The sequence below is a fragment of the Felis catus genome, chromosome A2, assembly GCF_018350175.1.
Source record: "Felis catus isolate Fca126 chromosome A2, F.catus_Fca126_mat1.0, whole genome shotgun sequence".
In the NCBI taxonomy this organism is placed as follows: Eukaryota; Metazoa; Chordata; class Mammalia; order Carnivora; family Felidae; genus Felis; species Felis catus.
In genome coordinates, this window is record NC_058369.1 from 53,353,458 (window position 1) to 53,632,928 (window position 279,471).

The 279,471-nt window shown below is 40.4% G+C and overlaps 4 protein-coding genes and 1 long non-coding RNA gene across 13 annotated transcripts; 3 read left to right on the forward strand and 2 right to left on the reverse strand.

The window, feature by feature from the left end:
• Nucleotides 1-8,111: 8,111 nt before the first annotated feature.
• LOC123383953 (serine/arginine repetitive matrix protein 1-like) lies at nucleotides 8,112-16,512 on the reverse strand. The gene is made up of 4 exons (XM_045052598.1): nucleotides 16,376-16,512; nucleotides 13,875-14,007; nucleotides 9,500-9,659; nucleotides 8,112-9,307 (listed from the first exon to the last, which is right to left on the reverse strand). Exons 1-4 carry the CDS (start codon nucleotides 16,510-16,512, stop codon nucleotides 8,241-8,243), a joined length of 1,497 nt encoding a protein of 498 aa, XP_044908533.1. The 3' UTR covers nucleotides 8,112-8,240.
• On the forward strand, nucleotides 8,714-144,185 carry PPARG (peroxisome proliferator activated receptor gamma). Of its 5 annotated transcripts, none has more exons than XM_006928991.4 (8): nucleotides 8,714-8,790; nucleotides 32,901-32,973; nucleotides 93,423-93,650; nucleotides 95,226-95,395; nucleotides 104,460-104,598; nucleotides 116,879-117,078; nucleotides 126,249-126,699; nucleotides 143,732-144,185. In XM_006928991.4, exons 3-8 carry the CDS (start codon nucleotides 93,431-93,433, stop codon nucleotides 143,977-143,979), a joined length of 1,428 nt encoding a protein of 475 aa, XP_006929053.1. In that variant the 5' UTR covers nucleotides 8,714-8,790; nucleotides 32,901-32,973; nucleotides 93,423-93,430; the 3' UTR covers nucleotides 143,980-144,185. The 5 variants fall into 5 exon arrangements, with proteins under 5 accessions (XP_006929053.1, XP_011278518.1, XP_019680650.1 ...); XM_011280216.3 differs by having other exon boundaries at nucleotides 8,773-8,790; nucleotides 32,901-32,977; XM_019825091.3 differs by lacking the exon at nucleotides 8,714-8,790 and adding an exon at nucleotides 9,301-9,803 and having other exon boundaries at nucleotides 32,901-32,977.
• Nucleotides 144,186-167,576: 23,391 nt separating this feature from the next.
• On the forward strand, nucleotides 167,577-180,320 carry LOC111557272. Its single transcript, XR_002737196.2, has 3 exons — nucleotides 167,577-168,734; nucleotides 169,775-169,933; nucleotides 176,452-180,320. It is a non-coding gene; the product is annotated as an uncharacterized LOC111557272 (long non-coding RNA).
• Nucleotides 180,321-189,197: 8,877 nt separating this feature from the next.
• On the forward strand, nucleotides 189,198-237,851 carry TSEN2 (tRNA splicing endonuclease subunit 2). 4 transcript variants are annotated; one of them, XM_003982498.6, is made up of 13 exons: nucleotides 189,236-189,329; nucleotides 190,223-190,350; nucleotides 194,811-195,012; nucleotides 196,158-196,239; nucleotides 203,427-203,463; nucleotides 210,866-211,397; nucleotides 212,569-212,646; nucleotides 221,930-221,980; nucleotides 224,856-224,994; nucleotides 232,930-232,966; nucleotides 233,695-233,806; nucleotides 234,829-234,918; nucleotides 235,855-237,851. In XM_003982498.6, the coding sequence occupies exons 3-13, from the start codon at nucleotides 194,824-194,826 to the stop codon at nucleotides 235,912-235,914; spliced, it is 1,407 nt and encodes a 468-aa protein (XP_003982547.1). In that variant the 5' UTR covers nucleotides 189,236-189,329; nucleotides 190,223-190,350; nucleotides 194,811-194,823; the 3' UTR covers nucleotides 235,915-237,851. The 4 variants fall into 4 exon arrangements, with proteins under 4 accessions (XP_011278519.1, XP_003982547.1, XP_019680651.1 ...); XM_019825092.2 differs by having other exon boundaries at nucleotides 189,305-189,329; nucleotides 190,239-190,350; XM_011280217.3 differs by lacking the exon at nucleotides 190,223-190,350 and having other exon boundaries at nucleotides 189,198-189,329.
• Nucleotides 237,852-245,343: 7,492 nt separating this feature from the next.
• MKRN2OS (MKRN2 opposite strand) lies at nucleotides 245,344-252,161 on the reverse strand. 2 transcript variants are annotated; one of them, XM_003982499.4, is made up of 4 exons: nucleotides 251,875-252,161; nucleotides 248,415-248,464; nucleotides 247,021-247,183; nucleotides 245,344-245,749 (listed from the first exon to the last, which is right to left on the reverse strand). In XM_003982499.4, exons 1-4 carry the CDS (start codon nucleotides 252,090-252,092, stop codon nucleotides 245,509-245,511), a joined length of 672 nt encoding a protein of 223 aa, XP_003982548.1. In that variant the 5' UTR covers nucleotides 252,093-252,161; the 3' UTR covers nucleotides 245,344-245,508. The 2 variants fall into 2 exon arrangements, with proteins under 2 accessions (XP_003982548.1, XP_044907907.1); XM_045051972.1 differs by lacking the exon at nucleotides 248,415-248,464 and having other exon boundaries at nucleotides 251,875-251,932.
• Between the last annotated feature and the right edge of the window lie 27,310 nt (nucleotides 252,162-279,471).

A 279,471-nucleotide genomic window follows, 5' to 3' on the forward strand; every position in this document is an offset into this window, starting at 1 on the left:
TTTAGGTGTCAGGAGCTTAAGAAATAGGCATGTAGGTGCTGGAAAACCTCTTATGTAAAAGGGGATAAGGGAAATAATATTACTGAAAAATCACAGTGGGAAGAGAATATCTTAAATAATAAGGAAGCACAGAGTGGAGTTCCAGGGCTCAAACTTCCAGGTCAGTCCTAAAGCTCTGTTCAAAACAAAAGTTGTGTATCAATAGTAGCTGTTCAGTGTATCAAAAGCAAAGTTGCCACATGAGTTCAAAAGTTCAAAACAAAATTATGTTCACAAAACCAGAAAGGCAGGTGGCTGCCTGAGACAAACTCACATCAGTAGCCGGAGCCTGGGGATTTACATATTAACCAATTTTGTGGGCATAAATTACGAAAATACAACTTCTAAAGGTGATTGAATCTATGACACTACTACTGGTACAATAACAAAGATTTTTGTTGGGCACCTACCACTTGTCGAGTTAGGCATAATATGAGCTAGGGCTACAACAGTGAATAAATCCTGCCTCAGGGGAAAATCTGTATCTTACTCTTAGTTTTGCTGTGAATCTAAAGCTGCTCTAAAATAATAAAGTCTTAAAAAAAAATCCCTGTCTTTATGGAGTTTACATTCTAGTACAGGGAGACAAACAATAAACACAAGTTTAAAAACATAATTTCGGTTGATATGAAGAAAAATAAAACCGTTAAGAGAATAAAGAATCGCAATGATGAAAAGATCCTTGAGGAGGTGACATTTGCATTATTTGCTTACTACTGGGCATGGTTTTGCAAATTAAACAGCCAGCAGCCAATCATTCAACAGACATCTCTAGCCCACTCACTTAATTTCAGGCATTCAGTCCAGTAGGTCCTTGGCATAAAAAAATAAAAAATCAATAAACCATGGCTTCTGTGTCAAGGCAGTTAAATCTTAGTAGGAGAAGATAGACACTTCACCAACCAAAATATAATAAGTATTGGACCAGAAGACTGAACTATGTGCATAGGACCAAGCAGACGCACAGAGGAGCATAATTACTCCCAGTAAGGTCTTCCACAAGGGAAGATTAAGGTCTTTGCAGTACCTAACCTTTAGCACACAATTCTCATTTGTACACTCACACAAGGGGTAGAGGAACGCAAAGAGGGCTAGCAGTGGCTCAACATGACCAGCCCAGGACTCTGCCAACCCAGGCCCCACCCAGCTACCCCAAAGCTTAGGGAACCAACATCTGCTGAAATCTGTTCTTGGCATAGGTACACAAGGGTTGCTTTGCTTTTGTTTTTTCTTTTGATTGTTGTTGCTGTTGTTGTTGTTGTTGTTGTTGTTGTTAGCAACTGAAACTACCATAACTGCCTTTCCCCAGGTCCAAGTTACTTGCCCATTTCTCAGCCTGAACATATTTATGTCCTTGGGAACTCTGGAACTTGTAGCATGCAGACAATGGTCCTCTCAGCAATAAACTCATTTTATAACTCACCGGTAATAGAGCTGAAATAATTTCCATAAAGAAACTTTTCTGATAAGTCCTAAATCTGCCAGAGTATAATAATTTGAGCCAGGTTTTTTTTTTAAGTTTATTTATTTAAAAAAAAATTTTAAGTTTATTTATTTGAGAGAGAGAGAGAGGGAGAGAGAGAGAGAGAGAGAGAGAGAGAGAGAGAGTGTGTGTGTGTGTGTGTGTGTGTGTGTGTGAGCGGGGTAGGGGCACAGAGAGAGAGAGAGAGAAAGAATCCCAAGCAGGCTCCATGCTGCCAGTGCGGAGCCTGATGTGGAGCTCAAACTCACAAAACCATGAGATCATGACCTGAGCCAAAACCAAGAGTCGACACTTAACCAACTGAGCCACCCAGGCACTCATATTTATTTATTTATTTATTTTGAGAGAGAGAGAGAGAGAGAGAGAGAGAGAGAGAAAATGCACACAGGAACAAGCAGGGGTGGGGCAGAAAGAGAGAGGGAGAGAGAGAGAACCCCAAGCAGGCTCCACACCTAACTCAGAGCCTGACTCCGGATCCTTCTCAAGATCATGACCTGAGCTGAAATCAAGTAACCAACTGACGTACCCAGGTGCCCCTGAACCAACTTTTAAGTAGAAGACTTAAGAACATTTTAAAACAGTTTGAAAGTTTTATGATGAAATGTGTTTGGGGGATTTGCTTCAGGATTGTATAAACGAGAGGGAGGTGAGTGAGAGTACAGATGAAACAAGACTCGCCACAAACTGACACTAGATTATGAGTACAAGGGGGTTCATTTCCTATTCTGTCCACTTCTGTATATGTCTCATGCTTTCCATCATAACAAGTGTTTGCTTTTTTAACTTTACATGACAAAGCCTACGACCTCTAAAATCACACAGGTGTCATGAGAAACCAATCTCATACAGAAATATGAGGTTCATCACTATTTCAAAATCTATTCAGGGGCACCTGGGTGGCTCAGTCAGTTAAGTGTCCGACTTCCGCTCAGGTCACGATCTCAATGGTTCGTGAGTTCAAGCCCCGCATTGGGCTCTGTACTGACAGCTTAGAGCCTAGAGCCTGCTTCAGATTCTGTGTCTCCCTCTCTCTCTCTCTGCTCCTCCCCCACTCACACTCTGTCTCTCAAGAATAAATAAACATTTTTTTAAAAGTCTATTCATTATACTAGTGACTTGTTACATGTAAGAAAGGAAGATACAGTGTTGATGCAGATTGAGGACTACGATATATATATGTATATATATGAAAAAATACTTCAAAAAGTATTTCACAAAAATGTATTAAAAATACAATTTAGCATCCAAACGGTGCTTTAGTATATTAATGAGTGACTTTCAGAAAGAACATTCTCGGGGGCACCTGGGTGGCTCAGTTATGTATCCAGCTTCAGATTAGGGCATAATCTCACAGTTTGTGAGTTCGAGCCCAACATTGGGCTCTCTGCTGTCAGCACAGAGCCTGCTTCTGATTCTCTCTGACCCTCTCCCACTCACACTCTCCCTCTCTCTCAAAAGTAAACAAACAAAAAAATAAAAAGTAATAACAAAATTAATCAATCAATTAAAAAAAAGAAAACATTCTCGGTGCTTTCACCCAGTTGCTAAACGACACTTACTGAGTCCCTACTAGGAGCCTGAATCAGCATTTTCTCAAGTCATCTCATTGGTGAGATCATGGGAATGTATATTTTCATTTTATAGATGAGGAAACTAACTTCAGGGAGTGTGAGTCCCCGCTCAAGGTCACAACGAGCAGAGATAAAGGTCGGGACTCTTTCCATTCTACCACACTTACTTAATACTCTTGAAAGGAAAAGACTAATGAGAAAGTAGGACGACTCTCCCATTCTGAAAGCTCTGCCATTCCAGGGTGACCAGGAGTTCTCTTCTTCCTAACATCTACTCATTCTGCTTCCTACCTCTTGATATTTAGAGGCCCGTCTGATATGCAAAGTAGGTCAATTTTTAGGGGAAAAGTAGAGAAAATCCAGTGAAGCAGGGCAAAAACTCTTTTTTTTTAAATTTTTAATGTTTATTTATTTTTGAGACAGAGAGGGACAGAGCATGAGCAGGGGAGGGGCAGAGAGAGAGGGAGACACAGAATCTGAAGCAGGCTCCAGGCTCCGAGCTGTCAGCACAGACTCGATGTGGTTCTCCAACTCACAAACTGTGAGATCATGACCTGAGTCGAAGTTGGATGCCTAACCGACTGAGCCACCCAGACAACCCCAAAAGCTCTCTTTTTTATTCCCTGAAAATCAAAATGTCTTTGAACCTTTAAAATGTTTTCAAACCATTAAAAACTTTAAAATTTAAGTAGTCTAACTTAAAACTATAGAGATTACCGAATGGAATTTCCTTGGAATTAAATGTCATCATTAACTTCATAGATGTTTACAAATTATAAAAGAAAATATTTTCAAAAACAAACGAGTCAAAGAAAAACAGAGTTATTTCATTCAGTAGGAAAGAAAACATTACTCTTGAAATGGCTTTAAAATTATTTCTTTCAATTCTTCCAAATTATCTTTTTTTAAAAATGTTTTTAATGTTTGTTTATTTTTGAGAGAGAGACAGACAGAGAGACAGAGAGACAGAGTGTAAGTGTGGGAGGGGCGAGAGAGAGGGAGACACAGAATCCAGAGCAGGCTCCAGGCTCTGAGTTGTCAGCACAGAGCCTGATGTGGGGCTCAAACTCATGGACCGTGAACATGCCCTGAGCTGAAGTCAGACGCTTAACCGACTGAGCCACCCAGGCACCCCCTTCCAAATTATCTTTTTAAAAAAAATCTCTAAGTTGGGGTACTAAGAAAAAATAAAATACTGATTTAGTTTTATTTTCTTATGTTTTTTGATTTAAATCAAAACATAGCTGTACATATTGTAACCTAATTATTGGTTTATAATCAAGATTAACACTTGTATTAAAATGTTCCAGATTTTTTTCTTATTTATAGGCAACCACTCAGAAAAAGAAAGCTGACTTAACACAGAGAAGTATAATGAAAAAGATCAATCAGTTGGAGGTCAGAAGAAATGGGTTACGAGCCTGGCTTTGGTAGTTAAGATCTTGTAACAAATGGGCAAGTCATTTAGTGAAGGGCAAGATAACAGTTGACAGAATTAGGGAGAGGAAGAGAAAAGGAACTTAATCAAATTCAAAGTAAAATTGGGAGGTTGCACGTAAAATTTTATAAGCCCTAAAAATCATGCGTGGGAACGTAATAGAGTCATTCAAAATTGGATGTATTTGTGGAAGTGGTGTGTGTGTGTGTGTGTGTGTGTGTGTGTGTGTGAGTGTTCAACCTGTCTGGCATGTTGAACTGGTTATAATTTTTTAAATTTTAAATTAAGATCTTCTATATCTCCTGGGAATGTATGGTGTTTAGATGCTGACAAATGGTGTCTCAGATAAAGAGAAGGAGCAAATGTCAGAGCTGTGATTGTACACAGCTGCCATAAAGAAGTGACTCAATTGGATGACTGGAAACACAGCACACTAATTTTCCTAAACCCAAACAGAAAAGTGGTTAAATACCACTATTAATGCCAACACTCTGTTTTGCCAAACCCTTGAAAAATAAAAATTTTGTCATTATTTGATATTTCTCCCTCAAGAAGTAATATAACCGTATTTAAAAATACCTGAATTCTCTTACTAGAACTAGTTTTAATTGGCATAAAATGGGAATCAATTCAGTTGTGGCCAACTCCCACTACTAAATCTATACTTTCTTCCCAATATAATAAACATAGTATGCAATTATGAACCTGGGAACAAAGTTCCCTTAGTCAGAAGAAAAGCAAATATGATTGCAAATCTTGAATGAGGTAAACAGCTAAGCACTAATTGCAAAAAAAATAAAAATAAAAAAATAAGTGCCACAGGACCAAACATCAATGGTTGGAAGGTGTCTTTGTGGTTGGGGAAAACTGAACCAAGGAATAATCTGTTATGTCTGGAAACGACGTATGGATAGGACTGCGTATGCGTGCTGTTGTAGGGTGGAGACCATGTGCTATTTATCATTTTATCCCCAGAACTTACCAGAGGGCCTGGCACAAAATAAGCACTCAATAAATGTTTGTGGAATGAAAGAATTCTGCAATTGTAGCTTACACAGTGTTTTTCTAACTTTAAAAAATATGGTCAACAGTAAGAAACACATTTTACACCAATTCCTTTTACACACAAACATACATATACATAACACAAAAGTTATGAAGTGACACTCTTTTTAATTTAGGGAGTACATTCTGATAGTTTCTGTTCTGTTTTTATTGGACTTTAACAAATATATATTGGTTATGACCCACTGAATTGATTTAATAACCCACCAGTGGATCAAGACCAGTAGTTTAAAAAACAGATTTATACTATTTATATTTACATTGCTTAGCTTCTTACATTTTTAGGCTTCACTAACTATAGGTCACTTTCAAAAATCACACAACTTTTTTTTATCTACACAAATGTTTAGAAAGTATTCAGATCAGCTCTAAAATGTTGCACCAGTTCTGAGTTTACTGTATTGGGATTCTCTTTGGTCAGTGTTGTTAATTATGGGAATTTCACCAACCAAAAGCAGATTGGCCCTACCTTACACCATACCCAATTTTTAAAAAATTTTACTTTAGAAAGAGAGAGTGAAAGCAGGGGAGAGGGGCGGGGGGGGGGGGGAGAGAGAGAGAGAGAGAGAGAGAGAGAGAGAGAGAGAGAGAGAGAGAGAGAATCTTAAACAGGCTCAATGCTCAGCACAGAGCCAGACACGAGGCTCGATTCCACATCCCTGGGATCGTGACCTGAGCTGAAATCAAGAATCAGATGCTCAACCGGCTGAGCCACCCAGGCACCCCACACCATATGCAAAATTTAACTCAAAATAAATCACAGACCTAAATGTAAGAGCTAAACCTATAAAGCTCTTAGAAGAAAATTTAAGAGTAAATTTTTATAGCTCTGGATTAAGCATTGATGTGACACCAAAAGAAAAGATAGATAAATTGGATTTCATCAAAATTAAAAACTCTTCTGCTTCAAATGATGCCAGGAAGAAAGTAAAAAGACAATTTACTGGATAGAAGGAAATATTTGTTAATTATCTGATAAAGAACAGTCAATAAATCTTATAAATTAACAATAAGTAACCCAATTTAAAAATGAGCAAAGGATTTTAATAGACTTTTCTTCAAGGAGGATACACATATGACCAATAAGCACATGATAAGATGCTTATGTGACGAGTCATTAAGGAAATGCAAGTCAAAACCACAGTGAGATACCACTTCACACACATCAGGTTGGCTAAAATAGAAAAGAAAATAACAAATGTTGACAAGGATGTGGAGAAATTGGAACCTCCATACATGGTTGACAGGAATGTAAAATGGAAACAGGCTGGCAGTACCTTAAAAAGTTAAACATAGAGATACCATATGATCCAGCAATTCTGCTCCTAGATACATACCCAAGAGAAATGAAAAAAATATGTCCATACAAAACCTTGATGTGAATGTTCATAGCAGCATTATTCCTAATGGTCAAAAAGTGGAAACAACCCAAATATTCATTAACCAAGGATGAATAAACAAAATGTGATACATCCAGACAATGGAATATTATTTGACCATAAAAATAATGAAATATTGATACGTTACAACACTAGTGAGCCTCAAAACATTATGCTAAGTTGAAAGAAGCCTGTCACAACAGATCTTATTGTTTGATTTCATTTATACAATATATCCAAAATAGGTAAATCTGTAGAGACAGAATTGGATTGGTGGTTGTCTATGGTTACCGGGACTGAGTGCTAATGGGGAGGAGGTTTCTTTTGGGGATGATGAAAATGTTTTAAAATTAGGTTATGGTGATGGTGGTATAACTGTCAATAAAGTGAAAAATACTGAATTTATATATTTGAAATGCATGATATTCATGTAAATTCTATCTCAATAAAGCTGTTAAAAAAAATGATTGGAACTCTGGAAAGATCAAGAAATAGGATGCATGCAGCACTTCTATGCCTGAGTTCAGAATGCTGAGCCGCGACTTACCTAGATTTCAGGCAAAGAAATGGGGTTTTCAAGGGTCAATAAATGTTCTTTGACATCCTATAGAGCTGTGGCACTTCTTGTTGGAGGGCACAAATAGAAGGGCATGGATCCATTGACTTAAGCTCTGAACCTTCTCGGAAGTGATACCCTCACGAAATTTTACTGCAAACTACAAAAAGGAACTTTCCGCACTGAAGGGAGAAGACCTAGGCATCTCCACCAAGTTAAGACGTTAAAGGACCAGAGAGCATTCTGGACAAGGACTTTCTTCATCTTTGCCTCAAGGGGGACCAGGCCTAGAACAAGACGCTCAGTAAATGACATGGGAAGAAGGGACAGAAGGAAAGGCCTCAAGTCCACAAGACCAGAAGCTTTCTTACTGGGCATCTGTTAACCCCTCTGGAGGGGTGGTCGTGGAGACAGCTGCAGAAGAAGCCGCCGACAGTCTACCCAGTACACTTACAAGGTAGAGCGCCCTAAACTGCTTCTCAAACTTAAGTCCCACGCCCCACGTCCTGCCCCACCCCCACCATGTGTCCCAGGCCCTCAGTGGAGGAAACACCACTGAAGACTTCAAGAAATTATGTTAATGAGTTTAAGAAATGCTTTTAATGATTAAAACCCAAACTCTGTCACTTTAAAGGACTAATGGACACCGGCGTGAAGTACAAATGCAAAAGGGGGGCACTGAAAGCGTGCAGGACCACTGGGCCGTCAGCTAAACGGCCCAACGGTGATCCTCAAAATGACTTAACTTCTTTTTTAAGAATGTCATTAAAAATAACAACTTGTAAGAAAGAAGCCTCGCAGACCACAGTGCGAAGGGTGAGACACACCGGCCTGGGGATGAAGGCGGGCTCCGGAACCCGCACTTCGTGCTCTTCCCAGACGTGGCCCTACGGGTCCCTCTCTGAGCTGCGTTCGAACGCCCGCTCTGTAAAATGGGACCATTTCTGAGCCGCCTCCCAGCGGTGGTTGTGAGGAACGAACGAGGCCGAGCCGAGTGGGCGCGCGCCAAGGCAGCCTGCGCGGCCAGGGGCCCTACTGTGCGCCGGGCGGCTGGCGCCCCGCGCCGCGTGCTCTCCGCCCCCGCGCCCGCCCCCGCGCCGCGCCGCGCCCTCCCCCGGCCCGGCCCGGCTCGGCCTCGGGCAGGCGGGGCCGACCGCACTCTGAGCCCGAGCCGGAGCCCGAGCCCGCGCCCGCGCCTAAGCCGCCGCCCGGGGCGCTCGGGTCGGCCGCCGGGACGCCGGAGCGGGGTGCCGCCGCAGGTCAGTGTCCGGGTGCGGGGCGGCGCTGGGGGCGGCGGGGCCGCGGGTCGAGGGGGAGTCCGGAGGGCGGGGAAGCGCCGAAGGGTCGGGGCCCGAGGAGGGCCGGGGCTGCGGGGCCGTGGGGCTGAGGGGACCGGGCTGCGGCGTCGAGTCTGAAGGGACGGGAGCGGGTAGGTCCCGGGCGAGGGTCTTGCGCGCGCGCTGAGAAGTCCGGGCGCAGAAAGAGCCCTCCAGGCGGGGGAGGGCACGGGCTGCACGCGAGACGCCTCACACGGAGCGGCGGCCGCGCACCGGGAGACGCCAGCCGTGCGTCCCGCGCTCCCCGGACAGGCCCCCTCGAGGAAGCGCCTGGGTCGCGGTCCGAGAGAACTGGGGACCTCCGAGCCCCTGGCGGAGGTGCGCGGGCGTCCAGGAGGCGCTCGAGGCGAACTTTGGGACCGAAACGCGGGCTCCGATGCGTGTCCGTCCCTCGGCCGTGGAGTCTCCTGCTCAGTCCCCAGAGCCCAGGCGGCGGTCACTGTGTGGGGGCGCGGTGACAGTTGAGCGAGGGGCACCCTTGGGGTCACCCCCTCCCGGCGCCCTTGAGCGCTGTGCAGGCCGTGAGCCGAGTGGAGGGGCTGGGAGGTTGGCCAGACTCCCTAGGGTCGCAGGGGGATGGAGAATGCGTGCGTCCCCCGCCCCACCCCCGTGTTGGGAAAGGTGGAATTACCCGGTTGGGGGCTCCTACACTTGCCGAGCCTCAGCGCCCGCTCTGTGTACTCTGAGGTTGGGAGAGGCAGGTAACTTAAAAAGCGCTGGTCCCTCAGTGCAGGGGTTGCAAAGTGGGTGTGTAGCTGTGGTACTGTATGCCTTGGTATTTGGGGAGGAGCCTAAGGTAAGGAGGCAGAAACTGGGAGTAACCTATTTGCTGCTTTTATATAAGATCAGTTGTTAGGTAAAGAAGGGGCCTTTACCTCTGCTGGGGATCAGAAGGCTGCATTTCTAAATTCTTCTTGTTAGCTTCCGTTGCTTAGGTGAGTCGCCTCACTCGAATTGCATTTTGCGAAATGTGTTGATGTACCCAGAATTTGCAAGGTGATGTTGGTGACGATTATACTATATAGTGATTATTTGGCTGTGCTGTTGTTTTAACATAAGAATCTAATTCACTTGAGTCTAAGGATAATTCACTATTTTCTTGGGAAGACTGTTTCTATTTTAGAGGAATAAAGTCAAATAATAGTAATCTGCCATGAAGAAGCTGAAGTTTTTCTTCTTTTCCTTTTAAGATTGGGGGATGAAGTGTAAAATTAATTTTGTTTAAATCATCATCTGAAAACAAAACCAAGCAAGATGCTGAACTGAGTTGTTAGGAACCCAATTCCTGGAGAAGTCTCCTTATTTTGAAGTACATTATTTTAATGTCAACTGTTTTTATCATTCATGAAACAAATCCTAAGCAGAGTTGTTGAGAGAAGAGTGAGTAACTTATTCTTTAAAAGGATCCAGGTATCATCTTCCACAAATCTCAGATGTTCTGTGGCCGTCTTCTGTCTATAGCTAAATGATCAATCACTCACTGAGAGCAGAACCAAACGGATGGTGTTAGATGATTTAGGAAACCCTTCTGGTATAGAGACTGACATAGACATTCCCTGGGGCTTCTCTTTTAAAGAAATACTTCACACCCTTATGACTGTTTTGTGGAAGACACTTACCCATGTTACCAGTTAGCGTTAGGAGTGACGTTTCAAGAGAACCTGTTCAAGTTTTAACATAATTTTTGTGTTGTCTGTTGTCAGGTGCACAGATGCATTCTGTGGCTAATACGGTGCCATAGTGATATATGAAAATTTAAAACCAACGTTATGTTAGCCAAAAAATGAAGCTTGTTACAAAACCATCTATTTTGCCTTACTCTGTACTCCACGTGGTTTTTCTCCGTTATTTAAGTTATATATGTTAACTTGCTGATAATTATAACTGAAAGCATCTTAGAATCACCTCGTGACCAGCTTAATCTTCTACAACTCATTGAAGGGGAGAAATGTGTTGTTTTCATTTTTAAATCAAAATTCTTTTTCATATTTAAAAGTTTGTTTCTAGTCTTTACAATAACTACTATAAAAGCATGGCATTGATGAAGGCTGAAGGTTTGGAGAATTCTTGGCTAAGATTTTTGGACATTGTTTTTCATTCCTTTAAATTATAAGAATATAATTTTAAAAAGTAAAACATATATGTCTGCCAGCATCGTATTCTTTATTGAACTTAAAATACTTTGAAATATTTTTGTGATTGGTGTTTTTAATAATTGAATACACTTTTCTTTCAAGGGACAAATTTCCTTAATATTCATTTCTTCGTATATTTCAGAATTACATTTTAAAAACTATATCAATTTTTAAAATTCGCTATTAATTTCAAAATCCCTATGACATTTAAATTTTATATAGGAGACAAAGCCTGACTTTAGGCGTATGAATTAGAAATGCATTACTGATCACGGCTAATTGCTTTTAGTTAGTAAGTTACAGAATTGTAAACAAATACTTATTTTTCTCTCTTCTGTAATTCTCTGAAAATAAGATGTTTGCCATGAACCTTAATTATTAAGATAATTATGCATGTGAAAGCTATGTGAAAGGCAATGCTGTGAAAACATACACAAGTATTAATACACTTCATTTAGTTTTCAAATTGTAAAACGGTTGCTAATGACAAGACTTTCATAAAGTAGGGGAAAAAATGTTAAAGTAATACTTCACAAATTCTCTTATAAATCCTGGCCCATACTTTTACTTCTTTGATAGGATCGATTGATCAATCGATCGATCTATCTGCTAATGGATAACACAGAAAATGTCATCATTCGGATTTGTGGGTGTCCCACTAAATTCATTGTCGCTTGAACTTGGAAATATATGTCCAAAGGTATAGTAAATGTACTAGAAGAAGTTTTTGGTCTCCTCTGTTTCCACTAAATAAATACCAGTTGTAGAGGATTTTTTTAAAAATCACTAATCAAAAAAACTTGATTTAAGTCACCAATCTGTAAATGTAAACATACGCTCCCCGCTCTTGAAAACAGTTAAACTGAATTTTTAAGTTGCTTTTCTTATTTTTCCTAGCAAATCTTGATATTAGGGTAGGTAGTTGAGGCCTAAAAGCAACAAAAAGTGCTTACAGAATCCTTTGAAACTGATCTAATTTGACTCCACCAAAGTACAGTAAGATTTGTGAATAACCATCTTGCAAGCATAGACAGCCCCCACATATTATACATGTCATAACATTCTAGATAAAATTTTTTAAGTTGAAGGTTATTTGAAATTTTCATGGAGTTTCTCATTTACTACTATTTGTATTTTACCACAATACGGAGGTAGATTTTGAGAAGTTATATGGCATATGTTTTAGAACTAAGTTAATAAAAATGTCACGTTTTATTTTTATTTACCTTAATTATTTAAGTTGGCTCTTGGAAGGAAATAGATTCAAATACAATAGACCATATTTTGGAGATGGCTTTCTAGATGTTAAGACAAAAGATATCACCAATAAGAGTATGTGCTTATTTATTTTTTTGAATGTTTATATACCAAGAAATATTTTTCTTCAACAATCAATGCATATTAACATTTTAATACTGAATATTTAACCCAGAACATGAATGTTTACATTTTTCACAGTTTCAGTTATTACAACGGGGCAAGTCACTTGTTCTTTCTCCTATCTGATTACTAAGCAGGCCTGACCCTGCTTTGCTTCTGAGATCAGATGAGCTCCAGCACAAGCAGGGTGGTAATGGCCATTGATCACTTATCCTTTCTAACTCTGCATTTCCTCATCTATGAAATGGGAAAAGTATTGCAGTTATTGTTCTACGCTTTTGTTTTTTGTTTTTTGGAGGTTTTTTTTTTTTTTTTTTTTTGGTATGATTTTAAGACTTAATCGTAAAACCTGTGTATCTTAAATGATATGACCTTGTCCTGAAGTTAACTGAGCAGATATTTTAAAGAGAAACTTCATGGTTATCCACATCATATAGCTAACTCTTCTACAAATGCTAATAATTCACCTTAGTATTAATTTTGAGATCATTGTTAAGAATGAGCTAAAGATAATACTTACCATGTGATGATCAATTTATAAAATGTTTCTGGAAATATTTCATCACTCTTCAATTTTAAATTTTATTTCCTATTCTTGATGATTTTCAATAAAAAATCAGACAAATAATTTTTTTGTTTTATTACATTATATTTGTGAGTCCTGTGTAGACACAACGTGGATCCTCTTGTGTCAACATTGTGTGTCTAATGCCACCTAGGTGCAGATTGTGCTTTTATTTGATAAGTTCTATTCTTTACATATTTTTATGGTATACTCTGTGAGTGTTTAATGTATGTTATCCAGGAGCAGGTTTATTGTATAATGAGGCCTGTGAACCTTCAAATCAAAAGACAGGTTTTTATCTCCAACTAAAAGACTAAAAGTGACTTGTACTTGTTGTAAGAATTGGGTCTTTTTCTGACAAGCTATAACCAAAAATTGGCTTTTAGAAGCTTAAAAATGAGTATGCCTCCTAATAGCCCACCACTTTACTAGTAGGGAGTAATTGGAAAACCATGCATCATCCAAATAATAAATTAAAATATTTTTTAGTGTTTATTTTTGAGAGAGAGTGAGCACACAAGCGGTGGAGGGGCAGAGAGAGAGGAAGCCTCAAGCCTCTGAGCTGTCAGCACAGAGCCCGATGCAGGGCTTGAACTCACAAACCCTGAAATCATGACCTAAGCCAAAATTGGATGCCCAACCAACTGAGCCACCCAGGCACCCCCAAATAATAAATTTTAAATTCTGCTTATGAATTGTTAAATACATCTTGTTGTGAAGTGTCTCCTCTGCAAGAAAGTAAGAAACTTGATTCCAGGTCTGAAGCCCATTCTGTTCTGGGAATATGGAGCTACAGAGCCCATGTAGGAATATAATTAAAGGGTTAGGGAGACAGAGGGCAAAGAAAGCTTAGGCCTGTGCCTGTAGGTGAGTGTTCCTTTTCCTGTGGCTTCCCCTTCGGGTTGGGGAGGAGGAGCAATATTCACTTCCACTCTCTTCCGTTTGGGCTTTCTCAGAGTCATTGCTGTACCTTCAGCTATTTCAGTGACTAGGCCGTTCTCAACTTGAAGATCTTTTTTGCGACACGGTGCGATGAGTCTCCTTTCCCTACTGTGATTTCTCAGATATAAAGGGAAAATATGAAATGATCAATTCATGCAACACAAATCAATTAAAATTGAAATTTAAAACTTCATGGTCAGGTTTTAAACTGGATCACATAATGGTTTAGTTCAATTTGATTATCTGTTTAGGAGACATTCTACTTCATTGATTTTAGATAATAAATTCATTGCTAGTTTGACTGATTCACTATTTCTTAAAAAACGCTTTCGTTTGTGAACTCATCTAGGAGAGTTAACAATGTGGATAAGACTTACTGAAACAGATTTTCTGACCTTCTGGCAAGAGTTCATATTAGCATAAACCTGGGGTGTGAATTCCTTCACAGTTTACCACAGATAAGGAGAAGGGAGATAGGAGGGAGGTAGAAAAATAGGGAAATACCCTGAGTAGGAGTGTAAGAGATCTGTGTATGGTCAACTCCCACAATCGGCAGATTGGAGTTACCGTGCACAGACCTCAAATACAAGGTTGGTTTCTAAGAATTTACCGTGCTCCTCAGTGACATCACAGAATTTTAAAATGTCTCTGGGGGCCCCGGGTGGCTCAGTCAGTTAAGCATCAGACTTCAGCTCAGGTCATGATCTCACTGTTCTCTAGTTAGAGCTCTCATTGGGCTCTGTGCTGACAGCTCAGAGCCTGGAGCCTGCTTTGGATTCTGTGTCTCCCTCTCTCTCTGCCCCTTCCCTGTTACCACTCTGTCTCTTTCTCTCAAAAATAAATAAGCCTTAAAAATTAAATCTGTATATGTATATATATGTGTATATATATACATATATATATATATCTTTAAATTCTGAAATTGCCACCTAGCAGTGCTGTTCTCTCTGGCTCTGTAAGTTGCTTCAGGAGGGAATCTGGGAAAGGGACTGGAAAGAGAATATTCTTATCCTGTATGTTTAAGAAATAAATTTTCCTTTATAAGGAAGGCAGTGGGGAAACAGACCTGTCAAACTCTCTGAGTACAATGATGAAGTGCTAGGAAGAACCCCTTAACTTTGACCCCACCCCACTAGCTGGCATTTCACCTCTCAAACTGTATTTGTCATTTGAAAGTTTGAAGTCCACTTTCAAAATGCCAATATTCCTAGCAGGGTTGGTTCTTTAAATCACTGTCAGCAAAAATTTGAGAGCTTAGTTCCTAGTTTCCTTGCTACCTGAAAACAAGGCCTTTAGGGAATAGATAACATGCGTGGGAGTTTGAAAGAGGTGATCTGGAGGAGGAAAAATAAAATTAAGGTGATTCATGTTCCAGTTTCTCCATAAACCAGCCTCTTTGAAATGAATAGGAAAGTAACCATTGGAAATAGCAGTGATCGGAAAGGATATATTTTCTCATACATGCCTTTATTTTTCTCTGAAAAATCAATACAAGTCTTCCTTAAACCATTTTTTCCCCTCAAAGAAAACAAGTTGTTATTCTCCAACATCAACTTTCCTAGGAAATGTAATCAAAATTAAGGTTATGAGTTATGGTAATCAAATATCTGAATATTATATCTCATTATGTCTTTTTATTTTCACTACGATGTTAGACAAATTATCTAGTGTCTCCATGAGTTAGTTCTTCCAGACTTTTAAAGTAGCTTCTTAATAGATTGAAATGAGGGGAACCTTTCAATCACACTAGAAAATAATGTACTGAAGTATAAATAATACTTAATGCTTTTGCAGATCCACAGATCATACAACTTAATACATGCTTTATTTTTTATTTTTATTTTTTGCCAACAGTAGTTATGGCAAGCCAACACATCTCTGTTAGAGATAGAAGCTTAGTAGCCATGTCAAAAGCAAGTTCATTAATTCTGTGAATCAGCTGACAGTAGTATTTAACAGTTAGGTTTGGGCCACCCTCATGCAAATTGTTTACTTGCCATTCACTTTTTCCAGTGTTGTGGAAGTCTGAATCTAAAGCAGAGAATCCCAAAGTCCTACCTTGCTAAATGTCATTCTTTTCTGTCAGTTGATAATTACCTGTGTAAACAAGTTTTTGATTGCATGTGGAAAAGTGTTTAGATAAATTCTGTCACTTGTTTTATGTAGTGGATACAGTTTGTGAAAGAGAACAAATGTATGAATGGTATATATATAAATGAAGAAGATACTTTAACAAATTATTTGCACATGTCGGTAAAATCCAGAAGAGTGAAGAAAATACTCAGACATTTGCCAATGTAGGATTACTACATGTTTTCCTAAAGCATTTGGAACTAATTAAAAACATCCTGGCTTTATTTAAAAGCAGTATAATATATTTTTAAGCTTTGTTTTCAGTGAGGTCCAAATTTGTTGGCATATAGGACTAGAGCAGTGCAATGTCTACAAAAATATAGATTATCAGTTACTTGAAGCAGGTACTGACTGGGTTTTATTCATCTTCCTAGCTCCAGCATATAGCACCATACTTAGTAGGCACTCAATAAATGTTTTAAAAAGAATGAAGAAATCGTCCAAGGCGGTGGTTCTCAAGTGTGGTCCTTGGACCAGCAGCATCGGCATCATCTGGGAACTTGGTAGAAATGCAAATTCTAGGGCCACACCCAAACCTACTGAGTCAGAGAAACTCTGGGGATATGTTTTAACAGGCTCTCCAAAAGAATTCTGATAGATACTGTTTTGGAACCCCCCTTCTCCTGCATCCCATGAGATGGCTTGGACCTACACTGATGAGTGCACTTAGTTTAGATTATTTTTAGTGGGCCTTACCCTTGCTATAGTTAAGTTCATTGCTGCATTCTCCCCATTGATAGACTCTCTTGGCATCATCCTGTAAAATTAACTCCATTGTATTACTTAAAGAAGCTCAGTGTTGTCAGTAAGCTTGTGTCAAGAGAGACTAGCCGGCTCACTTCATAGTCTGAGTGTTACTGGTTCCTCTTACCTTAGAATGGTCGTCAGGAATCCTGAGTCTCCAAATACTCCAAGTTCAAATACTACAACTTCAGGACTTGGTTTTATAAGCTCACTGGGGATGATTCACCCCCAGAGGTTTCACATTAAACAGACTTACAAGATAATGGATTTATACGCCTCAATTCTAGTTTAATAATAGAACATCTGTGTACCCTTCCTAGTGATTATTGATGATAATTTTTTTTAATTCTAAAATTTTTGTTCTGGAATTGAAGAAACTTGTACTTTTATATATTTCTGATGTCACTATGATTGAGTTCTGGCTGCTTAGAAAGAGACCAGGCAGTGTATCAAACACTGGGATGCTGTACTCATACTTGTGGAACATTTCCCGAAGATATGCAGGATATAGGAAAAAAAATATACACAGAGACTTTCATAAAAGCATTGTTATAGGGACCAACATTTAGAAGTAACTTATTCAATAGCAGGGAAACAGTTAAGTAAATTATGGTGTAATCACTAGGTAGAATGTTACACACTCATCAATGACAATTTAGAAAATGATAACAAATCTGAAAAATATTGAAAGTAGCATAAAATGTATTTGCACTATTGACTACAACCTTATATAAATGTATGTGTATGAAAATGTCTGCAAGGGAAGGAATATACAAAAATTATGAGAGTTATGTTAAATAGTGAGGGTTTTAAAATTGTTTATATTTTTCCCTCTTTTCCAAAGTTTAGCCAGTAATATAAAATTACATCTGTAACTAAAAGCATACATTTATAGCTTTTCTGTTTTTTAGTATATCTGTAACTCTTATCAGTAAAAACCAAGGGAAAGAGCAAATCAAACATTGAGAATCCTCTACCTATTTTATTCCTTGAAAGCTAGTGAAGATAATGGTAAGACACTACATGAATTCTTTTTGGTTATATCCAATTTTATTTCATACTTACTTTAATTCCACATTTTGGTCTCCTCTGTAGTCTTTGCTTGACTAGCCTCTATTTGGAAGGAGAAGAATATCCCATCTCTGTTACAGCTTCTTAATTTTCTCAGCCATACATAAGATTTGATTTGGTTTATATTTATGTTCCCTATTTGATCTTTAGCATACACTGACAAACAGAGCTTTTATTTTTTATTTATTTTTCAAATTTCTAATGTTTATTTATTTTTGAGAGAGAAGGGGTGGAGAGGGGCAGAGAGAGAGGGAGACACAGAATCTGAAGCAGGCTCCAGGCTCTGGGCTGTCTGCACAGAGCCTGACATGGGGCCTAAACCCATGACCCATGAGATCATGACCTGAGCTGAAGTTGTATGCTCAACCAACTGAGCAACCCAGGTATCCCTAAAAGGTATATTTTTAGTATATTATATATGTAATGTGTATTTAATATAATATATAAATAAACATAGAGCAATACATAATATACATACAAGTATATGTGCATACAACAGGCCAGAGCAATAGCCTTTGAATTAATTCATTTTTCCTTTTTTCTGTTGCATTGTTCTAGAAATCCCAAAGGGAAAATTAAGTGGTTTTACCTTTGAACCAGATTACAGGTTACATTTTTCTTGTCACTTTCTTTGGAACCTCTTTTGAGTTTATATCAGCTTGATGTCTTTTTTTTTTTTAATTTTTTAACGTTTATTTATTTTTGAGACAGAGAGAGACACAGCATGAATGGGGGAGGGTCAGAGAGAGAGGGAGACACAGAATCTGAAACAGGCTCCAGGCTCTAAGCTGTCAGTACAGAGCCCGACGCAGGGCTAGAGCTCACAGACCACGAGATCATGACCTGAGCGGAAGTCGGACACTTAACCAACTGACCCACCCAGGCGCCCCAGCTTGATGTCTTTAGAATAACCTTTATCTAAATGAAAACAGTTGTAAAAGCTTTTATAAATTTTGTATCTGGAATATTGAATATTTCTCTCTTCTTTCTATCTTCCCCGTTTCTGATAATTTAGTCCTTAATACAAGGTAAACTTCAGCTAACAAAATTCAGTTTATAGCACTTAGAATTTGTGGTTAACACAAACTTCATGTGATGATACCTCGAAGGACAGATTGACTGAGAAGAAGCTCCTTTTTAACGAAGATTTATTTATTCAACAAATATCTATTGAGCTCCTTCTTTGTGCCACGAGCTGTTTTAGAGAAGAAGGATAAAGCAATGAACAAGACTAACAATTTCCATCTCTCCTAGGGTTTATGATTATTGTCAACTAGATTTAACAAGAACAGTAGTGGGAGAGGTGGTATCTAAAGAAGCCACAGGTTGGCCTATGTCCTGTGAGTAGGCAGCATTGCTAGACCAACATGGAGTCAGACAGCTGTCTTTGAGTTGCGTATGAAGTAGGGGAAAACCTGTGTCCTTGAATATTTTTCCTGGGTCCCTTATTACTATATTATTTTAGTTCATATGTATGTATTATATACTATGAATAATGTATTATTGCATTACTTTCTGTCTTCTCAGTAAATTTATTTAATTTATTAAATTTATTTAATTTATTAAATTTATTTAATTTATTAAATTTATTAACAAAGAAGGTACAATGCACCCTTTGTTAATAGGGTACTACTGTTAATTGAAAATCCAAATGACAAGGTGATTATTCACTTTGCAAAAGATTTATTTTAAATGTTCTCACAGTGAATATATATATATATATATACACTTTTAAATTTTTATTTATTTATTTATTTTGAGGGCGAGGAAAAAGTGCTTGTGTGCAAGTGGGGGAGGGGCAGAGAGAGACACAGAATCCCAAGCCGACCTCAAACTGTCAGCGCAGAGCCCAACACGGGGCTCGAACTCAGAAACCAAACCTGAGATGATGACCTGATAAGTTGAGCCGAAATCAAGAGTCAGACACTTAACTAACTGAGCCACCCAGGCACCTCTCACAGTGAAAATATTTAAGGGGTGAATTATACAAGTGAATTTGTAACCTAATTACTTATGAAAAATTATTTATACTTAATAGAAATGTAAAACAAAGTTCACTGGGACTATCCCATTAAAATATTTTTTAAAATCCCCTCCCCCCCAGGAAATAAAGTTAGCTACTTTTCTTTAATTTTTTTTTAAATGTTTATTCAGTTTTGAGAGACAGAGAGCGTGAGCAGGGATGGGCAGAGAGAGAGGGAGACACAGCATCTGAAGCAGGCTCCAGGTTCTGAGCTGTCAGCACAGAGCCCAAACTCGTCGTGAACAGCAAGATGGTGACCTGACACCAAGTTGGATGTTTAACCGACTGAGCCACCCAGGCACCCCTAGCTACTTTTCTTTAAAAGCCAATAAAGCGGACACCTGGGTGGCTCAGTCGGTTAAACGTCTGACTTCAGCTTAGGTCATGATCTTGTGGTCTGTGAGTTCAAGCCCCGTGTCGGGCTCTGTGCTGACAGCTCAGAGCCTGGAGCCTGTTTCAGATTCTGTGTCTCCCTCTCTCTCTGACCCTCCCCCGTTCATGCTCTGTCTCTCTCTGTCTCAAAAATAGAAATAAACGTTAAAAAAAAACCAATAAAGAACTTTTATATATCTAGACTATAATATTTGAGCAAACGGAAACTCAGATACTATTTGAAATGACTATCCTTTGGTCAGATGATTTATTATAGCTATTTCCAATTGCTATACTCACATATAAATTGTCTGTCATTTTGGTTCTGATGTTACATTGACAGAAAATATCTTACTAACCACTTAAACGTAAGTTGTGAACAACATGACACTTTTGGGGAAAAACGATAAGGAAAATACATTTTGAAGGAGCTTATGTGAAGTTAAATAGAATTAATCCATTCATATATAGGCTGCCATGGCAAAATAGAGTGCAATATAGTTCAGATATAATCAAAACTCTCAAATTTTACAGATTTCACTGCAGTTTATTCAATTCCACAAACTCCACAAGCATTTAATGAGTGACCGACCACTTGCTTTTCAACACTAGATATCCTTACATAGGAAATAAAATCTGCCCATCTGAAAACATGGCCTTAGAGACAGTGAACTAGTACTTCTTAGTCTGGAGAGCATATCATGCTGGGTAGGTGAACCAGCATCTAGCACCAGGGAGGCATATAACCACAGTACAGTAAAAGCTGAGAAAATCTAAGACATTTTTAGGTTGTGCACATGATTCATGCTGTGTATTTCTCTATGTCTGCTGGAACAATCTTTAATCCTAGCAAAGTACGATACATACACACGATTAATTTGTCTCTATTAAGCACATTACATTTTAAAACATCAGGTTGATATCCTTTGTCATGCAAGGTATGTAAAATATTTACACTGGCCACCAGCTTTTGAATTCAGGAAATGCAAGCTAATTTTCATCTTAGCTGAAGGAAAACAATTAGAAGCCAGATCTACTCAGAAATGTAATTTAATGCATCCCATATTTTGTATTACACATTTATATTTGCTGATTCTTTGCTGTCATGTCTTACAATTTTTTTTACATGTATTTTTTTAAATGTTTGTTTATTTTTAAGAGAGAGAGAGAGAGAGAGCACAAGTGAGGGAGAGGCAGAGAGAGACAGGAAGACACAGAATCTGAAGCAGGCTCTAGGCTCTGAGCTGTCAGCACAAAGCCTGACACGGGCTCAAGCTCATGAACCATGAGATCATGACCTGAGCCGGAGTTGGACACTTAACCGACTGAGCCACCCAGGTACCCCTCTTACAATTTTTATGTACGAATTCTGTGTGCCAAGAAAAATTGTTAATTCATAGAGGATAGAAATGAATGTTGTAGTTCTTATTCCTCTTACATATATATGTACTGCATACCTTCCCTAATTCACAGCCTATAGCATAGGGAACTGGGTATATTATCAGTACTTTATAAAAATTCTAAACTTGATTTGATTTCCCTAATTCACAGCCTATAGCACAGGGGACTGGCAATGATAAGTGCTTTATAAATACTTCTAAACTTGATTTGATTTCCCTAATTCACAGCCTGTAGCTTGGGGACTGAGTGCATTAGAAGTACTTTATGAATTCTTCTAAACTTGATTTGATTTCCCTAATTCACAGCCTGTAGCACAGGGAGGCTGGGTACATTCTAAGTACTTTAAAAATATTTTTAAACTCGATCTGATTTTGAGGACAGGTTTTTTCATATCACTTGTATCGGATTCTCAGTGCTAGTCTTCTCTACATATTTAAGGAATTCCCTAAATTACTCTTTATTGTATTTAACATTTTTTGATGATAAATAATGATTTGAAATTAATGCCAGAAGAGAGATACATTTTACTTGTTGTAAATCGGGCAAAATGGGATATGAAAAGGGGGAAAAATGTTAATTATAGACTTCAGCATTCTGTGTTGGATCTTTTAGTTGTTCTGGTCAGAAAAACAGGTTTTAAATGGCCTAAGGGCCAGAGCACTGTTTTACATTCTTGTTTGGAGGCTTCTAATAGCAACTGTAACAAATTCTATTTAATACTACAGCTGGAGAAAAACTCATAATAATGTACAGTAAAATGTCATTAAGACTTCTTACTCATGCATAAAATAGAACAGGTTCCTTTTCAAACATTTTGTTAAGTATTAGATAAAAGAGTATCAAGTTTGGGCCTATTGATTTGTTTATAGTATATAAAATAATTTAATCACTGTGCTATTTCATATATGAATCACAAGTGTTACCATCATTATTTAACAGTTAATCTCCTTTCACAAGGCAGATATGGGTTTATGAGCGACTTGAAATCAAAATACCAAAGAAATTGATATACATATAAAAGCAAAGCAAATAGAGGAACCTTTTTTTTTTATATGGCCTTGTGACATCTCTGTACACCCCCTCTTCTCAGCAGGCTTTCCCTCTGTGGATATAGAATGAAGGTAGGAGTCCCTTAGCAAAAGATCAATGCAGGGAATTTGCACTCTCCACCCTTGGGCAGCCTGCCATTATCCTTCTGTAGCCACACCTGTTCACCTCCTACTAGGGCAAAGAAGGGCCCTGATAGAAATACCAAGAGAGAGAAGCAAAATGGCTGGGAGGGTAGAGCCTGATAAAAAGAAAGAACTGAAATGAGTTTTAAGCTTTCTCTTGCTGATGATCCAGATTTGTTTCCTTAGTTTTGTTATTCATTTGTGTATGGCTGGAAACTGTGGATGGCACACATGTTCAGGTAGGTTGTAGGCACAAAGGGAGACACCAAAACTGCTAGAAGGAGGAGTTTATAGTCCACATGAATCAAAATGGGGTGAAATTGAAACATGTAACGAATACTTCAGAGCAGTATATGATTAAGAGCTAAAATAAGTAAGACAGAAAGCAAATGCTACAAAAGTTCAGGAAATGGCACATCGGTGGGGAGTGGAGGGTGTACCCAGAAAAAACCATGTAGATGGGTTAAACAAACTTGAAAAATTCAAAGATTGACAGGGTGACCTTTTGGGGAGAAACAAAAAAATATATACAGAAAAAGAAACACGGGAATTAAGTATGATTCCTTTAATGTGAAATATCCATAAGAGGCAAATCCATAGAGAAAGAAAGCAGATTAGTGGTTGCCAGGGCCTGGGGGAAGGGGGAGTGACTGCTTAATGGGTACAGGATTTCCTTTTGAGGTGATTAAAATGTTTTGGAACTAGATAGAGGTGCTGGTTGCACAGCTTGAAGAATGTGCATAATACCACTGAGTTGCGCGCTTTAAAATAGTTAATTTTGTGTTCTGTGAATTTTTCCCCATAAAACAAAGAAAAAAAAAGTTCAGGGTTTGAGGCAGCCTAAAAGGAGGGGAAAGGAATATCCAGCCTAAGAAAACAAAGCCTAGAATAATGCGTAAGCATGGATTGGGGGGAACTCTGCAGAGATCAACGCATTTGAAGTGGATGTAGTACGTGTATGTGAGTAGGAGAAATATGGTTGGAGATACAGATTTTAGGTCAGATGAGAAAGGGTCTGGAATGCAGGCAAAGGAGTGTGGGTTTTATCTTATAAGGAGTGGTGAGATTCCAGGTCTTGAGAAAAGGAGTGGGATGATTTAATCAGGAGATTAATTTGGCAGTAGGGTGCAGGGAAAACAGGAGGCTATCGCAACATCTGGACATAAAATGAGCAGGGCCTGTAGGAACAAAGAGGTAGGGAAAATGAGACTGATCTGCTTATAAACCCTTAGTTTCTGACTTGGTACAAGGTAAGTGCAAATGGAAGCATAAGCATTTAAATTGTCATGACATTCAACCACATAATTTCGCATTTTGTAAAAGTATCCACAAGGATTGGAAAGAAAAGTTCCTTCACCTCAGAGTTGGAGCCCTGAAGGACAACTGGACTGGACTTCGTGACTGAGTCCTGTAGGCAGTCATCAGCCATGTACTCATTTTTATGGCATGTTTACTATGTGTCACACATTGTGCTAGCCACTGAGAGTATAGCAGTAGGCAAGACTTATGGAGCTTCCTGTATCCTAGATAGCCCTTTGTCAAAGGATTTTTAGAAATGAAAGGGAGGCATGCTTCAGCTCAATGTAAGGATTCTAATTACTGCAATTGTCCAATGATGGGAGAAGCGTTGTGAGGAAGTGAATACTATGTCAGTAGAGACATTCATGCAAAATGTCAAGACGTATTGTTTGATAGTACAAATAAACCGGATGACTTATAGGGTGAATCCCTAGCAATTCCCTAGCCTATAATATTAATTTCATAGAACATATTTCTTTCGCTGTTGACTGTATTGGAACACCAGTGTATACTAAGTGTCTAGACATTTTCATCAGAATTTGTAATTATGTTTACCTAAATTTGAATGCACATTCAATTTTAAGCATGTCTGTACAGTTAGTTCCACAGTTCTTTTTAAAGAAAGTACTGTTCTAATGACTTCTCACCCATCATTTAATTCCACCTTTAATATTTGTGGTAAGTTCCTCATCCAAGTGATGTTTATATCTGCAGAAGCAAGTTATCTAAATCACAGTCATGCTGCTGATCTTAAAATCATTCGTTCTCCCTCCTGTGATATATTGCTTGGGTTGAACAAGATCAGCCATGACTACCCATTTTTGGAATGTCTTTGGGATTCCATTTTGATGGGGGTGAAATTTCAAATTACTTTTATTATTCAACTTTTTATTTATTTTTAAATTATTTTTGCTTTTATTTTTTTTTAATTTTTTTTTTTTGAGAGAGTGTGAGTGGGGGAGGGACAGAGAGAGAGGGAGACACAGGATCTGAAGCAGGCCATGCCGTCAACACAGAGCCCATCGCAGGGCTCGAACCCGAGTTGTGAGATCTTGACCTGACCGAAGTTGAGCAACCGACTGAGCCACCCAGGCACCTCTTACTTAGCTTTTTAAAAATGTTTATTTATTTATTTTGAGAGAGAGAGCAAGTGGGGGAGGGGCAGAGAGAGAAGGAGAGAGAGAATCCCAAGCAGGCTCCACGCTGTCCACAAAGAGCCCAAGGTGGAGCTTGATCCTATGAACTGCGAGATTGTGACCTGAGCGGAAATCAAGAGTCAGACACTTAACTGACTGAACCACTCAGGTATCCCTGCTATTTAACATTTTGACATAGTTATTATAAGCTTCAAAACTGTACTGTCAACATTTAGCAGCTGGAATTAATACAGATTAATTGCACTTTGGAGGATCTGTAGGACTTACACTTCTATGGGAGTGTTATCCTCACTATATTTTGGGGAAAATTCTAGAATGGTTTTAAGTAAGGAATGTTATTTTTTTAGTGCTTATGGTATCAAATGAAGAGAAAGGTTAACTGAAGAAGAAAAATCATTTTTGTTCTAGTAGAATATTTTCTTAAAATAGCCCATTTTCATTAAAATATGTGTAAAATTTTGAATTGTGCCTAGAATAGTGCCTGGTATATAGTAGGTACTCAATAAATACTTAGTGAGTATTGTTCATTGGATGTGGGGTGATGGTGGACAAAGCATCTCAAATGGAAAAATAGTATGAGCATAGGCACCAAAGTAGGGAAAATGTGAATTTAGAGAAAAGCCAGGGTAGTCTTCTGAAGGTAGCATTTGTCTGTAGTTATCAGTGTAAAAATACCAGTGTGGTTATATAATTTAGTGGGTTATAATTTCTGTATAATATATGAAATACCAATGATGACAGTTTCTGATGTTTATATCCAGTGAATAGCTGAGCTTAAACATAAAAGGTTATTACCTGTGACTAATCTGGGTTTTTGAGGTCCTCTGGCTGTCCCCTCAGTTCTTGCTCTAGCTTTCCTTCTAATTTCCTCTCTTTCCCACCCTCCTTATTTCCCCCTCATTTTTGCCATTTCCTATATTCTCTTTTTTCCTTTTTTTTTTCTTTCCCCTTTCTCTGTTTCTCGCCTCTAATGGCTTTCTTCCTTTTTTCTCTGTTTCCCAATTCCTAACTTGTCTGTCTTTGGTTAGGTCTCTAACTAGAATATGGAAATAAAATGTGTTTTTATCTACTTGTCAAATGATGAAGTATGGATTTTTTTTTATCCTGAATTTAGCATGAACAAAATGTTTATGTTGCTCTTTCTGAGATTTACACATGGATTTTGATTGGTTTTATAAAAATTTTTTGAATCACTGATCTTCATATTGAGAGAAGGGGGTCAATAGACCTTGATTTGTAAATCCTGGTAAAGCATAGTAGCTTGTTGAATTAACTCCTAATTGTCTCTAACAACCTTAGTTTTATCTCTTTTTCCAAATGCCAGTTACATCAGATATATCATATGATCCTTCATGATCTAGGTTTTTTTTTTTTTTATTACATCTCCATATATGCAATTACACAAGAGCTGGAACATTTGTCTGTTTTGTTCATTCTTTATCCTCAGAGCCCAGAACACTGCTAACAAATATCAGATGCTCAACAAATAATTGTCATTTTTTATTTCCAATCTACAGTCTCATTCTACTTCCTAATCCTAAGTAGCTATCATGACTTTTTGGAGTTATATTGTCACTAGGACAACTTAGTTTATAATTGATTTATAAATGTAACCGTATGAGTTCACGTTTAGAGAATGCTTTCTTTCCATTCAGTCTACCCTTTAGTCTACTCCACAGCTTAAATCCTTAGCCAAAATGTCACTAAACTATCCTTCTAAAGGACTGTTCTCAAGCACCAAAAGAGTAATCTAGCTGTTGATAGTAATAATTAATGTTTATTGAGTACTTATTCTGTGTCAGGCTCTGTTTTAAGCGTTGCGTACATTATCTCATTTTATTCTTCCAGCAACCATCGAAAGTACACACTGTTATGTCTATTTTTTCAGATGAAGAAATAAGCACAGAAAGGTAAAAATAGCCTGCCAGGTGATAAAACTAGGATATGAACCCAAATAGTTTGAACCCAGCCACCCTGTCTTGTATTCTTTAACAGCCTAATTTTGCAGTATTTAATTTGCTAGAGAATGAGATGTCTACACTCCCACTCTCACCACCATTACCACTACCACCATTCCACACTTAACAATTAGATCTACACAAATATAAACTGTATTCAGGTATAACTGTGGATTAGACCTAAACTTTTAGTTGTTCTGGTTGACTGCATCAGTTTGCGTGTCTTGTAAGTGCTAAGAAACTTTAAGTACTTATTCTTGTAAGTTGTGACAAGGTAAATCACCAGATCTTTAACTTACGTTCAGTAATTCCACTATCACTTAAAACCAACCACTGTTAAGAGATTGTTCATGTCCATTTTCCTCTACCTGTTGAGTCTCTTACGCAAAAGTCTTTTTTTGTCATCTCAGGATCAAAAGGCAAATTTAATAGGAAGTTTTATATGACTGTTGTGAAAGTCTAAGGAAGGATATAATTGGCCCTTCTTGAGTCTGGACTGTAATGGAATCAGCCAGCATTTAGGGAGAATGTAGTGAAAGATTTGGTTTGATGGGATAAAAATTAGTCATTTGGGTAAGTTCATATACTTTCACTTTCCTCCCAGTCCACCAAAGGGAATTTTCTTTTGATAGTACAACACCCTGTTCCTTTACCCTTAGAAAAGTTGATCTTGCAAGGAAGGTCATTTCCTAGTTTTTGTGAGGAATTGCTGGAGAATGAGTAGAAATGAACCGGGTATGAAAAGCTGGAGGGCATCTTAAAGTGCTGGGAAAGGGGAGGAAGAGGGAGAGATTATGGATTTACTGGGCTGGGAATGGAGAAAATGTTGAGGAGGAGGGGTTTAGGTGAAGGAGACATTTTGGAGAGTGCAGTGTGTGAAAAAAATTGAAGGGAAGTAGGGAAAAGGGATATGAGAAGCGTGAATTGTGATTATGAACTGAATCTTCTGTAACAAATTTTGAAATACCTGAGTAAAGAATGGAATTCCTTTTAATCTTACAGGGAACGAGGAGTGGCCCAATTATGAGTTGAGTTGTGTTTCTTTCATTCTTTAGAGGGAGAAGATGGATTGTTAGTTTGGGTGGTGTTGAGTTTGAGGTTCCTGAAGGATCTCAGGTAGCAGTGTCCAAAAAAAAGTTGGAAATACAAATTTAGAACTCTTGAGAGAACAGTTGTGGTTACAGATAAAGATGGAGGAGCTATAAGCAAGCAGATGTGTTTATGGAAAAGGGTGAGCCAAGAAGGAACTTTCAGGACACATAAAATAGAAACACTCAGAAAGAAGAGGTACCAAGAAAAGCCACCCTAGTAGTAGTCATATGACCAGATGAGAACTAGGAGAAACTGGTCTTCAGGCAGCTAAAGAAGGAGACAGTTTCAGTGATAAAGGATGAACCAAATATCAAATACTATAGAACACCAGCGTGCTAGAGCCAGCTCAGACTGGCTTGTGAAAGTCAGCTGTTAAAATTTTAAGATTTTTGTGAGCCAATTATTATCCACAACCATTATTTAAAATACAGTGGTGTATACTTGCTCTTAAACAAGTTATGTTAAAAAAAAAAAACACAACAAAGGTATGGGGCACCTGGGTGGCTCAGTTGGTTGAGCACTTGACTCTGATTTTGGCTCAGGTCATGATCCCAGGGTCATGGAATTGAGCCCCCCATCAGGCTCTGTACTGAGTGTAGAGCCTGCTTGGGACTCTCTTTCTCTCCCTCTGCCCCTCTTCCCAGCTTGTGCTCTCTATATATAATTAAAAAATTTTTTTAATAAAAACAAAAACAAAAAACAAACATAATAAACACCACAGGCATCACTTCCTAATCATTATACATTGTTGATCCTTCCTAATCACGTATACATTATACATTACACATTCATTATATCCGTATGGTAGAAATGCTGTATAGCATGTGTCACTTCGCCTGTTCTTTCCATCTCCATGCTCAGTGATGTCATGTTGGTAGCATGAACTCAGTCACGGTGGAAGTATTTATACCACCGAAATTGGCAAATACTGCAAATCAGAACATTTTTCCCTGAAGGAGAACCACTTGTTTCAAACACCAGAGCAACTTTGGATAAATAGAATTGAAAATTGAGACTAATGAATTTAGCAAGAAGGAAACAACTTGTAAATTTTGCTTAAGTGTCAGTAGCAAAGTGGGTTGAGAAGTGAAATAATAGAAAGTGAAGAAACCTGTTCAAATAAGTTTGAGGAGTTAAGGCAGATTATTACTGTTTTTTTTTCAATTCTTATGCACTTTTGGAGATTAATAAATTAATCTCCAAAAAAAAGGAGTAACACGTGCAAATTTTTTTATGGTAGAACTTTTCTGTTGGAAAGTCTTAAAGAACTGGCTACCTACAGAACACATTTTGGGAAATGTCATTATATTTCACAAATAAGATGATACTGGTTATAAGTCTGAGTGAGATAAATATCCCCATTATTAAAGGTTCTTAGTTTTCTAAAGGAACAATGTCAAGAATGGATGTTGAATTTTATTGAGTATTTTTTGCATTGTTTGAGATAATCATCTCATTTCTTTTAAAATATGACCTAGTGCTGTGACATGTTATTTAATTGATATTCTGATGGTAAATCTTTACCTGAGGTAAATCCAACCTGATTATGGTGGTTTGTTCCTTTAGTATATGATTGGATTTGCTCATTAGCATTTTATTTATAATTTTAAATCAGTATTAATAAGTGGGACTGGTATTTTTCTCTTTGTTTTTCACTACTTTTTTTTCTTTAAAAAATTATTTAATGTTTATTTATTTTTGATAGAACACAAGTGGGGGAGGAGAAGAGGGAGAGGGAGACACAGAATCTGAAGCACGCTCCAGGCTCTGAGCTATCAGCACAGAGCCTGACACAGGGCTCGAACCCACAGACAGACCATGAGATCGTGACTTGAGCTGAAGTTGGATGCTCAACTGACTGAGCCACCCAGGCACCCTTTTAATATCAATATTACGCTCTTTTTGAAAAAGTAATTTGACCACAAGTTTGTATATGTTTTTATTCATTCAACTTTGTCACAAGAAAATGATCTCTTCCTTGAAAGTTAGAAAAAAATAATTCAGAAAATTATCTAGTCCCAGAGCTTTTTGGGAAGTAATTCTTTGATAAGTTTTTGATGGTTTTCATTGTTAATTATTTTTCTGTTTTCTGAAAGTTGTTTCAAAAGTCAGCTTTTGCCGTTTATACCATTTCAGACAAATTAGTCTGATTAAATTGCCCTTTGGCCCGAGTTATTATCTATTTACATCTGCATGAGGATTTTTAGTAGAACCTAAAAAGTTGGATGAGTAGATATGAACAGCCCCGATTGAATGTGGGTTCTCTTGAAATGTAAGGGGTTTGTCTGCTGTTTTCACAGTCTTAGTTCTCTGGTTTATAGGGATGAGTAGAAGGATTTACAATCTAATGAGTATAAACCAATCTGTAATTAACTGACCAGGTGGAGAATGTGGAAGATCCTTGGTATGCATTACCCCCCAAATGGATCTTGTTTCTTCCCTACTGTAGTTTCTGTTTGGAAACTACACCTTCAGTGTATGGTACAATGTAATTCTGAATGTGTTCAGAAAGGAGATTACTGATCTCAGTTATAGGAGGGGTTTCGGCGGGGAGGTTATGGAAACCTGTCTGCCTCTGAAAGCTGCAGGAGCTGGCCCAATTTTCTCTTTGATCCAACTCTTAGGGCCACAAGCTAGGAACACATGGCAGTTTACTTTGTTCTTGTCTACTTCTTTATGAATTCATATATATGTCAAAGGGAAATTGAGACCAGTGTCAAGCATTGCTAGTATGATTTACCTTAATCTGGAATCAACATTCTTTAATTTTTCAGATGGAGATTTTTTCAAATTTTTCTTTATTAATATTCTTTCCTTTTTTCCCCCATATAGTTAGTTGAATTGTAAAAAAAAAAAATTAATGTTTATTTTTGAGACAGAGAGAAACAGAATATGAGTGGGGGGGGGGGGAGCAGAGAGAGAGAGAGAGAGAGGGAGACACAGAATCTGAAGCAGGTTCCAGCCTCTGAGTTGTCAGCACAGAGCCCTACACGGGACTCAAACCCACCAACTGTGAGATCGTGACCTGAGCTGAAGTCAAACCCTTAACCGTCTGAGCCACCCAGGCACCTCAGTTGAATTTTTAGTTGAATTAAGTGTAAAAAAATGTCAAAGTGGTAACCCATTATAGGTAAAGTTATTTCTCATGTGTTATACATGTTATATGTAATGAATAGTTTTGGTGTGGGTACTCCTTCGGTTTTGACTAACAAATCAGAGAGCATTTATGTAAATTGCTCTCATATAGGTTAGTAATCAGTCAGAAAACAAAACATACAGAAATGAAACACTAACAAATCAGATTTTTCCATAGAAGAATATTTCCCATTCTGAAAACAAACAGTTGTTATTAATGTCGAGTCTACATTAAGAAATTTTCAGTTCCCAACAAGAAGTATTAAATAATGCTAGAGAAACAAACAAAATACATTGGCTATAGTTTATATTTCAAGTTAGAAATAACAAAATGGGATAACACTTTATACTCATGATCCACTACTTTTATGTTATGTATCAAGTAATAGAATAGTTTTTGCAAGTTCCAAGCTTACAAAGGTGTAGAATTAAAAAAAATTTAGAATTCTGTATCGATTAGACTGTGCAGGTCATTAGGTCTGGATGTTGGGGCATTTAAGGCCATGATGATAAGGCTTTGGAACTAGATGCTATTTTGTCTTTATGGAATGTACAGCTATTCTAGAATCCCTGGGCCCTTCATAAGAACCAGGGATATGAATCCTGAGACCTTTGGCACATTTACTTGAGTACTCTACTCTCTGGGTTTTCCTTTTAAAAATCTCCATGTGGAATGTGCTGCATCTTCTGTCCCTAAATGATTGTGACACACGCCTATAATTTTACTGTAACCATGTAACAGCCATGTGCTATCTAAAATGAAGTTCTATATTTCAATAAATAGCATCTTTGCTGTCTCTAACCTTTATCAAACACCTGTCTTTTGAGGTTATTAATCCTTTTAAGATCTAGTTTTTCTAAAGTCTGTCCAATAATGTAAGTGTCATTATTAATTTGACATAAAAGATGAATGAGTAGGGGCGCCTGAGTGGCTCAGTTGGTTAGGCATCCGACTTTGGCTCTGGTCACGATCTCGCAGTTTGTGAGTTCAAGCTCCGCGTCGGGCTCTGTGCTGACAGCTCAGAGCCTGGAGCCTGCTTCAGATTCTGTGTCTCTCTCTCTCTCTCTGCCCCTCCCCTGCTCATGTGTGCTCTCTCTTTCTCTCTCTCTCTCTCAAAAATAAATAAACTTTAAAAAAATTTTTTAAAAAGATGAATGAGATAAAGGACCTTAACTCCTGATCAGTGACAGAGTAGGAAAGTAGGTGAAATGAATCTAATACATGTCTCTTTAAGAATATTCTCCAGCCCTGTGTGATTTACAGTGAGTCTGTTGGTAGCCTGTTGGTTACTTCTAGAGAATATAAAAATAAGGGAAAACAAACATTCAGAATGAAATACAACAGAGAAAATAAATTTATTTGTGCTTGTACATTTTGGCAGCATAGGTTGTCTGAAAACTTTGAGTATATGTATATCAAAAGTTTTGTGTTTTTTTTGTTTTAATTATTCAGATTTGAAAGACATCAACTTTAAGCCACAGCGTACAAGAAGGTCATTTTCTCAAACAAGAGGCACCCTTCCACGGTAGGTAAATGCAGAATTTATTATTTTATTCATTAAATTCATATTAAAATTTGTTTTACTTATTAAATTGGTATTTTTAAAGTATTTTTTTAAAAGAACATGCAAATTCTTCATAGTATTTTATTGTAAAATTTCTTAGAGGGATTTTATTTTGGCTATCAGAATACCTTCTACTATATAATTTACCAGTCAGTTGAAGGAGAACCCAGTAATGTATTTGTCACAGACAAAACAAAGATAGAAGAGTGACCTAGAAGTTGAAAAATAACTTAGATCCTTAGAAATAAGTCTCAGTACAAGTATATTATTTTAGGTTCCTATGATATTTATAATTAAATTGAGATTAAAAAAAAGTAATATCTTGCCTGGTTCCCTGTAGGCCATGCAACCATGATCCCTACTCACAAAGGAGAAAGTAATTTCAATATCCAATACTCATGTATTTTATTTGGGGGGTTAAAATATGATACTACAGATATTTATTTTATTGCTCAAAATTTTCCAGCTCCAGATGGCCAAAGCTGAAATAATTTGAGCAACTAAATAGCTATAGTATTGAATTATAGCTCCCCAAATAAAATACACATATGTGATTCCATACTGATACAGGTAAATTATTGAACAAATAAATGTGCAGTTAAATATGTACAGTTTTTTCTATATCACTTATACCTCAACAAAGTTGTTTAAAAGAAGAAAGACTGAAGAACTACCCAGATCTGGAGAAGAAGACATGGCAACTAAATGCTATGTGGGGTCCTGGAATGGATCCTGGAACTGAGAAGGGACATTAGTGGGAAAACTGATGAAGTCCAAATAAAGTAGTTTATAGTATTGTGACAACATTAATTTATTAGTTTTTAAAAAATATTTATTTATTTTGGAGAGAGAGAGAGGGAGGGTGGAGAGAGAGAGAGAGAGGGAGACACAGAATCAGAATCGGGTTCCAGGCTCTGAGCTGTCAGCGCAGAACCCAACATGGGGCTCGAACCCACTAGCCATGAGATCGTGACCTAAGCCAAAGTCAGGCGCTTAACAACTCAGCCACCCAGGTGCCCCAGTTTATTAGTTTAAGATCACTGTACTGTGGTTGTAATATGTTAGCAGTAGGGGAAGGTAGGTGAAATGTACATGGGAGCTCTCTATCTTTGCCACTTTTCTGTAAGCCTCAGATTATTTCAAAATAAAAAGTTCTTTAAAAGTCACACTGGAGGGGCACCTGGATGGCTCAGTTGGTTAAGTATACAGCTCTTGGTTTCGGCTCAGGTCATGCTCTCAGAGTTTCATGAGTTCGAACCCTGCATCAGGCTCTGCACTGGCAGCATGGAGCCTGCTCAGGATTCTCTCTCTCCCTCTCTCTCTGCCCCTCCCCTACTCGTGCTGTCTCCGTCTCTCACAAAATATATAAATAAACTTTGAAAAAAAGTCACACTGGAGTCCCTAAATAATCATTCTTAGTAGATTTTCATTGATTTATAGGGTGAGTTTCTGTTTGTTTGCAGATCTTAGAACAGAGAGAAGCAGGGGCCTTCTTTTCATCAAGGATACCTCCTTGAGCTGTGTTTCTTAATCCTGTCCATACACACTGCAGTCCCCATCTCCACAAGCTTGATTTCCACTTAATACTTCAGCCAGTTACTTTCAGTCCCCTGGAAGACCTGTGAGTGGGAAAATTCCACAAGGCTCTGCCTTCTCGGGAACCATCTCTTAGCAAAGTTTTTAGTTGGTGACAATCAGTGTCTGATTTGAATTTTCAAACCCAAACTGTGAAAGCATTTAGATCTCATTAATAACCTCTTGGTCCACCAATCTTCATTACCCAAGGCAACATCTGAACAAGAACTTAAAATTAGGAGTCTTATATTGGAATGGTGAAGATGAGGGAAGATCACGTTTTTAAGTTAAATGTCTGGGAATTCGGTGAATACAACTAGTACTAAGGGAACTTTGATTCTTAAAGGAAATCAATAGTACGATTAACTTTGGTTAGAAAACCAGTGTAACTTTAGAAAAACCTAAAGCCATTTAAAATTGAAAGACCAACCTCTTGAAAGACAAAAGGTAAGGGGCAGGTACGTACTTTGGCATCTGAATATGAGTGTTTGGTCCACATCCAAGCATTTGGGCATAAAAAATTAAATGCTAAATATTAGGAATTCTTCCCTGAAGTCTATTACTTTTGCCAGAAAATCTCTTTGTGTGTTCAACCAATTTAGAAAACTACACTATTTTACACACTTCAGGTGGAACAAGAGAAAAACAGACGTTTGTCCCTAGAGCAAATTCATAGAGACAGCAGGTAGAGGGGTGGGTGCCAGAGACTGGGAGGAGGGAGGGATGGGAGTTAGTGTTTAATGGGGACAGAGTTTCAGTTTGGGGAGATGAAAAAGTTCCAGAGATGGATGGTGGTGATGGAGTACAGTGTGAATGTACTCAGTGCTACCGAATTGTACATTTAAAAATGGTTGAAATGGTAAATTTTTATGTTGTGTATATTTTACCACAATTTTTCTGAAAAACCAAAAGGAAATAACAGGTTTTCAGCAGTTAACATTTTACTTTTTTGCCAGGGTGCCCAGCTGTAAGGAGAATATCTGCTTGAGGGCATTTATTCTTAGGAGTTTTTAATTTTATTATTAATCTAGAAATGATTCCTTGGGCATCATTTACCAACTGGCAGTTTAAATGGCCCCTGTATCATAAATTGTGTGTGTAAAAGGAATCCTGGTACACAGGAAACAGAGCTGGGTGGTAGGGAGAGTTGCTTGTGAGGTTAATTTATAACTAAGACAAATGAATCTATAAAAAGAAGAAAAGCCTCATAAGAAATATGTTAACTGATGGTAAGGGAGAAAAAAGGGTTTAGATAAAAGATATCTGAGCTTGTTTGGTCCCAATGATTTTATGGCTGAGGAATTCAATTATAGGTGTACTGGGTGGAGTAAATCACAATTCTGTAAATTACTAATAGGACACAACGATCTTTATCGTCTTCTGTATGTGCTCACATGCAAAGTTCAGTCCTGCCCTCTGTAAATAAACTCTCTGCCTAGCTATACTGCTGTGTATGAATTCAGAACTTCAGGATTGGAACAGAGATAATGTTTACTTTTAAAACCTAAGAGGCAGGTAGGTGGTACATTTAGAAATAAGATTAGGAACTAGAACAAATTGCTTCTGCTTTTGAATTTTGATTATTGGGTTTGTTTCATTTTACACTAAATTCTTCTAAGACATTTTTATGACTGAAAAAATATTTTTAAATAAAAGATGACATTCTTATTTGTGCATAGTTTCTTCCAGATCTTATTAATGTGTTCACATTTTTTACTTACTAGTAATTATAGTATATGTGGCATTTTTGCTTCTTTTACTGTTAGATCATATAAATCTTTGTTTGTTTCTACCTGGCTTCCAGATTTGTCATAGTGGCAACACAGTAATACATGTGCCACATGACTTACTAAGCAAGTTTTGAGGTAGTTTCAAGTTTTTTTATTATTATACAATTACTATTCTGTATCATTACATATAGTGAATGTCTTCATGCACGTATTTCACTTTTTAAAAAATAGCTGTTTGGGTACATTGCTGGAAGAGGAGTTTCTATGTTAAGGGGTTTGAGCAACTGTATTCGTCTCTCATCATTAGTATTTAAGGCATTTCAAATTGCTCTGGAGACATATTACCAGCAATATGAACAGAAATGTATTTCCTCCAAAGTATACATTTAAATGATTTCTATTCATAGAAATATATTATCATTTAGCAGTGGCTTTGTATGTGTGATAGTAGAATGAGGGTGGAGAGTGAGGGGCTTCACCAAGTTTAGGTATCAGAATAATATGGGGGTTTTGGTGCTTTTTGTTTTGTTTTGTTTTTGGTTAGGGAAAAACCGACTTAATTCCAGGGAGTTGCAGATGATTTCCTGAGGTTATGCCAAATTTAAATAAAATGTAAAGACTGTGTTGCAGGTCCCTTAATGTCCTTCAAGTCCACATGTTGCTGGTTAGAAAAGAATGACTGCTTTTGAAAATGGGGGTTTTACAAAGTAGGACTTCTGGAGAGATGGATACAGATCAGTTGTTTAAAAAAGATTTATCTAAATCAAATATTCTAAATTTGTGCCTTGAATATTCGAGGGGAATAGTTACTTCAGAATAAAGACACAGAGAAAATTTTAAGGTACAAAATTACATGGTTAAAATGTATTCCAACGAACAGGAAAAAGATTAGGGGTGATTGTCTTTGCTTTTCATTCTAAACTTTAATTTGAGGGTTTAAGTGATAGAGTTAATGACCTGAAACAGAGATTGTAGTTTTTAATTACAATGCAGTATATTGTTTTTTTAATATCAAATAAGCAATGTAATAACAGTACAGATCATTTAAAGAAGAAAATTATCTGTAATCTCAAATTGTTATTCAAACTATTCTACAAGTTGCCTTCTAGTTCTTAATAAACACACATATTTTGATATGTGTATGTAGTATTTGATAAATACATTGCTATCCCTGACCCCCAAAGTCTACACAATTAAGGACTTGTGGTAAATGATTTCTGTATTCTCTTTCCATTCGAAAACAATGTTTTGAAACCTAACTTTATCTAAGCTACATAGTATTTTCTGAAAAAAATGTGTGTCAACCACCGTGGCTACTATCTTTACTTAAAAATGTTAGTCGCAGCTGTAAAATGTTGAGGGTTAATTCCTAAAAATTAAGCCTGAAAGAAAGAGTTCGTGATATAGAGACTCTGAATTAAGAGTTTGTTAGACTGCAGAACACATGGTAGATTTGATTATTTGAGATTCTTGAATAATAAATGAAGCAGTGTTCTTAAGTAATTTTGAAAAAATTTGCTGTACAAATATATCTGATAAGAGAGGATATAAAAAATTACTTTTGACAGTTCCTTAATTTTCACTTATATCCTATGCTTTCATTCTTAGAAGAGAAAAATATTTTAGTCTTTTTGTAATTTCTTAATTTTAATTTTTTCATCAACTAGCACTATATAAAATGGATTTGGGCACCTAATTAGGAAAACTGTACATGTCTTCATCATCTCCCCTTCCACAGTTTTGTTTGCCTTTTAAAAAAATACCGATAAGGAGCTGGAGAGTCCTAGCTATAGCATGCTTGATTCTTTGGCTACTTTGAATAACTCCCATGTTACAAATTATTGTGTCTCAATTCTACCACAGTGTCATACAGTAAGAGGTCAATCATTGGAAGCCACTATTATTCTGTGGAACATGAAGTAACTGTGATCTCTCTCATTTTATTCAGTTTTTTCTTTGTACTGATAAACTCCTTGTCCTTCAGTCCAGATCCTGTGATCTGAAATCATTTAAATTACTAAAAGTTTGATATTTTTAACCTTTTATACTCTCAGTAGACAGGACGTAGGAAATTTAGTGACGTAAACATCTTTAATAATCTTTAAAAGTCATAAGACTTGGTAGCTGGGACAAAAAACAATTAAGTATAAATTTCAGGGAAATACCAAAATGGCATGACTTTTGTTTTCTTTTGTTAGCAAGCCACATGGCTTTCCTCTCAAACTCAAGGAATATGTAGTGCAGGCTCTACTTTTATGATTTTGGTTTCATCTGCATCACAGAAATATATGTTTTCCTAAGTTTACTCACTATAATTTGTGATTGCTATTTTTCTTATCTGCGAAGGAAGTACAACAGCTCCCACTGGGGAAATACCATGTTAAGTCAATCCTAAAATAAGAAATCTAAGGGAAAGGTCACATCCTAATAACTTGTGCAAATCTAAATTCCCATGGAGCTTTAAAATTATTTTGTAGGAGTAGAGTATTAACAATGTGCTGTTGAACTTCTTCCAGATGAGAGCACTTTTTTGTGTCCAGAAGTAACCACTGACGTATAAATATAATTGACAAGAACTAATTCTTTTAGCAACCTATTTTGAATATGAAGAGAAATCTAGCATGACTATTAAACCATGAAACATTTTTTGCTGGTTTCATTGGAATTATAAGGTGTACCATTCAGAAAGTATTATAATAATTACATACAAACAATGAAGACGATTTTTCCTACTACATGTAGATGTTTATTTTTATTTGTATTATTTTTTGAAGATTTTTATTTTTAAGTATTTGACCCAATGTGGGGCTTGAACTTATGACCCAGAGATCAACAGCCATATACTCTTCCTACTGAGCTAGCCAGTCTCTTTACTATAGACATATTTAATCATCAACTTTTTACCAACACTGACCTCCAGCTATGCTTTAGAAGAACGCTAACTATGTCATTCGAGAGAACATTGCTGTTTTGGGAGTTGAGGACACCTGGGTTGTAATATTTCCTCTTCTGTTAATTAGCACTTTCTTAAAACTTGAGATCGCAATTCCTTTATCTGTTAAGTGGGAGATGTTTATTGTGAGGATCGAATAAGATCAAATATATAAAGGGCTTAGGAAATTCTTACAGTAATGTATAGCTTTAAGGTATTATTAGAATTTTTGCCTTAAATTTTTATCTTCTCCAAATGAAATCAAAGTGGACAGAGGACAAGTGGTTTATTCCATCCTACTCAAGGTAAAAGTCACCAGAACACCCTGATCAGTGCTCCATTCACTGGCCAAATCCAAGTCATTTTTTAAAAGGGTGGGATTTAAGTGGAAGCCATTCCATTATACTGTAATACTGTACAAGTGTTACATTTTGCCATCAGGATGATTGTTTCCTAGTACATAGTAATTTTTTTTTGAGGATTCATTGTTGGAAATGTGTCTTGAAAATGTTTTTATTTGTTGCTTTACAGAAATGCATATCCTTATTGCTTAATCTGTACTCTTTTTTTTTTTTTTTTTTTTTGAGAGAGAGCATGAGAGTATAAACAGGGAAGGGGCATAGGGAGAGAGAGAATCTTAACAGGCTCCACACTGGATGCAGGGCTCCATCTCATGACTGTGAGATCATGACTTTAGCTTAAATCAAGAGTAAGATGCTTGGCCCATTGAGCCACCCAGGCACCCCTATTCTGTACTTTCTTATTACCAATTAAAGTGGAACAGAATGCAGTTTTTGCCTTTTGACCTGCTATTTCTTTCCTTAATTCTGATTATGTGTTTTCAGCAATTTAAGGATTTATAGGAACATACCTGGTTGCCCTACCTGCTGGGGTCCATTCAGTAGCAAGAGCCATTTGTTGAAATTATTGACATATTTCTGCATTTAGTTATTTTAATTTTAGACCCCATAATAATATATTGGCACATAATAAGAAATTACAAAATAATTTGCTTAAATGCTTATCTGTATGATAGGATTTCAAAGAATCTCTGTAACTATTCAGTATGTCTTTAAAATATCTTTGTTCAAGAAAGGCGTTAAGCCCCTTTATTGTATTACTTAGTTTTTTTTTTATTTTGTTTTAAGCACCCATATGAAAAGAGTGACATGTAACAGATATGTACTCTATCACATTTTACCAGAAAAAGTGCTTACTAGAAGCAGTCACACTTCTAAAAATGCAGTGCCTCTGTGTCTGACAAAGTAGACTAACTTCCTTTACGTTCACATCCTTTTAAAGAGTAACTGACCTGGGATGGGGTGGTAGCTGGAATGTGTTGGAGTGACTTGACTTTCACCTTCCGTGAAACATGGTTATAAAAAATGCTGCCAAGTTGTGTTCTCAGTATATAGACTATTTTTATCCATCAGACTTTGAAATAAAAGTAATAGCAACAAGTAAGAGTCTAAGAATACATTTTTTGTACACTTTACTCCCCAGTGCCAAACTTTCTATATATGAATCTACTGATTGCTGCTACTCTACATTTGTTTTTCCAACCTTTTTAATTTCTCTGATGTTGATTTAGTTCAAATTTTCCTTACCTGAAAATTGCAAGTTATCTGACTCAACAGTTTACTGTTTCCATTTCATCCTCCAAGTTGACAGTTATCTTTCTAAAACGCTGTGTGTTTACATTTTACCCTCCTTTCAGGGAGCATTAGAAACTTTGTGGTCAGCCTCAGCCTACCCCTTCAGGCTGTCCCCTCCAATTTGCTACCACAGGTATTATGGTGCAGCCTCACCAGACTGCTCAGTGTTCCTCTCACAGCATTTGGTTCATAACTAGAATATACCAATCATTATATCAGACTATTATTGATTTTGTAGTCAATATTAGGGAGCTTCTCAAGAGCAGAGACTATTCTCTGGGTATCCTTAGCACTTAACACAATTCCTAGCAAATATTGTGCCAGTATTAAAATAATGTAATTGAAGTTAATGATTTAGATATACTTTTATTTCTACTAACTAAACATAGTATTATACGCAGCCTTGCCTAAATATCATTTTAAAATTTACCAGCTAGAGATGCAAAGCATGTACAGAATTTACTTATTTTAAGAAAAGAATTTCCAGGGGTGCCTGGGTGGCTCAGTCGGTTAAGCGTCCGACTTCGGCTCAGGTCATGATATCACGGTCTGTGAATTCGAGCCCCGCATCAGGCTCTGTGCTAACAGCTCAGAGCCTGGAGCCTGCTTCAGATTCTGTGTCTCCCTCTCTCTCTGACCCTCCCCCATTCATGCTCTGTTTCTCTGTCTCAAAAATAAATAAACATTAAAAAAAATTAAAAAAAAAAAAGAATTTCCATGATACTATATGTATTTATAATTTTATAGATTTAACCTTTACATAAGCTTTTTCTTTTTGCAAATAATGAAAGTGAATCCATAAAACCACATAAGTACCTAATCAACTACTTTTTACCTGTATAATTCAGGAATGAAGAACGTTTATTTCACAGACTAGTTATGGTCTTTCAATTTTCTATTGCATTTGAAGCAGGACTTCTAAGCCAGGTAAAGGCCTAAGATGGTTACTTGTGCTGACATCTTTTTTTTTTTTTTTTTTTTTTTTGGTAACCAGTTTATGTGTATTATTCACTAAACAAGTATTTATTGAACCAGTTTAGTATATCCAGCACTCTTCTAGACAAAACAGAGATGAGATAGTCCTTGCTCACAGTCTTATGTCAAAGATAGGACCTACACATATCACATGAGATAATTAAATAACAGAGCTGGGCAGTGTGTGACTGAGGAAAAACATGTAGTAAAAATTTGTGGCAGAAAACACACATGCAGAGCTGGAGTGGTGAGTAGTTTCATTAGACGCTTGCCACTTGGAAGAAAGGATATGGATACATAAGAAGGAAGAAGCTGGAAATTGTAAACATAGGCATCATGGGGTAGGAAGTTCAAGATAATTGGTGGGCATGTTGCACTTGAGAGTCAGTGGGAAGTTCACATACAGAGGAAAAGAGCTGGGTTTGGCAGGGAACAAACGCTGGACTGAGGAACCTGGACTTTGTCTAGGAAGCATTGGGAACTTGAAGATGTGGGGATGGGGAAGAGGAAAGACAAAAGCTCTCTGTGGAAGGGACAGAGAGAGATATCTTGATAACTTAGAAGATTTGGTGACTAAGAAATGAAGAGGATGAAAGAAAAAAGGGTCAAAGGTGAACTTTTGGCTGATATAGAGAGGTGAGATATTCAAAGAAATAGAGAGGAGGGACACTTTTGGGGGGAGGAAGATGAGCTTGCTTTTAGACTTGTTGAATTTGAAGTGAAAGGTGGAATATCTAAGAAGAAATATCCCTCCTAGAGAGATGTGAATACAGGATGAGCCTCATTTCAAAGGGCGGAATTAGCCTGCTGATCGGCGTGTCATTGGCACAGAGTGAAGCTGAGGTCTTCAAAAAAAAAACAAAAAAAAAAAACAAAAACACACACACAGGTGAAGTTTGGAAGAGGAAGATGAGAGAGAGGAAGGAGAGGTATCATCGATGCCAAATGAAGAGGGTTTTAGGAAAAGGGAAAGAAAATAGTATCTCTAGTTACCTGGCATTGTGGTAATAACTACATATATAATCTTATTTCGTTCTCACAAAACCCTGTAAAACGGGAATTATGATTATCCCTATTTTACAGGTGAATAAAGTAAAGTTTAGCGTGGTTCAGTAACTTGCCTGAGAGTACACTGCCAGTGGGAGGTGGAATCTGAATTGAAACAGAGATCTTTCGGCCTCCCAAGCTCATGTATTTTTTTTTTACTGAAATAAAATATAAAAATGACAGCATAAGATCAATGATGAATGAAGAAAGAAATAATGCTGTTAACATTTATAAGGAGACTGTCATTTAAGATTAGAATGTATGTCCAACGATAAGAGTGTTTCAGCAAGTAATAGGTGGTATAGGGAATGATTTTAGACCACTGAGAATTTTGGCAACAAATAGGACAATTCTACTGGAGCAGCTAAGTCAAGTAAACTCAGGAGAGAGCACATCAGTGGAGAAGAGGAAATAGTGTAGGGGTGAGGTCTCAGGAAGGCCATTGAAAAGAAACAGACCCTGTGGGGAGAAAAGACTGCTTCCACTAAGTTCATAAGAAAGGATAATGAGGTTAATGTGACCCACTCTCCCAGTGGAGATAAGAGGTAGGGTGAAGAAGAAAGGTGTCAGGTAAGCATAAATTAAAAGGACTAGTTATAAAGATATTCCTGAAGTTATATCTTACTTGGAAGAAAAACTCATTAAAATAAAGACATGGCAGCCAAGTGACCTTAATCAAATCTCTTTCCCTCTTCTAGACTCAGTTTCCCCATATGTTAGACAAATTAGGTTAGACAAATTGATCTTTAAAGACCCTTCTAATACTTAATTTTCTAAGTGAGTAGAATGGGTCAACTTTGGTCTGTTCACAGATATGGCAGTCATATAGCTTTATATATCAAAAGAATTTGCAAGCAGGGATAACTAAAATTAGAGCTCAAAGGAGACTTGAATTTTAAGTTCACAAATCAAAATTTTTAGGTATATTCCTTTCCCCTTTATTAAAAATTATTAAAATGTCTGACTGTATTGCTAACCTGTAAACTCTCGAAGTCAAGGACTATATCCTGTTCTCTGGCGTGTCCTTAGCATAGAGCATAATGCCAGCTACACAGTAACAACTCAATAAATACTTATTAAATTAATGAAAAGTCAATTACAAAATAAAATGTCACCAGTAGAGGCTTCATATAGTACTCTCTCCATGTTTTTTCTCTGCTTTGATGGTTCTTGTCAGTCTCCCCCATGACAGTTCAGAAACATGTTAATTATGTTAAGACAGTCATGTACCTGCCTTGTTTTTGTATCATTTTAATTGTTTTTCATTTGGCTACTAGGCTGATTTCTTATAAAACAAAAAAAAACCAACAAAAACAAAAAAAACCAACAACAAAGAAAAAACAAAAAAACCCAAAAACTAAGGGAATTGACTAGTTAATGGAAATCTCAGGATTTTTCAAAATTATCTTTTGTAGTAACTTAATTAATTAGTATCCTAGTTTCCCGTCTTTTATTAATTTAAAATTTATAATTTATACTGTGAAGAGTGATTTTTTAAAAAAACAAATCTATTTCTGAACAAATGTAGTGATGTTTATGTAAGGAAAAATAATGCCACAAGAAGTCATCCCAAATTTAGTAATGCTTCCCATCTTAAACACATGATTTCAGTTGTCCCCAGGCCAGCTAAATGTTATAAAATGTCACCATGATACATTTACTTCCTTATGGGTTCTTATTACCTCCTCAACCCCCAGTAGATGGAGTTATAAAAACCCTGAAGTATGACAATATAGTTTATTACATGCTAGTTAGAAGTATTCTGCCAAAAGAAGCTGAGAACTACAGGAAATGGATTTAAATTTACAGCAGTTCAGTGACACAGAATATACTTTTTTCAAACCACTCAAACAGCAAGCCAGTTTGTAGCTTTAATGCTTGGTATGGTGGAGACATTACAGCCATGCCAGAATCAACAGAGACATCTCTGGTTAGTGTTCTTAAATGAGAAAATATTTTTGCAAATACACGTTTTTATATACTTTATACTACTTTCTAGAATATTGTGAATTTTACTTAGTGCTATTTTGAGAGTCACTGATTCTTCTCATCTTTCTGATGAAGAATTAAGCCAGAGTTGACATTTCATTGTTAGCCAACTTCACCTTCAGTGATCCAATGATCTGAAGATGTCTTTTTATCCGTTTCTTTACCAACCTTCAAGCTTGCAGATTGGCATTGGTCGTCCTTTACCCTGAGTTAGAGATTTACAGTATTTGTTTACATGGGTTACATAAAAATGCAGACTTCAGTAAATAGCTTTTTGATTCTTGGATAGAAACTGAAATACTGGGCAGGACAACTAAGTATCAAAACACCGAATGCTCAGTGGAAGCTCTATAGTTAGTAATCCTGGGTTTTGAGTGGACATAGCGTAGTGTGTAGAATCAGCCATCCTGTGAAAATATGTACTTGAAGGAATGGATAAATGAATTTTTTATTTCTTCCTTAAAAGTATATTCAATTTTAAGTATTTATTTTTTTTCAAAATCCACAGTATTATTTTAAAATGAGTCACCAGTTTACTATGACATACATATAAGCTATGTCGAAAAGATATTATAGAATATATTCCATATTTAGAATATGAGAGGTAGAATAAGAAGTATTGAGTGGTAAAAGAGAAGGAAACTGGATGTTTTATCCTAATTTGCTTCTTCCTCTTTAGAGTGCTGTGGATTTTATTTTAGCTGTTACTTTCCTGACCACGGGCAGTGTCACCACTTCTGTTACAGTCTTCTGTACTTTGAGAGTTAGAGCCACCTATAAATCAGCAGTGTGAGTGGAATCTTGGCAGATGAGGTCTCAGTCAGGAAACAAGCATTTTGTTTATATTTAGATAATTTGAGAGCCTGGCCTCTGGGCATTCTGTAAGAAGTCCAGAAAAGAGAAGCCTGAAGAACAGAATATTTATTATGAATAGATGTTACCTTTCTCTCAGGGGTTTAATTCCAAGCAGCTTGAGTAAAACGAGGGACATTGTCTCTTTTCACTTACTTGGCAGTAATTTTAAAAGAGAGTGAAGAGTCCAAATCAGAAGAGAATGAAGACCGTAGCAGAGAACATAAGATGACAGCTGGCACAAATGCCTTTTTGGCACTGTTGAGAAAGGCCTCAGACTCAAAATCTGAAAGGTAGTAAGAGAGATCATTGTTCCACAGTACAGTTGATACATTTGGGAAGGTCCTTTGAAACATATATCCATGTCACAAAAGAGGTGGTAAAATCCCAGGGTTTTTCAGCCAAGAATGGCACTTCTATTAGAATCACTCATCAAGTTGAAAGACACAGCAAACAAACTGAACAAATAAAAATAATTCTTTAGCATCTGAATGGCACTGGAGTTCTGTGTTTTCCCTTGTAAAGCGTATGTACTGTAAGTTAGATATTGAAAGAACTAATGTTAAGTTCTGCTCTTAGAACCTACTGTGCAGAATGACTGTGCTCTAACTTTTCTCTCCTTGATTTTGATAGTCATTTAAATCACGTATTATCACCTCTACTAGTAAAAGATTCAAAGGATAATAAGAAATCAGAATACTTAGATTTGTAGCTCATCTGTTCTTCATTTATCCTTGAAACCTCTAATATTCATCATTAAGGATGATTAGTAATTAACTTGAGCCATAGAATTAGATTTTGTACTGCTAGATGTGGATAAACCAGTTATGGGGACTTCCATAATTCCAAAATATGATTAGGTGATTAGTCATACACTTATTACTGCAAATTCTTGAGATCCTTGATTTAGAACAAGTTTTTCTATTAAAACAATGTATTGTGTATTTTTTACCTCTGTTAGGTCATTAAGCTTTTAGTTGTCCAACCAGTAAATAAGCAAGTTCTTCTGTCACTGTTTTTTATTGTGGTAAGTTATATTATTTAACATAAAATTTGACGTTTTAATCATTTTATTTTTATTTCTTTTTAAAACCATTTTTTTATTTGAGAACAGTTGACACACAGTGTTATGTTAGTTTCAGGTGTACAACATAATGATTCAGCATTTCTGTTTGTTATACTGTGTTCACAAGTGTAGCTACCATCTGTCACCATACAACACTATTATGATATCATTGACTGTATACCCTGTGCTGTACCTATTATTTCCATGACTTAGTCAGTCCATAACTGGAAGCTTGTGTCTCCCACTCCTCTTCACCCATTTTGCCCCAACCCCTACCCCCCTTCCCTTGTTGGCAACCATCAATTCTCTGAATTTATTGGTCTCATTCTGTTTTTGCTTGTTTTGTTTTTTAGATTCCACATATGAGTGAAATCATAAAAATTCTTAGTCTGACTTATTTCACTTAACATAGTACATAATACTAGGTCCATCCATGTTGTGGCAAATGGCAAGATCTCATCCTTTTTTTTTATGGCTGCACAATATTTCATGGTGTGTGTGTGTGTTTATCATTTTTATCTGTTCATTTATCGATGGGCACTTAGGTTGCTTCCACATCTTGCCTATTGTCAGTAGTGCTGCAATAAACATAGGAATGTTTTCAAATTTGTGGTTTCATTTTCTTTGGGTAAATACTCAGTAGTGGGATTATTGGGTCATATGGTATTTTTTTTTTCTTAATTTTTTGAGTAACCTCCATGCTGTTTTCCACAGTGGTTATCCCAGTTTACATTCCTACCTACAGTGCATGAGGGTCCCTTTTTCTCCCCATCCTCTACAGCAGTTGTTATTTCTTATGTGTTGTGTATTAGCCATTTTGACAGGTGTAAGGTGATCTCATTGTGGTTTTGATTTGTATTTCCCTGGTGATGAGTGATGTTGAGCATCTTTTCAGGTGTCTTTTGGCCCCATTTTAAGTATACAATCTAGTGGCATTAATTGCATTCACAACATTGTACAAACACCAGCCCTGTCTATATCTAAAACTTTTCATTATCCCAAACAGAAACTCTACCCATTTAAACAGTAACTCCCCATTACCCACTCCTAGCCCATAGTTATTTCTGTTCTACTTTCTGTCTCTATGAATTTGCCTATTCCAGCTATTTCATATAAATGAGTTCATATAATATTTGTCCTTTGGTGTATGGTTTATATCACATTTTTAGCACAGTGTTTTCAAAGTTCATCCATGTTGTAGCACATATCAGAACTCCCATTCCTTTGTTTGGCTGAATAATATTCCATTGTATTTACCTACCACATTTTGTTTATCCATTCATCTGTTGCTGGACAGTTGGGTTGATTCCACCTTTTGACTTGTATGAATAAGGCTGCAGTGAACCTGTAAGTGTTCAAGTATCTGTTTGCATCCCTGTCTTCGTTTCTTTTGGGTCTATACCTAGGAGTAGAATTGCTGGCTCATATGATAATTCTGTGTTTAACTTTTTGAGGAACCTCCAAACTGTTTACCATAGCTTCTGCACTATTTTACATTCTTACCAGCAGTGTACAAGGATTTTCACATCCTCCTCAACTCTTATTGTTTTCCCTAGTTTTGATTATAGCCATCCTAGTAGGTGTGAACTGTTATCTCATTGCAGTTTTGATTTGCATTTCCCTAATGACTAATGATCTTGAGTATCTGTTCATGTACTTATTGGACATCTGTATGTCCTTGGTCAAATGTCTGTTCATGTCCTTTGCCTTTTTTTTTTAATTGGGCTGTTTTCCTTTTGCCTTTTTATTGTTCTGTCACTTTTTAATTCATGTTCTCACATACCTCTCTATATAATAAAAAAGATAACTTAATTTGAGCTCAGAGAAATACTTCCTATCAGCCTTTCATTGCCACACACCTTGACTTTCATCCTGTTACCAAAATCAGTACCTAAGACTCTCTCTTCAAGTGGAATTTTTTTTTTTCTGAATGCATTGATACTGTGGAATTCCTTGTATTCTTTCCCAAATTTCAGTTTAATGAGCCCATGTGGAGGGATGGAGAGGGGTAGCAAACAAACAAACAAACATTTGTTTTCTTAGAGTGATGGAATGTTAGACCTGGAGGAGACCATCTCTTTCTCAAACTGAAATCCAAAGATTCTTTGAGGATCCGCAAGTATATTGTTGGGATCTGAGAGTTTTAGAATTTAAAAATACTGCATTTTTACACTAATAATAATCTAAAAGGTCATTATTAAAAAGCCCAAATTTCACAATTCAGGACATTTTAATGGTTTCTTATATCACTTCTCTCAACTGGGGATTCTAGGACCTCTGGGGAATCTGAGGACACAACCTTGGCAGGTCTCTAAGACTTTTTTCTTCCTTTAAAAGGAACCCATACATTAGTGAAGCTTAAGAAACTCTGATCAAATCCAACGCCTTTCCTTTTACAAATAAGGCCTAGAAAAGTTAAGTGACTCGCCAGAATAACATGACAAATTAATAAAACCAACCAGCACTAATACCCAAGTCTTCTAAGGCTTTATTCAGTGTTCTTTGTGCCAGAATGGGGATACTGCAGGGATCCCATCATCACTGAGTTTAAAATATAGTGGGAAAGCAGAAAATGAACAAGGAATAACTAAAATGATGTGTGTGAGGGAGGAGAAGGGTAATAGGAGTAGTATAGAATGATAGGGTGGTTTAACCTCATCTGAGGGTTTGGGCAAGAGATTTTTATGCTGACGGTCAAAGACAGAACAGAGTTAGCTTAAGGGAGCCCTGAAAAGAATAACGTTCCAGAGGAAATAACATGTGTGGAGACTCTGGGGTGAGAAAAGCATAGTTTACTTACTGGTTTAAATGAAGAAAAGGAGTGAAAAGAGGGTTCAGAGGTAAACAGGGACCAGATTATTCCAGTGGATTTAAGACAATTAGAAGTCAATATGGAGTTTCAGTAAGGAAGTGATGTAATCTGAGTTGCCTCTTTAAAAGGGTACTCTGGCTGCAGGTGCAGAATTGATTGGAGAGGAGATAAGGCCAGACAGATGTAGGGAGACCCTGTAGGAAGAAGCTACAGTAAAGATAGTGTAAGAGATGAAAGTAGCTTGGTTTAGGGTTGATAGAGAAGATCAAGAGAAGTGGCTAAATGTATTTAACAGGTAGAATCAAAAGGACGTAGTGATTGATTGCCTGTAGGTGATTGATTGCCTGATAGCAGTCAGTTATGATTCCCTTTTGGGGGGGCATGATCAGCTGTGGGATTGGTGGAGCTGTTTACTAAAGATAGGGCACACTGAGAGAGACAAGTTGTGAGGAATAGGTGATGATTGCAGTTTTTGACCGGTTGCTATTGAGTTGGCAATGAGATATTTCAACGGACATCTCAAATAGATGTTTGTATGCAGAGCTAAAGCACGGAAGAGGTAACCAGGGCAGGGATACAGATTTGGTTTCAATATATTCATGATATTTGAAACTTTCTATAATTGGATTGTCTAGGGAGAGCATATGGAATTAGAATTGTGAAAGAGCCTAAGACAGCCTTGAGGAAGGAAAAGCCTGAGTGATAGGGTAATTGGTATATCAGGGGCCAGGAAGAAGACAAGGCAGTGGAAGAAAAGCAAGGATTCACGGGTCTGCTCTTTGATGGAAAAGTTAAATGGTTGGTTCCATACAATGTGTATGTACCTTGCACACAGAGATAGATAGTTTTATACTACTGATTGTCAAATTAATTTTTCCAGTCCTTTTCCCAGAATCTAATCGTGTGAAATGTTATAAACTGTGATGTACAATGTAAAATTAAATTTCTGGTTAACTCAGCCAGCGAGAAAACCCTTTTCACTTCTGGTTGTATAAAATCTTTCTTAAACACAATAAGCCATTTTTTTTGTCTTGGTAAATATTGTGGGGTGAAATAAAATTTAAATTGAATTTAGATAACTGAATTGGTGATTCGAGAACTTTTAATGTCTTGGTTTCACTTTGAATAGCAGATGACATTTTTTTCTGAAGATATAGAAAATATTAAAGATTATCTCAGGAAATGCTCTGGAAGCTGCTTTTAAAAACACTTTTAACTGCTTCCCTCCCCCCCCCCCCTTAGCATTTGTCCGTTTTTTTTCTAAAAATACAGTAACAACTTTCAGTACACTAAGAGTATTTGATTGTTAATGAAAGTTATATTGCATTTGTTTTGTTTAATAGCTGGGTTTTTATATAATTCTAACTCACTAGAACCAGGTATATCAGTATATTCCTCAGCACTGTTATTTTTTTAAAAAATTTTTTAATGTTTATTTTTGAGAGAGAGACAGACAGAGACAGAGACAGAGCGTGAGCAGGGAAGGGGCAGAGAGAAGGAGACACAGAATCCGAAGCAGGCTCCAGGCTCTGAGTTGTCCACACAGAGCCCGACATGGGGCTCAAACCCACAAAACCCAAGATCATGACCTCAGCCAAAGTCGGACACATAAGCAACTGAGCCACCCAGGCGCCTCACTCAGTACTGTTAATGTGTACTCTTTGATCACTGACTCCAAATATAATTGAGCTATTTCAAAATTATTCTACTGGCATTACAGATACAGCTATGTGTGCGGTGAAGAGCCATCTGAAAGGTTACGCCTAAATTAGGTTTGAGCAGATTAAGTCATGAGTCACCTGCACAGGGCATATTTCCAGTGGTAGCAATACCAAAGTGAATCTTTTAATGAAATAAAATACCCTTTAAAATGGGGTCTTTTGAGAGGGAAACTAACATTTATACTTTGTGCCAAACACTTCTAAGTGCTTTACATACATAATTTCTCTACAAATAAGGAAATTGAAACTTGAAGTGGTTCAATAGCTTCCCAAAGTTGCAGCCCTGACATAGGGTGGTGCTGGGATTCTAGGTTAAGTTTATCTAATTTTAAAACCAGTATTCTTTCCATTTACACCTCTGTTCCTCACTGGAAGCCCGGAGACCTATATTCCAGGTCCTGCTGCATCCTCTAACTCTATGACCTTGGATAAGCACAATAGTTCGTTTGCATTCACTATCCCCCAGGCATAGTTTTGCCCCTTCCCCCTGTCTAGAATGCTCCACACTTTCCATCCCTGTGTTTATTCATCCAGTTGGTAATCAGTCCATCAGTTGGCCAGATGATGGTCTTTGATCATGCAGTAAGTTATTGAGGTTCTGTGACATCAATATGAAAGTGACATAGATGCGTGGCCTTTGTCTCTGAGGAGGTCACACTCTTGTAGTATCTTTATCTTGCTTACTATATAAGCCCTCGCTGAAATCCCATTTCTCCCATGGAGCCTTTTCTATGAGCCATCCCATTTTGACATGCTCTTCGGAAGTCCCTGTGAAACTTTTCATTTATTTAGCAATTAATCAGCTGCTACCTTGTGACATCTCTTCTATCATTGGCTTATTCAAATCATGAATCATTGCTTAACTTTTCACCTCTTTGCAGCTCGTTTGACCAAGGTATAAATTCCTTAAGGGCAGGCTTACCCTTCTCTGTATTTCCCACAGTGTCTTGTAAATAGCAAAAAAAATTTTGACTGGATTCATTCAGCAAATGTTCGTTAATTTGCATTAAATTTTTAAGTTCAGAGTTTACTCTTGTGGTCAGACGTTCTAGGCTGTCACTTAGCTTCCCTGAGTCTCAGATTTCAGTAAAATGGAAATAATTCCTACCTCTTGAGATTAAATAAATAATATATGTAAAAAGACTTTGTACACTTTAGAAGACTATCAAGTGTTACTGATTATTTTATACTTTGTGGTGAAAGCAGCCCTGTCCTGAATTCTTGCAGTAGATACTATGTGTCCCAACATTTACTTCACGTGTTCACTTGATCTATTTTTATCTCTGTTATCCAACTGTGTGGCTCTCTTTGCTGTTTTAACTTACTTGCTCTTCAGTTTATTCTAACTTTTTCTCCTTTATTTTGTGTATTCCCAAGTCTTAATCGCATTTACGGATGTGGACATGAATAGTATGAACTGTTATGAGCTAGCCTAATGTGATGGATCACAGGGTCCATCAAATTAATGGGCCCATCATACTACAAAGCTGAGAATAATAGAATTTATTGTTAATTTTCGCTAAAGGTAGCTAAATTCATTCACTTGTAATTTCAGATTGATATAAAGGGTTTGTTTTTAGGAATTTGATATGAAGATGCTTTTTAGTCTATATGAGAGTTCTGTATACTCTTCAAAGAATATATTAGGACTGGTACCATCAAAGCCTATATTGCCTTAGGTCGTCTGGATGGAACCATGGCAGACTTAGTAATAACCCCAAAATACAATAGTTTCAATAGCTAAGGCTTATGATTAAGATTTCCCAAGTGTTACAAATTTACTGAATTGCATTATTCTGGTCTTTGCTACTTTTGATGCTTTGGTTAATTTGATGCTTTGGTTAACCATCAAACAAAGTTTATTTTACTGCCTTCATTGAAGTATGCTTTTTGATCATTTAAAAATATTAATAATAGAGTCATTGTCTTTTCTAGCTTTTCTAGAGTGTGATTCTTGTGTCTCTCACCTCTTGGAAGCCTAGAAATAAATATATTGACTATTATTGTTATTTATGTTGAAAGATATTAAAATGAGATTTGTAATCCAAATGGGCATTACTTACTTCACATCTGGTTGCTTGAAAAGTGGCCAGATGCAACAATTCTTAATGCAAGACAGCCTAGGGCAAAACCTTTGCAATTCACACCCTCCTTTGCAAAACAACTGCCCTGTGTGAACCTTTCACATTAAGAAAAAAAGAAGAAAAGCAAACAAAGAAAATTTGCTTCACTGCATTTAATTATAAATTTCCAATAAAAGTGTTCATATGATCCCTACATTCACGAGCTAACAACCATTAGAAGTGGAAGACAATGTGCAAAAAAACAATGGCAGCCTTGACCTAGTTTCAGGGCCAGGCCCAAAGACATCATGAAACTTCTCCTCTCTTACATATCCTCACTTAGCTGATTTTTTTTTCTAACGTAACTCCATGCCCAGTGTGAGGCTTGAATCCATGACCTCCCCCCCCCCCCAAGAATCACATGCTAAGCTGGCCAGGTGCCCCCACTCTGCTGAATTTTAAAGTGATTGATTATATTCCCGGTTGCCTGTGACAGCCTCAGTTTTATCTGTTGTTTGAATGTTGTTTTTAATATTGCCCTAATTCACTCTTGAAACTGTCCCAGGTTGGGGAATAAAGTATAGAGTCTTCTTGTTTCATCCCTCAGAGACACTGATTAGGAGGTGAGGGCTGGGAATGAGGAGAACTTACTAAAGGGGAAATAATATTAGGGTTAGGAGGGTACTGGGATCAAAAGGCTAGTGATCAGAATTCTCAGTAACTAAGTGATTTGTGAATGCATTCTGAGCATCACAAGATCCATCAGATTAATACTGGCTGCTCATGGGAGAGGCGGAGGACAAGAACCAGGTCAGGAGTTTGTGGTATCTTTTATGCAATACTAACGTTAAGCTTCCTGTCTGAGGTTTTCCATATTGTGAGTCTCTCACCTCTTGATACTCTTTGAGGACTGGTGATGCTGACATCTAGTAGAAGCACTTCACAGAATTAAAAAAAAAAAACAAAGATGGAAGATAATAGTTCTTTAGAAAAATGGAAACACATTATTCTTGATAACCTTGCTCTTTGAAAAGCTTAGCTGAATATCTCTTCCATTTACCTTAATAATCTACTGAGAAACTTAATTTCATTAACCATAAAATATTCTCTTTTAAAGAGTCCTCCAGACTTGAAGGCTGTTATGTTTGTTTATTTATTTTTTTTTTTGAGAGAGAGAGAGAGAGAGAGACAGTGAAAGGGACAGAAAGAGAAGGAGGCAGAAGATCCCAAGTGGGCTCTGTGCTGACAGCAGAGTCCAATGCGGGGCTTGAACTCACGAACCATGAGATCAGGACCTGAGCCAGAGTTGGACGCTTAACTGACTGAGCCACCCAGTTGCCCCAATGGCTGTTATTTTTTCATACTCAGTTGTTGTACAGTGTCTTTATTTTATTTAAAATAATTTTTTATTTTAAAATAATTTTAGAGAAAGAGAATGCAAGCAGGTGATGGGGTCGAGGGAGTAAGAAAGAATTTAAGTAGGATCCACGCTCAGCGTGGAGAGTGGGGCTCAGTCCCACGACTTTGAGATCATGACCTGAGCAGAAATCAAGAGTTGGATGCTCAACTGACTGAGCTACTCAGGTGCCCCTGTAACTTTTTAAATTCCAAGAGTGGTAGCCACCATTGAAAAATATGCAGAAAAATATAAAGCAAAGATTAATCGTTCATAATCCCATCACCCAGAAATAACTAAAATAGTATAGTTCCTTTCAACCTTCTTATACATATACATATATACACACATATGTATGTGTGTATATATGTATATGTACATATATATGTATATGTGTGTGTGTGTGTGTGTGTGTATTTTAATATGTATTCAGTGGAGTTCTTAAACTCCATAACCATAAGGAAAATGCTTTTAGTGTTCTGGCAACAATAGGAAAATAATAATATCTTACATTTGCATAGAGCTTTAAAACATGTAAAGTATTTTTCAGATAGTAAAATATTTAATCCTCTTAATACCCCTGTAAGGCAGAGTAGATGTTAATTTCCATTTTACGTATGGGGAAATTGAAGCCCAGGAGTGCTCATTGACTTGCCCAAAGACATTGATAAGTAGTAGAACCTTGATTAGAACCCTGTGCTCCTTCACAGCCCAAGACTCTTTCTGTGTACAACTCAAGGAATTATTATACTAGAATTTTCAAGTGCCAAAAACTGAATCTGGTCCAAAGAACTAATTGTGAGAAACTGGTTCTTTAGCTGAGAAAAGAATGTAAGGAAGAGGAGTGTTGTGTTTGAATAATGGTCTTTATGTTTGTATAGGGGCAGTATTCAAAGAAGAGTAACCATCTTTCTTAACATCTCTTCTGAAAGTAAAACAAGGGGGCTGAGTTTCCTGTGGACATTTAAGTTTGGGGTAGGATACTTTCCTGCAGGCCTTTGAAAAGACCTTTCAAAGGTATTACCTGTTTGGAATTAACAGTCAGTCAAGTCTTGAACACCTAATGCTGTACTAAAAAGAATAAATGAAGTAAAAGGCATATCCTCTTGTGTTTTCACAGCATACCTGGAGGAATAAAACAAACATATGAAACAACTTAGGTGTAAATTATGTAGTATTGACCCTATGTCAATGAATTATCAGGAGTTAGAAATAATAAATTGACACTCAAAGAGCATTTACTTTGTGCTAATCAAGGAAATATTAAATGTTACAGCATAAATAAGATCGAGAAGCCAAAAACAAGTTATGGCAGAGAGCAGAAATAAGAATATACACATTATTTCACACATTAATGTCTCCACCCCACATTTATTGAACATCTACCATACCGTAGGTACATAAGAGTGACTAGATATATCCTTTTGAATAGAACTTAAGTTACATGTTAGGAAATAGTGAATAATAAGGTGGGTGAGTAGGTGGGTGTGTGGGCAGATTATAGCAATATTATTAACCTATGCAGAGGTTATGTGTATTCTAATTAGGGACAGAAGTTTATAATAGATGAGACCTAAACACTTATAATTCATTGAATGGAAGAGCTAAAGGAAAATGTTAGAAGTCATCTAATCTACCCTCCTTTCCTTATTTCCACTTTAAAAATGGGGAATTAAGACCAGAGCCATTGTGGTTTTGTAAACAGAGTTAGTGACAGAACCAAAGGTTGAATCCTGCCTGGTCTTCCACTTTCCAATTATGCATACCATTCTGCCTCTTGACTCTTGAATTTAGCTGAAACATCTTTTTCTTCTTCCCTGTGCCAGCTATGTGAATACCAGGACTTAGGTCCTCAATTAAAGATTTGGATTGTCATCATTATTCAATCATTGGTAGAAAAATATGACTTAGAAAATGAATCTCTTTCATGTCTCATCTCCATGGATATCTTATTTATAAAATGACTAAAGGCTCAATGAGATTAACAATATACAACTTGGAAATAAATGTTTTATAGCCATCACAGTGAAGAATCTGTATTTTAGACCTAGCTCTATACACTGAGTAGCTGTATAATTTTGTACAAGTCATACCACTTCTTTTTTCTTTATCTATAAAATGAGAGGGTTAGAAACACTTTTAAAGTCTGGTTCAGTTATTTATAGAGCTATATCTTATTTGAGTTAAAGCACAGACTTATTTAAGGAAAAAAATTCTTATGATTGTCAGCATTCACATAATTTTTATTATAATGTAACTTAAATATGTACAAAACTAGCTATGAACTTAAAAAAAATTTTTAATGTTTATTTTTGAGAAAGAGAGAGAGAGAGAGAAGGAACATGAGTCAGGGAGGGGCAGAGAGAGAGGGAGACAGGATCTGAAGCAGGCTCCACGCTCTGAGCTGTCAGCACAGAGCCCAGTGCAGGGCTCCAACTCATGAACCGCAAGATCATGACCTGAGCTGAAGTCGGACACTTAACCAACTGAGCTACCCAGGTGCTCTTAGCTATAAACTTTTAATGCGTATAGCTCTTACATACAACCAAAACAAATCAAATAACAAGTTACAAAATTCTTAACATTCAAATTAATAATTCAAAATGGAAATGAGGTTCTACACCCTGTGCTATTCAATGCCATAGATATGATTAAATTCTCCCTCAACTTTTCTTATTGAACTGTTCTGTGGAACAGTCCTCTTGACAATATTACTGGATCTCATTAGGTTTTCACTTAACTCAAATGAATCATTTACGTATTAAAAGTCTACCTGTGTCCTTCTGTCATGAATCCTAAAGTAGTAGTACTGGGTGCCATATTTGAGTTTATGAAATCATAAATACAAACTGTGGCACTGAACCTGCCAGTAAGTATTCAGTTACAAAACCATCCAGATAATCCAGATATCCAGATAATCTAAAATATAAATCACTTCAGTTTTTATCATTAAAATGAAAGGAAAATTGAAAATAGAGAATTAAGAACTTTTTATCAAAAATTAGAAACAATTTGGGGCGCCTGGGTGGCACAGTCGGTTAAGCGTCCGACTTCAGCCAGGTCACGATCTCGCGGTCTGTGAGTTCGAGCCCCGCGTCAGGCTCTGGGCTGATGGCTCAGAGCCTGGAGCCTGTTTCCGATTCTGTGTCTCCCTCTCTCTCTGCCCCTCCCCCATTCATGCTCTGTCTCTCTCTGTCCCAAAAAATAAATAAACATTGAAAAAAAAATTAGAAACAATTTAAGTGTCCACCAACTAAATGGCTAGTCAAAATATGGTATGCTCATATACAGCCTCACCTAGATTATTCATCGATAAAAAGGAATTTACTAGTGATACAAGCTACAACATGGATGAACCTTAAAACAGTGATGCTAAGTGAAGAAAGCCAGAGGGGCACCTGTCTGGCTCAGTTGGTAGAGCATGTGACTCTTGATCTCAGGATAGTGAGTTCAAGTCCCATGTTGGGAGTAGAGCCTACTTAATTTAAAAAAAAAAAAAAAAAGGCAGACACAAGACCATATATTGCATGATTGCATTTATATGAAATGTCCAGTAAAAGAAAATCTATGAAGGGAGAAAAGTAGATTCGTGGTTGCCTGGGATTGGATTTGGGAACTGGGATTGATTATAAATCAGCATGAGCGATCTTACTGGGTAATAAAAATGTTGTAAAACTGATTTATGATGATGGTTAAAAAACTTGGTAAATTGACTAAATTTCATTGAATTGTACACTTGAAATGAATTTTGTGGCATATAAAATATCCCCAATAAAGTTTTTTTTTTTTTTTGGTACTTCCAGGAAATACATATCCATAGATATCCCTCCTCCCTGGTAAGGAGACCCAGTTGAAACAACACTGTTTTAGTGGAATCAGAGAGAGCATCCAGTAATTAGGAGATCATGGAGTCTAGTCTAGCTTTGATTTGGCATTAACTCTATTTTATCTGAGGCAAGGCATCAGGCAGGTCATTTTTGCCTTTGTTTCCCCATTTATAAATGAAGAGGGGGTTAGATTATATGCTCTCTAAGGACTTCCTGTAGATAGGACAACGTCATCTCTACATTTGTTATCCTCTCTCAATCTCCTACTTACCATCCCCACCCCCCCAAAAAATGCTCTTTTTCAAAGCCCCCTTAATCAGCTTGGCGTATTGCTCATCTCATTAAATCTTGGTCACTGAAACTTCCTGACCTTAATGCATAGGTCTTTCAAGTACACAGTTCCCAGAATGTGTATCTGAAAGTTCCATACTAGACTGAATGCCGCATCATTCATTAATCTCCCAGAGGCTATGTTCTCATTTTCTGTAACTCTTATAGATGCTCTTCCATAGATAACAATACACTTCCCCTTCAGGCAGTACATGAAAGAAACAATGAACGATACAATGGAATCATCCTATAAAATTACACAGAATGAGAATCTGGCCCATTGTTTTCTCCTGCTGCCTAAGGAAGAAGTTGTCCTCTTTGGATCCCCATTAAGATTTTGGCTTGTCCACCTCCTTGGATTCCCAAGTAACAATTAAGCAATCTGGCTTTCTTCCCACTTCTCATTTCAATGTGTAGGATCCTTGTCAACTTGCCCAGAATGACTTTAGGCATTTTGAGCTGTTCATCTGACTGTGTGCAATAGATAAATAAAAACATAATTAGAAGGAGGATTGACTTAAGACTCAGTTTTATTTTTATTTCTATTGGGGAGGGAAATGTGCTTATTTTCAAATTGGAAAAGTTATTTCTTGTCTGTCTTCATGTTTTAGTCTTCTGCTTTCCTTTGTGTTCAGTTAGATGTTCTGAATGTTTACAGTGAAAAGTTTAGGGACACCTGGGTGGCTCAGTGGGTTGAGCATCCCCAGCTCTTGATTTCGGCTAAATTCATGATCCTAGGGTCGTGGGATTGAGCCCGTCATCAGGCTCCATGCTTAGCATGGAGCCTGCTTAAGATTCTGTCTCTCTCTCTCTGCCTCCCTCTTCCTCTGCCCCTCCCAACCCCCCCCCCACACATATGCATGCTCTCCCTTTCCCTCAAAAAAAAAAAAAAAAGAAAAAGAAAAGTTTGTGAAAATGGGGTTTGTGTTTGTAAATATAGAAACATAGCATCTTACTTCCTAGAGCTTAGTATGTCTGCAGAAAAGCAGCCTTGGAGTATAAACAACAAACCAGGTAGTTGGAATGTGTTTAATTAGTCCATAAACTTGTCAGGAATCTTAGACTCTTCTTCCTAAAGCTATGCTGACCCACAACATAAGTTTGGAAGAACCAGTTAAGTTTATATTCTGCGTATCCCCTATAATTGAGGAATAAACATTTGATAAAAACTGAAAATCCTGTTAGTGGAAATGGTTAAGTAAAACTGAAGTATTAGTTATTTTATTGGGGGTTGATAAATGGTTTTGTATATGTCATAAAAAGAAAAAACACCAGAGCATGGGTGTCCTCATTGTAACTGTTAGGACCAAGGATAACAGAGAAAATTGAAGTTGAAATAAAATTCTTTAAAAATAATTGAAAAAAGAGAAACTTAGGTATATAGGTATTTTAGGATATGAACATTCAATGAACAGAAGAAACAGATATTCCTAACCAAGAAAGTTTGGTGTTGAAGATATCTACCTTTTCAATAATAGAGGACAGATTAGATATTTATCCTTCCTTTGTAGTAGGAACTATGTTTCAGGGTATCCACGTAGCTGTACTTCCCAAAGGAAAGCTCTACCTCGTTGCAAAATGCCAGCTAACAAATGTAGGAGTGATAGAATTAGAAAAACTTAATTTCATAAATTCAAAGTATTGATTCAGGAGAAGATTATTAAATGTCCTAAGTGAATGATGGCTGAAACTGAAAAACCTTATATGCCAAAGTCACAGAACACAGGTCACTTTCTAGTTGCTAGGAGAAAAAGTAACCCTACAATGGAGAGATCTACCATTCTAAATTAGCATCATCAATGGTCAGTTGTACACTGTGTCTCTGATGTGATCAAATAGGAAGTCTAGAACATCACATACGTTACATTCAAATAAAAAATGTTTAATTTTGAATTCATAAATCTTTAACACCCAGTGTATAAGTAACACAGTGTTAGATAAGTAAGCTAAATGATACCACAAGAAAGCAACCAGACAAATCCAGGAGGTGAAACATTCTACATGATAACTGGCCTGATCTCTTCAGTTAGTCAGTGACCTTAAAATTAAGGGAAGTTTTTAAAAAAGACTTAAGGGACATGTAACCAGATGCATTTCATCATCCTGGATTAGGTTCAGGTTTGGAACAAACCAGCTATAAACATTTTGGGTCAGATGGGGAAGTTTGAATACAGAGTGCATATTATTTGAAATGAAAATTTACAAACTGGAAAGATGAAGATTGTTGACTTAAAACAGGTTACCACTAAGTACCATATCTCATTTTTATTAAAAAAAATACAAATACTGTATATATGTGCTTAGGTACACGTATATACTTAGGATCAAACGTATGCTCTGAGAAAGAACCAATGAGATAAACACAGAATTCAACAATGATGATCACTGAGTAGTAGAATTAAAATGATTTAGTTTTTAAATTTTCAACAGTGAAGATACTGGTTCTGTAATAAGAAAAGGTTATTGAACAACAACAACATAAAGACAAGCAAACATGTACTTTATTTTTTAAAGAAGGTAAATATGTTTCTTTTGAGGAAAAAAGGTTCAAAGACTAGAAAACACTTTCTTATCTTTCAAAAACATCTGGTAATAGTTTGTGGATTAAAGCTTTGCCTATTTGTCTTTGGTCAGTGTGGGATAAAGAATTAAAAAGATGTGAGCTTGAATTCAAACTGTCAACTACAAACATGTTTACTTCCAGCAAAGTTACCGTCTCTCTCTAAACCTCTCTTTTCTCATCTAAAAGAATAATTGTGAGAATTAAAGAGAATTTAAATAAATCCATGCCTGGAACAGAATAGGCTCTCAAAGTTAAAATATTATGAATTCTTATAAAAAATTTAAATCTTGCACATGACAGCTATCTGATTAATAAAGTAGCAAACACTAACATCACTATTGCTTTTAAATATGTTCCATCAGCATCAGTATGTTTCATGAAGAAATGGTATGTGGAATATGGAATCTTCAAAATCAAGTGTGAATTTTACAAGTTCACTTAGAAGTAGACCATTTTATACAGGGTTGATAAAAAATAAAGTATAACTTTATGACTCAGACCCATTACCAGGTTCCGTATTGAAACCCTATTCAGTAATTGCCATTATTTTCTCGTTTTGCTTTGAATAACCTCCCAGTAGCCCCAAATGAAGTAAAAATACCACGGAGCTTTAATGTACTTAAAGTAATTATAGAATACTATTACCTCAAAGTAGAAGTTTTTCGTATAGTAATTTTATTTTCATAAGAACAAGGAACTTCAGTAGAAAGGCCACTCACTGTTTCTACCATGAGAACTCCAGAATACTAGGATGAGCCTTGAAGAATCTACAAATGAGGCAAGAGGACATTTGTCAGAAAAATGCATTCTGGAATTGATTGCTCAAATATTACCGAATTTTATTTACCAAGTTGTTATTGAGTACTTACTTTGTAGAAAGCAAAGTCTCTAAACTCTGTGATGAACTATGGCATTCTCATTAGTGATTCATTCACATTACATGAATCATATCATAGTGCAAATGCTTTCATGCTGATAGACTTCTAACATAATAGTTGGCATTAAGGATATAATGGATCGGAACAATTTATTTGAACATTTTATTGCGTCATTTTCATGACAGAGCACAGTTTGGAGCTTTGGACTGGGAATGAAGAAACCTGATTTTTAGTTCAAACTCTGCTCCTAATTATCTGGGTAATACCTTGAGCAAATCATTTCATTTTTCTGGAACTCATTTTCCTTATATGAAAAATTAAAAGAGTTTGAATGTATTAATCTCCCTGGCATTAAGTTTTGTGAGTCTGTGATCTCAATAATCCATATATTTCCTTTGGTACAGTTGCAAAACTTGTAAATTGTTTATTTTACATAAACTAAACTTGCATATAGCACTGTGGCTCTGAGCTTGCTTTAGAGTGTTTGTGGAATTCTAGTGTGGTTCAGTAATAAGATAGATCTGTTACCCAAGGAATCTCGGTATAACTGATCTTGAAAAATTAATTGTTAAAATCTGAATAATGAAGAAGATGTGTTTAAGAAGCTTAACATTTCGTTGGGGTGCCTGGGTGGCTTAGTCAGTTGAGCGTCTGACTTCGGCTCAGGTCATGATCTCACAGTTTGTGAGCTTGAGCCCTGCGTTGGGTTCTGTGCTGACAGCTCAGAGCCTGGAGCCTGCTTCGGATTCTGTGTTTCCCTCTCTCTCTACCCCTCCCCTGCTCATGCTCTTTCTCTCTCTGTGTCAAAAATAAGTAAACATTAAAAATAAAAAAGAAGTTTAGGATTTCGTACGACATTAATATGGGTCAGATGATAATGTAGCCCATGGTATTTGTTATGCTGGAAAGTACATGACTGGAGAAGTTCAGATATTACAGGCAAAAACAAGTTAACATAGTTCAGGTGGGATGCCTTTGGTTCAAAGGTACAGTAATTTGGAAAGTGTTTAGTTGATCCCTAGAAAGTAGTAAGACAGGTTAGGCTCTTTTTCAGGTATTACTGGCAAGTTAACTTTTGAAGGGGAAAAAGAAAAGGAGATTTTCAGTTGGTTTTTCTTTTACAGACTTTTAACTTCCTATTGGGCATATTTTTCCAGATAAAAGTGCCTTTTATACTGTCACCTAATTAGCAGTCAAGTACAAAAAGAAAATAGTTTAACTTAGGATCTGAACATGAATAAGAATACAATAAAAAGAATTTCCATTGCATTTAAACTAATTACAGGCATGCTATTAAGTATTCAAAATTAGAACCCAAGAGGACTTCAAGGATTATTTTACTTTGCAGAAAGGCCTTCTTCTCATTCTAGAGATGAAAAATCTGAACCCAAAGAGTTAACAAGTCTGTATCTGAACCCATATAAGAACCTAAAACTGAGGCTTTCTGCCTCGTGTCAGTGTGCTTTTCCATATACTACACTACTTCAGGGTCAAGAAGACCTTTTTAAACACAGATATTCATCTACTGGAGCAATTGGCTACACGTTAACACCATTTCATTGAGTAATCAAAATGGTGTAGTAATTTAAAATACTAATCCTGTAGATAAATATACAATCCTGTTACTTTTTGAAAATCTGAGCGGTTATAATTTTTTATTAAGGAAGAATGGACTTTGCCTTTAATAAAATAGCACAGATGTTTCTTTTGTCTCTTTCCATGGGAATAGCGGGTTTACTGTGATGGTTGCAGTGGAATTTACATCTTAGGATACAGGATTATTTGGTCTTCTGTTAGGCATGTGTCCCATTGGAGCATCAGTTCTTCCATGTTGTGTCCCCTGTGATGACTGTGAAGAAACCCTGAATTGATGCAACCACGGCTAGAAGATAAAGTTCAGAGCCAACTTTAATTGCTGTAGAAAAAAGGCAGCAGTTCTGGGTAGAGGGAGCGGTGAGCTTAGGTCGTCATTCTGCTTGTTAGCAATTATCTGGTGTCCTTTGGAGTACCAGCACAAAATGCCCTATTGGAACAAGAAGAAAACTGTTGTTGTCAGTTCGTTAGGTCTCTAAACTCTTCTTGAATGATCCATGTGAGACAGATGTGCCAGCAGCTGTTCTGTCATGATTCTCATTGTCCTCAAAAACAATGCACATATGCTTTTTGCCAACTGGGGATGCTGTGGTAAGCTCTAGAGATACAAGGCAGTGTTAAATACTGTTCTCCCAAGGAGCTCCAGCATAAGTATTCACAGCACTTAAAGCATTAAGTGAAGCAACAAATGGGGTTCCTAGCAAAAGAAAAAAAATACTATGTACACTGTCTTATACCAATACTAACATAGCTTATTTTACATAAAAGAAGAAAGTAATTAAAGCAGTTTTAAAATTTTAATTTTAATCTAGAGAATAAAATCCAAATTTAGCCTATGGCCAAAAAAAAAAAAAAAAACCAATAACAAGCAAGGTTTTAATTAGCTTTCAAGAGGAACACAACACAAAAAAATTTAATATTCTATTTTATGGGGATATTTGATATAAATTATTCTAAACACTGAATAGTATTTTAAAAGCTGTATACAGATATAGTACTTAATACTATGATTTTATTAACTGTGGATTTTAGACATTCTCTTTGTTACTGAATCATGCACAGCTGTTATGAGTCCAGTTGCCCTCTCCTAAATGTACTAAAATCTGAGAGTTTTTTTGACTGAGTAATATTCAGATTCTTTTGGCTAAAGGTAGGAATCATAAATAATCATGAAGACCAAATATTGAAGAATAGCATTCTCAAATGCCAAACTACGTTTTTTTCAAGTGTCATAAACTAGGATAGAATTAAATAAGCTTTGCAGTTTCCTTGTTATATGGCCATTCCTAATTATCTTCACTCTCTCTCTCTTGTTGTTCATGTCTGCTGTGCCCACAATCACATCCATACCCCTGTGTTTCCAAAGTCCAAGAGGAGATGACCTTCTCAGCCTCGCCATCACACAAAGTCCTACATCCCTCAATAGAAGAAGCTCAGTTAGCTTTTGTGTGAGTCCTCACTCTGCAGAATTACCAAGGCCTAGCCTTCAAAGGAGATTCTCCATGGAATGGAAAGCCATAGACTTCTGAAGTGTAGAAGTACACTTCAGATGCAAAGCACTGATACCAAATTGGTATGCAGAATACCTAGACATGGCCTATAGCTCCAAGATCTTACATGACAGTCCCATTTATTGGCATGCTTTTTAGGTACCTTATTATAATATCCTTTATATTTTGATATTGTAAAGAGTAGGATACTTGGGAATCATAAAGTCTTGAAGACAGAAATATTTACATGCAGGGGCATGTGAGTGGCTCAGCTGGTTAAGTGTCCAAGTCTTGATTTTGGCTCAGGTCATGATCTCACAGTTTGTGGGTTTGAGCCCTGCATCATGCTCCACACTGACAGCAAGGAGGCTGCTTGGGATTCTCTCTCTACCCCTCCCCTACTCTCCCTCTCAAAACAAAGAAAGAAACTTAAAAAAATAAATAAATATTCCATGCATGTCAAAGCTCCCATAAGTTTTCTGGTGATCATATACTGTCCAGTCATAGGTAAGACTGTAAACAAATATATTATTTCTGGTATCAATGCTAATTGACCTTCAAAGTTAAGTGAGCTAAAAGGTTACTCTTTTAGGCATTTTGGGATAATTTCGATAAATACAGTTAAGTATGAAGGATATGAGGATAAGAACTTTGGATTATTAATGAATTTATCTCCTATACCTAGAATATCTGGCACTCAGGAGGTGTTTGAATATTTGAGGAATGCATGGATAAATCACTGTAAAATAATATATAATAAGTCTTTTTATCTCAGAGCAAAGCAGCTGCCTAGTTACATACAATTGAGATTGGCTCAGTTTATTTTTGTCCATTTTAATATCCATGTGAGCAAGTTATTTCTCAAGTGACCCAGTGCTACAGTGTGATACAAAATATTAAAATGTTACTAACATTAAAAATATGATTTAAAAATTCACATCATACAAGTATTGTGTTAGTAACTTGGGATGTTTTCTTTATTGCTTGATATGCTGTCAAGAGTTTAAACAACATTTGATAGAAATTGTGATTTTTGCTTACTGGCTTTTTTTTTTTTGAAATATGCAAGATAAGAGCACATCCATCTTATTCATCAAGCCAACACCTAACTCAAGGCCTGCCAATATATTCTGATTTTTTGCCAATAAATATTTGTTGAACAAATAAATGAGTGAAATACAGTGAATAGGACAGGTTGTTGCTCCCAAATAATACAGTCCAAGGGGAGAAGGGAGGACAGGATGTGGTGTGTGCTATAAGAGTAGATGCCATTAGAGTCAGGTGTTATCGAATAATTAGCTGTTAAAAATAATTTTATGTTTGAATAGCTAAAGCACAGTATAAGAACTTGTTAGAGGGTTGGAAAGTGTAGCTACAGCAGTAGCTAGACAAGATGAATGTTGTCTGAGGGGGAAAAAAAGAATAGAAGTAATAGGTGAAGAATCCAGAAATTAGACTCTTTGATGATAGTTGGAAAGAATGGATCTGTGTATTGTCCAAATAATAAAAGAGACTACTATAGAACTGGAGTACCAGGTTAATGCTATTGGCCTCGGAAACAAAACTGAGATTCCAGATAGAATTGTGTGGCATGAATAAGCTACATCATTGTTGAAGAAATACGGGAATAAGATAGAAAAAGGCAGTGAGAAACTGCCCACACCCACCCCATATCCATGGATATGGGTACTGAAAAATGAATAACACAGTTATTCACTGATACTCCTTGAAAGAGTTAGCATATTTTCCCTTTAAGTCACCCTATACTCCCTCCCTGCAGTGACTGATTTGTTAAAAGAGATGATTTAGATGCTTGTAAGAGTAGAAGTTGGTGAAGGCCAGTAGAAGGCTGGCCTTGGGAATTAGATACCTAAAAACCTAGATTCCAGTTCCAGCTCCGTCACTACCTAGCTGTTTAACCTGGAGAATTTACTTATTTGGGGGCCTTGTCTTTCTCGTCTTACTAACAGAGTGTTAGACTTTTATAGAGAGTTTCATTCTAAAATGGTATTCTGCCAGTTTTATCATTCTTATAATCTGGCATCTTTTTTTAAATATTTATGTATTTTTGAGAGAGAGAGAGAGAGAGAGAGAGAGAGAGAGAGAGAGAGAGAGAGAGAGAAAGAATAAGCAAGACAGGAGCAGAGAGAGAGAGGAGGAGGCACAGAATCCAAAGCAGGCTCCAGGCTCTGAGCTGTCAGGATGGAGCTCTCTGCGGGGCTTGAACTCATGAACCGTGAGATCATGATCTGAACTGACTGAGCCACGCAGGCACCCCTAATCTGGCATAATCTTAAGAACATTTTAATAAACTTGATCATTTTTTAAAAGTCAGAGGCACTTTGGAACCTGAGAGCAAGAATGGGGTGAGGATAGGGAATGGAGTGAGAAACTGCCACTTAATAGGAAGAAAGCCTAAAACTTGCCTTCAGACTCAAACACATCTTGGGACATTGAGGAAGGGTGTCCGTAAGCAGAATGGGACTTAAATTTTTGTTCTGTTTAATTATCAAGAAGGAAATTATCCTTGACTTGTGTAATTTATTTTGATATATCATAAATTCAACCAAAAACTTTGGATTAATTGTACCTTTAAAGATTATGTCATTGTATATATAATACGGGGTAATTCCCCAACCTTGAGAAAGAAGAAGAAACTCCTTTATTGATAATTCAAATTGAATATAGACAAAACTAGTTCTTCATACCTATAATTACCTTAGTCATTTGGACTGCCAAGAAGAAGCTTGCTTTAACTTGAACTACCTTAGTAAAAGGTTTTTGGTTTTTAAAGGTTTTTAACCACTATAACTGCCCAACTCTCCACTTTATTCTGTGCTGTCGAGACCCAGCCCGAATTCCCCCTCCCCCAAGTTATTGTTCTGTGATTAACAGGGAAACTTGCTAGTCCCCTTGCAATGTAAATTAACCAGATATATATTTATTCCACCTGGAGAATATTGGGATAAGTCTAAGAGAATTATTGCTATCTGATATATTGCCGTATGTGGGGGCATCTGTATTAAATCCACAAGCCACTGCAATTCTATCAGGCCACTTAAGTGACAAGTGGAGACCTGCTTCCATACTGAAGTCTGGCACAGCTAGTGTTTCTCTGAGCCAAAAAGGGCAAAGGACTTGAGCAAGAAGCCAGCGTTTTCCTGATTACAAAACTGACCACAGTTCCTCGCCAACCTGTCAGTGTGATTCTATTTTTTTCTGGTAACGCATTCTTCTTCCCAGAGAGGACTCCACTTTTTTTTTTTTTTTTTCATTATGACATGGCATTTATCACTTAAACATCAGCTTGTGCTCAGACATCAACTGGTGCAGCATGACTGCCTTTGCTAGTGATGGATAAATTTAATAATCAAATTTTTAAAAAGCAAACCCTGATATATAAAATCTCAACTGTTATGTCTCAACTATTTAATTTTATAGAATTTGGATAGTAGTATCATTTTGGGTTTTATAAAGTGGTGGAATACCTTTAAAATAACATTTTAATAGCATGCTGATGCCAAATTTTAAAATATAAGTACATGTTTGGGGCACCTGGGTGGCTCAGTCAGTTAAGCATCCGACTTTGGCTCAGGTCATGATCTCGCGGTTTGTGAGTTCGGGCCTCACATTGGGCTCTGTGCTGACAGGTGGGAGCCTGGAGCCTGCTTCGGATTCTGTGTCTCCCTCTCTCTCTGTCCCTCCTCCTCTCACACTCTGTCTCTCTCTCTCAAAAATAAATAAACCTCAAAAAAATGTTTAATAAAAGAATAAAATGTAAGTACATGTTTGAATTAAATAGTTTTTCAGGGCACCTGGGAGACTGAGTCGTTTGAGCATCCGACTCTTGATTTCTGCTCAGGTCATTATCCCAGGGTTGTGAGATCAAGCCCCTTGTCAGGCTCCACACTGAGTGTGGAGCCTGCTTGGGATTCTCTCTCTCTCCATCTGCCCCTCTCCCCTGCTCATGTACTCTCTCTCTCTTTCTCTCCCTCTCTCTCTAAAATAAAAGTAGTAATAATAATAATGAATTAAGTAGTTTTCTTCAGATAATATGGTTAGAGATTCAACCAGGAATGGGCAACTAGAAAAAAGTTTGTCCAGGTAACTTAATCTGGTCTTTCATAAGCTAGAGATGCAAAGTTTTCCATTTAAGAAGCAATTGAAAACTGAACAGTCTCTTTGCTGTGATAGCTCTAAATACTGTACAGCTCACGCCCCTCACAAGACACCGAACATGTGGGTCACTGGCGAGACAGTGTGGCAATGTTTTCCTTGTAATGTACCAAGTCTTGCCAAAGCAGTGAACAACATTATGACACAACATTTGTCACAGCTGGCTCTCTAGCAGGAGAGTGCCAGCCAATTCAGGCCTGGTCCTTTGTGGGTTTATTCCCACCTCTCCCAAATATTTGGAAACCGATGTCTTAACTCATTGGTTGTGTTCACAAGTTCTACTACTGCAAGTCTTTTTCTTTTTTAACGGATTGGTCTTTTGCAAGAAATAGACAAAATATCAGTGTGAATTACAGCAAATCCCTGTTCCATGCTGTTATGGGTGAAACTCTGGGAGATTCTCTTATTGACCCAGAAAGCGATTCCTTTGCTGATACACTGTCTGCAAGCACTTCACAAGGTAAAGTCAGTTCCAGATATGGCTGTTGGGATACTTTGGGCATATATGGGATGGTAAAATTTCTCTTGTAGTTTTTTTTCCAAGCTGTATTCTAATACGAGATATGGATAGTTCAGTGTTTTAATGCTTCGTTTGCCGTGTTAGTGTTCACTTTTAAGCATCAGAACTTTAAAAAAGAAACCTAAACTAATCATATTGTATCTCTGTGAATGGCTCCCATTTCCTGAATTGTAAGCATTAAAGGTATATTTATATTTTTAAAAATCCTATTCATTTTTATCTCCTCAGTTTATGTGTGTCTCCCAAATATACTTAACGTCTTATTAGAATACCTGAGGGGTCCGTTTTTCCCCTTATATAGTCTTGTATGTTACATATCTCTCCTAGCTGTTTTTATCCCTCCTACAGCATTTTTATTCCTCTTAAAGTGCTCTCAGCATGTTTTTGTTCTACTTTGAAATTTTAGAAATCTGTATATTTTATCTCTCCCAAAGAATTGTAAGCTTCTGGAGTGTAGGACCAACCTATATTCCTCTTTATATTTCTTAGGATACCTAACATGGTACCCAATGCTTTGTAGAATAGATTGTGGGACCTATGTCTATTCCAATTCCAAGTGTTTCATTTTACCCATAAAGAAAACAAAGTCCCTAAATGCCTATTGCATGCTAAATAATTGATTGATTACTACTTTCACTCAGATATAGAAGATTTAAGCCGATACCTCGTTTTTCAAAATTCCTTTCTTGGCCATTGCAAAATGTCACGTCTTCACTTCTACAGCTCCTTCTACTGGAGTTCCTTAGCACAGCTTCTTATGTTTTGTACTGTTTCATATTTATTTCTGTATTTCTATTTGTTTTTTTTCTCATAGATGGCACATAAAAATAGATTGTGTTAGTGTGATTCATGTTTTATAATATAAATTACAATTACATTTAAGTCGCATTACAATTAAGTCGCTTAATTGTTGAAATGAATGGCTTCACATCTTAACATTTTAATTTTTCTGGAAGCCTGAAGTTTGAATATATTAATCATAGTTTTTTTTTTTAATCAAGTTGTTTAAAAATTAAGAAAAAATATTTCCGGAAATACTGTTTCATTATTTTATGGTGATTTGATTCAACACATATATATCTGTCCTCTGAGCCTCTTAAATAGGAGATTGGTTTCATTATATTATATAAAAATCGGTTTATTGTGTTTTTCTGAAAGCGGCAAAAATTGTTGCTTTCTGCAGTTATTGGTTTAACCTGTATCAGGGCAGAATGTCCAGCTATACTGTGAAATAGTTCTTGAGTAAAAATTTGATAATTTTGTCTCTTTGAAAAGAGTATGTACACCAAGAATGCAGTGCAACAAGTAGTTTTGGTTAACTGAGGACATGTACTATTCATGGTAAGGGATAGTTATGTGATTTAAGTTTTCATTCTGTACTAATCTCTTTATGTTTACACCTTGACTTTGCCCTGGGTTTAATTTTTTTTGAGTCTCAGATCCCCTCCAAAAGAATAACTCAGTTATTCTTAACACTTAACATGGTACAGAATAGAATTATTAGCAATTAAGAAATTATATATTGTGCCAATAATTTAATTTTTGTTTATACGGTCTTGGATTACTTCTTATTAATGGGTTGTTTGTTAAAATATGAATTCCTAAAGACCAAAGACGTGTGGTTGTTAACTTCTATTACATTTTGTAGATGACCACTATTTATACCACCCATGCCAAAACAAACAAACAAACAAACAAACAAACAAACTTGAAATTGGACATATCATCATCATTAGCTGCGGAGGCCATCAGAGATGAAACACTGTAGAGTTTAGGTATTTGGCTTGAATACAGTAACTAATTTAGGTGCTCCTTCTTCCTCACCATAGGCAAAGTGGGACTGGGGGTTGTTGCAAGTAGCTGTGTGCTGCTACTTTGAAGAAAAAATGGCTTGTTGAGTGTGAATGATCCAGATGTACAAGCTATATTGGTCCTATTCATGAAATTCAAAAATGTATGCAGCCACTATGCCCAAAAAGGACTCATGCATTTTTTTCCTGGGCTCCATTATCTCTGTGATCCCCCTTTATCTTATTCCCCTGTTTTCATCATGAGCTTAAGTAACCCCAAGTAACCCCATGCTGGCCCTAAAACCATTTCCACTAGTAAAAATTGGCAAGATCGAAGGGAAGCTTCCACAAACTCAAGCTGAATGTGCCTCCTGCTTTTAGTGCCAGACTTAGTCCTGTGTGAATTCTATAATTTTAAAGTGTTGCACCAGAGCATTGAAAGATGATGACACACTTGTCCTTTGGAGCTGATTGAGCAATGGAAATATGCCTTGGAGACATGATAAATGCTGCAATAGATGATCCTTTGAAACGAGCGCCTCTCCTGAGATAGGAGTGAGTGATTGATTGCCCGCCATTTTTATTGAGGGATACTTAAACTGTGTCTGTGTGACTCCAGGCAACTGTGTATTTAGAAGCATTTAGATAGTTGACCAAAGTTTTTCACCTTCCTAGAGGTTTAAAGGGACCCCTGTAGTGTCAGGGAATGTAACTACCAGGCTTGTCTTGGCCACATACGTTCCATGTGGATTTGAGTAAGTCACTTATCCTCTCTTCCCTGTTTCTACACATAACAGTAAATACAGGGTTATTGCAAGGATTAAATGACACAATATTTGCGAAAGCACATCTGATGTCCTACATAGAGTTTATTGTTTTGGTGTTGGAGTATTAATCACTTGTGGATAGAATAGAAGGTTTCTAGTATCCTACATTTGAAACATTTTAAGGAATATGGGGGGAAACTGCAGAATTCTTTGTGCACCAAAATAAGTGGCAGTTTTTGAGTGAGATAAGACTTAGGCATGATTTCCCATGAGTGTCTTGATAAAGAAATGATCAAACTTAGAGAAAGCATCTTTCTGTCTGACTTTTTTTTTTTTTTTAATGGGGGAACTACCTCCCACTTTCATTAACATTTGTTTAGGAAAAGATTGAATTTCCAAAAGTTGAAATCATTCTTTGGCCCTAAATGAAAGCAGTGATTACACATTTTCTTTCAGAGACATTGAAAAACTGTCTTCGATTATAATGTTCTTTATAATGAAGATTTAGGTAATTGACACAGTTCTGAATTTCATAATCTCACATGTAATAATATTTCAGGGTCTTTTTCTAAAATTTCGCTCTTGTCCCTATTAATTTTTTTCTTTAGTATGGCTCTATTTTATCATGTATTTCTTTGAATTAACTGTTCAAATCTCTTTTCTGATTACCAGGACTTAGAAGATTTAGTAGATTTCTAAACTCAGAGAATCTCCTCACTGTGTTTCAAAAACTGTCATTTCTCATGTACTTCCCCCTAAATTATGAATTGTAGGACACACCCAAAACAAGGGTAATTTGTATTAGATGTATTTTTAAAATTTTTTATTTCTTTTCCCCTGGCATCCCTAAGGAATACAACTTGTCTTTAAAGCTGTCTGACAGCAGTTATCCATCTAAACTGTTTGTCGCAGTGTAAAACATAGGTCATCGAATGGAAAACAATTCATAAAAAGCTCCGATAGAGGTTGTCATAGATTATCATCTTTGTCAACATTCTCACTTATAACTTGAATAAAGTAACCCTGAGGAAATACTAAAATCATCATAGCCTGTTGTGAAGTGCATACTCTTTGTATCAGAGGAAATCCAAGCAAGCAAAGTAAATTTCTTCATTGTATCAGATCAGTGGAACTGACACGGGTTCTGTTATTTTTAACTTCTTTTGTACACCCTTAAATTAGGCCTAAGAAAGTTGTCCAGTAAATGTCCCATGTCCTTCTACTAGTGTTGAATATTTGCAAAAGTATATGTGATAGTGAATGAATCAGACTCATTCTGAATGGAACTAAGTTTCCATAAACATCTACTGGATTACCCCTTCTCATAGATGCAGTTTTGCACCTGTAACTAGTTTAGAGACACAGGAATTACATATGCATCTGATAGCAACTGCTATCCAACTCCAGTAACCTCAGAATTAAGATCATGTGGCTATTTGAGTACACAGTTTTTTAGACCCATGTAATTTTTATCAGGGTAAGAGATTTGCCAACACAAGATTGAGATTCCCACAACGGAGAATGGTTTACATTATAAAGTAAATTTAAAACAGTTAACTGCCAATTACCTACATGTATCATTATCCCTTATTCCCTCATGCCAGAATTCCTGTACAGCCTTTTAGCTGACTTTCTAAATGAGAAACTTCAGCTATCCAATCTAATCTGCCAGATAAGTGGTCCTCAGAGCCTATCAGACTTCTAATATGTATTGAGCGCCTACTACATACAAGTAGTGCACCATCGTGAACAATGTGATTTCTAAACACCTCTGCCTGGCTCTCAAAGCCTTTTATACTCTGTTTCCACTTTGTATATTTTATTTCCCTCCACACCCCAGAGATTGGTTTGCCTTGCTGTACTTGGGCTAATCACATTGTCCTAAGAATAAGCCGGACTCACTCTTGCCTCCAAGCCTACCACATCCTGGAATGCCTTTCCTAATACTTCCATCTTTTCAAATCCTCCCTATCTTTCAAGGTCAGGTTCAAGTAACCTTTATGCCATGAAGCCTTTTCTTAATTCGTTATTGTTTTGTTGTTGTTGTCGTTTAATTTTTTTTTTAAGTTTATTTATTTTTGAGAGAGAGAGAGAGACAGAGTGCAAGCAGGGGAGGGGCAGAGAGAGAGGGAGACACAGAATCCAAAGCAGGCTCCAGGCTCCAGGCTCCGAGCTGTCAGCACAGAGTCCTATGCGGGGCTTGAACCCACAAACCATGAGATCATGACCTGAGCCGAAGTCGGATGCTTTCCCGACTGAGCCACCCAGACACCTTTTAATACATTACTGTTAATTGTTCTCTCTCTCCTCGAAACTGAAAATATGTTCAGAATATATCTTCTCTCCCTCCTCCACTGCTAACACCCTAACCCAAGCCATTGTCTCTTGCCTGGATTGCTATCCCACTCTTTGACAGGTTGTCCTGCCTCTGCCCTCACCTCCCAACTGCTTAGCCTCAACCCATCATGCAGAGGGATCACCTTAAAATATAAGTCAGATCTGTCAGTCAGCTCACAACCCAGCAGCAGTTCCTCACATCATTTAGGATGAAATCCGAGTCTGCCTCCACCCCAACCCCACCCTGGTCAACATATCTGTCCTTTCCTCACTCAGCTCCAGCCACACTGGCCTCCTCACTGTTCCTCCCACATTCCAGACATGCCCCTGCTTTAGTGCTTTTGCTCTAGTTCTTGCTCCTTCCTTGAACCCTCATTCTCTGACATCTTCTCTTGTCAGCTCCTTCTAATCTTGGCTCAGATATCACTTCTGGTAAGGACTGCCTCTACCCGCACTGTTGAATTCTCTGTCCTCCCCACCATCCTTCCCCTTCCCCTTGCTCGGTATTCTTATTTCTAAAGCACTCATCATCTTCTAACATACCATATAATTTACTCATTTATTGTATTTATTGTTTATTGCCCAGGTTCTCACACTAACATATTAACATATTAACTAACATATTAACTAACATGTGAAGGCAGGAGTCTTTGTCTTGTTGGCTCACTCACTGATATATCCCAAATGGCTAAGACATGTTCGGTAGACGGCCGGGCTCATTAATACTTGTTAAAATAAAAAAACAAAACCCTCTATGTTGATCGGTATCACACTATTTAGCCTTTAATTGAAGACTGCCTGATACTATTTTCTGCTTTATACATTCCCCTAGTCCAAATTATATAGTCATTGAAGATAAGACTCATGTTTTATTATCTTCTTTATTCCGCAAGTATCTAACATATAATAGGGATCTAATAAACTCATTGTTGACTTATTAGTACCAAGTTGATCTGCTGCTGTAGCTTACCAGCTCCTGCACTCAGACACTGGAATATGTTCAGGAAGTAAAAACAAAAGTTTAGTGTACATGCCAACATATTATTCTAAAATCCATGCTAATATAAACAAACCAACAACATTATATATGTTAACAACCAGGTACAAATACATTTTGAATTCCCTATTATGCAGTGATTTGCATCATGTGGCTCTGTTGGTTTGAATTATCATTAGTTGAATATCATGTGAATATTTGAATATCATAGGTTTGTGAATTATCCAAATGCCTGACTTCTTTTGCAGTCCTGCCTACCTTTTGATACATCCAGTATTCATTTGACTTTCAGGAGACCTATTTGCTAGCAGTGCTAAAAAAAGCAAAATATTTGATTAACCAATATCCAGTATGTAAAGCAGTTAGCACAGTACCTGATATGTAATAGGTGTCCAAAAAATTTAGTTTTGTCTTCTCACCCCTAAAATGGAAGTTACAACTTGGGGATAATACAGATTTTCATTATCCATGTTATCAAAAATTTTGTTACCATGATTAATTAAGTCAGACTTACTGTTTACTCGCTTACAATCTTTTCCTTGGCAGTTTTCCCCCCCAGAATATTTAGGTATTATCTGATAGATACATATTATTAATCACAGTTCCAGAAGAAAGAAGCCCTGGTTCAATTTCTTGTTTGGCAAAGAGCCAATGGCAAAATTGTTTCAACAAAGAGCAACAGTTGAAATACGCTTCTGTCTTTCTCAGGTTCCAGACATGTAAACACCATGGCTCACCTTACTTCTTCTCAATTAAGTCACTTCTTTTGGAAAAAGTAAAACATTCATTATTCTTATTTTTGACTTTACATTAGCAGTTGAATATTTTTTTGGCAATTGAAGATTTTTAACATGAGATTGTTGGATATTACTTTACTGTTGTCTCATGCTTTACCTAAAACCCTGATTTTAGTTTTTAAAATTTTAAACCTGTTATATAGACTGTCTGGGAAAGTTAGCTTAATTGACTAAAATATGATCCTAATAAGAACCAAACTTGTCAGTTTGATGTGAGTATGGCCAGATTTACATAGAAATCTCTGCCATTTACAAAGAAGTCTCTTTGCCATTGATATAACCACATTTCTAGCCATTTATAAGATACAAACAATTGGCCTAGGAGAAATTGATCCAGTTTGCAAGCATATGTCCTAATGAAAATTTAATCATGTTTGATATCATATACATTTAGTTACTTTGCTTAAGGAAACCCAGGTAATCTAAGGGACATACTGTATGATAGAAGCAAGTGTCTTTTCCTTGGCATATATTTATCAATAATAATGCAAATCTTAATCCTCTCCCTGGGTCATCATAATTCAAAACACATCTCTACCATGAAGTTATCCCAGATTAGTTCAGAACATGTTAGTCTCTTTCTACTCTACATTTCTAAGGCACTTATTGTCTCTATCACTGGTTTGGTCTCTATACTGCCTTCTCTTTTAAACATCTTTCACCTTGGTAAGCTTCTCAAGGTCAAGAACTACATTATAATGTATTTCTTCTAAGTCCTGAAAAATACCTTGCATATAGTATTAGGTAATTGGTTATCTTGATTTGAGATAGTTTGCGTTTTATATTACTGACTGAGCACGTACTGAGATTAAGATATTGAGAAAGGAAAATACCAAAGAAAGTAAAACAAGGAGAGGCTTTGGGAAGAGAAATACTAAAATGTAATGATAACTCTTCTAAGAAAAAAAGTTTATGGAATAAATTGTTGATACAAAGAAGAGTTAGATAATTACCATAAAACTGGTAGCTTGGATTTAAGCCACTGACTTTATTTAATTTAAATAGAATGTCTCAAAAGACAACTAATCCAAAAGTGTTAACTTCCCAAATATAGGACACCTGATGTAGGCATTAATATTTGTGAAAAGATTCCCTGCATTTAAAAAAAATACAGGGTTCTTGTAAAGTAGAATAGGCCTTGCATATAAGCCAGGCATATCTAAAGCAAAAACAGGGGCACTGGGGTGGCCTAGTCAGTTAAGTGTCCAACTCTTGGTTTCGGGTCATGGTTCATGAGAAAAGAGCCCCACATGAAGCTCTGCACTGACAGCATGGAGCTTGCTTGGGATTCTCTCTTTCTCCCTTTCTTCTGCCTCTCCATCACTCATTCTTTCTCTCTTTCTCAAAATAAATAAACTTCTAAAAAAATAAAGCAAAAACATAACTTTTAATACTCTTTAGGATAAAATGTGCACCCTTTGAATTTTTACCTCACCTGTCTCTGCTGATTTGAGAACCTTAGCTGAATATGTATTTAGCCTGTATTATACAATGAAGCCAGTTAGAAAAATAGGTAGTTTATTAAGACCGATTTTAATACCATTTTATAACTTCTGAATTTAGAAAAATTCTTAAATACACTAGAAATTCTATAACAATACTTTTAACACAAATGAAAGAGTTTTTCTGCATGTTTTTTTCTATCAACTCCTACTCCCAAGACCATCTCTCCTATTTAAGCTTCTTACCGAAGTATAACATACATAGAGAAAAGTATGTAAATCATTTTCACAAATGAACAAATGTGTAATTCACACTCAGATAAAGAAATAGAACAATACCAGCCCTCTGGAAACCTTCTGACTATTCTAATTTCTAACCCATGGATCAGTTTGCTGTTTGGGGATTTTATATGAATAAGTCATACATTGTTTACTCTTCTGTGTCTGGATTCCTTTGCTCAGTATTTGTTTGATAGTCAAATTACTGAATATAATTCCACTTCATTCTTATTACTGTATTTCATTGTGTGAATATATCAAAGTATATTTATATGTCCTGTTGAGGGGCATTCAGGTAGTTTTCCTTATTTCAAATAGTACAACTACGAATATTCTCATGTAGGTCTTTCAGTGAACAAGGGTACACATTTCTGTTAGATGTATATGTAGGCCATACGATGTGTTCAGCTTTAAGAGACACTACCAGACAGTTTTGAACATGGCTGTACCATTTATACTTCCCCCAGCAGTGTCTGAGTGTTCCACTTGGTCCACATCTTTACTGGTACTTGACATTTTCTATCTTTTTCATTTTAGCCATTCTGGCACCTTTATGGTAGCATCACATTGTAATGTTTATTTCCCTTTTTCTGATAACTAACAAGTTAAGCACTTAAAAATATATATTTATTATCTGTTTAGCTCTACTTTTTTGTGAACTGCTTGTTCAGGTCTTTTGCCCATTTTTACATTGGGTACTTTACGTATGAGTTCTTTTTTTTTTTTTTTTTTTTAATGTTTATTTATTCTTGAGACAGAGACAGCACATGAACAGGGGAGGAGCAGAGAGAGAGAGGGAGACACAGAATCCGAAACAGGCTCCAGGCTCTGAGCTGTCAGCACAGAGCCTGACGCAGGGCTTGAACCCACAAGCCGTGAGATCATGACCTGAGGTGAAGTCGGACGCTTAACCGACTGAGCCACCCAGGTATCCTGGAGTTCTAAAGCATACTTTTGTCAAATATACCTATTGCAGATATCTTCTTCCATGTGTTGCTTTTTCATTTGCTTAATAAGAAGTTTTAATCTTAAATATAATCGATTATCTAATTTTTCTTTTATAATCAGTGCTTTTTATATCCTGTCAAAGAAATTTTTGCCTACTCCAAGGTTGATGAAGTGTTACTTGAGTTTTTGTTTTAAAAACTTTTGTTTTATATTTCACATTTAGATCTGCAATCCACATGGAATTGATTTTTGCATATGTTGTAAGGTAGGGGGTGATTCACTTTTTTCCATATGGATATACAGTTGACTTCATTTATTGACAACATGTTCCTTTTCCCCACTACACTGCAGTAACATTTTGGTCATAACCTAAGTGACCATATACATGTGGGATTGATTGTGGACTTGCTCTCCTGTTGCATTGGTCTATTTTTCTTTTTGTGCCAATTAATGTATTATCTTAATTTACTGTAGTTTTATAATTGGGTTTAATATTTGGTAGTAAAATACTCCAGCACTGTTCTTTTCTTCAAGATTACCTTGGCTATTCTTGGCTCTTTGAATTTCCATATAAATTTTAGACTAAACATGTCAGTTTCTACACCAAAATGCTAATATTTTGATTAGAATTCTTCTGAATCTAGGGGTGCCTTGGTGGCTCTGTTGGTTAAGCGTCCAACTTCGGCTCAGGTCATGATCTCACGGTTCATGGGTTAGAGCCCTGCATCAGGCTCTAAGCTGATAACTCAGAGCCTGGAGCCTGCTTCAGATTCTGTGTCTCCCTGTCTCACTCTGTCCCTCCCCTGTTTGTGCCCTCGCTCTCTGTCTCTCTGTCTCTCTGTCTCTCTGTCTCGCTCAATCTCAAAAATAATAAACATTATAAAAATTTTTTCTGACTCTAGATAAATATGGAGAGAATTGACAGCTTTATAATATTGAATATTCCAGTCTCTGAACACAGTATATCCTTTCATTTATTTAGATACTTTTTTTTAAATAATAGTCTTGAGTTTTGATTATAGCAGTCTTACACATATTTTGCTAGATTTTTCCCCCTAGGTATTTGATGTTTTTGATGTTATTGTAAAAATCATTTTAAAATGTCATTTTCCATTTGTTGCTGGCTTATAAAAATACAGTTCATTTTTGAATATTGATTGACTTTATATCCAGCAACTTTTCTAAATTCTCCTATTAACTGTAATGGTTTAACTTTTTTATACACACAATCATGTCATCTGTGAGTAATGTTAGTTTTTTTTTTCTTGTCTAATCCTTGCTGTTGTTTTTTTCCCGTTTCATTGGATAGGATTTCCAGTACACTGTTGAATAGAAGCAGTGATAGCTAGTGTGCTTATCTCATTCCTGATCTCAAAGGAAAACTTTACATATTTCACCATCAAGTATGATGGCTACTTTAGGTTTTTGTTTGTTTGTTGTTTACAGATGTTCTTTATCAGATTAATGAAGTTACCTTTTCTTCCTAGTTAAGAGATTTTAAAAATCATGAATGAGTTTTGAATTGTGTAAAATGCTTTCGTATAGAACATGTTTAATAATGCTATAATAGCTCAGGAGGAGTATTTAAACATGAAAATATTTACTATTTTTACTGTTACATTTTACTATATACTATTATATACTACTATATACTACTATGGCTATTTTAATATCACATTGTAATATTTTTTGAGATAATATATAGTATAGCTAGTGAAAATCTGCAAATCAGCCCATAACCACTGGAAATCTGGCTACATCTGTTTTGACACTTTTGTTCTCATGTTTGTTTAGCTTATGACTATTGTCTTCTCATTAAGGGTGCTTGGCACAGTAAATTAAAAACAAGAGTACACAGAAGCATAGTGTATCACATCATTTTGCCAGACTAAACAACTCTAAGTAAGACAATGCCTTCCCACTCTGATAATTTCAGGCTATTAGAGATGCTTCAGTAGTAAAGCATTATTTAAAACCGCTACAACTCTTATCTTTTCCTGGTTGCAGGAGGACCCTTTACAAGATTGGAGAGGTGAACAAAGCAAAGAGAAATAGTACTCTGGCAGATCTTTGGTGGTCCCTCCTTTCTGAGTAGTTAACAAACTCCTGAACCATTCCCTTAATTTTTTCTTTTCCACTCAGTGTCCTCTCTCCTATTTTCATTCCCTTCTCACTACAAAGCCAAAACCAAAATGTGTCAAAGGAGCAAGCAGGAAAGAACATTCCGATTTTTTTTTTCTGACCTCCATATTGTTCCTTCACTTGCTGCTCATACGTGCTTAGTAAAGTAGGAATTTCAGCTAAACCATAGTAATAACTAACTGTTCAACAGACTTAGCTTTACTGTTGATTAGATTACTAGTAAGTCTCCCTTTAGAAACACGTGAAGGTAGTTTTAGTAAAAGACCCAAGCTTGAGTTAGTTTGACCATGATGAAAACGAGGACATGAATCTCCAGCTCAGGAAGCAGAAGAAAAGATGGTCACGGATGAAGGCATGATCCTGTTATCTTTGCTGTCTCTTGATACCTCAGGATTGGATTAAGCAAGCTATATAAATAAGATGTGGCCCAGGCAAGAGAAAATGAACTCTTGAAAAACTTAAGTGAATGTGTCCTTGTCTAAAAGCTGGTGAAAAGTGCTTTGTTGATCTGAATGTAAAAATTTGCTATGAGACCTTCTGGCTCATTATAAAGAAAAGTGCATATATGGTTACATACTGGAATGCTTCAACCTCTGCCAAGGTTCCCAGTGGGAGTATCAACGGGGAACCAGACCACAGAAGCATTGCATTTGGGTTTTAGTCTAAGTAGAGAACAGAATGAAAATATATTTTCTTGGGGCACCTGGGTGGTTCATTGAGTTGAGTGTCCAACTCTTGATTTTGGCTCAGGTCCTGATTCTAGAGTTGTGGGATTGAGCCCCACATCAAGCTCTGCTCTATGCATGGAGCCTGCTTAAGATTCTCTCTCTCTCTCTCTCTCTCTCTCTCTCTCCCTCTCTCCCTCTCTCCCTCCCTCCCTCCCTCCCTCCCTCCCTCCCTCCCTCTGTCTTTCCTCCGCTCACACATGCACGCACACACACACACACTCTCTCTCTCTCTAAAATACATTTTTTTTTGAAAATAAATTTTCTTACTTTGAAGGAACAAATGATACAGCAGGTAATCCATTTCTAATCCTTTTAATTCATGGTGTACAAAATAAGAGGTTCTCTGTTCAGAGAAACCAAAACAGGATTCAGACCCTAGTACCTATTACCTGTTGACATCAGGCAAAGCAATTAACCCCTTTCTGTCTAATGTTTTCAATCTGTTGGGTGGTGATAATAGTATTATATAACGCATAGGACTATTTATAGATTTAAATTATATATATATGTATACATTTATAAATTTTACACATAAACATTTAATAAATTATAAATTACATATATAATGCTTTTAAGGTACAGTGCCTGTCATGTAAGTACTTCAGAAGTATTAGCTATTATTAAATTTTATTTTTTCCTGCTTTACTGATCAAAATCAGTGATACCAGTGAAGGAAAAGAAATGAATTGATAGAATTTGTTTTTTAAATGCTTGAGCCAGAAGGACAGTCAACTATTGATCAAGTACAAAAAATATTTTATGATTTTCCTTTATTTTACTTGATACTACATTAAAATTTTCTCTACTTTTCCAGGTTTTATTGTATGATAATTCCTTTTAGGAAGACTGAGAAATAGGCAAGGAGTATATTTATTCCCTCTGTTCAGTGATACTACAATTAAAAGATATTTAACTTAATTTTTACTTATATGAAAGTAATACTTGTACCCAGTTTTCAAAGTCAGGATAAAGCTTCTCATGAAGAACAGTGACCCTCAGTCTCACACCCAGTTCCTATTCCTCAGAAGTAAATTTTACTTCTTTTAAACATTTCTCCTGGAACTTACCTCTATGTCTTTAAAATAACATGCTTATGCTGCTAATTTTAAAAATTGTATTCATTACCCACTGACTTCCTACAATGGAAGATAAGAGGTTAGCCCTTTATCACCACACCCCTTTTCCCAAAACACAAACTTCTTCCCCCCAATCATGACCCCCCCCCCCCATCTTCATGATGCAGCTATTTGTAATTGTAAGTGAAATCAGTTGTCCGTGTCTGCATCATCTTAGCTTTGGAAATACTGCTTCCAGTTGAACCAGGCACGGTATACTACAATTGTTTCAGATCCTGAAGAGCTGTTTATTTTTCTGAAGTTAACTTTTTTTTTAACTAGAAACTTTTTGCTCATTTTTGCTGTTCCTTTTCCACATGTTAGGTACTCTCAAACTCTCTGACAGTAATAAGAACTCTAAATGGTCATATATATCAGGGATTCTGATTTCCTGGGTGATGTCACATGGCTTTCTTCACTTTCCTGTTCTCTTCCCTCCAGGCTGCTTGAGAACTATTGTCCTGTGGTCTTCCCTTTCACTCGTCTCTGGTATTTAGGGCCTTTGTTTCCTGGATCCCATATTTTCTTTTTGTTGTGGTGTGGAACTAGAAAGAGTACATGGGGGGGGGGGGTGACTTGTTTTGAGGACTGATATTTCTGAAAATGTATAAAATTCCAAGTTGGAAATAATTTTTTCTTTGAATTTTGAAGACTTTGCTCTGTTGATTTTCTGGCTTCCAGTATTGTGCTCAGCAGTTCACTATCATTCTGGTTCCTGATCCTTTATATGGGAATTTTTTTTCTGTCTGGTAGCTTTTAGGATGGTGTCTATAAAAAAGAGCATTAGTCTTTTTATTTTCTTTTTAAGTTTATTTTGAATGAGAGAGAGAAGGGCTGAGAGAGAGAGAGAGAGAGAGAGAGAGAGAGAGAGAGAGAGAGAGAATCCCAAGCAGGCTCCACGTTATCAGCACAGAGACTGACACAGGGCTTAAACCCACAAACTGTGAGATCATGACCTGAGCTAAAATCAAGAGTCAGTCACTTAACCAACTGAGCCACCCAGGCGCGCGGAGCATTAGTCTTTTTAGTGATTCCTTTCTGCGTGGCTTAACTAAGAAGTCCTTTCTCTCTTGGGTATTGTTGTTCCTTGTTTTTTGTTTTTGTTTGTTTTTAAAATTTTTTTAATGTTTTTTTTTTTTGAAAGAGACAGACAGACTGTGAGGAGGGGAGAGGCAGAGAGAGAGCGAGACACAGAATCCAAAGCAGGGTCCAGGCTCTGAGCTGTCAACACAGAGCCCAAGGAAGGGCTTGAACTCACGAACCACAAGATCATGACTTAAGCCAAAGTTGTTAGATGCTTAACCAACTGAGCCACCCAGGTACCCCTGGATTTTATTGTTTTAGCCAAAGTAAATCCTTGCCCTTGGTTACTCTAAAGTTAAAGAAAACTTGAGGGACAGCTTGATAACAGTTTTCAAGTACAAGTACAAATATGCAGAGAATGGTAACTATGTGTGTTTAGAAACGGGGGGGGGGGGGGGGGGGGGGAGTTACAAACTCCAACATAGGTTACACCATCACTTCCCAAACTATTCCATCAAATGTGAGGCTCCTCAGATGTTGCATACTGTGCCTTTCTTCTCCTTTGTACGTTCTTATGAATTATTAGCATATGAGCCTTAAGAAGTTCTGCATAAACCTGTTTAACCTTGCATGACCTAGCATTTCCGAAATTTATTTGCTTACCGAATTTTTCTTTTTAATTATTTTAAAAGGAACATCATTAACATATGTATAACACAGTTGGAGAAATGCCAGGTAAGACCTAGACTTTCCTGGCTACAAAAGAGCAATTAAGCATTGGAATGAGTAACTGAGAAGCTGTGGACTCCTTTTCCAGAGGTCTTTAAAACAGGACATCTGTTGAAGGCGTAGTCCTGTTTGAACAATAGGACTCTGCTAGTGTTTCTTCCTCTTCCTGTCCCCTAGTGGTAGCTTTGGAGGCCATGAGCCCACCTTTTACATGATTCTAGTACTGTGGTTCCTGATATGTATAAGAATGACTGCTACTACTAATAATTATGTTTATTGAGAACTTACTGTCTGGCCCTATGTTAGGTGCTTTACACATAGTTGCTAATTTAATCTTTGTAACAACTCCAAGAGGTAGGCAATATTCTTTTATAGATGGGTTAATTAGGGATAAAGAGACACAAAACTGACCCAGCAATAGGTCAAGATTGAAGCCCAGGGCATCTCACATAACTGGCTCATTTACCTCCATTGTTAATGTTCAGAACGACAGCCTGCAAAAAATAAATAAGTAACTTATGTGTGCTTGTATTTTTTATGTAAAAACTTGGACTGATCTGTGCTCACTCTATTAAATTATTCCCTAAACCTTTTGATGAATTCAGAGTTTATTAATTTTTGTTAGGAACAAATTCCGTTACAGATGATTTTACTCTAATTTGCCATCCAGTTGCATGAGACTTCTTGCCTTCATAAATTTGATGTTGTTCCTATATATAAAGACCCCCAAAAATCTGGATCTGTGAAAATTGGGACAATCCTTAAAAAGCCCCATTTTCGGGACGCCTGGGTGGTGCAGTCGGTTAAGCGTCCGACTTCAGCCAGGTCACGATCTCGCGGTCCGTGAGTTCGAGCCCCGCATCAGGCTCTGGGCTGATGGCTCAGAGCCTGGAGCCTGTTTCCGATTCTGTGTCTCCCTCTCTCTCTGCCCCTCCCCTGTTCATGCTCTGTCTCTCTCCCAAAAATAAATAAACGTTGAAAAAAAAATTTAAAAAAAAAAGCCCCATTTTCAACATATTCACATATAGTTAACACCTTTGTAATGTGGTGTAGAGAACACTAGGGTAGGAGGCAGAAAACCTGGATTCTCACATGGTCAGCTATGTGCTATGTGCTGTGGGCAAATCACTTTCTCTCATTGTCCTGATCTGTCAAATGAGGGACTTTGAGTATCTCAGAGGCCTTTTCCACTCTAATATTTCAAGATGATTTTTGTCTCTGGGTATCAGCTATCATAATGGGAGAAGACTTAAATTAGAAACTTCCCAGGTCAGTTTACACCGCAGAATGATTTGCATGAACCAATGGGAGGGGCTGGATAAATAAGCCGGAGCCATCCTGCTGAGTACTATATTAGAAGAGATTGAAAAAAATTAGTGACTTAAATGTCTCTTTAAGGTCACCTCCAACAAGGCTACTGAATTTTAGAGAATCTATGGAAGTCTTTCTCTTTTTTAGTATATGTGCTGCCCAAGCAAGCACAACACCTTTCTCTAAAGTTAAGTTTTATTTGATAATAAATAGGGGATAGTATATCCCCAACCCTCTGTACTGGCACATCCTAGGTGTTCACTGAAGGCTTGTGGAAATTAATTGTTGTTGAGGATAGAACAGTAGGATCAGAAAGAGAATTTGTTTTTCTAACCAGTTTAGAAAGTTAAGGAAAAAAAGTTTAGAAGGTGAAGTGTGCAGGCTGTGGCATTTTCAACCATCTGGGTTCATTATCCACCTTTACTACTTAGTAACTGTGTGTTCTCCAGCAAGTTAGATACTTCCATGTCTCACTTTCCCCTTTTCTAGAGAGAATTATGAGTGTACCTGCCTCGTGGGGTTGTTGTGAGGATTAAATAAACATGGTCCAAGTGTTGTATTTGGCACAATACTTAGGAAAGATTTAGCATTCTGTTAGTATTAGCTAATGTAATTAGCTAATGTATTAAGGAGATGCAGTGTTTCTCCAGAAATTCCAATAGAAGTTTTTCTTAGGGGACAGCGTAAAACCCCAAAGGTAAACCACATAGTTCTGGTGCTTGATTTAATACATTATCACCTTTTCTGGCCACTTCCATATTCCCAAATAATGATACATTTCCATGTAGAGAGGTTACTTTATTTTGGCATGATACTGGTTGTATTTTTGTTTGAAATACATTATACTTTGGAGTATTGTGCACAGTCTGCTCATTGACTATAATAGAGCATAAAGCCAAGTTTGAAGGTTTAAATAAATGGCACAAATTCATGTCCTTGCTTACAATGTCTGCCTAAAGACTTTTGCTTGAAACACACTTAAGATTGTGAAATTGATGGATAAACGCTGATGCAACCCACTCCTGTCACCCAGCTGGAAAGTTAAGACACTTATCCCTGAGAAGGGCTGTTGCTCATGAAAATATTTTGTTCATTTGTTCTTTCATGGGTAATTGCACAGAGTAACAAAAAACACCTACTCGACTTACAGCTTGGCAGAAACAGTAGCTTATGTTTTCTAGAGACAAAATTAGAAGCAGGCTCCCTGGACCCATCCCTAAGTCAAAATAAAATAAAATGTCTAGGAAACCACTATGCCTCCCAGTTACTATAGTCCATAGAGTAATACTGTTTAGGTCAGTATGTCCCAAAATAAAAGGACAGAGAGAAGTGAAAGGAGAAAAGGAAAATATGTATTTGAGTTAATATGTTTTTGTAGAGATGAAGAGGCAAGGTGTTTTTCTTTCTTATGTTGTCTTTCATATGGGGTGGGGGGAGAATTTGTAGGACCCTAATCTTGTTTCTGCAATTATCAAGAGAAAAACTGAATGCAGTATACTTTGTTGAGGGGAGAGGTTACAGCTTAAATTGTATTTTACTTATAATATTGAAGATTAACATCTTTTCTAGGGGAACCCAAGTGTTAGCAAAATTACAGCATTGAGAGAGTATCTTCATTCTTTCCCTCTTCTTTTATTTTTTAAACATTTTTATGCATTTTTAATTGTAATTTTTATTTATTTTTTAAGTAATCCCTACACCCAACATGGGGCTCAAACTCACAACCCCAAAATCAAGAGTCACATGTTCTACTGTCTGAGCCACCCAGGCACCCCTACTTTTTTTCTATTTTCACAGAAAAGTGAATCCTCATTCTACTCTTCTCTATAAGATATCATTCAGTTGGCAGACATTTAGTGAGCAACAACTGTGCATAAGGTGTAAAGAGAAAACAGAAAAATAAGACACCGTCCATTTAGAAGTTGAAATCTGAGGGGCTCCTGGATGGCTCAGACAGTTAAGCATCCGACTCTTGGTTTCAGCTCAGGTCATGATCTCAAGGTTCGTGAGTTCGATCCCTACATCCAGCTCCTCACTGATAGTGTGGAGCCCACTTGGGATTCTCTCTCTCTGCCTCTCTCTGCCCCTCCCCGACTCCCATGTGCATGCACGCTCTTTCTCTCTCTCAAAATAAATAAATAAACTTTAAAAAAAAAACTTGAAATCTGATAGCAGAGATATTTATCCAAATAATTATATCAGAATTAAAAAGGAGGTACAAGAGCTGTAGGGACGCAAAGAATTTTTAAGTTGGAGACTTCATGGGAGGCTTCCTGAAAAATGTAGCATTTGGATACTATGGGAATTCCCATGTGGGAAAGACAGAGGGATTGTGACTTGTAGTGATGGGGGATAGGAAGAAAATACAGCAGCCTTGGCATGAACAAAGATGAGCAGACTAGGAAATGTGCAGCATGTTTAACCTGCACAAATAATGTGATATGCCTAAGTAGAGAGTATGCCAAGAATGGAAATGGGGTTTGGGATCACTAGTGGAAAATAAGTAAGTTAGGACTCTGTCGGGGTGGGGGGAGGAGCCTTGAATGCCATGTTAGACATTTAACTTATTAAATACAATGTATGAAGGTCAGAACTTCTCCTGCATTTCAACTAATATGCCCTTACTAGGAGAGGACAGAAAAAGTGTAGCATTCTGGGGTGGGGCAGGGGGAGTGGGAAAAGGGAGGGATGATGAGGTGGAGCATAAGGAATGTTTAGGGCAGTGAAGCTATTCAGTGTGCTTCTGTGATGATGGATACATGGCATTATGCATTTGTCAAAATAGCAGAATGTACAACACAAAGAATGAACTGGAATGCAAACTATGGACTTTAGTTGATAATAATGTGTCAGTTTTGGCTCATCAATTTTGTGACAAGCATACCACACTACTGCCATGTGTTAATAACAAGGGAAATGCAAGTTAATAATAGGGGAAATTGTGTGTGTTTCAGGGGTCAGGGAAAGTGAGGAGGGGAATAAAAGTATATGGGAACTCTGTATTTTCTGCTCAACTTTTAAGTAAACCTAAAACTGATTTTAAATTTTTTTTTTTTAACGTTTATTTATTTTTGAGACAGAGAGAGACACAGCATGAACGGGGGAGGGGCAGAGAGAGAGGGAGACACAGAATCGGAAGCAGGCTCCAGGCTCCGAGCCATCAGCCCAGAGCCCGACGCGGGGCTCGAACTCACGGACCGCGAGATCGTGACCTGGCTGAAGTCGGACACTTAACCGACTGCGCCACCCAGGCGCCCCTAAAAACTGATTTTAAAAATAAAGGCTATTTTGGGGGCACTTGGGTGGCTCAGTCAGTTGAGCATCCAACTCTTGATTTTAGCTCAGGTCATGATCCCAGGGTCATGGGATCAAGCCTCGTATCTAGCTCCATGCTGAGCAAAGAGCCTGCTTAAAATTCTCTCACTCTCCCTCTGCTCCTCCCCCACCCACACCCCCACCCCCATTCGCATGCCCACACTCTCTTCTCTAAAAAATAAAAAATAAATAAAAATAAAGGCTATTTTTATTTTTTAATGTTTATTTATTTATTTATTTTGAGAGAGAGCAAGCAAGCAGGGGAGGGGCAGAGAGAGAGAGAGAGAGGGAGAAAGAGAATCCTAAGCAGGCTCTACGCTGACAGATTCAGGGCTTGATCTCATGTGAGGTCATGACCTGAGCCAAAATCAAGAGTGGGAGGCTTAATCACTTAACCAACTGTGCCGTCCAGGTGCCCCAAAGCTATTTTTTTAAAAACGGCATTCTTTTGGCCATGAAATGTACTACAGGTACCAATTTTTAAGTTAGATATTACATCTTTAAAATCACATGAATTTTTCATTCTATTTGTTTATACATAAATGTCTATTTTAACATTAAAATTTTCCCCCAAATTTTTCAATAAATTAAGTGACCCCTTGGAGTATGATTCCTGTGTTAAGAAGCATGGCTTTGGTTGACAGGGCGTTATTGAAGTCATAGCAACCAATTATTCTTGCAACATAGATTTTTTTTTGCATCCTTATTTTTATTTCCCAGTATTCATATAGATGCTTATACACTGCCTCTAACTCAGTCAACCTTTATTTTGTTTGCAGATGAACTTTGCAGCAGACATGAGAAATAGTTGATAAACCCACTTTCATGGATATTAAAATTGAGACAAAAGAGGTATATTTTGATAGGAAAGTAAGTTATACCCAGAAAAGGAGATAGAGAAATGTAAAATAAGCTTGCTGAGAAGGGCAAAGTAAGTGGAGTGACCTGGGTTAGTTAGGTTTAAATGAATTGTGAAACAGAGGGCACAGTTTGATGGGTGCCCTTGTCATTTAGAGCATAAATGTTTTTCTGGATGTCATTGAGACCCAGCATGACCTTTAAGCTATCACCAATACACATTCCTCTTCTTGTGTAGTGTTTATACTGTGACTCAGATAACAGGGTTGTTTGGGTACTTATTTATGTAGATATTCAGACATGTGAACCCACACGGTGCCTAATGAGTCCTCTTGGAACCACTGAAGCACATTCATAGGACAGTCTCCTTATTTGTGTTTTCAAGGCACTTTGTTTTCCTCATGAAGACCGCAGCTGGAATCTTTAACCTCATGCAAGAGTCAGCCTTTGAGAGTAAATTCCTTAGCTCCCTGCTTGCTGGGAAAAAAACCAAGAGGCCCCCTGACAGATACCCCTAGGAGAGTAGCCCTTCCTCCATAAACTGTTTTCATCAATGAGAGAATGAAGAGATTATATACAGAATAGGATCCTGGGTCCATCTTGAGTTTGAATCCTCTGTTTACCATCTATTGGACACTGGGAAAGTCACTTTACTTCTCTGATCCTGGTTAGTCTATAAAGTGGGGATAAGATCTTGGGTTACATGGAATCAGAGATAGAATGTGTCTGGTATATGTGAAGTACTTCAATAAATATTAGTTCACTTCTCCCCCTTCCCTGCCTTGTTCTGCTAAAATTTCACAGCCGCCTCATCACACAGCCACCTCATCAATTCATTTGGTATTTAATATGAGCACCTAGTATGAGCCAGACCCATTGCTAGGTGATAGAGATATGACTACAAATAAGACACATAAGCCTGTGATTTCAGGAGCTCTCGGGTTTGTGAACAGTTAGTTCATTTCTTTGTCTCCAATGTCAGCGGTCCCAAGTTCACACAGCTTTTCACTAGTGTTTTTGACCAAAAAGTTACCAGTTAAAATACTCAGTGACTGCCTTTTTTGGCACCACTTTGAAGAGCAAACTGGTTTCAGGACAACCAAGGGCCCATTAGGTACCATTTGGGTTCACATGTCTGAATATCTACATAAATAAATACCCAGAGAGGTTCCTACCACATAAAGGTTTAAAGTCCACACACTCTGGTGCCTCACAAGTCCACATTAAATACTAAGAACTAAAATCCCTCAGGGATTTCACTCACTGTGGCCGCAAATCATATTTTGAAAAATGTAGGTGGCATGTATCATCCTCAGCAGGCAATTGATGAAACAAGTTATTTTGCTGTCTTAGAATCCATACCTTTGTCTTTTATATGTTTTCTTGTTTCTGTTTTTGTTTTGCTGTGGTTTTGGTTTGAGGGTGGTTTAAAATTAATGCTGGGCTAGATTCTCATTTTGACATTCACTCATTTATAATCAGATATGTTTCCACATAGCTCTAACCTTTCCATTCTCAATATGAAGAACACTTTCTCCTCTTTAAGGAAAACTGTATGCACAGAAAAGATAAATATTTGAGGAAGTTCTCATAGAGGGATCTTCCCTTCTTAAAAAGATTCATTTTTGAATTAACTTTAAGAATAAAATTATTCTTGGGGCGCCTGCATGGCTCAGTTGGTTGAGCGTCCGACTTTGGCTCAGGTCATGATCTCGCAGTTCGTGAGTTCGAGCCCCACTTCGGACTCTGTGCTGACAGCTCAGAGCCTGGAGCCTGCTTCAGAGTCCGTGTCTCCCTCTCTCTCTGCCCCTTCCTGCTTATACTCTGTCTCTCTGTCTCTCTCTCAAAAATAAATAATCATTAAAAAAAATTAAAAGAATAAAATTATTCTTGAGGCACCTAAGTGGCCCAGTTGGTTGAGTGTCCAGTTCTTGATTTTAGCTCAAGTCATGATCCCAGGGTCATGGGATTGAGCCATGTCTCAGGCTTCACACTGAGCACAGAGTCTGCTTGAGATTCTCTCTCCCTCAGCCCCTCTCCTCTGCCTGTGCACTCTCCTTTCTTCTCTAAAATTAAAAAAGAAAAGTTTAAGAATGAAATTATTCTTACAATGCAGTTAAGGAATAAATTTTTACCTAAATTTAATGTGCCAAATTTTCTGTCACACAAGACCATTATAAACACAAATAGGGGAGCAAAATTTTTATCCTGAAGAGAAAAATATTTAGGATCTCTAACTTCGAGAAAGTAAAACTGTCCCAGAACTTTATGCCTTTTAAAAAATCATTAACAAAAAAATTAATAAATAATAAAAATCATTAGCATACTTGATTTGATGATCTTCTTCAGGAGATAACGAGAGCAGGACTGTTTGTGGGACATTCACATGGGCACGCTGAGCACATTGATACTATTCTAGGGTTCTCTACTGTGAGTGATATCCTGGTAAGGGATGGCTTCTTTCCTTTAGTAAAACAGCCTGGACAGCACTCAGAAGGTGGTTATGTGTTCTTCTCTCATTACGGTAACCTGGATGAGATCACTGAACCAAAGAACCTTTAAGTTCCCTTCCTGTGTATCTTTTTAGAAGATTGCTCTGCTCTTCAGGACTAACTCCATAGCTGTTCTTCTTTCCATTTCAGAAATTACCATGGTTGACACAGAGATGCCATTTTGGCCCACCAACTTTGGAATCAGCTCCGTGGATCTCTCCGTAATGGATGACCACTCTCATTCTTTTGACATCAAGCCCTTCACCACTGTGGATTTCTCCAGCATTTCCACTCCACACTATGAAGACCTTCCATTCGCAAGAGCAGACCCAATGGTTGCTGATTATAAGTATGACCTGAAGCTCCAAGAGTACCAAAGTATGATGTTTATTTTCACTTTTCAGATGGCTAAGACTAAAATCGTTCTAACCTCTCAACACTGGAATAAATGCTCCAGAGACTAAAACTCTATAGAAAATATATACCATTCATTTATTCATCCATTTATCTCTGAAATGTTAGGTATTTACAGTATACCAAAAAGAAAGGTAGTGTGTAAATCCCCAGATTATTCTTTTTTCCCCTCCTTCCTTCCCTTTTCCTTTCCTTATTTCTTGTTTCTTTCCTTCGTAGGAGCATTTTCCAGCATGATTACATTGCCAGGTTTATCTCAGGCTAAGAGTCCATCACCCAAACTTTGAATTCTTTTGGCTGCTTAAGTTAATAAGTAACAGTTTGCTACTTTATATAACTTATGATCACTAAATTGCAAAGTTGTCCATTTTTCCTAATTCTGCAGTTTGAGTAACTTACACTGAAACCTGTTTCTCTGCACAAATTTAAATTTCGCCATTGTAGTCTCTTGATAAATCTTCCTGCCATTAACTAAATTCATGTCAAAACATCAGACTCAAGACAAACCAAAACTGCACTTTTCAAGATAAAATGAATTTCTGTGATGCTATTTCCTTGATTTTATCTTCATGTGCTGATATGCTCGTTTTCCAAAGCCACCTCCGTGTAATTGGCAACCATTACTTGACAATAAGAACTTCCTGTATTTCTAGTTTTTTTCAAAAAGATAAATAATATACTTCGTTATATTTGCATGGTTTTCAGTTAGAGCCTAATATGGAAATTTAATAGGCCTGATCCTACCCAGCAGAAAGGTAGTGCTTACTTGCCATGGGTTCTCTCACTCTCTATCAAAAATTATTTTACAAACCACCTTTTCTAACACAATATTGTTGGAAAACCTGGTCTCTTATTTTTCATGTACCTTCAAGCTGGGCGTTCCAGTACCTTTTCCACAGCATTGGTTGCTTCTGTGTTTGACAAGAGTGGTTTAAAAATACTTCCTAAATGCAATATTTAAATAAAAATATAGGAGCAGCTGGGCAGCTCAGGGGGTTAAGCGTCTGACTTGGGCTCAGGTCATGAACCTACAGTTCATGGGTTCAAGCCCCACATGGAGCTCTGTGCTGACAGCGCAGAGCCTGGAGCCTGCTTCAGAGTCTGTGTCTCCCCCTCCCTCTGACCCTCCCCTGCTTACACTCTGTCTCCTTCTCTCTCATGAATAAACATTAAATTTTTTAAAATAAATAAAATGTATAATTTAATATTGTGATGAATGCCAAATACAGCACATTATGTAACAAAATAACCTTAATGGTCTCAGATACTATGTGGTGTCTGTCAGAGCTTTAGTACTACCAGGTGTTGAAGGGTCATAGAACCACAGACCTAATACCCTTCCCCATTTTATTTTTACAGGTGAAACTCAGAGGTGTTGTGACTTGCCTGTGGTTACAAAGCCTACTTTTTCCTGTGTTTTCATGTTCCATAATGTTTCTACGCTTAAATAATAAACATGGCAATAAGGGAGACTCGCCATAGTGCCTTTTTAGCAGTTTGTCATGTGATAATTATCTGCTCACATTTTTCTGTACACAGGTGCAATCAAAGTGGAGCCTGCATCCCCACCTTATTATTCTGAAAAGACTCAGCTGTACAGTAAGCCTCATGAAGAGCCTTCCAACTCCCTCATGGCAATTGAATGCCGTGTCTGTGGAGATAAAGCTTCTGGGTTTCACTATGGAGTTCATGCGTGTGAAGGATGCAAGGTAAAAAAAAAAATTTCTGACAGTTTACTTCTTATTTCATTTCTTGTTGTGAACACACAGCAAGGAAATGAGATAAAATTGTCAAACTTTTGTTTTGGTAAAACCCATTCTTCAAATGATATATTTGAAAACCTAAGAAAATCAGTGAAAGCAGAGCTGCTTTGCCTCACTTCCTTCTCTCCAAACTGGTCCTTGAGCCACTGATCTAGTTCAACCCTTGCATCTTGCAGATTAAAAAAAATAATAAATGAGTTGGTCAGTATGTCATGGCAAGATAGCAATGAGGTGACCCAGAACCCAGATTTTCTGAATCCTCTAGTTTTGTTTTTTTCCCCACTATTCCAAGTGATATTTTGTATATGTAAGGCTTGATAGATTAGATAGATAGATAGATAGATAGATAGATAGATAGATAGATAGATAGATACGTTTATTTGATACCTAGAACAGTCCCATGAGGTTGAGCTTATTTATGGCCACCTTACAGATGTAGAAACCCACCCATGGTCATCCATTAGGAAGTGGCAGAACTAGGGCTAACTAGAATATATATCTTACGATTCCTTAACCAGTGCTCTGTGTTTTCTTATTTCACATTGGTCTGAGACATGTATGATGGACAGGCAAAAAGATAGAACTGTTTTGGAAGAGACATACTGTTTTTCCTCAAGTCCCTTCTTTGTGAAAAGTGTATTTTGGAAAGCTCAAATATTTATTAATATTCTGCCCAATTATTAAGAAATTCTTAACTCATATTTTAGTAAGTAATCTTTTAAAATAATTTTAATATACTCAGTGAATAAAATAGTAAAAAATACTATTTGTTATATACCCTAAGGTTCAGAATAAATTGTTCTTAAATACTTACCTTATAAAATAAACACTGCTTATGTAAGATCCTATTCAAACCTCAGTTGGGGTTTTTATTCAGAATAAAAGTGTACAACAGCGGTTAGGTAGGTGTTAGAACATCTGGGTTCCTAACTGGTGTTAGAACATCTGGATTCCATGGGGCGCCTGGGTGGCGCAGTCGGTTAAGCGTCCGACTTCAGCCAGGTCACGATCTCGCGGTCCGTGAGTTCGAGCCCCGCATCAGGCTCTGTGCTGACAGCTCAGAGCCTGGAGCCTGTTTCCGATTCTGTGTCTCCCTCTCTCTCTGCCCCTCCCCCGTTCATGCTCTGTCTCTCTCTGTCCCAAAAATAAATAAACGTTGGAAAAAAAAATTAAAAAAAAAAAAGACATCTGGATTCCTAAGCCAAAACAGAACTTAATGTTTATTGAATATCTACTATGCACCAGATATTGTATAAGATGCTTTTTTTAACCACATTCTGCCTAAGTTTTTGCATCTATAAAATGATGGGGTTGAATTAGATGATCTCTAAAATCTCTTTAATTCAGTTTATTTTTCTAAAGGCAACCTAATAAAGTGAAAAGAGACAAGGTTGTAGTCACCCAGCCAGCTGCCCAGAGTTACTAGCCAGTCATATAAACCCTCAGTCACCTCATGTGTAAAATGACTTGGTTGAATTACTTATCCAAGGTCTTATTCATCTCTAAGGTCTAAAATTCCAAAATGACTTTTTGAAATACTATTGGCAGAGAGATACTTTCATTTAAAACACTAAGAGTATTCATTGTGTGATTGAAACCAAACTAAAATATCTGTGATGAATGAAATCATTAGGTATGGTCAGTTATTTAAGATTGCAGTGACTAGTGAAAACATGTCATTTTATTGTGTTAGATTTATATAATTTTGGAGCAAATTGTTGCCAAATTCTGAGAAACACCTGAAGAAACCATTCTGTTTGGTCATCTTGGTAATTAACATTGGTAAATAAAAACAGTGTGATTGGTTAAGTTTCCTCCATATATTACTGCTTTTTATAGGCTTAGAAAACGAGAACGTTTAAGCAAATAGTTCCATCATGTCAGTATTTGTGGGCAGTGGCCATTACTGATAACAGCTAAAAATTGAAAGACAGTAGTTGGTTACAGTAATAAAAACTAAGTCCTGAGGGCACAAAACTTACAAAGTAAAAGCAAGCAAAGAAGAAAAATAGCAAGAAGGAGAAGGACAAAGTTCAAATGCCATCAAATTAGGAACAGAAAGGGTCCTAAGGCAGAGATGGAGAATGAACACTTAATAAAAGCCAAAGAGGACCCTGGATTACAGACTTCTGAGACTAAAATGCAAAGAAGGTTATGCTAACCTTGGAAGGCAAAATAGATATCTACTCATTTTACTTTATTTTATTTTTTTAATTTTTTTAACGTTTATTTATTTTTGAGACAGAGAGAGAGAGAGCATGAACAGGGGAGGGTCAGAGAAAGAGGGAGACACAGAATCTGAAACAGGCTCCAGGCTCTGAGCTGTCAGCACAGAGCCCGATGCGGGGCTTGAACTCATGGACCGCGAGATCATGACCTGAGCTGAAGTCGGATGCTTAACTGACTGAGCCACCCAGGCGCCCCAATATCTACTCATTTTAAAGATAAGAGTAAAAAGAAATGTTAGTGGAATAATATAATTTGGCTTCTCCACATATAAGTCAGTAGTTCTCAAAGTGTGTTCTGGAAGCCTATGGATTCCCTAAGACCTTTTCAAGGCACCTGTGAGGTTGAAACTACTTTTATAACAATTCTCAGTTGTCATTTACCGTTTTCACTCTCACTCTCTCAGGAGTATAAGTGGAGTGTTCCAGAAACTACATGACATGGAATAGTAATGTAGCTTTGGTGGCTAATGGAATGTTTGCCTGTTATGTTCTTGTACATAACAATTTTTCAGTTTTAATTGCTAGTCTGACAAGTATCAGTAGATATAACCACATAAACAAAAGCTCATGGGGTCCTCAATAATTTTTAAGAGAGTAAAGGGGTCCTAAGACCAGAAAGTTTGAGAACCACTGTTATAAGGCATCGAGGCTGAAGAAATACTCATTCTTTGCTGCTGTGGAATTAAACAAAATTGCTGCCGCAGTCTGAATGCAGCTAATTTAGATCAGTGACTATCAGTAATCAAAGATATCTTCTTAGCTTATCAACAATACTCAACAAAAAGCCAGGAAAGTGAACAAACAAATGTGTTTGACTCACCTGTATTTTGTAAAGGGTACTTTGGAAGTTTAACATTTGCCATTTCAGCAGAATGTAGCATGTGCCCATGATTAGAATACAGTTAACCATAAACCTGCAGACTAGTTTATGAATTGAAGAGAATAGTCTGGGGTGCCTGGGTGGCTCAGTCGGTTAGGCCTCCGACTTCAGCTCAGGTCATGATATTGCAGTTTGTGGGTTTGGGCCCCACATCAGGCTCTGTGCTGACAGCTCGGAGCTTGGAGCCTGCTTCGAATTGTGTGTCTCCCTCTCTCTCTGCTCCTCCCCTGCTCATGCTCTGTCTGTCTCTGTCTCAAAAATAAAAAAACATTAAAAAAAAGAATAGTTCTAGTATTGCTTATGATAGATGTTAGTGGGTCATCTGAAACAGTTTTACATTGTCAATGGAACAGGTTTATATTAGTGATCCCTGCCAAAATTCAAACAGGAATAAACAGAATTGGGCTTGGATTAAAGTGGAATAGTGACAGATTCTTGGTTGTTAATATTGCAGACTTAGATAAAAAAGAACCTTTGGCTATTGAATAATATATACACCAAAGCAACTCCTAAGCTGTGTGCTGAATTTGTGTATATTTTTAGTTTATGGTTTTATGTACATGTACAGTACATAAATAATATTCAGGATTATTTTCCTTTAACATTGAAAGACCCCAAATCATCACAAAAATAATATGATACACATTGAAAGATATCGTATGAGTCAAAACAAAACTTTGCATTGTAAGTAACATAATTCTCTCATCAAAAACACCTTCCTTTCCAGCCATGCCAGATAACTGAATACTCTGGAACCTGCCCATTTAAGCTAGCTAAGCAGTATGTTCAACCACGAGGATCAGTTTTTAAAAGTGAAAATTTTAAAAAGCACTCAAGGAATAGCATAAAACATATATGATCACAATGGCAAAAATCCAAACAAAATTTCCCACCAACATTTTTTCATGAGAATAGTTCTGTACATTAGCCTTCTGTTAAAATGTGAAAAAAATGGGGCGCCTGGATGGCTCAGTTGGATAAGCATCTGACTTCGGCTCAGGTCATGATTTCATAGTTTGTGGGTTCAAGCTGCGTCTTGGGCTCTGTGTTGACAGCCCAGAGCCTGGATCTTGCTTCAGATTCTGTGTCTCCTCTTTCTGCCCCTCTCCCACTTGAACTCTGTCTCTCTCTCTCTCTCTCTCAAAAATAAACATTAAAAAAAATTTTAATGTGAAAAAAATACCTTTTTTAATATTCAGAGGTCCTTAGAACCTTAATTTGAGAATTAAGGAGGCTTCAAGTTCTAACAGATCTATATATAGGTCTATATATGTACCTATTCTTTGAGATATTGCTGATCTCACAAGAGGTAGGGAAAACTTCTCCTAACCAACAAGGGCAAAACAAACAAAAAAAACCCCTAGGTCTTGAGCTGTGACCTGCAGGCACACTTACTGGGGCAGGGTTTCTCTTGTGATAGGTGCCCATAGGAGGTGCAGCATTGCACCAAAGACAGATGCCTATAGCAGTATCCAGAGCCATCAGTGAGAGGGAGCTGAGTCTGGGGCTTTTGAATTGAGCCAGCTTTCTCAAGGGAATCTGAAATAGTCATAAGTCACTGGAGCCCCTGGCTTCTAACAGAAGCGTCTGCAAATTCTTTTTGGAGGAAAGACTTCTCAATTTAGACCCTGTAGGATTCCCACAGTTTGAGGTCAATATACAAGTTCAAAATATCAGTAAGCATATTAAGAAGTCGATCACCTTGAGTAACATTTATCAAAAATAAACAAAAACAGATTTAGACCCCTCCACCCCTATACAAGGAAAGCAGATAATGATAATTGGGATGCCTGATAGAGAAAAAAGCTGTGTATGAATTGTTTCAAGAAAAAGGGCAGAATCACCCCAATGAACAAGCAAGAGTAGGCTTGTCAGGAACAACTAGGCAGATTTGAAAATAAATCAGTATGTTTAGTGAAGTGAAACTTCTAAAGTGAAAAATATAATTATCGAAATAAAAATTCAGCGGAGGGGTTAATTAGCATATTGTACATAATAGAAGAAAGGATTAGTGAACTGGAAGATAAATGTGAAGAAATTACTGAGAATGAGAACCACAGTGCCTTAAAGAATATGTGCTATCCAGAACCTGCTAAAAATTGAAGACTCTTAGTTTTTGAAAGATTCATAGAATCTTTGAATATTAAAAATATGCCTTCTTGGGGCGCCTGGGTGGCGCAGTCGGTTAAGTGTCTGACTTCAGCCAGGTCACGATCTCGCGGTCCGTGGGTTCGAGCCCCGCGTCAGGCTCTGGGCTGATGGTTCGGAGCCTGTTTCCGATTCTGTGTCTCCCTCTCTCTCTGCCCCTCCCCTGTTCATGCTCTGTCTCTCTCTGTCCCAAAAATAAATAAAAAACATTGAAAAAAAAATATGCCTTCTTTACTAATCAATAGAAGAGTAATGTACAGAACTCTTATCACTGATGAACTTTGGTAAGAAATGTTTCCCTTTTTTTTCATTGTAATTATATATTTTTTGTTGTTTTATTTGATTGCTCTGATGTTTACTTTTATAATCAATATTAGTATGACAAAAAGATGGAAACTAGAAAGGAGAAGTTGAGAAATATGGAAGGCTAGAATAAGAAGGTCTAACACTTAGCTAATTAATGTCAGAACTGATAAACAAGTGAAATCATGATGCAGAAAACATGTCCAAGGAAATAAATGAAAAGAAACGCATGCTGAGACACACTGCAATAAAACTGCAGAGTACTAAAAACTAAGAGAATATATAAAAGCAACCAATGAGAAAAGAAAAAAAACACTTTAGAGTCAGTTAACAGTAGACCCCTCCACAGTAGCAATCATGGAACTCCAAGTGAAGATAACTGAGTATTCTATAATCTTTTAACAATGAGAGTGAAATGAAAACGTTTACAGGTTAAAAACAAACAAACAAAAAAACATGATACCGAGGGGGTTTAAGCCTCTGACTCTTGATTTTGGCTCAGATCTTGATCTCATGGTCTGTGAGTTCAAACCCCATGTCGGGCTCCATGCTGACACCATGGAGCCTGCTTGGGATTCCCTCTGTCCCTCTTTTTCTGCCCCTTCCCTGCTCATGTGCACTCATGTGCATGCTCTCTCTCTCAAAATAAATAAATAGTAAAAACAACAACAAGAGACTGAAATAGTAAATTTCAAAGATGGTACAGCATAGAAAGCAGAATATATTTGCAACATCTCTAACAGACAACAGATTAGTGTCTTAGAATATATAAAAAATTTCTAAAATTCAGTATTAAGGAAGAGACAATCCAATTAAAAACTAGGAAATAAAGAATCAGGAAAATACAAATTAAGATCACACTTAGATTCTGTTATACATTGTGAAATATTAAGGGGTCTGACAGGAGCGCCTGGGTGGCTCTGTCATGTCAGTTGGGTGTCCGACTTCAGCTCAGGTCATGATCTCATGCCTTGTGGGTTCCAATCCCACCGTGGGCTCTGTGCTGATGGCTCAGAGCCTGGAGCCTGCTTTGGTTTCTCTCTGTCTTTGTCCCTCAACAGCTCATGCTCTGTCCTTCAAAAATAAATAAACATTAAAAATTTATTTTAAAAGTCTGACAATACCAATTGGTAGAGGGAATGGAAGTTGATATTTTCACTCTGAAAAACAATTCGGTATGATCTTGTAAAATTTATCATTCACCTCTGTACAATCCAAAAACTTCACCCCTAGGTAACTCTTGTACATGTGCATCATAAAACATTTACAAGAATATTTATAGAAGCACTGTTTATTTTTTTTTATTTTTTTTTTGAAATATGGATTCATACCTATAACCTCTATAGAAGCACTGTTTATAATAGCAAAATATTGGCAACAATTTAAACATCCATCAATGTGAGAAGATAGGAGCCTTCTTAAAGAAAAAATGATAAAATATTTTTAAAAACACATGAAAAGATGCTAATAAATTGTGAAATAGTCATAGAATGGAATATTATGAAATTGTGAAAATGAATAAATCATAGCTTTTCACAAGAAAGTAGATACATTTTAGAAATCTAATACTAAATTTTAAAAAATGAAACTCCCAAAATACTGTATGAAGTATACCATTTAATAAAGCCCCCAAACAAGCATAACTAAGCAGTGTATTTTTCAATTTTACATACGGTGTGGTAAAACTGTATTTTCTTAAAAGTCAAGAAAATAATAAATACAAAATTAAGAATAATGATTACTTTGCCCAGGGGAAACAGAGTGCAGGAGTTGGATAGGGGAAAAATACATAACTATTCCAGTCGTGATTTTAAATCTTGGGCTATGGGCTCATGTCTAATAATTATCTTATTATGTTTTATAATTACATATATTTTCTACATGTTAGTAATTAATATTACATTTAATAAGATAACAGAAAAGGAAAAGAGTATACCAATGGCCTTGTGATATCTCAATCATGGTTTAGGATCAAAAAATATCAGAGATGGCCCAGAAAGGAAGTTAAGTGATGCACATATTCGATCAACAGATTTTATTAGAAGACTGTTGTTGTATTTAGGTCATATCCAGTGACTCCCCATGAAGCTCACAATTTTAATTAGGCAGTGGGGGATGGGTGGAAAATAAACACTTAAAATATAATAAGTAAATTATATGGTATGTTAGAAAGTCCTAACTGTTACTAGAAAATAATAAAACAAAACAGAAACTAGAGCCCTGTGAAGAAAACCAGAGGTTCCAAAAGAGAGGTGGGGGCAGAGACTGGCCATGGTATTAAATAGGGCATATAAGCCTCATTGAGAAGTTGACATGTTAGCAAGCTTGAAGGCAGTGAGACGAGTAAGCAAGTGTATATTTAGAGGAAGGTCTTCCCATGTGAGAGAAAAAAGTCAGGAGTGATTTCAAGGAGTTTGGCATCAGAGACTGGGAGGGTGTTTGTACCAACCGAAATGGTGAAAGCCTCCAGAAGTGAGTTTGCAGGGTAAGACCCGAGTTTCAGGGTTGGACATGCTGGGTTTCAGGTAGCTATTAGATTTCCACGTGACATGCCTGGTAAGCAGTAGAAACTTGTCTGGAGTTCAAGATGCAAATTCAGAGAAAGTGAAAATGTGTGTCAGCAGCAGAATCCATACTAGTTCAGGGGTTTTTGCACGAAATGGGGCCAGATAAATTTGAAAGAGTTAAGAATTGAGTTTCATGGAGATGAGAACAATAGAAACTAATAAGAACACTCTGACAACAACAACAAAAAATGGAGTTATTAGCAAATATTTCCAATTAGAATTTCTTTTAGGTCTTTCAAAAAAATATAAATACAGCAGAATTCAGTTAGCCTCGAATTGACCTATTTGCTGTTTTGAGATGGCAGTCCGTTGTCTAAGGATTTGTTTATTACTTCTCTTGTTCTTTCCTATAATCTTTTTTTGTGTGTAGGCTACAACAGTTATGGAGCACTCTTTCAATCGCATAAGTAAATGAAACCAATTCTGTAGGAAATTATGCAACATAGAGAATTCTAAAAAATTGTCCACATGTGGATTTTTATTGGCCCTGATCATGTTTTAGAATGAAATGATTATAACTTTGCCAAATGGCTTAGCACAATAATAAAGGCTGGGGCATGCTGTTGGAAGGATTTGCAGAGAAACTGAACTGATTACATGGTGTTTTATTTGCATTACATTAAATCCAGAGCACTTCTTAGAGTGTGCTGAAACTCAAATGTAGAGCCAAGATACATTGAATGACATCAGTTGGATATGGTCACTGTCTCAGAGCTAAAGAAGGACACTGGAGATCTTGTGGCAGTTACATGACTTGTCTGAAGTCACCAGTGACAGAACCTTCCTTTGCTGATACCTAGGCCAGTGCCTTTAGCCAAATGTTGCTGCTTCCATGTATCATAAAGACTTAAAATTTGCTTTCTTTTTTCCATATCCCTTTGCAGGGGTTCTTCCGGAGGACAATCAGATTGAAGCTCATTTACGATAGGTGTGACCTTAACTGTCGTATCCACAAAAAAAGTAGAAATAAATGTCAGTACTGTCGGTTTCAGAAATGCCTTGCTGTGGGGATGTCTCATAATGGTAAGTGAACACTTAGCACACATATTTAACTGTTCTCATTATGGCTGCCAGATAAGTAGCCTGTAGGGCCATTGCTGAAAATGTGGACAGTTTTCCACAAAATCCCAGATTTCAGAATATTATATGCTGATAAAGCATTTCTCATTTCAGGTGAGGTTTAGGCTCTTAGTGTGCAATCTTTCTTTCAGTGGTTTGGCATCTGCCATGATGGGAGAGAAGACTTGAAAATATGAGAAGTGATAAGAAATAACTGTAGTATTTCCAAATGAATGTAATGATTGTGATTCATTTTTTATGTTGCTTTAATAGCATTAAAAATGGCATTATTCTTGTGTATATCAGTAGTTTCTTTCTGCTTTGAGAAAACTGCAGGTTTCTGGCTGTGGAACTTTAAGTGGAATATCAGAATCTAGAGTATATCCTTTTTTTCCTCTTTGCTGTGCAAAGATGAGTATAGATATAGCAGTACCCTTGACTTCAAAGAGCATACAGGCTTGTGGATAAAGCAAAGATTTTAAGCTCCCACAAAACTTCAGTGTCCATAGAATCATAAGAAAATAAAAATTTCTATTTTATAAACCTGTGTCTAAAATCAAGCTTATGATTTTGAGTGTTGACTTAAGAGAAAGAATGTAGAAGACCTTTGTTTTCATGAGTTGTAGAACTAACTCAGTAAAATCACAGAAGATAGGCCTATTTGAAGAAGTAGTTCTTGATTTCCATTTAGCTCTGATTGGTGTTAACAAAATCACAAAACAAATTTGATAGTAACTTTATAGTATTACATTTGTCAAGTATTTGTTCTTTCAAAATTCATTATGGGCTCAAGAAATCTAAAATGCCAAAGTGTTCAAATAAAATCTGAAGTTTTGTTTCACTGGATATTCTATTTTTTTTCTTTCTTTTGCCTTCACCGGTCTCAAAACTGATCTGGTAAGAAGATAACATTTGAAGTCAATCTTCATATGTTAAGGCTCCAAAGCATCTGTGAAAATTAGTTTTATTCCATCACGCAGATGTTTGGTTTTCACAGCAGAAATCTTAAAAGTATTTGAGAATCACTAATTGGTTGATATCCTACTCTTAAAAATAGTTTACGAAATTATATTTTTATAATTAATATGGGCCATTTCCTCTGAAGGCAAGAATGTATTATGAAGAAATCTGTCAGCTATCCTGGACAGAGTGGAAATTTGGTCCAAATTTCCTCACAGTTGATTACATCTGCTGTGTAGTAGTATACAACTGCAGTCGTTGATTGCAAAAATAATTTACTGGTTTAATTCCATCAATTTTCTTTCATTTCAAGTCAAACGTTATATTTTAGATGATGCAGTCAAGTTGCAATACATTTATTTTATCTTTATGGTGAAATCTTTGACTTTGAAATCATTATTACTAAGACTGCCTAGAAAAGCATGCCAGTTCTGCTTTTCATGCTATTTATTTTTTGTCCTTTAAATTTGTCACTTCACATATTGATGTAACATGTATTTCCTATTGCTTGCACACATTCACATAAAATATGCCTCCTTTTGCTTATTGTTAATAGGCAAACAACATTTAAAGCCCAACCTATATAGTATTGATGGTACAATTTTCTCTTCCCAGAAAATTCAAAGAAAACCATCATAAACCTAATAATAAAGTCATCATTTGACTTTATATGGTGATTAGAATATTCTGTTTAGAGAGAAGAGCAATCTTTTCTTTTAATGTTTATTTTTGAGAGAGACAGAGCACGAGTGTAGGAGGGGCAGAGAGAGAGAGAGAGAGAGAGAGAGAGGGGGGCGGGGGGAGAATCCAAAGCAGGGTCCAGGCTCTGAACTGTCAGCACAGAACCTGACATGGGGCTCGAAATCATGAATTGTGAGATCATGACCTGAGCTGAAGTCAGATGCTCAACCAACTGAGTCACCCCAAGAGAAGAGCAATCTTGATAGGGAGTATTCAGTTAATTCTTCTTGCAAAGACAAAAAAAAAAAAAAAAAAAAAAAAAAAAAGAATGTTCCAGCATTAGACTTACGCAGTTCAACGTTTACAAGATTGCAGCAGTGACTGAGAAAATCCCTTCTAAGAAGTGTTCATAGGAATGTGTTTGCTGTATGGAAAACATTTGATCAAAGCACAAGAAGGGAAAGCCAACAACGGGGTTTTGAATAGTTTTGCCTGTTATCCTGAGAAAGGAAACATTTCCAAATACAAAGTTTTCTAGGAGGTTGTAGTAACTATCTAAAATTATTTTGTTATTATATTAATGTTCTCTGTGAGTGGACCTCACTATAATAACCCACCCAATTTATCAAGAGGCTTATAGTGTTGTACCAAATCGGCACCTTGCTGCTTTCAGTACATACAAGAAGAGATGAACATCCCCCGAAGTAAATGTACTCCATTCTCTATTACTTGTGTTTCTGCTCTTTGGTGTCTGTTTAATCCATTCGGTGCAATTAGGTTGCCCACTAGCCACCACTCCCAGCTTTAAAGGAGGCTTCTATAAGTAACCTTCAAGGAACCCTCAGGGCCCTGGGCAACATTGTTAGAAAATCACTGAAACAAGGGTTGCTAATCCTTTCAACTTTGAAAGTTCTATGATTCTGCATAAGTCAGACAACCTACCTCACCGAAGTTTTCACTTTTCATTAAGCTAGCCCATATATTATAGACAGTGTCACCACCTTCTCAAATATGTAGGTATCTGACATGAATTTAAAAGTTTCCACCTGTATGTTTTGTTGCCATAAAAATATAATTCATATGCTTGAATCAGGTCATCTAGATGTTCTGGTCAATTGCTCAGCAATTTAAGGCATTACATCTGATGATCACATAACAATGTAGCCCCAGAGTACAAATCTAGAGCAGTCCAGGCTAAAGAACATAGATGGTATATTTGGTTAAGGGTGTATGGTTCCATCTTCAGATGAAACTTCCATTTTGATTGTGACATGTAGCCTAAACATCGTAGAAGGACAGGAGGATTTCAGAATTCTTACACTTGGGAACCTAGTTGTTTCTCAGATAATCTGTTTTCAGCACTGGGTAGGAAAAATATCCAAGCGTTGGACTGAAGTGCTTTGGGAGCAAAGTTTTTATTTTTCTGCAGTGATCAGGATAAACACGTGTTGCAATTGTTTTGGTCATTTAACATACCATCATTTCTAGACCATGGGCCAGTTCCACTGATGGCTCCCCAGTCTTTGTGAGTCATGCTTGGCACAATCAGTTCAATACCCTGTCCAGACACCTTTAGAGGAAAGCTCCAAATGAAAGTAAAGCAGAAATAAAGACCCAGCTTCCTAGGCTACCCAGAGGTGCATGTGACTTACCAAGTGATCATAGCATAACCTGCTTCTTGTTTTACATTTTGAATTAGTGAAGCTGGTGTCTACAGATTCTTGATAAAAATGCTCACATAGATTAATATTTCTTCAGTCAAATGGACACTTAAACTTTTATAGTTTTTTTAGTATAATTTTTGTTTTAAAATTCTGTTGGCAAGATCCCTGACATGAATCATATTTTTAAAATGTGACTCCTTTTTTTTTTTTTTTTTTTTTAATTTATTTATTTTGAGAGAGAGCATGTGAGCGGAGGAGGGACAGAGAGAGACACAGAATCCGAAGCAGGCTCCGGGCTCCGAGCTGTTAGCACAGATTCCGACGCGGGGCTCAAACCCACAAACCATGAGATCATGACGTGAGCTGAAGTCAGACACCCAACCGACTGAGCCATCCAGGCGCCCCTTGACTTCTTTATTTTTGATAAGATAATTTATTCATTAAGAATTTTGACTACTGGAGTTCCTGGGTGGCTTAGTCGGTTAAGTGTCTGACTCTGGATTTCGACTCAAGTCATGATCTCACATTTGTGAGATCACACCCCGTGTCCGGCTCCTTGTTGAGCATGGAGCCTACTTAGGATATCTGCCTTCCTCTCTGTCTTTCCCTCTCTCTCTCCCCACCCCTTTTTCCCCTCTCCCCTGCTTGTCCTCTCTAAAATAAAATTAAGATAAGATAAAAATAAATTTTGAATAGTGAATATTTCGTATTTGGAGCTGCTTTTCATGTATGAACTAAATAATAAAATTATAAGTATAGCCTGTTACTTTTTAAAAAATAATGTGAAGTAGAGAAGAATTGACTTACTTATGAGTCATTCAGTTAGGCTTTTTTCCCCTATGCCACTGAGATTTGAATGAAAATTATGCTTTTCATAAATGTAAAAATTAGTGAGGCTTTAGCTTTACTGATTAGGACATCCTATTATATAATGTATGGGGTTTTTTTTTTTCTGTTATTTAAAAAAAATGCTGACAACTTTAAAAATAATTTCTCAGCAGCTTCATAAAAATCCAGAAAAAGGGTTTCACAGATATTTGTGGCACTCAGCATTTTACAAGTCAGTTCTCTCCTTCCTTGTAAAAAAGAAAAGCCTGAATGGCAAATAAGTTTAAATTTCAATATTTGGGGTTTTTTTTTACGTCTTCTTTGTAACATAAAGGAAAAATTATCCAAATGTTAATTTTCAGAAAATATAACAATGGAAGAGGTCCTGATGCACATGGTAGCTTGTGCTGAGACCCACATGGCATTCGTGGCTACCTACAAGCTAGCCTCCACCTCCTTTTCCCTCTGTTTATTATGTCCTTTGGCTCCCTGTCACAATCCTACCAGGCATTCAAGGCCCCATTCAAATGCCTTCTCTTCTGTAAGACTTTCTAATTCCCCCTCTTCCCTCTGTGTTTTAAACCTTTCTTGTGACACCCACACTCTGCTTTGTAAAGCAAGGGAGTGATCAGATCTATACTGCCCAAATCTAAACTACTGACAGCTGTAAAAAGGATAAGTTAGAGAAACAGGGAAATTCATAAGAAGACAAATGCAATATTCTGAACCAAGACAGTGGGAAGGGTTAGTGAGAAGAAATTAAATTGTGAAAAATATTGGAGCAGTGACCAGTGGATGCAAGTGTCTGAGGGAAAGAGGGATCATCAAAAATTGTTCGGGGTATCTAGTCGGGTGATAGAATGAATTAACTAAGAAAGGGAAACAGGAAAAGGAAACTGGAGGGGAAGAACAAAAATTCATTTTTAAAGTTGCATTTGAGGGTCTTACAGGATATCCAGCATCCATATATAAAGGAATATAGAAACAAGAGAAAACTAAGAGTCCAGATCTCAGGAAAAGAGAGGGCAGGAGTTATGAGCACATTTTGTGAGCTAGAAGAATGAATTAGGAACAACAGAATATAAGGGAAGGAAGAGGGGCCATCATAAAGGTCTGGAACACAGGCAGAAAGATAGGAGAACCAGAAAAGCAGAAACCACAATGAGAACATTTTAAAGTCACAGGGTGAAGAAGGTCAACAGTAGCAAAAGCTGGGAGAGTGAATGCTGGAGTGCTCAAGCAGAAACAAGAACTCCGAAGAGGCCCCTAGATCTGGCTGTGAGAAAAAGCAATGGGGACTTTTAAGAGCAAAGTTTTGGAAATTTAAATGAGGCATAAGCAAGATTGCAGTAGGTTGGGAGGTAAGTAGTGACAAATGCAGGCAAGGAAGAAAGACTACTCTTTCGGTAGTTTCAGTGGTGGAGGAAAGATGGACTGAAGAGATTATAACCAGGGTTAGAATCTTCAACATCCGCTTAGGTGGAAAGGAAGGAGCAAGTGAAGAGAGGTACATGAGAGAGAATAATCTGTGTATATATAGGCTCTCCCCTACTAGACATGTCCTGTCCTCCTGTTCCCCCAGTCTAGTCTGTCTAGCACAGTGTCTTGCATCAAACAGGTGTTCACCGAGTGAATTCAATGATCTCAGGTAAGACTTCAGGGAATCAGTGAGTCAGGTAAGGCCAGGGGTGTTTTGCCCATCTCTGCTTTGCGAAGAAACCTAGACAAATGTTTACATGTCCTCTGCAGATAGTTTGAAAATGTTACCCCTGAATAAAAATCACTTCATATTAGTGCTAATATGAAGTTTTACTTAGAGGAGCAAGAAAATGATAAGTTATTAGATTGCTCTGGCAGTGCTTTCTGTGCAACCTCAGAATGCACAAGTTTTTTCTCAAGAAAGAGAGGTAGAGGGGCGCCTGGGTGGCTCAGTCGGTTGAGCATCCAACTTCGGCTCAGGTCATGATCTCACGGTTTGTGAGTTCAAGCCCTGCGTGGGGGTCTGTGCTGACATCTTGGAGCCTGGAGCCTGCTTCAGATTCTGTGTCTCCCTCTCTCTCTGACCCTCCCCCACTCATACTCTGTCTCTGTTTCAGAAATAAATAAGCATTAAAAAAAAAGAGAAGGGTAGAAAAACATAACTTATTGGCAACAGACCTATTAAAAGCAATAGTATTATATGTCTTATTTACATAAGGCTTTTACAAAATAAATGTTAAAATTGACCATGAGACATAGCCTCACCAATTCTCAAAAGCCTAGTATGATTGCCAATTCACCCCTTAGATCTTGACAGACAAAAATACTTTTAGTACAACTCAATTCATTCTTCTGTTTCCTGATTTATTATTTTGAAAATCGCTTTAATGTTTAAAATTAAGTAACATTTGTCTTGCATGCTCCTACAATTAGATAGGTGTTTTAAAAGCGTGTTATTAACTGTCATTAAGAAATATTGTTTCTTAGCACTATACCGAGATCCAAAGAGCAGGGCATCTAAATACTGCATGTGTTCAGTAAATCAGCACTAAATACACAGTACGGAATCTGTTATATGGTAGCAGTGAACTGCATTCAGTTCAGTAAAAGTGTATTATATAAAGGCAAGCTAATACACTTTCACCAGAAACTGAGTCTCTACAAACCTCTTCTTCCTGAAGGCTGCATACTGATGCTGATACTGACAGATTTTTTTAAAACCAAGCAATATGAATTCTCTGTAGGTGATTAATTATATGACACTGAATGCCAGTATTTTGGAAGTTGCTGTTTGTCAGGTGCTAGATCTTTAGAACAGACATAATATGTCTTTTTTTTTTCTTCAGGGCTTCAGGGACTAGATAAAAATTGCTTAAAAGAAAGAAAGAGTGTAGTATGTTCTGCAACATTATATGTCGTCAGGATTTATAGAATTTTATAGCTAAACTTAGAGCTAAAAGAAGGAAATTTTAGAGGTCTTCTTTTCCAAGTCCCTCATTTTATAGATAAACCAGTTGAAAACCAAAGAAGTTAAGCCACTTGGATAGTTTTTCACTGAGCTGAAACTAGTAAGTTGACTTCCTGACTACTTGAAGTGTAGTGTTAATTTCATTGTCTTTCAGAGAGGCCAAGAGTACTCCCTCAGTGACTCGTAGGAACACATGGAGCATTTTCCTCTGTCTTTGAAGCAATAGTGGAAGATGTGGAAAAATATACTTTTATATGGGCACACTCAGCCTTTATATTTCTGGTCCCCAACCCAGAACTTTTGTTTTCTATTTCTTAAGCTCTAACTTCAGTCTTATCGGAAACAGCAATCCAAAGGGAGAATTCCCCCTTCTTCTTGGTTTTCAGATGCTCTACCCAATGGGTAGAAACTGAGGTTTAAGAATTAGTACACCATTCCTTAAACAAGTTAAAGACAGAGAGATAGAGATATACATAGATAGAATAGGTTTTCAGGATTTGTTCTGTATCTATGGGAAAGGATCTAGGTCTGTGTCCCTGACTACAAAATGATATCTGTAGTCTGGTCTATAGTCCACAGTAAACATGGTTAACTTAGACCACTTCATCCACAAGTAACAAGAGCTGGGTTTATTAAGCATTACTATGTGCCACGTGCTATGCTGAACACTTTCTGTGCCTTATCTCACCACCTCACGTGCGGTAGATAGATATTATTACATAGGACTCAAAAGCAACAAAATAATAATTGAGTTTCTCCCTTAAAAAATGCATACAAATAGGGGCGCCTGGGTGGCTCAGTCAGTTAAGCCTCCAACTTCAGCTCAGGTCATGATCTCGCGGTCCCTGAGTTCGAGCCCCGCGTCGGGCTCCGTGCTGACCGCTCAGAGCCTGGAGCCTGTTTCGGATTCTTTGTCTCCCTCTCTCTCTGACCCTCCCCCATTCATGCTCTGTCTCTCTCTGTCTCAAAAATAAATAAACATTTAAAAAATAAATAAATAAAATGCATACAAATAAAAAATGGTATTTCCTCTACAACTTCAGATTTCCATGTTTTATGCAAATTTAGTTTCACCAAATAGAATGTGTTTTTTATCTGTTTTGTTGAACCTCTGGTATATAAAAATGCTAAAATCACCTATCTGATTAGTTGCATTAATAGTTAATTGAATCTAATGTGCAGCATGAGCACATTTAATGAGCATTTAATGATACAGAAAACTTGTTCATAAGAGCTAGCCTTTTGGGAGAACTTTGACTTCTAAAAATTCACATATTATTTAGATCGTAGCAGAAGGCTTTTTGCCTTAATATGTCCTAATTCTAAATTAATTTTCAGAAGCTTTTTTTGGCTGTTTTTATTATGTTACAGAAAACCAAGATTAGCAAATAAAATAGGTGGCTATGTTTGGCTGGGCTCTTCCTAACAGAAATTTTATTTTATTATTATTATTTTTTTTAATTTTTTAATGTTTATTTTTGAGAGAGAGAGAGCACGAGCAGGGGAGGGGCAGAGAGAGAAAGGGAGACACAGAATCCAAAGCAGGCTCCAGGCTCCGAGCTGTCAGCACAGAGCCCGACGCAGGGCTCGAACTCATGAAGCACGAGATCATGACCTGAGCCGCACTCGGATGCTCAACCGACTGAGCCACCCAGGAGCCCCTATTTTATAATTTTTTTTAATTGAAATATAGTAGGCACACCATGTTACATTAGTTTCAAGTATACAGCATAGTGATTCAACGTCTCTATGTGTTATGCTGTGCTCCCCACAGTGTAGCTACCATCTGTCACCATACAATGCTATTACAGTACCGTTGACTATATTCCCCGTGCTGTACCTTTCATCTCTGTGACTTATTCATCCCATAACTGGAAGTCTTTACCTCCCACTCCCTTTTGGCTGTTTGTTTATTTTAAATTAACTTTTGGATTACCTTTTAGGAAAAAAAGTACTTTCCTAGATGTGTAAACTTCAGTGTATATTTATACTTGATTACCTGTAAAAAATTAACCAGAGCCTAGAACAATGTTGCGCACACAGTAGATAGTCAGTAATTATTCATTGTGTAAAGAGATGGCACTGTGCACTCTGTTACATAAAGGGCCACAGATTGTTGGGGATTCCAGCCACTCTGTTTTGTTAGAGAATTTGGGTTGTCTCCACGCTTTACACCAAACCTCTTCTCCCTTCAATATGCCATAATTCTTAGCCCATCCCCCCTCCCACAACCCCTCCCGTAACCCTGTTTGTTCTCCGTATTTATGAGTCTCTTCTGTTTTGTCCCTCTCCCTGTTTTTATATTATTTTTGTTTCTCTTCCCTTATGTTCATCTGTTTTGTCTCTTAAAGTCCTCATATGAGAGAAGTCATATGATTTTTGTCTTCCTCTGAGTAATTTCACTTAGCATAATACCCTCCAGTTCCATCCACGTAGTTGCAAATGGCAATATTTCATTCTTTTGATTGTTGAGTAATACTCCATTGTGTATATATATGTACCACATCTTCTTTATCCATTCATCCATCGATGGACATTTGAGCTCTTTCCATACTTTGGCTATTGTCGACAGTGCTGCTATAAACATGGGGGTGCATGTGCCCCTTCGAAACAGCACACCTGTATCCCTTGGATAAATGCCTAGTAGTGCAATTGCTGGGTCGTAGAGTAGTTCTATTTTTAGTTTTTTGAGGAACCTCCATACTGTTTTCCAGAGTGGCTGCACCAGCTTGCATTCCCAACAAACTTCCTGTTTTTAAACTTGATACTTTAAAGTTTAATTCATCAAGCATTTTTTTGTATACCTACCATGTGTATTGCACCCAGGAGCAAAGATGAGAAAACTCATTACCCATAGATTCTAGTAGAATAACCAACATAAACCAATATAGAAGTACAGTATTAGTTTGCTACCTGAGCTAATATATGAATGCAACAGCAGCCCATTATTTGAGAAGCTTTTCCTAAACTGTCCGAAACCTCAGGTTTTTTATACACTCCTCATTGGGAGGAGGGATGGCGTATCAACACCATTTTCCATGGAAGATACATAATTTTAGAAGTTATCGAGTGATTCTAATATGCCCTGCCTCCCCTTGGTTCAATACTTTTCAACTGAGAACGAACTGCTGATAAAAACAGTAATAAATATAGTACAGGGAAGCAAATGATGGGACTGGCTTCACAGAAAAGGATTTTGAAAGGAATCTGCTATCTGGTTCTCAGGGGTTTGTGGGGTTTTTTCCTGTTTTATTTCAGTATATATTACACAAAGACTTAGCATGTGCTGGACATTATACTGAGTGCAGAGGATATGATACTGAGCAAGATTCCTGCCTTCATGGAGATTACATAAGGGAGACAAGAAAACATTGTAGATAATTACTGTGATCAGTGCTGAGAAAGAGAATACAATAAGTAATGAGATCATATCTTGTGGGACCTAAACAATCTGGGGCAGAAGGGTGGGGGACTGTGATAAGAATGTGAGCAACCATTCATGGCCCATCCCTGTGGAACTATAAAAAGAATGGGGAAGAGTGAGTAGATAGACAAGATTTTTGACCAAAAAGTGGTGATTGTTTTAAGATTTCTGTTTGAAGAGGTCATGGGCAGAGGATAGATTTACCAAATGGATATAGGCTAATTTAATTTAAAAGCATCCTAACTGAGAGTTAAGATTCTCTTCCCCTCTAAGTCAGAGACCACAAAGGAGCCAACTCCACCCCCCACCCCCAAACACAATACCTGTATTAGTTAGTGATAGAGCTTATATAGGGTCAACTGAAGTGAATATGAATTTGAGACTCAGGGGTACACAGCAGTCTCTCCTCTAGCCAGTTGTAAATGAAATTCACTAAGTATTCAGATGGAAATGTGTTTATGGTAGAATGCTACCTTTAGCATAATAACATATAGCAGGGAAGCATCCATTTATTCATTCTTGCATTCAGCAACCACCCACAGAGCACAACTAAGTGCTAGAGATATAAATGAATATGACAGTCTGGGCCCTCAAGGGGAAATGGTCACAAAAACACACAACTGTGCCACCACATGGGAAGTGTAAGAGTAGAGCTACACACAGGGTAATATTGGCTGTGATATCCAGATGTCCTTATTATGGGAAAATGTAGAGAGTCCAAAGTGGGGCCCAAAGGTAGCATTATTCAAAATATTTTGCAGATCGTATTGGTGGGGGAGGGGAGAACCATCTGAGTTGAAAGAGGTACAAACATGATTTTTCCCCCAACCTAGGCCTTACTAACCTCTGTTAAATGTTCCTCTTTGCCTTTCTTTCTTTAGTTTTCTTCTTCTTTACACTTCCTCACCCCACAGGAAGCCAAATGTTAAGTAAGGAAACGGTCTTTTTGACAAACATCATTAAGTGGTAATCCTAGAGAGTCAGGGGAATGATTATGGCTTCTCTCTACTAAATGTAAAAGGTCTAATAACATGAAAGAAAGCACCATCCGTATTTCTTTATAACATGGGCAAAATAAATCATACAGACTCTGTGAGAACAGAGCCTCTGTCTGTACAACTTTGAATTCTGCACAGTTCCTTCCTTCAATTTGTGAAAGAATTTGTGATCCTTTTAGGGCCTGACTGTATATTAAGGGCTGGGGATACAAAAATGATTAAGACACTGTCCGTGGCCTTCAGGATAGTGTTCTAGAGTGAGATAAATAGACCTATAAAATCAAAAAGCACAGTTTCGAAATCGTTGTCATTGAAGTATGTACCAAAGGCTATTGGAGTACAGGCAAATAAATAATAAATTCTGCTTGAAGAAGTCAAGAAAAGCCTCACAAAGAAGGTGACATTTGAATTGGATCTTGAGGGATCAGTAGGAGCTGGTCCTTAGTTATTTCATGTGTAAGTAAATATACTTTAATTTCTTTGCTACACTTTCAGATTCTTTCACCTTCCTAGCAAGATCATGGATTAATTTTATTTTAATTAAAGAACTGAACAATTTAATTCTTACCGACAGCCTATGCTATTGCCATGAAATAAAAAACGTGAACAAAGTTAGAGATAGAAAAACAAGACCTTGAGATTGGCAGAGAGAAGGAGGGGCTTTCTATGGTCTGGGCACTAGGACCAGGGGAGAGCAGCAGTAATTCAGTGATGTATCCTTGTCATTTCTCTCCCTCTATAGCCATCAGGTTTGGGCGGATGCCACAGGCGGAGAAAGAGAAGCTGTTGGCAGAGATCTCCAGTGATATCGACCAGCTGAATCCAGAGTCGGCAGATCTCCGGGCCCTGGCAAAACATTTGTATGACTCATACATAAAGTCCTTCCCGCTGACCAAAGCAAAGGCGAGGGCGATCTTGACAGGAAAGACAACAGACAAATCAGTTAGTTCTCTTCTGCTGTCTACGTTGGGGTGGCTGGGTTCGTTGTTGTTGTTGTTGTTGTTTTGTCCTTGAGAAAATAATTCACCCTGTTACACACACATATACAGTCAATGTTCAGCTGTTGGCTGTTACATGTTGCTGGCTGTGTCTGAAACACAGGAAAAGAAATGTTTTCAGATAGGATAAGTAAAACTTATTTTGAAAAGGGAAAAAGTCCTTCAAATTCTCCTAACAAATTCTTTGAGAATAGTAAAAAGCCTGAATAACTGAATAACTGGCCACAACTATATCCATCCCAGCAGCCCTGCTTTCTCTGGGAATGGCCTGCCCTAGGCTTGGAAAAGGTATTCAGTCCCATTATTTTACAATTCAGGAGAACTGCTAGAGTCACTTCTTACAAAGTTCCATGTGGGGGCATAAAAATACATCTAAGTATTTTTCCCTGTAGCTCTGTTGATTGTTCCTGGGCAGCTAGAGGCTGTATCCTCTTATTACGTATGTGAGTTTTATCTTCTGTGAGGCTCTGAGCTGCCTGGGCTACTCCTCCCGTAGATTCCAAACATCTGCAGGCTCTTTGATTACCACTGTTTGGAAAACCCAGAATAGGCTATAATTGTTACTAAGTCAGATGTTCCAAAGCAGAACTCTTCCTTGATAGGAAGCTGAGAAAGCAACATGGAACTGTATTAAAACAAAACACAGCTACACCGGAATTTCAGTTCTGCCATCAGCTTGCAACGTGGACCTGGGTCACATCTCCGTACCTGTTTTCACAGGCAGGGGTCTGCCTTTGATTGTAATATCTGCAGCAGGTTCCTAGGGTTGTAAGAAGCGCAGAACATATTCAGAAGACACCATCCCAGCCCTTGAAAGCCCTTTTGTGCCATCATTTATTTTCAAATGAATACCTCCAGGAGAGGCATGCAGTTACTTTATAGATATGTGTAACTTAGTCCCCCACTCAGTTATATTTCGGGGAAAATATTCATTAGCCTTTAATGTATTTTGATGACTATCTCACGATGTGTTTTTTTTTCCTTTTAGCTGTAAACCATTAGAGTAGTTATCAGCTAATAGAAAAAGAAAACTCCAGCGGGATATTGCTGTGTAAAGAGCCAAATGGTCTTTGGACACTGAAGGACAATGAGTTTCCTGACTGCAGGAGAGTCACTGATACCTTAGCAGTATGGTCCAGTTCTCCACAATTAAAAACAATTCTTACACATTCATTATGCTCAAGACACATAACCATCCTAGAGCTCCTATTATTATTCCCTCTTTAAAGATGAGGAGACTGGAGTGCAGAGAGGTTGGACATTTTGTCCTGAGATCACGCAGTTAGCACACAGCAGAACCAGGCCTATGATGCAGGCCTCGTTGCTTCTACCTCAGTGCATTCTGAGCATGATACCCCCTCTTGGAAGCTACTTCCCCATTGGCTAGAAATGAGCCAAATTGACAAATGCACTTGGAAAGCTTCACCTTGGGAAAATATGCTGGCTTATGATTTGTTTTTATCACTTTTTAGAATGACAATAATCTTTTACGTTGTCCTGCTATCCCAATATATTCATGGCCAGGAAATTTTTCTCTTTTACTCTTTTGTTCCTCCCAAATAATAGCAGCTAGGACAACTGTCTCACATACAGGCTGGACTACAGACTATAGGTCATAGTAAAGCTGAGTCTGTGTATTCATTAATGAAAAAAATCGGGGCACAGCAAAACAAAAGCAAGTGAAGACCTCTTTGTAGCTGATGTGACTATGGAAAATCAGTTTTGTTCGTTTGAAGGGAGAGAAATTAAAGGAGAACTGGTGACATGGCTAGAAATAGTTAACCGTGTAAGGCACATTTTTAGCAGTTTGCTGAGAGCCAGTGTGGGATAGGGACCTGGAGGCTGGGAGGCCGGGAGCTGGGAAGGGAGCTGGACAGGGAAAGAACCCTAAAGCAAACTGTTTACTCCACACTTTTGCCTTGGGCCATTTTTTTTCCAGGAACTGCTTTCTCACCTTCTCTTTATCTCCCACTCCAGACCTGCTATCCATGCTGGAAATCCCATCAATTTAATAATAGTACCTGGAAGATAGGAGGAAGGCATTTAAAAAAAAAAAAAAAAATCCCCCAAGTAGGCAAGAATTTAAATGTACACTACCAGTGATTGGTATACTCTTCCCTGTCACTGAAAGGCAGAGAGCCCAGTCCACTGTAAATCACTTTAAAACCTCACGCCAATTGGCGATTTGGCTCTAAATCTTTGAGTTAAAAATAAGATAATTGTAGACTCTTTATGGGATAACCGAGTATTAAGGATTTTAAGAGAAAGGGCCGCAAAATGCTTGATTATGGGCTTCTCAAGTTCAGAGGCCAAATGTTTGTCATTTTTTCCCCTATAGTAACTAACACTGTGCTTTGCCCATAACAGTTACTCAGAATGTATTTGCTTAATTGAATTAAAAACTCTTGCCTGTGCCCCTTTGAAATTCTGGACTTTGAACAGAGAGCCTCTCACTCGCCCAATATTTGCTAACAAACCTGGACATCATTAATGGTCTAGATAGAGGCAGAATTGCCTCTTGTTAGGGTCTGGAAAAGGAAAGAGAAACTGGGCCAAATTAAAATAATCCAGTCCCTGATTACACAAAACTGAAATAGAATTGTTTGGCTCTCTCTTTTCTCCTTATCTTGCAAAATCAAATTAAGCATTAGTGGAAAGAAATAGTTCAGAGAGGAATATGGGAGAGAAAAGAAAATCCAAAATGTGATTTCCAATGAGACTAGATATTTGTTCTTTATCTTACGTGGTCATGTTATTTATTTGATAGCATCTCTCTCAGGGGTGTTATGTTATCTCTTGGCCAGGACTTATGAAAGTTGAGATTTGCATTGATAGAAAGAGTCATGCAGAAGTATGGACTCCTGAGAGGGTAGGGGATGTGGAAAAGTGGCCATGGCTGGTGCAGTAGAACAGCTTGGGTCTCATTATACACCCTGCTTGAGACTGATGTCATTAGCGTTGGTTAGGCCAAGCCTGGGGGAGGCTGTTCAGCATAAAGGACGGCCTGTTACCCAAAACCTTTGGAAAAGGAAATGACTTTATTGAAGAGGCCATTCTTTAAATTTGTCTTACTGCTCAAGTTAACCATTGCCTATTCCATCTCATTTTGGGATACTGGCTAATCTCTCCTCTCAGGACCTGTACCAGCATATGCCTCTAGGCCAACCAGGGCTTTTCCCTTCTCAATTAAACTTCTGTCTCCTGTATCTTATTTCCTGGTGCTACTTGGACCTTTCAAAACAGATAAATGAGCAGATAAATTAAATGCTCTGCTTCCCTCCCATGTTTCTTAACTTTAACATCCTATCTTTGGGATATGATACTCCTCTAATTTTCATTGTCTTGCCTAAAAGAATAATGCTTGGGAATTTAGGCTCAGGGCCAGATGGGATATGGAATCACTGGATATGGATAACTGGAGAAGAAATTTCAATAGCAGTAAGCCTTTTAGCCACCCTCAAATGGGAATGGCATTGACTCTTCTCACAATCTCTTTCCCTTTCTGTGGCTTGTGCCAGCCCAGCAGCGTCTTTTAAGAGATCCCACTGAACTCTGAAAAACATGAATATAGAACCAGGGTGCCTGTTCCATGACGACAATTTGAGAACTGAATGGACTTTGGAAGTTCCCAGTGTTTGAATATTACCCTGATGTGCCGAACACACTGGGTGTATCATTGTCACATGATCCCATGTTTGTTGATGAAAATAAACAGAGAATGGTTTTCAAAAACCATTTTCAGTGCCATGGTTTGTCATAAAACAATAAATAGAAAAACCCTTGGTGCGCCTGCCAACTTTTCATCCCATATCTGAGAGATGATGAGGCCCTGGCTGCACTCTATCTGCAAACAAGGAATTAAACTTATTTGTTCTATATTGGACTTTGGGTCGCAAAGCATCACATTGCTTATGATGGGTACGTGTAGAGTCACTGTTTTTATAATTATGAGAGCAAACTGTGCCATCATAAAAATGGTTTTTCTAAATAGTGTGTGAAATATGAAACTACCAAATAAAAACAATATGGAAACGTCACCTTTTGTGAAAACAATTCTGTACCCATTCAAATTTTCCTATTCTAAAATTTACAATGGCCGTCAAATTTAGTAACTCAAGCTGTTGGGAAGATATCTCTTCTTTTAAATCCTACACTTACAGCTAAACAAAGTGTGGTCTCTTTCTCCTTCATCTATGGAAAAGCCTGAGGGAGATGGAATTTGCTCCCTTGAGAAGAAAGATACCAGACAAACCGTCAGAGAAATGAGACTTAGGAGCCCCGGTATAAATAAAGAACAGGATAGTAGTGCTGATTTGTTTTGATGGCTGATGAAGAAATTGGGCTCCTGGGATCATTAGTCCATATATTAATGTTAGTAAAATAAATTCCTTTACTGCCAGGACTGTCATGAATAGCTAAAGATAGATCTGAACCAATAGTGTTCTTTCAGACAATAAATAAGTAGCATATAGTTAAGAGCATGTGGATTTTTTTTTTTTAATGACTAGATTCATTTGACCAACACCCTTGTTTGCCAGCTGAGTAACACTTTGGCTGGCAATAGATGGCTTTTTAAGAGCTATGGTTATGTGCTAGTTCATTAGAGTGTGAATAATTCTTCCCATTAAGTTTTTATTTGTCTTCAATCTCTAAACCACGCAGGAAAACAGAATTACATTTGCGAGATTTTTCAAACTTAACTTCAGTCACATCCAGCACTAAACTAGCACTTCTAGGACATATAGTTCAAAAGTCCCTGCCTCCAAGACCCCACCATAGAAGAGCTTCTAAAAACCCCAAATTCCTCCAGAATAGTCATTTTATTTAAAAAAGAAAAAGTGGGGAAGTCATGTAGAAAGCAGCAGAAAGGGAAAAGAACTAATCATGAGTCAGGAGATCCAGTTCCATTTCAAAGTTTGTTGTAAATAGTTATTTGACTTTGGAAAGTCTCTTGGCTTCATTCAACTTACTCATACCTCGTCAAAGAATGATGATGTAGGTGATTTTTGAAGACCCCTTTGGTTCTATAAATCCCATGGTTCTCAACAAGAGGAAACTAGAAACAGGCAAAACCAAAAAGACATTGAAGAAACCCAACCAATGAGTTTTGATTCACATTCACCCACTATAGCTAATCCAGAAGAACCAGGTATCTCTAAATGGGTGAAAGCTAGTCAGAAGTATAAAAAAGGAAGAAGGAAACAAAATGAAGAAAATAGGCCCCAACAATGCAATTTTTCTTCCTTGAGCCTTTGCTCTAAGCTATCATGAAAACTAAGGATATCAGAAGAGATTCATGAGATGAGGCACACATTTTTTCAGGCCAGTTTTAACTCTGACGTGTTCACCAAGTGATGGTTTGTGAGAGGGTAGAGTTGTCTCTTACACTAATTATAGTCTCCAAAATTGGAGCAATCACCAGAACAATCTTTGCTTTGGTTGACTCTCATTTATCTCCTTTAGCTTGCTATTTTAGTACTCAAAAAGAGCTGTAAACTTAGAGCATTCATTCATGCATAATCCCTTTCATAACTTGTATATTAAAATGCTGATGTTATGGACTGCTAAGGAACACTATTGTGCCACTTCTCCAGTCAAAAAAGTAAACTTTTATTACTCTACTTTGTTTTCATTATTAAGCCAGCTTCCTCCATGATCTTTGTGTTACACATTAGAGGCATGCAAGAGGTCTGTAGCTAAATATAATTATATTTATCTATATAACACAGTACCTTTAATCCCATCCTGACTTTGATATGGAGAGCCATTTTTGAAAATCAGAATATATAAAATCAATTACATTTGATGTATCTCTCTAAAGAAAGCTGATTTCCTCTTACAGAAACTGTTTTTGCTTCCCCTAGAAAAACACTGTGTTGACGTGCAGTTTTCTTCATGTCAGTCTCACCTTTTTCTGGTCTGCCCAATATTTGAGAATTACAAGCATCACTACGGCCAGAGGCAGATTCACTTTATATAAATTAATGAAGCTTAACCTTCAGGGCTTCTCTTTTGTACAGAGCCCCTTCCAATGTTCTGAGAAGGGCGCGAACAATTTTGCTCTTATAATTTGTATTATTGAACCTAACGGTTGTTATTAAATGGACCCAATGATTGAGTGCATTTCAGGCCCCACAAAACCTGGATCTGTCCCTGATAATGTCCTAGATGTAATTAAACATTCTTTCCTGTTAAGGAGAGGTGCTTATCTGGCCATTTGATACAATGTCTGAAGATAAATACATCCTTAGCTCCAAACTAGAGACGTAAAATCATTAAGACCAAATTTGAGGATGATATGGTTCCTCTTATAACAGCAGATCATCAGATGATACCATACAAGCTAATAGAACTTAGATGGCTTCCCTTTGATGTGTAGAAAACACAGAAATATGGAAGTGAAGTCCTTTTTATGTAGAACATTTTACCAGAAGTGCAATATTAAATTAATAACCCAAGATAAGTTACACAAGCCAAATTCCACCTGGTTTTAAGGTCAGCTCTCTGTAAATCAGGTGAGTCACTATCTTTTCACTGTTTCGAGGTAAGGAGGTCCAGGGTGAAATGTGCAACTGTTTGCAGGCTAAGAACCGGTGAATTGGTAGCAAAGAAAGGCAGGTCTCCAGGCAGACCATGTCTGGTGATCCCTCTTGCAGTTTGACAGATTTACATGGAGGCCGAAAGTGCCTGTGCAGACTTAAAAAATGCGATGAAAACAGCATAATCTTGGAAAAACAAAAAAATCCACTGGTATTCATTTGCATGTCAATATCCAGAATTCTCTACCAGTTCATCACTTTTCAAATGCTGAAGGGATTTTAAAAAAAACAACAGAATGGTTTGGCATGATGGTGGGGGCTGCTGATTCCTTTCTCTGTCCTTGAGTGTTTACTGCCAGGAAATCCTGACCAACATCGATTGCCAAGGGGTTAAAGTCACATTGTTGTTAAATTGGGAGAGAAAATTAGCAGGATTTTGTGCCCTATGTTCAACTATCACAGAGTTTCAAAAACAGGAACCTGGGGCTTTATATGAGGGGACAGGGGAAGTCAAGGGGAAGAGTCACAGGGTGATTTATCAGGGCATAGTTCCAGATAAATTGCTTACATGGAGGTGGAAGAATTTCATGCATACATTCTGTGCCAAGAAGCCAAATGGTTGAGCAGAAGCTCATCCAGAAGTTGCAGTGGGCAGTTCTGGGTACAGTCTTTCCAATGTGAAGAGAGGATGATTTACATTCATGTTATTTTGTACTTCTATATATACAGGTAGACTTTTCAAGTATCCATACCATCAGATTCCCATGGCAGTAACGAAAACCAGTATTTCATTAACATAAGTTTATAATATGCTACAAAACTCCTAGAGGACAGAAACCACTAGGTTCTATAAAAACAAGTCTTTCTCATGATTAGAATCTGACATTCTGGGGGAACTCAGCACATTTTAACTGATGTGACTGATTATCTGCTCTTTTTTTTCCCCCTCTCTCATTAATATCAATCCTGAAATAGAAAAAAAGAAAAAAAAATACCAGCAGAGTGTCCAAAAACATAGTAAGCATTATTTGCTCCTAATTTAGTTGAAGAATTAGAGCCAACAAGCAAACCTATTCTTGAGTCCACACATCTGCCCTACTTTGGGGTTGGCTAAACAATACAATTGAAGTGAAGTTTTTGGTTAGAAAAGTAAGAATTTCTGGAATAACTCCAGTGAATGGTGTTGAAATAATATGCAAGTTTGGAAATCTACTCAACATCTAAGAATCCTTAGTGTTATTTCCTTCAATGTAGAATAGACTTAATGGTGAAAATCAAAGACTTGTGTAGAGATTAACAATCTCCAAACCAGTGGGTCTTAAAGGTGGCTCCTTCTGCCACTCATTCTGTTGCTTCCTCTTGCCCATCAGGAGGGAATTCTGAGCATCTCTGCTTAAGAGAAATGTCATGTTCAGTGTGCATGCATATACATGCACACTCACACAAATCCACATATACACCGCACACACAGCTTCTGAGAAATGCAACTAGAATATCTTCAAGAGAAGAAATGGAAATACCCAGCTTAATCCAACCCCCTCAGTTGGGAAATTTGAGCCTAGGAAAGATAAAGTACTTTCCTAAAGTCACATAGTTAACCACAGAATCCAAGCTATAAGCCAAATACCCTCAACTCTTTTTCCAGTGTTTTCGAGTATACGCTTATTTGAATGGGATTGAGGCTTAACTTCTATAGTTCAGTATTTCCAATGTATGTAAAATGCTGCCCCTTCTCAATCAGATTAGCCGGAGGATTTCACAATGACCATAACCCTTTGGTCAGTTCTATACAAAGAAATGAAAGAGAAAGATCACTTAATGACTAACAACTTGCTTTTGAAGGCAGCCTATTGCAAACTTGAATAGACTGATCCATGTGTTTTATTGATTATTTGACCTTTAAGGACAGATATTTTGAAAAATAAGTTCAAAACCCTTTTTTAATTTTGCCACTTTATGCAGCACTTACCCACAGGCTTTAAACATCTGGCTGTTTCTAAAACAGATTGCTTCCAGAGCATTAAGAAAAGAAATAGACATTTTCTTGGCTTGGTATTTCTCATCTGCTTTCAGACTGATTTCTTTTTAGTTATAAGTATATTTTACATGCACACTGCATTTCATTTGAGATCTGAGTAGATTTAATCTAAAACTGCAAGATTACTTTATGTTCAAGTGGATGTATTCAACCCTGAGTTGCCGAAATGATTTGTTTTTTATTGAAAGAAGGTTAAAAACACATTCTATTGAAAGCCAAAATAAACAACGCATTTTGTATGATTTTAAAAGTCAGCAACAAAGACTCTCCAAACAACAAAATTGGAACTCTTAGCCAGTCATAGGTAAACTGTTGCAGTATAAGCTGAAAGAAAAAAAGACCAAGCTTGGTAAAATATGTTTGGATCCAGAAGACAATTAGGAGGAATAATCAAGAGTTAAGAGTATTTTCTCATAAAGTATTTTTGACCTTAAAGATTCTAATTAACAAAGCAAATGTGTATAAAGAAACTGGTAAGGTTGTTCACCCTAAATTAGAAATCTCCAACTCAACTACCTTTTCTCCCTTTTTTTGCAGCCATTTGTTATCTATGACATGAATTCCTTAATGATGGGAGAAGATAAAATCAAGTTCAAACACATCACCCCCTTGCAAGAGCAGAGCAAAGAAGTGGCCATTCGCATCTTTCAGGGGTGTCAGTTCCGCTCAGTGGAAGCTGTGCAGGAGATCACAGAGTATGCCAAAAGTATCCCTGGTTTTGTAAACCTTGACTTGAATGACCAAGTAACTCTCCTAAAATATGGTGTCCATGAGATCATTTACACGATGCTGGCCTCCTTGATGAATAAAGATGGGGTTCTCATATCAGAGGGCCAAGGATTCATGACAAGGGAGTTTCTAAAGAGCCTGAGAAAACCCTTTGGTGACTTTATGGAGCCCAAGTTTGAGTTTGCTGTGAAGTTCAATGCACTGGAATTAGATGACAGCGACTTGGCAATATTTATAGCCGTCATTATTCTCAGTGGAGGTAAGATTCATCTTCTTATCTTCTGTGAAAGGGGGTGGGATTGTGGTGGGATGGCTGAAAGAATTTTGACTTCCCTTAGCATTCGTCCTTTCCTCTGTACTTACTGCATTTTGCTACAGAAAATGCCAATGATCTAATGCCATGAGAGCATCACTACACAGGTAAAATAGCAGGAAAGAATATCACAACTTTGCAGTTTAAAGGCTGTCAGCAACCCAGGCTTTTTTTTTTTTTTTCCTTCATAATATTTTTTCAAGTCCAATCCAAACATGGAAAACAAATGCCCTGCCCTTCCCTTCTCTCCAGAAGTCCAATATATTCTTCATTTCATTTAAGTAATGACATGTACAACTTTGCTTCAGTCAGTGCTCACTTGGCATAGAGAAAGCACAACTAACTGGTTTGGGGCAGATTTTGTTTCTGCCCTACCATCAGGAAGATATTACTTTGAATTGCATTCCTAATATCAGGAATCAAGGAATATTTATCTACTGACTTCTGCCCACTCTCTCAGGAAATCTACCTGATTTCCAGAAATCTTCTCTGATGGCTTCCCTGAAAGTTTCTTTGTGAGATGGTTAGTTGTGATTAAGAATACAACCTGAACCAAAGAGCACACAGAGAAATAAATTGAGTTATTTAGCAGTTCATTGTAATTTTGTCCTTGTAAGTACATGATCTAACTAACCAACTCCAAAAGCCAGATTTTCTACTAAATGCTACTTTCATTGGCTTCTCCACACATTTCCAGCTTAAGTAGAAGAAAGTTTTACTGTCGTTTCTCTTTATAAAATTTGTTTACAAACAGTTGCTTAAAAGCAATGAGTTTTCGTTACTGAAATGGACTTCAGGTGAGCTTTTTGTATGTACTCTACAAAATATCATCTGGCAAAAGCTGACGTGGTGGGAGGGAGAGGGGTTTGGTTGTCCTATAGATGAAAGCTGCGTATAACTGTCCAAGGTATTGTTAAGAACACGGTGCCTTCTGTCATCCTTTGTTGTCCAATTACTTGGGAGCAGAGTGCTTCTAAAATTAGGTGCATCATGTGTTAATAATAATAATAACAATAATAATAATAATAATAATAATAATAGCAAACACTTATTAAGTACCTACTGTGTCCAAGGCAGTATTCTAAGTGCTTAATACACATTCACTTAATTCTCTCAACCCAGTGAGGTAAGTACCATTTTGCAAATGAGGAAACCGGAGCACTGAAAGGTTCAATCACTTGCCCAGAGTTACCCAGCTAACACAAGATGGAGCCAGAAATATGAACTCTGGCAGTCTGGCTCCAGAGTCTACAGTAATACTGCCCTTTACATGACTTGGGTGCAAATAGATAACACATACAGCCTGGAGCCTGCAGTACAGTGTCAAGTTGTAACACATTTAAAAGTGACATTTGGGGGATTATATTTAATGTAACAAAAACTACCATCCAGCATGTTTTAATATCTTCACTGAATCTATTTAAACAGATCAATCCTTGATCCTCCCAGGATCCATGACTAATTCAGCAAAGAAGAATGAGATTCTAATTTATTTGAGGTTCACTAGGAGAAAAAGCTTAAATTTTGAAAACCCAGTTGAGAAAAACAAGTTGATATTGCTTAGCTAATATTTTGAGGCACATTTTACTTTTAGTGAAAAATACATTTATTAATATTTGATATATTTCTGAGATTTTTCCTAAGCATACCATATATACCACGTTTTATTCCTTTTATTCACTTAATCATTTCCCCAATCATGTTGTTACATACTCTTTGTTAATATATTTTATTAATTTTTGAAAATAAAAGTAATACATGGTCATTTCATAATTGAAAGAGTACAGAAAGGTCTGAGTGAAAAGTAAAAGCCTTTGTCCTCAGAATAAAATAAGATTAACAAAGCCCCATTTCTCCTCCTGGAAAGTATCTATGCATGTGGTACCATATATATGTATATGTGTATGTGTATATGTATATGTATGTATACACACACACACACACACACACACACACACACTATCATTCTAGTGACTGGGCAATATTCCATTTTATAAAGGACCATTACATGCTAAATTATCTCTTTATTTATGGTTACTTATTTATTACAAAACCTATAAAGAAGAATATAGAAAACTATTGAATATGTGTTCTAAATTTGTGTTTTAGTGACCATTCTTATATGTAAATTTCTGTCCAAATTCCAAATTCCTTTCTTTTTTTTTTTTTTAAGTTTATTTCCTCAGAGAGAGAGAGAGCATGCATGCTCCTTTATGAGCAGGGGAGGGACAGAGAGAGAGAGAGAGAGAGAGAGAGAGAGAGAGAGAATGCCAAGCAGGCTCCATGCCCAGCTCAGAGCCCAGTGCAGGGTTCCATCTCACAAACCATGAGATCATGACGTGAGCCAAAATCAAGAGTTAGATGTTTAACTGACTGAGCCACCTAGGCATCCCCCCAAATTATTTTCTCATTCTAAATTACCAGAAGTGGAATTGCAGGGTAGATGGCCATGAATATATATCTTTTAAGGTTTTATTTACATTATTAAAGACAGAGAGAAGCAGAGCATGAATGGAGATGGGGCAGAGAGAGAGGGAGACACAGAATCTGAAGCAGACTCCAGGCTCTGAGCTGTCAGCCCAGAGCCCGATGTGGTGCTCAAACCCACAAACCATGAGATCATGACCTGAGCCAAAGTTGGACGCTTAACCAACTGAGCCACCCAGGCACCCTGGCCATAAATATTTTTAAGTCTTTTTGTCACATCACTGCCAGATTGTTCTCCACAACATTTATACCAGTTTGTATTCCCACCATAGACATACACTAACAGAGGCATTTGAAATAAGCCATTCAACATGATTAATTTCTAGCTGGGGAAGGATAGACAAGAAACAGTCATGATAATTCTGAACTTTTGAACCTGAGCAGTATTGTTTTACAGGCATGTGAAAGAATAGGGTGTTTTCATCTAGAAAAAGATGCTATTACTGCCCATAACTCACGGATTATTTAAAAGCTAGATTATTTAAAAAAAAAAAAAGTGATTTGTTAGGCTTTAGATTTTTCATTAATTGGTTAAAAAAATATAACTGAATACCTTGATTCAGTTTAATAGATACTGCAGGCTTTGGCTTTTAATTATGAAAATTTTAAATGGTACAATTTAAATATAGATGCTGTAAAAATGAATTACTTTTGGTCTTCTACAGACTACTTTAACAGTAGCCAATATCCAGATCTTATTGGATCCTGAAAACAATGAAAGAAATCTGAAGGTAGCTGCCAGCCATAGATTAAAATCTTATACCTGTGGTTATAATGAGAAGAAAACCCTGTGAATAATTTTAGACTTCCTTTTAAAAATAGAATTAACCATTGACTGGTTTCCATATCACAAAAGGCAAATCCTTCCCTGACCAAAGTTTGCTTTTGTAGATGAAGTCTACCTACAGGCAGTAGATAAGAATGAATAAACTGGACCCCATGTTTGCTCAACACACAGGAATTTGATTCTCTTCTTTACTCAGAGAAGCCGATTGGGTATAGTTCAGAGAAAGAACTGCTCAAAGCCTTTCCAGTCCAGAGACTGGACTCCAGTAAGATCAGAATCCCAGTTATCTGTAGTATAGTGAGATCAGTATCTCAGATTGTGGTTTATTAGAGTACAACATGTAATTTCTCAGTTATTTTTTTTTCCCATCCTGGGTTTTCCAGAAAAGAAGAACATTCATATAGGCAAGACGCTTTGATCCAGTAAACAAATTTCTGATCCTACATAATCTTAACAAGAGTGATCATTTTCTCCTCTGTAGTTTACATTGAAGTCTATGGATTGCTTCAGAATGAAGAGCTTCTTTGGCAGGGGTCCCATTGACCTCATTCTGAGCTAGCCTTAAAATCACAGAAGAGTTTCATTCTGGTGAAGGCATCATGACCCTAGACTGAAGGGAGTATGGGGAGATGGGCATCATGTAAGAGTGAAGTGGTTGGGAATTAGGGAGATTAAGGGCAAAGGGTCCCCAGAAGAACAAAGAGGATTTTTTTTGGGGGGGTGAAAGTATCTGATTTGACCCAACTAAGTATTTGCTGAGGAAACTGGAGTTGCTATAGTAAGATCACTGTCATTCAACTTCAACCATAGAAACTGCTGATACTGTTAGATTTGGTAGTTAGATTGGCCTGGTGCTTAGCATCTTTGGCTGTCTACTCAGCTGTCAAACCAAGCTAGCTGAGAAAGATGACCTAGTTCTTCTCAAGTTTTTCTCCTCTCTCTCTTTCTCCTCTGAGCTCAAGGCAAGAAAAAAATGGGACTAAAAAGAACAACACTGTAGAATCAGACAAAGGACAGCACTTCATACATTTTCAACAGCATTTCGTATACGTTCTCTTATTAGATCCTGAGAATTTTTGTGTATTTTTATTCTCATTTCATAGAAGGAAAAGCGAGGCTCGTAGACTTAAGTAATTTGTCTGAGATTGAACAACTAGTGAGCCGTGGAACTAGGGCTGAAACCCAGGTGTCCTGTCACCTCAGAGTGCTCTCTCTGCCACACACCCTGTCCCCTTCCACCTGGCTAGTGGATGCTGGTCACCCTTCTTACACTTGTGTTGGTGGCCGCAACCTGTGCTGTCTACACAATACTCCGTAAGGTATGGGCCCATAATTTAGAAGTCATGCTTCCTCAGTAGTCGTGATAAGTAACAGCTTCCCTTGCTCCCTCTAGGATGGGTGGTGTCAAGAGTAATAAAACTGCCTCCAGCAAGGGGCATGTTTGCAACTGGCGCCACAGCTTCATGCCAGCCACGCTAGCAAACTCCCAAAACTACCCAGCAACCACAGCCAAGTGTAAAGCTCAGTAAAGCTGACAAGCTCCAGGACACTCCATTGGACACTTTGCCCCCTTGAGCATTTGCTGTTCAGTGAAGAAAAGCATAGGAAGGTTCCAGCTGGAACTCTGCAACAGGAAAAAGCTCTTTTTGTTAATTCAGAACAGTTTGGAATCCATTACAGTTCTTCCCCAACTTCCAGGACAGGGGGGAGGAAATTCAATGGGTTTTACAATATATTTTTTAAGGCAAATTGCCACCGTCATCCTAATGACAGAGAGGCTGTAAATATTGATACAGTGGCCACAGATGGTAAATCATCAGCCTCCTCATTTACCCTCTTGAGTCTGGCTTAGTTACGCAAACCACCTCTATAGCAGCTCCTTCCTCTTCCAGCAATCCCAGCCATGTTCTTTCTCGGTGAGGCAACTTTGGACTCCAACTGTTCTTGGAGTGTTGCTATGTGTTTCTGCTGTTGAGAGGGTAGGGGGCAGGGAGAACAGGGTACAAGAAAGGGGAATTGTTCTCATGGCTGTACATCTGCAGGTCAAGGAAGAGTAGATATTCTGAGACAATTGAGTGAGTCTTAGTTCTATCAGGTCAGTAACCTGAGGCTTCTGTTTCTTACCCTTAGTTATGACTATATATGTGTGTGTGTGTGTATATATATATATATATTTTTAATTTGTTGGAATTAGAATCAAAGGACAGCATCTAGTTCAGAATATATACTTACTAGGTGCATGTTGAATGCATAATAGTCAAATAATAATAGTAATAGTAATAGTAATAGCAGCTACCATTTATTGAATACTTCACCATGTGCCAGTATATATTGAGCACTTTACGCACATGCAGTAATCCTTGTTTAACCTTTCCTGCAGCTCTGCAAAGTCTGTTATTATCCCCATTTTACAAATGGTGAAAACAAGTTTAGAGAGATTAAGCAACTTGCCCAAGGTCACAGAGCCACTAAGTGGTGAGGCCAAGGTTCAGACCTAGGTCTCTCTGACCTTAAAACTGATACCCTTCTGTGTATTGGGATGTGGAAGCATCCCAGTTAATTACCTTGATCTGGGAGTTTGGTGCAGTTACCAAAAACTGCCCATTTCATTTTGCCTCTAAATATTTCAATCAAGAGTTTTCATGTTTTAGTCCAGATATTACTTAATAATATCCAAAGCCCTTGAGATACCCTTTTAACCTAACAAAATTACACCCTAAGTTTGAAAATTGCTGTGGGAAGGAACTGGGCCCGGTATAACACTGAAGACTCGTACTGTGTTCTTAAACTTGTTCAGGTAGCATGGCCCTTGGAAACAATGGCACTGGATATAGCACTCACCACAAAAATTGGCAATAAGCTTTAAGTAACAGAGTGAATACATTTGTTCTTAATCAGGTACCATCCTACCAGCCAGGTTTTAACAGCTAAGTGTTGCAGAAAAAATTTATGAGAGAAATTTTGAATTGTTAAAATATCATCCAGTAACTTAATTTCATCTTGTCAGTCAGAAACAATCAAATGAACATTCATTCACCTGTAGCTGCAAACACTTCATGCCAGTTCATAGACACAGGGTTTGAGGACTCTGAGTTTGAATGTTTCATTTCTCTTCCCCATCCCTAACTGCCCCTCAAAACCTTGAGGCTATTCCAGCTCATTTGTAATCTTTCCATTTTCTGCAGAGCTATTTCTGTAAGTCAGAATGAACAGTATAGCACTTCTCTAAACAGAAGACAGAGTACAGGTGCCTGAGTGGGCCTCCACTTTTCTTGAGAAAACCCTGAGACCTCTGATTCTGCAGGGCCCAGTGGCCCCCACATCTTCTTTGTCTGTTAGCATCATCCTTAGTTAACTGGGAGGAGACAACCCAAAATAGTTTAAGACTTACCCTCCTATGCCAATTAAATATCCAGGTATTTTATCCATACAGTTTTTTGTACAAGACTCAGGCTGCTGCCTAAGTGGTAAAAGTTGTTTTTCTAACTTCTTTCTCATGATATTGAGAATAAACAAGGACATATGATTTCTCATGTTTCTAAGCCCTCAGTAGGACAGTTGAAGAATGTTATTATGTGGTTCAGATCTCTCATCTGGGCCATGATGGTGTCAGAAAGTAGTAGCATTCATTTTTTTTGGTTTTTTTTTTAACATTTATTTATTTTTGAGACAGAGACAGAGCATGAACGGGGGAGGGTCAGAGAGAGAGGGAGACACAGAATGTGAAACAGGCTCCAGGCTCTGAGCTGTCAGCACAGAGCCTGATGCGGGGCTCGAACTCACAGGCCACGAGATCATGACCTGAGCCGAAGTCGGATGCTCAACCGACTGAGCCACCCAGGTGCCCCAATAGCATTCATTTTTAACTGAAAAATGTTTAATGGGCACCTACACTGTGTCTACATAGTGTATGGCGTTCGTCTCTTCTGCTCTTCCCACAGTGCGGCCATGACCAGTGGGAGACCCTTGTGAGATGACCAGGATGGCTCTGAATAGTGACTCAATTAGGAAATGTCCCTTTAGACCACTCTTTTCATAACCTTTGTAGACTTGGTTTGGACAGAGATGAGGTATATCTATGAGTTCTCAACTGGCATGCAAATTCTAAAAAACAAAGAGCTGGCAGGGGGATGGGGAGACAGGGAGAAGATGAACCCTACTAGAATCATCTGAAAAACTTAAAAAAAAATACATGAGTACACATGAGCGCGCGCGCGCGCACACACACACACACACACACACACACACACGCTTCTGTTGATTGTAGGCCATAGAAGCATCTTTCTCTGTGATTGCTCAGAAATACCATCTCTTCCTCACGCTGGGCCTGGTAGGCTGGAATCATCTTAGTAAGTGAGCACACGATTGTGTTTGACCTCAGTGACAGACATGGGATTGAAAGCCAAACTGCTGAGTCATTCCTGTCACCGCACCAGCAGTCTTGGAAAAGGTTCAGTCAGTCAGTCAGTGGGCTGCTTTTTGGAGCACTTTATCATTTTGGGTTCTCACAATGTGTGTTTAAACTCTGGGTGACCCCAGGCAGCCTTCCAGACTGGCACAATTCACCAAGACATTCAGACTGATCATCTGCAAGTGAAGAAGAATGAAACTTGAGGACTGGTTCAAGTCACTTATCACAGAGAGGCCAGCACAGGTTGTGAAGGAATCATGCACTCCCAGGGAAAGCACCTTTCAAGGGTCTTGCCAGCTTCACAAATAAGAAAGCCAGAAGACGCAGGATGGGGCATTGGAAAACATTGGACTCACGTAGACAGCCCTGAGTTCAAACCCCACCCCCTCCTCCACCACTTACTAGATGTATGATTTCACTTGATTATTTACCTCCCTGGGCCCTAATTTCCTTATCAGTACCCTAAGTAAATGAAATAACATTACGTGAAGGCTCTGGCACAATGCCTGGGACATGGTAAGCACACAGTAAATGCTCATTTTCCCTCCTCCCCCCCCCCCACCATGATAGAATTTGAAGTAGCTCCACAGCAATCCTGCCAGTCGTATTGCTTGCAATTCCACCAACAGACATTCTTAAATCCCTTATCACAATATAAATGCCCCCAGGGAGCTATCAGCTAATCCCTTGTATCAGCTATCACTTTAAGGGGATTAGTTGTGGATTGAGAACAAAACCCCAAGGGAAAGAGACACTGGAGGAAGGGGGAATGGCCTGACAAGCTAAGGGGACAACTCTAAGCCCCCTTGCCCCTCAAAGAGACAGAGAATAGCAGCAGGAGAGTGATGAGTTTCCATACTCCCAAAGTTCTGATAAAGTTTTGGGCCATTAGATGTTGAGAGGTCATTTTTGAGGTTAGTTAGAGATCACACCTATGTTTTGAGATCACAGGCTCTTCTCAAAAACATCGGAAAGGAAGACATGGAGTGTTGCAGAGAACTTTTATGTTTGGTTATTGGCATTTCTAGACGTTGAGGAAGCAAGGAAGAGTGGTTGGATTTGGAACAGGAGTGTGTCCGACTTGATGAGAAAGAAGAAATCACTCTCCTTCATCTTTTCCTGTCCAGCCTTCTTCCTCTACCTCCCGCCCACCCCCCATTTCCAGTCCTGATCCAGTGTTGGACATAGAAGGAGCAGAAATTTATCTATATCCCTCGGCTCAAAGGAAGAACACACTGCTCTCCTGGCTCTGACACAGAGAAGGGGAGCAAACCGTGTGGCTGAGCTTCATTTGAGCAACCTTGAATGACTAGAACAGGGAACCCTAACTCCAGGGTGAAGGAAGACAGGAAAGCAAGGACTTCCCAAGGGCAGGATGGAAATCTCAAGTAAAATTTCCATTCTGAAAGACCTGGAAATAAAACTGAGCCCAAGCTCATTTCACTCCATGGAGGTACCATTGAGCAATGCAAAGAGCTTTGAGGACAGCAAAGAAGAAAGTGCTACCCACCTGTTATTAGGTACCTTTGTGTTTACTGCCATAGTTGGAGAGGTGGCTTTTGAGTAGGTGAGTGTTTAAGATGAGGGAAGTTGGTGTGGAATGGCTACTCAATGGCCAGATAAAAGAAAATATGCCTGGCTTGGTTTCATCATGGTGGTTATCCCCTTTCACCATCTTGGCCACATCATATGTGTTATTGTTGTGAGGAGTGGTTGTCATTTGGACATAGAGAAAGCATTAATCAGAAAAATGTTAGAGTGTTAACCCACTCCAGAATAAAGGACTCTGCTGGCTACATGTGCCTTCATGGTAGAATATGCTCGTTACAGAAGATCTTTATCTGTTTGATAACACGTTTACAATATCTGCTAGTTCTGTTGTCCCCTTGCCCAGACAGCCACCATCAACTGCCTTGCTGCTAAAGTCATCCATGGTGCAGCCTTCTGATTAATTTAGGCTTGCCCTGCTAGGATTCCTAATACCAAATCTCCAGCAAGGTGCAGCTCCAGGAGTGGAAAGGGGAATAACATCTGGAAGAGGGAATGGAGAGATGGCTGAGAAGAAGGGAGCAATTGAGGGGGAGAGAACAGGAAATATAGAGTACCCAGGAAAATCAGAGAATTGAGAGAAGAAAGGTAGGAAGGAAAAAGAGGAAAGTGACATTATACTATTAGAAATAGCTACCTTACTATGTGTCAGGCACTGCGCTAAGAGCTTTCCATCTATGAGTTGGACTACTCTTATGTCTCCATTTTTTTTTTAATGTTTATTTATTTTTGAGAGAGAGAGAGAGAGACAGAGCATGAGTGGGGGAGGGGCAGAGACAGAGGGAAACACAGAATCTGAAGCAGGCTCCAGGCTCTGAGCTGTCAGCACATAGCCCGACGAGGGCCTCAAACTCATAGACCGTGAGATCATGACCTGCGCCCAAGTCAGACGCTTAGCCAACTGAGCCACCCAGGTGTCCCTTTATGTCTCCATTTTTTAAGTGAGGAAACTGGGGCACAGAAAGGTTAAGAAACTTGCTCAACGTTACCCAGTAAGTAAGTTTTAAGGCTAGGATTTCAACTGCTTCTCATTAAGGCAGGAGTGCTTACTCTTGCCTGTGCATCAGAATCACCAGGGAGCTTTTAAAAGCTCAAGGTCATACCCCAGGCCAAAAAAATAAGAATCTCTAGAGATGGGGCCCAGGTGTTAGTTAGTTGGTGGGTTTTTAATCTTTCCACATGATTTCAGTGTGTAACCAAAGTTGAGAATCACTGCACTCCATCAAGCTCCAATTGAAAATTAAATATGAAAAGAAGCATACATGTGAAACTTTCTTACAATATTTTTCCCCCCAAGGGTAGGAATGTGGGAGGGAATTGCTACAGGCCATACCATAGTTTAGCAAAGGTGAAGTTGGCTGAATTCACAGTTTTGCCTAATGCTCACCATGATTCCGATAGATCAGAAAAGTATTGCAGAATCCCTAACACCATCACTTCAAGGAACAAGTAAATTGAGGCACCAATGGCTTCCTTGTTTTATTATTGCTCTTAGACTGTCTTGCTTATATGCATTCAACTACAAGAATGAGAATCTGCCCAAACCCCTCAAACATGGGTCTGCATCAGGAATTATCTTCTAGTGCCCCTGAATTTGTGCTCCTACCAGGAGCAGTTCAGAAATCTTCCATTTCCCAACTGTGTAAATGCCAGCCCAACCCTGATTATACTCCTGACCCCATCCCTGTGGAAACTGCCTTTATTTGCACAAACCGAGAGAATAATAGTATCTTACAAAGCCCCAGTACGTAGCTCATTCTCACCAGAACCTTATGAAAGAAACAGCACTGTTCTAAAAAAAATTAAGCCAAAACCCAGAAATATTAGAGGACCTGTCCAGAATCATACAGAAACTAAGTGGAAGTGATACAGGACTCAAATGAAGTCTTCAGTTTCCAAATCCACTGCTCTTTTTAGCACATCTGTGAACTTTGGAAGAATGGAATAAAGGACATTGGAGAGGAAGTGTAAAAGGAAGTCCTACCTCCCCTTTGGTTTTCACCGGGCACCTGAACTAAGGTCTTTCATTGTCGGTGGATCAGTTTACAACTACCCAGCTATCAGACTTCTTTTTTTTTCTGAATCCCCTGGATATAGTCCTTTTCAGATTACTCTATTTCAGAAAGCCAAAAGACCAAAGCTTTAACAGCAGCTCTTAGAATAGAGACAAAACCACCTACTTGGTTTTTCTCCCTCTCCTCCTGAAGACTCCATTGGAGCCCTCTGCTTCCCTAAGACACCTTCTGAGAAAATCTGTGTTCAGGAAATGCCTGGCCCAGGTGGGCAGATCCCAGGAGAGTCAAGAGAATTGAAATCTTCTTCAGATAGCTCTCCACATAACAGAGCCAGATCTGGATATGATGGGAGTTTAATAGGTTTGCTCATAATCAGCAGCCCTCGCTAATCAGTTCCAGCATTGTGTGAGTGGGGACCAGAAAGGTTGCTTTCCCAATTCTTTGCAGCCTGGGAGTAAGGAACCACCAGTAATTGACTCCAGCTTCCTAGAGGGTTGTGTCCTGGAGTATGAGAATCAACACTCACTTTCCCATAAGGGCCTTCTAGACAGCCTAGGCCAGTGAATGAGGTCCCTTGACCCTGATCCAATCCCAGACCTCAACTCTGACCCTCAGCAAGGTGTAGAGAGATCTCAGACGGGGCTTCTAAAAACAGGGTCTTAGCAGGCACTGAGCCACTGAGGAGTGGAGAGGAAAGGGTGGGGACCCAGGATGGCTCTGGATGCTTAGACAGATTGCCTAGCTTAGCTCAGCAAGGGTTTGAGTGTGTGTGGAAGGAAAGTGAAAGGAAGGAGAAAGAGGGAGAGGGAAGAGGGAAGGCCTTGTAGCTGATTACAGGGTAGAAGGTGGGGAGCAAACCTGACAGATCCCTTTTGCCTTTGATTCTAGGGATTGCTTTAAGACCAAAGGATGCTTTTTAGGTTGTTTTTTTTTTTTTTTTTTAAAGAAGCCAAGTGTTTTAAATTTAAAACGTAAGCCTGTAAATACACTTTTCTAATTAAATTTTGAGTGTATTTTCCCCAGGTTAATTATGTGAATTACGTATTTACAGAGGAGAAAATTGGGGCCCCCTGAACTTGAACAGCTTGCTCTGGGTCACAGAGCTGGTCAGAGTGTAGTACTTTTTACACTTGACTGCAGTCTGTTTTGCCTTGACTGAGGCTCAGTAAAGGGGACAGTGGGACAGATCTGTAAGTGATCTAACTTGTCACTGGAGAAAATATAAATCAGTGGCCACAGAATTTCAGCCCTTCAGCCAAACTTCATCTGTCACATAATAAAAAAATAACTTGCCAAAGAAGGGTTTGAAAATCCAAACCAGACCCTTCTCCACTCCTCGAGGAGCCAGTTCCATTATACTGCACTGAAGCCAAGTGTTTCCAGCAAGCCTGATCAGCTGCGTTTTAGGGTTTGGTTGTTTGAGCTGTCATGATAAATGAAGCCTACTAGGTTAATGTAATCTGTTCTGCAGAAGTTTTGACTGATGCTGCCCAAGAGGAAGGAGGAAGGAGAAAGGGCTGTAAGGAGCCAGTGTCCCAGTGAGCCGAGGTTCTACACAAGGGTGTGGGGTCCCAGCTGGTGGAGGAGCCACATTCAACACCTGCCTTCACACAGAACGCTGCCACTTGAGATGCAAATTCATTTGCATAGCCCCTGGCAGTTGAAATCTGGAACATTTGTCAGGGAGAGAATCAGCAGTCATGAAACCAAAGGCACTGGTCCAGGACGTGTCAGAGGCTGAGGCATCAGGGTTTTCATTACTGCATGGCAACTATGAGAAAAGGCACAGGCCCTCAAGGGGCGCGATTATCCAAGCCAGGACAACATCACTTGTTTCAGCCTCAGAACCTGTGATTTTTGCTGATGGTTCCAAATTTAAATGCCAAGAGAGAAAAAGTATACTTATTCCAGTCAATGGGTTATGTTAGAGATGTTAGAAGAAAGAATCGATCCAAAGTTTCCATCTGTAATTAAAAATGGAAAAAAAAAAAGAATGAAAAGAAACTTAATGTAAGAGAATGTTCAGAGTTCTGAAAACCTCACCATGAGGCCGTCTAACATTTCTCTCCCGTGCCTCACCTCAGTGGATAGAGGTTACTAGAGTTTATTAGACACAGAAAAACACAGTTTACAGGAGACTTCTTCATTGTGTAGCGATCCTGTCTTTAGGCTTGTTCACCAACCAGGAGAATTGTACTTTTCAATCCAGGACTCAGCCAGAACAACCTTCTCTCGCTCATTAGCTCAGCCAACTGAGTGCTTCCTGTGTTTCCACCGGAGGCTCAGAGATGATCAAGGCATAGTGTCTGCCCTCTGAAACCTCATGACCTCAAAGGAGAGATAAAGAAGGAAATCAGTACTTACAATACAATTTATAAGTACAATATGCTTATAATACAGCATTTGAAATTAAACAGACTTAGATTCAAATATCAGCTCTGCCATTTACTAGGAAGTGGCAGATTTGGGGCAAAATTTAACACCTCTCTCTCAATCTTCATTTTTCCCTTCATAAAACACTGACCTCATGGAGTTATTGTGAAGATCAAATGATATATTGTGTAGAAAGCCCTTAGCACATTCTTTGGAAAATGATAACCATTCAATAAATGTAATCTCCTCATAGGATAGAGATCGAAGTGTTTATAAGGTGCAACAGGTCTAGAGAAAGGGGGTTGGGAGAACAGGGGAGAGGAAGGGATAATGTCAAGGAGGGCTCCCAGGACATAGGAGACATGGGCTTATATTTTGAGGAATAGGTTGAAGTCAGTAAGATGGGTGAAGGGAAAGGAAGACCATTTCAGGAGGGAGGAACAGAATCTGCCTCAGCACAGTCATGACAGAAAATAGGATGTTTGAGGGACTTAGTATGGTAATACCTTAATATGGCCAGAACAGAAGGATGGTTCCAGAAAGTGATGTTAGAGGATGAAGGGTAGTAAAAGGTAAGTAAAAGCTCTTATACAGTGCCGTAGTTTACAGGGAAGGGAAGACAAGCTAAGGTGAAAAGCCTTCAAGAACTAAAATTTGGAATCAATACAAGGTGTCAGGTGAGTGTCCTGAATGATGTACAAGAATCCTGCACCTCTCTGGTGAGCTTGACGGAGAAAACCTTACATGATAACCACAATGCAACAAACTTAGAAATTAGAAAATAAACTTAGAAGTTAGAAAACAAGACAAACACCAAAACTTTCCACTTGGAAATTTTAAAACACACTTCTGTATAACTCTTAGATTAAAAATGAAATCAAAATAGTAAGACATATTATTTGGGAGAGAGCTACATGAGTACTGTTTACCAAAGCCTATGGGGTAAAACCAAAGTGACACTCAGGAAACTTTAGAGTTTTAAATGCATCTATCAGAAAACAAGAAATACTAAAACTAAATGAATTAAGCATTCAACTCAAGAAGTCAGGAAAAGAGAAAAAAATAAACCTAAAGAAAGTTAAAAGAATGAATTAAATTGAAAACAAAATAGAATTTTTAAAAAGTTAATAAAACCAAAAGCTGTATTTCTCTAAAAAGAAAAAAAAAGATAAGCCTTTAGCAAATCAGATTTTTAAATGACAGAATATACAAAATAAAAAGCATTCAATTATAAATAAAAATGATAGGAGATTTCAGATTCTGAGAGAATGTCATTACAACTCTATTTCAATATGAATTGCAAAAATTTTACTTTTATAAAGAGTGAAAGGTCTTTACTAAATCTCGACTAAGCTCTTCACTAGGAAGATTAAATGCTATAGAAGAAAAATTAAAGGTAGCCAGAGATTTACCATCAGGCTCAGAGAGTTCTGCCAATGAATTCCAAGAAGCCATCAAGGAACAGATCATTACTACATAGAAACAGAAGGAAAATTTATCAACTCAGTCTATAAGGTTAGTTAACATTTATTACCAAACAGACAAAGGATGGCACAAAAAAGACATTTCTGTCACAAATTTTAAAACTCAAAATAGGAGCAAATACAAAAGTATAGGGAAATCTATGAATATAATGTACTATACTAGAATAAGATAAAACCATATGGTCATCTCTTTAGAGAGAAAAAGTTTAAAGCATTTGATGAAATGCAACAACATTCCTGACTTAAAAAAATTTAAAACTGTGTAACTCTTAGAAAGCCAGGAGTAAAATGTATCCACCATAATCTACAGTAAACTTCATAGTTGTGGTAAGCCATTAAGAATCATTTTCTTCATGGTTAGGAATAAAACAAGAATACCTCCTACCACTACTGTTTTTTAATACCATATTAGAGATATTAGCCAATACACTATGGCAAGAAAAAGAAATGAGAATTATAAACACTGGAAAAGAAGAAATAAATGAAACTACCATTATTTGTGGATGTAATTGTCTATCCAAAATAGAAAAACAAATCCGTGATAAAAACTATTTGAATTGATAAGAGTTTAGGAAATTGGAATATATTCAGTGTACCGAAATCAATAATTTTTTTCTAAGCACCAGCAGGGATATATTAGAAAAGATAATGAAAAAGAAGCATAGAATACTATTAAGCAAAGAAGTAAGTTAAAGAAGTAAAGGATACTGTAAGGATTCATCTAACAAGATCCACATGAAGAAAAACATGAAAAGTTTACAAGTAATTTAAGTTCATTGTTTAAAAATTCAAATACGGAAAGTATAAAGAAGAAAGTGAGAATTACCTCACTACTCAGAAGAAAGCTCTATTAAAATCTGGAGCTCTATCCTTCCAAACTATACCAGTATTTAAAAACTATGTCTTGTCTCACTGAAAATGTATATGCTGGGGTGCCTGGCTGGCTCAGTTGGTTGAGCATCCCGCTTGTGATTTCAGCTCGGGTCATGATCTCACAGTGTGTGATTTCAAGCCCTGCATCAGGCTCTTTGCTGACAGCACAGAGCCTGCTTGGGATTCTCTATCTCTCTCTCTCTCTGTCTCTCCACACACCTCTCCCACTCACACTTTCTCTTTCTCTTTCAAAAATAAATAGACATTAAAAAATATATATGCTATATAAGGATATATGTATATGTATATATACATACATACATACATGCTATATTAAGGGGAAAAGGCAAAGCTGTTTAAAAAAATTTTTTTAATGTTTATTTATTTTTGATAGAACACAAGGTGGGGAGGAGAAGAGAGAGAGGGAGACACAGAATCTGAAGCAGGCTCCAGGCTCTGAGGTGTCAGCACAGAGCCTGACACAGGGCTCGAACCCACAGACCATGAGGTCTTGACCTGAGCTGAAGTCAGTCACCCAACTGCCACCTGGGCGCCCCAAGGCAAAGCTGGTTTCAAAAGCATATCTAAAGCTGTGGTGAGAAAGTAAGTGGAGATTAGAAAACAGACTCATCAGGAATGAGCAGAAGTTGAAAATGAGATTTCCGAGTGAGTAGAAACATACTGGCAGAAGAGTCCTCAGTCGGGGCGGGGGGGGGGGGGGGGGGGGGGGGGGGGAGGATTACGCCACCATCATGTTATGTCAACTGATCAGACAGATTTAGCCCCAGCCGGGAAGCGATGCCCCTGGAAAGAGCTCTAATAGTCTTGGTTTCAGTCCATCCTCCTGCTCCACTGTCTACTTAACCTCCCTCACCACCTTATTTTAGAACCAGAGCAAAACAAGCCAACAAAAAGACAGGGGAGTAGTTTCCCTGAATATGCCTCAGATGTGGGGCCAGAGAATGCTGTAACGGAACCTCTTGTTCTTCTGCTCCCCCAGACCGCCCAGGTTTGCTGAATGTGAAGCCCATTGAGGACATACAAGACAACCTGCTGCAAGCCTTGGAGCTCCAGCTCAAGCTAAACCACCCGGAGTCCTCCCAGCTCTTTGCCAAGCTGCTGCAGAAAATGACAGACCTCAGACAGATTGTAACAGAACATGTGCAGCTATTGCAAGTAATAAAGAAAACAGAGACAGACATGAGTCTCCACCCGCTCCTACAAGAAATTTACAAGGACTTGTATTAGCAGAGAAGTCCAAATTCACTGACCACGTTTTCCTTCTTCCAGTTGCACTATTATTTTGAGGGAAAATCTGACACCTAAAAAATTTACTGTGAAAAAGCATTTTAAAAAAGAAAAGGTTTTAGAATAATAGATCTATTTTATGCATATTGTTTATAAAGATACATTTACAATTTACTTTTAATATTAAAAATTACCGCATTATGAAATTGCTGGTTGTATTTGAAGACCGAGTCTTATGCGTTCCCTCCCCTCCCCCCACCACCAGGCTCATTTCCTTTTATTTCCTTCCCCTTCCTTCCTTCCCTCCTCCCTCCCTGCCCCCTTTCCTACACATTTGTCAAAATGGGAGTGGAACTGCGGACTGACTTTAATTCTCAGTAAATTAATTTTTTCTTCACTTCGCTCTTCTGAACCCTCCATCTGCCTTAACACCTACAACTAAGAAGGGCAGGGAAGCCTCAGGACAAAAACTTCTCAGAGCATGTGTTTCTTACCCTGCATGTGCAAGTCTGGGGCATATCCCTCAGGCCTACCAAGGATCAAGTCTTCTTCCACAACCCCAACCAAGACTTTCAGTCACCAAGAGCAGCCTACGGGCAGGGTTCCACGGCATACATGGTATACCGGGGGCAAATGCTAACTGCTGGGAGATGTGGGTAACAGGTGTTTTAAAATTTGGCACCTGCCAAAAAAGAACTTAGAGTTGAACTAAGGAGAAAAGATTAATCTTTCCTAAAAACAGATTATAATGCTCGGTATAATCATGGACCAATAAATGGCTTAGACTCTATGTACTGTGAGAGTTCAAAGGAAGTAAGGATGGATGAAGATTGGAATAGTTAAATGTGACTCTAAATTTATTGAAGTGGGCTTCAGAGGATGTGTTGGATTTGGGATAGGTAGAGAGTAGGAGAAAAGATATTCCAGGAAAGCAAAACAGCAGGAACAACAAGAAGAGGAACCAAAACCAACCGTGAATGAGGGAGAAGAGCCACGTTCCAGTTCTGATGTACACAGACCAGTTTTGCTATAATTATTCCTACTGTCCTCCTTGGGACCACCATGCCCAGAGATCTCTTACTTTTCTAACCTGAAAGTCTAATTATCTGTATCATTTAGGTGATGCAGGCCTCCCCAGCATGCAGATTATATGTTCCCTAAAAGGAGGGACCTTCTTGGCACATTAATAGATTCGATGATTGAAGCCACCAAATTCAGTGACTTTGAATCAATACAGTGACTTTGAAGACTGCCTTCAAAGAGAGACCTCTCGAGGTCTTTCTCCTCCAGGAGGGTTATATCTACTGACCTAAATTACTTCCCTGCTGCTTCTCCCTTAGTTTATCTTTCCTTATGGCGCTAATACTTAGGAGGACGTAACTTTACATTTGAGGCTTTTAAGGCCAGAATATCAGGAAAGACATTTTCATCCTTTACCCAAAAATAAACACCTCCAAAGAGTCAGGTTACAGAAGTGAGTCCTGTCTGCAGCCCTAGAAATGTAAGATCCCTAATTCTTTCGGAGCAATGATTTCTGAGCTCAAACCTTTAGATACAACCACCACATTTTGGGAGGAATGAAGAGACTGAAGTCATTGTCAAAGTGTTACCAAAACACTGGGAAGGAAAGTAACAAACTCAGTGCGTCACATGGCTATTGTTCCCTTGATGCCAAACATCAGGATATTCTCAAACATCTCCATGACTAACCAGAGGCTTCACTACTGTTCCATGTGGAGATTTTATCATCCGGCAGATCTTAAAAAAAAAAAAAAAAAAAGGTTGTGAGCAGTAGACAAGGTGAGGATTCCACCTCAGAGGAGATCCCTTCTTTACAAGTTTTCTTAAACAAAAAGTCTTTCAGCACGCTGCCTGCTCTCTGTTCCCACCAGCCTCGTGCAGCCGGTCCAAACCCTTTCCACAATCTCAGAGTTGTGGCTGCCAATGTGGGGAGTAAGGGGGACGCTCTCAGCTCTTTGGCACTGATGGTTAGCATTAAATAGCTTTTAAACCCTGGCAGCTTGTAAGTTCCCATCTCTCTTACTTCTTCCCTGTGGTTTGGACTATCATTTGCTAAATATTTTACGACACATCTTATACAGCCTCCAAAACTCCTGCTCCTTTCTTCGGTCTTCTGTTCCCCCCAGGATGATTCACAATTTAATCAACAAATGTATCATCAGTTATTCGTAGTACTTTCTCCGGACATAAACACACTTAGGGATTTGTGTTAATAAAAATAGGAAGAAAAGTAACTTTGGCCAAGAGTCCAAAAAAGGAGGGGGGAGATTTTCAAGGCTCCCATGAGAGCCTACACCCAGCACCGCCCTTGAATTTGGCCTGGCTCCCCTCTAGCTCCCTGCTGCCTGTGGAGCACTGGAACAGCAGGGTACCCATGGGAGAGACCATATCTACCCAACCCATCTAACCACCATCGAAAACTGGGCTGATCTGAGTTTCTGACTTCTTTTTTTTTTTAATTGGGGAGAGGAGCAAGAGAATGGGGGTCTTCAGTAGGAACTCAAAGAGTCGGGAGTCACTAGCTGATGCCACAGTGCAAATTCTGATTGATAACCTAGGGGACAGAAACCAGGGAGACAGCCACACCAGTGCCACTGAAGAAAAAAGGGATGGCAGGGAATTAGGCTTCTGTGGTACGCCTACTTACTTGCTACTGGATTCCAGTGACTTTTCCTCATGTCCCTAGAGGCTAACGAGGGCAAGCTCTTTTTATGGGCAAGCCCAACTTGCTAGATATCTATTACTAACTCTGTAGTGCTGATATAGTGGGCCAAGGGTGAGAGGGGTCGGAAATTGGCCCCCAGATACCTATTCCCTTAGAAATACCCACTGGGAAGCAGGGGTGGAGGCCTCTAAACAAAGCCAATCTCATTTCTAAATCCCAAAAGAACCAAAATTCATTGCCAGTAGGATCATCCCCATTGCTTTCTTGTTCCTCTTTCCCACCCACTCATTGGAACAGTTTGGGGCTATGAGACAGAGACAGACCAAGACGCCTGTTCTTCACTAGGTAGCCACCTCCCTATTTTCCTCTCTCCTCACCACATTCTGGTTCCTGGCCCTGGCTCCTGTTGTCTCTGTTCACATTATTAGCACTGTTATTATCTGTGTATCCCCAACCCTCACCATGTGATTGATGGTTGGCCCACCATTCTAATGATTGAAATGAAAAAAAAAAAAACAAAAACAAAAAAACAAAAAAACCAGCAGGATCTTAGTATTAAGACTGCCAGATGTCATCTGATCCCACTTCATTCAATAATATGTACTCAGTTCATATCCCACTCACCATGCCACCCTGTGAAGATGAGTGTGACCAGGCCCTGCCCTCAAGGGGGTCATAGTCTGTTGACAAAGTCAGACACACAATTACAACTCAGCCAAAGGGATGGATTGCCTAGAGGTGTGAAAAAGGGTTCACAGGGGATGTGGGTAGACTCAGAAGTGTAAAAGCATATCATGTGTTCAGAAAACAAGAAATTAGGTGTGGCTACCAGAGCTGAGGTAGTGAGAAGTGAATGTGGCCGAGTCAGCATCAGACTGTAACAAGCCTCACCCTCCGTGGTAAAGAGCTACCTTGGGCTGTTTTTGTAACCAACTGGGATCCAGTGGATGGTGCTAACCAGAAGAGGGACATGATCAGCTTTGCATGTTGAAAAGTCAGCTCTCTAAAGATCAAGTCCCCTCTAGCATGCTTCCAACAGCTGTCCAATCCTGAAGGGATGGGGACCTCTCTCCCTTCTAAGTCCCTTGGTGATTTCCATCGGTAGGCCCAGCTCTGCCCCTGGGGTCACACATACCACATGCTTATTCCTGCACCCTAGGGGTTCTGACTCACTGCATCCTCTTCAATCAGGTTACAATCTTTTGGCCCAATTGTTTGAACCAAATCCTAGGAGCCGGAGCCTCACGTCCCCCCTAACCCACAATGTCCCTCTGCCTTGATGGCAAGGTCACTTCTACCTCCATGTAACAAAACTTACACACCCTACACACATTTCCAGGCAAGCCCTGCATTTGTCATAAAATTCTAGAAAATTAGAACTCAAAGGAGCTAACCCACTCAAATGACAGATGAGACGTTAAGTAATATGCCCAAGGCCCTAGGCGTCTACTACGATTAATTTATTCAAAGGTGTTATATTTCACACTTTCTCTTACCAACCCTGACATGCCCACTGGTGGAATCAACAGTTTAACAAGAGAATCTCAAAGTGCATGACAAACTTGAAGCTGGTGCAAGTATCTGCACTAGAGAGCAAGGAGATAGAATGCTATAAAGTTTTTGGATTATTGCGATGATCAAAAGATTATTATGTGAGTCACTTAGGACTGCGTCTGCCACTAAGTATATGGACCTGTTACAGAAGACAGTATCTTAATTTGAACTTTAGAGATAGACAAGATTGGGTTAAAATTCTAACTTTACCACTACTTGTCCTATAACCATATGACTTTGGTCAATCTCTTACCTCTTTATGCTGTAATTACCCTCATATGGAAAATAGGACAATAATACCCATCTTACAGGTAATCATGAGAATTAAATGTAATAGTGGCTGTAAAACACTTCACACAGTTCCTTGGCACATCTTAACCAGTCAGTCTGTGTTGGCTACAGATAACATTACGGTCATTATTATTATTAAAGGGCCCTTCATTCAGGGCGTCTTGAGTGGCTCAGTCGGTGGACCATCCAATTCTTGATTTCGGCTCAGGTCGTGATCCCAGACTCAGCCCTGTGTCAGGCTCAGCACAGAGCATGGAGCCTGCTTAAGATTCTCTCTCTCTCTTCCTCAGCCCCTCTTCCCCGCTTGCTCTCTCTCTCTCTCTCTCTCTCTCTCTCTCTCTTAAAAAAATAAAAATAAAAATAAAGCTCCCTTCATTCAAGAAGGCATCCTGGACTCATAGAACAGGCTCTTCCTGTTCAAGTATTCTAGGCCTTACCTGAATATCCTGTAGACTGAAAACCTAGTAAAGGGATTGGATTTCAGCATTTGGCAGTACAGTGAAAAATACATTCTCCCAAAAGTATTTTGCTTCCAGTCCATAGACACTAGGAGAAAATAGTTATTTGAAAGACAACTGTCGTGTTCTGATTTAGAAAAATTGCCGGGATGAGGCTAGGAAAACATTTTCTCCAAAGTAGTGGGACTTTTCTCTTGTGACTTATGCTCCTAATTTTAGACTAATATTACATAGTTTGTGTTTCCAGAGGGGTTATAAAGAAGAAGAAAATTGCTAATTTGGGTCTGTAGGGAGTGGGTTGGGATATTTCCATCCCCTCTAGAGTTTTGTAAATATGTTCCAGGCCAAAAGTTCCCAGGAGAATAGCATTCCTAGGGTCTATTTAGTGCCATGAGCTGAACTCAAGGAGGATCCAAGTGGCTTTCTGCAAGAATTGGAAAACTGTGATCCTGTGGCCACTTTTGCATAATACTGGAGGCCGTGAAGTGCATATTAGAGTAAGTCTGAGGCTTAGCTCTGCCACTTTCTAGGTGTGTGGCCTTGAGCAAGTCACTTTCCTCTCTGGGGACAAAGAACCTGACCTACAGAAAGAAGTCCTTCAGCACATCACATCTAATCCATTCATTATGAACAAAGGAATGGGTCTTAATTTCCCTATCTGTAAAATGGGAATAAGAGCACCTACCCTGCATGTATTCTAGAATATCACATGAAGGAAGCAGGGCAGGCCTGATTACCATTATTCACAGATAAGAAAGTGAGCCCCAGTGAGGTACAGGAGCTAGCCCAAGTTTACACTAGGAAAGGTAGAGGCAAAGCTAAGGCTAGACCTCTGGCTTCCTGAGGCCCAGCCTAGGGCTCTTTCCTACCACATGCTGCGATGTGCAAAGACAGTGTTGCCTGGTTGGCAAAGGACAAGCTTATGGCGTAAAAGACTCCAGTTTGAACTTTGGCTCTGCCACATACTAGCTGTGCAACCTCAGACAAGCTGCTTCCTGTCTCTGGGCCTCAGCAACTAGTTTGTGATAATCCCAATTCCTGCCTTTATAGGGCTGCTGTGAGCACTAGAGGTCACATGTAGTTGACATGCCTAGAGCCCCTAAATAACTAACATCTTCTAGAGACAATCTCACGCAATCTGCTGAGGCACTTGTTTTGACCTGGGGAATGTCCCCAACCATAGAAGAAACCGTGAGATTCCAGCCTGGGAGGAATTGTCCAGCATTGGCCTGACAGTGATTTGCTGTGGCCCTCAGTTTCCCCATCTACACAGTCAGAGGCTCTGTTCACACCCCAGGTCCTTGGGAGCCTCTAGGGGAGGCTGGAAGGGAGACAGAGTTCTCTGGCTGACCAACAGATGCCTGTGTTCTTTGTTGCCCGAGCGTGTTCTCCCTCAGTGCGGCCGGGGCCTGGACAAGACAACAGCCAGCACTCATTAGAGGCCTGGAGCTGCTCCAGCCAGAGGGGGTGCTGCCTCCAAGGGGAGGGGAGGGGCCACCGGATGGCTGGTTGGTTCCCACCCAAGCCAAGCTGCTGAGAGAGGGGCGGTGTGCTGAGTCAGCAAGCTGGCGGCTCCACACTGAGGCTCCCTGGCCACCCGAGCCTGCCAGATGAGATGCAGCCAGGAGGGCCTCCCAGGAGCCCAGCGTGTTACCGATGATGCTGCTGCTGCTGCCACAGCAGCAGGAACTGTGCCCTGAGAAAGCCTGTCCCCAGCCAGGCCTCCCGGGGCTCTGGGGTAGGGAGCGGCTGTTGGTGAAGGAAGATGTTTTTAGGAGCTGCCTCCTTCTGGCAAGTTTCTACCCGGGTCCGCTTCTACTCTGCCCAGTCTCCCTGCTCTGTCGCCAATGACAGCCATTATTCCTCTCAAACATCAAGTACAAGCTTTACTTATAAACTGTTTTGCAGCCATTTAATCCTCGCAAAACCCAGTGAGGTGGTTTATGGGTCAGTGTCCCACAGGAAACAATGGCACACTCAGAAGGGGACCCCTGGGGAGAGTTTAGTGGGGGTGGGGTGAAGGAGGAACTACTTGCAAACTGTGGGAAGGTTAAGGGAAACCACTACAGCGTGACAAGACACCCCCCCCCCCCCGCCAACCCACCCCACCAAGGCTAGCCAGGGCACTAAGGCCAGTGGGGAGAAGGTTATTGGAACCCAAGAGAGCTGGAGCCATGTGAGAGGGCTACCTGGCTGGGGCCACCCGAGAGACCTCTGGCCCAAGGACGTGAGGAACATTCTCACTGCTGTCCCCCGGATGGCAGAGAGCAAAGTGGTAGATATATGCCCTTCTTCTCTCTCTTCACATCCTCCCTCCTGAGTCTTTCATTGGCCAAATCCTACTGGAAGCCAGGGAACAAAAGAAGCAATTGATACCATTAGGCTCCCAGGCACAGAGCAGGGTAGAGAAGGGAGGAGGGCAAATCCGTAGAACAGGCAGAATATCCAGCATGGGTAGGTGGTATCATTAAGCCCACGATACTGAAAGGAAATGGAGAATTTTAAGTCTGAGGTCACAGAGTGGTAACTGTCCATTCTAGGATTCAAACAGGTCTGTGTAGCTCCAAAGACATAGTTCTTTCCATTCTATTAAACCAGCTGTGGGAGAAGACCTAAGGGACTAGAACAAGAAGAGTATATAGGGCGCCTGGGTGGCTCAGTCTGTTAAGTATCCGACTTCAGCTCAGGTCATGATCTGTTTCGTGGGGTTGAGCCCTGTGTTGGGCTCTTTGCTGACAGTGCAGAGCCTGCTTCAGATCCTCTGTTCCCCTTTCTCTCTCTCTGCCTTTCCCACACTCGTGCTTGCTCTCTCTCTCAAAAATAAGTAAACATTAAAAAAAAAAAAAAAAAGCTGATACACTCAGCATCTCCTTATGCCCCTAGCCAGGATGGACCCTGGCAGCTGGGAAACTGGCACAATTTTATTGGATACTTCCCACATCTTTCCATAGCATTCCCTGGAGACCTAAGGCATGTAGCCCAAAGCAGCCCATGTAAGTTTTACCCTAAAAGTTAATGTAAGCTTTGTAGTTTATGTCGAAAAAAAATTTTTTTTAACTAATGTTTAGGGGCATGTGGATGGCCCAGTCGGTTAAGCGTCCCACTCTTGATTTCAGCTCAGGTCATGATCTCACGGTTCATGAGATCAAGCCCCCCATCGGGTTCTGTACTAACAGCCCCTCCTGAGCCTGCTTGGGATTCTTTCTCTTTCTCTCTCTCTCTCTCTCTCTCTCTCAAGTAAATAAACTTAAAAAAAATAAATTAACGGGGGCACCTGGGTGGCTCAGTTGGTTGGGCATTTGACATTTCAGCTCAGGTCATAATCTCAAAGTATGTGAGTTTGAGCCCTGAGACAGGCTCTGAACTGACAGTGTGGAGCCTGCTTGGGATTCAACCTCCCTCTTTCTCTGTCCCTCCCCCACACAACTGTCTCAAAATAAATAATATATAAAATATAAATAAATAAACTTGGGATGCCTGAGTGGCTCAGTTGGTTAGATGTCCAACTTCGGCTCAGATCATGATCTCACATTTCTTGGGTTCGAGCCCTGAGTCGGGCTCTGTGCTGACAGCTCAGAGCCTGGAGCCTCTTTTGGATTCTGTGTGTCTCTCTCTCTGCCCCCTCCCCTGCTCATGCTCTGTCTCTCTGTCTCTCAAAAATAAATAAACATTAAAAAATAAATTTAAAAACATTTTTTAAATAAACTTAAAAAAAAGTAAATTAGGGGCGCCTGGGTGGCGCAGTCGGTTAAGCGTCCGACTTCAGCCAGGTCACGATCTCGCAGTCCTGGAGTTCGAGCCCCGCGTCAGGCTCTGGGCTAATGGCTCAGAGCCTGGAGCCTGTTTCCGATTCTGTGTCTCCCTCTCTCTGCCCCTCCCCCGTTCATGCTCTGTCTCTCTCTGTCCCAAAAATAAATAAACATTGAAAAAAAAATTTTTTTAAATAAAAATAAATAAATAAATAAATAAATAAATAAGTAAATTAGTGTTTAAAATAATGCTTAGAAGTTAAATGACTTAATTTATTTCTACTGAAAAATTAAAGGAGAAAAAGGCTCTCCATGAAGGGGTGCTATGTGTTTTCAATGGCTCTAAGCACCCCTAAGAAAGGGCCATGTATCCCACCCTGAGAAGCACAGGCCCTAGTTTCCTTTAGGGAAAGAATTTGCTTGCCCAACGCCTCATAGCTAATGATCATACTTGGAGTCCCATGACCCTGCTCCCTGCTTGGTTGAGAGAAAGGAAGCCTGGCCAAAATGGAGTCTCAAAAGGGAAAAAGGTGGTCAACCTGGAAGGGGTGTGGAGGAAGGGGTATGAGCTCAATGTCAGCCAATATTCAGTGACATTATCTGTGCCCAGCTCTGGGGACACTCAGATGTGCCTGGCATGACTTGGGTCATCAAGGAGCTCACTCCCCTAGAGGAGAGAGGCATGTAAACTGCCAAGGCCAGCAGTACCTGACAAATGGAAGGAAGAAGAAGTTTCAGAGGCAGGCAGGTGGGTTCAAAGTCCCTCCTCTACCAGTTCTTGGGAGTATGACCTTGGGCTAGAAAGGTTTTCTAATTCCTCGTTTATAATTGGGCAAGGTCATACTTACATCATAAAGTTACTGTGAGGAAAAAAGAGATGAGGTTTGAAAGCATGCAGCACTTTGACTTAGCAAATGTGAATTAGTTGTCATCTTTGTACTGTGATAAACACCAGGATGGACGACTGCACACCAGGGCTAAGTGGGACAGCCATGCTCTTTCAATAAAAAATTGCACTGGAAGGGCGCCTAGGTGGCTCAGTCAGTTAAGTATCCAACTCAGGTCATGATCTCACGGTTCGTGAGTTTGAGCCCCGTGTTGGGCTTCGTGCAGACAGCTCAGAGCCTGAAGCCTGCTTCGGATTCCGTCTCTCCCTCTCTCTCTGCCCACCTCTGCTCGTGCTCTGTCTCTCTGTCTCTCTCAAAAATAAATAAACATTAAACAAAATTGCACTTGCGATCCAATGTCAAAATAGATTATCCTAAATTTCCCAGGATATCTGAGCTCTGTGGCTTCTGTTGCCATGGAAGTGCAGGAGAGGTTTAACTCTGGGTGGGGGTAAGGGAAGGCTTCATGGAGGAGGTGACATTTGAGATGGACTGGGAAGATTTGTAAGGGTTGACCAGGCAGACAGGGAAGAGCTGTCCAGGCAAGGGGCTCGTGTGCAAAGGCTCCAGTGCATGGCACATTAGTCAGGATGAGTATTTTGGTGTGGCTGGAACAGAAGGGTGGTGGCTGGCAGGGGGAGAAATGACTGGAGCAGAATGGAATCAAATTAAGCAGGGTCTATACTAATGGACAAAGGAGTTTGAACCTTATCTTAGGGGAGCAGAGAGCCATGGAAGATTTTAAGCCAGGAAGTGTCAAATCAGATATATTCATCCTGTCAGCCAGCAAGGAGATAGGCCTTGATGGGAAGGTGGAAAGACCTTTAGGAGGCTCTGGCTGTCACACAGATGAGAGATGAAGGTGGCATGAGTGAGGGGAGGGCATCAGCAATGATGACGGAATGGGTGGACAGTTTTGCAGAACAGTCCAGGGCCTGCTTAATGTGAGGGTGGGGGGCACTCCAGGGTGGTTCTCAGGGTTTGACCTTGGTGACATGGCAGGAACAGGGACATGGTCCTTATTGAGATAGGGGTTTAGGGGCGCCTGGGTGGCTCATTTGGTTAAGTATCCGACTCTTGATTTCGACTTAGGTCATGATCTCATGGTTTGTGAGTTCGAGCCCTGCATCAGGCTCTGCGCTGACAGCATGGAGCTTGCTCAGGATTCTCTCTCTCCCTCTGTGTTTGACGCTCCCTCGCTCATGCCCTCTCCTCTCTTAAAATACATAAATAAACTTTGAAACAAGAAGAAGAAGAAGATGGAGGTTTATCTCAGGGAAGGATAACAGGTTCTGTTTTGGAAATACTAAGGGTGGGAACCTGGTGGACATCCAGGAGGGGGTCGAGTTAGCTGTTAGATAGACGGGTGTCTGCAGCTGAGAGGTGACATGGGCTGGAGAGGCACAGTTGGGGCAGTACAAGAGAGTGAGGACAGTCATAGGACAGTGACAGTCAAGGAGAAGACCAAAAAGTATTCCAAAAATTCACATTGACTCTCTAAGCCCAGTTTTCCCACCGAAGTCAAAAAAGAGGTTTCACTTTCTCTGCTTTCTTTTTATCCATTGGTTCCCTAAGTATTGAGTGCCTTCTACTTGCTAGGAGCTGCTGGAGAAACAGAATTCCGATCAACTACCAGTTCTTAAGATCTTCCCACAGACAAGGACATATGTCATCTCATTGCTCCTACACAGTGACCCTCGGAGATTAATAGTATTCTCTCTATTTCACTCTCATCACCCCCACCCAGGAATTGGGGCTTAGAGATCTGCTTAATGGGGCCCCTATGGGTGTTTCAGTCCCATCTTTACACACACAGACACACACATACCATTGAAGATGTGTGCCTTGCTCTGACTCCTTCATAGGACTTTATTCTCTCCCGTAACTCAACAGAAAGCTCCCCTGAGATCCTGTCTCTGCTTTCAGAAAGAGTTTTATTATCAGGAAGCAGTGGCCCAGACAGATGGCAGGGCCTAGGGTCAGCGTCCTATATCACTCTTAGATTCCTTCTCCCTGCAGGTGCCTGCCTTCCAGACTAGGAAACACTCCCTCCTCTCCCCTCCCCTGCCTCCCAGACTAGGAAACACCTCCTCCCTTCCCTTCCCCCCGCCCCCAACCCATGTCCCCTGGGCCTCAACCACAGCCAAATGCTAGACTTGCCATCTTTGAAATTCAGCCTCCTAGTCTGACTCACCGTATTTCAGGCCTGAAACCTTGGGACCTCAGTTTTCTCATCAATAAAATGGAGGCTATAACCGTTTTTACAGACCTAGCAAGACTGTTTGGAGGACAGATGAGGCAGTGGGAGGAGAAAGTGCTTCTCAAACACTATAAACTAGAAATCTTGGGACCGTGGAGTTATTGTTCCCTCGTTAGAGCTGTCTTTTGCACCTGCCTGCCTGAGTCAGGCCTCAGGACAGGCACTGCCAAGGCTGAAGCCAGACTTCAGTCCCAGACTAGGAAGATAAGGCCAGGGCACTACAATTCCACCCCAGGGAATCAGCTTTCCCCGCCAAGAGCTATTGGAGGTTCCTGAGCCAGCTCTCTGCCCAGGTTTTATGAGCTCAGAGAGGGTTTACTCTATGACTAATATTCCACCCTCTCACCCCGCCCCCCCAGGTCGCCACTACCTGCTGGGCAGGAAGTCCATGGGACTCAACCCCCCTTTAATCACCGCCACCTCCCCATGACCCGGCTCAATCAGGTCTCTTTACAGTCGGGCAGAGCCGGCTGGGCCTCCTCAAACTTCCATATCTGTGCCAGGAGATCGCTGATATGGCTAATGGCGTTTGCTTGCCTCCACGCCCTGGGCCCAGCATTCCGGGAGTCACGCAACCCCACAGGCCCAGGGCGGAAACTGATTCCCACAACAGCAAGGCCCGAACCTGGGGAGCCTCCCACCCCATAAAAAATACAGGCAATGAGCTTTTCTTCACGGCAACCGGGCCAGCCAGCCTCAAAGCTGCAGGGCGGTCTTCCCCTTCCCACTGACAGTCCACCTCCGTTCATTCATTCATTCATTCATTCATTCATTCATTCATTCCTGCACCCACCTGCGTTCTCTCTGGGCTCCCAGGGGCCTCCACACCTCTAGTGTCTCCTGCCAGGGAGGAAGAAAGTTGCTAACCTGATAGGCACTGTCTTCAATCACTATTTACTCACTCACTCATTCATTCATTCATTCATTCCATAGTCACCAAGCATCTTCTCCGAGCCAGGCACTGTTGCTGAATGCTGGCCACATAAAGATGAATGGGTTAGTCACTGCCCTCAAGGAGTGTGTTGTCAGGATTGGAAGGGAGAGAGTGGAGGTTGCAGAATTCAAGGGTAAGAGTCCACCCATTCCCCTTGCCGGTAGGTGCTTGAGTGCACAAGGTCAGCTCCCACTGCCAGCCTCTGCACTGCTTTCCCTGACCTGATTTGCCACCGTCTTACTCCTCTCCAAGAAGAGCCCCAGTCAAAGACTGATAGGACTGGGGAAGAAACACCCCAGCTCCTCTACTCCCCAGGTCAGATACAATCTGTACTGACTCCTGGAGGTGCCCAGTGGGATTAGGATCCCGCTTATAGACACACTTCATTTAGTTGACTTCGATTCCAGGGCCTTGATGGTATTCTCATCACCTCTGCAATAAACTTACACTCAGATCTTTGCTAAGAGTCTGCTTGGGGGCAAGTCCAAACTAAGATACCCAGTTAGCAATGCCAGTAGCCTGTTAAGACAGTGGCATTTACCCATTCATACAGTCATGGAAAACACCCTGAGCACCTACTGTATACTAGACCCTGCATCCTGGGGATGCTGGGAGTGACCCAGTCATGGACCCTGCCTCCTAGACAGTGTCTAACGAGGGAGTCAGACAATTAACCCAACAGTTACCAGTCAGAGTGATATGGGCAACTACAGAATCTTTTTCAGGATGCTAAGGGAACACAGCGGAGAGACCCAAACTCAGTGTGGGGGATGGAGAAGGCAACAGCTAGGCTGAATCTTAAAAGTCCAAAAGTGTGGAAGTGTTCCAGGTAAAGGAAAGTATAGGTAAAGGTACGGAGATGTGATAGAACCTGGCCTGGTTCTGGAAAAACTAAGTCATCCACTGGGGATGTGGGACCTGACTCATCGGAAAGAAGAGTGGAAATGAGGCAAAATCCAGATCCTAAAAGGCCTTTTATTTTTCCAACATTTGCATTTTTTATGGGAAAATTTCAGGGAAGTCTGAACAGAGCAGTGTATAACCCCAGGGAAGGAAGCTCGGATGAGGGTGTGTTTCAGACACCAGAGGATTAGTTGTGCTAAGCAAGGTCCTTCACCTCTCCTTGTCCTGCTTCCCTGATGCTCCAGGCCTGGCTATGACCAGATGGTTGTTTGCAAAGGGTGCTGCAGGCATGTGTGCAGCAAGGACTCACAAGGCTTTGGAGGACAGATTAGACCAGAAGGACAACAGCGGGGTGGCACAGAGCTCCCCCTCTCCAGCTAGGGAAAGCCAGCCATTAAAGCTGCTTCCTGGTGGGAAGCCTCCCAGGACCCAGCTCCCACTCTTCTCAGAGATCCCAGTATATTGAAAATATGGAAGAATTGGGTCTGGGTTATAATTTATGTGGTACAGGGGAGGGGTGATTCAGACATTCCTGGCCACGTCAGGTGAGCCAGTGGAAGGGAGCCACAGAAAGCCAGTCCCTGTGAGGGGTGCCTGAGTAGCTCAGTTGGTTAAGTGACCAACTCTTGGTTTCAGCTCAGGTTCATGAGATCGAGCCCCACCCACATCAGTCTCTGTGCTAACAGTGTGCAGCCTGCTTGGGGTCCTCTCTCCCTCTCTCTCTGCCCCTCCCCTGCTCACACATGTGCACACACACTGTCTCTCAAATAACAAATATAGGAAGTAAAGGAGGGAGGGATGGATGGAGGGAGGGAGGGAGGGAGGGTGGAAGGAAGGAAGGAAGGAAGGAGGGAGGGAGGGAGGGAGGGAGGGAAGGAAGGAAGGAAGGAAGGAAGGAAGGAAGGAAGGAAGGAAGGAAGGAAGGAAGGAAGGAAGACAGTCCCTGTGAGCAACACGGAAGCCTGTGAATGAGGGTGGAGAAGCCTGATTGGATAGCAGAGTCTTCAGTGGGGGCAATTCTGAGCACAGCAGCAGGCTGTCACTTAAATCTCTCCAGCTCTGCTGACATATCCTAGGAAAGAAGAGGCCTCTGGGTAAAACCTAAAAGCTGCATTAATAAAATCTCTGTTCCAAATTCTTTTCATGAATTAATTCTCTGGCTTAGTCTTAAAAGAATCCAGCAAGGCACTTGTTAAATTCCTATGCCCCCTTTCAAGAGGTAACTGAAGTGCAGAATTGCGAAGTAATTTCCCCCAAAGCACACAGTTTTTAAGCTGGCAGAGAAGGGAGGGAGCCAGTTTCCCACACTGCACCCCTGCCCAAGGTGAAGCTCTGACATCGCCAGAAGTCCAGCATAGCCAGGCATCCCCCAGATGAGGAACTGCTGCTCTTTTCTGGTAGCACAGGCCAGCACTTCAGCTTCATTGGACCAGCCCAAGTCACACAATATACCACCTAACCAATCACTGTGTCCAGGGGAATGCAAAAAGCCAATGAGCTTATGCCTGTGTTCCACCTATCCCAGAAACATAGGGTGAAGCGCCACCTCTGATACGTTGGGAGGTGAGGACATTTCCAAACAAAAGTCAGGGAAGGAGCACACACCTTGCAACCACCACAGTTTTGTGAGGGAAACGTGATATACGCCATCCACAACAAGGCATGGTGCCCAACAGAATTGTGTCAGGATCCTACCAAGAAACAGCAGGCACACTCAGACTGGGTAATTTGCAAAGAGTTTAATAAAGGGATTATTTACAAAGGAGTGGGCAGAGGGTTAAAAAACCACAGGGATAGTGCAGAACCTGGGGCTAGACACAATGACAAAGAGACAGCAGTCACCATAACCTGGAAAGCAAGCAAGCTGTGGGAAGAAGACAACCTGACAGAAGCATTGACCTTGATCCAAAGAAGTGGTAGCCAGCTTGTGGGGACCCCACAGGGAGAGAACCAGGGGAATAAGCCCCAAATCCCTCTCTGTTTACCCCTCTGGGCTCCTGCGTTTGTCCCATTGACTGAAGCCGGCCAGGAACCAGAGGGTGAGGATGTCTGTTGATGCCAACCATTCAGGTTGCAAAGTATCCAGGACAAGGGTGGGCATGGACCTTGACAGGCAGATGGAAGGTGTCCAGCACGTATGACAACCCAGCAGGTCTTAGAAGCAGAGCGCTTGGTCCCCACACTGGGAAACTCTCTTTCCAGCAGTGTTCTCAACATCAGGCGTGCTTGAGAATCACCCAGGGAACTCTCATAAATGCAGTGTCCTGGGACCCACTTCACAGACTCTGGTTCAGTATGTCTTATGATGGGTTCTCCTGCACCCAAGACAGAGCCATGGGTGCAGGTGGTGTCTGAGGGAGATGACTACAGGAAGCAGTAGTAAGAGAATGAAGAGAACCAGACAGAGAAGGAGGAAAAGTCCATATAGGGGTGCACTGCTGAGGTCACTGCTCTCTCAGTAAATAAATACTCCCAAGAGTATGTGCTAGAAGGACAGTTCCCATCCACATTAGTCAAGGATCACCCTCAGGGACATCCTGACTATGTTTATGTGTGGGCTCCCCCAACCTTGGAGAAAGTCCCAGGACAGAATGTGAAAAGATGTGCTGCCCACACCACGCATGGGACACTTGACAGCTCAAGGTGAGGCTGGGCATGCATAAAACTGTCACCACATCAGTGGATGACATCAGAAGAGGGCCTGTCATGTGACATGGGCACCAGAGGCACACACATCTGCTAAATAAGTCTTGTGTGGAGCCCAGAAACCTGCACTATAGGCAAACATCCCAGGTATTCCTGAAAGAAATGGTCAGTAAACCACAGTTGGGGAAACTTCCATGCAGGACGAGACACCATGTTTTAGGCCCTGGGGGCTGTGAGCAAGTCATAGTCCCTCAAAAGAGAGAATGAGGGGTCAATTATACTGATATATCATTTTGTATTCTGAGTGTATCAGGTATCTATGGTTCCACAACAATTTATCCCAAAATCTAGTGGCCCAAAACAATGATAATCATCGATTATCTCATACTGTGTCTGCAGGTCAGAAATTTGAAGGCAGCTTAGCTGGAAAGTTTTGGCACAGAGTATCTCATGAGGTTGCATCAGATGTCACCTGGGGCTGCATCATCTGAAGGCTTGACTGGGGCTGTGGGATCTGCTTCCAAGATGATCCACTCACATGATATTAGCAGGAAGCCTCAGTTACTTGCCACATAGTCTCCCCTGCTTAGGTGTCCCCACAACATGACAGCTGGTTTCTCCAGAGTGAGTGATCTAGAAGAGCAGTGTGGAATCCATACTGCCCTTTTATGACCTAGCCTTGGAAGTCAATTTTATCATTTCTATAAGACCCTATTGGCCATACAGCTCAGCTGTAGGCACTCTGAGAGGAGACTACACAAAGGTGTGGCTACTAGGAGGCTGGAATCATTAGAGGCCATCTTTGGAGGCTGGTTACCAGCCCAGTGTTAGCACAGAGCCTGCCATATACAGGTAACTCAGTTAGTGATTGGTGAGTGTTGACTGGGCCCTCACACTGTGCAAGGCCTGCCCCTTCCCCAAAGAGCTAATGTTATTTTTGGAAAGTAAAATAGAGATTTACTAAGAAGAGTCCAGCACAAGCTAGTACTCAAGAGAACCATAAATTGAATAGGCTCAGATGGTTAAAAGTGGCCCAGGAATTGGGGCGCCTGGGTGGCACAGTCGGTTAAGCGTCCGACTTCAGCCAGGTCACGATCTCGTGGTCCGTGTGTTCGAGCCCCGCGTCGGGCTCTGGGCTGATGGCTCAGAGCCTGGAGCCTGTTTCCGATTCTGTGTCTCCCTCTCTCTCTGCCCCTCCCCTGTTCATGCTCTGTCTCTCTCTGTCCCAAAAATAAATAAACGTTGAAAAAAAAATTAAAAAAAAAAAAGTGGCCCAGGAAAGTGTCCAGGCACCTTAATGGCAGGCAGACAGCCAGCCAAGCCCCTATTCTGATGACATAGAAGCGGAAGTTCCTTACTGCTTGGAAGTTTGGGGCAGGAAGCTCCCACTATCTGCCTCTTGACCCGAGTCTCTAGCTTAGTGGCTGAGTGACATCGGGCTGATTCTGCCTTCTGTTTCTTGCCTGATGGCTGACACCACCCATGACTCTTGTTCTAGTTTGGGCCAGCCCTGAAGATGATGAGAGCTAGAAAGGCCCCAAGAGGCCATCAGGTCTCATGTCTGATGTGAAGAAACTGAAGTCCAGAGAGAAAAGGCAGATTATCTAAGAGAAAAGGGGGAAACATACTCAACACCCACTGGGGGCTGGGCCTTTTGCTGGGACCATGATATCCAACATGTCCTTTAATCTTTACGGCAACATTGAACGATAGGAATGATAAATCCTATTTTACAGATGGGGTCAGGGAAGGCAAGTGCACTGTAGAGTCACGTAGCTAACAAGGGGTTGAGCCTAGTTTTGAACCCCAGTCTCTCTGGCCTTTAAGGCCGTGGTCTTGCAGGGTAGAGTTGGGCAGATTGAAGAGATGGTGGAGTCGGACATCTGTGTCCCTCCCAATGGTGGACTCCGGACGCCCTGTTTATCTCCATCCCCCTCTAGCCCTGGCATGAGCTCCCTGAATGGTGCCAGGGACACGGGGCCATGTTTAGCAATCCCCAAGCAGAGCAGGCCCGCCCTGGGATGGAGCACACAGTGGTGACACCACCGGGCTTTTGGCTGCCTCCACGGTCCTCATTGCAGGAAGGGCAGCTGCCATGTGAGACGATTATTGCCACATGCACGGGACTCAGCATCTTAGGATAAGGCCATGGGGACTCAGGGGATCTGAGCTCTGGTGCAAAGACTCATATGATCAGGACCAATGTTGTGCAACGGTTTGGGTCAAGGGTTTGCCAGTCAGAGGCCCCGATAAACAATGCTGGGCTCCTTAGATATAAACACAACAAGTTTTTGAGTGGCAGCCACAGGCCAGGGCACTGGATATGCATTAGTTCCTATTTTCACGGTACTCCTGTGTTCTTATAGATGAGGAAACTGAGGCTCAGAGGGGGAAAATGGCACCCAAAGTCACAGGGTTTTTTTTAAGTTTTTATTTTTTTGAGAGAGAGGGCGCACACACATACACACATGCATCCACGTGCTCGTGCAAGTGGGTGAGGGGCAGAGAGAAAAGGAGAGGGATTGAATCCCCAGCTGGCTCTGCACTGTCCACTCATAGCTCGATGCAGGGCTCGAACTCACAAACCAGTGAGATCATGACCCGAGCCGAAACCAAGAGTCGGACATTTAACGGACTGAGCCACCCAGCCGCCTCTCAAAGTCATAGATATTAAGTGCCTGAGTCAGAATTTGAACCCAGGGCTATATGACTCTCTGACCCCCACCCCAGTCTGCCACCTCTGTTCTAAGGCCAGGCTCTCTGCACCGAGACTGCATGGCTGGGTGGGAGACCATTTCTTTGTGTCCCCCCTGGGAAGCATGCTCGCATGCAGCAAGCATCTGGATTTGCAGTGTCGTCCAAGGCTAAACCTGGGCGTTCGGTTCCTGACTAGACCTGCGTCCGAGTCCTGATCCACTTCAAGTTCTGTGGCTTCAGCCAAGTGCCTTGGCCTGCGTGGTCTCCATTCCTGGAACCTAACACAGGGTGGGAATTTCTGTGTTGCAAGTTGCTCTGAGAGTTCAAGGAGCTGATGACTCTGGAGTGCCTTGAAAGCACTCAATAAATACTCGCCAACCCACTGGGTGTTTTTTAATCAATTTGGGTCGCTGTCCTAAAAGACAGATGTGGGATCAGGGACCCCATAGCCAGGATCTTGAGTTCCACGTGAGCCTGAGAACTCCATTCAGAGACAGTCACCTTCTTATTAACCATTGCGTCTGCCAAACATGGAACCTGATGAGCTCCCAACAGAACTGTACAAATGACACCACCTCTGAGAAGCCACCCTGGATTTTGCTGGTTCCCATCACCATGTTCTCACTTCTGTATTTCTTTAATGCCCTGGACAGACCTCTGGGTTGGCATTTATCAGATTAGAAAAGGATACAGTTTTGTGGTCAAGAGCAAGATAGTTCTGGAGTCAAGTCTACCTCTCTCACTTTCTAACTCTGTGGCCTTGGACAAATTACTCAGCCCCTTGACCCTCAATATCCTTCTCTGTAAAATAGGAATGTCTTCTCAGGGTTATTATGAGAATACTGTTCATGCTCTTAGCACAGGGATTGAGACAAAATATATGCTTAATAAATGGCAGCATCATCACCATTACTGTTGCCTTCATTTTACTCTTGTTGTGTAAATGCTCTTGTGTCCGTCTGCCTCTCCCCTCTAGCTCTGAGTAGGGAAGTTGCAGGACACCCAAGAGAAACACAGAGGAGCAGGACTTCTGTTGAACATCTATGATGTGCCCATCTCCATGATGGGGGTTTTGCATAGTCTGTTATCCCTTTTAACCCTGGTGACAGCCCCCTTCAGGAGATGTGGCATTCTCCTCATTCTTTTTTAAACTTTTATTTCTTTTCGAGAGACAAAGCACAAGCAGGGGAGGAGCAGAGAGAGAGGGAGACACAGAATCCAAAGTAGGCTCCAGGCTCTGAGCTGTCAGCACAGAGCCCAATCCAGGGCTCCGATTCACAAACCATGAGATCATGACCTGAGCCGAAGTCGGACGCTTAACCTACTGAGCCACCCAGGTGCCCCTCTCCTCATTCTGACAGAGCAATGAGCTGAAGCCCAGAGCCAGTAAGTAACTTGCTGAAGGCTGCAATGCGCAAAGAGGTGGAATGAGTACTCTGAGCTCAGGCTCCTCCCACCAAACTTACCACATTCACCTATGCATCCCAGGACCTAGCAACAACTGGGACCCAATAAATGCCTACCCTCTGGGAGGGGGATATACTTAAGCTACATACTTTGCAGGGGTAGATAAGGGCACTTTTACCAAAGTTTGATGCAAATGCTAACAGGGAGATGGACAAGGGTTTGGTGGGCAGCCTTTGGAATCCAGTCCCTCCCTCCCTGCCCGGCACAACCCCATTACTCAACACAGGCTCCCATGGGGACTGTCCTCACCCCAGCCTTGGCTGCCTCCACATGATGTCCCCCACCCCAGTGTCCTTCTCATTTGTCCCAGAGGGGCTGTGGATGTCTGTGTGTGTGAGGGGGACTCCCTACTTCCCCTTCTGAAAAGATTTCCTTTATTTTTCTTTACTATACAATTCATTTTATTGTAGAAAAATAGACTCAATAGAGAATGAAGTGCTCTATTCATTTCAGAATGAAAAACGAGAAGTTAAGCATCAACTACGCCCTGGTCACTGACAGACAAGGGCACTTACCATCTCCCAAACTTCTGGTCTAAGTGGATACATACCCACATTTACAAAAACAAAATTTTTTTTAACCAAAATGCTGTTTGCAAATGTGCTTCATTGTCATAAAAACAGCGTTATGACAACAGTAATTCCTGTTCATCATGGACAAAGTACGAACTGTGAGTGGCACAAGATCAAACACGAACATCACCATCACTGCCAATATTTGGTGGTGATTTCCCTCTGCATCGATTTTTCAGTGCCAATAGAAAAGGTATCAAATTGTTCCACAGCGTTTAAATATAAAAGTAAATATATTTTCTTTCTAAATCAAATATGTTTTCAGGGTGGGGCCACCTGGAAAGTCAAGGAAGGGCCTCTGGTCTGCGGTCTCTCGTGGCTGCTTCTGCAAATCCTCCCCTGCCTCTCAGAGGAAGGTGGTTCCATCCCTGCAGGCCAAGCCACAGTCCCCAGGTCACAGCCCCAGCGTCTGCCCCCATGGCCTGCGTGCCAATACACCTATCATTGGCTCAACTACCTCCAGGCCACCTCCCAGCACCCCCCCACACCCAAGTCTCAGTCGACACAACCCTTTCCTCCCCACTTCTGTTCCCTCTGACCCTTGAACCCCCCTTCATCCAGAACCGTCCAACACCATCGACTCTGGGAACACTGGCTTTGGCAGGGAAAAAGCTGGTAAATTCTTCTCAGTGAGAAAGCTGATGTGGAGAGATTGAGATGCTACCTCTCTGTCTTCCATGAGCCTCTTACATTAAGCAAGAACAAGTCAGAAATTGACGTGGCAACAAGTTATCCTGCACAAAGCATGCACCTGCAGTAAACAAAAATGCAAGTACGGGCTTTTGTGATCTTTTCCATTCCGTCTTCATCGCATTTACCCCCCTACTCGAGCTCTTCTCTTTCTCCTTCTCGGTTCCCTTTCCTAGTCATCCCAGCCCTCAGTGGCCTCGCCCTTTTTTGAACTCCTAAGGCTTCAGGACTATGGATCAGAGGGTCCCCAGATGGGACGACTCAGGCCACTGAGATGGAGCTGAGCATGGCTGGTCTTCAAGCACTGCAAGGTCAGGGTCTGCATCTGCCCTTGGTGGTACCTGGGGGGAGGTGGCCAGGAGCTAAGCAGGAGCGGCTCTTGACTGAGAGTCATGACAGTGGACAGAGGACATCTGTCCCCAAACCTTATCTCCACCAGTAGCTCCTCCTAGAATGGGTCAGCAAGTGTCGGTCCGAGCTTAAGGACAAACCTGGTATTTTATGGCTGCCATGGAACAATAGTGGAAACCCAGCAGAAGCCTCGGCATCATCTGGGGTGGGGGGAAGCCCAAGGCTGGTGGCCAGTTTCCTGGGTCATGGCAACAACATCTGTGCAAAGTGGCCCAAGACCAGGCAGTAAGGAGGAGGGGGTTCCTGGAGTGTCTGGAAATAAAAGCGGATGGTGGATGGATGATGGGCTAACCCAGTGACCCCAGTGGCAAAAGAATGGCCTTCATTGCCCCACCCCCACCTGTGGCCTCACCCAAATGGGTCTGGCTTCACTGCAGCATGATTCAGGCTGTCCTAGATAGCCAACGATGACCCAGAGCGGGGAAACTGTTTCTATCACCTTTTTTTTTTTTTTTTTTTTTTTTTTTTTTGGTACGTGCTCATTGCTTATGTATTCATGATAGTGATAAAATGAGCAATTCCCTGCCTTGGCAAAAATGGTGTCCAGACCATCGGTGACTTGTTGTCATCATTATGAGCTGCCACAGAGCTATTTGCCCTGACTGGTGACCTCCGCTGTTTCCCTGACTGACCTGTGGTACATCTGTCCTCGCTGGGGGCTGGCACCTCTCATTAACGTCAGCTTTCAGCAGTGCTCCCCGCTCACCAAATTATCACCTGCTCTCTAGTGGCAGAGTTACTACCTTGTTAAAGTGGTGCATATATTGAAGTCATTTCTAAATCCAACAGGTGCCTCACACATGGCAGGCAAGCAGCGTTCACACTCTCATTTGGCCAGAGAGCCCAGGGAAGGGCCCTAAAAGGGGAGCCATTTTCTGACAACCATAGTGTAGCTGCCAGCAGATCAGGGCCCCTTGGTCGGGTCATGCCCTTGCTCAGACACCTTCAATGGCTCCCTGTGAAATAAAGTTTAAAATCTCCATCATTCAAGACCCTCATGGTCTGACTTCAGTGGGCTTTTCCAGCCTCACCTGCCCCCTCCCCTTTCACACCCTGGCTTCCAGCTACAAGGGGCCACAAAGCCTTCTCTAGCTGTCAACAGTCCATTCACCATTCAAGGCAGTCCATTCACCATTTAAGAGCTGTCCCTGGCTCCCTCCTTGGTTTCTGCCACATCTCTTTTATTCTAACCTTCATCAAAATGGAACTTAGAGGGGCACCTGGGTGGCTCAGTCAGTTAAGAGTCCAACTTTGGCTCAGGTCATTTTCTCACAGTCTGTGAGTTCGAGCCCCACGTGGGGCTCTGTGCTGACAGCTCAGAGCCTGGAGCCTGCTTCCGATTGTGTCTCCCTCTCTCTCTGCCCTCCCCTCCTTCGTGCTCTCTCTCTCAAAAATAAATAAACATTAAACAAAATTTTTTTTTAATTAAAAAAAAATGGAACTTAGGTTACCATAGAATTTTGTCTGCTGTCACATACACTGGAACTTCTTAGGGTTGGGGATGTTGTTTTAGCTATGTGTCCTCCATACCCTGCACTCAGGAGCAGCTCAGTAAATCATGTAGGTGCTTTTCACAAGCAGGCTCTCTAATCACCATGGCAACCTTGCAAACTAGACAGTGTTTTTTCCCAAATGAAGTCTCAGGTTAAGCAACTTGCCCCAAGTCAGATATGCTTAGTTTCCAAGGCAGAACTCTTTCCACAGTGTCTAAAGTATGTCTGATGTTTGCATGCTCAAAACAAACACAAAACAAAACAAATCCCACTCTGCTTCATAGAAGCAGCATTACCTGGACCTAATCCCACCTCTCGGGGAACCGAATGGTTTTTTGGGAGCCCTCTACCTGGGCAAACACCCCCACCTTCTCTGAATTTCGGTTTCCTCCACTGTCATGGGGTTGATACTAATAGCTTCCTTCTTAGGCTGACAGAGATAACACACACAAGGCACGCAGCGCTGTGATAAGTCACCGTCCTTCCTGGGTGCCCTGCCCTGTCGACTTGCCGCTCAGATGCCTCCTCCACACCAGGGGCTGAGAAGCGCTGGCTGGGGCGGGGCAGGGGGCGGAGCCTGGTCCCTCCTGACTGTCCTCCAGAATCACACATCTGGCCCCTCAGGGTGGGAGTGGGAAGGAAGCCAGGCTCCCTGGACGCTGATGAAACGTGTCTGTTGTGGGCCTGTTGGGCAACGCTGAAACTGGGGAGGAAGGAACAGCAACCGCTGAGTCTCCTGCTGGGTCCGAGGAGGCTTGAGCAACGCCCCCAGCAGTTGCCTCATCTCTGCCAAGCAGGGTGATGATGCCCCAGGGTGGGGTGTTGCACCATGTTCTTAGAAAGCTGCCTCTGTACATGCATTTCCATTTGGGGCCTGGACTGGTTTTGTTTAATCATTGTCTTTTTCACTTCCAAATTTCTGAGGGCAAATTGGGAGACCATGATGTGGTGAAATGATCATTAGCCAACTTTCCCTGAGTACTTACTCCACATCCTGTACTGTGCTAAATCCCTTCATGTACGTGATCTCGTGGAATGCACACACCAACCCTCTCAGGTAGGTACTGTTCTGCACACGAGCCCGTGAAGAAACTAAGGCCCAGAGTAGTTAAGCAACTTGCCCATGGTCACACAGCATATAAATGGTGGAGCCAGGATTTGAGCTCAAACTAAGTGAGTCCAGGACCCTTAACCACTATTTGGGCACTGCCTCCCATGAGTGAAAAGAACCTGACTTGGAAGTCAGGCTGTTCTGGGGATGAAACCCAGCAATGATGCTGGCTCACTCACTACATATCCCCAGTAGGGCCCTTCCTCTTCTCTGGGCCTCAGTTTCCTCATTAGTAGAGTAAGTGGATTAGAATAGATTGCTGGTTCTCAAAATTTCCTTCTGCTTATTCAGAAAATAGAATGCTTCAAGCAGAGACTGGCTGCAAACAAGAGAACTTTAGAGAGTGATGGAAACATTCTAAACCTGGATTGTGGTGATGTTTGCACAACGTACATTTGCTAAAAAGCCTTGAATTGTACACTTCCAATGGGTGAATTTTATGGTGTGTAAATAATACCTCAATAAAGCTGTAAACTACTAGAATATTTTATGAAACAGCGATACTCAATCCCCAGTACCCACACAGGATTGTTTGAAAACCAATGGGCTGTGTGGATTCTGGATGGCCTCAGACTCTGACCTTCTGGAATCCTGAGTTCATCTTTAGCGCCTACTTTGTGCAGATCGCTATGGTTATGTGTGTGCAGGGATTCCATCTTCTGTACCGTCAGCCCAGCCCCAGCACAGCACCTGACGCACCATACACATCCAATGAGCGTCATTCGATGAATGGCTGACGGAGGAGTAATGCACATTTTCACAAGGGTGGTCCAGACTTCAGGGTGCTTGGAGACAGGCACCGTGAAAACCTAACTCCCAGCACAGACCTGGTACAAAGTAGGAATTTGGTTATGGTGTGTTGAATAAATAAATGACTGAATGGATACAATGACTCAGTCCCTCCTCGTGAGGGAAGACAGGATATCAGTGTATAGATACAGTTGCCCCCCTCCCCTTATCTGCAGTTTCATTTTCCATGATTTCAGTTACCCACGGTCAAGCTCCCAAAGCAGATGATCCTCCTTACAAGGTATCGGCAGAAGATCAGAAGTGGCCTAACACGACGTCACAGTGCCTACGTCATTCGCCTCATCACATCTCATCACGTGGGCCTTTTATCATCTCACATCATCACAGGAACAAGGGTGAGTATGGTACAGTAAGATTTGTTTTTAAGTTTATTTATTTATTTATTTATTTTGAGCAGGGAGGGAGAGAGAGAGAGAGAGAGAGAGAGAGAGAGAGAGAGAGAATCTCAAGCAGGCTCCGCACCACCAGTCCAGAGCCCGATGTGGGGCTCAAACTCATGAACCACAAGATCATGAGTGGAGTCAAAATCAAGAGTCAGATGCTTAACCAACTGAGCCACCCAGGCACCCCACTACAGTAAGATATTTTGAGAGAGAGAGAGACAATCACATAACTTTAATTACAGTATATTGTTCTAATTGCCCTATTTTACTGTTGCTGTTGTTAATGTCTTCCTGTGCATCATTTATAAATTCAACTTTGTCGCTCAGGTCATGGTCTCATGGTTCGTGAGTTCAAGCCCCATGTTGGGCTCTGCACTGACAGTGCAGAGCCTGCTTGGGATTCTCTCTCCCTCTCTCTCTGCCCCTCCCCCGCTCATACTCTCTTTCTCTCCTTCTCTCTCTCTCTCTATCTCTCTCTCTCTCTCTCTCTCAAAAATTGGGCAGGGGTCAGAGAAGCCAGTGGGCAGTGGGCTAAGATGTTCAGGAGAATTGGGACAACTTACAGTTTCTTCTTTCTTCTTCTTCTAAAACTCTTGGCTAAGCTCCTGACTACTACTGATAGCTATCTCTTAACACCAGGGCCATTTCCTCTCTGTTCGGGAAAGCTCAGGAGTCCAGTGGCTTTGACTAAGTGGTCTGGGGAGAACTGTGAGTGAGGTGCCCCGGTGTCCCCTAGACACCTTCCCTGGAGGCATCTGCAGTATAGCGCTTGCTACAGCAAACCAACTCCAAATTGAGTTTCAGAGGAAACAGGGAAAGAATAGAATAGTCTCCCAACCCCTGTAGCACCTGCTCCGTATCTGTTTTCTGACTTAATGCTTGAAGCTGGTCTGCAAGGTGAGTATGATTAACACCGTTTGTCAGTCAACGCGACCGAAGTTTGATGAAACGACCTACCCAGAGACAAGTGACAGAATAGGATTCGAACCTAGGACCAGGGCGCTCTGAACACCCTGCTTTACTGCTGAACTGTGTGCCTCTCCACCGGTCGGTTTCAGCTTGGACACGTCATGTACCTTCTTTGGGTTTCCCCATCTGCAAACCAAGGAGCTAAAAGCTAAGTGAGAGGGTCGTCTCCTGACCTGATTCAGAAGTGTCCCAGACGGCCATGGGTGGGTGCAGCCAGTGTGGCCTGGTCCCACAATAAGTGCTAGCAAGAGATGACTGATTGAAGTGGCTTTCAGCAAGGAAGCCAGCCTATCACAGGCTGGAGGCGAGACCTAAGCATGTGAGTCACCCCCGGCTCTCCCTGCCACTAGAGGGGACGGGGACAGCCCATGTCTGGTCTCCTTGGGTCCCTACCCCCACCCTCAGGGGTGTCTTATAACCAGGGCACAGTCTCCACCGAGATTAGGAGTACGTGCTCAGACACACACACAGACTTTGCAAACAATGCAGGGAAATAAAGTTCTCACAGGAAACATTATCATACTGACTCACAACAGACCCATCCATAAAACAAACTCCTGGTACCTGGGGCCGGCTCAGAGAGAGTGGCCTGGGAGATAGCAGGCCCACTCTCTCCTGGGCCCTGGAGGAAGTGGGTGCCGCCGGGGGGAAGGGCAACTTCCCCTCCCTGCTCCGACGTTGGCCTGGGATCTGAATTATTTGTCAAAAAGAGGAAAAAAAATGATAAAAGCACAAGTCCCAGAGCATTATGGCCTCTTCACCCTGTCACAAGAGCTCTGTTGCAGAAACCTCTCTTAGCACCATGGTATTTTGCAAGTCATTTGCCATGCCAATGCAGAAAACATTACCGTCTCCAGGGGCCTGTGTCTCCATCAACCCTTGCTTAGCAAAGCAGGCTTGACTGCTGCCAGTGTAGAGGGAGAATTTGCTCCAAGTCTGTTTTCAGACTTGAGAAGGCAGCTTGACACATCTTTGAAACATCACATGGACAGGTGTCTTACCTGTTTGGAGCCTCAGTTTCCTCGCCTGCAAAATGGGAATAGTCATGAGAATGAAAGTAAGAAGATGTACATTTACCACGTGGCACAGTGTTGGTTTTCCTGACCCTCTGTGCGAAGCAGCCTGGAAAAGGGACTTGGGAATCTCAAGACCCCCCCTCCAAGTCTTGACCCTCCTCTTTCTTAATCCTGGGATGATTAAACCTGGGCCCTGTCCTCACCTCCATCTCCAACTCTGGAAAAGCAGGGTATCTAATCTGCCCTGATCTGCCTGACTCCGGTGCAACACAGCTGTGAGGGGAGCTGGGTTGTCAACCAGGCTTAGGACACTGGCTCATGAAGGGTTCAAGTACCAAGGCCATCGAAGGGCCCTAGAATATTTGGGTTGTTGCTGTCCTGGCTGAGCCCTGGCCATTTTCCCATCCTAGAATAGGAATGATCCATGGTGCCCGGGATCTCCCCTGAGGAAGAAGAGGGTCAACATCCCCCTCTGGTTCCCCCTCTGGGAATAAAATGGGTCACTACTGGGAAGGGTTTGTACCCTCCTTCAGGCCCTGGCAGACCCTAGCCTCCCCTGGGAGTACTGCCAGCCAACCTCCAATCCCAAGTACATCACCCATACTTGGGCCACACCTGGCACTAAGGCCCTGATAAAATTACTCCTAGCCTGCTCTCTCCATCCATTCCCCGTCATGGTGACCACGGTGCTCTCTCAAGAACATACTCTGACAAGGTCACACCTCTGCTTGAAACCCTGCAGTGCTTGAAGCCCAAGCTCGTTATTTTGGCCCTCAAGGTTCTTCAGGGTATGGCCTCTGCTGAACTCACCAGCTTCCCTCCCCCCTCATTTCTCTTACCCACCCTATGCTCTGGACTCAGTTAAGGACCCACAGTTTCCTAATCTTGCCACAGTTTCATATCTCAGTGCCTTCTGCATGCTCTTGTCGCTGGTAGGTTGTTCCTTCTGTTATCTTCTAACAAACTTCTATTCATTCTTCAAAGCCCAACTTCAATATCCCCTTTTCTGTCAGCCCTAAACCATGTTCCAAACAGTTCCTTTCTGTGCCCTCTCCATCTTTCTGGTGTCAGCTATCACACCATCTTATCATTTACTTCTTTATACATATGTCTCCTGCTTGGGACCACAAGCTTAGTAGGTTAGGAATTGATTTCTGAGTACTTTGTCCCAAACTCTTAAATTTCCTCACCACATTTAGGGAATTTCCCTCCCCAACATGGTGACTGCGCAGCCTGTCGCTTTTTGAGGAATCTCGGAAGGTGCTCAGATTTACAACCAAACATCTCTCAAGTCAGCCAACTTTGCCTTGAACCTTTGGTAGCTTGTTTTTCTACCAAACAGATGCCAAACGGGTCTGCAGGGGCTGGTGCATGCTTGCATTTTTAAAAGGTTTTAATGTGTAACTGTTTAATTCTTCCCAGGGAGATATTTTCTAAGGCGATAGAGATATTTTGTAAATAACACACTTCTTTTGTGTTGGAGGTGAAGCAAGGAATGAAGAGTCAATGCACGGGAAGCACAAGTGTTTTGCCAGCCCCTAAGTCAGCTCAGAGGATGAGAAATTCAGCCCTAAGGAATGAATGCCTAGGGATGTATGTCTGTCAGGCAGAGTCGTCTGGAGCACTTCCTAGAAATCTTGACCTGTCCCTGTCAATGGGGAAGGCTAATTAAAGGAAATAAAAGACTAGTAGCCAGGAGATTCCAATGTGCTGGAAAAACAAAGGCAGCCAACCTACAGACTGCTAAGTCAGCTCTCTGCTTTGCCCCTGTCTGGCTCCCCCTCCCATCCAGCCAAACGCTCTTTCTTTTCTTTTCTTCGCCGGATTTGCCACCAGCAACACCTACTTGTCTCTCTTCACCCCATGGGAGAACATGCAGGGCCAGGCAGCTGACCGCAGTGGTTCAGAGTGAGGACAGGGAAATGCAAATTTAAACTGCTAGACACCCCTATTCCTCCATCAGAATGACTAAAATGAAAAAGACTGACCTGAGGTGCCTGGGTGGCTCAGTCAGTTGATCATCCGACTCTTGATTTCAGCTCAGGCCGTGATCCCCGGGGGTCATGGGATCAAGCCCCGCGTCGGGTGAATGCGGAGCCTGCTTGGGATTCTCTCTCTTTCCATCCCTCTGCCCCTCCCCTGCTCGTGCTCTCTTTATATGTAAAAAAAAAATTTTTTTAATAAATAAATAAAAATAAAAAGACTGACCTTAGCAAACATTGGGGAGGATGTGGAGCAACTAGAACGCTCATATGCTTCTGATGGGAATGCAAAATGATGCAGTACGGCACTTATGAGGTTAAATACATGCCTGAGCAGAGGAGCCCACCATCCATGCCTAGGTAATTTCAAAAGTGAAATGAAAACATGTAGCTACACAAACAACCATACACGAATGTGCAGAACGCCATTATTCACATAAGCCAAAACGTGGAAACCACCGGAAAGTCTATCAACAGATGAATGGATGCAACGAAATGTGGTCCGTCCCTACAGTGGAATATTATTTGGCTGTGAAAAAAGGAGCAAAGTCCTGATAGATGTTATAACATGGATCAACCTTGAAAATATTATGCCAGGCCAAAGAAGGGAGTAACAAAAGACCACATTATTGTAAGATTTCACGTACGTGAAATGTCCCCCGAATAGGCAAATCTACAGAGACAGAAAGTAGATCAGTGGTTGCCAAGGGCTGGGCGGAAGAGAGAAAGAATGACTACTAATGGGTAGGGCATTTGTTTTTGTGGTGCTGAAGATGTTCTAAAATTGACGGTGGTGATGGTTGTACAACACTGTGAATATAGTAGAAAAACAACAACAACCGCACACTTTAAAAGGGCGAATTGCATGGTATTTGAATGACACGTCCCTAAAGCTGTCCCATGCATACATATATCCACATGGCGACAAAGACCATGACTCAAGCCCAAAGCAAGCATTCAGGCAGTGTGAGGAGTGCCATAATTAGACCTGCAGGTTGGATCTGGCCGTGGGATCTTGTGTGGCTGGCAGCATGGAAATCCTCATTGAATCTCTTTGCTTGTAGGCTGGGCATGTGCTCTCCAGGCCTCTGTTAGGCGCACAGGATTTACTAATTACACAATCTGCTTGGCTTGATGTGTCCATGCCTGCACCAGGTCAGGGGACCCTTGGATACCCGGGGCGGAAGGGACATGGCCCTGACCTAGACCGAGCTCCTCTTAGAAGCCACTGTACCTCACCCTTTCACTAGTGTTACATCATGATATGCCACAATGCTGGCAAGTAGGGCCGCTGCGTCTATGAACTGGCAGAGAGTGAATCCTGGGACAGGGCCCCACTGTCCGTGTGAGATGAGTCTGATGTGCTGTCGTTCCCTCTTTTGTATAATCACAAAAGTAGAGAGCATTTATGAAGTGCTTTCTATGTGCTGGCACAAGTGTAAATCTTAGTATGTAACGTCTCCTTTAATTCTGACCCTAGAGGGGGTGTCAAGTATTAGCCCCCTGTGTGCTCACTGGTGATTGTACACCTTGTTCAAGACCACCCAGCTGTAAGTGGTGGAGTGGGGAATGGAACGCTAGTCAGTCAGGCTCTAGACCCACAGATGGCCTCCCTAAGGTCACAATGGAGAGCCAAAGGGCCTGAAGGCTATCTGCTCCTGCTGCACCTGTCATCAGGAGAAGGCAGAGGGTGGGGAGGACACAGGGCTCGGGCAGCCAGAACAGGTTATTCAGCCCCATGAAGCTGGGGCTAGCCACACTGGCTACAGATCAGGGGAACAAAGGAGCAGGATATTTACCCTGTGATGGGCAGGAAGGGCAGAGAAAAACACCAGAGGTGTTTCTGTCCTGAAGAGCTAAATCAGAGATATTACCAGGCATTTCTGGTACCAGGCTTCACACTGATGGAGAGGATGGAGGGAGGAAGGAAAGGAGGGAAGAAGTGAGGGTGAGGAGAGGGAAGAAGGGAGGGGGAGAGGAGGGAGGAAGTGAGGGTGAGGGGAGGGAGGGAGGAAGGAAGAAGGCAAAGTCTTCTCAGCTCAGTGAATATTAAGATGAATGGTTTTATTTCTTGGTTGTTTGGTTGGTAGGTTGGTTTTCAGGGTCATGGGTAATGGACAAAGCATAGGTTCACTTGCCTGGTCAAAGCAGTCCCTGAACTTTCTTACTGAAAAACAAAAACAAAAACAAAAACAAAAAAAAACCCTGGCAGCCAGGCCTTTAGCTCCTGGAGATCTCCCCCTGCCCAATTCTTCCTTGACCTTTCCACCGCATCTTCCACTCTACACCCATTTAACAGAGACTCAAGATCAAAATCGTGATTGTGAAAGGTTTATTCAGGTAAGAGGTATTAGGCTAGGCTCACTCTTAGTGATGGATACAGATCATCTTATGCACAACTCATTTTAAATGGTATGTAATAAGTCCAAAAAATAAGCTCGCGCCATTTCCAAGTAGTGAGAGAAAGAGTAGCTGGTGTCATTGAGCGCGCACTACCTTCCAGGTGCTGAGCGAGGCCCCGCGCACGTCGTCCTCCGACCTCTCCACGTGCTTACAAGGTTAGCTGTCCTTCCCCCATTTAACAGGTAAGCAACCGGCGGCTTCAGGGGGAGTCATGTCACACAAGGGCACATAAGTGCCAGCTCTTGAATTCTCCAGTCTTTGAGAGTGGAAGCTTTTTCTTTTTATCTCTTTTGGCCTTTGCTGATGCCTGGTGATAGGACTTTCTACAACTGGGCCAACTTCCCCTGTCGGGCTCTTTACCAAACATTCCAGGTAGACTTATCACCCTGTGATAACATGGGAAGTTCTCATTCATTCCATCTGTATCAAAGCCTAAAAACAAAACAAACAGGAAACTGTATTCATAAAAAAATATATATGAATTCAACTGTATCGATCAAAAAAAAGTCTGTAGAATTGTTAAAAATGTATTTACAAATTCCTTTTTCCTCTGTGCTTCATTAGTGCAAATGACATACCCCGTTCTGGTATCAGGGCTGGGACTCTTGCCGCCCAGCTGCTGTCTCTGCATCCTGGCCATCCCACTGCTCACTGATGCCTCTCTGGACAGGGTTGAGGCTGTGTGCTGGCCCAGTGGGCAGAAACGAGTAAGACCCAGGCTGCTGGGGGCAATCAGGCATGCTCATTAAGTAGCAATGAATGCAGGGCCTACTCTGAGAAGTGCTGTGAGGAAGGCTTAGACAAAAGGCGTGAGAGTGCAGAGAAGGAAAAAGGCCTTTCTGTCTCAGGGAATCAGCAAGGCTGAAAGATGGGTAGGAAACAGATGGGGGAACACCGTGAGGAGGGCCGAGGGCCCAACTTCTTTCTCACCATCATTGCTGCTACCACGGGTGGCCATGTGCCAAGCTCTGTGCCAGGCACCTTATCCACATTACATCACTTACTCCTCAGAGCAACCCACTGAGGCTGTTACTGCTACCGCCCCCTCCTTTCGGATGAGCAATCTGAAGCTCCTTGCCCAAGGTCACACAGGTAAGTTCCAGAAGAAGGCTTTGAATCCAGGTCTATCAGAAGCCAGAGCCCCTGCTCTTAGAGTGATTTACCATTTTCAGAGAACTTTCAAATTCGTTATCCCATCTGATCTTCCTGTACCCAGAGTTTCTCTATGTCTCACCAGCCTGTTGGCACAAATGAGTCACCCTACCGGTAACAGTGTGAATTTTACTTGCCCTCCCCCTCCCCCTCCCTTTGCTCACTTTGGTTCTCTGGCCACCTGCAAAGCCTCACCCACCTCTAGCGAGAGTCCCAGGGGGTATCTATGGTCACCTTTTCCTGCACTGCTCCTCCGTTAAAGCTCACTGCCCAAGAAGGTCATGGAAGGTCCCACCCAATCTGTCCCCTTTGAGAATCCTTCCCCAGCAAGCCGAGGCTCAGGACCCTGCACGAGGTGTGTGACCTCAGCTCAGCTACCCCTGGCCCACCCCCATGAGCCTCAGTTTTCTTATCCGGGAAAGCAGAGAGGTTAGTTCAGTTCCACATGTGTTCCCTGAGCAGCGGCTAAATATAACGGTGAACCATGGAACCAAAGGAAAGGGGTGAATCGAGCCAGGCCCTCGATAAGACACACACATAAGCAATTATACCCCCAAGACCCATGTGCAGGGCGTAAGGGCCACAAGGGAATCAAACTGTTGTGGGAAGGGCTGTTTCTGGCTGGTGAGAGGCCCATATGGCAGCCATTCATGGAGGCCTTAACATACACCAGATCCCAGCTCAGAGCTTTACCCGCATTAACCCATTTAATCCTCCCCCAAAGCCAGTTGAGACAAAGACAGAATTATCCCCATGTCAGAGAGGAAACTGAGGCTCAGGGAGGTGAAGTCATTTGCCCAAGGTCACACAGTTAAGTAAGTGGTGGCAGAATTGGTCTGACAGCCCCTAGCTCTTAATTGCTATCTTCGCAGAAGTGGGGTCAGTAAATCTTGGCTTTGTAAACCAGCTCAGTCCTGATACTGCTCAGATCAATCCTTCCCGTGTTATGATTGTAGAATCACACATTGTTTCCCCATCTGCACAGTCAGCTGGAACAAAAGTCCCTGGAGCTCAAGTCAAACTATGGGGACCAACTCTGAAATCATGGAAAAACCTCAAGTGGACGGTCAGGGCTGTTTCATTGGAAAGTTTTTCTCCTGTGCAGTTTTCAGAAAACTTGGGAGCCCTGTGTCCCTTGTTCGTGCTAGACCTCGGCCTGCGATGGTGTCTGGCTGATCAACGATAGTCATAACCATGAGTATCATGGAGAGCGCTTCACATGCACCGCCTCATTTCATCTTGATGACAGTACACAGTGATATTCCATCTCCGTTTTACAGAGAAGAGAACCCGGTCTTGAAAAGAAGAAGCCTCTTTCTGGAGGTGACCCAGGCAGTAAGTGGCTGGTCCCTGAAACAGGTCTGGTGACCCTAAAACCTGCCCTCTTAATGATGACTTGAATGCGTTGCTCATTTTCCGTTCTCGGGGATTCTCAACCGAGGCTGCTCATTCACAATACCTGGGATACTATTTAGAATACTATGGTGAGGCCCATCCCAGACCAATTAAATCAGTCTCTGGGAATGGACTCAGGTTGAAAACCTTGCCTCTAGGACATGCCTGGCATTCTACCAAGAGCCTCAGCCAGACCTGGAACTTCAGAGAGAATTGGACAGTGGGAGGGGGAGAGAGGAAGGTTACCTGATTCTTCTTCTCCTCCCTTCCCCTTCCATCTCCTCCTTTTCCAGCCAACCGAAGGACTGGCCTCAGCCTTTCTCTTGATCTGAGATCATTTGGCCTTTGGGATAAGATTTCTATGTGACCCCTCCCCTACACTGTGCCTCATAAGCCTGGCACATAATAGGTGCTCAGTAAACATAATAGGTGGTGAACAGATCGTGAAGAGAACCCTCCAGCCATTCCTTCCAGGCAGGTGAAATTGCATGGATCTATTCTGCTGGAGTTCAAAGAACTTGCACAACCGGAAGGAGACTTGCCCACTCCGGCAGGTAGCAAGATGCTCCCATCAGCCATGCATGAAGGTGCCCTTTGCACCATCTCTTTCCCAGTAATAGGTATTAACTTAAAAAAAGAGATCCTTTCTAATTTAATGGGTAGAAAACAATCTCGGTTTTGGTTTGAATTTACATTTCTTTGAATACTGGTGAGGACGAACATTTTTTTCATGTGCTTATTAGTCATTTGTATTGCTTCTTCTGTGAATTGTCTGTTCCCAATTTACTAATTTACAACGAGAAATGTAACTGCCAAGGGGACCGGATACACGTGTCCTCCAGCCAACACACCAGCTCCCTGTAGGCACACTCCTCAGGATGCCAAACTCTAATCAGGAGATGCTTGGTGAACACAGCATGAGCAAAAGGAGGGGTTGGTTATAGGATTCCAGGATTTAAGGCATCAGGGCAAGCTAGACTTACCACCGGGGTCCACAAAATCCCTGACTACGGATCCTCCCTCTTTCTCTTTCCTCTGCCTCCCTAGCTGCCCAGCCCTTCTTCAGATGGACATTTCTTTCTTTAGAAACATGACTACATTCATTTTAGTGCTTCCTCTGGCCCACGATCCCTCCTTGATTGTATGCTTGAACTCTCAAAGCAATCTTCATCCCTAATTCCTGTGCCTCCTTGGACCACCTTCCCATTTCCTGGGGATTTACAAAGTCTAGCCTATAGCTTTGGGGGAGTCTGCCCCTCCCCTTGTTGTGCTGGAATTGCCTCCCTTCTATAAAGTGTGAGCATGGGGCGCCTGGGTGGCGCAGTCGGTTAAGCGTCCGACTTCAGCCACGGCACGATCTCGCGGTCCGTGAGTTCGAGCCCCGCGTCGGGCTCTGGGCTGATGGCTCAGAGCCTGGAGCCTGCTTCCGATTCTGTGTCTCCCTCTCTCTCTGCCCCTCCCCCGTTCATGCTCTGTCTCTCTCTGTCCCAAAAATAAATAAACGTTGAAAAAAAAAAAAGTGTGAGCAGTTTCAGGGGGCCTGGACCTTCCACATTCAGAACGTTTACGTACTTGTGCCTTTTCCAAGCCCTTCCGTAGACTATCCTGGGGGGCCTCTGACTTCCACAAAGTTAAGATCCATTGCTATAGAAGACTCTGAGAGTGGAGAGGAAGGAATGAATGGCAAACCCCTCAAAAAAAGAACTAGAGGAACTAGAAAGAGGAGACCCAGCTGGGTGTGTGGTCTGAAGGGTGCCTGGAGCAGGAAGCACAGGACAGATTTTGTTTAAGGGCAGGAGGAGAAAGAGGATTTTCAGTGGGCAAGGGCTGGGTTTCTCTGACCTCGAATGTGCTGCAGTCTCCTTCCTGCTGGCCTTCAGTGCCCTTTACCTCTACCCCAGACCTCCAGAATGATCCTCCTAAACCAAATCTGACAGACTCACTCCCCTCCTTCAACCCTTCCTGTGTGCCCGCTACCCATGGGATAAACTCCCAAATCCCTGAGGACAGCATGCAAAGTCCTTCACAGCCTGGCCTCAACTTTCCCTTCCAGGCTTGCCGCTTTTCCCCAGCAGATTGCTGGATGGTTCCTGAATATGCCATGCATGCTCACACCTCCGGGCCTTGGCTTGGGCAAGGCCTTTGGCTTGGGACACCTTCCCCGACTTGGCCCACTCCTTCTTGTTTTTTTAAGACCCAGCTCAAATGTCCACTCTTCCCTGGAGTCTTTCCTGAGCCCCTTCCTTCCTCGAAACCCTTAATTATGGCATTTACCACATATATGAGAGTGTAACTTTTCCAAGCATCCTCCTCTCCTAGACCACGAGGATCCTGACATCAAATATCGTGTCTGGTTTATCTGGGTGTCCTAACCTCCAGCATGGTGCCACACGTAGTAAGGCTGAATGAATGAGAAGTTCTCTGATGCTCGTGGGGAAGCACCATGAGGAGAAAATCAGGAGGTCAGGCTCAGGTTCCTACCCCCTTGGGGGCTTGGACAAATTCCTTATTCTCTCTAGTCCTCAGTTCCTTTTCTGCAGGAAAGCACTGGGACTTCACTATCTACAAGGTTATTTATTAAGACTATCTCTGTACAAGAAACTGTTCTAGAAATAAACATATTGTAATAATTATATATAATGAATATAATATATACATTGTATAATACTCATTGTATGTATTTATTATACAATAATGTATATAAATATTTCTGGTAGAATGAAAAGACAAAAGCAAAGTCCTAGAAGTCACATGCAGTCTACCTAGAACCAAGGAAAGCAGGACTAAGACCTCTCAAGGGGAGAGAGTTTTTAACTTTGGGGCAACAGTTTGTGTCATTACAAGAAACACCATGCTGCCTTGGGCCCAAAGAACTAATGTGGTGAAGTGAAATAAACATGGATGTGAGAGTCTGGCAGAACACTGCTCAAATCTCAGCTCTGCTACCCTCCGCATGACCCATAACAAGTCACTTTACCTCTCTAGCTCTGAAAGCTGGACATTGTCCGGCTACCCCAAAGAGTTGCTATTAGGACTCAATTGGACATAGGACTCCATGAATGCTAGAATTCCTTTCCCTTTACTCCCAAGGGTTGTAAGCTACAAGGAAAGGGAGCTTGGACAAGAGACTCAATCCTTAGCCTCAGTTTCCTCATCTGTCAAGAGGGCTATTTTGAGATGAAGTGAGATCTTGGGTGCAGACAGCTGTGCTATCGATGTTAAAATGAGTGTTAGCTTCCCTCCCAGCCTGGCAGTGGAGTGTAAACTCCAGCTCCATCTTCTTGGGCAGAAAGCTTGAAACAAGGGATTCAGAGCTCTGGAGACAGCTGAGAAGGAAGCACAGTCAAGAAAAAGAGTCAGAGGAAGGGCTGTGGAACACGTGACGATTTGCCTTCTCCCATCAGAAAACGCTCTTAAACAAACAGCAAGTTTCCTCCATTAATAAGGCCTGTGGAATGCAGATGAGATTTTTTTTTCCTCCTCCTTTTTTGCTGATTAAGTTCCCCCGAAACCCCCTTAAGAATTTTAATAAGAAATGCAAAAATCAACAAAAGTCCTGCAAACCCTTTCCTGTTATTAAATAAAGGGAAAGTAAATATTGCAAATTGGACATATTTCATAAGAGGATGTTTTGTTTGGGCAAAAAAAAAAAATGAGAAAGAAAAGAAAAAGCCATTTGCTTTCTGGCAGCAAATACAAGTCTTTGCTGAATTTTGGTTTCAAATGTGATGACTGGGGCATTATTGCTGGTTTGCCTGGAATTCAGGCCTTTTGATATCTGAGGCAGCCATACCCAGGAGAGCAGGAAAGCCAGGTTTGGGCCATGTTGGACCTCTTCTCCCCTGTCTCCTGTGAACAGAATAGAGAGTTTTCCAACCACCAAGGAGGTTATGATCCTGAGCTCAGAGGTGGGCACCTCTAAGGGGTCACACACAAGACAAAAGCAACTTGGAACAAAGAAGAATTTTATGGGAAAGTAAAAACCACAAAATGTTCTCTGTGGTAAGAGACCTTTTATGAGACTATAAAACATATTGTATCAATGCAGCACAGTAGTCCTGCAGTCAGGCGGACCTGGATTTAAATCCTACCTTTGTCACTTCTTAGCTGGGCTACCTTGGATAAATTACTTAACCTCTCTGATACACTTTCCTCATCTTCCAAAATGGGGAGAATAAAGGGGCACCTGGGTGGCTCAGTCAGTTAAGCATCTGACACCTGATTTCTATTCAGGTCATGATCTCACAGTTCATGGGATCGAGCCCCGAGTGGGGCTCTGCACTGACAGCTGGAGCCTGCTTGGGATTCTCTCTCTCCTCTCTCTCTCTGCCCCTCCCCTGCTTGCACTCTAAATAAATAAACATTTTTTAAAGGGGAGAATAGAAGTATTTACTAATAGGCCTGCTATGAGGAATAAATGAGTAGGGAAATGAGCCAATGCAAGGAAAGTGCTAGGCTCTGTATGTATCTCATATTATTTTGTGTAATATGAAAATGTAAAGGAAGAGGAAAAAGATTTCTCTTTATTTCTTTGTAGTGATTGGCAGTTTGCAAAGAACATTAGCACTCATGACTTTACATGCCTGCCAGCTCAGCCCCAGGAGACGGGCAAAGTGAGCCTTACCCTTCATTTGTGGTTGGAGCACCTGTTGCTGGAAAGTGGGTGTGACCCCTCAAGGACCCTCATGAAGAAATGGTCTGTGACCATGAGGTCAGAAAAAATGACCAAAGGAAAGGAGGGAGAGAAGCCAGAGGATGTGGCCATTTCCAGCCACAGAGAAGCCACATCTGCCCCAGGGCCCCTACACCCCCTCCTATTCCTCTCTGTCCTCCTTGTGGGGTTCCTGTGACTTCACCTGGCACTGGCTTCTCCCTGGCAGGGACAGCAGTCACAACGTGTTGGGGCTGCTTGTAGAATGCCAGGATGGGATCTTACGCTGAAATGCTGATGCATTGGACTCCACCAGCCACAGTCCCATAGCAGAGGCTCGGCCTGTGCACCCTATAGGGCTAGAACCTGTCTGCCACTTCTCCTGATCCCTTTCTTCCAGGCTCCTCTCAGACCCAGAGTACTGGCAACTGCCCTCATCAAACCGTTGATGCTAAATAGGAAAATTATTTTGGTTTTGTGGTTTTTCTATCTTTGTATTTATTTGTTTACCTGAAGCATCTTTTTGTGCAAAAATTAAAATCAATGAAGAAATACAACAAATAATTTAACAATCACCTATATTCCCACAGCCACATTTGCTTCTAGGTTTGTTTGTTTGTTTGTTTGTTTGTTTGTTTGTTTGTTTGTTTTTGCCCAAAGCAGAGCTTGAACTCACAACCCTGAGATCAAGACCTGAGCTGAGATCAAGAGTCAGATGCTTAACTGACTGAGCCCCCCAGGTGCCCCCGACCCTCCCACCCCCACTTTTTTAAATTGCAAACCATAATGCCTTGATTTTTAAAATTCTCTGTATGTATCTCTTTGAACATCTGTGTCCAAGATACTCTAAGGAATTTATCCCTAAGTAAAATGTGCTTGATTGTGAAGAACAGGACAGGAGTACGCATACCTGGGATTCATCCCCCCTCTTGTGCTTATTCCCTGTGTGACCTTGGACAAGTCACTTCACCTCTTTCAATCTGTTTTCTTACCTACAAAATGGGTATATGATAATTCCTAACTCAGTGGGCTGATGTGAGAGTTAAAATTAAGTGAGACTGTCTCTAAAAAGCAGCTGGAATAGCGCAAATGGTAAGAGCCTGGTCTCATCATTCATGTTACAGATTTTTCTAGCAACAAAAGAAGGATGGAAAGGCACATCCTTTGTGCTTTGCACAAGGGACCTGGGCCCAGCAAAGCAAAGCCTCAGAGGCTTGCCCAACCCACCTTACTATATGTTGTCAACTCTATCCCTGAGCCTGGCCTGGTGTTAGCTCCCCAAATAACTGAGCAAATGTACCTCTCAGCGTCTTGGTTTCCTTGCCTGTACAATGCGATAACACCTACCTCAAAGGGCTGTTGTGAGGCTTAAATGCTAGATAATAAATGCAGGGCACTTGTTAAAACTGTATCCTTTCTCGCTCACCTTGACCCTTTCTCCTTCAAAGCAGTGAAATTACCTGAAGTTTCATCTTGCTGGCAGGGTGAAGCTGGACTGTCCCTAGTTTGATTTTTGTTTCCCAAGCCTTGCACTTTACTTTGCAGATGCTGCAAGTCAACACGTGGAGGTTTTGTGGGGTCCCCGTGTTTGTTTTTCTCCCTGGAAATTGTGTCCAGGAAAAGCTGGGTGCTTTAAATTTGCTAAAATATCTCCATCTAGTGGGCTCGCTGAAATACTGCATAGTTAGGCACTGTCTGGGAAAAACAATGGGGCGACAGCTGGGGCCGCCCTGCCCAGCTCAGAAACGCCGCCGGTGGCTCCCCATTGTCTACGGGGTAAAGTCCAAATGCCAAGCCTGGAATTCAAGCGCCTGCACAATCAGCCCCCGCCCTGCCTATCGAACTTTATCGTCAGCAGCGACCTCCTGCCCCGCCAGCCAGGCCCAGCTCCTCCCCTCCAGTACCTCAAAACCCACACCTGCCTGGCACGCGGGCCTGCCGGGCCTGCCCATGTGCCCCAGCCCACTGTCTCCCTCCTCTTTGCCACTCTCCTGAAGCTAACCCTCCTTCCAGGCTCAGCTCAAAGGCCACTTCTTCTCGGAAGACCCCCCGCCCATCAACCCATCCTGGTCTTCCCTGACCTCCCACCAACACTTGTTGTTGGCTATTTTTGTATTTCAGAGTTAAAGCTGTGTTTTGTCAATGCACTGCCCTCTCGTGTCCAACACAGTGGATTTAAATGATCTCAGGCCCTGGAGTCCCTGTGGATCTGGATCCTTATCTGGCCTTTACCACTTCCCAGCTCTGGGAACTAGGAAGAGAGAGGGAACCTCACCTATGAAATAAGTAGTGAGAACACCTGCCTCACAGGGCTGTGGTGAGAATCAAAACAGGATGCCAAGTGGCCAGCACATATAAACACCCAACAAATCATCATTAGAGTGGTCAGATACACAGGATATATATACAAGATAAATACAGGATACCCAGTTGAACTTGAATTTCAGACAAATGATCTTTTGAAAATTTTATTCTAGAGAGTGAAAGAGAGCATGAGCAGGGGAAAAGGGCAGAGGGAGAGGGAGAAAGAGGGAGAGAGAGAGAGAGAGAGAGAGAGAGAGAGAGAGAGAGAGAGAGAGAGAGAGAGAGTCTTAAGCAGGCTCCACACTCAGCATGGAGCCCAACTCACAACTCGATCCCATAACCCTGGGATCACGACCTGTGTCGAAACAAAGAGTACGACACTCAACCGACTGAGCCACCCAAGCACCCCCAACGATTTTTTTTAGTATAAGTATATCCCAAATATTACATGGAGGTTCCATGTAACATTTCACAGATTAAATGATGCTAAGGATTATTGTTCATTTTGTTACGTTTGCTAATGATGTTGGGGAGATATACACACATACGTACATACATACATACACACGCATGCACACAAACTGGCAGATTCTGTGTTTGCAAATTCACCTACTGGCTAACATTTATTTGTGATGCCAAAATCAATATTCATAGTACTTAGTCATTCGCAGACATGCACGTGCAGAACACAGAAAAATTTGAGTCTCCCCATATGCATGTTCCCAGCTGAAGTCAACACTCGATACTCTTCTTGTTCCAGCTCTCATACTGTAAATAAGTTTGCTTTTGGCAGTTTCTTTAGTACCACCTTTTTTCTCATTTTTGTGCTTTCTGTTAGTGATTTCACTGTTTAAAATGGACACCAAGCAGAGTGCTGAAGTGCTGTCATGTGTTCCTAAGCCAAGAAAGGCTGTGATGTGCCTTACAGAGGAAATACCTGTGTTAGATAAGGTTCATACAGGCATGAGTTACAGTGCTGTTGGCCATGAGTTCAATGGTAATGAATCAACAGTAGATATTAAATAAAGTATCTTTAAACAGAAAGCAAGGTTATGTACTGATCAGTTGATAAAAATATTGTGGCCAGAGTCTGTCAGGAACCTAACCCTGTATTTCCCCATGAGCAATGGTTTGGTGTTCATGGTGACTCTATAGAACTGTGAATAATGAGAATCAACTATATATCATATCTATGTATATGTAAACATATCAACTATGCATATGAAATATATATAATATGTGATAAAAATTAAATATTTATCTATTAGGGATACATGCAGAAATATTATGAGTGAAATCAATGTCTAGGATTGCTTTCAAATATTCCAGCAGTGGGATAAAGGCATATATAGGGAGAGTATAAAAGAAACAAGATAGCAAAGGTTGAAGATTGTGGAAGCGATGATTTATTAGAATATTCTCTCTACTTTTGTGTTTGAAAATGACCATAACAAAAGGTTTTATTTTTTTTTTCAAAAGGTTTTAAAAAAACACACTGAAGTGAAAATCTCAGGGGAAGAATATCTTATTCAGTAGCTTTCACTCTGGACCTCTGTGGGGACAGGGCTCTCCATGACGCCACCTGAGATCTCATTATGGGCAAATCCCAAACCCTTGAATGCAGAGTTCTGTGCTGAGAGGTTCAGGAGATGTGGCTGCAGTGTCGGTGCCACCTAAGACATGCTCTGCCACCTTTGGCAACTCTGAACCTTTTTTCTTATCAGTTAAATAAGGAAATTGAACTGGACAACCTCCAGGTTCCCTTTCCTCTCTCATTCTAGGGGCACCTGGGTGGCTCAGGCCGTTAAGTGTCCGACTCTTGATTTTGGCTCAGGTCATGATCTCATGGTTCATGAGTGTAAGACCTTCATCGGGCTCTGTGCTGACAGCGTGCAGCCTCCTTGGGATTCTCTCTCTCCCTCTCCCTCTGCCCCTCCCACACTTCCACTCTCTCTCAAAAAATAAATAAATAAACTTTTTAAAAAAGCCTATCTCATTCTAAAACCAATATTTCCTAAACTGGCAAGTTCTGGTAGTACAATATTAGAGCTTTCTGCCAGCTGTCTCTTCCCTGCCAATTCATCCTGTGATACCACTGTTTGATGAACCTTGCTGAAGTTCTCCCTTTTTGCAACACTCTAACCAGGAAGCTATTCTGATTTTGATTTATCTTAAGTCTGAACTCTTAGCAGAGCAATTAAGGCCTGTGCAGGTAGACCATCCCCTGAAAGCCTCTGCTTAAGGAGGACCAGGAAACAGGGACAACACCGTGTCCATCAGAATATTGCAGGAACATAGAAGAAAGTCATCCAATTCAGCTCGGGGAGTCAAAAGGAAGTCTCCTGGAGGAAGAGATATTTGAGATGAGGCCTAATTACTAAGGAATTACTGCTGCAAACAGAGGGGAGAAGGATGTTCTAGGCCAAGGCAAGTTGTGTGTGTGTGTGTGTGTGTGTGTGTGTGTGTGTGTGTGTGTGTGTGAAGGCCTGGAGACAAGAGAAAGTTGGGGAAAAGTCCCAGATTTCAAAGCCTATCACACCCTAGCCCCATGAATCTCTGTCATTATTTGACACCCTTCCCTGTCACCCACATTCCCCACCTGCCCAGCATGTGTGATATGTGTGCTGGGGACCCTGGGATTCGTATTTGGGAAGGCATATATTGGACTCCTTACTAAAAGTCCTTTAAAATAACCAGGTCAGGAGAAATTTTTACACCTCCCAACACATTTTGCTTTGCTCATCCAGCATAATTCTGACGGCCCACTTTTCAATAGAGGTACCTGAGTCTTAGAAAAGTAAAGTCACTCAAGACCAGGGAGGAGGTGGGCATTCAAAGGCAGGTCTGACTCCTGGCTGTCGTCCTTCACACTGCACAGGGCAACCAGTGCACACACAGACTTTGAGTCAGGTGTCTGTGAGAGGCCGCTTCCTTACAAGTTCCGGGCATGCTGCAGCTTATACATACACACTGAGAAAGCGGAGGTCAGCGTCAGGGCCAGGTCAAACAGTAAAGTCTTGTCGCCTCAAGTGCCTATCCCTAGCCCCTCACCACCCTCCCCACCCCGCCCGCCGACAGATTCTAAGTCTTCATGCCTGGGTTAAAGCTTGGGCTCCACTACCTCCTGGCTATGTGACATCGGACAAATAACTTCGGACCTCATTTGTAAAATGAATCTTGCGAGACTGTCGTGAGGATTAAACGAAAACACCATCTGTGTAGGAAGCGGTCCGTACAATCCTGGGAAGGGTAATACAGACAACTCGCTCACACGCACCAAAGAGCGAGCAGCAAGCACAGAAAACCCTCCTTCACGCTGTGCGCAGGCGCTCGAGGCAAAGACCCCCCGCGGGCGCTCCCGCGGACTCTGCGGCTGCGCATTCGCACGGTTTTGCGACCGTACTGCTTGACGGCGGCGGTGTCAGCCCTCCGGCTGGTGTTGCCGAGGTAACAAGGGGCGCGTGGGGCTCTGGAAGGTAAGGCTCCGGGGCCCGTGGCGAGCTACGGCTCGTGACGCTAAGCGTCGCGGCGGCTGCTCCCTGTGGGGGGGGGGGTCTGCTGTGAGAGGAGACGTTGGCTTCTTCGAAAGTCCTCAGGAGCTGGAGCGGGGAGTGTAGAGACTTTCCCCGGGGTCCCACAGCCAGACTAGAATGGACCGAAATGGGGAGCCAGGCTTCCCGGTTCCGCCGGAATTAGCCCCTCTCCCCTTGTCCGAGCACCTGTAGCCGTTCGTGCTTCTCTTCTTCGTTCTTTCCGAAGAACACGACGCCACGTTCGGTGCTGGGGGCTGGGGACGTCGAGGTGCATCGGACACCGTCTCTGCCCGAGGGGAGCCTCAGCAGCTAATGCGGTTCTTGGGGCGCCGGGGGCACTCAAGGAAATACGCAAAGGGATAAGTTAAGACAGGGAGTTATGAATTTGGTGGGCCCTGAACACTTTCTGGCTTGTGTGCCATCATTTACTGCAGTTGCAACCTCCATCTGACTAGCATTTTGCACACGACAGGCCCAGTATGAGGCGCCTTGGCCTTTTTCACGCAATTACCCACCTTATCCTCACAACTGCCTTCAAAGGGTTATCTTTTGTTTATGTGGCTTAGTCTCAGGTCCTAACTTGAAAGCTCCCCAGGGACTGGATTGTTTGCCTTGTCCCTTTCATCCTTGCCTCCCCTAAGCCCAGGAGGTATACCGTTGGAGCTTCAAACATTTTTTAATTGGGAGGTGAGCTTTACTGGGTGGGAGGTTTTAACCAGGCTTGTTTGGTAGAGTGTTCCAAGGGGGTTGGAAAGTTAAATGGAGCTACCTCCCCCGTTTTTGTTTTGCTGTGTTTTGTTTTATTTGGAATAAACATTTACTGAACATCTAAACAGTGTGTGTCTGCTCAAGGGAAGAATAAGGAACAAGCCCTGCTTTTGATAGTAAATATACTTAACACTACTTGTGTCTGGAGTCAAGTATGCCCGGGTTTGGTAAAGGAAAAGCAACAAATCCCTTACAGGTGGGTAGCACTCAGCTCCTGAGTCCCTTTCCTCCTCTGAACAACGGGAATAGTAATAGTACTTATGTTAAGGAGATGTTGGGATTGAGTTTGAATAGGCTATCCTATCACCAGTGGTTGGCAGCTTTGGCTACATGTTGAACTTACCTGGGTCCCACCCCAGAATTTCTGATAGAGTTGCAGGTAAGTTCTGAGCATTAGGAGGTTTAAGATTTCCCCAGGTGATTCTAAGGGCAACCAAACTTGAGAGCCACTGTTGTATACAAGGTTAATTAATCTCTCTTCAGCTATCATTCCCTGCTTAAGAGTCTGCATTGACTCCCAAGTCTGAACCAGCCTTCTCATTCCAAACCCCTTGACAACTGGCCCAGTCATTCCTCTGTATCTGTGTGTGCTTTAGACATGGGTCCTCCTTTAGGCTAGTCTTCTTGCAATGCTATGTCTCCATACGATAGGGCTTGGGTAACTGGCCCTCTTTAAGCCTCAATTTCCCTGTCTGTGAAATAAGAATAGTAGTACCCATGTGTATAGCAATGGCATAGACTGCCTGGTGTGTTGTACCTACTGATGATGATCACCTCTTCTAGTTTTATGCACATGCCACATCTTACGTTATGTTGTGCTTCTATAATGGCACTACAGAAACATTTCTTAAATGCCTGTTGCAGATATGGAGAATAGTGAATTCCTTTCTCCCCTGCTTTGTCTTTCAAATTCAGCACAAGACAACTCTTTCACAAAACTATGAAACTGGAGATCATTTGGTTTCTCCTATTTAATTTTATTGAGAGATCATTCACATCATAAAACTCACCCTTGTAAAATGTACAGTTCAGTGATTTTAGTACATTCACAGAGTTGGGAAGCCATCACCATCACTGCAATTTAGTTTTAAAACCTTTTCAACACCCTCAAAATAAACCTGTACCTATAACCCCATTTCTCCCTTCCCTCAGCACCAGGCAAGCATTAGTCCATTTGGGGTCTCTGGATTTGCTATTATGGACATTTCATATTAGTGGTCTTATACAATATGTGGTCTTTTGTGACTGCTTTCACTTAGCATAATGCTTTCAAGCTTCGTATACACTGTAGCATGTATTAGCACCTTATTCCTTTATTGCTGGTAATCCATTACATATGGACACACCCCATTTTGTTGATCCATTCATCTGTAGATGGACATTTGGGTTGTTTCCACTTTTTGGCTATTATGAATCACACTGCTGTAAACATTTGGGTACAGATTTTTGCATGAAAATGTTTTCAGTTTTCTTATATCTGTACAAGGAGTGGAATTGCTGGATCACATGGTTATTCTTTGTGGGGTTTTTTGTTTCTTTGTTTATTTTGAGAGAGAGCAAGTGCAGACAGAGAGGAAGACAGAGAATCCTAAACGGGCTCCACTCTGTCAGTGCAAAGCCCGATTCAGGGCTTGATCTTACAAACCAAGAGATCATGACCTGAGCCAAAGTCAAGAGTCGGATGCTTAACCAACTGAACCATCCAGGTGCCCCAATCATATGGTTATTCTGTGTTTAACATTTGAGTGATTTCCAGACTGTTTTCCAGTCCTGTTCAATTTGAAGATGAAGAAACAGGTCTCAGAGAGCTTAAGTGGGTTATGCAAGTTCACATGATAATAATGGCAGGTTTGCATATATAGGAGGCCTACTATGAGCCAGCTTCTTGATGTGCATGCTGCCACATGGGCAGAAGTGACACCAGATCACAGACTGAGGTTTTGTGAAAAACGGCATGTTTTGTGGCAGGAAACTTTCTGTTACATACACTTGGGTTGGAGTACAGGGTTTTTGCCACCAAGTGTCCTAGCTCCTTCTTGCTTTTTAAGAGTATAGCAGCGGGGCGCCTGGGTCGCTCAGTTGGTTGAGCGTCCGACTTCAGCTAAGGTCATGATCTCACGGTTCGTGAGTTCGAGCCCCGCGTCAGGCTCTGGGCTGATGCTGGCTCAGAGCCTGGAGCCTGCTTCCGATTCTGTGTCTCCCTCTCTCTCTGCCCCTCCCCCATTCATGCTCTGTCTCTCTCTCTCTCAAAAATAAATAAACATTAAAAAAATTTTTTAAAAAAAAGTATAGCAGCAATCGGAGGGAAGATTCCAACCCAGGCAAATTCAAATATAACTTCATTTTCACTTGTTCAAGGGAATTTAATTGGAAGTTCTTGCAGTTAGCCATTTAACATTTCCTCTTTTTCAAAAATTCTAAATGTAGCCTATACAAGTTAAATACTACCTAGAAGTTATAAAAGTGAAAAATCTCATAAAAGTCCAAATTGTTCCTGGATATCTCTTGAAAGTTTCTCACTAGATTCCAACATCCTGCCTCAAAAAAGCATTAAGTTTTAGAATAAATTGCTGCTGCTTCTGTTGAATACTCAATACTATAGTTGGCTTGGATTGAGGGATAAGTCAGCAAGTGAAAATTTAGATAAAATGCTCTTGGAAGAAAATCTCTTAATTGTGCATCAACATGCGATACACATTGTTTTGTTATGAATGCTTTACAATAATGTGTGCATATGCTCTGGTTTCTCTTCAGATAGTATAAATCTTTTGCCTTTTACAATAATGTGTGTGTGTATAGATAAAATGTATATATGTATCATGTTCAGTATGTAATTCCATTGAGGGATCTATTTAAAAATTAAATTATTCTAGCATTTTGCTGCTTAGAATATTTGGTCAATTCTATGAAGCTTCCAACTTGCTGATTCTTATTTTTCATAGTTATCTTTGTAATTTATCAATCTCTATAACTCTTCCTTGGTCTGTGTTTTCCTTTGTCCCCATCTAATTCCTCAGTTTCTTTGAGAGGATGGATGTATAAAGGTATCCCACATTGGACAAGGCATGCAATTTCTTTTTAATGGTCATGAACCCATGAAACCACTTACCTTCCTCAGATTTGGCCACCATCATTGGCTATTTCAGGCTTGATCGCATGTATTGCCCAGTGGGATGCTGGTGTTAACTGCAGGAGGCACTTAACGAAGTTTTACTTCGTTCTTTGGATCCATGTAGATGAAACGTGTGATCTGGCTCCAGTGTATCTTTAAGCACCAGATATGCTCTCAGCTTAAGTCGAGCCCAGGCCCGGGATGGAGGGAGCAGCAGATTCAAGTCTCCTCTCATGTTCCGGGGCGTCTGTTGGGAGAGTGGAGTGCCCAAACTCTTGCACTGTTTACATTTTCCCTCCTTACATGGGGTTGGGTTTTCCTAAGTCAAATGTATCTGCTGTGGCTCTGTTGCTTTATCACCCAAAGCACTCAACTCCATTTCCTTCCTTTAGCCATTATTGAATTGCAGCTTGTTGTGTTACCTTCAATTTGCTTTTGTGTGTGTTTTGTCTCTTCAAATTGAGTATAAGGCCTGGAAGGGAGAGGTACTCACTTTGGCTTCCTTTACTTCCTCAGAGTATTCAGTGCACAGCAAGCAATTCCATCATTCTCCGGAACCCTTTAGCTCCTAACCTTGAGAAATAGCCTTCAGACAAAGGGAGACAGATGCAGCCTGTGCTCGCAGCAGAACCCAGAGAGAAGAGCATAGGCTTTAGAATTCCACAGACCTGGGATCATCTGAAGGGGCCTTTTACAAAATCTTTGTAACCTGAACCTGTTTTCCTCATCTGTAGAATGGAGTTGGTAGTACTCACCCCATAATAATAATTAAAGCAAATATACTCACAGTGCTCATTATGTATCAGGTACTCTTCTAGGACCTTTATGGGTCTTAACTCCAAGATAGAGTCTGTTTTTAGCCTTATTTTGCACGCAAGGAAGCCAAAGCATAGAGAGATTAAGTAACTTTTGCCCCAAATCACACAGCTGCTACTCTGGCTTTAGGGTTCCTGCTCTTGGTGCATGATAGACCCTTAAATGATAACTGTTTCTGTCATTGTTATTATTTATTAATTTACCTTAAAAATTGGGAGATGATTGACCTAATGTTTAGAATGGATTTTAAGGTCCTTTTTTGAAAAACAAAATGCTGACTTAGATTTAATCCTTTGAGGACAGTGTCTCTTTTGGTTTTATCTTTATACCCCTAGCACCTCTGATTATTGGGAGCCGCTGGTAGGTACTCAGTAAATTGTTGCCTGAGTGAAAGAATGGGAGTAATCCTAAAAGGCGGGAATCGTATCATGCTTGCTATCAGACTTTTGCATGGCATTGTAACTTTGGGCATGTCACTAGGCCTCAGGCTTGTCCACTATAATTAGAAATATTGCCACTGGCTTCTTGGGCATGGTTGTGGGAATTGAGATACTCTACGTGATTGGCATTTGTTCTCATTACCCTTTCTTTTAGTTCCCTGCGTTGTATATATTTATTTTTCCGACAGACTACAACATTTTCTGAGCCTAGAGATGCACTCCCATTTTTTATCAATATAGTTATTGATTGGCTATTTCTTTCTCCCTGTTATACTCTTTAAAAAACAGCTACCCTTGAGAAATGGCGGAAGCAGTTTTCCACGCCCCAAAGAGGAAAAGAAGAGTGTATGAGAGTTATGAATCTCCTTTGCCGATCCCTTTTGATCAGGATGGTGGGCCTAAGAAAGACTTCAAAATATTCACTGCTGAAATGATAAACAACAATGTAATTGTGAGAAACGCAGAAGATATCGAGCAGCTGTATGGGAAAGTAAGTGCCAGCTGCTTTGGTGTGGCTCCTTCCTCACAGCCCTGAGCCAGCTGTCCCTGTTGCTTCTCCCCATCCATTCCCAAAGAAACTATAATTGAGCCATATTCTTTCCTTGCTGTTTGGTGCATTGCAGTATGGGAACAGCACAATTTGAATCAGGTGCCCCAAAGCCATATGTTAATGAGGATAACTCCCCGACCCATGAACCCGTATTTCAACGCATTGACCTTTCTTGTCTTTCCATTATAAAAGGCTTGTGTGTTCATAAAAATGTCCAGCAGTTTACAGAAATGTAATGAGTAAAAAGTAAGAATCCCCACTCGCTCCCATTCCATCCCCGGAGGCAACCTAAGTGGCATATTGTTCTGTGTCATGGACAGATGAGGCTTCAGCATGTCCTTGGCTCCTTATCTGTTCTCTCTTCTGGTTGAGGACCTCTTCTTAGATGAAGGCAAGTTCTAGTTTTTGCTGTTTTCCATAAATGATAGGTGTGGGTTGAGATTGGTAGCTTGCTTCCTTTTTTTTCCCCTCCATAGCCAATTCATTAATGGGGGCATTTTTTTTTTTAAGTAACTAGAGGGAAGATATAAAGTTATGAAAAGTAGAATGAATCTCTTGTTAACTCAAATAGTTGTTTTCCATAATTTGGCTATTGTTGAATGGATAAAGAAATTGTGGTTTGTGTACACAATGGAGTACTACGTGGCAATGAGAAAGAATGAAATATGGCCCTTTGTAGCAATGTGGATGGAACTGGAGAGTGTTATGCTAAGTGAAATAAGCCATACAGACAAAGACAGATATCATATGTTTTCACTCTTATGTGGATCCTGAGAAACTTAATAGGAACCCATGGGGGAGGGGAAGGAAACAAAAAAAAGAGAGAGGTTAGAGTGGGAGAGAGCCAAAGCATAAGAGACTCTTAAAAACTGAGAACAAACTGAGGGCTGATGGGGGGTGGGAGGGAGGGGAGGGTGGGTGATGGGTACTGAAGAGGGCATCTTTTGGGATAAGCACTGGGTGTTGTATGGAAACCAATTTGACAGTAAATTTCATATATCAAAAAAAAACCAAATAGTTGTTTTCCTTCTGCTAAAAAATTAGTAATTAAACGTGTACTAACTTGTTTTCTCTTTTCCCGGAAGGGTTATTTTGGAAAAGGTATCCTGTCTAGAAGCCGTCCAAACTTCACAATTTCAGATCCTAAGCTCGTTGCTAAGTGGAAAGGTAAACTTAAATCTTTCAATTCTTTTGACAAGTTATTTTCTTTTATTTTTGATCTTATGCTTCAGATTACACAGGAAATTCTTGAAAATTATATAGGAAGATTCTCTAGAGAAGAGGTAACATGCACAGTGGCAATTTTACTGCTAAAACTAGCAACTAGACTAATTCTAACCAAGGTGGAAGGGTCCTTATGGTTGGTGAAAATGTGTTTTATCGAATTTCTGGAATTGTCAGAAATGTTATTTACGCTTTTCTGTTGTTGAACGTTGACTAACAGGGTACTGTGCATGTGGAAAGTACTAGTAATTAAGTACCTCATCACCTGCATGCAAAATGAGTTTTATATTTTTTATTTTTAGAATTAGAATTTACAACAATAACCATAACGTTAATGAATTTGTTAAAACATTAACCAATGTGTATAGTTCTTACTTGCTTACCTTGACTTCTTTAACATATAAATCTTTTACCCTAGTGTATTTGTTTAAGGAAGTCTCATGGTGATTACATAACCAATGCTGGCATATTAGATCATAATTAGGGTTTTTAAAAACATTTCATTGTAAGAAAAAAACACAAATTAAAACTGTGGTAAGGTACCATTTCAGCAGTCAGATTGGCAAAAATCCGAAAGTTTGACAATATTCTCCTTGGTAAGGCCTTGAGAAATATTCTCACGCATTGCTGATGGGAACACAGGTGGTCCAGCTATTACAAGGGGAATTTGGCAATGCCTAACAAAATTATATATACATTTGCTTTTTTTTTTTTTTAAGTTTATTTATTTTGAGAGAGAGAGAGAACAAGTGGTGGAGGGCCGGAGAGAGAAGGAGAAAGAATTCCAAGCAGGCTCTGCACTGTCAGCGCAAAGCCCAAGAACGGCTGGAACTCACCAACCGCGAGGTCATGACCTGAGCCGAGATCAAAAGTCAGATGCTCGACTAACTCAGTCACCCAGGCGCCTCTATATACATTTGCTTTTTCCCCCAGTCCTCCTCTCCCCCTAACCACTGGTAACCTTAATATGTTTTCTGTGTCTGTGAGGTTGCCCGTTCTAGATATTTATGTTAGTGGAATCATACATTTTGAAGCCTTTTGTGTCTTTTACTTAAGATGTTTTCAAGATTCATTCCATTAATTCCATTAATATTCCATTCCATTAATTCCAATAATATTCCATTTTATGGATATATCATGTTTTGTTTATCCATACATCCAGAGATGGACATTTGGGTTGTTCCCACTTTAGGGTTGTTGTGAGTAGTGCCACTGTGAACATTCATATACAAGTGTTTGTGTGGACATATATTTTCATTTCTCCTAGGTACATACCTAGGAGTGAACTTGCTGGGTCATATGATAATTGTATTTTAATTTTTTTAGGTAATGTCAAACTGTTTTCCTTAACACCTACCCCATGTCACATTCCCACCAGCAATGCACAAAATTTCTAATGTCTCTACTTCCTGTTTTTTGGCTTTTGATTTTTCGGTGTTTTATTTTGTTTATGATAGCCATCTCAGTGTGAAGTGGTAAAAGTTTTTAACATTCATGAAGTCCAGTTTATCTTTTTTTTTTTTTTCTTTCATTGCCTCTGGTTTTGGTAGCATATTTAGGAAACCATTGCCAAATCCAAGCTTATGCAGATTTCCCCCCGTATTTTCTTCTAAGAGTTTTACAATTTCAGCTCTTAAATTTAGGTCTCTGATCCATTTTGAGTTAATTTTTGTGTCTGATGTAAGGTAGAGTTCCAGCTTCAATGTTGTGCCCATGGATATCCAGTTGTCCCAGTATATGCATTTACTTTTAACCCAGCAATTCCATTTCTAGGAATTTATTTAAAAGATACACTGGCAAATATATGAAAAGAAATAGCACAAGGCTATTCACTGCAATGCTTTTTCTTACATTAAAAGACTGGAAACAATCCACATACCCATTAGGAGGGGACCAGTCATTAAACTGTACTACATTCGTATAATAAAGTGCTGTGGAGCTGAGCTGAGAATGAGGGATCACAGGGATGTATTCCTAAGTGAAGACAGCAGAGTAAAGGGGAGTCTGCATAGTATGTTATGGTTTATCTGGAGGTGGGTGGATATAGATATATTTTTTTTTAATTTAAGGAAGGATATACCACAGATTCTTTTTCTTTTTTAATTTTTTTATTTTACATGCAAATTAGTATATAGCATGTAGCATATAGTGCAACAATGATTTCAGGAGTATATTCCTTAATGCCGCTTACCCATTTAGCCCATCCCCCCTCCCACAACCCCTCCTGTAACCCTCTGTTTGTTCTCCATATTTAAGAGTCTCTTGTTTTGTCCCCCTCCCTGTTTTTATATTACTTTTGCTTCCCTTCCCTTGTGTTCATCTGTTCTGTGTCTTAAAGTCCTCATATGAGTGAAGTCATATGATATTTGTCTTTCTCTGACTAATTTTGCTTAGCATAGTACCCTCTAGTTCCACCACGTGATTGCAAATAGCAAGATTTCATTCTTTCTGATTGCTGAGTAATACTCCATTGTGTATATATATACCACATCTTCTTTATCCGTTCATCCATCGATGGACATTTGGGCTCTTTCCATACTTTGGCTATTGTTGATAGTGCTGCTATAAACATTGGGGTGCATGTGCCCCTTCGAAACAGCACACCTGTATCCCTTGGATAAATACGTAGTAGTGCATTTGCTGGGTCGTAGGGTAGTTCTATTTTTAATTTTTTGAGGAACCCCCATACTGTTTTCCGGAGTGGCTGCACCAGTTTGCATTCCCACCAGCAGTGCAAAAGAGATCTCTTTCTCTGTATGCTTGCCAACATCTGTTGTTGCCTGAGTTGTTAATGTTAGCCATTCTGACAGGTGTGAGGTGGTATCTCATTGTGGCTTTGGTCTGTATTTCCCTGATGATGAGTGATGTTGAGCATTTTTCATGTGTCAGTTGGCCATCTGGATGTCTTCTTTGGAGAAGTGTCTATTCATGTCTCTTGCCCATTTTTCACTGGATCATTTGTTTTTTGGGTGTTGAGTTTGATAAGTCCTTTATGGATTTTGGACTAACCCTTTATCTGACATGTCATTTGCAAATATCTTCTCCCATTCTATCGGTTGCCTTTTAGTTTTGCTGATTGTTTCCTTTGCTGTGCAGAAGCTTTTTATTTTGATGAGGTCCCTGTAGTTCATTTTTGCTTTTGTTTCCCTTGCCTCCAGAGACGTGTTGAGTAAGAAGTTGCTGTGGCCAAGATGAAAGAGGTTTTTGCCTCCTTTCTTCTCGAGGATTTTGATGGCTTCCTGTCTTACATCGAGGTCTTTCATCCATTTTGAGTCTACTTTTGTGTATGGTGTAAGAAAGTGGTCCAGGTTCGTTCTTCTGCATGTCACTGTCCAGTTTTCCCAGCACCACTTGCTGAAGAGACTGTTTTTATTCCATTGGATATTCTTTCCTGCTTTGTCAAAGATTAGTTGGCCATATTTTATGGGTCCATTTCTGGGTTCTCTATTCTGGTCCATTGATCTGAGTGTTCTTGTGCCAGTACTTTACTGTCTTGATGATTACAGCTTTGTAGTATAGCTTGAGGTCTGGGATTGTGATGCCTCTGGCTTTGGTTTTCTTTTTCAAGATTGCTTTGGCTATTCGGGGTCTTTTCTGGTTCCATACAAATTTTAGGATTATTTGTTCTAGCTCTGTGAAGAATACTGGTGTTACTTTGATAGGGATTGCATTGAATATGTAGATTGCTTTGGGTAGTATCGACATTTTAACAATATTTGTTTTTCCTACCGAGGAGTATGGACTGTTCTTATATTTTTTTGTGCCTTCTTCAATTTCTTTTGTAAGCTTTCTATAGTTTTCAGCATATAGATTTTTCACCTCTTTGGTTAGATTTATTCCTAGGTATTTTATGGTTTTTGGTGCTCCACAAAGCATCTTCACTGAAAGTGCCCCATGCATACCTACAGAAAAGGTTGGTGAAGTAACTTTCATGGCAGTGTTGGTTCTGGGTGTGGACCTGTGAGTTCTGGGCTCTAGTTCTAGCTCTGGGAATCTGGCTGGCTGAACCTTTCCGCCTACAATGTTGCATACTGGTCACCTGATGGTGTGGGTTTTAGTCCTCATCTTCCTTCACCCTGACTTTGGGCAAGTCATTTCTCCTTACCCAAACTCAAGCCTTCACCCCAGCGCGTTAGAGGCTTGGAATAGAGGATAATCAATCGGCTGTTGAAAGCCTAGGAAAGTGAGTTCACAGACTCCTACCTCCTTAGGAATTTCAGTTTGCTGTGTCATGACCTCCCTCTTCTGGTAATTTAACATGTAACTATTTAGCAAGTTTTACTGACAGCCTTCCATGTGCCAAGCGCTAGAGATAAACAGGTAAAAAAGCAAATCCCCTCTCCTTGAGATACAGTCTAATTGAGGGCACAGACCAGAAATGATGGATTCTAACCCTAGCTGACATATGACCAAGTGAAGGATTATAAAAGGACTGATTAACTTTGCCTGAGAAGATTAGGAAGAAACACCAAGGAGGAGGAGCTGGGCTCTGAAGAATGAGTTAAGAGTTCACCAAACAGACTGGGGGAAACAGGCAGGGGAAGCCATGCAGAGGCTGAGAGGGAGCAAATGCACGGCAGGTCCATGGAATGGCAGGCAGCCTGAGGTGGCGACAGGGCCAACAAGTAGAAGAGAGTGGACAGAGAGGGTAGAAGATGAGGCTGAAGCCAGAATCTGAAGAATCTCCTAAAATGAGTATTTGAGATTTACTCCTTCAGGGTGGCCCACAAACTTAATTTTTGCTTCCCTGGCATAAATTCATTTCCTTCAAATTTCTATTACCGTCTGAAACTTAGTTCCTACATAGATCAGGAACAGGTTCTCAATTATTAAGATCATTACACTATTTGAAAACTTTCTAGGTTTCTGGCCAAATGTTAGTAACTGCTGAAGCTGGATGGTGGGTATAGGCAGGGTCATCATGCTGTTTTTTCCGCTTTTCCTTCCTCTCTTTTCGAAACACTAATTATGAAAAAAAAAATTCTCAGACATACAAAAGTAAAGAGAATAGTAGAATAAATTCCCATGTTCTCACCCATCAGCTTTAATAATTAACTCATGGCCAGTCTCGCTTCATCTGTTCTGCTCACTCTCCCAGTCCCCAGGTTGTTTTGAAAAAGATCCCTCACATCCTATCAAAACATAATTGTAGTACCATTATCACTTTTAAAAATTAATATTAATTCCTTAGCCTCATCCAAAATCTATGCATCGTCTCAATTTTTTTCTTTTTTGGAGACTGACTCAAAATCCATCTAGGGCCCATACACTGCAACTGACTGAGATACCCGAAGTTGATTTTAACATATGTTTCCCTGCCATGATTTTTTTCCCGGTGGTTCATTTGTTGAAGCAATGGATCTTCTGTCCTACACAACTTCCCCCTGGTCTGTTCTCAGATGATTACATCCTTATTGTGCTGTTAACATGGTGCTCAACAAAGGAGGTCACAGGCCCAGTGCGGTCCTTCATCTGCTTGTGGACAGTCCAAGAAGGGCTTGCACCAACCTTTAAGCAACCGACTCACTCAGCACATTGCTTAGTTCAGCTCACCTTGTTTCCACAGTCAGATTTTCATAGAGCAGGAAGCCGTAGGTAAATAACTAAATACCATGTCATCTATATCCATTCTGGTGCAAAGGACTTACCTTGTGACACTTGAGTACTGTGAGCAACACTGGCTTAATAAATATACTCTTTGACGCTGTTTCCTATGAATTGGAGTTAGAGGCTTGATTGGATTCAGGCTCAAGTTTGGGGGCAGCCTATCTCATGGGTGGTCCTGTGTGTTTCCTTACAAGACAAAAAATGTCTTGTCTCCTTGTATGTCATCAGCACTGTTGGTGATCATGCTTTAATAGAGGATGCAAAACGGTGATATTCAAATCCTATTATTCCTTCTTTGTTTAGTGGTGAGAATGTTCTATAAAGAGAAACCCCTCACTAGGTTACCCTGAGAGCCAGATCATGTTTACCAATTTCCAAAATGATGAATCCTCCACAGGTAAACAGTGAATTTCTTCTGGCATGTATTAGTATGTACCAGTATAAATTAAAAGATTCAAGCATTTTGGGGGGATACTATTACCAATGACTGGATTTTAAAGCAAATTGTAGTATTATCTTATTGATGCTCGAATGTTTCCATGTTTGGCCAGCAGAGTCTCTTTTGAAATAAGCCTAGCAGTTTTTGATAAGCTTCCTTGCTTCCTGGTGTAAGTTGTTTCATGTAAAAAATCCTGGCTCTCAATCATATCAACATAATTAATCATTTACTTTTTTATACAATATGCTACCACCTATGAAATAACTGCTAAGGGGTGCCTGTGTGGCTCAGCTGATTAAGTGTCCGACTTGGGCTCAGGTCACGATCTCACAGTTCATGAGTTTAAGCCCCGCGTTGGGCTCTGTGCTGATAGTTCAGAGCCTGGAGCCTGCTTCAGATTCTGTGTCTCCCTTCTCTCTGCCCCACCTCTGCCCCTGCTCACACTGTGTCTCTCTCTCTCTCTCTCTGAAAAATAAACATTTAAAAAATTAAAAAAAAAAACTGCTGAAAGCAATGTGAAGGTTATTTTGCCACTCTTCCTTTCTTTAGAGTATAGGGCAGGTTGATTGCACTGACGGCACCGACTTTAAGCTGTATTACAAAAAAATTTAAAAACTAAATAAAAAAAATAAAAATAAAAATAAATAAAATGAAAGATGCTTTGTGGAGCACTGGACAATAGCGATAAAGTGCGCAGCTTTAGGGCCTTGATGTTCTCATCCAAAAGTAGAGGACATGTACATTGAGAGGTGGCATAGAGGCGGAAGATTATCAAGCCTCTAATCCTAAGCACATGCCACTGCTGCTGAGCTGCAGGGTTGAGTTGAGCAGGATTTCAGGGTCACATCTGAGCACAGCAAGAGCACCGTGATCTGTCAGCATCCCCTTCCAGGGGTTGGGTTCACAGAGGGATGGCTAATGAGGCACGTGTTTGCCATTGCTGGTTGGGCAGAATTAGTGAACCTGTTAGATGTGTGATTTGGGGCTTCTTAAAATTGTCTTTGTCTTTGTTGCATTTTCAGTGTTTTTTTTTCCTTAAGGAAAAAAATTTGTCTGAACTAACAGAACGTCTTTGTTGTTACAGATATGAAGACAGACATGCCTATAATCACGTCAGAAAAGTAAGTCATGATGGCCTTGGCCAGAGCTACAACTTAAATCAGATCTGTTTGTAGATAACCTTTTCCACTGTGGTAGTCCATGGCTTTTTTTTTTTCTTTCTGGTAGTGTATGTGTCCTTGAAAATTATTTCTGAACTTACTGTGGATCAAATTGAATTTGAAATGTATTGTTTACTTTTTTAAATAATCCTAAACCAAATATTTTGCCCTTCTAATTCCTTCCAAATTATGAACAATTACCCTGTAATGTATATGTCTTTAAGTGCTAAGATGCATACACTTATACACTTAGGTCTAAAATTGGCCTCCTGCCCTGTCCTCTTTCCTTGCTCTGCACTTGCAGGGTGACAGAAACGCTTTCACAGAGACTCTTCCTCATCCATTCACACAGCCACAATTCCTTCCTCTAGCTTTTCTTTATACTCTTCCCATTTCCCCCAAACTTTTCTCCTTGACCCCCCCGAACACATGCACTGCCTAGCTATCACTGTACATCCCACGATCCAGCCTACATACCACTCTCCTAGAGGTTCTTTCCTCACCACCACCCCACCCTTGGTTGAGGTCATTCCTCTGGCTCCCATGCAGTCTGCCTTGGCGTCCCTCCCTGTGCCGTCCATCACATACCTGGATTGAGACTATCGGTTCCTGGAGAGCAGAGACCATGCCGGATTCCTCCCTTCAGCCCCAACACTTAGTGGTCCCTTGGTAGGATTTTGTTGACTCAATGTTCATGCATTTAAATCTTCATTGAGGGGCATTTGGGTAGCTCAGTCAGTTAGGCATCCAACTCTTGATTTCAGCTCAGGTCATAATCTCATGATTCATGAGTGTGTGCCCTGTGCTGGGCTCTGTGCTGACAGCTCAGAGCTTGGAGTCTGCTTGGGATCATTTGTCTCCCCCCAACCCCCACCCCTGCCCTGCTCACACACGTGAGTATTTTCTTTCTCTCTCTCAAAAACAAACAAACTTGATAGATAGATAGATAGATAGATAGATAGATAGATAGATAGATAGATAGAGGCACCTGGGTAACTCAGTTGGCTGAGTGTCCAACTTCAGCTCAGGTGATAATCTCACAGTTCATGAGTTCGAGCCCCACATCAGGCTGTCTGTTGTCATCACAGAGCCCACTTCAGATCTTCTGTCCCCCTTTCCCTCTCTACCTCTCTCCTGTTTACACTCTGTCTCTCAAAAATAAACATTAAAAAAAATTTAGGGGTGCCTGTGTGGCTCAGTCGTTTAAGCATGTGACTCTTGATTTCAGCTTGGGTCATGATCTCGTGGTTCGTGAGTTCAAGCCCCACATCAGGCCCCATGCTGACTCTGGCTCAAGCTTGCACTCTGTCTCAAAATAAATAAATTTTAAAATATATATATAAGAATTATACTAATAAATAAATACTTAAAAAACATATAAATAAATAAATCCTCAGCATCCTTGAAGGGCAACTCAAAGTGCACCTCTTCTGTAAGCCTCCTAAAAATATCCATGCCCACGATGATGTTTCATCTTGCTTCTAGCACATACTGGCAGAATCTGACAGCTCCTTTTTGGTTTCGTGCTCGGTAACCCCATGGCCAGAGGAGTGGCCAGGAGGCAGTGATACCGGGGAGATCTCAGTGGCTGCTCTGGCTATAACTGCAGGCAGGGGCTGGATGTCAGGTTCTAGTCCATGGGAGGGGCCTGCTAAGGACCCAGCAGAGCCCCCATCCCAGGAGTAGAGCCCCCATCCCAGTAGTAGCTGCAGAAAAGCCGCAGTCAACACTAAGACTCAGAAACAGAGCAGAAGCCTGACCCTCAGAATTGCATCCGGATCATGCTGGCAGTGAACATGGCATGGCATCAAGCCATTTTGAGTATGTGAGGTTCTGGCTGGGGGGAGATTGCCACCTGCCTGGGGTTATCCCTTCATAAGCACTATAGTAATAACGTTCCAAGGATTTTATTGATCCTTGTAGTAGTTTCCTAGAGCTGCCATAACAAAGTACCACAAGCTTGGCTTGTGGCTTGTGGCTTAAAAGAGCAGAAATGTATTCTCATACTTCTGGAGACCAGAAGTCCAAAATCAAGGTGTCACCTGGGGTGTGCTCTCTCGGAAGACTCTAGAGGATGATCCTTCCATCTTCCGTGTCTGGCCTTAGCTTCTGGTGGTAGCCAGCAATCTTTGGCCTTCCTTAACTTGAAGATGCATCCCTCCCGGTTCTTTATTTTCGCGTGGAGGTCCCCTTGTGTCTGTCTCTGTGTCTGTGTCCAAATTTCCTTCTTCCTTCAAGGATACCACTCAGTACCATTTCATCATAACTTGGTTACATCTGCGAAGGCCCTCTTTCCAGAGAAGGTCATTCACAGGTGCCAGGGGCTAGGATTTAACCATATCTGACAACTCTGTCAGAAAATTATGCCCCCTTATCAATACTTGATTCATTATTAGGCTGTAATAATTACAGTCACAATCTAAATATTAAAAAAATACTAAATATTAAAAAAATGGGCTTATTTTTATATTTTAGGTTAATTTTCCAGTTTAAATACTTGTTATAATTGTTTCTTTACTATTCCCTCTGAAACTCTGATCCATTTCTCTTTTTTTTTTATTTTTTTTTTAACGTTTATTTATTTTTGAGACAGAGAGAGACAGAGCATGAACAGGGGAGGAGCAGAGAGAGAGGGAGACACAGAATCTGAAACAGGCTCCAGGCTCTGAGCTGTCAGCACAGAGCCCAACGCAGGGCTCGAACTCACGGACCGTGAGATCATGACCTGAGCCAAAGTCGGACGCTTAACCGACCAAGCCACCCAGGCGCCCCTCTGATCCATTTCTCAAGTGCATTCACTCTGATTGGCCTTTACCTTCCGTGAAATCCTTTCTGGAGATGGGGATCAGGGCCTTCAGATAATGCCCAAGGGGACTGAAGTATGTTGGTTGTGTCCTTGAAGGACTAGCCCTGAGAGGGGTGCTGGTCTCCCCTCCTCTTTTGTGGTCCTTTATTCAGCCAGCATTTACTGCAGGTGCCTGTGTGTCAGGCACTGGCTAGGTGCTGCAGATAGAAGAGGAGGAAAAGATTCTGTCCCTGTTCTCAAGGGATTCAGTCTAGTGGGAGAGGAAGAGAGGTAAGCAATTGCACTCTTCTGTGATAAATATGGTGATATATTACCATCACCATTGTCGTGGTCAGTGGGTACTGGTTGCTTCAGTAGTGCTGGTTCCCAGTCTGTATGCTTTACCTGACATCTCAGTTCATCTTCTCAAGAAGCCTTTGAGGTAGATGTACTTATTTCCGTCTCATACATGGGGAACCTAGAAACAGCTTGTCTGAGATTATGTCAGCTCAGACCAGGCAGTTGAGCTCCAGAGCCTCTGAGGAATTGACACACAGAACAGTACCGTAGTTGTACATGCTGGTGTTTCTTGGGTATACTCCACATACGAGGTACTCTACTATCTCTGAAGTCCTAACATCACCCCTGGAGGTAGGTCCTGTTGTTATCTGACAGGTGAGGAAGTAGAACCCGAGGAGGTTACGTAACTTGCTCAAGGGTAGTACTTAGACCTAAGCACACTGACTCAAAACCATTTTGCTGTGACCTTCCGGTAATAAATAGGCATTAATCAATAGGCGGTGGAGAAGGGTGTTCCATGCTAAAGAAAGAGGTGTGTTCAAAGAAATAGAAACAGAAAAAGCAGAGGTGTATTCACATGGTACACCATTTTCTGTAGTCTGGTGTCCCTAAACTGAGTCTGCTTTTCCCTAGCCTCATTGTTGCTTCTAATCATAGCTACCACCTTTTCCTCCGCCGGTCTGCGCCTTATGTTTCCTGACTTTTACTTTTCACTTTTTTCTTCCTGCGGCCTCTCCAGCAGTGTTTGGGGGTAATCGCAGCAGGATTTGGCTTTTTAAGGTATTGCCAGCCAATGAGCCGACACCTGCTCTGTGACTCATAGGCCATATGTCTTAGTCATTTGTGTATCTGGCTGTTTTCATCACCAGTCTTACTCAGAGGCTTTCTTCCACATGCTTTTGCAGCCACTGTCTCACTTGAGTTTTCATAAATGAACATCTGAGGTCATTATGAGGCAGGAATGCAGGTGTGATTCTGGCCTCTTGCAGAAGAGCAAAGAGACAGAGAGGCTAAGTGGCTTAGCTCGGAATCACACAAAAGAACCAACTGCAGAACCCAGATCTAGTGCAGGGCTTGTCCCCACATGGCTGTCCCTGCTCTCAAAGAGCAGTTAATTAAGATGTACATTTCCATTCATTAAAAATGTTATTTGTGGGGTGCGTGGGTGGCTCAGTCAGTTAAGCACCCAACTTCAGCTCAGGTTATGATCTCATGGTTCATGGGTTCAAGCCCCACATCAGGCTCTGTGCTGACAGGTCAGAGCCTGGAGCCTGCTTCAGGTTCTGTGTCCCCCTCTCTCTCTGTCCCTTCACCACTCGTGCTCTCTCTCAAAAAATAAACATTAAATGAAATTTTATAATGCTATTTGTATTTCTTAATGTAATATATATGAGTCAAAATGATTTTATTTTTTTCATATTTATTTTTGAGAGAAACAGAGCATGAGCAGGGGAGGGGCAGGGAGAGAGGGAGACACAGAACCCGAAGCAGTCTCCAGTCTCTGACCTGTCAGCACAGAGCCCGACACAGGGCTTGAACTCATGAACTACGAGATCATGACCTGAGCTGAAGTCAGACTTAACCGACTGAGCTACCCAGGCACCCCAAAATGATTTTATTTTTTAAAATAAATGCGCCTCCATGAGGTAAGTGCAGTTAGTCCTGGTTTAAAGATGAGGAACTGGGCCTTACCACGGTTGTGTAGCTGGTACAAGAACATAATGGAATGAGAGTTTGAACCCATATTTGCCTTGACCACCGTACTGTAGAGAGCAGAGCAGTGGCCTGTGTGTGCTCTCTCTCTCAGTTAGAGATCTTTTGTTCAGAGGGGCAATTGCTGAACCTTTCTTTCAGTGATTCTTCCACATATTTTGAGTCAAGGAATTTGATGAAAGTTGTGGATCCCTTCCCAGAAAAGTACACACTGACACAAAAATTTGTGTTCAGATAAAGGAAATTCATAGACCACGAAGCTGATAAAGCCATTGCTGTAGGTGGTATGAAAAGCAAAGATTCTTTTTAGGTCTCTCGAATGAAAGTTCTTTTAACTGCTTGTAACCGTGGCCATGCTCTCCGTGCAGGTGAGAAGACACCCTGCTGTTGTATGAGCGGCTACATTTTTTTTATTCTGATCATTAAAAGTAATACATAATACCCTTTATGTGGTTACCCCATTTTCTGGGTGGGGGAACAAGCATAGAGAAGTTAAGTAATTGACTTTGTCAAACAATTACAAGTGACAAAGTCAGGCTGAATGTGAAATGTGCAATACAGAGCTGATGCATGTAATCGCGATGTCACCCTGCTTCTCAGGTGTGAAAATAGCTTTGCTAGGTTTTAACCTTTAAATCTAAGATACAATTCCCAATATGTAGGAAGGCATGTTCATCCCCATGTAGGATAAACAGGGTGTGGACAGCTGGGAGATTCTTCTGATGGGTCAGGGTTAAGCAGCCACAAATCTCTTAAATATAACAGCCCGCTTCCTTGTTCAATTGCGTGTGAGATGTAGCAGTTTATGACATATTCAGCTATCCTTACACAAAGCAAAATACTCAAAGTGAAGAGTAAAATTACCTGTCTTTCAACAAACCATGCCTTCTTAAGTGCTATCAGGCTAACAGCTGTAGAGGCAGAAAGTTGCCTTTAGCCCTTCTGATGATGAGATTTTCCAGTATGTCAGTCTGAGCCCACACGGACGTGTTCCAGTGGCGTTGTCATGTGGTGACATCTCACTGGGACAGAACCCTGTTGTCTTACCTATGACTTTATGTAACTTGGGAAATGTTTGGGGGTTGCCTTTACATTTAAGGAACTAAGCAGGTATTTCCTCACCAAAATATGCTTCAGAAATTATTCTGAGAAAAAGGGCCCTTCCTGCTAGGATGCTTGGCAATATGTATAGCACCATAATCATTTCTTTTCCTATGTAGTGGAAACCTTAGTAGGTACTATGAAAAATATTTATTAAATTCTCATTTTGGAGCTCTCGGGTGGCTCAGTCGGTTAAGCATCTGACTCCTAATTTGGGCTCAGGTCATGATCACGTAGTTCGTGAGTTTGAGCCCCATGTCAGGCTCTGCACTGACAGTACGAAGCCTGCTTGGGATTCTTTCTCTGCTTCTGTCTCTGTGCACTCTCTCTCTCAAAATAAATAAATAAACTTAAAATCCTCATTTTTCACTCCGATACTGAACAAAAGCTCTTTACATTGTGAGTGGGATATTTTTCAGAAAATATTGTGATATCCAAAATTGAGAATAATGTAAAAGAAATCCTGACAAATGACTCCATATTCTCTTTATATTTACCTAAATCATTTGGCCTACAAGTTTTAAATTACATAAATTTTCATACTTCATTAAACTGGGGTCAATTTTTTTTTTCAAATTGAGAAAAATAGGGGCGCCTGGGTGGTTCAGTCTTTTGAGCATCCAACTCTTGATTTTGGCTCACATGATGATCCCAGGGTCGTGGGATCGAGCCCCATGTTGGGCTCCATCCTGAGCAAGGAGCCTGCTTGAGATCTCTCCCTCCCTCCCTCCCTCCCTCCCTCCCTCTATCTCTCTCTCTCTCTCTCCCCCCCTCCCTCTCCCCCTTCCCCTCCCCCTCCCTCTCTCTTCTTCTCCCTCTCTCCCTTCTCCTTCTCCCCCTGTGCCCCTCTCCCCCACTCACACACTCACTCTCTTTCTCAAATAAAAAAAATTACTCGAAAACCAAAATTAAATGAAGCTCTAATAATAAAAACAAAAATAACACGTGCTTATTAGAAATAATTAGAATAATTAGAGAGCACAAAAAAATTATAAAGAAAACACTTACCTATGGCCTGCCACTGAGAAAAACTGCTATAAACATTTCAGCATACTGCCTACCTATCTTTTTTGCATACTGTGTTGTCTTTTGAATATTGAAATTCAAGTATTACTTCATATGTGGAACTTGAGACACTTAAGAGAGTACCATGAAGGAAAGGAAGGGGAAAAAAATTGTTTGAAAAAGAGAGGGAAGGAGGCAAACCATAAGAGACTCTTAAATACAGAGGACAAACTGAGGGTTGATGAGTGGGGTGGGTGCAGGGGAGAGGGGAAAGTGGGAGATGGGCATTGAGGAGGGCATTTGTTGGGATGAGCACTGGGTGTTGTATTTAAACAATGAATCATGAGAATCTACCCCCAAAACCAAGTGCACATTGTATATACTGTATATTAGCCAACTTGACAATAAATTAAAAAAAAAAAAAATTCAAGTGTTACTGACGTTATTTCCCTTTTGCAGGTATCAGCGTAGTATAGAATGGGCCACAAAGCTCATGCAAAGACAGGGGCAGGATGAGAGTACAGTGCACAGAATCCTCAAGGATTACACAAAACCACTCGAGCATCCTGGTATAAAAAGGAATGAAGAATTTCAATGGCATGATGAGCTGAATTCTGAAACCATTCCCAAAATGGAAGGTATTGCAGATAGAGAGGAACTTTCTGTGATGAATGGGGGCTCGGAAAAGTCACTAGACCTGGAGGGTCCTAACGAGCAATCAGACCACCTACAAGAGAGCTCAGGGCCTGACCCACTGACTCCAGATGGCTTGGATGAACACTTGGTAGAGGTTGCCACACTGCAGCACTGCCCCCCACCCCACGTTCATTGCAGCAAAGATATTCTCCCCCGGCGTGACACTCAGCCTGGGGACAGGAGTCCCCAAGTGGATCTCATCTGTGCCAGAGAGAGAGGGCCCAGTGATGAGTATGTGCTGGTAGAGGAAGATGTGTATCATGTGAGCGAGAAAGAATGTGCCCCACGTGAGGAAGTGAGTATAACTGGCCGTTGACAACATGGGTTCAAACTGTATGGATCCACTTATACATGGATTTTTTTTTATATACAGTACAATAAATGTATTTTGTATATGATTTTCTTAATAACATTTTATTTTCTCTAGCTTACTTTATTGTACGGATACAGCATATAATACTTAAATATGCCTTAATGAGCTGTGGATGTTATTGGTAAGGTTTCCATTCAACAGTAGGTTATTAGTAGTTAGGTTTTGGGGGAGTCAAAAGTGATACACAGCTTTTCTATTACAGGACGTCAGCACCCTCAGCCCTGCACTGTTCAAGAAGAAAATCATTCACTTCCTCCAGAACCATCTATGTCTGGCCCATAGCAGATGTGGGATGACCAGGGTGTCCCTTACTTGGAACTGGTAGCAGGCCCATATTAAGTACTCAGGGCACGTGAGAGGTGGTGAGACACTCAGAATCCGCAGGCACTGCGTCCCAGCCCTGGTGGCTCAGTAGTTACGAGGGCTGCTTCTACTAAAACTTCAAGTCTGTGAATAACTTATTTTTTTTTAATGTATAAATTAAAGCAGCTGCAATAATATTCTTTCCCTTGGGTGGGATAAAAAGAAGTGTTGTGGTAAGTACATGTAGTCTTGAGTCTGGCTGTAGCAGAGGGTCTCGGGTATGGAAGTCAGCCAGTATAGGAGAAGCACTGGGAAGCAGACCCAGAGCCACTTCAAGGATGGATGCACAGTCAGAGACAGGTGCCCTGAAATGGTCTATAATAGCTAAAAATGAGAAAATCTAATGGCTAAATAGTACATGAAACACCATTTGAAGAAGTGCTATCTACGCTTCAGAATGAGATTGTGAAGTCTAATTAAGAACGTAGGCACACACTTGTGAGGTACAGGTCGGTGAAAAGAAGGACATAAAACAGACCAACAAAAGGATCACAATTGTGGGAAAAGTTCTTGGGGAAAAAAGAAATAAATGAAAATGTTAGTCGTAGAAAACCTAAAACTTATTTTTCTACATAATAATAATAAAAATCTATATTTTTAACAGTATTAAGCCAATAAATGTGAATTCAGAAATTTATAAGAAGCATGTTTGTTTTAAAATGCAATCTGCTCTATGTAACATGTAGTCCTTCCATTTGTTCTCTATGTATTTTCTTTCTTCTGTCTTCAGTTGGCACCAAAAAAGAGATTAATATGCAGAAGAAATCCATATCGGATCTTGGAGTATTTGCAACTTAGCCTAGAAGAGGTATGTTTCCTGCATGTTATTTTTTCAGCTCTTGGTCTCAGGGCCTGGGCAACCTGTAAATGCAGCCCACCTATAAATGCAATTCTGTCTGTAATTCAGCAAGTGAGTATTCAGTAACTGAATGTTATAAATCGGTCTTGAAATGACCATAGTCAGCTTCCAAAGTAGGCCTGCCTAAGTTTCACTCCTTAGCCTTCCTTTCATCAAGTCTAAGATTTTGGGGGTGGGGGACTTCCCTATATCATGAGATACTGTTTATATACCATACCATTTACCTATTTAAAGTGTACAGTTCAGGGGTGCCTGGGTAGCTCAGTTGGCTAAGCCCCTGACTCTTGATCTTGATTCAGGTCATGGTCTTGCAGTTTGTGGGATCAAGCCCCCACATTGGGCTCTGCGCTGACATCACTAACAAGCCTGCTTGGGATTCTCTCTCCCTTCCTCCATGTTCTAGATAGATAGATAGATAGATAGATAGATAGATAGATAGATAGATAGATAGAGTGTACAGTTCAGTGGTTTTCAGTATATTTGTGGAGTTTCGCCAGCTTTTAATAAGCTATGATTCATATTCTAAGTCATGTAATGACTGCTAATTACATAAATGGATTCTAGATATCTCCTTCTGTAGGATTACTAATACATGTTCTCTTAATGCAATAGCTGCATTCCCAAAAGTTGGCTTAAAAGTGACTCACTAAAACTTGCATCTGGGGCACCTGGGTGGCTCAGTCAGTCAAGCGTCCAACTTCAGCTCAGGTCATGATCTAGCAGTCTGTGAGTTCAAGCCCTGTGTCAGGCTCTGTGATGACAGCTCAGAGCCTGGAGCCTGCTTCGGATTCTGGGTCTCCCTCACTCTCTCTCTCTGCCCTCCCCTGCTCACACTCTGTTTTGCTCTCTCTCAAAAATAAACATTAAAAAAAATTTTTTTAAGTGCATCATAAATTTTTCCTCTGATTTAAAGTTCCTCTATGCTGTGTTCACCTGTTGTTCAGTCCCTCTTTGTTTGCTTATGTTTATACTGTTCACAGAAGCGTCCTTTCTGCCCTGGAAGATAGCACCCGTTCCTCGTACCCATGTGCCTCTTCCCCAAGAGCGCTCCTGCCTGTCTTGGGTAGCCTCAGCAGTGTCTAGCACCATTCTCAGGAAATGTGTGTTGAATGCATCCACATTGGTAACTTCATAGACATGTCCACAGAGAAATTATTGTGTCTCCATATTCTCTTGATTTCCTTGTCTGTACTTCCTTCCACACAGTGAAGCCAAAGGTACAGCCTTATGGACCAGGAAAGGATGTTTGGAATTATTTACTTCATCTCATTTTACATGAGATAGCTTAGTCTGTTGTCAAAGACAATAGCCACTAGGCACATGTGACTATTCTATTAAACTAATTAAAATGGAGCAAAATGCAGAATTCTGTTTCTCAGTTGTGCCAGCTACATTTCAAACACTCAGCAGCTGCTTGTGGATGTAGCAACTGTATTGGATAGCACAGGTGTAGAACATCGTCATCACAGAAAGTTCTGGACAGCACTGTGGATACCTATTCTCTAAGGGCTTGAGCTCTCTGGTCCTTGATTTCTTCTCTGTAAAATGAGGGCTATATAGCATCTCATTCATAAGATGTTCTGGGAATTAACTACTGCTTGTGATGGGTTCAGCACAGTGCCTGATATGTAGTAAAATGCTCAGTAAGTGTTACCGCATGCTATTCTTGTCATTATCATTATTAAGTTATTAAATTACTTGTAAATTATAATTAAATTACTTATAAAAGCTAGTTGGAATCTTTTCTTTTGCAGTCAATTTTGCAAAAATTTTCACTGGGTACTTCCTGTGTGCCAGGCACTGAGCTTAGTAGTAACAATACAGAAATAAACAGACTATGACTCTGGTTCTAAAGGTAGCCCAGAAATAATTACATTCAGTGCAGTCTGTGGATGGTGCCAGTGTTGCTCCTCTAGTATCCTTTACCCAGAATGCTTAATAATTATGATTACTAATTATAGCTGGGAAGACTTTACAAGGTCGGTGGTATCTGTGGAGGTTAAAGGATAAATGGGGGATTGCCATTTGGACACTGGACAGCATGGGCTCTTTCTTGCAGCTCAGTCCTGGATGGCAATACAGGATGGCTAGACTGTGCAGGGCACAACTATGAGTATCTACCAGGAGTCTGTCTCTCTACCAGGTGGCACCAGGGCACTGCAGACAGCTGTGTCAGAGAAGGGTGAGGACCATAACAAGCATCAATAGGAGGGTGGGCCAGATAGTTGAGGCCAGGAGGAGCCAGGCAGTGTCTCTGCCCTGGGAGGCAGCAGCAGTAGGCAGAGAGCGTTAGGTGTCAGCTCACTGTCCCAGTAGGTGACTACTTGTATTCTGTTCGGTCCTTTTTACAAGAAAAGGGGCTGCTGTCCGCTGCTGTCCCCCAAACACTCCCTGAAGAAAAGCAAGAGTGTTGGGAGGTAGGTGAGGTTGCTCTGTGTTCTTGGAAGCTGCTTGGTTCCAGAGGACATTCCAGAGAGGTGTTACAGTTTTCAGGGAGCGTGCAGTGAGACCTAGCTCTGCTTCTCAGTTCTGTTTTGGCAGATTTCCTATGAATGAATCACCCATGTTTGGTGCACCACTCTGCAGTTTAATGTGTTTCCATAAATGTCCTCAGGAACACGGGCGGCCCTTCTGTGGTGATTCAGAGTTCTTTTTAGGGATTGAGAATGGTAATACCACAGCTGACTTAAAGATCTGTCTCTTAGAGATCTGTTACTGAGAACTGTTTTTCTGTTATAATGCTTTGGGCTCTAACTAGATTTAGTGATGTGACATTAAATCCTCATTAAACTCTTCCCTCCATTTTGCTCTGATAGTAAAAACTTACTAATGAGATCTCAAGGGACATACTCGCTCCCTCCCCTGACTTCCCCAGTCTGCTGATGATTTAATTCCAAGTAAAGCCAACTCAACTGAATTAAGATCCACTCCATCTGTAGTAAGTACCTAAGAGCAGTTTGTGTACATTCATAAAAGCCGTTTATTTTAGGCCAGTAAATATTAATGAGGCATTGGTTTCATCAGTTCTTAGAGAAACACTTGTTGACTGATAATGGAAAGTTTCTAAGGAACTTAAATTCTAACACATACCAGGAAGGAGTCTCTTGATTAGCAAACAGGGGATTGAAATTTTCCAGGCTGTAATATCTAAATCGTTCCTTAAAAAGGAGGGGAAACTAAAATGAATTGAGCAGGTAGGTGCTTTGTGTAGCCTTTAAAATTTTTATAAGATTTAATCTCATTAAATCTTTTTTTTGAGTCCAATAATAATCATTGTGTTTATTTTTTTAAATATGAAATTTATTCTCATTGATTTCCATATAACACCCAGTGCTCATCCCAGCAGATGCCCTCCTCAATACCCATCATCCACCCTCCCCTCCCTCCCACCCCCCATCAGCCCTCAGTTTGTTCCCAGTTTTTAAGAGTCTCTTATGTTTTGGCTCCCTCCCTCTCTAACCTCTTTTTTTTTTTCTTCCCCTCCCCCATGGGCTTCTATTAAGTTTCTCAGGATCCACATAAGAATGAAAATATACAGTATCTGTCTTTCTCTGTATGACTTACTTGATTTAGCGTAACACTCTCCAGTTCCATCCACGTTCCTACAAAAGGCCATATTTCATTCTTTCTCATTGCCAAGTAGTATTCCATTGTGTATATAAACCATAATTTCTTTATCCATTCATCAGTTGATGGACATTTAGGCTCTTTCCATAATTTGGCTATTGTTGAAAGTGCTGCTGTAAACATCGGGGTACAAGTGCCCCTTTGCATCAGCACTCCTGTATCCCTTGGGTCAATTCCTAGCAGTACTATTGCTGGGTCATAGGGTAGATCTATTTTTAATTTTTTGAAGAACCTCCACACTGTTTTCCAGAGCAGCTGCACCAGTTTGCATTCCCACCAACAGTGCCAGAGGGTTCCCGTTTCTCCACATCCTCACCAGCATCTATAGTCTCCTGATTTGTTCATTTTAGTCACTCTGACTGGCATGAGGTGGTATCTGAGTGTGGTTTTGATTTGTATTTCCCTGATGAGGAGTGACGTTGAGCATCTTTTCATGTGTCAGTTGGCCATCTGGATGTCTTCTTTGGAAAAGTGTCTGCTTGTGTCTTTTGCCCATTTCTTCACTGGATCATTTGTTTTTTGGGTGTTGAGTTGGATAAGTCCTTTATAGATTTTGGATACTAACCCTTTATCTGATATGTCATTTGCAAGTATCTTCTCCCATTCCATCAATTGCCTTTTAGTTTTGTTGATTGTTTCCTTTGCTATGCCGAAGCTTTTTATCTTGATAAGGTCCTGATAGTTCACTTTTGCTTTTGTTTCCCTTGCCTTGGGAGACATGTCAATTAAGAAGTTGCTGTGGCCGAGGTCAAAGAGGTTGCTGCCTGTGTTCCCTGGGATTTAGATGGTTTCCTTTGTTATATTTAGGTCTTTCATCCATTTTGAGTTATTTTATTTTATTTTATTTTTAATGTTTATTCATTTAAAAAAATTTTTTAATGTTTATTTACTTTTGAGAGAGAGAGAAACAGCGTGCGAGTGGAGGAGGGGCAGAGAGAAGGAGATGCAGAATCTGAAGCAGGCTCCAGGCTCTGAGCTGTCAGCACAGAGCCCAACGCGGGACTTGAACCCATGAACCGCCAGACCATGACCTGAGCCAAAGTCGGACACTTAACTGACTGAGCCACCCAGGCACTCCAATATTTACTCATTTTTTGAGAGAGAGACAGAGTGTGAGCAGGGGACGGAAGAGACAGAGAGAGACACAGAATCCGAAGCAGGCTCCAGACTCTGAGCTGTCAGCAGAGAGCCCAGCATGGGGCACAGACTCACCAAACCATCAGCTCATGACCTGAGCTGAAGTTGGACACTTAACCAGCCAAGCCACTCAGGCGCCCCCATTTTGAGTTTATTTTTGTGTATGGTGTAAGAAAGTGGTCCAGGTTCATATTTCTGCATGTCGCTGTCCAGTTTTCCCAGCACCATTTGCTCAAGAGACTGTCTTTATTCCATTGGATACTCTTTTCCTGCTTTGTCGAAGAGTAGTTGGCCATACATTTGTGAGTCCATTTCTGAGTTCTCTATTTTGTTGCATTGATCTGTTTTGTGCCACACTGTCTTGATAATTACAGCCTTGTAATACAGCTTGAAGTCTGGAATTGTGATGCTTCCAGCTTTGATTTTCTTTTTCAACATTACTTTGGCTATTCCAGGTCTTTTCTGGTTCCATACAAATTTTAGAATTGTTTGTTCTAGCTCTGTAAAGAATGCTGGTATTATTTTGATAGGGATTGCATTGAATGTGTAGATTCCTTTGGGTAGTATCAACATTTTAACAATATTTGTTCTTCCAGTCCATGATCATGGAATGTTTTTCCATGTCTTTGTGTCTTCAGTTTCTTTCATAAGATTCCTGTAGTTTTCAGCATGCAGATCTTTTACCTCTTTGGTTAGGTTTATTCCCAGGTATTTTTTGGTTTTCAGTGCCATTGTAAATGGGATCAGTTCCTTGATTTCTGTTTCTACCGCTTCATTATTGGCGTCTATAAATGCAACTGATTTCTGTACATTGATTTTATATGCTGCAACTTTGCTGAATACATGTATCAGTTTTAGCAGTTTTTTGGTGGAGTCTTTCGGTTTTCCAAAAGAGCATCATGTCATCTGTGAAGTGTGAAAGTTTAACGTCTTCCTTGCTGATTTGCTTGCTTTTTGTTTTTGTTGTCTGATTGCTGAGGCTAGGACTTCAAACACTATGTTGAACAACAGTGGAGAAAGTGAACATCCCTGGCATGTTCCTGACCTTAGGGGGAAAGCTCTCAGTTTCCCCATTTGAAGATGATATTAGCTGTGGGTCTTTCGTAGGTGGCCTTTATGACTTTGAGGTATGTTCCTTCTATCCCTCCTTTCTTGAGTTTTTTTTTATCAAGAAAGGATGCTGTATTTTGTCAAATGCTTTCTCTGCATCTATTGAGAGGATCATGTGGTTCTTATCTTTTTTTTTTTTTTTTAACTAATGTGATGTATCACATTGATTGAATTGTGGATATTGAATCAACCATACAGCCCATCAATCCCAATGGTCATGGTGAATAATTATTTTAATGCATTGTTGGCTTCACTTTGCTAGTATCTTGTTGAGAATTTTTGCATCCATATTCATCAGAGAAATTGGGCTGTAGTTCTTTTCAGTGGGGTTTTTGTCTGATTTTGGAATCAAGATAATGCTGGCCTCATAGAATAAGTTTGGAAGTTTTCCTTCTGTTTTTGTTTTTTGGAACAGCTTCAAAAAAATAGGTATTCTTTAATTGTTTGGTAGAATTTCCCTGGAAAGCCATCTGGCCCTGGACTCTTGTTTGTTGGAAGATTTTTGATTACTGATTCAATTTCCTTACTGGTTATGGGTCTCTTCAAATTTTCTATTTCTTCCTGTGTCATTTTGGTAGTTTATATCTTTCTAGGAATTTGTCTGTTTCTTCCAGATTGCCCAATTTGTTGGGATATAATTGCTCATAATATTCTCCTATTGTTTGTATTTCTGCAGTGTTGGTTATGATCTCTTCTCTTTCATTCATTATTTTATTTATTTGGGTCCTTTTCTTTTTGATAAATCTGGCTAGATGTTTATCAATTTTGTTAATTCTTTTGAAGAACCAGATCCTGGTTTCATTGCTCTGTTCTGTTTTTTTTTATTTCAATATCACTGATTTCTGCTCTAATCTTTATGATTTCCCTTTTTCTGCTTGTTTTGGGCTTTATTTGCTGTCTTTTTCCAGCTCCTTTAGGAGTAAGGTTAGGTTGTATATCTAAGACATTTCTTCCTTCTTTAGGAAGGCCTGGATTACTATAAATTTCCCTCTTATGACTGCCTTTGCTGCATCCCAGAGGTTTTGGACTGTCATGTTTTCATTTTAATTGGCTTCCATGTACTTTTTAATTTCTTTAATTTCTTAGTTAACCCATTCATTCTTTAGTAGGATGTTCTTTAGTCTCCCAAGTATTGGTGGTCTTTCCAAATTTTTTCTTGTGGTTGATTTCAACTTTTATAGCGTTGTGGTCTAAAAATATGCATGATAGGATATTGATCTTTTTTACTTGTTGAGGGCTGATTTGTGACCCAGTATGTGATCCATTCTGGAGAATGTACCATGTGTACTTAAGAAGAACGTGTATTCTGCTGCTTCAGGGTGAAATGTTCTGAATATGTCTGTTACATCCATTCGGTCCAGTGTGCCATTCAAAGCCATTGTCTCCTTTTGATTTTCTGCTTAGATGATCTGTCCATTGTTGTACATAGGGTGTTAAAGTCCCCTACTATTATGGTATTATTTATCAATGAGTTCTTTATGTTTGTGATTAATTGATTTATATATTTGGGTGCTTTCAAGTTGGGAGCATAAATATTTGGAATTGTTAGGTCTTCTTGGTGGATAGACCCCTTCATTATGATACAGTGTCCTTCTTCATCTCTTGTTACAGCCTTTGTTTTAAAATCTAGTTGGTCTGATATAAATATGGCTATTCTGGCTTTCTTTTGCCATCCAGTAGCATGATACATGGTTCTCCATCCCCTTATTCTCAATCTGCAGGTGTCTTTAGGTCTAAAATGAGTCTGTGGTAGCCAGCATATAGATGAGTCTTGTGTTTTTTGATCCATTCTGATACCCTATATGTTTTGATTGGAGCATTTAGTCCATTTACATTTCAAGTGATTTTTGAATTGTGTTGCCTGTAGAATTGGTGTTTCTGGTGATGTTCTCTGGTCCTTTCTAGTCTTTGTTGCTTTTGGTCTTTTTGTTTTGTTTTTTCTCCGCTCAAAGAGTCCCCCTTAAAATTTCTTGCAGGGCTGGTTTAGTGGTCACGAACTCCTTTAGTTTTTGTTTGGGAATTTCTTTATCTTTCCTTCTATTTAAAAAAAAATTTTTTTAACATTTTATTTATTTTTGAGACAGAGAGAGAGAAAGCTTGAACAGGGGAGGGTCAGAGAAAGAGGGAGACACAGAATCTGAAACAGGCTCCAGGCTCTGAACTGTCAGCACAGAGCCCAACGCGGGGCTCTAACCCACGGACTGCAAGATCATGACCTGAGCCAAAGTCGGACGCTTAACTGACTGAGCCATCCAGGTGCCCCTTTCCTTCTATTTTAAATGACAGCCTTGCTATAAAGAATTCTTGGCTGCATATTTTTCTGATTCAGCACGTGATCCTCACAATAGATGCAGAGAAAGCATTTGACAAAATACAGCATCCTTTCTTGATAAAAACCTGCCACTCCTTTCTGGCTGGGGACTGCATCTCGGTTGCCACACTCCATAAGAGGGCCCTCCTCATCTGTGCCAGGTGGCAGCAGCAGCATAATGTTTGCCGTTTGGTTGTAAATGAATCTCCCATCCTCATATTTATACAGAAAGTAACCCAGTTTTACTAATAGCCACCATTTAGCCACTAGTACACAGCAATTTTGCGTAAGTCTGTTCAGGTGTAAACATGAATCCTTTTCTCCTCTACAAGTAGAGTGAAAAACATCTGACCAGCTCAGGTCCTGATCTCGAGGTTCATGAGTTCGAGCTTCCCATCAGGTTCTGCTGCCAGCAAAAGAGCCTGCTTCAGATCCTCTGTCCTCTCTCTCTCTGCCCTTCCCCCACTCATGCTTTTTCCTACCCTCTCTTTCTCAAAAATAAACATTTGGGGGGGGGGGGGAAAGTTACCATATAATGAAGTTTATGGAAAGATAGGGATTACTTAATAGGAAATCACTTTACTGCATGGGTGACTAAAAAACCCATGTTTTGTTATGCAAGCCAAATCTGCACTGCCTACTTTTCACAAATTTCCATATATTTCTTTCATAAATTTTTTTCTCAGTTTAATATGGTTATTTAATTTTACAGAGGAAAATCTAATGAGCAAAAGTTGCTGTTGTTACAGCTATTTACATCATTTTCCAGTTTAGCTATGTGATTTTTAAGGGGAAAAATACATGGAAATATCATACAAATGCCTTTTTAATTGATTTTTAACCAATTTGTGACTTTTGTATTTTCTTAGATGTTTTTTAAATCCTTTAAATTTGCATGAATCATTTATGTTAAAAAATGTCACCATTTTGAAGATGATTTAAGGATGTTAGTTTGTACTTGAGGCAAAGAGAAATCAGTCTGTAAAATAACTTCTCAAGAATGTGGGACAGTTTCTAATGAGCATTTTCTGCTTGCTCTGTTTTTAGGCCTTTTTCCTGGTCTATGCTCTAGGATGTCTAAGCATCTACTATGAGAAGGTAAGATGTCTTATTTAGATACAGTCCACTTAAAATTTTCCTGGCGCCTCAGTGGCTCAACTGGTTGGGCGTCCAACTTTGGCTCAGTTCATGATCTCACGGTTCATGGGTTTGAGCCCTGTGTGGGCTCTGTGCTGACAGGTCAGAGCCTGGAGCCTGCTTCAGATTCTGTGTCTTCCTCTCTCTCTGCCCCTCTCCTGCTTGCTCGCTCTTTCTCTCTCTCTCAAAAATAAACATTAAAAAATTAAAAAAAATATTTTTTCCTGGTGTTGAAAGCAGCTTGTAGTAATTTTCACATTGCTGTAATACAAACGTGCCTACTTTCACCCAGTAAAATTGGATCAGATTTTTTTTCTACATTTGGGCTTTGGGTCCTGAATTGGGACTATTAAGGCAAAAGCCAGCTTTGACTCTTTTAGATTCAATTTCATTCCCAGAGACTAGGAGAAGATCAATATCTTAAATAATGATCAGGAAATCTGTGTCAGAAAAGTACTAAAAATTAGCAACAAAAGTTGAAACTGTCCGTGTTTAGCACTTACTTCGGTAAAAGCTGTGTGTTGAGTACCTTACCTGCAGTACCTAATCCTTGCCTCTGCCTGGTAAGAATTCTACAGATAAGGTAACTGAAGCTCAAAGGAAGTAAGTGACTCACCAAGGTCACACAGCTAGTCTGGTTAGAACTAATAATTGAAGCTATGTCAAGGTATTCCCAAAGCCGTGATTCTATACTGTAGCCTGCTGCCCTTAGAAAGTCGCACAAGAAGCTGGTACCACGGCTTACCTTCTGGTGGAGGCATTGGAGCCTGGGCACACAGATAGAAGGGGAGACTTCACTGGACGCTTCTATGCATGTGAATATAATACCTATTCAAAATAATTCAAATGAAATTAAAATTAAAAAGAGAAAGGTAAGCAGAATAATAGAGACAGTATATTTTGTTCTGTAGCTGGGAGTGCATAATTTTATCATTCTTCAAATTCTGATTATATAAATTATTTTCACGACTATTCCAGTGGTTTGGAAACAGATGTCTGCTGATGGGTGATTCATTTTCTCAGGTGGTGGCCATTCTTAGCCCACCTTTGCCTCCTCTCCTGGGCCTTAGCCAAAATCTGTCAGAACATTCCACTACTACATAGAATCCTCAGCCTCTGAAACTTGATAGGCTATCCATATCGAAAGTTCAACCTTCCCTGAAAGACTGTTTCTTGTTAGAGGAGGGCCAACTGTTTCCTTGCGTTAGGACTGAAAGGCCACGCATAGGGGTGCCTGGGTGGTTCAGTTGTCAAGCATCTGACTTTGGCTCAGGTCATGATCTCATGGTTCATGAGTTTGAGTCCCACATTGGGTGAGCTCATGCCCCGCTTCTGGTGAACATCAGCCCTGCTTTGGGTAAAACATGAGCACTGCTTCAGGTGAGCCCTGCTTCTCTTTCTCTCTCTCTCCCTCTCTTTCTCCCTCCCCCTCCCCCTCCCTCTTCCCCTCCTAGGATTCTCTCTCTCTGCCCTTTGCTCATTTGCGTTCTCTTTCTCTCTCAAAAGTAAATACATAAAATAAAAAATAAAGGCCACATATGTATGGATTTTCTATCTTAGGAACAACTGCAAAAAAAAAAAAAAAAGAATAAGGAAGGAAAAAAACCTGTAGCTCATATTTATGGATTTTAAATCTTAGGCTGAGACAAACTGAGCAAGTCTCATTGACTGAGCCCTAAACCATCCAAAAAATTGAATGTTCTCTGAACCAAGCCATTCTCAGTCTCTTCACATCCTCCATTAGGAACAAAATGCCCTTTGAAGCTGTTGGATTGCTCATTTGTGCCATGAGATAACACACCCTCCAGTTTCAAAGACTAAATGAAGCGTCTTTTTTTTTTTTAAGCTTTTACAAAATTACGTTTTGGCTTTTCTGAATGTGGCCTGATATACAGTAGCTACTCTCTTGGATCTGTGAAATGTTTGGAACCTGCTGCCTTGTGGCTTTGGTGGACTTGTCACACTCGAACTCGCGACACGCACTCGTCCTTCTGCCCAGAGTGTTCTTCCACAGCCACCCCACCTCCCCCAATTTTCCCACCATCCCCTTCCATTCGGCTACTTCCTCCTCATCTCAGATGTTGCTGTCTCAGGGCAGCCTTTCCCAGGTCCTCCAAACCAGTGCTCTCTGACAGAAGTAAACACAAGCCTCAGATGGGAGCCATGTGGGTCCTTTTTAAAATTTTCTAGTAGCCGCTAGAAAAAAGGGGCGCCTGGGTGGATAAGTCGGTTGAGCATCCAACTCTTGGTTTCTGCTCAGGTCATGATCTCTGGGTCATGGGATCAAGCATGGAACCACTCTGAGCATAGAGCCTGCTCGAGATTTTCTGTCTCTCCCTTTCTCCCCCCTCCCTTTCTCTCTCTCTCTCTCTCTCTCCCTCTCCTTCCCCCTCCCCCTCCCCCTTCCCCTTTCCCTTTCCCTGCCTCTGCCCCTCTGCCAGCTCACATGTGCACATGTTTTCTCTGTCTCATAAAAATAAGGGTGGGTGGGGGAGGTAAGAGAAAAAAGGTGAAACTAATTTATATTATTTGCAAGATTTGTTTAACTCCACATTTCCAAACTTACTGAGATAGTTTACTTTCTTGTTTTCCTACCAAGTCTTTGAAATTCAATGTGTATTTTCCCCTTGAGGCACATCTCCCTTCGGGCCTGTATCTGATGCTGCCATACTGGACAGCATGGGCCTAGATCTTCTGTTAAGTCCCTCCATTGTGGGCACCATGTTCACTGCTTCCGCTCCGCACTTAGTGTAGATGTCCGTTCACTGGCTGAATGATGAGTGAACACACATACATGATCATGCCCCTCTTTTTTTTTTTTTTTTTTTAACATTAGGAGCCTTTAACAATCCTGAAGCTCTGGAAAGCTTTCCCTATAGTTCAGCCCACATTCAGGACTACGTACATGGCATACCATTACTTCCGAAGCAAGGGCTGGGTTCCCAAAGTGGGACTGAAGTATGGGACAGATTTACGTAAGTAATTCTTGACTCGGTAGGTGCGAGAACCAAGGTTCGTAGCAGATCCCGGGGTGAAAACTGAATTGGTTATATGTACTGTTGCTCATTTTTTTCTAAGATGATGCTTTCCTTCTGGCTTAGGTAAGAATATTTGGATTGAAGTGGAGGGTTTGTCCAGGAAGAGTGGAAAGGAAGTCTAAGGGGCAAGCCCAGGTTAGAAGCCTGGAGGCCGAAGTGTTCAGGTTTTTTTCTCTCACCACTCTGTAATCTGAGAAGAGAGTTTTACAGCTCTGCTCCCTCCTCTCATTAGCCACTCACTCCTATGATTTGGGGAGTCCCTCATCCTCTAGGCCTCCATTGTCACATCTAGCAAATGAGAATAATCACAGAATTAGAAGAATAATCACAGCTACCATTTGTTGAGCATCTACTATGTGTCAAACATTTTAAAATTCATTATCTCATTTAATCCCTAAAGCAGCAAAGGATACTCTTATTATTCTAATTTTTCCGATAGAGAGACTGCAGTTGTGAGAGAATGGGTCATTTGCCCCTAATAGTTTCCAGGACCAGTTACTTACGGAGCTGGGCTTTTTCTGGAGCCCAGGCCCTTAGAAACTGCATCTTCCTATCTTAAAGTAAGGCTTTTGGACCAGATGAGCACTTTATTCAACAGATCATTACGGAGACTCTTCTGTGGGTCAGGTCTTGTTAGGTACCAGGAAGACAGAGGTGAATGAGACAAACACAGAGCTGCCTTGATGGAGCTGCGTACATTCTGGCTGGGGAGATCAATAAGCAAACAAGTAAATATATAATCTAATTTCAAGGACTATTAAATACTAAGAAAAATAAAACATAGTAGAGGGATAGAAAGTCAGGAAAGTTAGGAAAAGGCTCTGAAAAGATGTGATCAAAACAAACAAAATGTGACCACGGTAGGGAACAGGCTACTTGAGAATCTGGGGAAATACATGGTAGGCCCAATGTGAACAGCAAGTGCAAAGGCCCTGAGGCAGGAATGAGCTCAGTCAGTTTCAGGAACAACATAAAAACAGGGTGTCTAGAACTTAGAGATCCCAGGGGAAGAGCAAAGAACATGGTAGGCACAGAGTGAACAGCAAGCACAAAGGCCCTGAGGCAGGGAAGTCTCAGGAACAGCATAAAGGTAGTGTGTCTAGTATTTAGAGATCCCAGGGGAGAGTTACATGAGGTGATGTCTGCAAATTAAGCTTGGACAGATTATGTAGGGCCTGGTTGTTATTCTGGTGATTAGAAGTCTTGGGAGAGTTTGAGCAAAGGAGTGACTTAAATGAATAGAACTCTCTGTCTCCTCTGTTACTGGTAGACTGTGGGATGGGGGGCAGGGGGCAAAAATGGAAGCAGATAGACTTTGTTAGGGAAGCTGAACCCAACCAACCCTGCAGACAGAATGGATGTAGGAGTTTCATTTAAGAGGAATCAGGGATAATGCTTACATACATGGATTCGTATTTTAGACATATTAAGTAAGCCCAGTGGAGATACTGTAAAATAGATGATTCTAGAGCATAGGACAGCCTTCAGATAAAAATTTAGAGTTGTCGTTGTGTAAGTGGCTCCCAAAGCCACAGGCCCGGGTCAGTGGGCATAAATCCTAGGGTCCGTGCCCAGCACTAGTGTCACTGCCAAGTCCCTCAAACTCATTTTCCTCACCTCCCAAGTGAGGGTGCTTCCTGGATGCTTTTCAGAATTACTTGTGAGGTTCAGACAAAAAATGTCAATATATTTGAAAGGTCTTCTAGGAAGTCACGGCCCCTGAGGTCTTTTGACCTGTGTCATATGGTCCTTCCAAATGCTTTGAGCCTTTTTATTTATTTTTTTTTTATTTTTTTTTTCAACATTTATTTATTTTTGGGACAGAGAGAGACAGAGCATGAACGGGGGAGGGGCAGAGAGAGAGGGAGACACAGAATCGGAAACAGGCTCCAGGCTCCGAGCCATCAGCCCAGAGCCCGATGCAGGGCTCGAACTCACGGACCGCGAGATCGTGACCTGGCTGAAGTCGGACGCTTAACCGACTGCGCCACCCAGGCGCCCCGCTTTGAGCCTTTTTAAATACCCAAAGAAAGCCAATTCATTCTTTTAAATCTTTAAATGCTCTAAACTGTGCTTAACCTGGAATCATAGGATAGTCTTCAGGAAACCCCAGCACAATATAAAATACTGTGTTTTAGATTGGTGTGTTTTTATGGGTCAAGAGTCTGAACCTTTCACTAAATTCTCAAGCGGGGAGGGAGCGTGTCTGCAGTCCAAAATAAAGGTTAAGAATTTCCTATTCCTCTAAGATAAATGATTCCTTTTGTTTGTTCCACTGCTGGATTTCAGGTACAGATATCCTAACTCAGGGTTACCACACGAATGATCAGGATTAGCTTGAGATTAGTTTGCTAGGTTTCCACGTAATTGTGTTGGCCACAGTTCACGATGTTTAAATAAGTTATGTGCCCATTTTCCTTCCTTGGCTTCCTGCCCTGTTCTCCTTTTCATACTCCTGTAAGAGTAGCCACTCAGTGTAAACACTTGGCAGGTCTTCTTCAGCTTTTTCATTGTAGGAGTGAAACTTGAATTAGAACTTTCCAGTCAAGAAGTCTGCAGGGACACATTGAGAAGTGGCAGGGGGCTAGTAAAGAGAGCTCTTTGGGTTCATAGCCAGCTCTGCCTCTTTACTGTGTGACCTCAAGCAAATTACTTCTGAGTTTCCATTTGCTCATCATATAACATGGATAACACCATAACTTACGCACACATTTAAAACATCTTCATAAAAACTAAAATAAAAAGTTGCAGGGGACAGGAGCCTATGTTGAGTGCCTTCTAAGCATACCTTATCTCATGTATTTTCAATACTAAGCCATATTTTTGAATGAAGAGTAATTTTAAAACCAAAACTGCCTCATGGGGATGGTTGAAAGGACAGATGTTTTTTTAAAAGAAATGAAACAACTGCTATTTTCCAACTCCCCAGAGGCCTTTGCCACAGCTGGGTCATATCATGTAACTTCAGGCTGCTTGTATAATTAATTTGAGACCAGGTCTCTGGCCCAGCAGCAACATGAAGGGTGTCTTCACATTTCCTGCTTTAGCAGAGGTTCACAAGCAGTGCTAGCCTGGGATAAGAGGAACAGCTTGCTGGGGTGCCTGGCTGGCTCAGTTGGGAGAGCATGTGACTCTTGATCTTGGGGATGTGAGTTCAAGCCCCACATTGGGTATAAAGATTACTTAAAATCTTTAAAAAAAAAAAAAAAGAAGAAGAAAAGAGAAAGGAAAAGTAGGGTTGCCTGAGTGGCTCTGTTGTTGAAGCATCTGACTCTTGATCTCAGCTCAGGTCATGATCTCACAATTGTGATATCTAGCCTTCTCTCTCTGTCTCTCTGCCCCTCACCCCCTCACTCATGCACACATGCTCACTCGCTTGCTCTCTCTGTGTCCCTCTCTCTCAAAAAACAAAACAAAACAAAACAAAAACCCACAAAATTTAAAAAGAGGCACGGTTTCCTAAACTTTACCTCTTCTCTGGGCACAGTTCCTTGGTGGCCGCTGTTTTTTAGCAATATTATTTTGAGGGTTGATGACCTAATCACACATACCCTAGAACTGCCAAGACAGGTTAAACCCAGGACATCCTCTCTTGACCATTGTTTCTGTTTACAGAGGTAATGACTCATGACAAAGGGCCCTTATGAAATTCACATCTTATCAGGGAAACTCTTCCCTTGAATAAATCTTGTCAATCACATTTCATTCTAGGAGTGGTACTCGAGCTAGTGATATGGATCTCAAATCAAGTGCAGCTGCTGAGCTACTTGACCTTGATCACCCACTGATGAAAACTAGACTAGAAACCAAGTGGGAGCCTTTCCTTATATTCCCCACCCAGAAGCTCCTATAGCTGCTGGCTCTTATGGCAACCGGGCACCTTGCCTTGGTGCTTCTCTTCCCTCGTCTTATTTACTCTTCATACTCCTGTGAGGCGTGTGGCATTCACCTCCTTTTATAATGCGCTGAGGAAATTACTGTTTAAAAGGGTCAAGGGAGTTGCCAAGGGTCCCACAGCAAGTAGGTGCAGAGATTAGCTCTGTCTGGGTCCAAGCTCCGTGTACCACGGAGTGGTACTTCTCTGCCAGCCAGAAAGCGAAAATCCAACTCAAGGTGTAGATTTTTTGTTTTTTTCTGACGCAGGCAGCTACTGGTTGATGTAACTTAAGATCTAGTTACTCCCAAGCCTCCTTCCCATACACTCCAGTTTTGGATTTGCATTGACTAAGTTCGGTCATGTGATTTCGCAGATGCCTGCAAATTAGAAGTCAGAGGACAAGTGGAATAACGGGAGCTGTTAGAAGCCAACAGAGTTTACAGGATTCCCAGAGCCCAGAGGAACCGTCCTGGGCATGGCGCCCCACCTAGAGACTGAGCCAGGGAGGGGCTTTAGAGCAGCTCCTCTGTACTCCTCATGGAACAAGGAGGTGCACCTTCTTCTGTCTCCCTTTTTGGTTCTTTCCTGAACCACTCTCTTGGCTTCTTTTCTAGTCAAATTTTTTAAATACTTTAACATTTTCCACATCTGCGCATATAAGCCTTAGTATTTCTGCATGCAGCTCGTAAGAATAGGGACGTTCTCCTACATAACGGTAATACCGTACTATACCCAACAGAAATTAGAAATTTTCTTTTTTCTTTTTTAATTTTTCTTAACATTTATTTTATTTTTGAGAAAGAAGGAGACACCAAATTTGAAGCAGGCTCCAGGCTCTGAGCTGTCAGCATGATCTTGAACCCACAAACCATGAGATCATGACCTGAGCCGAAGTTGGACGCTTAACCAACTGAGCCACCCAGGCGCCCCTAGAATTTTTCAATATCACCAAATTATCAGAAAATTTAAATTTTCTTCTGCTGTCCCCAAAATGTGTCTTGTGGCTGTGCGGGGGGATGTTGTTTTTGTTTTCAATACCAGCTCTAGTCACAGTTCACTTACCACATTTGGTATTATAGGTTTCTCTTTTATTTTGCTATGGCTGCCATAATAAATTACCACATACTGGGGTGGGGGGCTTAAAGCAACAGAAACTGGGGCGCCTGGGTGGCTCGTTGGTTAAGTGTCCAACTTTGGCTCAGGTCATGATCTCGCAGTTCATGGGTTTGAGCCCTACATCAGGCTCTGTGCTGATGGCTCAGAGCCTGGAACCTGCTTTGGATTCTGTGTCTGTCTCTCTCTCTCTCCGCCCCTCCCCTGTTCATGCTCTGTCTCTCTCTCTCAAAAATAAACATTAAAAAAAATTTTTTTTTAGAAAAACTGCATAAACTTATTCTCTCACAGTTCTGGAGACCAGACATTCACAGGACCATTCTCTCTCCAGAGGCAGTAGGGGAACTCAGTCCCTTGTCTATAGTGTTTCTAGTGGCACTGGGTGTCCCTTGGCTTATCACTCCAGTCTCTGCAAAGAACCTTCTTCAAACAAGGCCACATTCACAGATTCAGGGATTAAGATGTAGACGTACCTTTTGGGGGCCACGATTCACCCCACTACGGCCTCTTTAGCTTTTTTAAGTCTAAAACGGTTTCTCTACCTTGTTGGTTTTTCATGATACTGAGTTTTCTTGAAAACTCCTAGAGGATATCCCACATTCTAGATATGTTCGATTGTTTCCTCATCATTAGACTCCATCTCACCGTTCTTCAGCATGCATGGGTGTTCTGTGTATTTATTGTGCCCCATCAGGAGGTACTTAACATCAGGCTGTCCCACTGTATGATCACGTGGCCGAAGTGACCATTGTCAGATGTCTGTTGTAAAATTACATTTTTCCTTTTGTAATTAACAAGGAATGTGTAGGGTGAGACTGTGCATATCTGGTTCCCTGATAATTATAACAGTTGCCCGAATTAATTTCTTACACTAATCATCATTTTGTAATTCTGTCGTTCCTTCCACACGCCATCTCTGACGTTCACTTAAAAGAAGGAGCTTTCCCTTCATTTCCCCGTTCTTTCAGACTTTATTTTTGAATGCCCAGGATTTCGTAGAGTTCCAAAGTTTTCATCTTTCTGCTTGAGAGGCATTTTTGTAAAAACAATTTTACTTTTCCCTCTGAATATGCTGTCATCATTATGATTACTATCCTAGGTAACATTTTGAACCCTTACTTTATGCCAGCCACCATGTCAATGCCTCTACATTCAGTCACTACGCCAGGTTTTTTATAATAAGGAAATTGAAACAGGGTGTCATCATGTCGTCTTGATACTGCTAAGACTTGAACTTGAGTCTGTCTGATGTCAGTGTTCATGCTTTTAACTTCTAAACTCTACCATCATCATCAGTCATCTGAAGTGACCCAACCTGTAGGTAAGAGCTGCTTTCGAGCTGTGAATGTTCCAGTGTTCCAGATGCACATGAGATTCAAGGTGTGTGCCTGATCATAAATAATGGTATTTGAGGGCTAGAAAAGGTCTCAATTTCCCCTTGTTCTTCATTTTGTAATTCTGGACACTGAGGCTCAGAGATATTAGTAACTTGTTTCGAGTCACACCTCCAAGAATGGCAGAGACTGGACAGGAAACAAAACTCCTGAATTCAAGTTTTTTCCAGTACGTGGTTTCTTTCCACTGCGTCTCAAAACATTGAGGATTGTATGTTGGGGTATTTACTTAAATTTGTGCCCTTACACAGTGAATTTGAGCTGCTTGCCAAATCCTTTAAATATACTTTAAATAGGAAATAAAATAATAAAAAGGAAATGTGACCCTAGAAAATGTACTCTAGGTGAAGGGTTGCTGTATTGTCTCTAGGATCCTACAGGGTTACTAACTGAGGCTGTAAAGTTGGCTCTGAGCTTGCTGAGCCTTAGGGAAATGGGATTAGCTACAGTACTGTTACGGCCAAAAAGGAAAATTCTGTCAATTCTTCAATGGATAAAAAGTTTTTCTGCTTTGATTTGCACTGGCCACAAGCTTACAGATGTAATTGTGTATTAGTAAAGGTAATTTTTATAGCTATAGTTACATATAAACCCCAAATCTCAGAGGCCTAACAATTGCATTGCACGTGAAATTCAAAACCAGTATCTCTGAGTGGTGGGCCAGTCGACTCCCAAAGGTGCTTCAGGAGCCCAGGTTGCTTCCTTGTGGCTCCATGGCCTTCACCACATGGCTTTCAAGGTCACCTTCAAAAAGGAATAAGCACACAATTGGTGCATGGAAGGGTTTTATGGGCCAGGCTTTCTGCTTGGGAAACTGAGAGACAGGGTCTAGCCATGTGCCTGGAAAGAGAGGAGAAATAGGTTTGATGAACAGATAGCTACTCCCTACCACAGACTGTGTGCCTCTGCAGGATTCCGTGCACAGTTCCAGAGTCCACGTGGCAGAGTCCCTGCTCCAGGCTCTTTTGGGCACTGGCTTTTGAGCTCCATAGGTTAAATCAGTAGGGCAGACCAATCTCCACAAGTGGCACGTATGGTTACTCATCTCTAGTACCAACACTCAAGTCAACTTGTACCTAGCCAGAGTAGCTCAGGCACTTTGAATTGCACTGATGTGAAATTAATAACAAAATGTTATTATATGAGCTTCACATGTTGTGACATTATTTCACATTCTCACTCTGGAGATTGTAAGACAAGAGGCAAGACAAAAATCACTTGTATTTCAGTTTGGATTTCATTTGTGGGGTGAGGGTGGGATGAGAATGTTCGGGTCCTGGCCACAGATTTGCTTTATTAATTGCATTTTGTTTCAAGGGGGGGGGAAAAAACCAGTTTGGGTTTTAAAAATAGACCACTGGACATTTTGCACATTACCCATGTACAGATAATTGGGTATTTATAGCTCTTTGGAGAAGAGAAAACATCAATAATACAGTAAGATTTTGATTTTAAGGGGTTATATATTTTCTTTCTTTTTCTTTGCAGTGTTGTATCGAAAAGGCCCTCCATTTTACCATGCAAGGTTTGAAGTGATTTTTTTTTAATGTTTTATTTATTTTTTGAGTGAGAGTGTAAAGTGGGGGAGGGGCAGAGAGAAGGGGACAGAAGATCCAAAGTGGGCTCTGTGCTGACAGGCTGACAGCAGCACACCCAACATGGGGCTCGAACTCATGAACCGTGAGATCATGACCTGAGCCCAAGTCGGATGCTCAACCAACTGAGCCACCCAGGTGCCCCTGCAGTGATTTTTTAAGTAAGGTAATGGCTTCAAAGGACAGGAGGAAATTTCTGACCTCCAGTGACCTCCTGTGCCACAGAAACAATTACAATCATGTTTCTCTTGGCCTGTTAGGAATAGATGCTCTGCAACTGTGCTTTATACACTAATGTTGTACTATGTACATAGTAATAAATAGGTTATAATATGTTTTAGTATTACACATTCAGTTAATCTATGCAGTAATTGTTCATCTTTATATCAGTGAGTATCTAAACAGTTGAATGAATTCACAGCTTTCTTGTTGGGTAAAGTATTTCTGTTCTCTCCTTGTCACTGTTGAGATCGGCCTGAAAGTTTGTAATGTAAAGTAGGAGTTTTTCATTAATATTTTTCCCAATAACGTTGTAGGAGAATTTGGGAGGAGATGGTGTACATTTTATTTTCTGTATCTTTGTTCTTGGTAGAACAAGCATTATTCTTTTTAAAGAGGTTGATTTCATGCTTTTTAATGCCCTCTGTGTGTCTTCCAGTTATTCTGTCATTATTGAATTAGTCGACGACCATTTTGAGGGCTCTCTTCGCAGACCTTTCAGCTGGAGGTCACTGGCTGCCTTGAGCAGAGTTTCGGTTAATGTCTCCAAGGTAACGACATCAGCTTTGGCATTCACAAGTCATTTAAATGCTTGGATTTTTTTTCTTAAATGTAGTAGAATCATAAAAGTCATCTGTAGGAACTTCACAGTGTTCCTGCCAGTGAAGTTCTAAAAAGGTGGGGGGCTAGAAGCTGACCTCTTCTCGTGTTCCCTGCCCCTACCCTCTGGTACTGAGCACCACGAATTGAGCTTCAAAGATCCCTAGTGATTGATGTTGGTGGGCATTGCCTCCCTTCCCGGGCCTGCCGTCAACACACGCTCAAAAGTTACTCACACACATTCACAAAGGAGTCAAAACATTGATTTCTTTTCAAAGCTAGCAGATCTCTTGAAGAGAGAGGAAGGATATTAGTATTTATAGTTAAACACTGTATATGTTTTGTCACCACCCTGTTGGTATCCTTATCCCTAAGAGTGAGGAATCAGAGTCAGAGACGTTAAGGGACAAACCCAAGATCATGCAGCTTATATGCAGAATGGGGATTCAGACCCAGAGTCATCTGACTGCCGGACTTGTCTTCTGCCATATCCTGCTCCCGTCAAGATAGGAGGGAAATTTCATCTTACCCCAGGACTGCTAAGGATGAAAGCTTTGTGTGTTCTCTGTTACTCAATAACTTGCTAACCAAACACAGACTGTGAGCCCCTCTGAGTCTGTCCCACTGCTGCTGGAGGTGCTGTGGGAGGTGACACCAGAAGACCCAGCAGAGGCCAGGGGGCAACTGCCTTGTCTGCAGGTGAAGCTGCTTAGGTTTAGCCTGTAAAAAATAGCTTTATCTTTTAGAAATAGGAAATCTGTACTGTTTCTAGTATTTTTACACCCATTGTATGGGCCTGGTCCTTAGTTAGATCCCAGGCCCATTCGTGTTCCTGGAGGAAACCAGTGTGCTTTGTGAGTTTCCAGGAGCACTCAGTGGGAGGGAGTGGAGACTGCCTGCACTTCCTGATCACGCACCCAAATTTATATTATTATTGTGTGGGATGTGGAGATTGTTCTTTGTTTCTCAATAGGAACTTATGCTGTGCTATTTGATTAAACCCTCTACCATGACTGACAAAGAGATGGAGTCACCAGAGTGTATGAAACGAATCAAAGTTCAGGTAGGTAAACTCAGAGACAAGTTCATGGCATCCTAAAGACCGTATCCACTGTATTGTGTCCTCTGGAACACGTGGTCCCAAGAAAAGAAAGGAAAACCTCTTGCCTTGGTGACAGGAAGCCCCCGCAGGCCCTCTCCCCACTGAGCCTGCTCTCAGTCCCCCTTAACTCCTGCTGCTGCTTTACCTGCAATGTCATCTGGCTCCCATCCCCACCATTCAGCTGAAACTGCTCTCACAGGCGGCCTGGGACCGCCCAGCCAAGCCTCTCCCAGGTCCCAGTCTTCCTGGAGAGTTTTTCTCTGGCAAGACTGCCACATTCATCATGCTGTCCCCCAGGGTTACTCGCTATTTCTGCAAGTAACTGCCTGTCTGCCTGTGACTCCTCCCCCACATGCAGCCGTCCTCGTCCTCTTTCATCTCTAACATTGCACCCCATCTCCTTGTTCACACCACTTGGTCCCTCTACAGCCCCACCAGTCGCCATTCGGCTTCCCCGGCCTCAGCGCCTCATCCATCCAATTTGTCTTGCCTGTGCCCACTAGGTTAGCTGTTCCTAAAATGCCAGCCCAGATCCACTTCTCCCTTCTCAGTGCCAGCCCGGATACACCAGATGCATACCCGGATACATCTCAGATTTGGTTCTCGTGCTAGCTTTCAGATTGCTTTTCCTGAAATGTCCCAGTGGGATACCAAGGCCAAGGCACATTTAGCTTTTAAAATCTTTGTGTGATTATGGTAGGTAGTATTTGCGTATAAGGTGTGTACTGCCAGCCTTCACATTTTCTCCAGATGTTTCAGTAACAAGGAATAGGAACAGGTGTCATCATTATACAGACAACTCTTTGTGAAATGTTACTGTGATGTCACACACCTAGCATGTTCTTTCATTTCTGATGTTGAAACTTTCAGTCACCTTTTTATTTTGATTGGTTGCAGGAGGTGATTCTAAGCCGTTGGGTTTCTTCACGAGAGAGAAGTGACCAAGACGAACTTTAACAATTCAACCTCAGAATTCTGATTTACCAACAAATACTGTTGAGTGTCCTACAGTAAGCCAAGTTCTGTGTGAGGTAAAAAGTCCTCTTACTATAATCGCCCAGTAATTGAAAAGTTCTAAAGGGCATGGACCCCCCATCACCAAAAAGCAATTAGTATTTTAAAAGATAAAATGACACAGGGGAGAACAAAGAGCCCTCTGCTGGCCTTCAGATTCTGTTCTTGAGTAAGTCACTGACCCTGACTGATCCTGAATTTCTCATCTGTGGGCCCGCATCCTCACCCATTCAGTAAGCACATTGGACTAGATGGGTTCCAAGAGGACTCTTCCAGCTACAGGAAAATTCTGTTACTCTCTGATTTTACCTGACAATGACAGTAGTTTACATTTATGTGACACGGTACAGTTTCCCAAACTCTTTTCTACGCATGCATCTCATTACTCACATCCAGTGTGTTCCTGAGAGTGTGCTGGAAAGGAGACTTGGGGATTATAAGACTCTGTGTGCCAATATGTTAAATGGAAAAAATGATGTGTCTCATCTTTTCTAAGAACTTCAACCAATTACTCAACCCTGGAAAATCCACTTATTATCTGTCCAGGATTTCTGTATCATAAAGCCTTTCAAAAACATCATCACCTAATCATTAACTCTCAGCTCACTGATGGGCACATTTGTGTCCAGTACACCACAGTATTATACAGTATTAGATAAAAATTGCATCTTGCTTCAGTGAACTTGTTTGTAAAATAAAGATAGGTAGTGAAATAATGTATGAGGATACATTATGAATGCAGTTAGCATTTAGTAAAACTCAGTAAACAAAGCCCTTTTCAAATTGGTTACATACCAGTGAAGGTTTTGCAGGGCAGCAGGGGTGGAGGGGAAGATGAGCAGGAGGGAAGCCAGTGACAGCCTGAGGGAAACAGGTGTGTGAGATTCGTCCAGTGTCCAAATTCAAGACAATGGCAGTCTTCTCTTTGACACTGCATACCCCGGAAGTGGATGGTGAGAGCTGGAATGTTTGCATTCCTGTGATGTGTGGTCTCGGAGCTTCCGGTGGCCTGAGATTCCACCTGATGTCATTTTTGAACATGGTGCTTCTGTTCACATCATGATCCTGCTCTCTCAACAGAAGCATTAGATCTGCATGATCTACATTTTAAAGATTTGGCATTCAAATAAGGGAGCTCCTCTTTTTCCCTCGGATGCAGACCAATATGATTACCAATTTGAAAGAGCCTCTCAGTAATACGCCTTTTTGCTGTACGTTAGCGATACTAGTAGCTCAACATTTTTACTACCCGCTTTGCTCTCACCAGGCTCCTTAGCAAAGTCAGAGACTTGGCTTTCAAACATCATCACTTTTTTAAAACCCTGAAAGTCAGCAAAAATTTCAGGCGCTATTTTTTTCCCCATTTCATCTGTCATTTGTGGTGACACTTCTCTCCATACCCAGTCAGTGCATCATATGCCTTGATGGTAAAAACTCTTCTGTGAATCCTTCATCACAGTTCTGTCATCCTGTGAGCACCCACATCACCTGCTTATCTTCTGCTAATGTGCCTTCATGTAAACTCTTAAACTGTAAAGGCTTCATGTAAAGGCTACAGTAAAGATGTGGAAAAGCCACAAGACTACACAGATACTACTTATAAACGAAAGCTCTAGAAGGATGTCCAAAAGCACCATCTTTAAACAAGCCTTGTATGAAAGATTTTCCTCCTTCATGTACACCGTCTGAACATGCTGCAGTGGGCCATGCACTCTTCAGCATTTCCCTAGGGCCCTGGGGTTCTGGAATGATGTACCAGCAAAGGTTTTGGGTTACATGAGCTTCACAGTTACCAGCTAAAAGCAGTATTAGCTTGTCTTTAGATGTATTATGTCCTGGCACTTTTTTCTTACCTTCTGAAATAAATGTAACAGATGGCATGTGTTTTTTTTTTTTTAAAAAAAGCTCAGGTTCAGCAAGATTGGAAATTTGCTCTGTGATAAAACCACCTTCACAAATGGCTGTGGTTCAGTGGGGAGATGCTGCCGCCTTAGAGAGAAGTTGCTTCACCCACTCTCTTCCAAGCATGTTTTATGTGGTTCTTAAATCTCAAACCTCCGAGATTTGCTTTAAAACTGGAATTCTTCACCAAATCCTCTCTCTCAGCTCTCCCAAGGTGTCTAAGCTGCCCAGTGTACCAGCATGTGCTCAGTAGCATCACGCTGACTGGCCATGCACCCTCCATACAAGAATTTCACTGGCTTTATAACAGCACACCACACTCAAGAACGCCGCAAAACTTTGTGGAACCAGCACTTTTTACAAGTTGTTTTGTTACCCAGTGCAAAAAATATATACACAAAAAAGAAGGAATACATACTTGGCCAAGACTGTATCTTTTATGTGACCACCTTTCTCAACTATCACTTCTAATTTTTTTTTCCTAATAAAGGGGATTTCTTGGGCCTTTAAAACTCCCATACTTTAATAGCACCTGGTTGGCTCAGTCAGTTCAGTGTCCAACTCTTGATCTTAGCTCAGGTCGTGATCTCACGGTTTGTGGGATTGAGCTCCTCACTGAGCTCTGTGCTGACAGCACGGAGCCTGCTTGTGATTCTCTCTTTCCCTCTCTCTCTCTGCCTGTCCTGCTCACGTGCTCTCTCTCTTTCTCAAATAAGTAAAGTTTAAAAAAAAAATCACCTACTTTCTTCTTGGGCTTTTCCAGTGCCATAAGAGACGTTTTTACTTAAGACAGCAGGGGAAATGATGCGACAATACAGCACACGTCTAAACAGCACAAGCATGGAGCAGTCAGCTAAGACCAGCACATGCCATGTGGTCTGGACACTCGCAACTTGAGTGATTTTGCTGACGACTCCTATATTCATTGTTTTGTATTTGGATAGCCAATATACCATTTTTTTTGTAAATAGTTACAGCAGATATTCAGATAGTAGAGTTTAAGATGGGGCAGACCCCTGTGTTCTTGCTTATCACACAATAGGCTTTTTTTCCAATACAGAAAATCAATTTGATTTCAACAACTACAAATACATGGAAAATGGGAATTGAAATTTAAAAATAAAAACAGTATCATTTAAAATAATAACATAAATCATGAAATACTAAGGTATAAATCTTAGAATCACACAACAGACTTTTGACTTCAAATGGTGGGAGCCTCCACAGGACGAAGGTTTGAGGCTCAGAGACGTGACCACCCCACACCACCGCCATGGAGTGCGAGCGGAGGACTTGACCCCAGAGCTCTCAGTCCTATTTAGTGCCTTTATAAGATCTCCACAGCTAAAGTGACACCAACCTAGAAAAGCATGTGAAGTCAGAAATACGTCACCATTAGGGCCTGAGTGGAGGTTAGAAAGGAAGGCTGCCCAACACTCCAGGCAGGCCTGGTACATGCTGGTACATCTGGGTGGTGGTCCCCTGCCTCAGTGTTGGGGTGCAGCCTGGGGCCCCCACCAGGAACATGCTCGTGCATCTGGTTTTGGCATAATCTTCAGGAGGTTCACAGATTCCATGAGGACCATCTGTGGACCCCACTTACAAACCTGGAAGCGTTGTGTGGTTCTTAACTTGTAATTAGTCTCCACAGAGATAATTTTATTGAAGGCTGGGTAATGGGGTGAGCCTTCTACAAAGGAACCAGTCGTAGCTCAGCTCTCCTGTGCACAGCAAGTCGAGAGCTGAGGGCTGTTCTGTGGCCAGAAGGGCTGTTCTGTCAGCTCAGTGAACTGCATTACCTTCATGCTGCCTCCTGAAGAACCCATGGCTAGAACAGGTCGGTCACCCTTGGGAGGTGGGGCCAGCTGGGCAGCAACAGGACACCGATAAATGGTTCTGTATTGCAAACCTGCCCTGCCTTTAAGGCACCACCTCCTCAGGTTAGACTGAGTAGCTTACAGTTATCAGGATTATTTTTTAAGTTTATTTTATATTTATTTATTTTGAGAGAGCACAGGCAGGGGAGGGGCAGAGAGAGAGAGGGAGACAGGGAATCCCAGGCAGGCTCTGCAATGTCAGCACACAGCCCATCGCTAGGCTCAAACCCACAAACCTTGATGACCTGAGCTGAAATCAAGAGTTGGATGCTTAACCTCTTGACCAACCCAGTTGCCCCAGTCTTCAGGATTTTTAAAATGTTGAGACTGTGGTTGTCAGCACTTGCTTGGTTTCTTTAATTGGCCTTGGCTGGATGACAAGATGGCTGTGGTTACGTGCTTTGGAGTCAGACACAGGTTTGCATCCCAACTCATCCCCTTACTCACCATGTGATCTTAACCTGTTTCTTCATCTATAAAATAGAATTAATGTTCTCAGCCTTCACATACAAGGGAATCCTGTTCAGCCACAAAAAGGAGTGAAGAGCTGGTACGTGCAACATGGATGGATCTCAAACACGTATCAAGTGAAAGAAATGCCACATAGTGTTTCATTCCAGGTATATATCCAAAATAGGTAAATCCATAGAGAACACAGATCAGTGGTTCCCAGGGTCAGTGGGGGAGGACTAAGGAGCAACTGTTTGGTGGGTCCAGAGTCTCCTTTAGAGGTAATAGAATGTTTTGGAAGTGGAGGTGATGGTTGCACAACACTGAATCTACTAAGTGCAGAATCTTTCCCTTGAAAATAGGTTTATGGAATAAGAATCTCACCTCCATGAGAAAAAAAAAAAAAAGTAAAAATAATAATGATGTCCAGAGGCTTGCTGGAAGATTAAGTGGCTTGGCCCTTACAAGGTGCTTATTAGTACCATGCCTGGCTCGTGATGGACTTCCAGTAATTTCCAGCTATGCTGATTCATTTGGTGAGACGAGGAAATTCTGTCTTAAGAACCACCATTACCCATCATCTGAAGGCAGTGATTTGTGCAGTCGCTTATCGTATGTTGATTCTCTTAGCTTCAGTTTTAGAGACTGACATTTTTCTGACCTCATTCCCAGACTGTGCGGGGAAATCCCGATGTCTGTGCCTGTACTGGCCTAAGTTCTCCTGTAAGGAGACTCAGTTCTATTAAGTGATTCATACAGGGATTGGCAGGGATTAAACCAACATGAATGGGACGTGGTTTTAGGCAGTTTAACCGGGATTGAGCTGCTCAGGTTTCCCTACATTTTTGAGCATAGTCTGTACACAAGTCTGAAAAGTCATTGTTACTTGTGGAATAAAATTTTGATTCCGTCTTTTTTTTTTTTTTTTTGCCCTTATTGTTAAAGCATTGTCATTTTCTTTCTTTCTTTTTTTTTTTTTTTTAAGTTGCTGTTTACTTGAATTGGTTTTTAACTTAGTTTTCCCCTTGTGGAGTACTTAGGTTGAAAAGAAATGAGTTATCTTCTCCCCACCACCTACCTCCCATTTGTGATTTTACCAACTAAATTGATTTCTTAAAAATCTGATTACAGACTCAAATAATTATACCATGAATGTTAACTTCCATGAAACTAACTGAGGTCCATTTCTAAAATTGAGAGTTATCTAATGCTTGATTTATCTTCAATCTTTACTTTTTTTATATATAAGCTGAAAAAGTTTAGTCTTTCTACCATTTCGTGTAATACAGGGAGACATCCTGTAGGAGTACATGATATGAAAAAGCACATTTGTGAAACTGTTAAACTAAGAGGTAGTGTTTTTTTTTAATTTCAAAGTAATTCACTCTTTTTTAAAAAATGAAAGATTGCAAACATTTAAGATGTTCAGAATCTTTTTATTTTCAGAAACAATGTTACACAGGTAGATATTCTTCCTTTTATTTTAATGTTTATTTATTTATTTTTGAGAGAGAGCTGGGGAGGGGCGCAGAGAGAGGAAGACAAAGAATCCCAAGCAGACTCCACACTGATATTGCAGAGCCCCTTGTGGGGCTCGAACTCACCAACCATAAGATCATGACCTGAGGTGAAATCAAGAGTCAGATGCTTAACCAATTGAGCCACCCGGGTGCGCCTCTTCCTAACTTTTAAGTAGCACGTTCTGATAAAGTAGGAAGAATGGCATTAGAAAAACCTAGGTCCAAATTCCAAGTCTACACTAGGGAAACAGTGGTGACCTTGGGAGCCTTCCCATATCACTCTGAACCTTAGCTTTCTCACCTGTGAAATGGAAATGATCACAGCATGCTGAGTGTGTTTTGTGGACTAAATGAAAGTGTCTGGCATGAAGCGTGTGTACTTTTTCCTCTTTCAGATAAACCAAAAGTATAAGCACTGCCATAGTTGTTTTCTCTAGGAAATGTAAAGCCTATTTTATGCCCTGGTAGGTGACAGTGGAGGAGAAGGAGGTGACAGAAAAATAGTTGGAGGTAAAGTAGTGAAGACAGCTCTGGGGATGGCGAGAAGTTTCTCCTCTGCAAGGGGAGCCAGAAATGGCCATTGTGTGTTTTTTCTAAAATAATGTTTATTAGGTTTTCCTGGTTATAGGAGTAATTCATGCATGCTCTGAAAGCTTTGGGGAAATGCTTTGGGCGGATCATTCTAGACTTTCAAATCAGTTAACCCTGAGGCTAACTTTATGACCTTGCAGTGAAAAGGAGCCCAGCAGTCAGTCATTACTTGAGGGTTGATGAGGACTAGATGTGTGCCTAGGGCAGCACTAGACCATGAGATGAAGAGATGCATTGTGGGGGTGCCAGTTCTGGAGAACTCTTCTGGGAAGCAGAGTTGGTGCCAATGCTGACTCTCCTCATCCTTCAGTTAGCATTTAGCTGGTATGATCAAAGAAACTTAATGGAAGGATTCTCAGTTCATAATTCTGCAAAACTGAGCAACATTGCCATCTATGGGTGTTATGTCAGTGCTTAATTTCCTTCATTAGGGGTAATGTTTGTAAGGCGGTACTGTGATTTTTATGAGAGGGAATTTGTAGCCTCCTGAAGTGAAAGAAGAAATAGGCTGACTGCTGCCATTCTCACCCCCAGGTTGGAGAGCAGTCCCTAAAACAGGGACTGGAGGCCGTGAAAGCTTTGTTTGAAAATCAAGGAATGCTGCACTAAGAGAAAGCGTGAAATTGCATTTTTAACATTCACCCTTCTTATTTTATCCGAATTTTTATGACATGTATTTCCATTCCCTGTTTGAATGTCAATGGAAGCACAATCTTTATTTTCTCCTTTATCTTCTCTAATGGTGGCAAATGGTGGCCCAGTGGTTATGTGCACGGCCTTCACAGTCAAACCTAGATTTGATCTCTGGTTTTCCCACTGTGTGACTTTGGGCAAGTCATTTCCTCAGTTTCCCTTTTCATGTGCAAATTGGGCATATTGTTAGTACCTACTTCTCAAGGTGGTCTTAAGGATTAAAAGGGAAGAAAGATTAAGAAATTTACTCAGGTATGGAGTCCTTAATGAATACTCATTAATTACAGCTGCTCTGATTATCAATAATTGGGTAAAGAACTGGACCAGAGAAGTAGAGTCCAAAAATAGTGTGTTAAGAGAATAGGGACAAACTGGAATATATCCCAAACTCAACACTCGATTTTTCATCTTTATCCAGTCAAGTCTTTAAAACTTCTTGAACACCACAGAATAGTAGTCATGATTCTGTTTAAAGCGGTATATGTTCTGGGTGGGAAGTTTTGTTTCTCTTAAAAGGACCCAAACTTATAAATGCAAATGTTGGTGTGCCGTGCATTTTCCCCCCACTGAATTTGCCAAGTTCTGAAACATTACCCAAATGCCTCCTTGGTAACAGGCTTTACGGATCTGTAGCAAGTTTTCTGAATATCTTTATTATGGGTAAATTACCGGTTCCTTAAAGATGGATTTGGTTTTTTGGAAATTAGACATCATTTATTTGGTGCCATAGCTGGGGCATAAGATTAGATGTGGCAGTATATCACATTTGGTCAAAAACAAAGTGAACTCTGGAAGCAGTTTCCAGAGAGGAATCCTGAAACATTTCGCTCCTTGGCTAAAGTTCAGTGATTATTTGCGCATATGAATTCTGATGTGGTTGTTAAGTCACCTCATTTCTTCATAATTACTCCTTCCACCTGTTCCCCCTTCCTTCCCCTGAAGGTGTTAGAGAAAGAAGTCCACCTTTCCTTGTATCCTTCCTGAATTATGCATTTAAAGTAGACAGAGGAGGGGCTCCTGGCTGGCTCAGTCAGTGGAGCCTGCGACTCTTGATCTCAGGGTCGTGAGTTCGAGCCCTACACTGGGTGTAGAGATGACTTAAATAAATAAATAAAGTTTAAAAAATAATAAAGTAGGCAGGGGATGTGCTTTGCCTTGGTAAACTCAATACCCTGATCTCCTCATGTGAGGTCAGGCAAAATGAATGAAACAGAATGACTTGAGGAATTGCCATCCACTTTGCATATATGCTCATAAAGGCTAATTGAGAAGTGGAACCTGTTTCCTGACTTAGATTCCAAGACCCTGGCTTACTTGCTTTCCTTACGTCTTTCCTTCTTTCTTCTCTTTGTTTCACTATTGCTGTCAAAAAGCTACCATGTGCTTTTTAACGTTTTTTTTTGTTGTTGTTTTTTTTTTTTTTTTTTTTTTTTTTTTGGGACAGAGAGAGACAGAGCATGAACGGGGGAGGGGCAGAGAGAGAGGGAGACACAGAATCTGAAACAGGCTCCAGGCTCCGAGCCATCAGCCCAGAGCCTGACGCGGGGCTCGAACTCACGGACCGCGAGATCGTGACCTGGCTGAAGTCGGACGCTTAACCGACTGCGCCACCCAGGCGCCCCACCATGTGCTTTTTAAATAAAAACAATCCAGTGAATTTACTTCATTAATTGTGTCTTGCTCACCTTTCTACAAATTCCTACTTTCTGGGTTCACATGGAAAGGTGAATTTGTTCAGCTTTAATTATAGAAATAGTTTTCATTGTTCTGTAAATAAAAATGCTGCCACTCTGCTGTATCATGGAATCTCAGTTTAAAAATCAAACCATTATGAGAATAATTTAGTTGCAATCCAATACATTTTTTAAAACCCAGGGTGTGGTGCCTGGGTGTCTCAGTCAATTGAGCATCTGACTCTTGATTTTGGCTCAGGTCATGATCCCAGGGTCGTGGGATCAGGCTCCATATCAGGCTCCATGGAGCCTGCTTAAGATTCTCTCCATCCCTCCCTCCCCCTCTCTCTGTCCTCTCCCACCAGCTCATGCTCTCTTTAAAAAAAAAAAAAAAAAAAAAAAAAAAAACCCTTATAGGTGCGCCTGGGTGGATCAGTTGGTTAAGCAACCAACTCTTGAGTTTGACTCAAGTCATGATTTTGACTCAGTTTGTGAGATCAAGCCCTGTGTCAGGCTCCATGCTGACAGCACAGAGCCTGCTTGGGATTCTCTCTCCCTCTCTCTGCCCTTCCCCTTGCTTACGCTCACATGCTCGTGCTCTCTCTCTCTCGCTCTCTCTCTCTCTCTCTCTCTTGCAATAAATAAAACACTTTTTAAAAACAGGACAATCTTTATTAATTTTATAAATTCTTATACTGCAGTAAGTGGAAATATGCTAAACATAAAGTCACAACACATTGGTATTAAGCACAGTTTAACCCACCTAAAAATCTCTAGTATCTACTAATGGTAGGAAGTTCTGAGCTACCCCTCTGCTGGCATACGGCACACTCAGCACACACCGCTCCCCTCAGGAGGGTTTGTCTCTTCCTCAGGGCAGTCGGTCACGTAGAAGCCATGCTCCTGTATCCCTCGGTAGAGTGTGATGTACTTGGAAGCCTTCCTTGTCCTCGGAACCACGTACTTTTCCGTGAACTCACCCTTGTCCAGTTGCCCCTTGCCTTCTGTGGTCAGAACGCAGTTAATGAACGTGAGGGTGTAACTGTAGCAGTTGTGATGGTCTTCTTCATACCTTACAAAAGAAGGATGGTGAGAAGGGAAGGCTTAGGTTTAAAAGCTGCTCAGGGGGCACCTGTGTGGCTCAGTCAGTTAAGCATCTACCTTCGGCTCAAGTAATGATCTCACAGTTTGTGAGTTCAAGCCCCACATCGGGCTCGGTGCTGACAGCTCACAGCTTGGAGCCTGCAGCCTGCTTCAAATTCTGTGTCTCCCTCTCTCTCTCTGCCCTGCTCCCCACCTCCCCCGCCCACTCACACTCTGTCTCTCTCTCAAAAATAAACATTAAAAAATTTAAAGAAAAAAAAAAGGCTGCTCAGGAACAAGCCATGAAGCTGTTGAAGGACTTGCAGAGTTGAAATTGGGCTGTCAGCGGACTGGGCCCCTATGTGTGCTGACCCCCTTGGTGACAGAGCTCCCAGAGGTGCAATTTCGAGGGACACTTGGCAGTTTGGGCCATGTCCACTTGCAAGTTACATAAGACAGGAGTGGGCGTGTCTACATGTGCTGACTCATTGTATGGAAACTGCCAACTTACAGAGCTGACATTCTAGAAATGGAGTTCTCCTTCCAGGTTTTAGGGTATCCCAGTGTCTAACTTATTTTAAGGGAAGCCTCAAGACAATTTAGGTTCACAAGTATGCTATATATCTAAAGTGTTGAGGGAGCAATAAATTGAGAAATTTCAAATTTGCCAAATCACAAAAACATTATTTTTACATGTTAAACATTTAAAAAATGTTTAAGGGAATATAATAGGGGTCTTGCTGTACATATTAAATGTTAAGTATGTAAAAATATCTAGTCAAATAACTGGAGTACTAAGCTGTGGTCCTTTTGGTTCTTAAGATGCTGTGATTCTGGGGCTCCTGGGTGGCTCAGTTGATTGAGCATCCGACTTCGGCTCAGGTCATGATCTCATGGTTTGTGAGTTCAAGCCCCACATCAGGCTGGCTGTTGTCAGTGCAGAGCCTGCTTTGAATCCTCTGTCCCCCTCTCTGTCTGCCCCTCCTCCACTTATGTTCTCCATCTCTCTCTCTCTCTCTCTCTCTCTCTCTCTCTCTCAGAAATGAATAAACATTCATTTAAAAAAAATGCCATGATTCTATTGTGTAAAGGTACATTGGCTCACCTCTGCAGAAAACCCAAATTCAACCCCTGTTTAAACTTTGTTACAGGTACTACTCTCTTGGTACAGGTTCACCATGAACTAAACAGCTTAAAAGTCCTCTGAGCTCGGGTCCCACCTGCATGGTGAATGAGCGGGTGGCCCCTGCAGCCCTGTACCTCTGAGGCAGCCAGGCTCCCGAGGTGGAGAAGTCTTCCAGGTACTTGTCCCACTGATCCATCAGTCCATACATGCCAGGCTGCAGTAAAGGGATGCTTACACTCTGCTCCCACCCTGCTTCATCTCGCTGGACCCCGTGCATGGTGTAATTATACACAACTCCTGCAACCAAAACTGGAGTCATGCAGAAGCCCAAGGGAAAATGCACCTCTGTTTAGAGGCCATCAGAAAATGACAACTGCCCCTGGGAAATGCCACATAACAGAAACCCAGTTGTACTTTGTGATTACTGTAGAAGAGCAGTAGACCATGAGAGACCCTAGAATCTCCTGCAGGATCAAGCTGGGGAGGCAGCCACCCACCTAACAGATTTAGAGAGGGCCTTGCCTAGAGTCAGGATGGGGGTTACGAGCCTCTGCCTCCCAGGCCCTCAGCAAAGCATTTCTTTCAGGGAAACCCAGTTCTTGCTCTACCTGTTCTCCAGCACCGTGAAGTTGCCCCCAGGAAATGGAGACTAGAATAGATATTCATCTCCAAATATTTTTTGCTCAAGTTTTCTATTTACGAATGGGTCTATCTTCTTTCCTTAAATCAGCAATAAATTTCCACTGATGAAATGGGTGGCAAATTTGCTCATGTGGGTAAATCTGAGTTCAAAAATCCAGTCCTGGGTTTCTGTTCGCTGGTCAGTTTCTCCCGCCTTGAGCAGGTGCAGAAAGGTTGCCTTCAGACTTGACTTATGAGGCCTGTGATCACAGCCTCACCTGCCTGGCTTTGCTCACCATCCCTAGGCCCATGACCCCCTGTGACTGGGGTACCAGGCCCTCTTCCTGTACACTGGATGCTCTGTCTTCAGGGCCTCCAGGCTGTGCCCTCAGAGCTAAGTCTGGGCAAAGGAACTGCTTTGTTTAAACATGACTTTTTTTTTTTTTTAAGTGAACCCACCACATGCCCAAGTCCTCTGTCCCTTGGTTTATTTCTGAGGCCTGTGCCTGGCCACCAGAGACCCTGGTGTGTGAGGACCCAGTGGCAGTGTGCTGGGTCCAGATTCTGGTTCCAACACAAGAAGAAATCATGTTCCTCTCTCAAAAAACCAACAAAACAGGCTTGGTGATACTCTTGGCTGAGAAAACATTAACAAGCTTTCAAATATTTAGAATTGTCATTAGTACTAAGTTACTGTAAAGTCAAGTATTTCTCTTTTAAGGGGGGTAAGCATCGCCCACCTAATGGTACGGTATGAGAACCCAGGGAAAAGAGGAATTCCCTAATTAAATGTTGTCATGAGCACTTTTTCTCTAGAAATACCACTCTCTCCTACCTAGTAGTGTGAGGACATTTTAAGTTTTAAAAAAAACAAAACAAAACAAAAAACCAGTGGCAGTGCGCTCACCATTTGTGTTGGTTATTCCCACGTGAAGATCAGACCTTCCATCGTAGTCCCTGAAAGAAACAAGTTTTGTGTTTTTTCTCATTTGCACATGACTGGCATGAAGAGTCCATATTTAAAAGCAGGAGAGTGATCTTGGCCGGTGCCAAGTTTCTTGCCATCAGTGGCCATGTGAATGGAAGCACTGTTTCAAAACTGGTTGAGCCAAGAGTACATCTGAGGTAGAAAATACTCCCCCGGCCCCCCCAGCTGGATTTTTTTGGCCCCCCATCACTAAAGGCAGTGGAAGGCCTTGGAAGGCCATTCCTCCTAGAGCATAAAGTCAGCTTAACTCTTAGCTGCCCAGCTGAAGGGCACAGCTGGAGGTCAGTTGTTGAAAGAGATCCTCATACTTCCCGCCTTCTAGGTGAGGTTACAGGCTGACCGGGGAGAGGATCCTGAATGCATCTCAGTGGACCTCTACCTTCAAAACTAAAGTAGTGTCTTTTGGTCTTTATAGCCTGCAGCCACACCCACTTTTCCTGGATGGCCTTGTTTTCTGAAATTACTCTTTACCTGAGACTGTTCATTAAATCTATGATTCCGTATGATTTAACCTTCATTTCCAATCCCAGGCCATCATTTACTAGCACGGGGACATTAGCAAGTCACTTTCTCTCTCTGATCTCAGTTTCCTCATCTGGAAAATGGGAATATCATAAACCTCCTAGCAAGCTGGTTTGTAAGAATAAAATACCAGTTGAGTGCCTGCAAGTGTCAAATAAATCAGAGGTTATTGTTGGCTCAGTTGGTAAGCGTCCAACTTTGGCTCATGATCTCACAGTTTATGAGTTCCAGCCCCGCATTGGGCTCTGTGCTTACAGCTCAGAGCCTGGAGCCTGCTTCAGATTCTGTGTCTCCCTCTCTCTCTGCCCCTTCCTTGCTCATGCTATCTCCCCCCCTCCTCTCTCTCTCTCTCAAAAATAAACATTAAAATAACTTTTAGTAAATAAATCAGAAGTTGTTGTTAAATGATAAAGCTCCTTCATGAGACCGCAGGTTCCTCATTAAAGTGAGCAGTCCGAGGCTTTAAAATGACTGAAAACACAAATGGCTGCCCCACCTTCACAGTGATCCCCCAGGTCATCTTGTTGCAGCCACCACTTTGAGGGTTTTGAGACTGTGGGTTCAGAGGCTGAGAATGAAGCTGGGCAACAAGGTACCAGTCTGATTGTAGCGCTGACTTACCCCAAGATTGCTGCATAAGCATGTCACTGCACTTTGTTTCCTGCCTCAATCCTAGGTGTTCCTTCCCTCCCCCGTCCTTCAGTTATTTCTCAGTCATGCAACAGATATTTATCAGGTGTGAACGAACTATGGGCCTGTCATTTGAAGTGAAAGGCTAGTAGCACAACAGGAAATAAGCCTGACAAGGTCTCTGCCCTCTTGGAGTTTGCTTGCTTCCAGAGAAGACTTTTTAGTTTAACGAGTTTTTAACAGATAAGTGCTCTGAAGGGGAAAAAAATGTAGACTATTACAGAAGCATGTCATAGGGGCAGTGGCAGAGCCACCTCTCTCTCATACAACTCCTTTGTACAAATTAAGAAAAGTTCCCTTTTTTCCTGCAGATGCAGCTCTGCCCAGCATGTTTGGCTTGCTAGGTGTAGTGCCTCCTGAGTTTCAGGACCCAAAACCACCTTGACAAAGCATCTTTGGGCAGTGTACAACCTGTACAACCATATGTGGCAGCCCTGAGAGATCTTAACCTAGTTTGATGAGAACCTCAGTGATTTCCGAGGGTCATTGAAGGTTCTCTTTTACAAAGTAGATGAAATTTTCTCAAGGTCAATAGTGGAAGTCATTCTTGAGAGTTTGGAAATTGGATGAGAGGGAAAGGAACAGTTTAGAAGTTGGCCTTAGAAGGTCTGGTGGGCAGGGGACTACTTGAAGTTCTGCAGATCCTGGCGTGAGGGGATGGGAGGATGCTAAAGCATATAACCTGTTTCAACACCACTACCTCCCTTCTGCTGATGCCAAGGAAGGCCAGGCCCATCAGTATTGCTACCACATCACAGAGTACATAAATGCTTATTAGGGGCCAACCCAAAAGCCTATCATGTTCTGGAGAGCAGGGCTCTGGCTCATTCACTGTGACATCCCTGGCATTTCCCACACAGAGATGCTTGGTAAGGATTTGTTGAATGAATCAATGTTATAGTGGATGAATTCTGAATTTTAATCACTTTATTCAAAAGCTTTCAGAATCTAGCCAAGTAATTCTCCAAGTTAGCATGAATGAGGGATCGGATCTTGTGAAACATTTTGGGCTTTATGATTTAGATAAGGGAAATGAAGTTTCTGCCAGTTACATTCTGAACTGAATATGAAAAGAATAGCATGGAAAAGAGCATGTTGGCTCCACTTTGTGTCTGGTGCCCGAGTCATGTTTCTGCCTTATCACTGCCCCTCACCACCCTGCAAGGTCGGCAGGACCCTCATTTTGCAGATGAGGAAGAGACTCCAGAGGGTCTGATGCTGTCTGAAAACAGGATAGGAATTGGGGGCTTTGTGGTACTACGGCCTGCACTGTTCTCTCTGTATCCTGTGACCTCCGGGAAGAGTCAGGGGTGCAAAACTGCACACTTTCGTTCATTTTATCCACATAAGGACAGGAAGGAAATCAATTAAGGAAGTTAGTAAGCAGGGAAATAAATAGACAACTTCAACTGTCTTACCCCAAACCAGAGCTCTTGAGGGCACATGAGCGTTGGGAGGGGGGATTTCAAGAAGGCTAGGATGTCTCAGCATTAGGTCACAATGATGCTTACGAACATGCTTGCTAAAGCACGTGCCATCGTTCTGTAGCATCCATGCTCTCAACACCTGGCTTGTGCTGGGCCACTTCTAGTTCCATTTGTAAACTCCACAGGGACACTAAGGAGGTAAGGTCCTTTCTTTTGATTTCTGAAATCTTTCTTAAAGTCAGGTGGCATCCACAATTGAGGCACACCAGGTCTGGTCTTCAATTTAATTCACCACCATGTAGAATAGTCTGTATGTGGCCGTTTTTCAGGCTTTTGTACATGGTACCTGTTTGCCACAGATATTTCAGGCTAACTCACGGTAAAGGAATTATTTTGACTGGAGTAGCTGCTGGGTCGTTTTCCCAGTTAGCCTCTTAGTGTAAAATCTATGGGTAAAAAAAAAGTTCCAAGCTTTCAGTTTTCCTCTCCTAAGATTGTATAAGCAGGTTTGACCTTCACATGTTCTTCATATATCCTTGCACTTATCCCTCTAGGAAAGTACATACACCATCTATCTTTATGAAATGAGTAGATCTACATTTTAGGATTTAATGCCAAAACAACTGGCAAGACTATCCACCAAGCCTCACCCTGTATAGTACATGTTAGAAAGTTTTAGTGACCACAACACAAAAGGAAAAGTTTACAGAATTCAATGTAACACTTAAAAAACACCGTACCTAAGAAACGTCCCTTGAGTTGGTCTGAGGAGGAACGAACATTTTTCTTGATGCCCATTGGTAAAGGGATTGGAGATGCTAACAGGTGCTTCCTCCAGCTTCCTCGAGCTCATGACTTGCTGGCAGAGGGGGCAGCACTGGGGCACACTGAAGCTGTAGATGTATTTCTTACAGTGGTTGAATTTAATTAAGGGCTTTGCAGCCTCTGCAGGGTGCATGGTTTTCCCCTCCTGGGCTACCAGGGTTAGTTTCCGGAGACTTCCTTTTCCTCATTACCTGGCTGGCAAATAAATGTACGCCTCCCGAGTAACCTGATCAACAATGACGTCATTCTGATTGACAGCTTCGGAAGCCAAACCAAATAGGATTAACCCGTTACCAGACCGCCCCATAAACTGGTATCTTAAAGAGCTAGTTTTTATTTGTGCTCACTTACAAAGGTTCTTTCTAGCCTTGTACGTTCTGCAGCCGCCGTCAGTCAGCTCCTACTCATCCTTTAAAGCCCTACTTTTCTGTAAAACTTTGCTCCACTTCTTCGAGTGGTCCCTTGCGCTGGTGGGACTAGATTCATGCTTCTCATGGGCTCTGATATTTGATTAGTCATTAGCCTGTGAGCTGCTTGGAGTTAAGGACCCACATTTATTTTTGTGTTTCTAGAAGAAGTTATGTTGTTTTGTTGTTGGATAAATACATGAAAGAAATCCTTGGAGGCTGTTGTCTTTTGATGTTTTATATTGTAGAAGTAATCTTGCTCATAAAAAATTAACAGTACAGTTAGAAATAAGGATAGTGGTTACCCTCGGTAGGAGGTACTGACTGGGAGAAGGCATGAGGGAGTTTTGGGGGGTCTGGAGCTGTTCTGATTCATGATCAAGGGGTTGGTTGTATGAGAGTTTGTGAACATTTTGTGAAAATTCCTCAAGCTGGACATTTTACTACAAGCACTTTATGATTCTTCAATTTTAAAATAATTTTGAGAAACTACACAAAAATATAAGAAAAAAAAGGTAATGTCTTCTGTTCCTCCGTAATATTTTTCCACTCACCAAATCCAGCTCCCTGAGAAAACTAATGGTATGTTAAATGAAAATTTCCACATAATTTTTTAAAATTCCAACACTGTGTACATTTGAAATGTGTGTATTTTTCTCATCTTGGAAATGTATCTACAATATCAGGAATACAGGTCCACCTAGTCCTTTAAGATGACTGCAGAGGAATCCATAGTTTGGTTGCACCACACTTTTTTTTTTTCTTTTAAGTAATCTATAGACACCACGTGGGGCTTAAATTCACAACCCTGAGGTCAAGAGTCATGTGCTCTATTGACTGAGGCAGCCAGGCACCCCTGCACCCCACTTTATTTAGCCAAACCCTTATCAATGCCTAAAGTTCCAGAGAAAAGCAATGACAAAGGCAAGACCCACAGAGAAGGTATCATGGCGGGTAAGGTCGCTTCGGAAAAGCGTTTCATAGCATACATTTAAGTAAATTACAGTAGGCTGAAATGCAGAAAAATGCATATTAAGTGTTAATAATATGAAAATGATCATCAGACTCACAGAACTGTAAAACACCTTAGAAATCATTTCAACCATCGTCTCTTGTTACAGTGAAGGCAGACAGGCTATGGCTAGATGCCCAGCTCAGGTGACCAAGGTCTGAGATTGTTCATTATTAATATAAACCACACAGCTCTTATTCGAATGTTTGAGTGACCCAAGTTACTTTCAACTGAGAATATATTCATCTTCATGACAGAAATTCCAAGAGGTATTTTTAATCTTATGAAAAGGAATTGAGGCATCATGCCTTGATAAACATTTTTAATACACCAGCATTCTCTTTTTAAAAACAAAAACACTGGCATCTTAAATCCTTTTTTACCTTATTTTCTGTTTCCCACAAAATGTTCTTATGGTAAAAATAAAACATAGATACAGATGATTACCCAAAACAAATGTATGGTTTAATGAAGTACTTTACTGTGAACCCCTTGTAAGTATCACTCCAGTCAAGAACTGGAACTTTTCTAGCCATCTCAGAAGCCCCTCCCATGTCCATCCTCCTCTCTTCCTCCAAAACTGACCCCTACCCGCACTTTTATAGTAATCACTCCTTGCGTTTCATGTTGGTTTCCTCACCTAGGTGTGCATCCATAGATATTGTGGCTTAGTCTTGTCCATGTAAACATTTTTGGTATGTGTTTTAAGTTTTGGTTCCCTTTCCTTCCGTTGATTTTTCTTATCATATATCTGTGAAGCATCCAAATCATGGGACCTGTAATATCTCCTACAGTCTGATGTCGCTGACCGCTTCCTCAGGGTTCAGTTCAACACACTGCTCTGCCCTCTGTACATCCTTCACATTCGCAGCTGGTTCCAGAGACTGGATCAGAGTGAGATCCGATCCTCTTGGCAAGACTGTGCGTGGTGGTATTTTCTCTCACCAAAGGCACATCAGATCTGGTCTTCACTCTTATTTGATGTTAGTTCCCATTAATCTCAGTGCCTAGAGCTCCATTCATTCATTGGCAGTGGTACAATGATGATATTCTATCATGTTGTTTTCATACACTAGCTGGAATAATTGTATGAGGAGACACTTCCCCTCACCTATTATTTATTTATGCAGTGGTACAAGTATACTGGAAAGATTGGATATGTGCCTGATTCCTTATTCACATTTCAAGATAATGAGGACATCTCTGACATACTCAGAAAGTGCCCAGTTGGTTTCATATAGTTTTATTCTAGTGTCACTTAATGAACTCCTAGATATAAACGTATTAGCTGGATTTCAACCCAATGCAGTTTTTATTCTTATTGAAGCTCAGATTGTCCCATTTGGGCCTCTTGAATTGGCTCCTGAGTCCTTTTCACTTGAACCTAATAGTCTCTGATGATTTCCTTGCTATCTAATCCATCAAGATGTTGCAGGTTCATCTCAGACCTTTCTCTGAACCCAGACCTGGAATCAGCCATTTCTCCAAGAAGCCCTGATTTCTTTCTTTCAGTGGGAAATGGTAATTCAAGAGTATAGTCTGCACACTAAGGATGTACTGGTTGATCGTTTCTCTACCTTTTCAGTGGGCAAAGTGGGGTAAAAAAAAAAAAGTGCATCCTCACATGCACACACACAAAGATAAAATACTTCATGAGTTCATACATACTTTTTTTTAAATTTTATTTATTTTGAGAGAGAGTGCATAAGTGAGGGAGGGGCAGAGAAAGAGAATCCCAGGCAGGCTCTGCACTATGAGTGCAGAGCCTGATGTGGAGCTCAAACCCACGAACCATGAGATCATGACCTGAGCTGAAGTCAAGAGTGGGACACTTAACCTACTGAGCCACCCAGGCCCCCCCATACTGTTATTTCTAACTCAAATTCAGGACTACAGGGTTTTTACTTACCTTGTTCTATATTACATTCCCATCTCTTTTCTTCCCCACTGAAAATTTTGGTTCAGGATACAGAGGATTACTGAATTAGAATGTTCCATGATCACTCATTTGCTAATTCCATTTTACACATACAACAGTCATGGGGTGAAAATAGTAATATACCACTTCTGATTATGATTACTAAGTAGAGTTAAGTGTTGTTTTTGTATATACTCTGCTCATCTTCATTGTTTAAATGGTGTTTCTAGAGGTACCTGGGTGGCTTGGTGGGTTAAGCATCTGACTCTTGGTTTCTGCTCACAGTCATGAGCTCAAGCCCCATGTCGGGCTCCGTGCTGAGGGTGGAGTCAGCCTAAGATTCTCTCTCTCCCTTTGCCCCTTCCCCACTCACACACATGCTCTCTTTTATTTATTTATTTATCTTATGAAAAGGAACTGAGGCATCATGCCTTGATATATATATGGTGGTTCTGTGTCTTCATGGTCAGAGCATCTGCCATTGTAAACAGCAATCCCCTTTAATCCTCACTAAGGCTTAATTCTAGACACAAACTTTTATTTACTGGTTTCGTCACTCTTCAGTAATTATGGTTGTCTGAAGTGCATGGTCTAAAAGATAACTTATGGCTTATAGGAAGAATGTTCCCCAAGTTTTTGCATGTTGATAACAATTTATCTCTGTTCTTTCTACTTGGAAGATCAGTTTTGCTGGATATAGAGTCCTTGGCTAACGTTTTATTTACTGCATCATTCCATTTTCTTCCGGCATAATGCACTGCCATCCAAAAGCCTGATGACAAACTAATCTTCTTTCTCTCATAAGTCATTGTGTTGTTGCTTTTTTTGTCAATATGGCCAGATGATTTTTCTTTCTTTTTTTTTCTTTAAATTTTTTTTAATGTTTATTTATTTTTGACACAGAGAGAGACAGAGCATGAGTGGGGGAGAAGCAGAGAGAGAGAAGGAGACACAGAATCTGAAGCAGGCTCCAGGCTCTGAGCTGTCAGCACAGAGCCCGACGCAGGGCTCGAACCCACAGACTGTGAGATCATGACCTGAGCCAAAGTCGGACACTCAACCAACTGAGCCCCCCAGGCACCCCTATTTTTCTTTCTTTTTAAGATCAATACTTTTATTACAATATGTCTTTAAAAAAATTTTTTTTAACATTTATTCATTTTTGAGAGACAAAGAGAGACAGAGCACAAGGGGGCAGGGGCAGAGAGAGAGGGAGACACAGAATCCCAAGCAGACTTCAGGCCCTGAGTTGTCAGCACAGAGCCCGATGCAGGGTTCAAACTCAAGAGCCATGAGATCATGACCTGAGCCGAAGTCAGCTGCTCAACCGACTGAGCCACCCAAGTGCCCCTACAATATGTCTTGATGTTGGTTATTTGGCATCGATTTACTCAGGTTTGTGATGTGTTTTTTGAATATGTTGTTTCACATTTTTTAATTTCAGGAAATTTTTCATAAATTATAATTTTGACTATTTTTTTCTGTTTCATTTATTTTGGCTTTCTTTAAGAAACTCTGTTATCTATGTGTTGGATCCCTTTGCCTAGCTTCAGTATTTTTCACTTTTTCTAAAAAATAGAGATAAAATATACACATCATAAAATTAACCTATTTAAAGTGTGCAGTTCAAGGGCTCCTGGGTATCTCAGTCAGTTAAGTGACCAACTCTTGACTGCAACTCAGGTCATGATCTCACTGTGAGACTGAGCCCCATGTAGGGCTCTGCACTGACAGCACGGAGCCTGCTTGGGATTCTCTCTCTCCTATCTCTCTGTCCCTTCCCCCATGCACATGTGCATGTGTTCTCTCTCTCTCAAAATAAATAAACATTAAAAAAATAATAAAGTGGGGTGCCTGGGTGGCTCAGTTGGTTGAATGTCTGACTTCGGCTCAGGTCAGGATCTCGCAGTTCATGAGTTCGAGCCCCGTGTCGGGCCCTGTGCTGACAGCTCAGAGCCTGGAGCCAGTTTCAGATTCTGTGTCTCCCTCTCTCTGCCCCTTCCTTGCTCATGCTCTGTCTCTCTCTGTCTCTCAAAAATGAACAAACATTAAAAAAATAATAATGAATAAAAAATAAAAAAATAAAGTGCATGGGGGTGCTTGGGTGGCTTAGTCGGTTAAACATCCAACTTCAGCTCAGGTCATGACTGTGAGTTTGAGCTCCACATTGGGCTCTGTGCTGACAGCTCAGAGACTGGAGACTGCTTTCGATTCTGTCTGTCTCTCTCTTTCTCTCTCTCTCCCTCTCTCTCAAAAATAAATATATAGAAACATCTCAAGTGTCAATCAACAGATAAATGGATACAGAAGTTGTGGTGTATGGATATACAATGGAATATTATTCAACCATGAGAAAGAAAGACATCTTGCCATTTGTAACAATATAGATGTACCTAGAAGGCATTATGTTAAGTGAAATGAGCCAGACATAAAAAGACAAATACTGCATGTTATCACTTGTATGTGGAATCCAAAAAAAAAAGATGTCAAACTCATAGAAACAGAGTAGAAAAAATTGGTAGTGGTTGCAGAGAATAAGATGGATTGGGGAAGTAGTCAGAGGTTGGTAAAAGGGTACAAACTTTTAGCTATAAGATGAACAAGTTCTGGGGGTGCCTGGGTGGCTTAGATGGTTAAGCATCCTACTCTTGATTTTGGCTCATGTCATGATCTCCCAGTTCATGAGTTTGAGCCCCAGGTCGGGCTCCATGTTGACAGTATGGAGCCTGCTTTGGGATTCTTTCTCTCCCTCTCTGTCTTCCCCTTAGCCACTCACTCTCTGTGTGTGTCTCTGTCTCTGTCTCTGTCTCTTTCTCAAAATAAATAAACTTAAAAAAAAAAAGACGAACAAGGTCTAAGAACATAATGTAAAATACGGTGATTATAGTTGATAACAATGTTTTATATAACTGACGTTTCCTAACAGAATAAAACTAAAATGTTCTCACATACACACAAAAGGTAAACATGTGAGGTGATAGATGTGTTAATTAAACAGATGATGGAAATCCTTTCACAATGCATACATATATCAAATCACCATGATGTACATTTTAAATACTTTACAGTTTTGTCAACTATCCATCAATAAAATGGGAAAGAACACAAAAATTAACAGACCATAAATGTGATGGTTTATTTCTGGACTCTCAAATCTATTTCATTGATTTGTATGTCTATCTGTATGCCAGTACCATACCATCTTGAATGATACAGCTTTCTAGTAAGTTTTGAAATTGGAACATGTGAGTCCTCCAAATTTATTCTTTTTCAAGAATGTTTATGAAAGAGAGCTCTTTTTCAAGAGCTTGTTTGGGTCCCTTGCATTTCAATATAAATGTTATGATCAACTTCTCAATTCATGCAAAAAAGCTAGTGGGAAATTTGGTGGGATTGCAACCATCAGTTGGTGAGTACTACCATCTTAACAATTATAAATCTTCAAATCAGTTTATTTGTTCAGGTCTTCCTTAATTTCTTTTGATGATGTCCAAATCTCACACTTCTTTGGTTAAGTTTATTCCTAAATATTATTATTTTCAATGCTAGTGTAAACTGAAACTGTTTTCTTAATTTCTTCTTCAGAGTATTCGTTATTCGTGTATAGAAATACAATTGATTTTTGTGTATTGATCTTGTGTCCTACAACCTGACTGAACTCATTTATTTCTTTAATGGTTTTTTTTTTTTGTGGATTCCTGAGGATTTCCTATACACAAGATCATGTCAGCTGCATATAAGAATACTTTGACTTCTTCCTTTCCAATCTGAGAAACTTTTATTTCTTTTTCTTGCCTACTTGCTATGGCTAGAAACTCCAGTACAATATTGACTAGAAGTGACAAGAGTGAACATCCTTATCTTGTTTCTGATATTAGAAGGAGAACTTCCAGTCTTTAACCATTAAGTACAGTGTTAACTGTGAGTTTCTGGTAGATGACCTTATCACATTGAGGAAGGTCCCTTCTTTTCCTAGTCTTTGGAGTATTTTTGTCATGAAAGGGTATTGGATTTTTTCAAGTGCTTTTTCCGCATCTATTAAAATGACCATATGATTTTTTTCTTATTCTATTTATATGATGAATTACATTGATAGATTTTTGTATGTTGAACCAACCTTGCATTCCTGGAATAAGTCCCACATGGTCATGGTGTATAATCCATTTTATATGCTGCTGGATTTGGTTTGCTAGTATTCTGTTGAGGATTTTTATGTTTTTATTATCAAAGTATATTGATCTATAGTTTTCTTTGTCTGGTTTGGTACTAAGGTAGTACTGACCTCAGAGAATGAGTTGGGAAGTATTTCTTCTTCTGTTTTGTTTTGTTTGTTTGTTTGTTTTTGCAAGAATTTGTAAAAGATCAGTGTTAATTCGTCTTTAGATGTTTAGTAAAATTCACCAGTGAAGCTATTGGTTCTGGGCTTTTCTTTGTGGGAAGTCTTTTGATTACTAATTCAATCTCTTTGCTTGTTAGAGGTCTATTCATATTTTCTATTTCTTCTTGATTTAATGTCACTAGTTTGTGTCTTTCTAAAAGTCTGTCCATTTCATCTAAGTTATCTAATTTGTTGGCATACAATTGCTAATAATATTACCTTGTAACCTCTTTTAGTTTTTGTAGGATTGGTAGTAATATCCCCCTTTTCATGCCTGACTTAATAATTTTAAAAAATTTAATGTTTATTTATTTTTGAGAGAGAGAAAGAGCACGTGAGCAGGGGAGGGGCAAAGAGAGAGAGGGAGACACACAGAATCTGAAGCAGGGTCCGGGCTCTGAGCTTTCAGCACAGAGCCTGATGTGAGGCTCGAATCCATGAACCGTGAGATCATGACCTGAGCCAAAGTGGGATGTAACCAACTGAGCCATCAAAGCACCCCCTGGTTTAATAATTTGAATCTTTACTTTTTTGTAATTCTAGCTAGTTTGTCAATTTTGTTGATTTTTTTCCCCAAAGAACCAACTTTTTGTTTTACTGACTTTTCTCTAGTGTGTCTTTATACTCTACTTCATTTATTTATACACAGATATTTACTATTTTCTTACTTCTGCTTGTTTTATATTTAGTTTCCTCTTCTAGTGTCTTATTTTTAAGTTTTTATTTAAATTCCAATTACCATACAATGTAATATTAGTTTCAGGTATACAATACAGTGATTCAGCACTTCCATAAAACACCTGGAGCTCATCACAATAAGTGCACTCCTTAATCCCCATCACTTATTTAACTCATTCCCTCACCCCCTCCCCTCCCTTCTGGTAACCATCAGTTTGTTTTTCTATTCCACATATGAATGAAATCATATGGTATTTATCTTTCTCTGACTGACTTATTTCTCTCAACATAATACTCTCTAGCTCCATCCACATCATTGCAAATGGCAAGATTTTGTTCTTTTTGATGGCTGAATAGTGTGTGTGTGTGTGTGTGTGTGTGTGTGTGTGCGTGTATTTGTATTCTTTTGGTAAATATCTAGTAGTGTGAGTGCTGTATTATAGGATAGTTCTATTTTTAACTTTCTGAGGAACTTCCATACTGTTTTCCAGAGTGACTGTACCAGTTTGCACCAGTGCAAAGAGGAACCCTCTTGCATTGGGTTCCCCTTTCTCCATATCTTGCCAACACTTGTTTCTTGTGCTGTTGATTTTGCCATTCTGACAGGTGTGAGGTGATAGCTCATTGCAGTTTTGATTTGCACTTTCCTGATAAGTGATTTTGAGCATCTTTTCATGTTTTCTTTTTTATTTTTAACATAGGCATTTGCAGCTATAAATTTCCCTCTAGGCACTGCTCTCAGTGCACACTCTACATTTTGGTATGTTGTGTTTTTATTTTTTCATTTATCTCAACATATTGTTTTCTCTTTTCTTTCCTTTTTTAGAGAGATAATGTGTGTGCACATGAGCAGGGGTGGGAGAGTTAGGGGGAGAGAGAGATTGAGAGAGAGAATCTCAAGCAGGCTCCACACTAGGTGTGGAGCACAGGATCCCACGACCATGAGAACATGACCTGAGCTAAAGTCAAGAGTTGGATGCTCAACCAACTGAGTCACCCAGGCACCCCTCAAAGTATTTTCTAACTTCCCATGTGACTTCTTACTTGAACCATTGGTTGTTTAGGAGTGTGTTGTTCAATTTCTACATATCTGTGAATTTTCAAATTTTTCTTCGATAATTGAGTTTTAATTTTTTTTTTTTTTACTTTTTACAAATCACAGCATCTTTAACACAAGAAAATTAACATGCATTATTCTTCATTCTGTGTATGGTGATGAAGGTAGGCAATGACCCATTACTACAAACATAATGGCCTCTGTCTTAAGTACTTTCTTTCCTTTCAATATATAATTGAGTTTTAATTTTATTTCATGTCCATCTGAGAACATACTTTGTTGATTTCAATTCTTTAACATTTATTGAGACTTGTTTTGTAGTCTAATATATGACCTATCCTAGAGAGTATTCCCTGTGCACTTCAAAGAATGTACATTCTATTTTTGTTGGGTTGGATATTCTATAGATATTCATTAGGTCTGGGTGGTTTATAGTGTTGTTCCTATCTTCAACTTATTTTTTGTCTAGTTTCTATATCCGTATTGAAGTCTCCAACAATTGTTGATCTATTTTTCCTCCCATTCTGTGAGTTTTTGCTGCTTCTGTTTTGGGTGTATATATATTTATGATTGTTTTATTGATTGACTTTTTAGAAATTTTTTAACAGTTATTAATTTTGAGAGAGAGAGAGACAGAGTATGAGAGGGGGGAGGTACAGAGAGAGAGGGAGACACAGAATTCAAAGTAAGCTCCAGGCTCTGAGCCGTCCACACAGAGCCCAACATGGGACTCGAACTCATAAACCACGAGATCATGACCTGAGCTGAAGATGGATGCTTAACTGACTCAGCCACCCAGACACCCCACACTTTTATTTTTCTAAAAGCTTTTTTGTTTCTAGTAAAAATGTTGTCATACATCTATTTTATCTGATATTGGTCTAACCACTACATTTCTCTTTTGGTTACTGTTTGTATTATATTTCTTTTCAATGTATTTGTATTCTTGAATATAAAGTAGTTTTCTTGTAAACAGCATGTAGTCAGATTATAGTTGCTCCGTTTCATTCTGCCAACTTCTGCCTTTTAATTGAAGGCTTTAATCCATTTACATTTAATATAGTTACTGATGAGGTAAGATTTACATGTGCTGTTTGTGTTCAATATATCTTGTTTCTTTTTTTGTTCCTCTGTTCCTCCATTATTGCCACCTTTTGTATAGAATATATATTTTCTAGTGTACCATTTTATTTCCCTTGTTATTTCTTTCACTGTATATTTTGAAATTTATTATCTTAGTGGTTTCATCTTAGTAGTTTCCCTGGAATTACAGTTAAAAAATTATAACAATATAGGTCAGGTTAATACCAGTTTAATTTCAGTAGCATACAAAAATGTTGTTTCTATGTTATGCCTTTCCCTTCCCCATCCTTTGTTGTCATACAAATTATACCTTTATACATGTGTGCCCATCAACACAGACTTATAATTCTGTATGCTGTTGTCTTTCAAACAAGGTAGATAAAAAAAAGTTTTTACAAAGCTACAGCAGAGCCTACTTCAGATCCTCTGCCTCTTTCTCTGCTCCTCCCCCACTCACACTCTCTCTCTCTCAACAATAAAAAAAAAAGTTTAAAAAGTTACAAACAAAAAATGCATTTATGCTTCCTTTTATATTTACCTATGTAGTTACCTTTACTTGTTCACTTTATTTCTTCATGTGAATTCAAGTTACTGTCTAGTTCCTTTTCACTTCAGCCTGTAGGGCATGTTTTCAAGTGAGGATTTCTTGTAGTTTTGTTTATCTAGGAAGTTCTTATGTTCTTTCATTTTTGAAAGATAGTTTTCCTGGATATAGAATTCTTTTTGATGATCTTTCTCTTTTAGCTCTTTGAATATGTCTTTCCATGCCATATGGTCTCTATGCTTTCTGATGAGTAATCAGCTGTTAATTTTATTGAGAATCCCTTGTGCATGATAAGTTACTTCTCTTTTTCTACTTTCAAAATTCTTTGTCTTTCATCAGTTTTAGTATGATGTGTCTACATATGGGTCTCTGAGTTTATCCTAGTTGGAGCTTGTTGAGCTTCTTGGATGTGTAGATTAATATTTTTCATCAAATGGGGAAAGTTTCCTTGCCATTATTTCTTTAAATATTCTCCATGCCTCTTTCTCTCTCTTCTCTCTCTGGGGTTCCCATATGTTAGTATGCTTGAATGTCCCAAAGCTCTCTGAAGCTCTGTTCGTTTTTTTTTTTTTTCTTAACAGCTTTATTGAGGTATGGTTGAAATACAAAACAATGCACACATTTAATGTATACAATTCGATGAGTTTGGCATATGTATATACCCGTGAAACCATCACCACAATGAAGGTAATAGATATAGCCATCACTGCCAAAAGTTTCCTTGTGCCTTTTTGGTTTTTTGGTTGTTGTGTTGTTTGTAGTAAGAATACTTACCATGAGATCTACTGTCTTAAAAAAAATTTAAGGGGCGCCTGGGTGGCTCAGTCGGTTAAGCGTCTGACTTTGGCTCAGGTCACAATCTCGCGGTCCGTGAGTTTGAGTCCCGTGTCGGGCTCTGTGCTGACTGCTCAGAGCCTGGAGCCTGTTTCAGATTCTGTGTCTCCCTCTCTCTCTGACCCTCCCCCGTTCATGCTCTGTCTCTGTCTCAAAAATAAAATAAAAACGTTAAAAAAAATTTAAAAAAAAATTTAAGTGCACAATACATTATTGTTAACCATAGGCACTATGTCGTACAGCAGATATCTAAAACATATTCATCCTGTGTAGCTGAAACTTTATACCCATTGAATCTATTCATTTTTATTTACTCTTTTTTTCATTATGTTCCTCAGACTAGACAATCTCATTTGACTCATATTCCAGGTTCACTGGTTCTTTTTCTGTCTGCTCAAATTTGTTATTAAGCTCCTCTAAGTAAAATTTCCATTTCGGTTATTATGCTTTTCAGCTGCAGAATTTCTATTTGGTTCTTTTTTATATGTTCTATCTTTTTTTTTTTGATATTTTCTATTTGATGAGAAATCATTCTCATACTTTCCCCTAGTTCTTTAGACATGGTTCCTTTTTAGTTCCTTGAATACATTTAACATAGCTGACTTTGGGGCACCTTGGTGGTTCATTTGGTTAAGTGTCCAACTCTTGGTTTCGGTTCAGGTCATCATCTCAAGGTTCATGAGCTGAAGTCCCACTTTGGGCTCTGTACTGACAGAGCATGTTTGGGATCCTCTCTCTCCTCTGTCTGTCTCTCCCCTGCTTATGCTTGCTCTCTCTCTCTCTCTCTCTCTCTCTCTCTCAAAATAAATAAACTTAAAAATAAATAAAATAAAATAGCTGACTTTTAGGGGTGCCTGGGTGGTTCAGTCGGTTAAGTGTTCAACTCTTGATTTCAGCTCAGGTCATGGTCTCACAGTTCATGAGACTGAGCCCTGCATCAGGCTCCATGCTAACAACACAGGGCCTGCTTGGGATTCTATCTCTCTCCCTCTCTTTCTCTGCCCCTGCCACACTCATGTGCTCTCTCTCTCTCTCTCAAAATAAATAAATAAATTTTAAAAAATCACTATAAAACAGCTGACTTTTAAATCTTTGTCAGGTAAATTCAAGATCTGGGCTTCTTCAGGGATAGTTTCTGTTGATTGCCATAATTTCTTGTTTCTTTTAATGTTTTGTAATTTTTGTTGACAACTGGACGTTTTAAATAATGTGACTACTCTGGAAGTCAAATTCTCTCCATTACTGTTTTGTTGCTATTTGTTGTTCTAAAACTTCTTAAAATTTCTGAAAAGCATCCAGAGTAAAGGAACACCTTACCTTCAGGGATATAAAAATAAGATTGATGAATGACTTATGACAGAAGACAGAAGGGTGAGCCTGTGTGGCTCACTTGGTTAAGTGTCCGACTTTGGCTCAGGTGATGATTTCACAGTTCATGAGTTCCAGTCCCTGAGTTGGCCTCTGTTGACAGCTCAGAGCCTGGAGCCTGCTTCTGTCTCTCCTGCTCTCTCTGCCCCTCCTCTGTGTATGCTCTCTCTCTCTCTCTCTCTCTCTCTCACACACACACACACACACACACACAAAAGAAACATTTTTTTAAAAGCCAGAAGACAATAAATTGACATTTAAAAGTGTTTAGGAGAGAAAGTATCACCCTAGATCTATACCCAAGAAAAATACCCTTCAAAAATGAAACGGATACATGAATTCGTACACACACATATATACTTGTTTGCTTTGTCAGTTGAGATGGCTGAGAAGCAATGACACCTTGGTAGCCATGAATATACCTAAGACATAGATCTTGGTTTCTTTTTTTTTTAATGTTTTATTTATTTTTGAGACAGAGAGAGACAGAGCATGAGCAGGAGAGGGGCAGAGAGAGAGCGAAACACAGAATACAAAGCAGGCTCCAGGCTCTGAGCTGCCAGCACAGAGCCCAACACAGAGCTCAAACTCACAAGCTGTGAGATCATGACCTGAGCCGAAGTCAGATGCTTAACCGACTGAGCCACCCAGGCGCCCCTAGATCTTGGTTTCTAATAACATTCTCCAGAAGAAGTAACTTGGCCTCCTTGAAAAAAAATGGCTGATTCTAGGATTGAAGCAGGTAATATACAAACAAGATGAGCCTGGAGCATCTTGAAGTCCCAGATAGTGGTGAAGCCCTCAAAAAAGAAGAAAACACACAATTATGGGAGTATTTTCAGGAGCCAACTGAAAAAGCTCTCAGTATCCAGAGACAGAACAATTTGAACAATACAGTAAAGAAATTAGCATTAGGTTATAAGCCAAAGTATCAAATAAATATCCATGAGTCCATATTGATATATATAAATTAATAAATAGGGAGCAATAGACAAATATCCCATGTAGAAAAACCCATACAACATATGTAGATACTCCACCATCAAGGAGATGGAGCATAACTCCCCACTCCTTAAAAGTGGGCTGTGCATAGTAATTTCCTCCAAAAGAGACTAGTATGGAAATGGGGAAATTTTTCAGTGCAAAACCCTGACAAACACTACTTCATCCAGGTGACCAAGGTTAACATCAATAGTGATAAGTCATTGTTATAGTATGTACCCTTTATATGATGTGTTGAGAATGGAGGGATATTATACAAAATATCTTACCAGAATTCTTCAAAACTGTCATGGTCGGGGCTGGGGCCAAGATGACAGAGCAGCATGGAAGTTCTCTGCTTCTCTCATCCTTAAAATGCAGCTAGATCAGCACCAAACCATTTTGAACACCTAGAAACTTGATCTGAGGATTAACAGAACAGTCTGTAAAACTTGAGCCACAGAACTCAGCAGGTATGTGACACAGTGAGGTGAAATGGGAAAGAGAGAAGCCACAGAGGATAGGGAGCTGTATTTGTGGAGAGAGGAAAGAGAAAGGGAGGAGAGTACAGGAAAAGCACTCCCCTGGAAAGTAGCTGGAGAGAAAGAGAAAGAGTGAAAACACCCACAGGTGACTGAAAAAGAAAGGGAGCAAGGAGAAAGGACAGGGTCTCAATACCATTAAGACTCTATAAACAGGGGAAAGCAGCATCAGAAATTTAACAGCTCAATAGCTGGTGGTGCTCTGGTGGGAAGTGTGAATCCCCAGGGCAGGCAGTGAGGTCTGAGGGTTCAAGGGCCACACAGGGAGAAGCAGTTCCCCTGCTACGAGGGCATTTGGTAGAGGCCCTATGGCCTCCAAGGTCCCAGTGGACCCCAGAGAATATCATTGCTGGTATTGGAAAAAAGATGCCAGGGTGCGATGAAACCTGGCACCAGTTGTATGTTGTGATTCACCTTAATCTCTAAACCACTGCTGCTACGTGATCACACAAATTTATTCTGGGGCAAGCTAGCACCTAGCCACAATCTCTGAGCCTCTGCAGCAGTGCGATCACAGGAACATCCCCAGGCTCAAGCCAGCACCCACAACTGCTCCACGAAACCCTCCCCCAGAGGGCAGGAGTGGGTCCAAGGCACAGGACCATCAGAAGTGAGGGGTTTGGAAACACAGCCCCATAAGAGATAAAAATTCTGGAGGAAGGTGCCATCTGGCAGGCTGATGGCTTGGACACAGACAGTGTAGAAGCAGGGAGTGGATGGAAACCACAGAAAAAAGAGGGTACTTGTTTGCTGGTCAGTGAGAGCACAGTGTACTGGTGCTAGAGACTGGGAAGCTAGGTGGCACCGTTTTCACCTCTCCCATGCAAGCATATACACGCGCACACACCCCACAGTGATCTACCCCAGTAAGCTAAGCAGTGCCACCTAGTGGAGAACGGAGCCATTACACAAGCCCTGTCCAACTGTGCCAATCAAGCCCTAGAGGGCCACCACAAGTCTCTACACCTGCTTAATGTGTGGACTGTAAAGTGCTTCATAGTTTGACTTCTAGGGGAAATTGGTTGTAATTTCACTCAAATTTTATTCTGTTTGCTGGTCCATCTATTCAGGTTTTTTTGCCTTTTTATTTTCTTATTCTTGGATGCAGAAAGAAAAAATTTATTTTTATTTTCCATTTTTATAAAATAATTTTTAAAAATATTTTTACTACATTTTTGTAAATTTATTTTTTATTTTACCTTATTCATTTTTTATTCTATTGTATACATTTTTAAATTTTTAAACATTTTATTACTTTTCTTTCTCTTTTTTCTCTATTCTATCAAGCTTCTTTCAACAACAGACCAAAATACACCAAGGATCTAGCTTCCTTTATTTGATTTTTTTGTGGGTTGTCTCTAATTTTTAATTTTTATTTAAGTCTTTTTCTTCCTCCAAATGACAAAATGAAAGAATGCACCCCAAAAGAAAGAACAGGAAGAAATGACAGCCAGGGACTTAATCAACACAGATATAAGCAAGATGTCTGAACTAGAATTTAGAATCATGATAATAAGAATACTAGCTGGGGTTGAAAAACATGGAATCCCTTTCTGAAGAGATAAAAGAAGTAAAATCTAGTCAGGATGAAATTTAAAATACTATTAACTGAGCTGCAATCTTGAATAGATGTCACAGTGTCAAGGATGGTTGAAGCAGAGCAGCAAATCTGCAATATAAAAGATAAAATTATGGAAAATATTGAAGCAGAAAAATAAGAGGGAAATTAAGGCAAAAGAGCACAATATGAGAATTAGAGAATTCAGTGACTCATTAAAAGGAATAACATCCTAATCATACAAGTCCCAGAAGATAAAGAGAGAGAAAAAGGAGTAGAAGGTTTATGTTAGCAAATCATAGTGGAAAAACTTTCCTAACCTGGGGAAAGACACAGACATCAAACTCCAAGAAGCACAAAGAACTGCCATTAGATTTAACAAAACAAACATTAATGAGGCATATAATAGTCAAATTCACAAAATACACAGACAAGGAAAGAATTATGAAAGCAGCAAGGGGGAAAGGTTCACAGCAGATCTGTCATAGAAACTTGGTAGGCCAGAAAGGAGTGGCAGGATATATTCAACGTGCTCAATCGGAAAAATATGCAGGCAAGAATTCTTTATCCAGCAAGGCTGTCATTCAAAATAGAAGGGGAGATAAAGAGATTCCCAGAAAAATAAAAACAAAAGGGGTTTGTGACCCCTAAACCAGCCCTGCAAGAAATTTTAAGTGGGTACTCTCTGAGGGGAGAAAAAATGGAAAAAAAAAAAAAGACCAAAAGCAACAAAGACTAGAAAGCACCAGAGAATTCTACAGACAACAGAATGGCAATAAATTCATATCTTTCATTACTCTAAATGTCAATGGACTAAACTCTCCAATCGAAAGACATAGAGTCTTTTGATGGATAAGAAAACAAAATCCATCTATATGTTATTTACAAGAGACCCATTTTAGCTCTAAAATTCACCTGCAGATTGTTCACCTGCAGATTGAACGTAAGGGGATGGAGAACCGTCTATCATGCTAATGGTCGCCAAAAGAAATCTGGAGTAGCCATGCTTAGACAATCTAGATTTTATTTATTTATTTATTTTTTTATATTAAATTTACTGACAAATTGGTTTCCATACAACACCCAGTGCTCATCCCAAAAGGTGCCCTCCTCAATACCCATCACCCACCCTCTCCTCCCTCCCACCCCCCATCAACCCTCAGTTTGTTCTCAGTTTTTAAGAGTCTCTTATGCTTTGGCTCTCTCCCACTCTAACCTGTTTTTTTTCTTTCCTTCCCCTCCCCCATGGGTTCCTGTTACGTTTCTCAGGGTCCACATAAGAGTGAAACCATAAGGTATCTGTCTTTCTCTGTATGGCTTATTTCACTTAGCATCACACTCTCCAGTTCCATCCATGTTGCTACAAAAGGCCATATTTCATTTTTTCTCATTGCCACGTAATATTCCATTGTGTATATAAACCACAATTTCTTTATCCATTCATCAGTTGATGGACATTTAGGCTTTTTCCATAATTTGGCTATTGTTGAGAGTGCTGCTATGAACATTGGGTTACAAGTGGCCCTATGCATCAGTACTCCTGTATCCCTTGGATAAATTCCTAGCAGTGCTATTGCTGGGTCATAGGGTAGGTCTATTTTTAATTTTTTGAGGAACCTCCACACTGCTTTCCAGAGCGGCTGCACCAATTTGCATTCCCACCAACAGTGCAAGAGGGTTCCCGTTTCTCCACATCCTCGCCAGCATCTATAGTCTCCTGATTTGTTCATTTTGGCCACTCTGACTGGCGTGAGGTGATACCTGAGTGTGGTTTTGATTTGTATTTCCCTGATAAGGAGCGACGCTGAACATCTTTTCATGTGCCTGTTGGCCATCCGGACGTCTTCTTTAGAGAAGTGTCTATTCATGTTTTCTGCCCATTTCTTCACTGGGTTATTTGTTTTTCGGGTGTGGAGTTTGGTGAGCTCTTTATAGATTTTGGATACTAGCCCTTTGTCCGATATGTCATTTGCAAATATCTTTTCCCATTCCGTTGGTTGCCTTTTAGTTTTGTTGGTTGTTTCCTTTGCTGTGCAGAAGCTTTTTATCTTCATAAGGTCCCAGTAATTCACTTTTGCTTTTAATTCCCTTGCCTTTGGGGATGTGTCGAGTAAGAGATTGCTACGGCTGAGGTCAGAGAGGTCTTTTCCTGCTTTCTCCTCTAAAGTTTTGATGGTTTCCTGTCTCACATTTAGGTCCTTTATCCATTTTGAGTTTATTTTTGTGAATGGTGTGGGAAAGTGGTCTAGTTTCAATCTTCTGCATGTTGCTGTCCAGTTCTCCCAGCACCATTTGTTAAAGAGGCTGTCTTTTTTCCATTGGATGTTCTTTCCTGCTTTGTCAAAGATGAGTTGGCCATACGTTTGTGGGTCTAGTTCTGGGGTTTCTATTCTATTCCATTGGTCTATGTGTCTGTTTTTGTGCCAATACCATGCTGTCTTGATGATGACAGCTTTGTAGTAGAGGCTAAAGTCTGGGATTGTGATGCCTCCTGCTTTGGTCTTCTTCTTCAAAATTCCTTTGGCTATTCGGGGCCTTTTGTGGTTCCATATGAATTTTAGGATTGCTTGTTCTAGTTTCGAGAAGAATGCTGGTGCAATTTTGATTGGGATTGCATTGAATGTGTAGATAGCTTTGGGTAGTATTGACATTTTGACAATATTTATTCTCCCAATCCATGAGCAGGGAATGTCTTTCCATTTCTTTAAATCTTCTTCAATGTCCTTCATAAGCTTTCTATAGTTTTCAGCATACAGATCCTTTACATCTTTGGTTAGATTTATTCCTAGGTATTTTATGCTTCTTGGTGCAATTGTGAATGGGATCAGTTTCTTTATTTGTCTTTCTGTTGCTTCATTGTTAGTGTATAAGAATGTAACTGATTTCTGTACATTGATTTTGTATCCTGCAACTTTGCTGAATTCCTGTATCAGTTCTAGCAGACTTTTGGTGGAGTCTATCGGATTTTCCATGTATAATATCATGTCATCTGCAAAAAGCGAAAGCTTGACTTCATCTTTGCCAATTTTGATGCCTTTGATTTCCTTTTGTTGTCTGATTGCTGATGCTAGAACTTCCAGCACTATGTTAAACAGCAGTGGTAAGAGTGGGCATCCTTGTCGTGTTCCTGATCTCAGGGAAAAAGCTCTCAGTTTTTCCCCGTTGAGGATGATGTTAGCTGTGGGCTTTTCATAAATGGCTTTTATGATCTTTAAGTATGTTCCTTCTATCCCGACTTTCTCAAGGGTTTTTATTAAGAAAGGGTGCTGGATTTTGTCAAAGGCCTTTTCTGCATCGATTGACAGGATCATATGGTTCTTCTCATTTTTTTGGTTAATGTGATGTATCACGTTGATTGATTTGCGAATGTTGAACCAGCCCTGCATCCCAGGAATGAATCCCACTTGATCATGAATGAAAATGGAATTATTACAACCAATCCCTCAGAGATACAAACAATTATCAGGGAATACTATGAAAAATTATATGCCAACAAATTGGACAACCTGGAAGAAATGGACAAATTCCTGAACACCCACACTCTTCCAAAACTCAATCAGGAGGAAATAGAAAGCTTGAACAGGCCCATAACCAGTGAAGAAATTGAATTGGTTATCAAAAATCTCCCAACAAATAAGAGTCCAGGACCAGATGGTTTCCCAGGGGAGTTCTACCAGACGTTTAAAGCAGAGATAATACCTATCCTTCTCAAGCTATTCCAAGAAATAGAAAGGGAAGGAAAACTTCCAGACTCATTCTATGAAGCCAGTATTACTTTGATTCCTAAACCAGACAGAGACCCAGTAAAAAAAGAGAACTACAGGCCAATATCCCTGATGAAATGGATGCAAAAATTCTCAATAAGATACTAGCAAATCGAATTCAACAGCATATAAAAAGACAATCTAGATTTTAAAATAAAGTCTGTAACAAGAAATGAAGAAGGGCATTATATCATAACTAAGGGCTTTATCCCCCCAAGATCTAACAATTGTAAACATTTATGACCCCAACGTGGAGAAACCCAAATATATAAATCAATAAAAAAACATATAGAAATTCATGGTTAATAATACCATAATAATAGGGGACTTCAATACCCCACTGACAGCAATAGACAGATAATCTAGACAGAAAATCAACAAGGAAACAATGGCTTTGAATGACACACCAGACCGATGGACTTAACAGATACATTCAGAACATTTAATCCTAAAACAGTGGAATACACATTCTTCTTGAGTGCACATGGAACATTTTTCAGAATAGATCACATACTGGGACACAAATCAGCCCTCAACAAGTACAAAAAGATTGAGATCATGCCATGCATATTTTCAGACCACAACGTGATGAAACTTGAAATCAACCACAAGAAAAAATTTGGAAAGACAACAAATACTTGAAGATTAAAAACCATTTTATTAAAGAATGAATGGGTTAACCAACAGACTAAAGAAGAAATTAAAAAGTATGTGGAAGCCAATGAAAATGATAACACGACAGCCCAAAACCTCTGGGATGCAGCAAAGGCAGTCATAAGAGGGAAGTATATAACAGTCCAGGCCTTCCTAAAGAAGGAAGAAAGGTCTCAGATACACAACCTAACCTTACACCTTAAAGAGCTGTAAAAAGAACAGCAAATAAAACCCCAAACCAGCAGAAGACAGGAAATAATAAAGATTAGAGCAGAAATCAATGCTATCAAAAAACAAAACAAAACAGTGGAACAAATCAATGAAACAAGGAGGTGGTTCTTTGAAAGAATTAACAAAATTGAGAAACATCTAGCCAGTTTGATCAAAAAGAAAAAGGAAAGGACCCAAATAAATAAAATCAAGAATGAAAGAGGAGAGATCACAACCAACACTGCAGAAATACAAGCAATAATAATAGAATATTATGAGCAATTATATCCCAGCAAATTGGGCAATCTGGAAGAAATGGACAAATTCCGAAAAACATGTAAACTACCAAAACTGAAACAGAAAGAAATAGAAAATCTGAACAGACCCATAGCCAGTAAAGAAATTGAGTTAGTAATCAAAAATCTCCCAACAAACAAGATTCCAGGGCTGGATGGATTTCAAGGGAAATTCTACCAACATTTAAAGAAGAGTTAACACACTTATTCTTTTGAAGCTGTTCCAAAAAATAGAAATGGAAGGAAAACTTCCAAATTCATTCTATGAAGCCAGCATTACCTTGATTCCAAAACCAGACAGAGACCCCACCAAAAGGAGAATGATAGACCAATTTCCCTGATGAACATGGATGCGAAAATTCTCCACAAGATACTAGCCAACAAGATCCAACAATACATTAAAAGAATTATTCACCACGATCAACTGGGATTTATACCTGGGATGCAGGGCTGGTTCAATATCTGCAAATCAATCAATGTGATTCATCACATTAATAAAAGAAAGGATAAGAACCATGTGATCCTCTCAATAGATGCAGAGAAATCATCTGACAAAATACAGCATCCTTTATTCATAAAAACCCTCAAGTAAGTAGGGATAGAAGGATCATACCTCAAGATCATAAAAACCATATATGAAAGACCCACTGCTCATATCATCTGCAATGGGGAAAAATTGAGAGCTTTCCTCCTATGGTCAGGAATAGGACAGGGATGATCACTCTTGCCACTGTTGTTCAGCATTGTGTTGGAGGTCCTAACCTCAGTAATCAGGCAACACAAAGAAATAAAAGGCATCCATACTGGCAAGGAGGAAGTCAAACTTTTACTCTTCGCAGACAATATGATACTCTATATAGAAAACCCAAAAAATTCCACCAAAAAACTACTAGAAATGACCCATGAAATCAGCAAAGTTGCAGGATATAAAATCAATGCACAGAAATCAGTTGCATTTCTATACACCAATAATGAAGCAGCAGAAAGAGAAATCAAGGAATCAATCTCACTTACAATTGCGCCAAAACCCATAAAATACCTAGGAATAAACTTAACCAAAAGGTGAAAAATCTATACACTGAAAACTATAGAAAGCTTATGAAAGAAATCGAAGAAGACACAAAAAAATGGAAAAATAGTCCATGCTCATGGATTGGAAGAACACATATTGTTAAAATGTTGATACTACTCAAAGCAATACACATATTCAATGCAATACCTATCAAAATAACACCAGCATTCCTCACAGAGCTAGAACAAACAATCCTAAAATGTGTATCAAACCAGAAAAGATCCTGAATAGCCAAAGCAACCCTGAACAAGAAAACCAAAGCTGGAGGTGTACAAAGCTGTAATCATCAAGACAGTATAGTTCTGGCACAAAAACAGACACTTAGATCAATGGAACAGAATACAGAACCCAGAAATGGTACCACAAATGTGTGGCCAACTGATCTTTGACAAAGCAGGAAAGAATATCCAGTGGAATAAAGACAATCTCTTCAGCAAGTGGTGCTGGGAAAACTGGACAGCGACATGCAGAAGAATGAACCTGGACCACTTTCTTACACCATACACAAAAATAAACTAAAAATGGATGGAAGACCTAAAAGTAAGACAGGAAGCCATCAAAATCCTAGAGAGAAAGCAGGCAAAAACCTCTTTGACCTTGGCCACAGCAACTTCTTACTCAACACATCTCTGGAGACAAGGAAAACGAGCAAAAAAACAAGAGCAAAAATCAGGGCCTCAAGATAAAAAGCTTCTGCGCGGTGAAGGAAACAATCAGCAAAACTAAAAGGCAACCGACGGAATGGGAGAAGATATTTGCAAATGACATAAAGGGTTAGAACCCAAAATCTATAAAGAACTATCAAACTCAACACCCAAAAACCAAATGATACAGTGAAGAAATGGGCGAAAGACATGAACATATACTTTTCCAAAGAAGACATCCAGATGGCTAACAGACACATGAAAAGATGCTCAACATCACTCATCATCAGGGAAATACAAATCAAAACCACAATGAGATACCACCTCATTCACACTTGTCAGAATGGCTAAAATTAACAATTCAGGCAACGACAGATGTTGGCGAGGATGTGGAGAAAGAAGAACCTTTTGCACTGCTGGTGGGAATGCAAACTGGTGGAGATACTCTGGAAAACAGTACAGAGGTTCCTGAAAACATTAAAAATGGAACTATTCTGTGACCCAACAGTTGCACTACTAGGTATTTTTCCAAAGAATACAGGTATGCTGTTTCAAAGGGGCACATGTACATCAATGTTTATAGCAGAAGTATAAACAATAGCCAAGTATGGAAAGAGCCCAAATGTCCATCGACAGATGAATGCATAAGAAGATGTGGTGTATACACACACACACACACACACACACACACACACACACACACAATGGAGTATTACTTGGCAATTAAAAAGAATGAAGTCTTGCCACTTGCAACAATGTGGGTGGAACTAGAGTGTATTAGGCCAAGTGAAATTAGTCAGAGAAAGACAAATATCATATGACTTCTTTCATATGTGGAATTTAAGATGCAAAACAGATTAACATAAGGGAAGGGAAGCAAAAATAATATAAAAACATGGAGGGGGACAAACCATAAGAGATTCTTAAATATAGAGAACAAATTGAGGGTTGCTGGAAGGGTTGTGGGAGGGAGAATGGGGTAAATGGGTAAGGAGCATTAAAGAAGATACTTGTTGATATGAGCACTAGGTATTCTATGTAGGGGATGAATCATTGTGTTCCACTTCTGAAATCATTATTGCACTATATGCTAACCAACTTTGATGTAAATTTAAAAAAATAAATTTTAAAAAATTTCATGATCATCAAACAGTAGGAGAACTTCAGAAACTGCTACAGCCAAGAGTAACCTAAGGAGACATTATTACTAGGCGCAATATAGTATCCTGGATGGATCCTGGAATAGAAAAAGGTATAAACCAGGGAAATTTGAATAAACTGTGGACCTCAGTTAATAATAATGTATTAATATGGTTTCATTAATGATGACGTATACACTGACATACTAATAATAGGAGAAACCGGTTGTTAAGTAAATTGGATGTCTATGTACAATTTTCTGTAAATCTAAGACCTTTTTAAAATTAAAAGTATATTTTAAAGGGGGGGGAGAATATTTTCTCAATAAAAGCTAAGAAAATTAATTCTTGGGTGATCCCCAGTACAAAAAATACTAAAAGAGTTCTTCTGGTTGGAAAAAAAAAAAAAAAGTGATCCTAAATGGAAACATGAAATGGTTGGAGGAATGAAGAATACCAAATTTTAAAACATTTTACAATATGTTGTTGGATTCAAACATATGCAGAAAGGGGCGCCTGGGTGGCGCAGTCAGTTAAGCGTCGGACTTCAGCCAGGTCACGATCTCGCGGTCCGTGAGTTCGAGCCCCACGTCAGGCTCTGGGCTGATGGCTCAGAGCCTGGAGCCTGTTTCCAATTCTGTGTCTCCCTCTCTCTCTGCCCCTCCCCCCCTTCATGCTCTGTCTCTTTCTGTCCCAAAAATAAATAAAAACGTTGAGAAAAAAAATTAAAAAAAAAACATATGCAGAAGAAATACATGACAACAGTAGCATGAAAGTGGAGAGGAGAGTAAATGCAGTTAAGCTGTTGTAGTGTTTTGCATTGTTTAGGAACTGGTAATAGTACTAATTTAAAGTAGACTCTAATAAGTCACAGATGCATAGTGTAATCTCCAGGGTAATCACTAAAAGAATAACTTTTTATTATTTATGTATGTATGTATATTTATTCTTGAGAGAGAGAGAGAGAGAGAGAGAGAGAGAGAGTGCGAGAGCATAAGTGGGCAAGGGGCAGAGAGAGAGGGAGACACAGAACCCCAAGCAAGCCCCAGGCTCTTAGCTGTCAGCACAGAGCCTGATGTGGGGCTTGAACCCATGAACCATGAGATCATGACCTGAGCTGAAGTTGGACACTTAATGGACTGAGCCACCCAGATGCCCCAAGAATAATTTTTTTAAGTTCATTTATTTATTTAAGTAATCTCTACACCTGGGGGACCTGTGTAGCTCAGTCAGTTAAGCAACCAACTCTTTTTTTTTTGTCAACGTTTATTTATTTTTGGGACAGAGAGAGACAGAGCATGAACGGGGGAGGGGCAGAGAGAGAGGGAGACACAGAATCGGAAACAGGCTCCAGGCTCTGAGCCATCAGCCCAGAGCCTGACGCGGGGCTCGAACTCACGGACCGCGAGATCGTGACCTGGCTGAAGTCGGACGCTCAACCGACTGCGCCACCCAGGCGCCCCATTAAGCAACCAACTCTTAATCTCAGCTCAGGTCTTGATTTCAAGGTCATGAGAGCCTACTTAAAAAAATTATCTCTACACCCAATGTGGGGCTCAAACTCACTACCCAAGATCAAGAGTTATATGTTCCAGGTGCCCCTAAAAGAATAATTTTTTAAATGTGTAATTAAAAGTGTGTAGGGGCGCCTGGGTGGCGCAGTCGGTTAAGCGTCCGACTTCAGCCAGGTCACGATCTCGCGGTCTGTGAGTTCGAGCCCCGCGTCAGGCTCTGGGCTGATGGCTCAGAGCCTGGAGCCTGCTTCCGATTCTGTGTCTCCTTCTCTCTCTGCCCCTCCCCCATTCATGCTCTGTCTCTCTCTGTCTCAAAAATAAATAAATGTTAAAAAAAAAATAAAATAAAATAAAAAATAAAAGTGTGTAACTGGGGGTGGGAGGCCCTTGGATGGCTCAGTCAGATAAGCACCTGACTTCAGCTCATGTCATGATCTCATGGTTCGTGGATTTAAGCCCCATGCCGGGCTCTGTGCTGACATCTCAGAGCCTGGAGCCTGCTTGGGATTCTGTGTCTCCCTCTCTCTCTGCCCCACCTCCACTTGCACTCTATCTCTCTGTCTCTCAAAAATGAATAAATGTTTAAAAAAATTTTTTTGAGTGCCTGTGTGGCTCAATTGGCTAAGCATCCAACTCTTTTTTTTTTTTTTTTTTTTGAGAGAGGGCACAAGTGAGCAAGGGGCAGAGAAAGAGGGAGAGAATCCCTTGCAGGCTCTGCACTGTCAATGCAGAGCCCATGTGGGGCACAAGCTTATTGAAGTGGAGTTCAAGCTCACCCCATGTGGGACTCGAACTCATGAACTGTGAGATCATGACCTGAGCCGAAGTCACTTGCTTAACCTACTGAGCCATCCAGGTGCCCAAGTGTCAAACTCTTGATCTCAGCTCAGGTCTTGATCTCAGCTCAGGTCTTGATCTCAGGATCATGAGTTCAAGCCCCGTGTTGGGCTTTGCACTGGACATAGGGCCTACTTAAAAACAAATTACAAAAAAACTTAATATTTATTTATTTTTGAGAGAGAGAAGGAGACACAGAATCTGAAGCAGGCTCCAGGCTCTGAAATGTCAGCACAGAGACCCAGGTGGAGTTTGAACTCATGAACCATGAGATCATGACCTGAGTCAAAGTCCAACACTTAACCACTGAGCTACCCAGGCACCACCTCCCCGACCAAAAATTTTTTTCAAGTGTGTAACCAATGAAGAAAAATATGGAATAATGGAAAATACTAGTCCAAAGGAATACAAGAAAGGAAAAGTAAAGAACAAATAACAGATGATATAAATGGAAAATTAATAGCAAGATGGTAGATTTAAATCTAAGTATATTACATTTAATGTAAATGGACTAAGTAATCTAATTCAAAAACAGATTATCAAGCTTGAAAATCAACTATATACCATTTATAAGAAATATAGTGTAAATATAAAAACACCTGGTAAGTTGAAAATAAAAGGATGGAAAAAGATATACCATACAAATGCTGTCTGAAAGTAAGTTGATATGATTATGTTAATATCAGACAAAGTATACTTTAAGACAAGAATTTCTAGGCATTTCCTTTTTAAATTAGCGCTCTCAGAAACAGCTTTTATACATTTATCTTTATAGTGTATTACATGCACCACTGTGTGGTCAACACATTCTTTCACTGAAAACATTATCCTGATGCAACAAACAACTAGCATTCTTAGAACACCTTTTTAAGACATGTCTTACAGGCACTGTATGTCTCACATACAGTGTAGTGAATACTGATATAGCACTGTCCTGATTCACATGTGCAACTAGCACAAAACAGGACATTTCTTAGTAACGTGTTGGCAAAACAGAAGATAGAGCAATCTTACATTTATTT

Bases quoted from the DNA above. Each gene is read 5' to 3' on its own strand.
- TSEN2 (XM_011280217.3), top strand. From the start codon at position 194,824: ATGGCGGAAGCAGTTTTCCACGCCCCAAAGAGGAAAAGAAGAGTGTAT. The intron at 195,013-196,157 runs GTAAGTGCCAGC...TTTTCCCGGAAG, and splicing joins TCGAGCAGCTGTATGGGAAA to GGTTATTTTGGAAAAGGTAT. The intron at 196,240-203,426 runs GTAAACTTAAAT...TTGTTGTTACAG, and splicing joins GCTCGTTGCTAAGTGGAAAG to ATATGAAGACAGACATGCCT.
- LOC123383953 (XM_045052598.1), bottom strand. From the start codon at position 16,512: ATGCCGATGCTGCTGGTCCAAGGACCACACTTGAGAACCACCGCCTTG. The intron at 14,008-16,375 runs GTCAGTACCTGC...TTTATATCTGAG, and splicing joins AGGAAGATGAATAAAACCCA to AAATCACAGTAGGGAAAGGA. The intron at 9,660-13,874 runs GTGAATATTGCT...TCCTTACCTTAG, and splicing joins CCAAACGGAAGAGAGTGGAA to GCTCCTCCCCAAATACCAAG.
- PPARG (XM_003982496.6), top strand. From the start codon at position 70,061: ATGGGTGAAACTCTGGGAGATTCTCTTATTGACCCAGAAAGCGATTCC. The intron at 117,079-126,248 runs GTTAGTTCTCTT...CTTTTTTTGCAG, and splicing joins GAAAGACAACAGACAAATCA to CCATTTGTTATCTATGACAT. The intron at 126,700-143,731 runs GTAAGATTCATC...CTGCTCCCCCAG, and splicing joins CGTCATTATTCTCAGTGGAG to ACCGCCCAGGTTTGCTGAAT.
- MKRN2OS (XM_003982499.4), bottom strand. From the start codon at position 252,092: ATGCACCCTGCAGAGGCTGCAAAGCCCTTAATTAAATTCAACCACTGT. The intron at 248,465-251,874 runs GTACGGTGTTTT...TGTTTCTTTCAG, and splicing joins ACTCAAGGGACGTTTCTTAG to GGACTACGATGGAAGGTCTG. The intron at 247,184-248,414 runs GTGAGCGCACTG...TTTTGGTTGCAG, and splicing joins GGGAATAACCAACACAAATG to GAGTTGTGTATAATTACACC.